General features: G+C 34.1%; 2 protein-coding genes across 2 annotated transcripts; one reads left to right on the top strand and one right to left on the bottom strand.

Annotated features, from left to right (window-relative positions):
• The first annotated feature begins 15,963 nt into the window (after nt 1–15,963).
• LOC133323288 (serine-rich adhesin for platelets) lies at nt 15,964–185,214 on the top strand. Its single transcript, XM_061532228.1, has 12 exons — nt 15,964–16,032; nt 64,148–64,977; nt 163,895–164,486; nt 166,057–166,635; nt 166,710–167,551; nt 167,660–168,114; nt 168,186–168,553; nt 180,109–180,289; nt 181,312–181,365; nt 184,270–184,353; nt 184,472–184,620; nt 185,090–185,214. The coding sequence occupies exons 2-12, from the start codon at nt 64,174–64,176 to the stop codon at nt 185,212–185,214; spliced, it is 4,233 nt and encodes a 1,410-aa protein (XP_061388212.1). The 5' UTR covers nt 15,964–16,032; nt 64,148–64,173.
• Nucleotides 185,215–197,468: 12,254 nt separating this feature from the next.
• On the bottom strand, nt 197,469–207,735 carry LOC133323287 (UNC93-like protein). The gene is made up of 6 exons (XM_061532226.1): nt 207,338–207,735; nt 198,446–198,979; nt 198,222–198,384; nt 197,847–198,114; nt 197,606–197,768; nt 197,469–197,541 (listed from the first exon to the last, which is right to left on the bottom strand). The coding sequence occupies exons 1-6, from the start codon at nt 207,733–207,735 to the stop codon at nt 197,469–197,471; spliced, it is 1,599 nt and encodes a 532-aa protein (XP_061388210.1).
• Between the last annotated feature and the right edge of the window lie 33,001 nt (nt 207,736–240,736).

Below are 240,736 nucleotides of genomic sequence, written 5' to 3'. Positions count from 1 at the left end.
GCTTTGGTCCTTCCATGATGGAGTTACATTTTTTTCCAAAAGGCTCCCTCAGTCCCACTGTCTTTTTAAGATATTAGAAACCGTATTTTTTTCGTTTTCATTGTTGACCATGTTGTCCTGTCAACAACATGACACAGGCGACATGATTACATATTGCCTCGATGTCTTTAAGAATAAAGTTGGCCAGCTTTTGTATGTTAGTGTGTGTGTGTGTATTTTTTCTATTTTTTTTTTTGGAGTAGGAAGTTGTTGGCGGAAAATGTGTTTTATTTCAGCTGAAGTTTTTTGCTTCTATTTCCTCTGAATAAATAGACACAGTTATAAAAAGCTGGGAATTTTTTCAAATGATTTTTTCAAAGTTCTACAAAGCCATTGGTTTTTGGACCCACATTAGTCGGGGATTATTTTTAAATATTTTTTCATGGTCCCACAATAGGCGTGGATTTTTTAAAATTATTGTTTTCCTGCCCTCCCAAATGGCGTGGATTTTTTTAAACTATTTTTTAAAGGTCCCACAATTGGCGTAGATTTTTTAAAAAATGATTTCATGGTGGATTTTTATATTCTTCACCACACTGTGGTACAGGGTATTATGTCTTTGTGCATATGTTTGTAACAGGCAAAAGGAAACGAGATAGACCCCTAGTTCCTTTTGAGAATATGCATAGAATCACTTTCTGAGTCGATTTATGCATGTCCGTCCGTCCGTCCGTCCGCCCCTCCATGTATTTTTGTTAACAAAGTACAGTTCGCATTTATGATCCGATTTGGATGAAATTTGGCACAAGGACGAATCCTATTGAAATTGGGGAAAATCGGTTCAGATTTAGATTTCGAATTGCACGAAACTTGGCATAGCGTAATGAATTACATCTAGAATGATGTGCGTTAAGTTTCCTGGAAATCGGTCCAGATTAAGATATAGCTCCCATATATATTTTCATCCGATTTAAGGTAAATGGCGCACCAAAGTCCCTACATATCTCTCGATTTGCACGAAATTTGGCATAGCGTACTAAATTTAGTCTAGAACGATGTGTGTTGAGTTTCCTGAAAATCGGTTCATATTTAGATATAGCTCCCATATATATTTTCGTCCGATTTCATGTAAATGGTGCACCAAAGTCCCTATATATCTTTTGATTTGTACGAAATTTGGTATAACGTACTGAATTGAGCCTAGAGTGATGTCTGCCAAGTTTCATGAAAATCGGTTCAGATTTTGATATAGCTCCCATATATATTTTCGTCCGATTTAATGTAAATGGTACACCAAAGTCCCTATATATATTTCGATTTGCACGAAATTTGGCACAGCGTAATAAATTAGGTCTAAAATGATGTGTGTTAAGTTTCCTGAAAATCGGTTCAGATTTCGATATAGCTTCTATATCTGACCAAATGAAAAATTTAGTATCGGTTGCAGAATGACATGTTTATGGATCCAATTTCATTTTACTTGTTCTTTAAAAATGCGACGTCTGTTAGGATTCATCTGTTGAATATACCCAAAGTGGTATGGCCCCGTCCGACTTTACTGCTTTCCTTACTGTTTAAATATATTCTTTTATGGTCCCACAATAGAGGTAGTTTTTAAATTTTTTTTTTTTAAGTGATTATTTATACTCTTTCGAGTCGAGCTTGATGATCTAAATTTTGCAATGAAAAGGAAAGGTTCTTCTCCTGGCTTTCCTTTTCATTGCAAAATTTAGATCATCAAGCTCGACTCGAAAGAGTATAAATAATCACTTAAAATCACTTTTCAAATGATCACAAAAATTCAAATAACAAAAGGTAGTTTTTAAACATTTTTTTTTGGTCTCACAATAGGGTTGGATTAAAAAAATATATATATTAGTCCCACAATAGGCTTGGACTTTTAATTATCGCTGTTGTTAATTAATTATTTTTTATATTCATTTTTTTTAATTGCCTTAATTTTTCGTTTGATTTCTGTTTATTTATTTTTTTGGTGCAATAGCAACAATTCGGCCAGCATAATATTATCTATCTCCTTCGAGTCAATTGGCAAAGATTTAATTTTACGATAGGTCTCATGTTTGTTTGATGTGTATGGCAATTAAAATGCTGGGGGCCATTAAAAAAAATATGTGGTAATATTTGCTAGTCGGGGTTTTTTTGTGTTTGTGGCAACTTTAAGTAAATATGCAACATGTTCTTAAAGCAACACACAAACACAAATATGTAGGTATACACATGTATTCATTCCATTTAGCTTTGCTCATATAATTAGCAGACAGCTACTTAAAAATTGCATATTATAATTACCCTGCAGTTGGCAGCAGCAGTAAAGAGAGAAAATACTGGGCTGGGCACCCTGTGTTACATTAATGCAATTGTAAACAGCTGAAGCAACAACAACAAGAACAGTGAATGAAAAAAAAATCATACATCAGACGCCAAAAACAATTTATGGATTATTTTTTTGAGTTATTACATCAAAAAATGGCAGAACAAGAGACGGCTTTTTTATGAGTCAAAGAGGCAATGCCAAGAAAAAAAATCAAAAGAACAGGCTACCGAAACATGTGTCGAAGAAAAAGGGGATACAAAATAGTTTGAAAATGGACTAGATGTGGGCAATTAGGTTACTTGAAAAAATATTTTTTTAATCGTCTCACAAAATATATATTGGAGCGATATCTAAATCTGAACCGATTTTCACGAAACTCAACACACATCATTCTGGACCCAATTCGGTACTCTATGCCAAATTTCGTGCAAATCGAAAGATATATAGGGGCTTTGGTACCCCATTTTCCTTAAATCGGACAAAATTATATTTGCGAGCTATATATAAATCTGAACCGATTTTCACGAAACTTAGCACACATCATTCTGGACCCAATTCGGTACTCTATGCCAAATTTCGTGCAAATCGAAAGATATATAGGGGCTTTGGTGCACCATTTACCTAAAATCGGGCGAAAATATATATGGGAGCTATATCTAAATCTGAACCGATTTTCACGAAACTCAGCACACATCATTCTGGACCCAATTCAGTACTCTGTGCTAAATTTCGTGCAAATGGAAAGATATATAGGGATTTTGGTGCTATATCTAAATCTGAACCGATTTTCACGAAACTTACCAATCATCATTCTAGACTAAATTCAGTACGCTGTGCCAAATTTCGTGCAAATCGTAAGATTTTTAGGGACTTTAGTGCACCATTTACCTTAAATCGGACGAAAATATATATGGGCGATATATCTAAATCTGAACCGATTTTTCCCAATAGGGTTTCGTCCTTGGGCCAAATAAATGAGCTGTACCAAATTTCAGCCAAATCGGATTAAAAATGCGACGTGTACTTTGTTTACAATTTAACATCAACAGAGAGAAAGACAGACAGACAGACGGATGGACGGACATGCATAAATCGACTTAGAAAGTGATTCTATGCATATTCTCAAAAGGAACCATGTGTCTATCTCGTTTATTTTTGCCTGTTACAAACATATGCACAAAAACATAATACCCTGTACCACAGTGTGGTGAAGGGTATAAAAATCCAGGCCTCTTTGTAGTACCAAAAAATATTTTTTTAATAATCCAGTCCTCTTTGTAGTGGCAAGAAACATATTTTTTTAAATCCACACCTCTTTGTAGGGCCAAAATATATATTTAAAAAAATCAATATTTCTTTAAAGAAACCTAACTCCCCGCTGACATCAAATCCCCTCAAGGCCCTTATCATCTCATTGCAGGGTAACATTTCCCAACCCTATCCCATATCATTTCCCTCTTCAAAATCTTCCGCAATATGTCATTGTCCTCAAATTTCCGGGAATCCATAACAGACACCTTTCTGACGTGCTCTTCCGAAATTCTCGCCACACGTAATGTGTGTGTGTGTGTTTGACCTCCAAACAAACAATTCCGAAATTTGACCCACATTTTTTTCTAAGAAAACACAACAACAACACATTGCAATCTCATCTTCAAACATATCCTTGGTATGCAGTAACATGGCTTTGACCTTCAAAAAACCCATAGATGGGTTGCTACATATTTGTGGGCTCCTGATACAATGGCACAGAAAAAATAAAAAAACAACACATATACACATAAAAAGAAAATACACACACACACATACCGCATACACAAAAAAAGCTGGTATACTTTTTTCTAACATCCTTACAAAACAAAAAAAAAAAGATGTATGAGTTCTCCTGGTACCATACTCCTTATGGCTGCCGGCACTTAAATCTTCTCTACTCTATTTGGCCAAAGTTGTTTTTTTTTCTTCCATAGCCCCAACAGACTGGTCAGTGGTAACAAAAAACGAAAAACCCGAAACACTTATATTTATTTAATGCCGATTTACAGGATTTCTTTGCCAAATCTTTTGACTTTGGGTTTTATTTTTTGTTCTATTTATTTTTTTTACTCTTATCCAAGGCCAAAGGTTTCTATCCCTTTTCATTGCCAAACCTCGTTTCTCAGTGCAAAAAAAAGGAACACATTTTTGCTTCCGTTATCCTTGGTCCTTGCCCAAAGTGTTGACATTGTAATAATAATTTTAATTGCTTCACATAACATTAAGGGTTTAGACCACTTCGTCGTTTTTTTTCGTCCTGGCTGCGGCTCTTAATTTGAGTCCTTTGTCGTTGCTGATTTTTTTCTTTTCTCTCCGGCCTCAAAATTCTCTATTAAAGGCTTTGCTCTAAATATTTGTTTAGGTGTGTGTGTGAGTGTTGAAAAAATAATAATGTTTTTATGTGTGGGTGTTTTGTTGTTAATGAATACTTTCGAAATATTTTTATACACTGTGGCGGGACATAAGGTATGCTGCAGGACAGTAGAAGGTAATTAACATGTTTGGGGTTTGGATTTTTTTTTTATTTTGGTGGCATAGAAAAAGGAAAGGAGAATTAACCCATTATGGGAACAATAGAAAATTAGCAAAACTTAGGGGATTAAAATATTCTATTTGAAAAATATGGTTTTAAAAAAAACCACGCCTCTTGGTGACAAAAAAAATTCACGCCTCTTTGTTAGTAGCAAAACCAGTAAGGAAAGTAGAAAAGTCGGGCGGGGCCGACTATATGATACCCTTCACCACTTTGGGTATATTCAACAGATGAATGCTAATAGACGTCGAATTCTGCAACCTATACTAAATTTTTCATTTGTTCAGATATACGGTTGCTTCTTACAATGGGACAAAATTACCAAAACTCGGCAGAAAATATATATAGAAGCTCTATCAAAATCTGAACCGATTTCTACACTTTCCAAATTTCAAAACTTTAGTACGTTGTGCAAAATTTGTGTCAATTTTGTGTAAAATTGGACGAAAATATATATGTAGAAGCTATATCAAAATCTGAACCGATTTCAATGAGAATGGCAGAGATTATCTTATATTAACTTCTGTATTGTACATAATTGTGTGGCAATCGGACAAACTTTGGGTCTTTAGTGCACAATTTACATAAAATCGGAAGCAAAAATATATAGGAGCTATATATAAATCTCATTTCACTTAAATCTCCAGACTCATTTTAGTACACTATGCCAAATTTTGTGCAAATCGAAATATGTATAGGGACTTCGGTACACTATTTACATTAAATCGGACGAAAATTTATATAGGAGCTATATTTAAATCCAAACCGATTTTCGAGAAACTTAACGTGCACTATTCTAGACTTAATTAAGTACGATATGCCAAATTTCGTGCAAATCGAAGGATATATAGGGACTTTGGTACTCCATTTACCTTAAATCGGACGCAAATATATATGGGAGCTATATCTAAATCTGAACCGATTTTCAGCAAACTTAACACACATCAATCTAGACCTAATCCATTTCGCTATGCCAAATTTCGAGCAAATCGAAGGCTATATAGGGACTTTGGGGCACCATTTACATGAAATCGGACGAAACTATATATGGGAGCTATATCTAAATCTGAACCGATTTTCTCGAAACTTTGCAGACATCACTCTAGGCTTAATTTAATACGTTATGCCAAATTTCGTGCAAATCGAAAGATATATAGGGACTTTGGGGCACCATTTACATGAAATCGGACGAAACTATATATGGGAGCTATATCTAAATCTGAACCGATTTTCTCGAAACTTGGCAGACATCACTCTAGGCTTAATTTAATACGTTATGCCAATTTTCGTGCAAATCGAAATATATATAGGGACTTTGGGGCACCATTTACATGAAATCGGACGAAACTATATATGGGAGCTATATCTAAATCTGGACCGATTTTCACGAAACTTGGCAGACATCATTCTAGACTTAAATGATTACGCTGTACCAAATTTCGTGCAAATCGAAAGATATATAGGGACCGTTTACATTAAATCGGTTAAATATATATATGGGAGCTATATCTAAATCTGAACCGATTTTTCCCAATTTCAATAGGGTTCGTCCTTGGGCCGAATAAGTGACCTATGCCAAATTTCATCCAATTCGGATCATAAATGCGACCTGTACTTTGTTTACAATTTAACATGGACAGACAGACAGACGGACGGACAGACGGACGGACGGACGGACATGCTTAAATCGACTTAGAAAGTGATTCTATGCATATTCTCAAAAGGAACCATGTGTCTATCTCGTTTCCTTTTGCCTGTTACAAACATATGCACAAAGACATAATACCCTGTACCACAGTGTGGTGAAGGGTATAAATATTTTTTTTAAATCCACGTCTCATTGGCAAAGGCACGTCAGTAGGTTATACCAAATTTCGCGTAAATCAAAAGATATACAGGGACTTTGGTGGACCATTTATATTAAATCGGGCGAAAATATATATGGGAGCTATATCTAAATTTGAACCGATTTTCACGAAACATAGTCATTCTAGACGTAATTCAGTACACTGTGCCGAAATTCATGCAAATCGAATGATTTTCAGGGACTTCGGTGCACCATTTACCAAAAATCGGGGGAAACTATATATGGGAGCTATATCTAAATCTGAACCGATTTCAACGAAACTTAGCTATACCAAATTTCGTGTAAATCGAAAGATATACAGGGACTTTGGTGGACCATTTACATTAAATCGGACGAAAATATATATGGGAGCCATATCTAAATCTGCATCGATTTTCACGAAACTTAGCACACGTCATTCTAGACTTAATTCAAAATTCATGCGAATCGAATGATTTTCAGGGACTTTGGTGCACCATTTACCTAAAATCGGGCGAAACTATATCTATGAGCTATACCTAAATCTGAACCGATTTTCATGAAACCTAGCTCACATCATTATAGACCTAAATCATTAGGCTGTGCAAAATTTCCTGCAAATCAAAAGATATATAGGGACTTTGTTGCATCATTTACATTAAATCGGGGAAACTATATATGGGAGCTGTATCTAAATCTGCACCGATTTTCATGAAACTTAGCACATGTCATTTAAGCCTTAATTCAGTACACTATGCCGAAATTCGTGCAAATCGAATGATTTTCAGGGACTGCGGTGAACCATTTACCAAAAATCGGGGAAACTATATATGACAGCTATATCTAAATCTGAACCGATTTTCACGAAACTTAGCACACATCATTCTAGACGTAATTCAGTAGGCTATACCAAATTTCGTGTAAATCAAAAGATATACAGGGTCTTTGGTGGACGATTTATATTAAATCGGACGAAAATATATATGGAGCTATATCTAAATCTGAACCGATTTTACCCAATTTCAATTGGGTTTTTCCGTGGGCCAATTGAGCGACCTGTGCTAAATTTCATCCAAATCGGATAATAAATGCGACCTGTGCTTTGCTAACAAAAATACATGTATGGACGGCCGGACATGCATGAATCGACTCAGAAAGTGATTCTATGCAAAAATACATGGACGGACGGACATGCGTAAATCGACTCAGAAAGTGATTCTATGCATATTCTCAAAAGGAATCATGGATCTATCTCGATTATTTTTGCCTGTTATAAACATATGCCCGAAGACATAATACCCTGTACCACAGTGTGGTGAAGGGTATGAAAATTGTAGGCTTAATGATTTTTTGTATGCAATTTTAAGATTTTTTCCAACTCACCTAAATTGTCTCTTCCCCCTCCCCATGAAGTGAGTTGTTTAGCGCCACCATAAATTCCTTCAATCAATAGTAAATATATGTGAGAGTAGGTGAAGAGCCAGACAACAACACGACCCAGTCCCCCAAAACAACAGGCCCGAACAAACACTCAACCCCACTCATTCATTGTGCGCATAAAACCGCCAGTCAGTCAGCCATCCGAACCAAACCGACCAGCCATCCAACACTTGATGATGGTGATGGTGAGGTGTCCTCGACTTTTTCTAGTTGACACGTCATCAAGTTTTTCCTTCTTCTGTTTCTACTTCTACGTTCGTTGTCGTGTGGCTGGCTGTGGATGGTTGGCTGAATGGCTGGCTGGTAGGTTGGTTGGTTGGCGACCTGGTTGGAATAAAGAAATCTTGGTGTTGTTCCGTTTCTTTGGCGTTTTGCTATATTTGCTGTTTGACTGTTACATGCTGCTGCTTTTGTAGCTGCTTCTGCTGCTGCCTGAGATGTTTTTTGTTTCCTTTCAGTTGCTTCCCAGGTCGTGGTTGTTGTTGTTGCTTCTACTTTTTTTGCTGGCTTGTGTGGCAACAACAAATTGTTTTTTATGGCCACTAATGTGTTGTTTGGTCGTTTGCCTAGATCAGTTGCTGATGAACTCTACTCCCAGGTTTAGTGGTGCTTGGATGTCGATGATGATGGTGGTGGATGTGGCGGTGACGGAGTTGGTGGCGGTTGTGGTCGTGGTTAGTCGTTTGGCGGTTAGTGTTAATGGTATCGTAGGTGTCTATAATGATGTTGTTTAGTGGCAATAGTTAGTTAGTGGTAGTTGTTGTTATTGTTGTTGCTTTTCATATTTGTTGTGAGCAGTGTTTTGGACACTCTGTTGATGACGACGGTGATGATGATGTTGATGGCTGACAATAAATAAATGTATGAAGTCGGTAAAAAGGAAGTAAATTAAGTTGTTTTCCTTCCATTTACGGTTTGAAGTTCCAAGTTACCGGTGCTAATCACGAAAGCTCTCTTCAATTGATGTTAGCAGACACACACACACACAAATGTCTGCTTGGTTAGTTAATGTGGCTGTTAAATAGTTAAAAGAGTCAACTTAATTTATGGATTTGACAAATTGTTAATGAAGACCATAAATATTAACATAGCAAACCGAGACAGGCTTTTAATTGCAAGGTCCTTAAGATAAGGAAAAAATAAACAGAGAATAAAACAGACCACAAAATTGGCAAGGAACCAAAATAAATCTCTGCCTTATCTATTGCATTTTACGGACATAAGGGTTAAACCCATTTACATGTAATCTCTTGGTGAACATCTAACTCCTTTTGTAAATCCTTGCAAGTCCTTTCACAATTTTTTTATTTTTATTATCTATGCTAATTAAAATCCAATTCCACTATTTTTTTATCGCTTCCACTCTTGAAAGGTGTTAAACAAATTAAAAACAATCTTAAATAACACCCACTTAAAACGCCTCCAGAACATATGGCAGCACACAGAAGTGTTGAAAACCCCTTTTAGCCACAAAAAAAAGAAAACAAAGAAAACCCCAAAAACTCAACGAATTGGCCACAAAAAATTTTAACCCCACCACCAAACATGGCCAGAAACTCATTAACGCAAATAAGGAATAAAAAATTAACAAAAGAAGTCGTATAAAAAACATGTTAACACACTTACATACAGACAAAGACAAAAGGCCATAGTTGACTACCAATTTGTGCAGGGTAATAGAAAAACCACAGCAGAGTATTATGGGCAGGATATTTGTTTTGTATGTTTTTTTATGCTGGACCTATCCCATTATGGGAATTGGATTAATAAAATGTGATAGGAAAAAAAGTTTAAAGGGAAATAATTATTATGTGACATTTTTCTATAAAAAAAAGCCTCTAAACAGGCTTAAAATTTTCTATATCAAATTCCGGAGCCTCTACTAATGAATAACATTTTATACCGAACATTTCAGAACCTCTAAACAATTTAACATAGATTAACGTAGGTTTAAAAAAATTGGGAGTATGTTTTTTTAATATTTTTTAAGGTCGAACATGTATGAATTTTTGAAAAACATGCGATGAATTTTTAATATATTTTTCACTGAGCGTCTATCAGGATTTAGGTTAAATTCGTGTATTTTTTCCTGACCCTGTACTACCGATTTTTTTTATTTTTCTTCTAAGTTGAAGAGTACTTAAGCTTTTTTTCTGAGAGTCTACTGTGAGGTACATTTTTTAACAATTTTTTCCTGAGCTGGTACTTAGGCTTCATTTTTAACCGTCTTCCATGTATAAAGGCATAATTTTTTAAATAATTCCAAAAAAGAAATTGTTAATATCAAGGTCACTCAAACCATTGTAGAAAATAAATCTGTTGTTTTATTATTTTTTGAAACCTATTTTGGTCAGTATTCTTTTTTTTTTGACAATTTTTGTATAGTAAAAAAAATCCATACCTCCTACTATGAACACCTGTTGCCTTAACACCATAAAAGATGAAATAAGTTGGCCTTTACAATTTTTTTATAAAATGTTGTGAGTGTGATGTTCCCATTCATGGAATTTGTTTTTAGAAAAAAAACAATATTTTTCTTCCTCAATACCTTTTTTGTTGTTGTAGGAAAATAAAGTTCTCTTTTTTCTCTCTGAATGTGTCTGGCAAGTGTCTACAGTTTCTGTTTCAGTTTTTCTTTGCCTCCCTATTTACTTTAACGAAACGGCAAATCTTGGAGAGTTACTAACTGGCCACCACAATCAATGGCCCAACAAATCATATCAACAAACTGGCCATGATACTGATGTGCCACAGAGAGTAGCCATTTGTGTGAAAGGTTTTACTGGTCATTCAGTAGCAGATACACACCCAACGTTACTTGTGCGTGTGACTTGTGATTTTTTTTTTTTTTTTGCCTTTTTTTGCTTCCATTATATAAACTATGTAAAATTCGTCATTGAATGAAAAAACAGAGTTTTAGGAAAAAAACGGGGATATTCTGTAGAGATGTTGAGGCTTCCCCAGAGGTTTAGGAATTTTCTATGGAAATTTTTAGGCATCTCCCGGAGATTGAGAATATTCTAAAGAATATTTTAAACCTTCTTTGAGGCTTGACAATTTTCCATATTCTCTTCTTAGGCTTGGAAATTTTCTATAAAAATTTTTAAGCCTACCCTGAGGCTTGGAAATTTACTATAAAAAAATTAAGTCTCCCCGGAGACTTGGGAACTATCTATAGAAAAGTTTAGCTTAATCGAGGGCTTGAGAATTTTCTATAGCCATCCATGAGGCTTGGGAAATTTGAGTCTTGGGAATTTTCTATAGGCAATTCTAAGCCTCTCCTGAGGCTTGGGAAGTATCTATAGGAATTTTTAAGCCTCAGGGGAATTTTCTATAGAAAATATTAAGCCTCCCCTGAGGCTTTTTAAGGCCCCTTAAAAGTTTGTGAATTTTTTTTTAGAAAATCTAAACCACCCTAGAGGCATAGACATTTTATAGACAATTTTTAGCTTCCCTAGAGGCTTAATAATTTTCTACGTTTAGCCTGTCCAGGGGCTTGGGAATTTTCCATAGAAAATTTTAAGCTTATGAGGCTTGCGAATTTTCTATAACAAATTTTAATCCTCTCTAAAGTCTTCATTATAATGAGGTGGACGGATAAAAAAACCCTTATAATCATAATAAGCGGCTTAGATATTAGAGTCTTTGATCTCAATATTAGGAGGTTCCAAGAACAAAGCGGCTTCCTTGCTTTCAATTTTTTTTTTCCTAAGAAAGAAGGACCAACAAAAATATTTATATTTTTGTCCATCGATATTTCAATATTGTCAACTGGAATCAAACGAGATGTTTATCTTGATTTCACATTAACTTGTTCGACGGTGACCATAACCAAATCAAAACAATGAAATTCAGCCATATAAAAAACAACAACAACAAAAATCATTCACACTCTACTTTCGATGCCTTTTAAAAATATCGGAGTAAATAAAAATACGCAAATGCCAAAAAGCCATACCATTGTGCCATCGAAATGAAATGCTCTTCTGTTTGCCGTCGGAAATCCATTTATCTTTGTGGCACACATACACACAACGAACATAGCGAACAGAAATACCAGCAGCCCAGCAAAATTGCTGGTCAACAAGAGAAATTTGTTAAAAGGCAGAAAATGTGCCGAACCTCAATCCAACTGGGACTCGACAGACACTTCAAGAAATCCGCGAACTTTTCTTCCTACAGTTCTACTGGGAGACGCAGAGAACAATAAAAAAAATCCATCTTAAGACACAGTCAAGCCAAGAAAGAGGCATAAGAACATCAACAACAAACATAAATGTCTTAAATCGGTAGACAAACAGCGAAAATCTGTCAGCCAAACATATCAAGAAGAACATACAAATATACACACAGACACATACATATATATGTGTACAACTTCGTTCATACTATGTGAATATATTCCATTTTCACTCCAAAGAGCGAGCGAAGTCAACCAGAAAAAAGTGAAAAAAATGATTTTTACCACGAAGAAAAAAGTGGCCAACAACAACAACAACAATAAAAAACATTTCTTGCCAAGTGTTAACAGTAGCCTTGAATGTTGTTGTTATTGCTGACAAACTTCCTTTGTTGCAGCTCCAACTTGGGATGTTGAAGCAACAATAATGGGTGGGTGGGTGGTTGGTTGGCTGGCTGGTTTTTTACACATTGCTGAGAGGGAGAGGAGTGAGTCGTCTTCCTTCAAAAGAGAGAAAAGAAACAGAGTTCTTTGGTATGACTTATTTATTGTGATGTTTAACACTTGGTAATGTCACTGGACACTGTATAGGTGTTAATTTCGGTTTCACTTGTGTGGCATAAAAAAGGGGCATACGAGGTTCGTTAAAAATAATTTTAAAAATCGACGACCTTGTAAGCAAAAAAAAAAAAAAAAAATCGTCGAGGCTTGGGTATTTTGATACCCTCAGTCTTATGGCTAATGAGGGTATATACACTTTGATACGGCAAAAATGTGTCTCATTGTCTTGTTTTAAAGAAATATCTAAGGCAAACCAATTTTTATACTCTTAAAGCCCCTGAGATTTTTTTTGAGCGTCCATATAAGCCAGGAGTTTTTTTTTAGAGAGAGTGTTAAGCCTCAACATAGGCTTCGGCATATTTTACTTATAATTTGAAGCTTCCGCATTGGCGAAGTGAACATTTTAGTAGGGGTTTAAACCCTGAAGTATTAAAGTCTCCATTAGAGCTTGAAAAATGTAACTGGAGATTTTGAAGACTCTATTGAGGATTGGGAGTTTTTTAAGAAAAAAAATACAATTTAAATAGTTTAGGGGTAGTACTAAACCCCCACTGTGGCCTGTGAATGTAGGACTACATTTATTTTGTTGGATTTTTTATTAAAATTATAAGCCTACGGATTGGATTTGGAACTAAGCATGTTTAAAACAATTTAAGCTTCAGGAAAATAATTTTTTAATTTGAATGCTCTATAAAAGACCATTTGAAGCCTTCACAGAGGCTTGAAAATGTGTAATACATTTTTTGAAGTCTCCGTTGGATATACGACATTTTTATAGAAACATTTCAGTTGCGATATTTTTTATAGGTAATCATAGAGGCTTTGGAATTTATTGGAGGTAATTGAAAACCTGTCTTGGGTTTGGGGAATTAATGAAGCCTCCCTAGAGACTTCCGAATTATGTATTGAAATCAGCAGCCTTAACAGAGGTTTGGGAATTTTGTATATACAATTTTAAGCATCCTCAAGACTTGGGATTATTTTATAGAGATATGGATACCTTTCCAAAGGCTTAGAATTCTTCAATTATTTTTTTTTTTTTTGACACACAATAAAGCCTCCCTGTGAGTTAGGTTTTTTTTGAGGGAATTTAAAGTTTCTAATGAGGCTCTGCAATTTAGAATGAAAAATTGTGGGCCTCTGGAAAGGTTAAAGAATTTTTTATAACAATTTTAGTCATGGGAGCCTCCGCAGAGGATTGGGAATTTTTAGGCGTAATTTTAAACCTTTAAAAGAGTTCTTGAAATTTATCGACGGAATATTTTTACATTGATTTGTAGTTTGTGAATTTTTAAAAATATCTCCATAAAGTCATGACATTTTAAGCCATCCCAAAGGCTTCAAAATTTTCTATAAAATTATTCTGGACTGAATGGAGGCTTTATTAAGAGGAAAATTTAAGTCTCCACATAGGCATGTGAGTTATGTGAAGAAAAACCTGAGCCTTCACAGAGGCTTAGAAATTGTTCATATAAAATTTAGAGTATTCTCAAATGATTAATCAAGTATCAGAATTTTGGAATATTTTTAGAGTAGGAATTTATACCTCCAGGGAGGCTTGTAAATTTTTGTAGAGAAAAAAAATGGAGGAGGTTTTAAGCCAACTTGCAGTAGAAAATTTTATCAAAGCCTTTGGGAGCCTCCTCTGAAGTTTGAGAATATTCGTTCAAAAGATTTTAAGCCTCTCTAGATACTTGTGTATTTTTTATTATGTAGCAATTTGAGCCTCCTTGGAGCTTGGAATATTTTAAGCCTCCACAAAGGATTGGACATTTTTTTTTTGAAGTAATTTGAAGTTTTAAAGGGGAATTAGCAATTTTTAGAAACAAATTCCCGGGTTACTGTAAGGTTTAAGTTTTTTTTTTAGAAAATCTTAAGTCTTTAGAGAGGCCTGATAATTTTTAAGGGTTTTTTTACCCTTGGTAGAGGTTGGAGAATTTGAAGTTACATATGTAAGCCTTCTCTGAGACTTGGAAATTTGTTTACTGTATTTTCTGAAGGCTCCTCAAAGATTGAGAATTTCTTGAGAAATGTTTAGAAATTCTTACAGATTCTTTAACCCTTGGTAGAACTTGGAGAATTTTTAGATACAGATGGAAGCCTCTGATATGTAGTATTTTTTAGAGCTTGCCATAGTTTGGAATATTTTTTTAAAGAAACATTTTAAGCTCCCGTAAGGTCTTAGATTTTCTCGACAGAAAAAAATGTAGCCTTCTTAGAGGTTTGAAAATTTTCTTAAGGCTCCTTAGAGCTTGAGATTTTCGTGAGGATTGGGAAATTTTTAAACAATTTTAATAATTTTTAAGAATTCTTTAACCCTTGGGAGATCTTGGAGAATTTTTCGATACAGATGTAAGATGTTTTTTTTAATAAACATTTTAAGCTTCCATAAGGTCTTAGATCTTCTGAATAGAAAAAAATTACCTCTTCTAAAGGCTTGGATTTTTTTTTAATTTTCTTAATTCTCCTTGATAATTTGCTTTTTAGGCCTCCTTAGAGCCTTTGAAATTGTTTATAGAAAATGTGAAGCATCCAGAGGGTCTTGGAAATTCCTTAGAGAACATTTTTAGCCTCTCTACAGGTCTGGGAATTTTTTATACCAATTTCTATGGCCCCTTAGTGGCTTGGGAATTTTTTTATAGAAAAAAAATTACCTCTTCTAAAGGCTTGGATTTTTTAAATTTTCTTAAATCTCCTTGACAAATGTTTGAGAACATTTTAGGCCTCCTTAGAGGCTTTGACATTTTTTATAGAAAATTTTAAGCATCCAGAGAGTCTTGGAGATTTCTTAGAGAACATTTTTAGCCTCTCTACAGGTCTGGGAATTTTTTATACCAATTTCTATGTCCCCTTGGTGGCTTGGGAATTTTTTTTATAGCTGTCATAATTTATGTTAATAATAATTGTTTAAACAAAATTTCTTAATTTATTTTTAACCCGCAAAAACCCCCAGAAATATTAATAGCTAATTTGTTGTTATTTTGTCTTTAATTTCAGTTCGAATTAATATTCCCAACACACACCGGCCAAGAAACCATAAAGAATTGGTAAACAAGCCCCAAAAAAAATTAAACGCCAGTGACGTTGTTAAATTGGTAACACACGGAGACCCACAAGTAACTACCAAAAACTGGACCAAACTGAAAGTAAGTACCCCCCGAAACTTTGATATATTTACAACAAATTTGAAAAAAATAAATTTTTGGGAATTTTCGAAAAAATCTGGAAAATTTAAAATTCCAAACACACCACATGTTTATCGTATCAGGTGGTGCGTGCGTGTGTAGTTTGTTACCATTTTGCTGGTTGGATGGTTGTAACACTGTGGGTGCGTTCTACAGAGACCTGTGTAATTATTATGGATCAAACGGTTGTTATCAAAAAACAGAAAAACAGAAGTGAATAGCATTATGAGCTCTGTGTTGTGCCTTTATGATGAGTTTATGATATGTCTGTTGGTCTGTCTGGCAGTCAATTTTCATTTGCACGTTTTATAAGGTGAATGAAACGTACTGTATTATGGGGTGTTAGGGGGGGAGAAGAGTTGGAGGTCGGATTGGTAATTTTTTAATGGGTTTTTATAATGTCTAGAAATCATTACAATTAGTATTACAACAAAATATTTATGCAGGGCAAGAAATATGCGTTTTAAATACAAAAACATTTGGCTTGGGAGTAATACAGGTGGACCTCCACAAATACGGAAACGAAAAAATTTACAAAAAGAGCTGGAAGAGGCCTTAGGATTATATAAAAATACAAGCTCATGGTTTGGATTACATTAAGGGTCCAAAGATTTTTATTTGAGCTCATCCTTAGAGGCCTACCTGTCACCTCGCTATCCTTAGACCCATAACTCCTATTTGTATTGGCCCAATTCATTTAATTTCTTACAAATCACAAAAAAAAACAAAAAATTATCAGCCGCTTAGTAACCAATTTCGAATTAAAAAAAAAAATAAATACAGTCGCCACCATTACTCTAATTTTTGTTGCCCCTTTGGGCTTTCCTCTTTGAAACCTCAAAACGTTATTCAGCTGATTTATGAGCTTTCTGATAACCTGACTTGGCTTTAGCCACCTTGATAGGCATTTCGTTCATCGTGCAGAAACAAATATCACATTATTATTATTGGCAACATATCAATTTTTTCTTCTTCTACTTCGTGGCTCATCATTATTTGGCCAAAGACAGACGGAGAGCCAAGTCTGTCAGCCGGTACTTAAAGCCACAGCAGTGGTAGACAGGCAAAGTGCTAAAGTTATTTAAAGAATTTTAAACACGGATTTTTATGGCCGCGAGAATATGGTTAATGCATATTAAGTGAATTAAAACAGGATTTATTGGAATTTGTGGTTGTTGCAACAACAACAAGAAGAATAAAAATAATAAAAAAAGAATTGAAAGAAAAAGCTATTAAAAACATTAACCTATATATGCCAGCTCAAAAGGGAGAAAGAAAAAAATCTACAAACCTCGGAGGAGGCTTAAAATATTCTAAAAAAAAATCGCAAGCCTCAAAGCCTCTGGTTAGGCTTTAAATTTTCTACAGAAAATATCTAAGCCTATGGCGAGGCTTCAAATTTTTCTATAGAAAATATCTAAGCCTCTGGTGAGGCTTCAAATTTTCTATAGAAAATATCTAAGCCTCTGGTGAGGCTTAAAATTTTCTATAGAAAATATCTAAGCCTCTGCGGAGGCTTAAAATTTTCTATAGAAAATATCTAAGCCTCTGGTGAGGCTTAAAATTTTCTATAGAAAATATCTAAGCCTCTGGTGAGGCTTAAAATTTTCTATAGAAAATATCTAAGCCTCTGGTGAGGCTTAAAATTTTCTATAGAAAATATCTAAGCCTCTATGGAGGCTTAAAATTTTCTATAGAAAATATCTAAGCCTCTATGGAGGCTTAAAATTTTCTATAGAAAATATCTAAGCCTCTGGTGAGGCTTAAAATTTTCTATAGAAAATATCTAAGCCTCTGGTGAGGCTTCAAATTTTCTATAGAAAATATCTAAGCCTCTGGTGAGGCTTCAAATTTTCTATAGAAAATATCTAAGCCTCTGGTGAGGCTTCAAATTTTCTATAGAAAATATCTAAGCCTCTGGTGAGGCTTCAAATTTTCTATAGAAAATATCTAAGCCTCTGGTGAGGCTTCAAATTTTCTATAGAAAATATCTAAGCCTCTGGTGAGGCTTCAAATTTTCTATAGAAAATATCTAAGCCTCTGGTGAGGCTTCAAATTTTCTATAGAAAATATCTAAGCCTCTGGTGAGGCTTCAAATTTTCTATAGAAAACATCTAAGCCTCCAGGGAGGCTTAAAATTTTCTATAGAAAACATCTAAGCCTCTTGTGAGGCTTAAAATTTTCTATAGAAAACATCTAAGCCTCCAGGGAGGCTTAAAATTTTCTATAGAAAATATCTAAGCCTCTGGTGAGGGTTAAAATTTTCTATAGAAAATATCTAAGCCTCTGGTGAGGCTTAAATTTCCAAGAGGCTAGAAGATTTCTGTAGAAATTGTAAGCCTCCTCAGAGGCTTGAACAGCCTCCGAATTCTTATTAGAACATATTAAACCTTCTAAAGAATTGCAGATTTTATACAGAAAATGTAGGCTTCATTTAAGGCTTCCACAAACTTCTCTGTCACTTAATTTTGTGTAGAACATTTTTTTCGTGATTCTTTGTCTAGTTTTTTTCTCCATCAACAAAAAATTCATTAGAAACTAATTAGTCGGAAGAAAAGGTTAAATAGCTTTGCATTGAACTTATTTTCTATGAATTTTCATTGAAGGCTGGCCTACATCATTCTCGGTAGCATCATGAGCATCATCTACATTATTATTATCATCGGCATCATCAGATTGCCAATAACGTAAATAAATAGGCCATTAAAAATCAAATGCCCCTATCCACCACCTTCCTACCCCAACCCTCCACATCGAGTCGATAATGGCTCAGCCCACATATTATCATGGGGTGTAACGAAAGCAATCAGATTCATTATTGCAGTGCCAGTATTTAATTTCTATTTCTCTCTTTTTTTATTTTCAATACTTTGCCATCTATTCTGAGTCGGGGTATTGTGATCGATATTTTTTTCTGTTTCTTCTTCGTCGTCTTTAGATCTTAAATGAATACAAATCACAAATTATTTAAATGAATTTAAATTATTGCCCATTGAAAACGGTGCTGGCCTGTCACAATTCGAATGCAAATGTTCGGAAGGGAAAAATGAGGCGGGAATGATGGGGGATGGGGGTCTCCAAATGAGAACCCATAAATAATATCGAGAATGTGAGGAAACCAAACACACACACACACACAGTAACACAAAAATCACTACAATTAACAGTTCCATCATCAGTTGTAGAACCAACCGATTGCCCGGATCGTTAAGAAACAAAAGAACAAATCAATTAAAATGGAATGGAATTCATTTGAAGTGCCCTGCCTCCTTCCCCTGGTTCCCCAACTGATTTCCAATAATTCATTATGCATTAATTTAGGGAAATGTTGTTTAATGAAGTCCAGACTCACACACACATGGACACCCATACATTGGTATATGTATGTGTAATGAGGAATCAAGGTTAAATCAATAAACAAACTGAGATTGGAAATTTATGAAACGAAGTGACGCTGTGGAATTCGAAGAAATTTGAGATTTATGTTTTTTGAAATTATTTATTTTATCGATAAAGAATTTGGTTGGCATAGAAATATTCTTTAGAAAATCTGCAACTCTCTAGGAAGGCTTATAGAAATTTCGAAGCCTATTATAGAGCTGAAATTTTCTATAAAAATCCGCCAGCCTCTCCAAAGGCTTGCAATATAACGTAAAAACTGGACACGCCTCTCTGGAGTCTCAAAAACTTCTGTAGAGCCTGCCAGTCACTTTTTGTGGCTGGAGAAAAGTAGAGAAGAATTTTCAAGGGGATCGATATCATACCTAGAAGACCTTGAATGGATCTGATTGATAAAACAATTCGCACAAATGTCTCCCAGAGGTAAATAAGTTCTAGATTCTACGGCTGTGAATGGATATATGTCGGAAGTGGCTTTCAGAAGGTCTTTTAAATATATAGGAACCTTTAAAAGAGATATGAGAGATTTAGAAATCAATCCATAGAAGATATCTGGAAAATTTCAGAATAAATATTTTTGAGTGGTCGAGAAGGCCTTATGACGATATTCTATGTGTTAATATCACCAAGCTATTATTTGTTTGGATACAAAAGACCTCCGAATGGCTTTAAGGGTCCAGAAGCAAAAGACCTTCAGTAGGCATTTAAGGTCCAGAAGACATGTGAAAGATCGTCTAGAGGACCTCTAGAAATTCACATTGTAATAGAAGACTTCCTGCATATATTTTAAGTCCACAATATCACTAACAAATCTTTTAACTAAATTTCTGGAGGGTATTTTAGGCTAAGTCGACTTCTAAAAGCCCTTTCATACCCAGAACGCATTTAGAATCTCTTCTGCGTCTTCTAGGTACAATAAAAGATCTCCGCATAACTTCGAGGGCGTTGATTTGGAAGACCTCGTGGAGATATTTTACGTTCAGAAGACTTGTAGAAGGTCGTCTATGTAAAGATGACCACTAGACTTTGTACACATAGAAGGCATCCTCATAGAATGTGAATCCAGCAGACTTCTATAATATGAAGGCATTTAAGGTCCAGAAAAGGCAAAGTCGACATATCCAGAAGGTATCTAGAATCTCTTCTGGGTCTTCAATGGTACAACAATGCTAAGAGGGAACTATTTCAGATAAAAATAAAAGATCTCCTCATAACTTCGAGGGTATAGAGTTGGAAGACCTCGAGGAGATATTTTACGTTCAGAAGACTTGTAGAAGGTCGTCTATGTAAAGAGGACCGCTAGGCCTTGTACTCATAGAAGGCATCCTCATAGAATGTGAATCCAGCAGACTTCTATAATATGAAGTATCTTTGAAGGTCTTCTAGGATCCGAAGATAACTAAGAGGTCTTCCATTTTTGAACAAAATACCATGGAGGATTTCCCAGCTTCGGCAGAGCCTCTGGAAAGGCTTAAAGCTATCTATAGCACCCTAGAGGCTTGGAAAGTTTCCCAGCTTCGGCAGAGCTTCTGGAAAGGCTTAAAGCTATCTATAGAAAATGCTAAGCACCCTAGAGGCTTGGAAAGTTTCCCAGCTTCGGCAGAGCTTCTGGAAAGGCTGAAAGCTATCTATAGAAATTGCTAAGCACCCTAGAGGCTTGGAAAGTTTTTTGAAAACCACCCTCTAGAGACTCTAAAGCTTCGGGCTTCGGAATAGCCCCTGGAAATGCTTAAATTAGCTAAGCACCGTAGAGGCTTGGAAAGTTTTTTGTAAACCTCCCTAGAGTCTCTAAAGCTTCGGGCTTCGGAATAGCCTCTGGAAAGGCTTAAATTTGAATGTGTAATTTGTAAAGCACACTTGATGCTTGGGATTTTTTTTTCTGAACCTCCCAAGAAGTCGCGATTTCTTCTCGAAGACTTTAAGCCTCTCTAGAAGCTTGGAATTTTTGTTTCGAATATTTTAAGCCTCCGTAGATATTCGGCATTTTTATTTAGGCTGGTTTAAACCTCTCAAGAGAATTTTCCTAATCTGGAAAATTTTCTAAGGATTTAGGAAACTGGGGAATTCCTGTAAAAAAATTTAAGACTCAGTAGAGGTCTTCGAATTTTTATATATAAATGTTCAGCCTTTTTTGAGGTTCTTGAGATTTTGAGTCTCCTTAGAGGTTTGGGAATTTCTATAGAATATTTTAGGCATTCCCAATGGCTTCGGAATTATCTATGGAAAATTGTAAGCCACACTAGAGGCTTGGGAGTTCTATTGAAAATTTCGAAGAACAATTTCTAAACTATTTAGAAGCTTGAGAATTTTCTAAAAAAAATTAAAACCTTCCGAAAAGTTTAATTTTTTTGGGAGTAGAAGTTCTCCCAGGCTTAGAAATTTCCACAAAAATATATGAAGCCTTGCAGGCATAATTTTTTATAGAGATTTTTTATAAGCATTTTATAGGAAGGTTCAAAATTTTGCATGCCTTCCTGGAGGCTAAAAATAATCCATATGAAATCCGCAAGCCTATAATGACGCTTAAAATTGTCTTAAGAAAATCCCCAAGTTACAGTTATGGCTTTACAATTTTTATGACAAGTCCACAAGCCTCAGCCGAGATTTAACATTTTCTGCAGATAATCTGAAAGTTCCTACAGAAGCTTAAAATCGTCTATAAAAATCCACAAGCCCTTCCTGAGACTTACATGAATTTTGTCAAGCCTCTAGGAAAAAAAATTTATTATAAAGCCTTACTAAGGCTATAGAATATTATCAATCCTCTAGGGTGGCTAAATATTTTCTATAGAATATTATAAAGCCTCAGGATAGGCTATAGTAAATTCGGAAGCCTATAGGGAGGCGTAATATGTTCTATAGAAAATTCGCAAGACTCCACAAATTATAAAGCTTTGGAAAATATTTCCAGCCTCAGGAAGGTATACCATTTTTGTTGTAGAAAATTGCCAAACCTCTGGGAAAGCCTCAAATTTTCTATAAAAAATCTGCTGTCCTCCAACTCCTCCACTATATCCGGCAAGCTTCTAACTGAGGCTTAACATTATCTCTATGAAATTATCCCTCCGAAATATTTCCATTTGTTTTTTAATTTTCTGACCACATACTTTTCCACCAAGTGGTTACATTAATCATCCAGTTACCCCTGTCCTCAACTTCTCCCCCTCCCTCCAACTTCCCTCTCCCCTGCTTACAAAATAATACAAAATGTAGCTCATTATGTCATTTAGCTTTAACATCGTATGCATTTAATGCAAAACATAAGCTTGCCACAGAAACAAAACAAGCTTTACGCTTGTACAGCTGCGCACAACATGTGTGGACAGACGGTTAGTCGGACGGACGGACTGACAGTGTTGTGTTTTATGTTTTCGACAAAAACAACAACTGCAACAACACAACACAATCAAACATAATTTTCCAAGTGCCAAGAGTATTCTATTCAAATGGCTGAAGATTGTGTGACTCCGCTGGCTGACTGTGTGACTGACTAACTGCCTGCCTGGCTGATTCAGAGTCGTAACAATCAACTTCTCGCCACAACATAGACACGTCTGTTTGGTGTGTGCGTGTGTGTGTCTGTATGAGGCAGCTATTGTTGCAGTTGGTTTTTGTTGCAAATCTTGTTGCAATTTACATATTATTATTTCTTTTTTGGGGGGGGGAGTATAAATGACTAGATAGCTGTTTTGTTGCTTTTTTTCGTCCTCCTCCTTCTCTGCCTCTTCTAATTCGTGGTCTTGGAAAATTATTATTTTTTCGTGGTGCGTAGATTTGAAGTCTTGGATCGGTTGTGCGAATTTAATAATTGAAGTGTAAGTGTGTTTTGATCGTTTATTTGTAATTTATTGCTAGCATGATTAAAGGTATTTTGTTAGTAACGAATGTACGAGTACATACATACACACAAACATACATACAGACATACTAATAAACAATCCTATAAATATGATGATGAGTATTAATGTTCAGCTGATTAATTGAAAATTATAAGGAATTAAATTATTTGGAAAGCCGAAAAAGGGAAAGGCACTGGAGGTTTAAAAAATGGCAATAAATGATAGGCCTCCGAAGAGGTTTGGGAAATTTCTAGAGGATATTGTAAGCCTCATTTGGGGCTTGTAAATTTCCTAAAGAAGCCTCCCTAAATGCTATTAAATTTTCAACACAAAAAATCTGACTTTGGAAGGCTAATTTGCAGCCTGTAGAAAATATTTCAGTCTTTGAAATGGATAAAATTTTCTATAGATAATTCACCATCCTCTAGGAAAGCTAAACATTTTCTGAGTAAGCCCAAGCCTCTACGTTGGCTTAAGTGGCTTACAATTTTCTATAGAATATTTCCAAATCACCCGGAGGTCTTTGAAAATTCTCAATCCTCATAGAAGGCTTCAAAGTTTTATAGGAAGATAAAATACCATAGGTCCTTTCGATTCGGAAGCCTCTGAAAGAAGAGGCTTTTGAAAGGTATAAAATATTCTCAACAAAATTTTCGAGAAAATATACAGGCTTAGAATATTCCAATATAGAAAATTATAGACAATTTTAGCTTCCTTAGAGGTTCTTCCAAAGGTTCTCAAGATTTTAATGCCTTTAAAATTTTATCTGATTACAAAAGTCCCATAGAAGATCATCTAGCTTCGGCACAGTCTCTAGAGTGGTTACATATATTCTCAAGAAAATTCTCAAACCTCTAGGAAGGCTTGTAATGTTCTAATAATAATTACCGGGTCTTGATAAAGGCTTGAAATTTTCTATTGACAAACTCCCCTCCCCAGTAGTTCTAAAACCTCTAAAATGACCATTGATAAAAAAGATCGTCTAACTTCAGAAGAGCCTCGATAGAGGTTTAAAATATTCTCAAGAATATTTCCGAGAATATTCGCATGAAAATTCCCGGGTCAAGGCTTCTTTTGCGGCCTCAGAAAGGCCTTTTCATCCTTAAAAGTTTCTATAGGCAATTGAAGCCTCTACAGAGGTTCTTCCGAAGCTTCAATAGGTCTTTTTGATTATGAAGCCTCAGAAAAGTCTTCTGAGTCCAAAAGGCCCAGAGAAGATACTCTAGCTTCGAAAGAGTCCCTGTAGAGGTTTGAAATATTCTCAAGAGATTTCCCGAGCTTAGAAACTATTCTATGAAATTTCCTAAGTCGCGGATAAAGTCTTGTCATTTTCTATAGACAATTTAAGTCTCCCAGAGGTTTTACGCAAGCTTCCATAGGTTCTCAAGATTATGAAGCCCCTGAAAGGTCTTCGGAGTATAAAAGTTACACAGAAGATCCTGCAGCTTCTCAAGAAAATTTCCGAGCCTATATGGAAGATTAGGAATTAAAAAGAAAATTCCCGAATCAAGGATGAAGGCTTGACATTTTCTATAGACAATTTTACGCCTACATAGAGGGTTTCTTGAAGCTGAATAACTCCCTTTGGGTGTTTTGTACTCAGAAGACATCAAAATATGGAGGATTCGGGGATTTCTTTTTTCAAAATGTAATGTCCAGAATGCCATGCAGACCTTTCATAGTCTTTAGTACCCTCTTAGAGGTCGATTGTACCTTGAAGGTAATTGAAAATAAGACTTTCAGATTTAGAAGATCCACTGGGAGTCTTTTGGCTGCTGAAGTTCTTCTATGGCCAGTAGGACTTCTTGAGGTTCTTTTTACCTAGACAATCGTCTGCATGTCCTCATGTTTTCAGGATTTTTTAGATCCACTGAGGGTTATTTGGTTTCAAAATTTGCTACTGGAAGTTTTCTGTGACTAAAAAAGACTTCTAAAGATCCGATTTACCTAGACGATATTCTACAAATCTATATTTTCCTGATTATGACTATAATGAAATCTAGAGATCCCCTTTACATTGAAGATTTTCTACAAATCATTGGGGCATACAAGACCATCTCGAGGTCGTTCGTACCTTAAAGACCTTCTAGTGGTCTTCTGAAACTAAAAGAAATGTCTTCTGCATAATAAATACCTCATAAAGGCCATCTTGAACAAGAATACCTTCGACAAGTCTTCTAGGACCAGGAGGACTTTTTGGGATCCTATTTATCTCGAAAATATTTTATAAGACTTTTGAACATCTAGAGGTGTCCTGGATATAAAATACCTTCTAGAAGCCATCATGGCCTAGAATATCGTGTAGAAGTCTTCTTAATTTTGAACAGCGGACATAGAATCGCTGCTGAAGGTCTTCTATGTCTATAAGGACCCTTAATAATCCTCTTTACCAAAACAATATTCTAAAACTCTTTTGGACTAAAAACCTTTTAAATGTCGTGACATAAAATAACTTCTAAAAGTTTTCTTGAGTTAGTAGACCCACATGGGGTCTTGAGGACTTAAAAATGTTTCTGGAAGTCTTCTATGACTAGGAGGACTCTTACGGGTTCTATTTACCTAGATAATCTTATATAAGACGTTTGGACCATAAAGACCTACTAGAACTGTTCTGATCTGCAATGCCTTTCAGAAGTCTTCTTGACTTTAAAAAGCCACGGGAGTCTAGTGGTCTTAGAAAAGGTGCCGGAGGTCTTCTAGATGTCCTATTTAGCCTGTTACTGCATACATACTTTTATAGGGTTCCGATATTATTGGCTTCTGCAAGACATTCAGCGAATCGGTATATTAATCTACATAAAGCCTTATCTCCCTGAGATCTCTTCTCTACCTCTCTCCAGTCTCAAAAAAAACCTTTGGAGAGGCTCTATAAAAGCTGTTGAGAATCTGGGGAGATTTGGGAATTTTCAAGAGGAAATGTTAAACTCAAGTAGTGGGTTGGGATTTCTCTACTGGATATATTGGGGATTTTCCTAAAGCAAAATCTTCAAGCCTCAGTAGGAGAGTTGACGGTTATGAATACAAAAATTTGCCTATAGGCTTGCGGATTTTCTGTAGAACATTTTAAGCATAGAGCTTTCGAATATTTTATAGAAAATTTCGAGCCTCAATAGAGCCTCAAGTCAACCTTATCTAAAACGTCATTTTGATCTTAGATAAATTAAAAATAAATGAAAATAATTTTAGCTTATTAATCACGTTCCAATTTTTTTTTTTATTTTCAAAATCGGCAGCGACCTTCAGTTGTAATCAATGTTGAATATCTGTAGTTTTTATTTTTTGTTTCACTTTTTGGCAGCAAAAATGATATTTATGTCTCTAAGCTGCACAAATATTGTTTACATGAGTTCAGGCAAGCGGTCACACCCGGATAGAAAAATCAAAAAAAAAAAAAAAAAAAATCTGCTGGCCCCTTACACAAATCCCCAAGTAGCCGAACATAATCAGGCAAATGGTGTTGGCCTGTAGAGCATTTTACAAATGTTAATTTTATGTTGAATGGCAAACAGTTGTTGTTGCTGTTGTTATTGTTGAAAATTATTACATTCTGTTGTATTGATGACGATATGATTGTGGCACATTTTTTTCCAGTGTTGTTGTTTTTGTTATTTTTTTTTTTTTTTTTTTTTTGTATATAATTTTCCTGTGTGTGTGACCAAACAACAATCACCTTAATAATAAAAAAATCACAAAAAAAATCAGGCATTAATTACAACAATTAATTTCGCACAGTCACCCATATGCGAAAATAGCGACACAACACTCACTTACCTAGTCACTCGCTCGCTCACTCACTTACATTAATGTTATTGTAGTTGTATGTGTGTGTGTGAACGATTATCGAATTTCCAAAGACTAGAAATAAGCAGCCAGCCATTAAAAATAATAATTAAATAAATTTTGTGCAAAAAAAAGTTGGAACTCTCGAAAAATATAGACAAAATTTGCAATTAATGTAAATTACAATACGTGTGCTATGTGGCGAATACCCCTGCCACCAACACTTACTGGCAAATGGGAAGTGGAGTGACATATGCCAACAGGGTACTAAAAAAGTGGGACTAACAAATTTAAAAATATTCAACAAGGAATCTACCGTAGGCATGGAGTTTTTAAAAAAATTTTTCAGAGTTCTACAGTAGGCCTGGATAGGCGTAGATTTTTCAAGGATAATTTTTCAGAGTTCTACAGTAGGCCTGGATAGGCGTAGATTTTTTAAAGATAATTTTTCAGAGTTCTACAGTCGGCCTGGATAGGCGTAGATTTTTTAAAGATAATTTTTCAGAGTTCTACAGTAGGCCTGGATAGGCGTAGATTTTTTAAAGATAATTTTTCAGAGTTCTACAGTAGGCCTGGATAGGCGTAGATTTTTTAAAGATAGTTTTCTACAGTAGGCCTGGATAGGCGTAGATTTTTTAAAGATAATTTTTCAGAGTTCTACAGTAGGCCTGGATAGGCGTAGATTTTTTAAAGATAATTTTTCAGAGTTCTACAGTAGGCCTGGATAGGCGTAGAATTTTTAAAGATAATTTTCTACAGTAGGCCTGGATAGGCGTAGATTTTTTAAAGATAATTTTCTACAGTAGGCCTGGATAGGCGTAGATTTTTTAAAGATAATTTTCTACAGTAGGCCTGGATAGGCGTAGATTTTTTAAAGATAATTTTCTACAGTAGGCCTGGATAGGCGTAGATTTTTTAAAGATAATTTTCTACAGTAGGCCTGGATAGGCGTAGATTTTTTAAAGATAATTTTCTACAGTAGGCCTGGATAGGCGTAGATTTTTTAAAGATAATTTTCTACAGTAGGCCTGGATAGGCGTAGATTTTTTAAAGATAATTTTCTACAGTAGGCCTGGATAGGCGTAGATTTTTTAAAGATAATTTTCTACAGTAGGCCTGGATAGGCGTAGATTTTTTAAAGATAATTTTCTACAGTAGGCCTGGATAGGCGTAGATTTTTTAAAGATAATTTTCTACAGTAGGCCTGGATAGGCGTAGATTTTTTAAAGATAATTTTCTACAGTAGGCCTGGATAGGCGTAGATTTTTTAAAGATAATTTTCTACAGTAGGCCTGGATAGGCGTAGATTTTTTAAAGATAATTTTCTACAGTAGGCCTGGATAGGCGTAGATTTTTTAAAGATAATTTTCTACAGTAGGCCTGGATAGGCGTAGATTTTTTAAAGATAATTTTCTACAGTAGGCCTGGATAGGCGTAGATTTTTTAAAGATAATTTTCTACAGTAGGCCTGGATAGGCGTAGATTTTTTAAAGATAATTTTCTACAGTAGGCCTGGATAGGCGTAGATTTTTTAAAGATAATTTTCTACAGTAGGCCTGGATAGGCGTAGATTTTTTAAAGATAATTTTTCAGAGTTCTACAGTAGGCCTGGATAGGCGTAGATTTTTTAAAGATAATTTTTCTAGTAGCTACCAGAGGCGCGGATTTTTTAAAATTGGTTTTCAAATAGCTACCTGAGGCGTAGATTTTTTAAAGATAATTTTTCTAGTAGCTACCAGAGGCGCGGATTTTTTAAAATTTGTTTTCAAATAGCTACCTGAGGCGTAGATTTTTTAAAGATATTTTTTAACACCTCCCACTTATTTCAGAAACTTCCAAATCCTAGCTCTTTGCTTCCCTAGCCACAATTTTTACCACACCACAATCGGTTTTGCAACAATGTGGCAAGTATATGTGTATGTATGTATATGAGCTGTTCATAATACACAATTATATTATGACATAAGTAGGCAACATTCATTTATTTTAACCCAAAACGTTTTCTTGTCGTCGTTGTTGTTGTTGTTGCCTGTGTCGTTGTAAAACATAAATTTTAACAGGTCTCGATTAAAAAACAAATAAACAGCTAGGTATGTATGGCTCGAAGCAATTTTCAACAGCTATTTTTCACCTTAATTCCATAATGGCAAACAAAGAGGTAAGGCAAGGGGGGCGAGAGTTGTGGAAATCAAATTTCAAAAATTATGCGTAAATGTATTTTTTTGAAAGTTCCACATTTGCGAAATTATATAGAAAATTGTTCATAGGCAAGGCAATGGTAATTGATAGGCGAGGAATTTATTTAAGTTAGACATTTTCATGAAATACAAAAAAAAAAAAAAAAACATAATAATGAGGGTGGTGGTGGTGCTATATAATTACGCCATTAAATGAAAATGTTTTTGGTGACAGGGTGACACAACATTAATAAAAAAATAATTTATTCTAAAAAAACAGTGAGCGGAGCAGTATAGCAGTATAGTCGGAGCAGTATACTTCAGTTCGATGTGTCAATCGGCCTACCTATGGATCCTTTCACCCCTTTGGGTATATTCTACATATGTATTTGTTATATATCTATTTCTGAACCGATTTCAGGGAAATTTGCCAGAAACTAATTTATATTACTTCAGTTCGTTGTAGCAATCGGCCTAGCTATGGATCTTTTCACGATGCTTAGCAACATCATTCTAGACTTAATTCAGTACCCTATACCGAAATTCTTGCAAATCGACAGATATATATGGACTTTGGTGTACCAATTACATAAAATCGGACGAAAATATATATGGGAGCTATATTTAAATCTGAACCGGTTTTCACGAAACTTAGCACACGTCATTCTAGCCCTAATTCAGTACGCTATGGCAAATTTCGTGCAAATCGAATGATATTCCGAGACTTTGGTGCACCAATTATCTAAAATCGGATGAAAATATATATGGCAGCTATAGCTAAATCCGAACCGATTTTCACGAAACGTTACACACATCATTCTAGACTTAATTCAGTACGCTATGCCAAATTTCGTACAAATCGAAAGATATATAGGTACATTGGTGCAGCATTTACCTAAAATCGGACTAAAATATATATGGGAGCTATATCTAAATCTGGATTGATTTTCAGGAAACTTAACACACATAATGTTAGACTTATTTCAGTACGCAGTACCAAATTTCGTGCATATCGAAAGATATATAGCTACTTTGGTGCACCCTTTACCTAAAATCAGGCGAAAATATATATGGGAGCTATATCTAAATCCGGACCGATTTTCAGGAAACTTAGCACACATCATTTTAGATCTAATTCATTACGCTGTGCAAAATTTCGTGCAAATCGAAAGATATATAGGGTCTTTGGTACACCGTTTACTTTAAATCGGATGAAAATATATATTGGAGCTGTATCTTAATCTGAACCGATTTTTCTCAATTTCAATAGGGTTCGTCCTTGGGCCAAACAAATGAGTTGTGCCAAATTGCATCCAATTAAAATCAAAAATGCGATCTGTACTTTGTTTACAATTTACGGATGGACAGACGGACATGCATAAATCGAATCAGAAAGTGATTCTATGCATATTCTCAAAAGGAACCATGGGTCTATCTCGATTATTTTTACCTGTTACAAACATATGAACAAGGACATAATATCCTGTACCACAGTGTAGTGAAGGGTATAATAAAAATATATATTTTTTAAGAAGTGAGCGGAGCAGTATAGTCAGACGGTGCCGACCATATGATACCCTACACAACTTCCATGAAAATCTAATTTTCTGTCATGAACAATACTTCGCGATATTTGCACCCTCTTGACCGACTGGGTCAAAAAATATTACTAATATTCAGTACAGCCCTTCTAATTACTTGTTCAGATTTCCTTCACCGTGGGTTGTGTTGTAATGTTCGGCTTTCAAGTGTGGCCTTTAGATCGACTCGAAAAAAAACACAAAAAATAAGTTTTCGATCCACTTCATCCCAATATTATTAACTAATCATCACCGAAAATTATAGGCGTTATCCTTGACCATAACTGGACCCTCATAGATCCTTCACAAAAAATTCAGTGTCCATTTGATCCGCTAAATATTGCCCGATCTTCATCAAAATAGGCATGTTTATTCTTTGGCCCGATCCCCATCTCCATGTAAAATTTCACGAAATTCAGGCCATCATTGCGGCCTCTGGAACGACAAGAAAAACCGAAAAAATAAGTATTTGGTCCATTTCATCCCCTAAATATTAACCGATCTTTACCAATGGGTGTCTTCATTGGCATGAAGCCATTCTACATGCAAAAATTCGTGAAGATTGTTCCATAACCGTGGCCTGTATCGTTTTTACAAATTATAATGGACAGATGGATGGACGAACACACATGTCTAGATCGACTCAGCTAGTCGAGATCGGTATACTTAAGGTGGGTCTAGGACCAATATTTCGCGGCGTTACAAACTCTTGTGGCTGCACAAAGCTATAATACCCTGAAAACATAATGGTGTAGATCTTCATCGAAACAGCCATGGTTATTCTTTGGTCCAATTCCCTTCTCCTTGTTAAAAATCGCGATGTTTGTGCCATTATTGCGGCCTCTGGAGCGACTAGAAAATCAGACAAAATTAAAGTTTTTGATCCATTTTATCCCCTAAATATTATCCGATCATTACCAAAAACAATAGGGGTCTTCATTAGCCAGAACCCATCCTGCATGCAAAATTTCGTGAAGATTGGTCCATAACTGTGGCCTGTATCATGTTTACAAATTAGAATGGACAGACGGACACACATGTCTAGATTGACTCAGCTAGTCGAGATATGACGACCGGTATACTTAAATGTGGCCAAAGAATAAGCATCCCTATTTTGATGAAGATCGGTCATTATTTATCGGGTCAAATGGCCCCTGATTTTTGTGTGAAAATGACAAAATTTGTATTCTATGGCGTATGAATTTACTCCTGAAGGACATATACCCGAGAAGTTGATATTATATCCAAAATGAGTGGTTGACCTTTAAATTGATACCAATTATATTGCCGTATGTACTCGGATGTGAGAGTTACACTTAAATATTTACAGGTGGCTTACGTATTCATATATTATTTAGTATTTCATTACCACACTAGAGGGCGGAAATATTGCGCTGATCGCTTTGAAAAGTTCCATGAGGTTCCAGTTATGGTCCAGGACAACGCCAAAAATATTCGGTGATGATCACATAAAAAAATTGAGATGAAGTGGACCGTACACATAATTTTTTGTCATTTTTCGAGTCGATTATAGTCCCCAAGCCGAACATCACAACACAATCCAAGGTGATGGGAATCTGGATAAGTATTTAGCAGGGCTTTACTGAATATTGGGAATATTCGGAAAATATGTCAGTGTAAGGAAGAGGTGCTGTTGTTCTCTAATCGGTCAAGAGGGTGCATATATCATGAAATATTGCCCAGGCTCGAAATAAACATCCGCAGAAAGTTAGAGTTCCGTGGTAGTTGTGTAGGGTATCGTATAGTCGGCCCCGTCCGGCTATACTGCTCCGCTCACTGTTTTTTCATTGACTTCTACAATTGTTGCTAATTTTTTTTATCAAATTCCATAGGTATTACTTAATGACATATCGAAGAGTTGTGTGTGTGTGAGTGTGGGCGACAACAAATAACTGCCAATAACAATAACGACAGCATTTGAATACTGTTTTAGAATTTTTAAATAAATAATTAACTGCAATAATGGGAAAATTGACAATAGACACTAAAAACGTAGATGGCTGGGCAATTATGATGATAAAGACAAAGATAATTAATAATTGCAAAGAAAATAAATAATAAAAATAAATATAGAAAATAAAAATAGGAAATTAAAAAAACAACAAATATTTTTTTATTATAATGAAATTAATTTTTTGGAATATAAATAATTTTTTAAAAAAATATTTTTTTCCTCTATTAATTTTTTTTCTCATATTTTTCTCTTTTTAGGTAAGTCAACATTTTAATGAAACAATAAATTCTGGCAAGTATTTATTTTATGAACTAGAATTCCTCTCAATATTGTTGGGTGCTAGATACCACCCAACAATATTGAGTATATCCTATAACTTCTCTCATTGTATTTCATTAAAAAATTCCCCAAAAAATCCCATTTTCCCAAATAGTTCCAAATGAGAAGACATATCCGTTTTTGTACAATTGCACTACGTGTTCCTCATAGCCATTATACCCAAATATATAAATATTACAGCTGGGCATAATGACGTTGACTGGATGGTTCAACTAATTACAAATACAAAAAGAATCCAACGCCCACTTAATGCTTAACAAAAACACAAGCAGCCGAAAAGAGTTGCAGCAGCAACCCCCCTGGCTCTGCATAATAAGCTTGAATTATGAATATTTCTTTCATTTCCTAATTTCATGTTTTTATTCATTAAGTTTACTCTACCATCCCCTAGATTTCTCACCCTCTCTCTCTCTTTCTGTCTCCATTTGAGGGGGAATTACATTTTTTGGCGCGCAGACATTCGTGCAGAAATTGCATTAGCCCTTTGTGTCCGAAAAAATATGGCAAAATTTTTAATGATAACACAAATTTCAAACAAAGGCCCAGGGCCTTTGTAGAGAGTCTTCCATGACAAAGAGGGGTGGTGGGTCTTTTGCTGCTTGATCTCATAATGCCCGTTTTAAATAGGACATCAGAATACGTGCTCATTATGAATTTTTGTGTAAATTTACCCCTTTTTTGGACTCACACAAAAAAATCTTCCTCCCCTCCCTGTGTATGTATGGGTGGCTGGCAAATTTTAATGCTAATGAAGCTAGAAATTAAAAAAATTCAAAAATCTATTTGGCGCCGTGATATTTGGAATTAATGCAATTTTTTGTTGTTGGTGACTTAAGGGTTGTTTGGATTTCACGCTTTTCTCTCGTTAATTTTCTTCTTCCTGTTTTCCCCCTTTTATGGCACACGCCATGGAATGAAATAGTCAGTCCTGGTCACTAAACATATTATATGTCCACTCAGAAGATGGTATGGGAGTTTTGGAATATTTATATTCAAGGGTGTTCTGCTTGAAAGGTTGGACAATGTAATAATGCAAGTCGAAAGGCAACATGTGTTGCAGTGGCACTCTTCCTTGTTTTGGGAGATATTTTCAAAATCAAAACGATTATTTTAAAAATGGAAAAAATAATATTAACGCATACGCTTCGATGTTTTTTTTTAAATATTTTTTGCTTTTATATATTTCATAGACCGAAGAGGAACGAGGATTAAAAAAAATTAGAAACTTGTAAAAATATTTTTTTCAATGACCTACAGAAGACATTAAAGTTAAAAAACATAGCTGGTATTTATACCCTTCACCACAGTGTGTGGTACAGGGTGTTATACATATGTTTGTAACAGGCAAAAATAATCGAGATAGACCCATGGTTCCTTTAGAGAAAATGCATAGAATCACTTTCTGAGTCGATTTATGCATGTCCGTCTGTCCGTCCGTATAACAAATTGCAGGTCGCATTTATGATCCGATTTGGATGAAATTTGGAACAGGTCACTTAATTGGCCCAAGAGCAAACCCTATTGAAATTGGAGAAAATCGGTTCAGATTTAGATATAGCTCCCATATATATTTTCGTCCGATTTCATGTAAATGGCGTACCAAAGTCCCTATATATCTTTCGATTTGCACGAAATTTGGCATAGAGTACTAAATTAGGTCCAGAATGATGTGTGCCAAGTTTCGTGAAAATCGGTTCAGAATTAGATATAACTCCCATATATAGTTTCGTCCGATTTAAGGTAAATGGTGCACCAAAGTCCCTATATATCTTTCGATTTGCACGAAATTTGGCACAGCGTACTGAATTAGGTCTAGAATGATGTGTGTTAAGTTTCGTGAAAATTGGTTCAGATTTAGATATAGCTCCCATATATATTTTCGTCCGATTTAATGTAAATGGTGTACCAAAGTCCCTGTATATCTTTCGATTTGCACGAAATTTGGCATAGAGTACTGAATTAGGTCCACAATGATGTGTGCCAAGTTTCGTGAAAATCGGTTCAGAATTAGATATAGCTCCCATATATAGTTTCGTCCGATTTAAGGTAAATGATTCATCAAAGTCCCTATATATCTTTCGATTTGCACGAAATTTGGCATAGAGTACTGATTTAGGTCCAGAATGATGTGTGCCAAGTTTCGCCAAAATCGATTCAGATTTAGATATTGCTCCCATATATAGTTTTGTCCGATTTAAGGTAAATGGTCTACCAAAGTCCCTATATATCTTTCGATTTGCACGAAGTTTGGCATAGAGTACTGAATTAGGTCCACAATGATGTGTGCCAAGTTTCGTGAAAATCGGTTCAGAATTAGATATAGCTCCCATATATAGTTTCGTCCGATTTAAGGCAAATGGTGCACCAAAGTCCCTATATATCTTTCGATTTGCACGAAATTTGGCATAGAGTACTGAATAAGGTCCAGAATGATGTGTGCCAAGTTTCGCCAAAATCGATTCAGATTTAGATATAGCTCCCATATATAGTTTCGACCGATTTAAGATAAATGGTGCACCAAAGTCCCTATATAACTTTCGATTTGCACGAAATTTGGCGCAGAGTACTAAATTAGGTCCAGAATGATGTGTGCTAAGTTTCGAGAAAATCGGTTCAGAATTAGATATAGCTCCATATATAGTTTCGTCCGGTTTAAGGAGTCGATTTTTTCAAGTCCTATATAAGGCAGTTTTTTGTTCAAATATTTTTTAAAAGTACTTTTCGGAAAATTTAACATTGGCTTAGATTTTATTAAAATATATTTTCATGGTTCTACATTCTACCAGGGCGTATGTTTTTAAAATGATTCTTTGTAAAGTCCTACACAGGGAATAGATTTTTAAAATAATTTTTTCAAAGTCCTGCACAGGGCTTAGAGTTTTACAAAAATTTTTTTAAGGTCCTATACAGGGCGTCGATTTTTAAAATAGATTCAATATTGCACTCTAGGCGGGGATTAATAATAATATTTTGTCTGGGAGCCACTATAGGCGTGGATTTTTTAAAAAATATTTTTTTCATAGTCCATCCTTGGCCTTGATTTTTGTTTTGAATATTTTTTGAAAGTCCAAGGCCCAACCAACGTGATTTTTGGCTTAGATTTGTCTAAAATATTTTTCCAAGACTAGATTTTTTGAATATTTCTCACGGTACCCCATTTGGCGTGGAGTTTTTAAATATTTATTTTTCGAACATAGGTTATTTTATGCTTCGCAAAAAAATTTCTGTATGTCCTTTTTAGTGCTTCCTTTCCAATTGTCTCTATGTTTTCATTTCGATATTTTCCTATTCGTGTTCCCTCAAAAATTGTTTCCCAACAATAAATTGATTAATCAGACATGTGATTGGTCTGCAAAAAAGAAAAAAATCATTTTTTACACTAAAATATAAATTAATTAAGCAAAACAATTTTTATTTAAATGCATTTCTTTTAAATGCGAAAAAATATATCCTAATCAGATTGGAGACACGAAATTACCAGACCAGACAATATTCGGTTTTTTTTCTTGAGCAAACAGAAAAACTCCAAAATTGTGTGGGAACATGAACAAAAATGAGTACAAACAACAAATGGCACAGAAGGTCCAAGAGGTGGTGACGCATGCGCATAAGAAATATATTTTTTGTTGTGTGTGTGTGTTGTTTTCCTTCTTTGGTATCATAGCATGATTTGTGGCTAACATGATTTTATTCTCAAAAAAAAAAAAAAACACAATTTCCTAAAGCCTAACAAAATTGGCATGGCGGCAAGAAAATCGCAAAAAAAGTCACAACCGAGGGAATTAATAAATTTTGCATTAAGATCGCGTGCAGTGTCATGTTGAGCTGCACACATTTTTTGTAAGCCGTCGTCTTTTGGGCTCGTTGTTTTTTTTTTATTAAATGCAAATCAAAAAATTAAGACAAATGTGTTAAAATGTGGCAATTAAAATAAAAACGAAAAACCAAAAAACAAAACTCCCCAACAACAACAAATACAGATAAAGATTTATTATTTATGCAAAATGGGTTCAATACACTTAAGAGTGTGGGGGAGGGTCTATGGAGAGAGAGATCAATATGTAAGGCACGAACCCTAATGGCAATAATGGCCAAAGCCAACAAACAGTCCACTCACACCCTACTTTAACACTTGACCACCATAATAATAATATCCATGGCGTTTTGTGTTTGTATAAGGGAGGATTTACTACATACACACATATGTGGCGCTTAACACACACACACACAACTTTTTGTTGTTATATTTTATATACTCTTTCGTTTGTTCCTTAATTAATACGCTCTATAATTGTAGATATATTTATGGCATTGTTTGATTTGTTTTTTCTCCATCAGTCGCTCATATTCGAGAGTTCATTTGGATATTTGCTGTTTGTTGCCCTGCCGACTGTGTGTTTATGGTGCGTGCTTAACACGCAAATTTCAAAATTCGCCGCTTAAAACTGAACTCAGTGATTGTGTTTTCCCTGGTTTTGTTTCGTTGTTGTTTTTTTTTATTATTTTTCTTGTTTTGTTTTTATGATTATTTTTTTTTTCTGTTTTAAATATAAACATGTAATTATAAAACAAAAAACGTAGCCCAAGCCTTTGCAGAGATACTCACACCCACACACACACACATCATACGTACATATGTATGCAAATCTACATGAAATCATAAAATCATAACAACGACTACGTGAATACCATTCGGGTAAAGTATAATTTCGAACGCTAATAAGGTTATTCATGCTCAATCTCAATTTCTCCAAAAAGCTGATGGTGGTGGTGGCAGAATGAAAGCAATTAAGGAAGTTTTTTTTTTCAGTTTTGGTCTTTGGAGTGGGCTGGGAAAGTATATTATTATTACAGTGATATCCCATATGGAGACGTAATGCAAACAAAGGTCCAATGACAAAAAGGCAGAAAAAACAAGCAACTAAAGGATCATATTGGTATGGGGTGAAAATTAAAAAAAAAAAATCATATTGTTTCAAGGTTCCAAAATAATCTTGAATTTTTTTTAAATAGGTGTAGATTTAAAAAAAAAAATCAGGAATTGGTTTTCATGGTCTATCCTTAAGCGTGGATTTTTATACCCTACACAACTATGTTGTCTGGGCATTATAGCTTTGTGAAGCCCCCATAGTTTGTAACGCAGCGAAATATTGTTCCTAGACCCACCTTTAAGTATACCGATCGCCATATATCGACTAGCTGAGTCGCTCTAGACATGTGTGTCTAGAGCGACTCAGCTAGTCGATATATATTATAATTTGTAAACACGATATAGACCAGTTATGGACCAATCTTCATGTAGGATGGGTTCTGGCCAATGAAAACCCATATTGTTTTTAGTAAAGATCGGTTAATATTTAGGGGATGAAATGGACCAAATACCTAATTTTTCGTCGGTTTTTCTGGTCGCTCCAGAGAACGCAATTATGGCCCAAACATCGCGAATTTTTACATAGAGAAGGGGAACAGGCCAAAAAATAAGCATACCTATTTTAATAAAGATCGGTCAATAATTAGCGGGTCAAATGGACCCTGACTTTTGTTTGAAAAATGACAAAATTTATATTATATAGTGCATAGATTTGACCTCGATATAATGGGTCGAACATTTCGAGCGGTAACAACCACCTTTGAACAAATTGAAAAGGAGTCTGCAAAGTGGGTCTGGCAGTAAACGGCGAGAAGACCAAGCTGATGGTATCAACGCGCAAGACGTCCAGTAGACTCGGACCAACTGTGGAACTTGAGAACTACAGCTTCGATGTAGTTAAAGAATTTATATACCTTGGTACCACCATAAATAAAACGAATGACATCAGTTTTGAAATTCGGAGAAGGATTGAGATGGCCAACAGATGCTACTATGGTCTAAGTAAGCAGTTTAGAAACAAGGCCACCTCCCGCCAGACCAAACTCACACTTTACAAGACGCTGATACTACCCGTGCTATTATATGGATCAGAAGCATGGGTACTTGCGCAAGCAGATGAGGTTGCTCTTGGGGTGTTTGATCTCCGAAAGATCTACTGGCCGATCTGCGTCGGCGGTGAATATCGGCGTCGAATGAACCATGAGCTTTACAATTTATACGCGGACATCGACATAGTCAGTCGTATTGAGCTGCAGCGACTACGGTGGCTAGACCATGTTGTGCGGATGAATGAAAATGCTCCAGCTCAAAAGGCATATACAAATGAGCCTACTGATGGTTCCCATAGAAGGGGAAGGCTACGAATTAGATGGAAATCTATCTATCTAGTTCTCGTAGCGAATCGATCTTTCTCGTTTCTTTTTTAAAAAGGAACTAATTCCTTAATGTAGTTCCTTTGCTCCAAATAGTTCCTTTGCTCCGTATAGTTCCATTGAACCAAATAGTTCCTTTGCTTCGTATAGTTCCTTTACTCCATACAGTTCCTTTGCTCTTTATAGTTCCTTTGTTTTTATAGCTCCTTTGCTCCAAACAGTTCCTTTACTCCATATAGTTCCTTTGCTCCAAATAGTTCCTTTGCTTCATCTAGTTCCTTTACTCCATACAGTTCCTTTGCTCATTATAGTTCCTTTGCTTTTTATAGTTCCTTTTAGTTCAAAAAAGAACGAGATCAGAAAAAGGAACGAGAATAAAGAACGGTACCAAAAAGGTTTGATCTCGTTCCGAGATCAGAAAAAGGAACTATATTAATTAAAGAGTTGGAACTAGTTCCGATCGTACCTTTCTCGGAATAGTTCCAATGAACTAGTTCGTTCCAGAACTACCCAACTGTAAATTATATATGGTCGTATGTAATCAGATGTGGGAGGTACACTTAAATATTTACAGGTGCTTACGTACTGAGATATTATTTAGTGAACCATTACCACACTAGAGGGTGGAAATATAGCGCTGATCGCTTTGAAATTTTCCATGACATTCCAGCTGTGGTCAAGGACAACGCCTATAATTTTAAGTGATAATCAAAGTGATAATCGAAAAATAATTTCATTATATTGGATAAGAGAATGGAATATACAGTTGTTTAAAGTCCGTTTTATAAATCATAGAAACTGTTCCACGTTGGGCGCCATTTTTTATAATTACATTTTTAACTGCGGTATGATAACAAAATTAAAAACTTCAGTTATCGAAGACCACCTATTCCAGCTGTGGTCAAGGACAACGCCTATAATTTTCAGTGATTATCAAATAATAATTTTGGGTGTTTTTTTCGAGTCGATCTATAGGCCACAATTATAAGACGATCATCATAACACAACTCAAGGTAAAGGGAATCTGGACAAGTAATTAGAGAAGGCTGTACTGAATAATAGTAATCTTTTTTGACCTCTAGTCGGTCAAGGGGGTGAAATATTGCCCAAGGTCATAAAATGGAACCACAGAATGTTATATTTTCGTGGAAATTGTGTAGGGTATCATATGGTCGGCCCCGTCCGACTATACTGCTCCGATTACTGGCTTAAAAATATTTCTTCATTTTAAATAATTTAAATCTATCAAAACATCTAATTTTTAAATTTGTTTTGTCGACTTATAACGCAAAATTTGGTCTGCTCCAGAACCTGGAAGAATGTACAATTTTTTACTACGATAACAAATTTTCCTTTATGATATCGGAATAAATAGTCAAAATTAGTAGATTCTTGCAGTACGGGAACAGGCCACGTAAGTTAATTTTTAATTATTTCTTATTATAAATTATCCATTGTTTACAATTATCAAAATTGTTATTGTTTATGCTGCCCCCTTTAAAAAAAGGTTGACAGGAAATTATCTGGTCACTTAAATTGTGTCAATATTATTATTTAGAAAAAAAAAACCTACCATAGATTGCAACATTGTCGATTCGAAAACAACATTCTCTATTGTTATTTATTTTTGTTCTTGTTGTTATTGTTTTTGTTGCAAATTCTATATTTGTCATAATTATAAATGATCTTACAATGGAAATAATTTAATGTGCAGTTTGAATAAGCAATAACAACAACAAATGCCAATCATTGAAGGTATTTAGCGTGGACAAGAGGGATTTTGAAATGTGTTACCTGAGATTAGCATTATTGACAACAATAAAATTAATGGAAATAACAACAACATTGTATCGAATGGATAATGACAGATATTATAAAACTAAGTGGAAATGGGGATCAGAGGGTTTTCTAGATGATGAGGGGCAAAATAATTAGATTTATGTATGGGTATAGAGTACTGCAGGGCAAGAAATGTGGATTTTAATTATAAGAAACATTGGATTATGTACCAAACTATCTCAGATAACGTAAAATGTATATAACAAATATATTTATGTAAATATAGATTGTATTAGAATAATTGCCTAACTAACCCTTAAAATTATATATCGTTAATTTTGTTCTGGAGTTGTCCAATACTCCTCTCTTTTGTCATTAATGTTCTATGCATATATTTACCATATTAAGTCATTTGCAACGAAAACAACAATAATAATGGTTTGGGTAAATTATTTATGCAAAAAATATCCTTTATGGCATTATTAGCGCATACAAACAAGGATACACACATACACTTAAGACCAGTTAGTCTATTGTTCATGTACAGAAATATTTACGCTGGCCACGTGTTCTCTCTGTGTGTTCGAAATGGGTTGAATATCGTGTATACATGGATCGATAATTCATAATTGAAATATTAGGAAGGGGAAATTAAAAACTCCACTTCAAAAAGTTTTATTCAGAACTCTTTGAAAAATCACTGAAAAAGAAAAAATATATTTTAAACCGTTTGTTTTATATGGGTGTTCCACGTTGGGCGCCAGTTTGGTAAATATTAATATTGTTATAATTACATTTTTAACTGCGGTATGATAATAGAATTAAAAACTTCAGTTACTGAAGACCACTTATTTAAATTTTTTTTATATAAATATGGAATCATTGAAAGTTTTCCACGTTGGGCGCCAATTTGACCAATATTAATTAATACAAATTTTAAAATGGGGTCTGTAGGTCACCTAAATTTATTTTTTTTTTTGTTGGACACCATTAGTTTTAAACGGGTATCAATTCATTTTCATGACCTTATGCATCATTTAAGTTAAGTTCCACGTTGGGCGCCATTTTATTATCGATTTTTTTGTATCTGAATAATCAAGAATTCAGTTAGTCTAGCATCTAAGCCAACGTGCAATGGCTGCAGAGATCCAAAAAAAACATTAAACATATAGAAACTTAATGTTTTTGGATATCTGAAGCCATTCCACGTTGGGCGCCATTCATTTAAATGTCATTAATAACGCTAGATAGTTGTAAAATTATACGTTTTAATTAACTTAGGTCACACATTCATGTCTTTCGTATACTTTGTAGACATTGCAAGGGTTCCACGTTGGGCGCCAAATTAAAAAATATTTGATATAATAATTTTTCCCTTTTAATAATAAGAGCATATGTTTGTAACAGGCAAAAAAATCGAGATAGACCCATGGTTCCTTTTGAGAATATGCATATAATCACTATCTGAGTTGATTTATGCATGTCCGTCCGTGTTAAATTGTAAACAAAGTACAGGTCGCATTTATGATCCGAATTGGATGAAATTTGGCACAGCTCATTTGTTTGGCCCAAGGACGAACCCTATTGAAATTGGAAAAAATCGGTTCAAATTTAGATATAGCTGCCACATATTTTTTCGTCCGATTTAAGGTAAATGGTGCACCAAAGTCCCAATATATCTTTCGATTTGCACGAAATTTGACACAGCGTAATGAATAAGGTATAGAATGATGTGTGCAAAGTTTCGTGAAAATCGGTTCCCATATATAGCTTCGCCCGATTTTAAGTAAATAGTCCACTAAACTGTCTGGAAATCTTTTGATTTGCACGAATTTTAGCATAGCGTTCTGAATTAAATCTAGAATGATGTGTGCAAAGTTTCGTGACAATCGGTTCAGATTTATATGTAGCTCCTATATATATAGCTTCGTCCGATTTAAAAAAATGGTCCACTAAAGTCCCTGGAAATCTTTTGATTTGCACGAATTTTAGCATAGCGTTCTGAATTAAATCTAGAATGATGTGTGCAAAGTTTCGTGACAATCGGTTCAGATTTATATGTAGCTCCCATATATAGCTTCGTCCGATTTAATAAAAATGGTCCACTAAAGTCCCTGGAAATCTTTTGATTTGCACGAAATTTAGCATAGCGTACTGAATTAAGTCTAGAATGATGTTTACAAAGTTTCGTCCGATTTAAGGTAATTGGTGCACCAAAGACCCTATTTTCCTGAAATCGGTTCAAATATAGATATATAACAAAAACACGTTGTCTGTTAGGATACATATGTAGAATATACCCAAAGTGGTGAAGGGTATCATATAGTCGGCCCAGTCCGACTTTACTACTTTCCTTACTGGTTTTAATATAAACTAATGTTCAAGAGAATATTATTTCAAATAAACCTTGACCCTGGAGACATGTTAATTTCGAAAAAATAATAATCCTTTCTGGTTCCATTCAATTTCCTCCTGCTACTGCCATCCTCAGAGTTTTAAATAATTTATAATTGTAATTAAATTCCATATAAATGTTTGGCCATTATAATTTTACCGTTACAATAAATGATCAACGATGATCAAAATTCACAAGACGCTTTTATTAAGATTGATAATGATTCGACAGAATGAAGAAGAAAAAATTACATTGAGGAAAAGAAGAAAAATGTTTTCTATATTAAAAAAAAAGAAAATTCAAAGCTTGAAAATCTTGTATGACAACTCAATCACAACTCATGGACACAGAACATGAACAGGATTATAAATTCTAACCCAGCCATTGAAAGGTGTTATTGTGGTGAAACTTGTCTCCTCCAGAAGGAAGAAATGCAAATAGGAATAACTTTTTTCAAAATCAATTTTTTGCTTCTGAGAATAAAAATCATTTAACTCCATGGACAAAGGAGGAGTGGTAATGGTTGCAGCTAAAGTGTAGTTGATGGCAATTTAATTTATTTATTAATTACACATAAAGAGGTGGGGTAGATTTTGGCATTTTCAAATAATTATTATGTTAGGTGCCACAGGAGAGTATCTGTGTGTGTTTTGTGAATGTGTTGGTTTTCTCGTTTAAAAGCTCCTTGTTTTTCTCCTCTTTCTCAATTTTTGTAATTATTATAGTTTGTCTAAATAAATTAAAATATCTCTATGGTCATGGAGGATGGCGAGCATAACTGGTTGCAAATACCAAAGGATGTTTGCCAACAACAACAACAGCAACCACAACAGCATCATCAGCTACAACAACAATATAAATTGTGATTAATTTGTGTTGAATGGGTAGAAAGTTGCCTCAGCCAAACAACACCATCGTACACATTATTATTAAAATACACTTATGCTTGCATTCATCGGATCACCAATGCAACAACAACAACTACAACAACAAATAACTCTTAATAACATTTTCTGTGTTTTACATGATGACGATGATATTTTTGCATCTTAAAGATATTATTTGGTCCACTTGATGTTTTTTTCTTTCTCTCTTTCTCATTCGATTTTTTTAATTATACCGGTTTTCTTGGTGTTGAATGCTTGGATTTTAATAGCCAACAACAAAAAGGAGTTTAACTTTATGTTGTTGTTTTTGTTGCTGAGTTTATTTCACATAATTAATATAGATTGCTTTTGTTTGCCTCCCCGGCTGACTGGCTGGCTGGTTATGTGTTAAGTGTATCAAAGTCTGCAATTTATTTCTACTCTGCACATTATGCCGGCCCCCCCTTTGCAACACTTAAGTTCTCTGTTTGTGTGTGTTTAAGGGGCTAAAATACTAGTCATGTGAGCACTTTGATCGACCACCAGGTGCTGCAATAATTATCATTAAACAATATTGATTGGAAATGCAACAAACTATGTTGTTGTAGAAAATAGAAGAATACGGAGGGAGTTTCAAATGAAAATTATTTTATAAAACAAATAAAAACTGGATTTCATATTTGTTCTTTGAAAAAAATCTATTTAAAAAAATCTGCGATTGAAAAAATGTAAAAGAATCCTCATTCGTGTATTTTACCCCAAGAAATATTACTTAAAATTCCTTTCTTATTGTGAGTCCTTGGAAAATATTTAAAAAGGAATTATCTTTAAAAAAATCCATATAGTGTGGAAATTTTATAAATTCTATTTTATTATAGAACCTTCAAAAAATAATTCTCGGGTCTAAAAAATCCTATCCTCTTGTGGGACCTTCAAACATTAAAGCATCATAATTTATTGTGGTATTGTGGGACCATGAAATAAACTATTTTTTTTATAAAATCCTCTCAAAAAGTGCAGCATCAAAGGTATTTGTAAATAAGTGAGCGGAGCAGTATAGTCGGACGGGGGCGACCATATGATACCCTACACAACATCCACGAAAATCTAACTTTGTGACGTTCTATATTCTGGTGTTGGTCAATATTTGCACTGTCTTGACCTTTACCATGGGTTGTGTTGTTATGTTCCGCTTTTAATTGTAGCCTATCGACTCAAAAAAACACATGTTCTTCAGGGGAAAAAAAATTACGCTGAAGAATAAAAATTTTGTAATTTTTCACACAAAAGTCTGGATCCATTCGACCAGCTAAATATTTACCGATCTTTATAAAAACAGGCGTGCTTTTTCCCTCCTCCCTTCTCCCGATTTCCTTCACCCGATTCCCTTCTCCATATAAAATTTCGCGATTTTGGGTCATAATTGTAGCCTCTAAAGCGTCCAGAAAAACAGACAAAAATAAAGCTTTTGGTTTCATTCCCTAAATATTAACCGATCTTTACCAAAAACAATAGGGGTCTTCATTGGCCAGAACCGGTTTTACCTGCAAAATTTCATGAATATTGGCCCATAACTGCGGCCTGTATTGTATTTACAAATTTTAATGGACAGACGGGCGGATACACATGTATAGATCGACTCAGCTAGTCGAGATATGACGATCGGTATGCTTAAAGGTGGGTCTAGGACCAATATTTCTTGGGGCTGCACAAAGCTATAATACTCTGACAATATTGTTGTGCATTCTTGATATTCCACGTTGGACGCCAATTTCAAATAATCTAGTTAGCGGTATATTTGAGATACAATTTGGTATTTATACCCTTCACCACACTGTGGTACAGGGTATTATGTCTTTGTGCATATGTTTGTAACAGGCCAAAGGAAACGAGATAGACACATAGTTCCTTTTGAGAATATGCATAGAATCACTTTTTAAGTCGATTTATGCATGTCCGTCCGTCTGTCCGTCCATCTGTCTGTCCATGTTAAATTGTAAACAAAGTACAGGTCGCATTTATGATACGAATTGCATGCAATTTGGCACAGGTCACTTATTCGGCCCAAGGACGAACCCTATTGAAGTTGGGAAAAATCTGTTCAGATTTATATATAGCTCCTATATATATTTGTCCGATTTAATGTAAACGGTACCTATATAACTTTCGATTTGCACGAAATTTGGTATAGCCTACTGAATTAGGTCTAGAATGATGTATGCTAAATTTCGTGAAAATCGGTTCATATTTAGATATAGCTCCCATATATAGTTTCGTCCGATTTTAGGTAAATGGTGCACCAAAGTCCCTGAAAATCATTTGATTTGCACGAATTTTTGCATAGCGTATTGAATTACGTCTAGAATGACGTGTGCTAAATTTCGTGAAAATCGGATCAGATTTAGATATAGCTCCCATATATAGTGTCGCCCGATTTTCGGTAAATGGTCTACCAATGTCCCTATATATCATTCGATTTGCACGAAATTTGGTAAAGCATATTAATTAGGTCTAGAATGATGTGTGCTAAGTTTCGTGAAAATCGGTTAAGATTTAGAAATAGCTCCCATATATAGTTTCGCACGATTTTAGGTAAATGGTGCTCCAAAGTCCCTGAAAATAATTTGATTTGCTCGAATTCTGGCATAGCGTATTGAATTAAGTCTAGAATGACGTGTGCTAAGTTTCGTGAAAATCGGATCAGGTTTTGATATAGCTTCCATATATAGTTTCGCCCGATTTTAGGTAAATGGTGCACCAAAGTCCCTGCTAATCTTTTGATTGGCATGAATTTTAGTATAGCGTACTATATTAAGTCTAGCATGATGTGTGCTAAGTTTCGTGAAAATCGGTTCAGATTTAGATATAGCGTCCATACATAGTTTCGTCCGTGTGTCAAGTTTGCTTTAAATCGATTTACACAAATCTGTCCCACTGTGCGCAAACGACTCTAAACTTGCCCAAATGAAATGGAATTTAGCATAGGTTCCAGTAAGACATAAAAATCACATATTTAAGTTCGTTCAATGTCATGTCAAAATCCCTTCAAAAAAGCGACGTCTTTTCGGATACATATCTTGAATATACCCAAAGTGGTGAAGGGTATCATATAGTCGGCCCAGTCCGACTTTACTACTTTCCTTACTGGTTTTTTATTGCAAAATATTCGGATTCCAACACTGATTCCCCTAATTTTACATTAATGAAATCCATGTGAAAAATATCTCCATAAATCTTTAATGAACCAATTTTAATTGTCATTATCAGACAACATTTTTTCTAATTCCACGTTGGGCGCCAATGAAAAATTATTTAAATTGTTTACTCCACCTTTTGTTTCCATGAACTATATTTTTATAAACTTATATTTATTTCTGACTTTATTGAGAAAATAATTGAAAATTCTGAATACCCACGTTGGGCGCCAATTGAAAATAATTGCAAATTTTATGAAACCCATGTTAAATTGTACCACAAGTCTTTAATGACCCAATTCTTACTTTTATTATTAAAATATAATAGATTTAAATGATTTCACGTTGGGCGCCATTTAAAAATTCTTTAAATTTTTACTCAAATTCCCATGAACTATATTTTTTATATTTCAAATTTCTGCTTCTTTCAACACTTAAATTGAAATCCATTTAAGCCACTCAGAAAACTTTGTCCTAGCCAAAAAAATAATGCAATGCCTTCGTGTCCCTGTACGTGGTGTAGGTGTCGATGAGAACTATATTCTTATGCCGTTGTTGTTTTTTTTTTTCAACAAAACTATAATAAAAATAATTTTCAATTTTAGTTTACAAGTACAATGCTTTTAATGCACACAGTCCCAAAGGGACATTTGCCGAATGCCTTATGAATCCACACATATATACATATTTTTCTGAGAAGTTCTTACACTTCGGAGAAAACCGGTACAAACCCTTTTCCCCCACTTATACATGCAATTAAAACAAAATACAAATATATAATCGAAATTATAACGAAAAGTTTATGCAAAATACAAACATTTAAATAAATATATGTAGAAATGTATTACGAACACCCAAACCTTCGCTCTCTCCCTCCACATCCTTCATGTGATTATAAATCCTTATAGTATTTGCCAACTAAAACAGCACGAGCAACAACAACGACAATATCTTGTGGCTAAGACCCAACTTCAGACACTATTTGCACAATTGAACTGTGGTATTTTCTTACCCAACCCCTCTTTTTTTCCTTTCCCTCTAGTCTCCTTCCCTCCTCCACCTCGGGTTCTTTCGCCTATATACTTTATATAATTGTCTAAAACAACTCATACTATAGGCATTAATTTCATTAATTATCCTTTTGCGCCACATGAAACTTTTCAAAACCACCTTACCCTCTCTCCATCCATCCCAGCCCTTTTGGCTTACCACCACACTTACATGCAATAGGGCATTGCTTTTGGTATACTTTGAAATAAGTCGATGAGGAGGATGAAGCTCGCTCAACAATTCCTGTTTATCGTAAGCAACACATGCCACACACACTCTCACACACAGGAGTAACTTACAAAATGAACTTATTTTGCCTTATTTACAAATGAGTGTTTGTGTGTGTGTCTCATATAATCATATTTATAACGGTGAGTGTGTGTGTGCGTTTGTGTGCATTTTGTGCATAACTTGTGCGCCTTAAATACACTTATATTACAATAACAATACAATAGCAACACCAACAACAGCATCGACAAGTATGCAACACCAACAAACAATGTCTTCTCTTTGTCCCCCCAAAACACGTTCATTCATGTTACAAGGAAATGCAATGGAAGAATGAACGAACACACACAAATATTCTTGTAGTCTCAGTCCTAGGTCATTATATTTATGGCAAACCAACAACAACAAAAATACTGGACAGTGAAGGGAAATCTCACACACACACACTCTTATACAGAGACATAAGTGCAAGTGTATTAAAAATCCCACTTACCCATTGAATTAAAAGAGGCAACTTCACACTACCAAGCCTTTTTTTGTTGTTTGCCGAGGCTATTCTATAATTTCTGATTATAATAAATGTAATATGAACCTGGGGCGGGCAACTATGGGCACCTAAGGGAAGAGGAAACCAAAAATATAAATTAAAAGATATTCTGAAGGCTATTCAGGAATAAACAAAATCAAGAGGTTTTTAGAAGACCTTTTGTATAGAGAAGTTCCCGAAGAAGTCTTATGGAATTCTGGAGGGCCTACGTGTTGACCCAGAAAGCCAAGCTACTGGAAAAGGGTTATAAAATTATTAAAAAAATATAATTTTAGGTAAAAAAGGAGTTTCAATAGAGGAGATTTAAACCCTATAGTAATTCGGAATCTAAAGGACTTGAGGTTCTCCCTTGAGGTTTCTGGTATACCAAAAATGTGGTCCAAATGTGGTTTTGTCACATCTTCCCATATTTTTCTATAGGTCAAGTGGGTTAGATAAGAATGTATAAATGAAAAGATTTTGAAAAGTGTTAGCAATAGAGGAGATCAGTATCATAAATGATCCGAAGACCTTTAGAGGATGTTTGGGATACACAATTTGGATGACTTCTTAGGTAGGTCCCTTGGGAAGGGAATTAAATGAAAAGTGTTAGGAATAGAGGAGATCAGTATCATAAATGATTCGAAGACTTTTAGAGGATGTTTGGGATACACAATTTGGATGAATTCTTAGGTAGATCACAAAGGAACTTGGAGTTATTTATTTCCAGAAGACTTCCTGATGAAGGAAATATAACTTCATGCGAAAAAAGAGTTTCAAAGAATACATTAGATCAAAGGATCTCCATCTTAGAGACCCTTCGAGACTCATTAAAGTCTAGTTTACTACTAGAATATCTTTTGAATTCCGAAGTTCATAAAGAAACTTCCCATAAAAATATTTGAAATTAGAGAATTTAAGGAGAACTTCTAGATAGAAAAAACCCTTTAGAGGGACCTCAAGACTATATATGGCCCATAACACATCGAGAGGGTCTTCTGAATACGAATTTCCAAAGGATGCCTCCTAGAGACCCGGAAGATCTTAGCGCTGGGCAAGATATATGAAATGTACGGTGTTTTAGGTTTTCAGGCGGCATTGTATGGAGAGAAAAAACCATTACGAGAGGCTTCAGAATCAGCAATAGTCATACTGTCCATAGGGGATCTTAGGACTACAGAATTACTGAAAGTTATTTTAAAGAGCTCTTGAAAATTCAAGATGGTCCAAAAGGCACTGAAGACTTCCTTAATATATATTTTTGGATACAGAAGACCTCTTGTAGGCCTCAATGGTCTTCTAGGCAAATAAAACATGGCACACAATACCTCCAGAGGGTCTCTTAAATGATTTATAGGTACAGACGACCGCAGAATATTTTCTAGAGCTCGTGTAGAACTTGATGTGGTCTCCTAGGCACCGAAGATTTTGCAAATATATGCTTTTGGATACAGAATACCTCATACAGACTGATATAACATGACTCAGAAGACCTCCAAAATTAGCCCTGATGCTCAAAATAGTTCAAGTTACAGATCAGCCTCAGAAAAGCTTTTAGGTACTGAATACTTCTTGGCGGGTCTTATATGCCTCTTAGGTTCGGAATAACTCTAGAATGTTTCGAAAAATGCCTAAAGATACTTTTTGGATAGAGAAGACCTCCTCAAGGACCGTCAGATACAACCAGACACACTTCCAGACTTCCAGAAGGCATTAAAAAAAAGATTCAAGGTACATAGGAGCATACGAAAACGTTTTAGGTACTTCTTGAGGGTATTGTATGTATGAAAAACTTCTATAGTGTTGTGTAAGTTTAGAATACTTTCAGAAGGTCCTCTAGATGATGTTCTTAATCAAAAAAACCAATAGTAGACCTTTCTAGGTACTCGAAATAGCCTCAAAGTGCCTATGGACATTAGACAAGCTTTCAGGTAGAAGTGGAATACTTCTTGAGGTTCTTGTAGGTCTAAAATTTTTTGTAGGGACTTGCAGTTTCAGATTGTCTTTAGAAGGTCACCTAGATGACGATCTAAGCCCAGAAAATCAATAGCAGAAGTTTAGGTACAGATTATGCTCAAAATAGCTTCGAAGTACCAAGCAACATTGGACACGCTTCCAGGTACTGAAGACTTCATGAAGATCCTGTAGGTTAAAACAAATTGTTATAGGGTCTTGTGGGTTAAGAATACCTTTAGAAGGTTCGTAGATGGTGTTCGAAGTCCAAAATACTAATAGCGGACCTTTAACGTACAGAATACTTCTAGAAGGCATTCAGCAGGTGCAGATCTTTCTATGTACAGAAGGTATATAAACTAGCCGCAAAGTACGGTGGACCATTGGAAGAGCTTATAAGTACTGCATACATTTTGAGGTTTTTGTTATTCCTGGAAGTTTTATAAAGGATTTTGATTGTTCAGAATACCTTTAGAAGGTTCTGTAGATGACGCTCGAAGTCCAAAATACTAATAGCGGACCTTTAACGTACAGGATACTTCTAGAAGGCTTTCAAGGTACGAAGACCTGGGGGTTGTACTATATGTCCAGTATACCTCTATACGGTCTTCTTGGTACAGTATACTTCTGAAAGTATCTGAACTTATTCCTAATATTTTCTAAGACCAGAAAAGGTTCAGAATACATTTTCGAAGACTTATTATTGGTGTCGAAGGGTGTTAAAGGGTATGTTAGGTTCAGAAGACATGTAAAAGTCCTCCTGTTACAAAGAGCTCTGGAAGATACCTTGAAGACATTTAAGAAATTTTTAGATACCAGTAGAAGGTCTGCTGAGCCCAAAACTTATCTCAAGCGACTAGATGTAGAGTTTTAAAACGTCTAATAAGTGTGAAAGACCTAGTGAAGATTTTCCATGTTGGCAGGACCTTCTGAAGCTGTCTAGAAGACTTATAGGATGCATTCTATATGTACCGAAGATTTGTGGATCCTATTCTATGTCCAAAATACTTCTAAAAGGTATTCTATGTACAGTCCTCCTTGAGTCCACCAAAAGCCCGCAATATGTATATATTTTCCTTGTGCCTAACATAGGACCTCTGCTTTCTTTCCTTCATCTACTCCCCTCTGCCCTCTCATTACAAAATATATATCGTCTATTGTAACTGAAGAAGTAATTACAGATGCACAAAGTGTACGCTGGCTAGGTAGGTTGGTAGTCCTCTTTTGGAATGGGTCAATGCATTGTTGTTGCTGCTGTGTCAAAAGTTCGTACATGCACTCAAGCCTCTTCGGATATTTTTCCTCTTTCCTCTCACAATCACTCTTTGGATTTCCTCCCTCTCACATTGAAGAAAATGAATATTTTGCATGTTAAATTGCAAAACTCATGGTCAATAATAATGAGAGGGCTGTGATGGGTTGCCTGGCCTGAGTCGAGAGTGGTCAACAGCCTTGCATGACCGCTAGACACCCTTTGCCGAAACCCAAACCTCAATTTTTTCTTTATAAAACCTCCCAATCAAACATACTTATATATAAATTACATAGAGACTACTACACTTCAAGGAGAAAGAGAGGACTCATAGACGTACTTATTTATAGTAATAGAGAAAAATTATATTTTCCCCTTCTCTATTTTACCGATCACCCCCTCCCCCCTTTCACTCCTAAAAACCTCATTGAAATGATTGTTGTTATTGTTTTGCCATCATTACATGGCAAATAAAATCATACAATAAATTGGTAAACATTTCTCTATAGCTGTTGTTGCATGTTCCTGCAACATATTATGCAGGTCATGAAGGATATTTGTCGGTTGTGTAGAAAGAGAGGAAGAATTTTACATTCCCTAAAAATAGTTACAACAAAATATGTATAGCTCATGCAACACATACAAATACTACTATGGCCAAACGATTCATTAGCCTTTTGTTGAGAGGTCCTCTCCTAACCCCTCGTCAGAAAATGACCACCTCCACTAACTCCTACCCCTTCATTTCCTTATGCTAAATTCCTCTGCCATTAGGGATATCTGCTTTGTCGTACACAAGACTTGATTGAACATTTCGTCTAGAGTTTGTTTTACCTCACCTCACCCACCTCTTTTCTATCTCTCAAAAGCTCTCCACTTCTCCCTGTTGTCCACAAATTGAGACGATTTACCGAAAAAAAAACATAATGGCCAAGGCCATGACCGGATTGTTGTTGAATCAAAAACATTTTGTGAATGCAAGGAAATATTTTCTTCCTCCTTGTTTGTTGTTTTTTTTTTTGTGTTTGGCCCTTTGGACCTCTCGAGAGTTTTGTGTGCAATGCAATGAATGAATGGTTGTAGGTGGCTGTGTGTAATTTAAGTACCGGCTTTTGTATTTTGAGGGGAGGCCAATATATATTTATATATGTATGTATTTTTGATAATAAATTTATGAGAGCTTCTTCAGGTCTTTTCTATGGAGTGTGAAAAATATTTTTTGTATTTGTATTTCAAGTATTCTTAACGTAATTTTCCCTATAATGGAAGCTTGAGAGGGAAGAACGAAGAAGAAAGATAAGATTTTGTGGAAAATAGTAGCAATTGTATAAATGGCGCCCAACGTCGGTAGTCAATGTGTTTCTAAGTAAAAATTATCGACAATACAGAAAGATAGGAGGAAAATAATGTAAATGGCGCCCAACGTGAGGTGTAACCAAGATATTCCAGAAATAATACATTTAAATATATTGCATGCGTCTAATAAATAAATATGTGGTTTCCAAACAAACATCTATTGCAATGTTATAAGTGGCGCCCAACGTACGAAGTCAGAAATTTTTATAAAGAAAATATTTTCACTACCATCAGCAACCGAAAAAGTGGCCTTCAAGACGCTGAAGTCTTCCTTAACATATATTTTTTGAAATACAGAACATCTCTTATTGATCTCCAGGACCTCTTGAGCAGATAAAACAGAGACTGAAAAAAGTTGATGCTGAACATTTCCAGAATGTCTCTTGAATGATTGGTAGATACAGAAGAAGCTCAAAATGGGGGAAAACTTTATAACCCGTAAATTCATCCAGCCGACTCTACGAACCATCGATTACCAGGAAACCGATCCTTACACAATTTTTGGGGTTTTTGAGGTTCCCCGGAAAATCTTTCAGAGTTCAAGTAGAGCTCTATGGAATGTTTTCTACATACAAATTACCCCTTAAAGGGCTTCAAGGTAGAGTGAGCATCATAAACACTTCTAGGTTGGAGCTGAAGACTTATTGAGGTTCCTATATGTCTGAAAGAGTTCTAGAGGGTCTTGTAAGTTAAGAATACCTGTAGAATGCGTCGAAAGCTGCCCAAAGATATTTTTGGATACAGAAAACCTCCTTAAGTATCTTCTAAGTAAATAACGACTCTACGAACCATCGATTACCAGGAAACCGATCCTTACACAATTTTTAGGGATTTTGAGGTTCCCCGAAAAATCTTTCAGAGGTCAAGTATAGCTCTATGGAATGTTTTCTACATACAAATTACCCCTAAAAGAGCTTCAAGGTAGAGTGAGCATCAAAAACACTTCTAGGTGCTGAAGGCTTATTGAGGGTCCTTTTTTTTTGGATACAGAAAACCTCCCTAAGTACCTTCTAGATAAATAAAACTTCCAGAGGCAGATACAGCCTGACAAAGATCCTCTAGATGTTGGTCTAAGTATATTTTTAGGGATTTTGAGGTTCCCCGAAAAATCTTTCAGAGTTTAAGTAGAGCTCTATGGAATGTTTTCTACATACAAAATACCCCTAAAAGAGCTTCTAGATAGAGTGAGCATTATAAGCTCTTATTATAAGGTGCTGAAGACTTATTGAGGGTCCTATATGTCTGGAAGAGTTCTAGAGGGTCTTGTAAGTTCAGAATACCTGTAGAATGCGTCGAAAGCTACCCAAAGATATTTTTGGATACAGAAAACCTCCCTAAGTATCTTCTAGGTAAATAAAACTTCCAGAGGCAGATACAGCCTGACAAAGATCTTCTAGATGTTGGTCTAAGTATGGAAAAAGTATTGCAGGCCATTAATATAATACTTCGAAACGATAAACTAGTTACAGAGGACTTCTGGAATGATGTTAAGATATATACTACCTTCAGGAGGGTTTTTGAATGCCAAAGACACTCTTTTTATTGCCGAAGACCTGTAGAAGTCTCCGAGTTACAAAGAGCGAAAAAGATTTTTAAAGACAATTTTCTCTATAAAGACATAAGTGGCGCCCAACGACATGAAAAGTTTAAAAGTTGGTTAAACAAGTGGCGCCCAACTGGGTGCGACTGTTGCCGACTAACCTCTCATGAAATTTTTTTTTAACAAACCACGCCTTTGTAGAATGGTGAAAAATATATTTTAAAAAATCCACGCCTTAGTAGGATCATAAAAAATATTTGTTAACAAATCCACGACTTAGTATGATCAGATTATTAATGGAAATGCTTCGTAAAATCAAATAAATAAGTTATTTGAATTATTATATAAACCTACAAATGGCGCCCAACGTGTAACATCAGTTTCTTTTTAAGGAAATTTTCGAGTTTCTTGAATAGAAATGAATTATTAAATATGTCATCATTCCTGCCTTCTTAAAGTCCTCCAATCGAAATTTTCTTTAACAAAAATCCTCTACTTCATTAGCTGAACAACAACTCATTTGCATTTGTCCTGATGCAACAACAACAACTACAAGTTAACTTTATAATGCTGCATAATACATAATTTGACCATGGCCAGAGACGACGATGCTGACGACGACTGAAGTAAGACAACTCATTAGAATTAGGCTGCAGCACACGTTGAGCCACCACCACCAGGACCTTCTGTACCCTCAGCATCCTCCTTCTCATCATCTCCATCATCATTTTTGGAACAACATAAGTTCTTGACAACATGTCCACATCTGTGGTAAAGCTCTACAGCAGCTGTAGAGTCAAGTCCTTGGTTTCGTAACATGTTTGGGTTATTACAGAAAGTGTTGGTGTAGGCTTTCGGTGTTGTTGTTATTATTGTTGTTGCAAGTGCTAAAAATTGTCCTTTCTTTTTGCAAAATGAATGTCAAGGAAATTAGAAATGGGTGGAAAAGGATAAATGATGTACTTCGGTAATATGGGTGGTTCCATGGATTTGGAAAAGTCGGAAAAAATAATTAAAAATATATTTTTTTTTAAATCACGCCTTAGTGGGACAATGAAAAATATTTTTTTAAAAAACCACGCCTTAGTAGGACCATGAAAAATAATTTTTAAAAAATCCACGCCTTAGTAGGACCATGAAAAAGAATTTTAAAAAAATCCACGCCTTAGTGGGACCATGAAAAATATTTTTTAAAAAAATCCACGGCTTAGTGGGACCATGAAAAATATTTAAAAAAAAATCCACGACTTAGTGTGACCATGAAAAATATTTTTTAAAAAAACCACGCCTAGGTGGGAACATGAAAAATATTTTTTAAAAAAATCCACGCCTTAGAGGGACCATGAAAAATATTTTTTAAAAAAATCCACGCCTTAGAGGGACCATGAAAAATATTTTTTAAAAAAATCCACGCCTTAGTGGGACCATGAAAATTTTTTTTAAAAAAAGCCACGCCTTAGTGGGACCATGAAAAATATTTTTTTTTTAAAAAAATCCACGCCTTAGTGGGACCATGAAAAATATTTTTTAAAAAAATCCACGCCTTAGTGGGACCATGAAAAATATTTTTTAAAAAAATCCACGCCTTAGTGGGACAATGAAAAATATTTTTTTAAAAAAAATCCACGCCTTAGTGGGACCATGAAAAATATTTTTTAAAAAAATCCACGCCTTAGTGGGACCATGAAAAATATTTTTTTTAAAAAATCCACGCCTTAGTAGGACCATGAAAAATAATTTTTAAAGAATCCACGCCTTAGTAGGACCATGAAAGATAATTTTTAAAAAATCCACGCCTTAGTAGGACCATGAAAAATAATTTTTAAAAAATCCACGGCTTAGTAGGACCATGAAAAATATTAAAAAAAATCCACGCCTTAGTGGGACCATGAAAAATATTTTTTAAAAAAAGCCACGCCTTAGTGGGACAATGAAAAACATTTTTTTTTTTAAAACCACGCCTAGGTGGGAATATGAAAAATATTTTTTTTTTTTTTTTTTTTAAAAACAGGACTTAGTGGGAATATGAAATTTTTTTTTAAACCACGCCACGGGACAATGAAAAATATTTTTTAAAAAAATCCACGCCTTAGTGGGACCATGAAAAATATTTTTTAAAAAAATCCACGCCTTAGTGGGACCATGGAAAATAGTTTTTAAAAAATCCACGCCTTAATGGGACCATGGAAAATATTTTTTTATAAATCAAAGCCTTTTTTTTAAATTCTCTACTGTTACTATTTTTTAAATCCACGTCTTTGGAAAGTTCTTTTCTTAGCCACCCATATCCTAGTATTCATTTCTAAATTATCGGAAGTCGAGCCATGTTAGATCCCACAAACCTTCCTCCTTCCCATCCTCCCTCCCCCACTGACTTTCAACAACTGCTAAGCAAGACATCATCAACTGGAAAAAATTTTCTTCTTCGACATTCATTTGAGCAAACATATTTTTGCAATTGCAACAAACATACTCGGAAGGCCTTCAAATCTATGGAAGATTTCATGTCCTCCCCACCCAGACTGTCTGCTACTCGTGGTGATTGGAAACCACAATGTTACTGCAGCTGCAGTGGCGGATGGCAGCAAAACAGCAGTAGACGTCTCCAATAGAAATTCTTTGAACGGAAACTCCTGTTTTTGTTGTAGTCCAAGGGCGATGAGGGAGGCTTAAGGGATTTCTTGTCCTCAAATGTCCTTTCCTAAATACAAACAAGCCATGTACTTTCCAAACAAGTAATATTTTCGGTCCCTTACTCCCTTTCCCCTCCCCTCCCCTCTATGCATTCCAAAGAAATACATTGAACACCAACTGGACATTCATTCATTCCTTGAATGTGATGAGAGGTGGGAGTTGGGAGAGAGTAAGTGGGCTACCAAGTGCCTTCAAATGTAATATAGTCCTTTTCCATTGGCTATATGTGTGTGAGTATAAATTAGGGTACTCAAATGTGTATGGCTGTGTGTGTGTTTGTGTCGCTTCTGAGTTCGATTGCATGTGTCCTGCTTTTCGGGGCGATGATTTTAATGCATAATGAATGCGACTACAACTACGTAGAACTAAAGGATAATTTTTACATTTACAATGTTTATCTGTATGTATGTGTGTGTGTGTGTGTAAATTTTGTATAACATACATGTCGTCTGTCTGTCTATATGCAACTGTGTGGGTGTGAATCTACAGTGTTGACTTGAATTAAGGTTTAGTGAACTTCTTACAAATGTGTAGTGAGGAAAACTTTTAATTATATTAGGGTGGAAAGGCATGATAGGATTGGAAAAATATTTTTTAAACATTCACGCATGGTGCGGTTCTATATTCTAAGCCTGGGTAATATTTCGAGATATTTGCACACTTTTTACCGATTATAGATCAAAAACTTCACTTTCTAACCCTGGCATATTTTCCAATTTTTTTTTTCTTGAAGTGAATTTTTACGCCGTAAAATAAAAAAATTGTCACTTTAGGTTTTGGTTGATTTGACCGTCGGAATATTGACCAGATCATGATCTAAACAACCGTTCTATGTATTTGGTCAGATCCCCTTCACCTTTTAAAATATGTGATGTTCTGCATATAATAATTGCCTCTAGAGCGACTAGAAAATCTGAAAAAATTAAAGTCTTCGGTTCATTGCAACCCCTGAATGAAATCTCAACTTCATCGAAAACTATAGGCGTCGTCCTTGACCATAATCGGAAGTTCATGTACAATTTCAAAGCTATCAGCGCCATATAATTGGTATCTATTTGAAGGTCAACAGCTCCTCTTGGATATACTATTAACTTCTCGGGTATATGTCCTTCAGGACTAAATATATACGCCATAGAATGCAAATTTTGTAGTTTTTCACACAAAAGTCAGGGTCCATTTGACCCGCTAACTATTGACTGATCGTTATCAAAAGAGGCCTGCTTATTCTTTGGCCCAATCCCCATCTCCATGTAAAAATTCGCGATAATTGAGGCCTCTGGAGCAACAAAATCGACAAACATTAAGTATTTGGTCCATTTCATCGCCTAAGTATTAACCGATCTTTACCAAAAACAATAGGGGTCTGCAGTGGGCAGAATCCATCCTACGTGCAAAGATTGGTCCATAACTGTGGCCTGTATAGTGTTTACAAATTATAATGGACAGACGAAAGGAAGGACACACATGTCTAGATCGACTCAGCTAGTCGAGATATGACGATCGGTATACTTAAAGGTGGGTCCAGGACCAATATTTCTCGGCGTTACAAACTCTTGGGGCTGCACAAAGCTATAATACCCTGACAACATAGTTGTGTAGGTTATAAAGGTAGGTAGAGTATAAAAATCTGCAGGAAAACTATTTGCTCCTTGAAAAAATATTTTTTAAAAAAATTTACGCCTTGTTTGGGTCCGAGAAAAATATTCCTTCGGTTCATTTAAAAATATTTTTTTTAAATCCACGCCTTATATGGGTCCCTAAAAATATTTTTTTAAAAAATCCACGTCTTGTTTGGGTCCGAGAAAAATATTCCTTTGGGTCATTTAAAAATATATTTTTTTTTTTAAATCCACGCCTTGTTTGGGTCCCTAAAAATATTTTTTTTAAAAATCTACGCCTTGTTTGGGTCGCTAAAAATATTTTTTTTTTAAATCCACGCCTTGTTTGGGTCCCTAAAAATATTTTTTTTTAAATCCACGCCTAGTATTGCTCTGTGCAAAATATTCTTTACAATCCTCGTATTGTTTGAGACCTGGAAAAATATTTTTTTTATTTTTTGTCATTCTCACCACCCTAATGTACACATTAATGTTGTGTGCTGGAAAAGTTTTGTTGCACAAAACTTTGTTAATGAAACTCCTTTTGGCCGAAACCCTTTGCCTTAATTTGCAATATTTCCTTGTAATGTATTTATAACTCCCCCCAAACCAATGGTACCCCTCTCTACTCACCCCCATCCAAAATCCGTTTATACACATATACATATGCACATGCATATACACTTAATGGTAATACACGGCACTTTAATGAGTTTAAGCTACTTTAGAAACAACACACCTCGCCCTCTTCCCCCTGGCAACCCCACCATTTTCCGAAAAACCATAATCAAACAAGAGAAATATATATTCAAATAAATCTATGTATATATGTTTATATACATACTTAGCAGTTCGCTATACATATATATTCCTTTAAGAATGTTTGTATATTTATTGGAAGAACAAACGGAATTATATATCAGTTATAAAACCTTAGGTGCTGCATTTTTTGGTGTGTCATTTCGAAAGAGGCGTAAGGGGAAGGTAAGGGGTTAGGAAAATTGAACTCCGTTTGGAGGTAGGAGTATGCCTAGCCTCGCTGCATGCCTTAGGCAAAGTTTTAAAAGTAAGGTGCAGGGTAAAAAAAAACATGGTCAGCAAAAGTTTTGTGGAATATTCCTATTGTAAAGAAGTGTGAGTGAGTGTGTATGTTTAAGTATGTGTATATCTTGTTTGTTGTAGCTTAAGTAGTTCAAGTAAGAGAGAGCTGTTATAATTAATTTTGCTTATTGCATGTAAATGAGGATTTTTTTTTTGTTGATAATAATGGGGTTCAGTGTGAGACTGAACAGTCGGTAAGGAAAGACATCGATTAGAGATTTAAAATAAGTAAAACAAGTAAAAATCAACTTAACTTCGACCAGGTCGAACTTTTAATAATTTCCCCCACACCACCATGTGCATTCAAAATTCTGAAAATAGTGGGACCTTTACTCGGAGGTTATGTCATAATCGAAAATTGCGTGCAAAACAGTTTTTCAACCTCAACCTGGGGAAAATCCAACTAAAACCCGGGTCGAACTTGTAATAATATCCACCACAGCACCATGTGCATTCAAAATTCTGAAAATAGAGGGACCGATACTCGGAGGTTATGTCATAATCGAAAATTGCATGCAAACATGTTTTTCAATCTCAACCTGTGGAAAATTCAACTAAAATCCTAAAAATACGGAAAAAGAAGCGGACCTTTTTACAGGCGATATTCCGAAAGATGGACCGATACTGCCAACAGCAAAGTTTACCATCGAATGAGAAAGCAAAATTTCAAATCATAGCCATTTCAGTTTAAACACGTGCCAGAAATTGATCAAAGTATCGATTTGTAGGCTCCTTATTATGAGGATTATCTGAAAAAGTAGACCAATATTGGGAAGATTTTGAGGTGGGTGGAAAAATGTTTATCAACCTCAACCTGGGGATATCTAACTAAAACCCTTAAAATACGGAAAAAGAAGCCGACCTCTATATAGGCGATATTCCGAAAGATGGACCGATACTGACAACAGTAAATTTTACCATCGAATGAGAAAGCAAAATATTAAGTCATAGCCATTCCGGTTTAAACACGTGCCAGAAATTTTCAAAGTATCGATTTGTAGGTTCCCTATTATGAGGATTATCTTAAAAAGTAGACCAATATTGGGAAGATTTTGAGGTGGATGGTTTGCTAAACAATGAGAACCCTCCAAAACATTTTTTAACCTCAACCTGGGAAAAATCCAACTAAAACCCTAAAAATACGGGAAAAGAAGCGGTCCTTTATATAGGCGATATTCCGAAAGATGGAGCGATATTGACAACAGCAAAGTTTACCATCGAATGAGAAAGCAAAATTTCAAATCATAGCCATTTCGGTTTAAACACGTGCCAAAAATCGATGAAACTATCGATTTGTAGGTTCCTTATTATGAGGATTATGTTAAAAAGTAGACCAATATTGGGAAGATTTGGGAAGAGGAGGTGGGTGGTTTGCTAAACAATGAGAACCCTCCAGCTCATTTAGAAATCTGTTATGTCTTCCTTCTTCGTTCTCTTGAAACGCATAGTAATTATGCCCAATAAAAGTTAGTGCCTATTCCTTCCCCCATTACCCCTACTCCTCCTTCTCCTCCCGCAGAATACTTCTTCCCCTGTCATGTATGATTGTCGGCTTGTTGATTATCTCTGGCGATATGTGCCGAGAGTGTCTATTAATGCATTTATGCATTTGTAGAACTTTTTCAGTAAGCAGTAGTGACAGAACAGGAGACGGCAGCAGCGTCATTTACTGCAGCAACAACAACAACAATTCCGAAATGAAGAAAAACAAAACAAAATTATGAACAAAACGTCAACAACAACAGCAGCAGCAGGAGGACATTCTGCAGGACATCATCAACATGCATGCAATGTTGTATGCAGAGAGACAGATATTAACAGGGAACTACAAACAAATACACAAGCACACAAATACATACACGAACACACACACACACACCGACATACCCACATGAAGACGACATAATCAACGACAAGACCACTGGACATTCTACTTAAAATTTTTACGCTGCAATTCTACGCTTATGAGTCTCACCTCATCGCTTCTCTTGTTCCATTTCCCCTCCTTCTTCGATTGTGTTACACACTTTTTCACAGGAAATAAGCTTTACACATTCGTTTTCATACATACATTTGCATATTATTCTCTCACTCTCCCGCCACAAACAAAAAATGCTCTCTCAAGACCTAAGGCATTGAAAGACGTATGAGACTTTTGCATATGTTGGTTGTTCGAAAGCCCTCCACACCCCTTCTTCAACCCAACACTCAGATGACCATTCCTTATTTTGTGTGTGTGTGTGTCCGTATGGTGGCTAAGGACATTCTCCACAATGATAAAAATCTGTAAAAGGAGTGAGGAGTTTGTTTGCCTGCCTGGCTTGCTAAAGGCCTGAAGAACATCATCCGTTCGACGTCGTACGAAAGGACACTCGAACGAACGAAGGGAAGTCGCTTGGCCTGGCCAGAAGACTAGTATGTTTGGTCAAATGCATTTTGGTCAAGACTAGCATACAGCTGACATGCAAAAACAACAACAACAAACAAATTATGATTGCAGACATTTGGTTGTAGGATTTTTGCTAAGTCTGTCTTTTAGTCTGACAAACATGCACACACGCACACACACACATGTGTGTGACTGCCTCGATGTCAGGCCGGCAGTATTGTGTACGAAAATTTAAAGCTGTATTAAGAAGTTTTACTTCTAAGCAAAATTAAAGTAATTAAACTTGGCTAGAAGTTTCGGAAATAAATTAGAGAATTAAAAAAAGAAAATCATAAATTTCAGACAGCTGATAGGTAGCCTAAAAGTAGGCACTGACTTGGGAAAATAAATAAAAAATATATACACATACTTTAAAACAATTATTTTTTTTATAAAAATTTTAAAAAATTCTATTTTTTCCATATTGTTTATTAAAAATATATTTATAAAAAAATATAATTTTTATATAAATAATGTTTTAAAATTTGTTTTTGAATTTTTTATTACATTTGTGAACTTTCATAAAAAAATAATTTTTTGAGTTTTTATAAAAATACAAAATTTTGGAGTTTTGTATACACACATTTTGAATTTTATTTCCTTGTTTTTGCAATTTGATTTTACGGCTTATGCTTTTTTAAACACATTTTGAAAATTATGTCGCCTAAAACTATGCACCACACATTGCAATTTCTTTAACTTTCCTCAAAATTCTCTTTCCTTTCCATTTACAATTTTTTATTAATTATTTCCTCCCCACCTCTCTCCCTCTTTCTCTTTCCAGTTATTGCCCCACAATGTGTAACTGACATGGCGGAAGGTTGTGAAGACACTGATAATAATAGTGGTAATCGTAACGCCGATAACGCTCCTACCATGTTGGGTACTGTTCTACCCTGTGAAGCAGCTATTACCGCCTCCCTCGGTGTATCCGGTGGTGGTGTTATGAAACGTGAATTTGTTGATGCCACAAGCGTACTAGGCGCCCACCTCACAGCCAGTGTTAGTTTGGCCAGTCCCACAGCAGCGCCAATGATGTCACCCAATAATACAATGTCAAATAATAGTAGTAACGGTTTATTGAATACAGCAACGGTAACATCGTCAACGGGAACACCAGTAACATCAGCGTCGACAGAAACAAATCAGCAAGTAACACCCGCAACAGCAAATAAAACAAATGCAGCATCCGCCACAAATAACGGTTTAACGGCACCCTTAGTTTGTAGCACAACATTATCTTCCTCATCATCCTCATCGTCGTCGTCGTCCTCTTCCTCCTCATCGAATTCTTCGCTATCCTCATCATCGTCGTCTTTGAACTCCACCACAACGGCATCCTCCTCAACCACCGCGGCCATAGCTAATACATCAAATACCAACAAATCTCCATCCTCATCGCCATATTCAAGTGCAGCAGTGGCCTCATCACCGGGACGTGCAACACCTGGTCCGAATAGTAATGCCAGTTGTGGTTTTGCAGCACCCATCACCTCAACGACACCGACATCGGCGCCCACGCTGCCAGTCGCAATGGCAACTTCAAGCGGCAGCAGAAGCGAAACACCTCCACCGGCAGCCCTCCACTTGGCATTGAATATTAAAACTGAAGCGGTAAGTGGAAAATTTTTGATTTTTTAACACATTACATAATAAATTACATTGTAAGGGGTTATTGAATTATTTAAAAGGAGTACGAAAACTTTGCGAAAGTTCTTTGGTATCTTAAATGACCAAATATTCATATTGGGTGAATATAAAAAATATGTGCCTAAAAGTATGCACCACACATGAGATATTTATTGAAATTCGAGCTTATTGATCAAAATGCCTTAAAAACAATCGGAAAACATGTCTCATATGATGAAGAGGTAAAAAATTGTTATTACGAAAAAAAAATAAAAAGTATGTGCCTAAAAGTATGCACCACACAAAAACTTTGTTGATATTTAATAAATACAGATAAAGAATATGACATCAAAAAAATACTTTCGATCGTCTAGACTTTTCTCAAATGTCCAAATATATATTTTTTGGCAGAAAATAAAAAAAATTGCCTAAAAGTATGCACCACACATCAGGCCTTTTTTATATTTATTAATTCTATTAACGTTTTTCACCAAAAATATGGCCTATACAATATTTTTCAAGCCGTTTAGTTCCTCAAAAATGCATATCCACAGAAAACAAAGAACTGAGCCTAAAAGTATGCAGCACACAACACCAGGTTATTGAGATTTAATAATTATATCTATGTTCTTTAGATTCTATTAGTATATTTATATTCTTAAAATCATTTAAGGTTGTTCACCTTTTGCCAGCATGACAAAAAAACATATTTCCAGAAAATAAAAAAAATTGCCTAAAATTATGCACCTCACATAAGAAAATTTTTTTAGGATAACTTATTATAATATTCTTCTATAACAAATAAGCCTACCGAAAATTCTTTGAGCCTTCTCTTAATTGCCCATTAATTCCAATTCGCAAAAAATAACGACATGCCTAAATGTATGCACCAAAATATTATTATTGATAATAATTGATCTGATCTATATTTGCCAATTATAAATATGGGTTCCGATATCTCCAGTAGTCATAAAATCTTTTTGGGAAAAAATAAAGACTTCCAAAAGTATGCACCACACAAAGTAGGTTTATTGGAATTTAAGAATTCGATCCACGTTTGACAGTCAAAATTATGGCTTCTACAAATTCCCCAAGGTTTGGTTCGTCCATCAAAATGATCAGAAATTCCTATTGGAAGAAAATAAAAATTATTTAAATTCAAAAATCGGATCTACGTTCATTAATCAAAAATATGGCTTCTAGGAATTCGTTAAGGTTGGTTAGTCCTTCCAAAAAGTCCTATTGTCCTTCCAAAAAGTAGTCATAAAATATTCCAGTAGTCATAAAATATTCTTGGGAAAAAATAAAGACTCCCAAAAGTATGCACCACACAAAGTAGGTTTATTGAAATTTAAGAATCCGATCCACGTTTGACAATCAAAATTATGGCTTCTAAAAATTCCCCAAGGTTTGGTTCGTCCATCAAAATGATCAGAAATTCCTATTGGAAGAAAATATTTTTTTTTTTTTAAATTCAAAAATCCGATCTACGTTCATTAATCAAAAATATGGCTTCTAGGAATTCGTTAAGGTTGGTTAGTCCTTCCAAAAAGTAGTCATAAAATATTCCAGTAGTCATTAAATATTCTTGAGAAAAACTAAAGACTCCCAAAAGTATGCACCACACAAAGTAGGTTTATTGAAATTTAAGAATCCGATCCACGTTTGGCAGTCACAATTATGGGTTCTAAAAATTCCCCATGATCACAAATTTCTATTGGAAGAAAATAAAAATTATTTAAATTCCAAAATCCGATCTACGTTTATTAATCAAAAAATGGCATCTAAAAATTCGTCAACGTTGGTTAGTTCTTCCAAAAAGTCCTATTGGGAGAAAATAACAAATATATATGTCTTAAAGTATGCACCACACCACCAAAATTTATTGACATTTATAAATTATTTCTAATTTGTTTCTAATTTAAAAATACCAATTAAAAATATGGCTTCTTAAAAATTCGTTAAGGTTAGCTAGACCTTCTAATGATTAAAAATTGCTATTAGAAGAAAATAAAAAAATATGTACCTAGAAGTATGCACCACACCACGAATGCTTATTTACTTAAATGAGATAATCGCATCTATGTTTCACGTTAAAAAAAATACTTCTAAAAATTCGTTAAGGCTAGTTAGCCCTTCAAATGACCCAAAAAAATTATATTGGGAGAAAATGAAAATATATATGTGCCTGAAAGTATACACCACACCACGTTTATTAAGATTTTATAATTCCACATATGTTTATCAGTTAAAAATATGGCTTCAAAATTGTATCAAGGTTGGTTAGTCCCTCATATGATCAAAAATTTCTATTAAAAGAAAATAAAAAAATGTATGTGCCTAAAAGTATGCACCACACCATGAATTTTATTGTAATTTAATAATGCGATTAATTTTTACCAATTGAAATATGGCTTAAAAAGATTGACAAGATTGATTAGTCTCTCAAATGGTCGAAAATTCCTATTGGAAGAAAATATAAAAAATAAATACGCCTAAATGTATGCACCACACCGCGAATATTTATTGAGATTTAATAATCCTATGTATGTGTATCAATAAAAAATATGGCTTCTAAAAATTAATCAATGTAGTTTGAGGGTTTACAAAATCAAAATCATTTATTCCCCGAAAATATAAAAATTGAGCCTAGAAGTAGACGTTTCACTGCATTTATGACTTTTTCCGTTCTCAACACTGTCATGTGGAACATTCTAAAAAAAAACTTCAAAAACCTCATTGGTTATTTTGATTATAATTATTATTTGAATACACAAAAATAAAATAAATTAAAATTGCAAATATGAACATTTCCGAATGAGCAAAAGAGATAGCATATCAAAATAGGCGTTGCCCTTTTTTTTCAATATTCGAAATGGGATTTTATTATTATTGAAAACAAAAACTAGGTTAACTATTCTAACCCTGTTGCAAGTAAAGTAAAATCAAATACTTTGACATACAATAACTAAACTTACATGACATCATATGTTCCCCTCTCGCCACTTGCCACCAACTTTTTCGAAAAGTTCTAATTAGATTTACTGCAATTGCTTTCAATACATATCTACATACAAATATATGTACATTAATAATAATTATAACAATACATTATTATAACCTTACGGGGTAATTGTATATATTTATTTGTTATTGTTGTTGTAGTCTATTTTATATTTCTTCAAATCAAATTGCTAACAAACAAATTCTCGAATTGTGGTTTTGCAACATTGTCTTCTGTCGGCGGGACGGTCTGTCCGTCGTTCGATTCGATTTACTGGGCTGTCGATTGAAATTTGTAATGACATGATTTATGGCTCGAGGCAATATCTTTGTAATTTATTAATTTCGAAATTAGATAATGATGTTAATATGCAGAGCGCTCTCTCCCCCCTCTCTTTTCTTCTACTCTGATCAGTTGAAATACTTTGGCATAATGCCATTTGGAGAATATGTGATTTATGATCGGCTTGGAGGGTGTAACAGATATTTTTTTTATTTTTGAATATATAAATAATAATTAAATACAATTTTTATAATTGAAAATTGTCGTAGTTTAAAAATTGGAACAAAACGTAAATGGATTTCCAATGAAAGCGGTGCATAGTTTTAGGCATTTTTTTTAAATTTTCTGTTGTTATATTGTCTGTTTGAGAAAGGGTTAAAGAAACCTTCACTCATATTTTTGGAAAGCATATTTTTGATCGAAAAAATTAATAAACACTCTTATTACATCTCAAGAATCGTAGTGTGTGTGGTGCATACTTTTAGGCAAAATGGTATTTGGGTCTATTTTTTAGATGAGCTTGGGGACATTAACGAATTTTTTGAAAACCATTTTTATAACTGATCAGATATTATAGAAGTATGAAACCTTAAAAAATATTGATGTGGTGGTGCATACTTTTAGGCATTTTTTTTCCAGTAACGTTTGATAAAATATTCATTAACATATTCGGTTGATAAATTATTCATTCCAAAAAAAATTATTAAATATTTTAAATATGTTAAAATAAAACCAGCAAGGAAAGTGGTAAAGTCGGACGGGGCCGACTATATGATACCCTTCACCACTTTGGGTAAATTCAACAGATGAATCTTAACAGACGTCGCATTTTTGATTTTCACGAAACTTAACACACATCATTCTGGACTTTATTCAGTACGCTGTACCAAATTTCGTGGAAATCGAAAGGTATACGAGACTTTGGTACACCATTTTCCTTTAATCGGACGAAAATATATATGGGAGTTATATCTAAATCTGAACCGAATTTCACGAAACTTAGCACACATCATTCTAGGCTTAATTCAGTACGCTGTGCCAAATTTCGTGCAAATCGAAAGATATTTAGGGACATTGGTGCACCATTTACCTTAAATCGGACGAAAATATATATGGGAGCTATATATAAATCTGAACCGATTTTCATGAAATTTAGCTCCATTTACCTTAAATCGGACGAAAATATATATGGGAGCTATATATAAATCTGAACCGATTTTTCCCAATTTCAATAGGGTTCGTCCTTGTGCCAAATAAGTGACGTATGCCAAATTTCATCCAATTCGGATAATAAATGCGACCTGTACTTTGTTTACAATTTAACATGGACAGACAGACGGACGGACGGACGGACGGACATGCATAAATCGACTTAAAAAGTGATTATATGCATATTCTCAGAAGGAACCATGGGTCTATCTTGATTCCTTTTGCCTGTTACAAACACATGCACAAAGACAGAATACCCTGTTCCACAGTGTGGTGAAGGGTATAAAAAACCAAATTACAAAGAATTTGGTTGAAAAACGTGCCCAAGAACCCCAAAATACCAAAAATTGGGGGGTACCCTTATTATTATTCAAGTTATTCGGGGGTTACCCGAATAACTTGACCTATATTTATAATTTATAGTGGAGAGATTTGCTACCTAATAAGAACTCGACGTACTAAATTACAGTCAATTCGGTCGAAAAATGCGATCAGAATCCCCAAAATACCAAAAATTTGGGGGTACCGTTATATGGGGACTACCAGAAAAACTGGACTTATATTTATAATTTTTAGTGGAGTAATTTGGTACCCAATAAGAACCCAATGTACAAAATCAAGAACCTCAAGAACCCCATAATACCGAAAATTGTGGGTACCCTTATATGGGGATTATCCGAAAAAATTGACCTTTATTTATAATTTTTAGTAGGAAAATTTGCTACCCATTAAGAACTCAAAGTACCAAATTTCAGCGAATTCAGTTAAAAAACGTGCTAAATAACCTCAAAATACCGAAAATTTGGGGGGGCCCTTATATGGGAGCTATGCCTAAACGTGGATCGATTTTCTCCAATTTCAATAGGGTTCGTCCTTGGGCTAATTAAGTGGCCTGTACCAAATTTCATCCAAATCGGATCATAAATGCGACCTGCACTTTGTTAACAAAAATACATGGACGGACGGACAGACGGACATGCATAAATCGACTCAGAAAGTGATTCTATGCATATTCTCAAAAGCAACCATGGGTCTATCTCGATTATTTTTGCCTGTTACAAACATATGCACAAAGACATAATACCCTGTACCACAGTGTGGAGAAGGGTATAAATACTCTTAAAAATGCCTGTCCATAGGCCTTTCTGTTTGAAAACAAACAAACAAACCAATCGCCAGCCATTGCTGAAAGCCTGTCATTCATATGTACCCAAATTAAGTGGCTTAGAACACGCCTCCTTTTTTGGCAACATGATAAAAAAAACAAAAAAAAATGCTTGAGGAGAAGTTTTTGAAAACATTCACAATTAATAAATTCAAAATACAATTCAGTAGTCAATATTTGAACACAACATATGGTATATTCATACATACCAACAATTGTATACCCTTCTCAATATTATTATGCAGAAATATTTTTTATGCTTTTTTTTTTTGTTAACTGAAATTAGTTATTTATACAAAATAAATATATATCATTTAACAATTGGCAGTTCGGCTTGTCTTTGGGCTATGGTATGAGGTCTTTGTTAGAGGTCCAAACTTCAATAAAAAACAACAAACACTTCATACAAAAAAAAAAAAAAAAATAAAAAACTTAAATAAATATGGTAACCTAAATATTTCAATTTTTCGTGTAACCGAACATGAGTTGCATTTGCTGTTTTGTGACACAGTCATAAATTTTAAACAGACAGACAAATAAACAAAAAAATCTATAAAGAAAACGAAGCACTCCAAGTGACAATGGCAAGCGTTTAGAAACAACAACAACAACAAAAATAAATTCAAAATAATTGGTAAATAAATTCCAGAAGAAAAAATATAAGACAATGCGGCAGCATAAGATTTGTCAATATTTTATGCGAATACAATAATTAAAAAATCCAGATTTTGGATGGGTTGAAAATATTAACAAAACTCTTAAGGGGATCCACTCTTGAAGGCCTAAACGGGATCTTGGAAAATTTTTTTAAAAATCCATGCCTGGAGGCCTTAAAAGGATCTTGGAAAATGATTTTTAAAAATCCACGCCTGAAGGCCATAAAGGGATGTTTGAAAATTCTTTTAAAACTCCACGCCTGAAGGCCTTAAAGGGGTGTTTGGAAATTCTTTTAAAACTCCACGCTTGAAGGCCTTAAAGGGGTGTTTGAAAATTCTTTTTAAAATCCACGCCTGAAGGCCTTAAAGGGGTGTTTGGAAATTCTTTTTAAAAATCCACGCCTGAAGGCCTTAAAGGGTTATTAAAAATTCTTTTTAAAAATCCACGCCTGAAGGCCTTAAAGGGTTATTAAAAATTCTTTTTAAAAATCCACGCCTGAAGGCCTTAAAGGGTTATTAAAAATTATTTTTAAAAATCCACGCCTGAAGGCCTTAAAGGGTTATTAAAAATTCTTTTTAAAAATCCACGCCTAGAGGCCCTAAAGGGTATCTTGGAAAATTATTTTTAAAAATCCACTCCTGAAGGCCTTCAGGGGGTCTTTGAAATTTTTTTTAAAAACCCACGCCTGAAGGCCTTAAATGGATCTTTGAAAATTATTTTTTAAAAATCCTTGCTCGATGGCCCTATAGGGATCTTTGAAAATTCTTTTATAAATCTACGCCTGAGGGTCTTAAAGGATCTTTGAACATTATTTTAAAATTCCCCGTCTGATGGCCTTAAAGGGGATCTTGGAAAATCTTTTTAAAAATCCCTCCCTGACGGGCTTAAAGGGATCTCTGAAATTTCTTTTAAAACCTGAGCCTGAAGACCTTAAGAAAACATTGCATTTTCGTGGTCCGGGAGTAGGTGTGGATTTGTAAAAATATTTTTAAAGGTCCTACTATTGGCGTAATTTTTGCATGTAGGATGGTTTCTGGCCAATGAAAACCACTATTGTTTTTGGTAAATATCGTTTAATATTTAGGGGATGAAATCGACCATTTTCATCCATTTTTACATGGAAAAGGGGTCCGGACCAAAGAATAAACATGCCTGTTTTGATAAAGTTCGGTCAATATTTAGCGGGTCAAATGGACTCTGACTTTTGTGTGAAAAATGACAAAATATAGCGTATATTTTTAATCCTGAAAGACTTAGACCAGAGAAGTTGATAGCATATCCAAGAGGAGTGGTTGGCCTTTGTGTAGGGTATCATATGATCGGCCCCCTCCGACTATACTGGTCCGCCCACTGGTTTTCTTATATATTTTGTTTATAGTATTTTTTCAATGTCCCTCCAAAGACGTAGTTTTTTTTTAAATATTTTTCAAAATATTTTCTACGTCTTCCAGTGTGACTTTTCTTAGACATATTTTTTCATTTGAAAATACTTTTTTAATACCTTGAAGGCATGCCCCAATTTTAAAAATCCCTTTCCATTTTTTGGTTCCCAAAAATAAACAAAAACATATCAATTATTAGTCATAAAAGTTCATGACTGACATTACAACAAAACCTCACTTCACCACCAATCCTTTCTGCACCCACTCCAAACCAATTTACCCCCATTTTCCAATGTCTCAAAATCCTATCTTATCTACCTATTAGAGAATAAAATAAAAAAAACAACATTTCCAAACATTTATATGGCAATTCTTTTTGTAAACGTTAATTGTCATCTATGAATATATGATTCAAACTCCTTGCAAACCAAAAAAAAAGCAACAACAACAACCGAATCACAACCAGTTTCAATGATTTTCTGTTTTTTTTTATTTTTTTCTTTGGCTCCTCAACATTCGTTTGCATTTTTGTCGATGATTAATAGTTTTGCTTTATTAAACATTGTTTGCACTTGGAACAAATTTTGAACACTCCACAAAAAAAAAAAAAAAAAAAAAAATGCACGGGAAAAATGAACGACCATACCGCACCGAACAGCAATAGCAACATCAACATTATGGGCCAAAAACATACATTTCTTGGTTTGTCATAGACCAGTTTAGGAAAAATAAAAATTACAAAAAAATCGACACAAAAATATAAAAGGCCTAAAAAGTGTAGCCTGAGAATTTACACAATAATAACCTTCAATAATTTTTTGTTGCGTTGTTTGGTTTTCTAAAAGCCAGACCAACCAAAACCTGAAATCTCCCATAGCGTTATTTTTTTCTAGGCTCTCCTACTTCGCCTCCTCTTCCTCCTGGTAAATGTTCAGGCCACTGCCTATTTTAAAGGTATTAATTGCAAATTAATAAAGCCAAATTTAAATGTGTAAATCAACTGCTTGAACCCCCTAGCCCCTAGTCTTAGCACACAGTCAGTCGCCAGCACCGCCACCACCACCATCATCATCATTAGCCAAGATAAGGCACCCACTATCGCATATTAACATTAAAGGCTTTTAATGTAAACGAGAGGAGGGAGACACTAGGCGACAAAATAATTTTTTTTACAAATATATTTAAAAATATATGTCGAAATAGCGCGTGGATTTTAAAGAGATTTTTAAAGGACCCTCATAAGTTTTTGAAAATTCTTTTAAAAAACCACGCCTGAAGACCTTAAAGGGGCCATTGAAAATGCTTTTAAAAATCCACGCCTGAAGACCTTAAAGGGGCCATTGAAAATGCTTTTAAAAATCCACGCCTGAAGACCTTAAAGGGGCCATTGAAAATGCTTTTAAAAATCCACGCCTGAAGACCTTAAAGGGGCCATTGAAAATGCTTTTAAAAATCCACGCCTGAAGACCTTAAAGGGGCCATTGAAAATGCTTTTAAAAATCCACGCCTGAAGACCTTAAAGGGGCCATTGAAAATGCTTTTAAAAATCCACGCCTGAAGACCTTAAAGGGGCCATTGAAAATTCTTTTAAAAATCCACGCCTGAAGACCTTAAAGGGGCCATTGAAAATTCTTTTAAAAATCCACGCCTGAAGACCTTAAAGGGGCCATTGAAAATTCTTTTAAAAATCCACGCCTGAAGACCTTAAAGGGGCCATTGAAAATTCTTTTAAAAATCCACGCCTGAAGACCTTAAAGGGGCCATTGAAAATTCTTTTAAAAATCCACGCCTGATGACCTTAAAGGGACCATTGAAAATTCTTTTAAAAATCCACGCCTGAAGACCTTAAAGGGGCCATTGAAAATTCTTTTAAAAATCCACGCCTGAAAACCTTACAGGGGCCATTGAAAATTCTTTTAAAAATCCAAGCCTGAAGACCTTAAGGTCAAGATAGTTGTGTAGGGTATAAAAATCCAGGCCTACATTGGCTGCTTGAAAAAAATATTTTTAAAAAAATCCACGGCTATGTTGGCTGCTTGAAAAAAAAATATTTTTTAAAAAATCCACGCCTATGTTGGCTGCTTGAAAAAAAATATTTAAAAAAAATCCACGCCTATGTTGGCTGCTTGAAAAAAATATTTTTAAAAAAATCCACGTCTATGTTGGCTGCTTGAAAAAAATATTTAAAAAAAATCCAGGCCTACTTTGACTGCTTGAAAAAAACATTTAAAAAAAAAATCCACGCCTATGTTGCCTGCTTGAAAAAAATATTTAAAAAAAAATCCACGCCTATGTTGGCTGCTTAAAAAAAAATATTTTAAAAATCCACGCCTATGTTGGCTGATTGAAAACAAATATTTTTAAAAAAATCCACGCCTATGTTGGCTGCTTGAAAAAAAATATTTTTAAAAAAATCCACGCCTATGTTGGCTGCTTGAAAAAAATATTTTTAAAAAAATCCACGCCTATGTTGGCGGCTTGAAAAAATATTTTTAAAAAAATCCACGCCTACGTTGGCTGCTTGAAAAAAATATTTTTTAAAAAGTCCACGCCTATGTTGGCTGCTTGAAAAAAAATATTTTTTAAAAAATCCTCGCCTATGTTGGCTGTTTGAAAAAAATATTTTTAAAAAAATCCACGCCTATGTTGGCTGCTTGAAATTTTTTTTTTAAAAATCCACGCCTATGTTGGCTGCTTGAAAAATATTTCAAAAATCCACGCCTATGTTGGCTGCTTAAAAAAATATTTTTTAAAAAAATCGCCTAGTTGGGGACCTTGAAAATCTATTTGTAAAAATTCCCATTTCCTTGTAGCCCAGTGTCCCTTAGACTTCCTCCCGCTAATTACTACTAGACATAACAACAGCAACAACAACAACAGAAATTCAAAACCAGTCTTATATTACTGACAAGCAACACGAATAGTAATCCAAATGAATTTCGCTTCTCTTCAGACTGTAAACAGACACACGTGCAGCAGCAGCAACAACTAAAATTGTTAAATTGACTTTGGCTACACAATTTGGGCCAACATTTATTTTCAATTTTTTTATGGCTTTGTCTTGAGAGATTTTTTGTTTTTGCTCTCTGAGAGAACCAGGATTAAGAGAATTTTTCTGCCTGTTGCATCTAAGATAACCCCATATTTTTATTCTAATCTCCCAGCCGTACATTCTCCACCTCTGGATTTAATATCCACAAAAATTAAATGTTCTACCCCAAAACATTCCGTCCCCCACTTAGTTGATAGACGACCAAAACACTGATTTGATGAATATCTAGAATTTTGTTGGCAAAAAAAAAAAACAAAGAAAAAAGTTTGTAATATTTCTTGGCCAAGACTAGAGAGCCTTTGTTCGGCTTTTATATTTTTGTTTTTGGTTCCCCCTTCAGGCAGTTGGACTTACCATCTGTCCATGTCCACACAACGAACCAACCAACCATCCTGGCTGACTGTTCAGTTTTTTCTCTGTGTGTGTGTGTATTTTTTCAACCGTTGTTGTTGCTGTCCAAAGCATTTTGTATGCGTTTAAAATCCTGTTGCTGTTTCGATTTCAAACTTTGAATGATGATGAATGTTGTAAATATGTCCAATGTGGTTGTTGCTGCTGTTGTTGTGGAATTTTTGTTGCATTGCCAATATTTGTCTATGGTCGCATAGCAATGATTTGAGATTTATTTTTTCAGTTTTCAATTTCTTGACTGCTGTGAATTGTTAATGGTGTGTTATTGTTGCCGTCATTGCTGCTGCTGCCGTTGTTGTCGTTGCCGTCTTGACCACGTTTATTTGATTTTGAAAGGCCATTTGTCCTTATTATGGCGTTTAGTTTTTATTGTAATTTTTTTATTTTATTTCAATTTTTTTGTTCGTCGGTTGTTGTGATTTTATTGTAATTAGTTTTATGTGTTTTCTTGTTCGATATAAATATTTTTTTTATGATTCGGAGCCACTTAAAATGGAGTCATTAAATTTGGGAAACTGGGGGAAAATACGAGGGCAGCTCTGGTGAATTTTTACTTTTCAGAGTCCATCCATAAGGTGGACTTTAAAAAATATTTTTTTTCAGGGTCCTAACTTGGACATGGATTTAAAAAAATAGTTTTCGGTGTCTCACCATAAGAGCGGATTTTTTACAATATTTTTTCTGGACTCTACAATAGTAGTGGACTTTTAAAAATATTTTTTCAATGGTGCAACAAAGGCGTGGATTTTTTTAAATATTTTTCATGGTTGGCATGGATTTTTTAAAAAAAAAATTTCTGATGGCTACCAAAGGCGTTGATTTTTATACCCTTCCTTTGAGAGTCCATTTATGCATGTCCGTCCGTAGATGTTAAATTGTAAACAAAGTAGAGGCCGCATTTATGATTCGATTTGAATGAAATTTGGCACAATTCTCTTATTTGGCCCAAGGACGATCCCTATTGAAATTGGTGAAAATCGGTTCAGATTTAGATATAGCTCCCATATATATTTTCGTCCGATTTTATGTAAATGGTGTACCAAAGTCCCTATATGTCATTCGATTTGCTCGAAATTTGACACGTAGTACTGAAATAGGTCCAGAGTTATGTGTGTTGAGTTTCGTGAAAATCGGTTCAGATTTATATATAGCTCCCACATATATTTTTGTTCGATTTAATGTAAATGGTGTACCAAAGTCCCTACATATCTTTCGATATGCACGACATTTGGCATAGATTACTGTATTAGGTCCAGAATGATGTGTGCTAAGTTTCGTAAAAATCGGTTCAGATTTAGATATAGCTCCCATATATATTTTCGTCCGATTTTATGTAAATGGTATACAAAAGTCCCTATATATCTTTCGATTTGTACGAAATTTGGCATAGAGTACTGTATTAGGTGTAGAATGATGTGTGCTAAGTTTCGTGAAAATCGGTTGAGATTTAGATATAGCTCCCATATATATTTTCGTCCGATTTAATGTAAATGGTGTACCAAAGTCCCTATATATCTTTCGATTTGAACGAAATTTGGCACTGCGTACCGATTTGAGTGTAGAATGATGTGTGTTAAGTTTCCTGAAAATCGGTTCAGATTTATATATAGCTCCCATATATATGTTCGTCCGATTTAATGTAAATGGTGTACCAAAGTCCCTACATATCTTTCGATTTGCACGAAATTTTGCACTGCGTACTGAAATAGGTCTAGAATGGTGTGTGTTAAGTTTCCTGAAAATCGGCCCAGATTTAGAAATAGCTCCCAAAAATTCGATTCATCTGTTGGATATACCCAAAGTGGTGAAGGCTATCATTTATAGTCGGCCCCGTCCGACTTTACTACTTCCCCTACTGGTTTTAATTTAAAAATTTTTTGGTACTTTTTTCCCTCCCCTCGTATCTCTGCATTGCATATCGCCACTCAGTCCACCGCATAGTCCGATTTGCCGATTGCAATGAATGTGAATGATATTTATATGAATTTCATTTAATTTGGTGGATATTTGGTTGTTGTTTTTGTTTGTGCTGCCGCTGTTGTATTTTGTGCGGGTTGTTGCATTTATTTAGTATTTGTTGTTGTTGTTGTTGCTACAATGCAATGTTAATATTTCTTTAATAGCAGCTGGTTTAGCTAGTTTTGTGACCGACCGGCATTCTCAGCATGATGTGTGTGTGTGTGTTTATTACTTACTTGAATGTTTTGTTGTAATTATATATTGTCGTATCGTATTGTTGTTGTTATGTTTGCAACTATTGTGGCATACAACATTTACGAGTATTAATATTATTATAATTTTGTGTTTTTTTCTTCTTCTTCTTCTCCTTCTCGTTGGTGACTTTTTAATGGTTAATTTTTAAATGTTGTTTCCATTTCCATTGTCGCACTCACGTTGAGTGCAACGTTGCCACAATGACTTGACAATGATGGAGGTGATTTTTTTATTGCCACCAGAGACTGACGACTGGCGGCTTGGTTGGTTGGCTGGCTGGCGTCGTTGAAATGAGGGTATTAGTCATTATTTTCAATTTTCAAGATTTGATTTTTGGGATATTTGTAGGGGAAGGAGGAAGGGAGGTTTTTGTAAATTAAATGCAAACAAAACTTTAATTCATAAAGGAAATCTCAGTTTAGTTTTTATGTTGTAATGACAAGATAATTGTTATTTGCAACGGGGGAAAGTTGGAAATGACGTGCATTTTGTGAGAGAGGAAGTATTAATATTTGTTATTGGGGGGTAATGACATTAGGTGTGGATTTTTTAAAAATATGATTTCAGGACTCTTTAATGGGCGTGGATTTTTTAAAAATATGATTTCAGGACTCTTCAATAGGTGTGAATCTTTTAAAAATATAATTTCAGGACTCTTCAATAGGTGTGGATTTTTTAAAAATATGATTTCAGGACTATTCAATAGGCGTGGTTTTTTTAAAAATATGATTTCAGCACTCTTCAATAGGCGTGGATTTTTTTAAAATATGATTTCAGGACTCTTCAATAGGCGTTGATTTTTTAAAAATATGATTTCAGGACTCTTCAATAGGCGTGGATTTTTTCCAAAATATGTTTTCAGGGCACTTCAATAGGCGTGGATTTTTTCCAAAATATGATTTCAGGACTCTTCAATAGGCGTGGATTTTTTCCAAAATATGTTTTCAGGGCACTTCAATAGGCGTGGATTTTTTAAAAATATTTTTTTAAGGTTCCTTAACCCTCGTCGTTTTTTTTTTTTGTGAGGTCCCACCATGGCTGTGGATTTTTTTTTTTAAATAAGTTTTCAATGTTCGACACAAAAATACAAAACTATCTCCAAATCTACCCGGATGTAAGTTCATCTCACACCTGCTATCGAAACCATTTCCTTTACATTGTAATACCATTGTTAATTCGACTATTCCCCCTTTTCATTCCCCCCCAATTATACCTCTCCCTTTACGAAAATCTCACAGTTCAATATATGGTTAATTTATGAGCAGATGTCATGTTTGCCATCCGATCGACCAAAAAACCAAAAACAAAACAAAAAAATGTATCTCCCATAATGAACCCGGCTAGTTAAAAAACCGTCTGTTATTGGTTCGCAAAACCTTAACCATGACTTAAACATATTAAATTTATTTTAATTCCATTGCTAAGCTATTGTTGCATTTATTCTAGCCCCAAGACATGTCGATGTCTGTCGATGTTATTCTTTTACCCGAGAGAGGGGAAATTCGTGGTCTTGTTGTTAATGCAGAAAAAAAAAACAGAAAAAACAACAACAAAAATTATGGTTTATTGTTATTTGTAGCGATTTAAGACAGGGCCCCAAAACAACAAGACCCAAGAGTTATTATTGTGGTAATATTAACAATGATTATGAATATCTTCGGAACCGAAGAACAAGAACAACAGCAGCAACAACAACCACAGATCTCTTAGCCTCTTCGAACTTGAAAATAATGACTTTGAGAATTTAGCGCATTTGTTAAAGTCCAATCTTTTTAGCATTTAACTAATTATTATTATAGTTCGACTATAGGTTGGTTGTTGTTGTGGCAAGCATAAGTTTGAGTTCTAGTTCTTGTAATTGGTGTTGTTGTTGTTTTTGTTGGGCTTGTTGTGCTCTAAATTGCTGGCTATGTTCTTTGTGGCATATGCTGCATACATTAATGTTCTATAACATATGCAATTGTGGCAGTCAGCAAGACAGGCAAACGACAACTGTTTAAGAATTATGGCCATAATAAAAAGGGTCCACTTCATGCAGATTTTGGGAAGATGGGATTTTTTTAGAAAAAAACTTAATTTGTTCAATCCATGTTTATTGTTGAAATTCAAAAATATTTGTAAAACAAATTTGGAGGTTGAGGACTTAAAAAATTATTTTTAATAAATCCACGTGCATTGTGGTCCGTGTAAAAATATTTTCCAAAAATCCGTAAAAAAAATATCTATAAAATATCGTGGTTTATATGTGAGCCTTGAAACAATATTTTCAAAAAAGGCCTATTGGGGGCCTTAGGCTAGGTTAGGTTTGTTGTGTCCGTTGTTAGGTCCGTTGTGATCATCCACAAGAAGAGATACAGCGAAGTGAAGAGACCAGAGATAGATCTGTAGGGGAGGGAAGATTAGTGAATTAAAGGAGTGAAGAATGAAGGTCGATGGCCCTATGAGTCTGACAGAAAAAATGTTACGTGCCAAGGTTGTATGCTCCTAACCACTTTATTTTTCTAATTATGCTATAGATTAGAGCAGGTTCGGTTGTTGAGAAGAGGCTGAGACTAGGTAGAAAATGAGCACCCATTAGTCTGTGTCGCCTATAAGCCAGGTCTGGGCACTAGCACAGGAGATGCTCAATTGTCTCCGTCTCCTGTCTACAGTAATCAATAGCATCGAGATCCCATTTACTAGTAAAGGCCCTGATGTTACAGTGACCAGTGATGATTCCTGTCACCACTCTAATTTCGGCTTTACTCAGGTTCAATAGTGAGCGCGTTCTTTTGGTAGACAGAGTCGGCCAAATGGATCTTGACACGTTGCACCTAGGTTCGTTGTGCCAAAGTTCACAGGCTGTTTCGTCAAAGAATGCTTCAAAAATCCTATAGAAAAGACATATGGGTGGTTTGATTGAGTCATCAGTTTCTAGATCGGTGGATTGAGATCCTCGTCTAGCTAGTTCGTCCGCTCTTTCATTACCCAAGATGTCACAATGTCCTGGTACCCAACACAACCGATAGCTATGGTTAAGTTCTTCCAGAGCTGCTCTACACTTGAGGACGGCTTCGGATTTGATGTGACAAGATTTGATGGCTTTAAGAGCCGCTTGACTATCCACAAGCGGCTCTTAAAGCCATCAAATCTTGTTATTGTGGGCCTTGAAAATATATTTAAAAAAGACGCCTTGTGCTAGACCTCCAAAAAAATATATTTGACAAATCCTTACTTACTTGACAGAACTTTCGTTCCATAAGCCGAGCTTAGAAAAGATTTCCAGGCGCGTCGGTCTTTTTCGCAGTTGTTCCAATTTGAAACACCGGCGATGTTGTCTTCGACTTAATCTTCCCAACGTATTCTTGGCCTTCCCCTTCTGCATGAACCATCAGCTGGTTCGCTTTTATATGCCTTCTGAGCTGGGGCATCTTCATCCATTCATCCTAGCCAACGTAGTCGCTGCAGCTCAATACGTCCATGTAAGAGAACAGCTGGTACAACGCAGATCGGCCCATAGATCTTTCGGAGAATTTTTCTCTCAAAACACTCCAAGAGCTGCCTCATCTGCTTGCGTAAGTACCCATGCTTCAGATCCGTATAACAGCACGGGTAGTATCAGCGTCTTGTAGAGTGTGAGTTTGGTCTGACGGGAGGTGGCCCTGCTTTTGAGTTGTTTGCTCTGACCATAGTAGCATCTGTTGGACATCACAATCCTTCTCCGAATTTCAAAACTGATGTCATTCGTTTTGTTTATGGCGGTACCAAGGTATATAAATTCTTTGACTACCTCGAAGCTGTAGTTCTCAAGTTCCATAGTTGGTCCGAGTCTACTGGACGTCTTGCGCGTTGATACCATCAGCTTGGTCTTCTCGTCGTTTATTGCCAGACCCATTTTGGCAGACTCCTTCTCAATTTGTTCAAAGGTGGATGTTACCGCTCGCAATGTTCGACCCATTATGTCGGCGTAGGCGAGTAACAAGTGTTGTTTGGTGTACAGAGTGTAATTTCTGTTCACTTTTGCCTCTCGTATGACCTTTTCCAGCTGGATGTTTAAAAAGGTCACACGACAAACTATCACCTTGTCTGAATCCTCGTTCGGTATTAAAGGGCTCCCAGAGGTCCTTTCCGACTTTAACTTAAAGTTATCCTGCATAGCCGAATTAATTTTGCAGGAATAACAAACGCAGACATTGCTTTATACACCTCTGAATCGATAGTGCTGTCGAATGCAGTCTTATAGTCGACGAATAGGTGGAATGTGTCGATGTATTTTTCGTGGGTATTTTTTTCCAGGATTTGGCGCAGGGTGAAAATCTGGTCAATGGTGGATTTGCCAGGACTGAAGCCACATTGGTTCCAATCATTGGGCATGCATTCTTCTAGCCAAATTGTACTAATCAGCTTGTGTATGCTCCTTACCAGCATCTCGACCACCAGTCTTGAATAGTTCGGCTTGTAACCCATCGGCAACTTCTGCTTTATTATTCTTCAGCCAATTGATTGCTATTCTGACTTGGCTAGGTGGTATACACTCTATACCGTCATCTATTATTGGTTCTGGGGTATCCACTTCACTGCTACTATTTGATACTAGAAGTTTTTTAAAATGCTCCTTTCAGATCCTCAGCACGCTGTCTGTATCGGTCACCAGGTTTCCTTCTTTATCTCTACAGGAGTATGTGCCTGCACCAAAGCCTTCGGTTTGGTGTTTTACCCGTTGGTAGAATTTTCGGACTTCATTCTGACTCCTGTACATCTCGATTTGCTCACGTTTTTGTTGCTGTTTCTTCTTTTGTCTGAAAATACGTTTCTCCTCTCTCCTTTTCTCCTGATAGTTCTCCATCGCATTACGTGTTGTTGCTATTGTCTGCAGGGTTGCCCTATACGCTGCATTTTTCATATCAGTAGCATTACGACACTCCTGATCCTGATTTGACAAATCCACGCCTATTTTTTATCATAAAAATATTTTTAAACCAGTGAGTGGAGCAGTATAGTCCGACGGGACCGACCATACGATACCCTACACAAATACCACGAAAATCTGACTTATTCTGGTTCTATATTCTGAGCATAAAAAATATTTCGCGATATTTGCACCCTCTTGCCCAATTAGAGGTCAACACCACCTCTTCCTAACACTACCATATATTCCGAATATTACTAATATTCAGTACAGCCGTTCTGAAGATTGGCCCATAACTGTGGCCTGTATCGTGTTTACAAATTATAATGGACAGACGGACGGGCGGACGGACAAACATTTCTCGATCGACTCAGCTAGTCGAGATATGACGATCGGTATTCTAAAAGGTAGGCCTATGACCAATTTTTCGCGGCGTTACAAACTTTTGGGACTGCACAAAGCCATAATACCCTGACAACATAGTTTTGTGGGGTATAAAAATCCACACCTATTTTTGGGACCCTGAAAAAAATATCTTAAAAAGTCCACGTTTATGTTGAGACCTTAAAAAAATATTTTTAAATTCTCGCTCGCCTATTTTTTATTTTGTATTACCCTTTGCCCCTGTGTTCCCCTCTCTCTCTCTCTCTATCTATCTCTCTCCCCTCCCTGTGTTAGTTCATTTGTAGCACGTTTTGTTGTAATTATTACTTTATTTACTATTGTTGTTGTTGCATTTTTGTTGCAAGTTCAGTTCGGCTAGTTGTTGTTGTGTCATGACAGCCAATTTAATGTGTGGCTTAAATGCTGTTTTAACGTTGTTTTATGGTTTTTTACGTTTTGTCCATCCACGATGAACGAATGAATGTTCGAACCCAAGCATACTCGCCACCATCCATCCAACACATTGTCTAGTGGACTACCTCTTCTGCTTCTTCTTAGTTTTCTTCATCTGCTGTAGCTCTCTGCATTCATCTTGGTATTGGCATCGTGAGGTTTTAGGCATGTTTGCAACGTTTTGGCACAACATTCCTGTCTCTTCTCCCTCTCTTTCATTTAGTGAGACCTCTACTGGAGTAGGATGTTGTCCATGGCTGTTTTGACTGTAGCTGTTATTGCTTGCTGCAAGCTGCTTGTGGGGTCAATTAGTTTGATGTGTTACGAGTTCGCTTGCCATGCACAACACAACAAATGCGCCTTGGCTGCATGGTGATGATGGTGGTGGTGTGTGTTTGTATTTGACCAAGTCGTAGATAACTGGCTCTAGAGATCTCTGCACATGCAAACTACATATAATATGCACACAAAAAACAGCAACAACAACAACACCAACAATAATTATGTTTGAAATGTAAAGCATTTAATTAGTTTCTTTCATGTTGTTGTTTTTTTTAGAGAGAGAGATTTTTGTTATTGTTGTAAATTAAATATGCAAAAATGTAATCAAGCCTGTAGGTGGAAAGTGGAGGGGCAGGAAATTGTGTCCGTCCGTCTGTCTGTCCATGTTAAATTGTAAACAAAGTACAGATCGCGTTTATAATCCGAATTGGATGAAATGCGGTCCAAGGACAAACCCTATTGAAATTGGGATAATCGGTTCAGATGTAGATATAGAACCCTATGGAAATTGGGAAAATCGGTTCAGATTTAGATGTAACTCCCATATATAGTTTCGTCCGATTTAAGGTAAATGGTGCACCAAAGTCCCTATATATCGTTCGATTTGCACGAAATTTGGCATATCGTACTGAATTAGGTCTAGAATGATGTGTGCTAAGTTTCGTGAAAATCGGTTCAGATTTATATATAGCTCCCATATATATATTTTCGTCCGATTTAAGGTAAATGGGGCACCAAAGTTCCTGTATATCTTTCGATTTGTACGAAATTTGCCATAGAGTACTGAATTAGGTCCAGAACGAAGTGTGGCAAGTTTCGAGAAAATCGGGTCAGATTTATATATAGCTCCCATATATATTTTCCTCCGATTTAAGGTAAATGGGAAACCAAAGTTTCTATATATCTTTCGATTTGCACTAAATTTGGCATAGAGTACTGAACTAGGTCCAGAACGAAGTGTGTCAAGTTTCGAGAAAATCGGTTCAGATTTATATATAGCTCCCATATATATCTCCGTCTGATCTAAGGTAAATTGGGCTTCCATGTCCCTAAATATCTTTTGATTTGCACGAAATTTGGCATAGGGTACATAATTAGGTTCAGAATGATGAATGTTATGTTTTGTGAAAATCGGTTTAGATTTAGATTTAGCTCCCATATATATTTTCCTCCGATTTAATATAGATGGTACACCAAAGTCAATATATATCTTTCAATTTGCACGAAATTTGGCATGGCGTACTGAGTTAAGTCTAGCATGATGTGTGCTAAGTTTCGTGGAAATCGGTTAAGATTTAGATATAGCTCCTATATATTTTTTTTCTTTCGATTTTATGTAAATTGCACACTAAAGACCTTAAGTTTGTCCAGCTGCCACACAATTTTGTACAATGAAGTTAATATAAATTAATCTCTGGCAAGTCTCGTTGAAATCGGCTCAGACTTAGATATAGGATTAGATTTATATCAGACCAAATGAAAAATTTAGTATAGGTTGCAAAATGACATGTTTATGGATCCAATTTCATTTTACTGGTCCTTCAAAAATGCGACGTCTATTAAACTTCATCTGGTTAACATATCCAAAGTGGTGAAGGATATAATATAGTCGGCACCACCCGACTTTACTATTTCCCTTACTGGTTTTTATATATTTCCTCACTATTTTATAAGAATTTTTTTTTTTTTTGAAATTTTTAAAATAATTTAAAAAATTAAAAATTTATTTTTTGGCCTAAAAGTATGCACCACACATTGTTATTTTATTATTTATGTTTTGTTACATCTGTTGACACATTTCGTATTTTTTATAAAAGTAAAATATTTAGCATCTGGTTTATGAAAATAATATTCAACCTAAAAGTATGCACCCCATTTTATTTTTTATAGTTAATAAAATAATTTTCTTTTCCCTAAAAAAAGCAGTTCTTCAAATTTTTTATGAGACCCATGGGATTTTCTAATTAACCACTTAATTCGAAACACACACACACATACATCATGATAAATACGATAATGTATGTTCCCGAACAAATAGATAATAAATTAATTTCAGTCATTATTATTATTTAATAAAAAATAGCATTTATTTCGAAATTTGCTGTTGTTTCCCCCGCTTTTTTTAATTAACTCTTCAAACCAAAGACCAGGAGAAAAAAGGGCCCTGGACACTTCTCTTCAAAATTGTAACAAATTTCTATGTGGACATTGTCTCTATTACGTTCCTCTTTAGGTTTTTTTTATTGATTAATTGCACGCAATTATGTAATTATAGTGAAACACCCACCCTTTGGCCGGGGTCTCATTCCTTCACTACTAATTGACTGTACTGTACAGTATGGATGTGATCGCCCCGTGTGTTCCTGTGAACAATTTTTATTTTTTTTTCATTAGCTTTTCATTATTAAATGTTAATGGAGGGCTTTTTCTCATTGGCCGCCCTGCAATGGCATAATAAACTAGCGACAATAACAACAACAACTGTAGTTGAAATTACCACTACCATCAACATCACTACCACCACCACTACTGTAATGACTTAGTCTTGGTCTTAGTCGACTGTCAACTAATTTTCAAAACCATTAGAAAATGTATTTTTAATTGTGGCGGAAATAAATACAAATAGGTAGTTGAGCTGCGGGACGGGGAAAACAAGAGGATGTTGTCCTCACACAAAGTAGGAGGATGTGTCTCTGACGTGACCATTGCAAATACAAATGACCACCTTTAATTTGGTTTAATAGAAAAAAACAAACAGGTAATTGTCGGTACAGTTAAGAGGGCAGCTTTTTTCTTTTCAATGAGGTATTTTAGTAATGTGGAATGGAGGGTAAAATATTCACCATCTTTCCCCTTTTAAAGAATAAATTGATGATTTTAAATATGAGTTGATATTTCAAATGGAATTATTAGCCTAAATATATAAAATATTTTTTGCATAAATTAATTAATAATTTAATTAATAATTCAATAATTCACAATAGCCTAAAAGTATACACCATACTAGAAATTATTGTAAAAAATCATAATAATATTATTATAATATATTTAGATTTCTATGCACTTTATTATAGATTTAATTTCTAGAAGCATTTAAGTAGTCCAATGGAAATTTACAAACAATCTAACCCACTGCCTAAAAGTATGCATCATACAATAAAGAAAACTATGAAACGATTCTAGGAAAATTGGCAAATATTTCCCTGTTAGCGGTCCTAACAAAGACACCTTGAGAAATCACAATTGTTTAGGCTAAATTTGGCAAAAAAATAAATGTGACCCTAAAAGTATGCATCACACTTCAAAATTTAAATTGTATAACAATTTCGATTTTTTTTCTATGGAAACTATAATCTACAATACCTTCCTTCCACTTTAAAATTGATGATGTTTCTTAAGAATTAATCTGTGGTCTAAATGTATGCAACACGAAATAAATAGTGTCTATAAAAGTTTCTAGAATTAGTAGAAAAATTCCCAATCCAACAAAACTAAATGCCACCTCCATATTTGGCATATAGCCTAAAAGTATGCACTACACATTTTAAAAATTTAAATTCAATTTGTATACCCTTCACCACACTGTGGTACAGGGTATTATGTCTTTGTGCATATGTTTGTAACAAACAAAAAAAAATCGAGATAGACCAATGGTTCCTTTTGAGAATATGCATAGAATCACTTTCTGAGTCGATTTATGCATGTCCGTCCGTCTGTCCATGTTAAATTGTAAACAAAGTACAGGTCGCATTTATTATCCGAATTGGATGAAATTTGGCACAGCTAATTTGTTTGGCCCAAGGACGAACCCTATTGAAATTGGGAAAAATCAGTTCAGATTTAGATATAGCTCCCATATATATTTTCGTCCGATTTTAGGTAAATGGTGCACCAAAGTCCCTATATATCTTTCGAATTGCACGAAATTTGGCATAGCGTACTGACTTAAGTCTAGAATGATGTGTGCAAAGTTTCATGAAAATCGGTTCAGATTTAGATATAGCTCCCATATATAGTTTCACCCGATTTTAGGTAAATGGTTCACTAAAGTCCCTATATATCATTAGATTTGCACGAAATTTGGCATAGCGTACTGAATTAAGTACAGAATGATGTGTGCAAAGGTTCGTGAAAATCGGTTCAGATTTAGATATAGCTCCCATATATATCTTCGTCCGATTTAAGGTAAATGGTGTACCACTTGGCTCGCTTTTATATGCCTTTTGAGCTGGGACATCTTCATCCATGCTCACAAGATGGCCTAGACAACGTATTCGCTGCAGCTTGATCCGTCTGACTATGGCGATGTCCGAGAATAGATGGTATTGCTCATGGTTCATTCGACGGCGATATTCACCATCGACTCAGATGGGCCCATAGATCTTACGGAGAATTTTTCTCTCAAACACTCCAAGAGCTGCCTAATCTGCTTGCGGAAGTTCCCATGCTTCAAATCCATTGCAAAGCCGATGTTATGAGTTTTGTTTATGGCGGTATCGAGGTATATAAAATCTAGTGAACGATTTTATATACCTCGATACCGAAGCTGTAATTTTCAAGTTCCCCAATTGGTCCGAGTCTACCGAACGCTTTGCGCGTTGATACCATCAGCTTGGTCTTTTCGTCATTTACTGCCAGTTCCACTTTGGCAGACTCCTTCTCAATTCGTTCAAAGGTGGCTGTTACCGCTCGCAATGTTCGACCCATTATGTCGATGTCGTTAGCATATACTGTTTGTTGTACAGAGTAACATATACTGTTTGGTGTACAGACATTTCTGTACATTTCTGTTCACATTTGCATCTCGTATGACCTTTTCCCAGCAGGATGTTGAACAGGTCACACGACTAACTGTCACCTTGTCTCAATCCTCGTTCGGTATTGAAGGGCTCCGAACGAGGTTCTTTCCTTCTTTAACTGCTGACATTGTACCAGTTAAAGTTGTCCTTCTGCAAGAATGTCAAACGCAGATATGGCTTTAAACACCCCTGAACATATAGGGCTATCGAATCGATGTGTTTTTCGTGGGTTTTCCAGGATCTGGCGTAGAGTGAAAATTTGGTCAATGGTGGATTTGCCAGGTCTGAACGATGGACATGTTTTTAATCTCTATCTTTATATATATAAATATTACGAGTATGTTCGTGATCGCTAAACTCAAAAACTACTGCACCGATTTTGACCAAATTTTATTTACAGGCACTATGGGGCTTGAGGAGTGTTTCTGTGTTGTTTGAAGTTCATCCGACAGATGGCGCGCTATATAGTTTCTTTGCGTTTTGCCCGATTAGAGATTGGGTGCTAAATTGATGCAATTCTGATGGGGCAAAACAACGTTTGCCGGGCCTGCTAGTGTTAAATAAATATTTTTATATTTGCCCGATTCTGCTTCGAAATCATTCCACGGCCTAAAAATATGCACTACATACTTAATTGTATTCATTATGTTATTAGCAGTGTACTTTTTGTGGTACATTTCTATTTGGAATACTATGAATTTTTGCAAAAATTCTTCCCCTTAATATAAGTCCCATCAAATTATTGACACATTGACCCATCAATTTATTGACTTCTTTAAAACTGTTCTGCCGAAAAGTATGCCTCACTTATGGACAAATTAAAAAATATTATTTATCCAATAGGAGTACCTCTTGATTTGCAATACCTTTCCCGCCCTTTTCCGATACGAAACAACAAAATGATTTTTCTTTTCCAATCTTGCAACAATGCTGCTTGGCGGATAATTAATATCCGTACATTTATAACAATTTAAACAGTAATTAAAATTAATTTAATTTATAACCTTCGATGGCAATAACTTTACAACCGCTCACAAACACACTCACACAAAAAACAGACAAGGAGACATACAACAGATGTTGTAAAAATTAAAAACCCTATCATTTTCAATACCACCAATACAATAAAAGAAGAACTAAAAATACCCTCCATCCTTATTGCAATCGATTTGCAATTATAATTTGTAACTGCTACAACAACAACAAATAATATTTAATTGTGGCAAAACAGCAAACAAAAAATATTGAAAGAAATTGTAAAACAAAAAATGAAAGAGGACACACCCACCTTTTTGCTGACTTGCCTGTAAAAATAAGGAAGGTATAATAACCCATCATCATTATCATGAAGTCTTCCTCATATCCCACAATGAAGATGATGATGTTGATAGTTATGATCATCATTTACATTCATTGCCAGATAGAGAGGGGTATCAGAGCTTAAGAAATGTTACTTCTTTATTTCCTTCTTCTTCTGCTGCATCTTAAGCCACGAATATCTATCTGCATTACAACAGACCTCACCAACAACAACTTCCTTGCAACCAACTGCCGGTCGGTCGTTTGGTTGCCTGTCTGCATTTTTGCAACATTTGTTGTTGTTGTTACAAACTGAAATAAACATAAATAAATGAATTAGCGCCAGAAGGCAAAACAAATGGACTGACTGGCATGCCATGCTATGGCTGACTGTCTGTCGGATGTTCTGAATTTTGTGTGTGTGTTTGTGTGGATTAAAGGAAGTCCTCATCTTCAAAAAGGAGAACTAAACTGAACTTAACATAAAATTAATGGGTTATTGTTTCCCGAATAATTTTTGGGAAGGAGGGGGAAATATTTTTTTTAAGATTTTTTTAGGCAAGGGGGTTATTAAAATAAACCCATTAAAGAAACTTGAAATTATTATATATTAAAAAATTACAAAAAAAAATCATAAACAACTTTAAATAATGAAAATAATTTTTTTATAAATTTCCAAAAAATAATTAGATTAAAAAAATAAATTAAACTCTTTGAAAAAATTAAATATATATATATATATATATAATTTTACCATAATTAGCCCTCCTTCCTCCTTGCTCTCTCAATAAAAAATTAAATTAAAAATCATCCCAATTTGACGTTTCTTAAATCGACAGCTCTTTTCAGATAAAATTAAAAAAATAAATTAAAAAAAAAAAACTGAAAAAAAAATTAAAATAGTAAAAATATTCTTTTTAATAAATTTGCAAAAAAGAAAAAAATTAAAATTAAAAAAAAAAACAGTAAGGAAAGTGGTAAAGTCAGACGGGGCCGACTATATGATACCCTTCACCAATTTGGGTAAATTCAACGGATGAATCTTAACAGACGTCGCATTTTTGATTTTCACGAAACTTAACACACATCATTCTAGACTTTATTCAGTACGCTGTACCAAATTTCGTGGAAATCGAAAGGTATACAGAGACTTTGATACACCATTTTCCTTAAATCGGACGAAAATATATATGGGAGCTATATTTAAATCTGGACCGATTTTCACGAAACTTAACCCACATCATTCTAGACTTAATTCAGTACGCTGTGCCAAATTTCGTTCAAATCGAAAGATATATAAGGAATTAGGTACACCATTTACACTAAATCGGACGAAAATATATATGGGAGCTATATCTAAATTTGGACAGATTTTCAGGAAATTTAGCACACATCATTCCAGACCTAATTTATTACGCTATGCCAAATTTCGTGCAAATCGAAAAATATATAGGGTCTTTGGTACAACATTTACCTTAAATCGGACGAAAATATATATATGGGAGCTATATCCAAATCTAAACCGATTTTCAGGAAACTTAACACACTTCATTCTAGACCTAATTCATTACGCTGTGCCAAATTTCGTGCAAATCGAAAGATTTATAGGGTCTTTGGTACAACATTTACCTTAAATCGGACGAAAATGTATATGGGAGCTATATCCAAATCTAAACCGATTTTCAGGAAACTTAACACACATCATTCTAAACCTAATTCAGTACGCTGTGCCAAATTTCATGCAAATCGAAGGATATAGAGGGACTTTGGTGCCCCATTTACCTTAAATCGGACGAACCTATATATGGGAGCTATATCTAAATCTGAACAGATTTTCTCGAAACTTTGCACACATCGTTCTGCACCTAATTTATTACGCTATGCCAAATTTCGTGCAAATCGTAAGATATATAGGGTCTTTGGTACAACATATACCTTAAATCGGACGAAAATATATATGGGAGCTATATCCAAATCTAACCCGATTTTAAGGAAACTTAATACACCTCATTCTAGACCTAATTCAGTACGCTGTGCCAAATTTCGTGCAAATCGAAAGATATATAGGGTCTTTGGTACACCATTTACATTAAATCGGACGAAACTATATATGGGAACTATATCTAAATCTGGACCGATTTTCAGGAAACTTAACACACATCATTCTAAACCTAATTCAGTGCGCTGTGCCAAATTTCGTGCAAATCGAAAGATATATAGGACCTTTGGTACACTATTTACATTAAATCGGACGAAACTATATATGGGAGCTATATCTAAATCTGAACCGATTTTCAGGAAACTTAACACACTTCATTCTAGACCTAATTCATTACGCTGTGCCAAATTTCGTGCAAATCGAAAGATATATGGGGACTTTGGTACACTATTTACCTTAAATCGGACGAAAATATATATGGGAGCTATATCTAAATCTGAACCGATTTTTCCCAATTTCAATGGGGTTCGTCTTTGGGCCAATTAAGTGACCTGTGCCAAATTTCATCCAAATCGGATCATAAATGCGACCTGTACTTTGTTAACAAAAATACATGGACGGACGGACGGACAGACGGACATGCATAAATCGACTCAGAAAGTGATTCTAAGCATATTTTCAAAAGGAACCATGGGTCTATCTCGATTATTTTTGCCTGTTACAAACATATGCACAAAGACATAATACCCTTTACCACAGTGTGGTGAAGGGTATAAAAACTGAAAAAATTAAAATAGTAAAAATATATATTTTTTTTTTTTTTTTTTTTTTGAAAATTAAGAAATTTAGATCAAAATATTAAATTATACTCTTTTTCAAAAAATTCCAAAAAATATATCATTTTACTGTAATCCCCCTCTTTCCCCTTAACTCTCCTCCTTCCAAAAAAAAAAAATATTTCAATCCAACCCAATTCAACTTCATTAAAATCGACAGCTCTTTTCAGATAATTACTGAGCAAAAATTAAAAACAAAAAAATTGAAAAAAAAAATATTATGATCATAACAACATCTGACAGCGGACCAATTAAACAGCTGTCGTTTGGTGTTTTTCACTGCAAATTCATATAACTGAATATTTTTTTTCTGATATTAATTTTAATGTGTCTCCTCCGTTGGCGTTTCTTTCACACTCTCTCTCTCTCTCTCTCTTCCACTTCCACCACTGCCTCCGAACGTTAATAATGTATGTAATTAAGTGTAATTAGATAAAAACAACAAACTGTCTTTTTGTTGATGGTAACGATATGTGGTTTTGAAAACTAAAAAAATATTCGAAAAGGAAATTGCAAATTTTCATTTCGAAAAAGTAAAAAAAATATTGACACCAACAGCAGCAAATAAATAAAAAAATATTGTGGCATTATCGATGGGTATGTATACATGATTAAAAAATGCTACATAATTTATAGCACATGAGTCTACAAAATATTGACAGCAAATAAAGAAAAAATAAAAATATTTATTTTTTGGAAGAAAATCGCCACTTAAATAACGGAAAAAATAGGATTAGTAAAAAATTATTATATTAGAAACAAATGTAAAAAGGTATAGATTATTATACATTTGTTTTTTTTTTAATTTTTTATTTTCATTATTATTATTTGTTTTTTTTTTTTTGAAAAAAGTAAAAAAATATTTTTTTTTTTTAATTTGGTATCATAAAATAAACTGCTGTCCTGAAAAGACATTTCAATTTTGTCCGAAACTAATCTGCCCGAAAATCTCTTTACTAGAATATTTGAATACAAACATTCACATGTGTGATGCATATTTTTAGGCTTATATAACCTTTTGTCTTAGGGCTATTATGGATCTATATATTTAGTAGCCATACAAGGGCAAATTAAAAAAAAACATTTACCCGCATATTAATGTAGATTTTTATACCCTACACAACTATGTTGACAGGGTATGATTATTACCTACACAACAATGTTTTTGGGGTATTATAGCTTTGTGCAGCCCTAAGAGTTTGTAACGCCGTGAAATATTGGTCCTAGACCCACCTATAAGTATACAGATCGTCATATCTCAACTAGTTGCATCGATCTGGACATGTGTGTCCGTCCGTCCATCTGTCCATTATATTTTGTAAACTTGATACAGACCAAAGTTATGGACCAATCTTCACGAAATTTTCAATGTAGGATGGGTTCTGGCCAATGAAGACCCCTATTGTTTTTGGTAAAGATCGGTTAATATTTAGGGGATTAAATAGACCAAAACTTTCTTTTTGTCTGATATTCTGGTCGCTCCAGAAGCCGCAATTATGGCCCAAACATTACGAAAACGGGGAAAAGGAAATGGGGATCGGGTTAAAGAATAAGCATGCCTTTTTTGATAAAGATCGGTCAATATTTAGCGAGTCAAATTAACCCTGATTTTTGTGTGAAAAATTACAAAATTTTTATTCTATGGCGTATATATTTACCCCTGAAGAACATAGATCCGAGAAGTTGATAGTATATCCAAGCAGAGTGGTTGATCTTTAAATTGATACCAATTATATAGTCGTATGTACTCGGATGTGGGAGATACACTTACAGTTACATACGTATACATACATTATTTAGTAACGCATTACTACATTAGAGGGCGAAAATAAAGCGCTGATCGCTTTGAAATTTTCCATGAGGATCCAAGTATGGTCAAGGACAACGCGTAAAATTTTCGGTGATGATCAGATAATAATGTTGGGACGAAGTGGACCGAAAACTATATTTTGTGTGGACCGAAAACTTATTATTTCGGCCAGAGGGTGCTAGTATCACGAAAGATAGAGTTCTGTGGTAGTTGTGTAGGGTATCGTATGGTCGGCCGAGTCCGACTATACTGCTCCGCTCACTGGTTTAAAAATATAATACTATTTTCATATTTCAAGTCATGGCCCATATAAATATCCTCTTAAGAGCGGATATTACAAAAATATTTTTATAGTAACCAAACCAAATATTCTTGTTTTTTTTTTTTTTGTGAAAGATTTTTTTTAAGTCCACGTGGAAGCGAGGATTTTATAACAATGTGTTTCTTGTATGTTTCACATAGAAGCACGGATTAAAAAAAGTATTTTTTTCACACATCGCCATATATAAGTGGGGATTTTATAAAAATATTTTTTTTTAGGTTCACATATAAATCGAGATGTTATAAGAATATATTTTTCATATCCACATATTATAGCTGATTTTGTAACATATTTTTTTTCAGACTAGAAAGAAAATTTTGTATGGTCCAGTATAAGCGTGGAGATTTGAAAAATAATGACTATACGGTACCTATAAGCACGGGTTCTAATTTTTTTAAGTTCCACATATATTGCATTGATTTTAAAAAATATATTTCAATGACCAAATGTTTTTTTAAAAAATTTTGTTATAATGGTGGTTTTTTTAAAAAAAATAATTGACAAGGTCGAAATTTAATCGTGATTGAAAAAATCGTTTTTAAATGACCAAGTATGGCTTTGGATTTTTCAAGGTCTTAGTATAAGTTCTTCAAGGACAAAATATAATTTAGATTTTTCTATATACATTAAAATGTTTCTTTCTTAAAAATTTAATTGTTGTTCTTTAATTGAAACCCAAATTAAAATTGTTATCACCATCATCGCCTTCCCTATGCCCTGCTATGAGTCTCTCTCTATCTCTTCATATTGTGTTACACCTTCCTAACACTCTCTCTTAAACATTTGATTGCAAGCAAAATAAATCCTCCTTGTCTCTTTGTTTCAAATATACTCCTATCCTATTATACACATGTTGTTATTTTACTCTCCAAGTGTAACAGGATATAAGAAATCCTTAAACATCTAACACTTATATTTCCTTGTTTGGCTGCGGGTAATGTATTCCCCATGTCGGGCAAAGACATCGCCACATCGAATGATGTCTGCTTGTGGCAAAGACATAGAATGTTTGCTTCGCAGGAAAGAAGGAAAAATCGTGAGGTATGAGTGACCAAAAATAAAATAAGGACATCATCAACAAGGACATTGTTTATTTGTGTGGGGGTATGTGTGTGTGTTTGCAACAAACACAAGGCAATGTAGTCATTGTTTTGTTTAAGAAGAAAATATTTTGCTGGTGTTGTTAGCTATTCTGGTCGCCTGTTTGAAAATAGAGTAACAAAAAGAGAACGAAATAGTTTTTCTCAGGGAAGAATAATAAAAAAAACTATCAACGAACAGGTTGGCCAGCAGTGTGATGAGTAATGGATCCATAAAAAACTATAGAAGGGTGAAGTGTTTGAATGTATTTTCAAAGTTTATTTGAGGAGGGTATTTGGTAAAAGAGTGCAAGTTCTTTAAACGTTTTCTTAAACACATCTCAGTTCCCACTGATATTTGTGTGATACAAAAAATGCAAGACTTTAAAGGTTGTGTTGTCCTTTTTTTGATCTCAAGTGGTCATCTCCCCATTTTTTTTTTTTTCCAACAAATGATTTCAACAAATTGATTCCTTGATGTCTTTGCTGTCCTGTTGTTTTCCACATTTGATGTTTAGTATCGTTAAGGGTCCTTTAACGGCTCGTTACCTATCATAACACGTAGCCATATTGTGAGGTATTTGATGTAGTATTACAGCTATTTTTTTCAAGCGGAGGAAGGGGTATGGCAATGTTTGACTAATTAAAATGAACAATAGCAAATAATTACAGCATTATTTTGGAAGACAATTAAATTTGCACCGCATATTTCACAGTGGGTTAAATGTCCTTAAAACTGAATTTCAAAAATTTAACACAATTTTAAGAATATTTTTCATGAACCATATATAGGCTAGTATTTTTCAAAATATTTTTTAAGGTATTCTAAAAATTTTTTTCAAGGCCTCCCACAATTGGAGTGGATTTTTATACCCTACACAATTATGTTGTCAGGGTATTATAGCTTTATGCAGCCTCAAGAGTTTGTAACGCCGCGAAATATTGGTCCCAGACCCACCTTTAAGTATACCCATCGTCATATCTCGACTAGCTGAGTCGATCTAGACATGTGTGTCCGTTCGTCCGTCTGTCCATTATAATTTGTAAACACGATTCAGGCCGAAGTTATGGACCAATCTTCACGAAATTTTGCACGTAGGATAGGTTCTGGCCATTGAAGACCACCTATTGTTTTTTGGTAAATATCGGTTAATATTTAGGGGATAAAATGGACCAACAACTTTATTAAGATTAAGATTTTTTTTTACATTGGGAAGGGGGTCGTGCCAAAGAATAAGCATGCCTATTTTGATAAAGATCAGTCAATATTTAGCGGGTCAAATGGACCCTGAAAAACTACAAAATTTGTATTCTGGGGCGTATATACTTGCTCCTGAAGGACCTATATCCGAGAAGATGATAGTATATCCAAGAGGAGTTGTTGACCTTCAAATTGATACCAAACTTGTGGCTGCATGTACTCTGAGGACAAGCATTAGTGGACGGAAATGTCGCGCTGATAGCTTTGAAATTGTACATACACATCCGATTATGGTCAAGGACGACGCCTATAGTTTTCGGTGAAGTCGAGATTTCATTCAGGGGTGCAATAGACCGAAAACTTTAATTTTGTCAGAATTTCTAGTCGCAATTATTATATGCAGAACATCACATATTTTACAAGGTGAAGGGGATCTGACCAAATACTTAGAACGGCTGTTCAGATGATGATCGGTCAATATTCCGCTAGTCAAATCAAGCAAAACCTAAAGAGACATTTTTTTATTTAACGGCGTAAAAATTTACTTCAGCGTTAGAAAGTGGAGCTGTTGATCTATGATCGGTAAAAAGGGTGCAAATATCTCGAAATATTGCCCAGGCTCAGTATATAGAACCGCAGAAAGTTTAATTTTCGTGGTAGTTGTGTAGGGTATCATATGGTCGGCCCCGTCCGACTATACTGCTCCGCTCACTGATTTAAAAATATTTTTTTCATATTTTATTGAAATCAGATTTTTTTAAATTTAATTAAAATTATGTCACAGTATCACATTATAATAAAAACCCCACAACAGTTGAATGGCTCTCTTTAATCTAAAATACCCCACCACCATGTTCCTTTGACATATAACATACATGTCTGTCGGTTGGTCTGCCGGTCGTTCATGTTCACGACCATAATGCAGAACAAACCTTAAGGGAGTGTTAGCATTGTAACACGGATGCTGTTTCGGGCCAAAAAATGTAAAATGTGTAAGACCAAATATAATATTATTGTTGTTGCTGTGTCCATTGTTGACTTTAGGGTCTTTTGTATGGAGGGTCAGCAATTGTTGTTTGACGTTCCAGTATATTTTGTATTTTTTCTGTTTTTGGATAACACCAAGTTTATCAACACCACTCATAATGAACTCTAAATGCCACCAATTTGGTTTTTGAGGTTAGAACATAAAAGTAACAAAATGTTTACACATTAGATGACCAAATGACTTTTGTGAGATAATTTTTTAATGTGAGATAATCGAGTGCTGGAAAAATATTTTTAAAATATCGAAGCTATTAGGAGCTTGATTTTTTTAACACTGTAAGTGTTCCATCATTAAGCTCGCACATTTATTTGCTTTTTGTAAAAAATAGTTTTTTTAATATGAGCTACTGCTGGACCTTAAAAATGTTTTGTTACAATATAATATTTAAATTAAAAAAATATCTCCAAAAGTATTTTTTTAGAATATATAGGCCACCACTACAACCAGTTTATCATATCATTTGCATTTAATTCTTTAAGCAATGCAGCCAGAAGAAAAAACTTGCTGATGACAATAATTGAAGCATTTAAGAGATGTGACCCACTTTAACCACGCATGATTAACGAACTTGACAAAAAAATGCTGCAACAACAAAAAACAAATAACTATCTCCAGCCAACACACAATACTTTCCATTAGCGAAAGAAAGATCCTCAGATGCGGCTGCTGCACCCCACTCCGCTATAGCTGCTAACCAACTAATATCGTTTGCCTTCAATCAACTTTCTAATTGCCTTAAATACATGCATAGCCACCATACACTCTCAATTTTTTTAGCAGACATGCAATAATAATTGTCCATAATGCTACATTAGATGCTACCAGCATCTTTCAGCTTAGGCGATGGGTATTTGAAAAAAAGCCAAGAGACTTGCTAATAATCAATGGAAATTCGTTTCTGCTGATCATGGTATTTAATTAAGATATAGAAATTTTTCTATGACAGGGAAAATGGAACAGATGATGGGGTGCGGAAAGGATTGACAGTAGGACGGATTTGTTTTTAATATTTTTGACAAGGTGGAAAAATAGGCAGGGTTTTTTTAAATATTTTTTTCAAGGTGGCGTGGATTTTTTAAAAATATTTTTTTTTTGTTTAAAAATATTTTTTTTGGTCCCACAATAGGCTTGGATTTTTTAAAAATATATTTTCATGTTCCCACAATAGGCGTGGACTTTTACAAATATTTTTTCATGGTCCCACAATAGGCGTGGACTTTTTACAAATATTTTTTCTTGGTCCCACAATAGGCTTCGATTTTTTAAAAATATATTTTCATGGTCCCACAATAGGCGTGGACTTTTTACAACTATTTTTTCATGGTTCCACAATAGGCGTGAAGTTTTTACAAATATTTTTTCATGGTTCCACAATAGGCTTGGATTTTTTAAAAATGTATTTTCATGGTCCCACAATAGGCGGGGACTTTTTAGAAATATTTGTTCATGGTCCCACAATAGGCGTGGACTTTTTACAAATATTTTTTCATGGTCCCCCAATAGGCTTGGATTTTTTAAAAATATTTTTTCATGGTCCCACAATAGGCGTGGACTTTTTACAAATATTTTTTCATGGTCCCACAATAGGCTTGGATTTTTTAAAAAATATATTTTCATGGTCCCACAATATGCGTGGACTTTTTACAAATATATTTTCAGGGTCTCACAATAGGCTTCGATTTTTTAAAAATATATTTTCATGGTCCCACAATAGGCGTGGACTTTTTACAAATATTTTTTCATAGTCCCACAATAGGCGTGGACTTTTTACAAATATTTTTCATGGTTCCACAATAGGCGTGGACTTTTTAAAAATATATTTTCATGGTCCCACAATAGGCGTGGATTTTTTAAAAATATTTTTCAATGGTCCCACAATAGGCGGGTCTCCAATCTGTGATGGATTTTATAAATTTTTTTTTCCAGGTCCTACAAGTATCCGGGATTTTTACAAACCATTTTTCAGGAACCTAAAATTTGTTTGCAATTCAAAAATCCTTTTTTTTCCTTTCAAGGACCATATGTTCCATGCACCCACACACTCACGCTATGAATGTCCTTCACTTTTAATAAAAGATAATTTTTTTATTTTATTTCATTTTTTTGTTAATAAATTTATGCTAATGAACAATCTTTGTCCAGCTCACGTTTACGTTACACATTCACACATACACCCCTAACACATACATATGTGTGTGTGTGAATATGCTATTCCGCAATCATTACACTCTAGAAGCAGTAAAATGAATGTCTGTTAAATAAAACTTGAAAGGACCCTCATGTCCTAATTTAAATGTTTTGTTGGTGGTAGTCATCAGACTGCTGTTGCTACTGTTGTTGCTACTGTTATTGTTGTCGTTGTTGTTGTTGCCATAATTGTTGCCTTTAACCATACCATAAGGGAGTATTTTGTCAGGATTATATATGCTTAGCCATAATGATATAGTTAAAGTGGACAAGTCCACTATATGACCAAATACCAAACCCCGTTTTCTAAGGACACACTCTACACACACACCCACATGTTCCCATGAATTTGCATAGATATAAGCAGAATGTCCTCCAGATGTTAGCTGGTGTGGAACGCCCTTCTCCCTGGCCCACCACACACACATATAATATGCATAATGCAAATAATGTAATTACGTTAAAAATGTAATTGCAAATTTTCTTGTTCTTGCTGTTGCCGTTGTTGTTGTTGTTGTAACACTCGGTGTCCTTATGAATGGTAGCGGTAGCAAAAAATTAGCGGAGGTGGGTTTTTGCACTCCCATTTACTCTTACGTTCTAAATTTCTATTTTCTGTGTGAGTTCGCATGGCCATTGTGTCCCTGTCTGTCTTGTCTGCCAAATCCTCTTTACTTTAGATTATAATAAATAACAAGGCGCCAATTTGAATATGCATTTTTATAATTATGAAATTAAGTTTGGTTATGTTTTTTTTTCTGAGAATTTTTGATATAAATGTTAAGGAGGGGGAAATGAGTTATTAAAGGAGAATTTTTAAAATAATAATTTCAATTCACATATAAGTAAATTTTTCAGGTCCACTTGTAGCTTTCAAGCATCAAAAATAGCTGTGGTTTTAACAAAGAGCAATTTAAAATATTTTGGATTTTGTTAGTAGGTGGCTTTCAAGGGTCTTTTTGCAAATATTTTTTAAGTAGATACCATAGAGGTGAATTTTTTAAAAACATTTTCAAGTAGATACCATGGGGCTGGATGTTTTTAATATTATTTTAAAGAACTACTATAAGGAGGTTCTCCTATAGACGTGAATTTTTTCAAATGTTTTTTAATGTAGTCGTGTATTTTTTTAAAAATATTGAAAATATATACGTATATATATTCTCATAATAGGGGAAAAGTGGGTTCACACCCACTTTTCCCCTATTAGTTCGTCATTTTTTTTTTTTGCCTCCAATTCATTTACCAAGGCTAATTAAAATGCCCCACCTTCTCTTTACCTTCTTTCTCTCTCATCGCAAATGGCGAATGAGATTTTTGCTAATTTACTTCATTATGTTTTATGCACAGCATTTTTACATGGCTCATGACTACCCTATGCTACAACTCTCCGCTCCGTTTCCCCTCTTTAACCAACTGAATATATAATAGCAGCAAACGAAAAAAAAAAGTAGGAGGTTGGCAATTGAAGCGAGTAAAATGTTAATACGCGATTGGCTTAAAAACATTTCAGCCAACCACAAAACATTATTAAAGGTTTGTAATTTTATGCATGTTGTTGTAGTTTTTTGTTGCTGCTGTGTGTTGTTGTCGTCGATAGTGTTATGGCTGTGGACAAAACAAAATCAGAGACAAATGAGAAGAAAAAAAAAAACGAAATGAAAACAGCTAGAAAAAATACACATATGTATGTATGTGGCATTAAAATAAGGTTTGTGTTTTTTTCTTGTCTAGGTACTTATATACATAGTCGACTATAACAACAACAACAAATAAAATTCAACAGCAAAATCTGGACTTCTGGCAAAGCTAGCCAGCAAGTCAGCTAAGTAAGTTGTATTGGTTGTTGTTGTTGTTTTTGATTTTCCCCTCGGTTCCAATGACAACAACCACAGTAGCAATGCTGAGCATCAACATTTAAATTAATGAAATCAACGGCTCACAAAACAACATGAATTGTTGGGTATGAACAGCAAAAAGGTAGCCACAAAATTATATTAAAATGGATATAGCAAAAAAAAGATCAAACTAAAAAAATCAAAAAAAAAATAATATAAATAATTAAACTCAATTATTAATATTATTTTTTCGATTTTTTTTAGTTTGATCTTTTTTTTTTTTTTTTTGCTATATCCATTTTAATATTTTTCAAAATTTTGTTAAATCTTCTGCCATAATGCAATGGAGTTTGCAATATTTATGATAGCGATTTGAAAATTTTCACCTACTTCAAGATTTTTTGGTATTGAAAAAAGGATAAGTCGGTCCAAGTTTCGGTATAGTTCGCTCATATAATAGAAACCTCCCTTTTTGCTACATTTTCAAGTTTGAACGCTAAAAAGAGGCTGTTATTTGGCATTTCAGATTCGTAAAAATTCCAATATTGATTAATTTTTCGACATGGCATTGATATAAAAATTCCGACTCATGTTGGTTATTTTTATGGTCATAAGCAGGGAGATACATTGAGTACCATTATTTTGAGGGCGGGCCTACTGCTACGTTTGGAATTTTCTCAGTTTAAAAAATAAAATTATCAAAGAAAAAAATGTTTAGGGTTTAGCGGGGTCGCCCCCAATCCGTTTGTCCCTTGACATAGGCGGATTTGCTACGGTTTCTTAAGAAAATTTAGAAATCAGCGAAAAAAAGATCTTTTGCTAGGTAATATTAAATACTAGCCCATGTTATGACATCTAATACTTCTGTCCTATTATAGCTATTTCTAAGATCTTTGACGTATTTTTTACCGAAGTGGTGATAATTTGCAGATAATTTTCAATATAAGTCCCACTTGCTGTTTAGCACTCATATAGGTGCATCGACGTACTTTTGGTATTTTAAGGGTCCCAGGCGGAATTTCAAATCTGTGTGTCAGTAATTCAGCAGCAATTCATTTTCTAATAGAAAAAAAAAATTAATGAGAAATAATATCACCCTCTTAAAAATAAGTTCCGATTGATTTTGGTCTACCTCATGTTGAAGGTTATAAAAAAAGTTCAGCCCGGCGGATTTAAACAATTTTCTTATTTCATGGAAAATCCAGTTTGTTTCCTTTAAACAATTTTATTTTTGAAATCCATGGATATTTTTTGTAAATTTTTAAGTATTAGAGTCGGCATATATCGACTAGCTGAGTCGGTCTAGATAAGGGCGTCCGTTCGTGTTGTTAAAGAATGTACAGGCCAAAGTTATGGACCAATCGTCACATTCGGCTGGGGCTAAAGAATACCCCTATTGTGTTTGGTAAAGATATATTAATGTATAGGGGATCAAATCGACCAACAAATTTATTTTTGTTTCTCTTTTTTGTCGCTCTAAAGATCACAAAATTTTGCAAGGTAGATGAGACCCGGCCGGGGATAACCATAGCTCGTTTTTTTTTTTTTTTTTTTTTTTTTGAAAAGATCGGACAATACCTAATGGGTCAAATAGGCGAAACCTTTTTTACAAAAATGCCAAAAATGCCATTCTATATCTTATATGTTTGCTCCTGAAGGACATAGACAGCAGAAGGTGACAGTACATCCAAGAGGAGCAGTTCATCATTAGTAGGGCGCTTGTGGATGCTTTTGTTTGGAAAATTCCTTTAAAAATTGATTTTTGAAGAATGTCCTAAAATATCAGGTGTTCATTCTAGAAATTTTTTTAGATCGAGGTGTCTATATAACGTTTTCAGTCATTAAGAAATGTTCTGATTTTTAAGCCTTAAAATTCCCTTTACAATATTCAAATTTTCAGGTCTAGAGAGATGCTATAAATAGCAAAAAATTTTATCTCGTGTATGTCTTTAAATATTTTCATCTTTTTTTGAACATTTCAACTTTAAAAAAATGTTTTTAAGGGAACCCCACCCATTCTCGATTTTAATTTTTCAAGATTTTGAATGGGCTGGTAAATCAATACCAATGCTTGTTAAGGTTTGTAACTTTGCAAATATATATTAGAAGATTTAAAAGAGAAGAAAAATAATTTACAAAAAATGATTGTTATTGTTTTCTTGTTGTTTTTTGTAATTAAAGGCGGGCATGATAACTCCTCACTGGAACATCGGAATCCGAAAATTCCAACGGTGTTAGAAATAGGACATGTCTGGCTCTCGTATGAACTAGGATTATTGACTTCGCTCTAAAATTAACAAAATGGTGGACCTTTGAAAAAATATTTTTGGAAAATCGCCGATTTTTTTACCAAAAACCAAGTTAAAAAATAAGGAAGATCTTCACCGATTGGCTTTATCCTAGTTCATACGATAGCTATACACTCACAGAGAAACGTGTAAAAATTTGGAACCGATTGGATTATTAGTTTTTGAGTTATCGTTTTGATTTTTTGAGTTATAAAAATGTTTAGAGAAAAACGCGTTTAAAGTTTGAGAAGCCCTTTCAGTCGTCACTTGATGCTGAGAGATTTTCCCTTGAAATTTTGTAGAGACATTCTTTAATCAGTGTAGATTCGAATTATATCAACAAAAATTTTGACCCCTAGAATGGCGGGGTCCCCTTAAATGAAAAATTTTAGTTCTGGAAATTCATATAGAATCATTCTAAAATGTATGATTTTTGAGGCCTTAAGATCAGACCTCAAGAGATAGTCTGCAAAATCCAGCTCTTTAGGTATTTGTTTTCTTTAAAAATGTCCACGTCCACAATTTAATTAAAAATATAGGTTCTGAGACCAGTCGAAACTCTAAAAGAATGTCTTAAAATAGCCAGACTTTATTCCTTTAAAAAATGTATACATCTTACGTATCTAAATCACATTTGGAGTCATTACAAAACATCGTGATGTTGAGGCCTTAAGAACTTATTCACACTATCTAAATTTTCAGACTTCGAGAGATACTCTACAAGACACAGCTACTTAGGCCTTTATTTTCATTAAAATGTCGAAATTTTCATTAAAATTGTACGTTGTGAAACCAGACAACCCCCTAGAAGAATGCCTTAAAAGTTCCTGCATAATTCTCCATAATTCAAAAATGACTTATATTTGTAAATGTCGGGAAAGTTAAAAGAATTCTTAACAAGAACTTAAATCCAGGAAACCCTGGTATTTACTTTGAAAAATCGTGTTGCCGATTATATATTTTTAAATTAATTTGAATATCTCCTCAAAATTACAATATAATCAGTGACTAAATTCTACCGTTTCCTTCTCCTCCATTTCCTTACAATATTCCAAATCCTAGGACAAAAAAAGTTGCTATACAAATATATCTAAATATACACAGTCATCGCACAGCAATAAAATTAAAATAAAATAAAATTATTTTATGCAAATTCGAAATAAGTACAAGATTTTACCGTTCCCCACTTTTACTCTCCCTTACTTTCTTCATTTCAGTCTCCTCCCTCTGTCACTGAGGGCAGCGCCTGTCATTCGATATTTTAGTGTTAGAAATAATAATTATATTATGTGCTAAAAAGTGTGTGTGTGCAGTGTTTGCAGAAACTTTTCGAAAAAAAACATGAGGAAAAGCTCTCTAATTCTGTTTTTTTTTTTTTTGTTGTTGTTGCTGTCATTCTGCAGGTTGTGTTGTTTTAAGGATTTTTGGATTTTTATGCAGTTTTGTAGATATTTTTTTAATACTTATGATAAGCAGTTTTTGCACAAAAAAACACTCAAGGAAAAATAGGAGTAAAATTTGTGTTTAATTTTCTTTTGAGAAAAAACTTTTTCGAGAGGTCTCACAACACCTTTATATTATTCTTTACGGAAGAATTTTTCCTCCGAACTTCCATCTTAAAAATTAAAAAAAAAATATTCAATTTTTCCTAGAGTGTATTTCCATCCTGTCCGGTAACAAGACTACAATATTTTGGCTATGTTAGTTGGCTGTTATGGCCAGCTAGCTTGCAGGGTGGTCGGTTGGTCGGTCGGTGGGTGGATGGGTTTAACTTACAAAAATTACTAATTTAATTGCAAAAATGTAAATGTTGTGGATAATGTAAATGACAACTATGATAGTGTTGTTCTCTGCTTCTTCTTTATATTTTTCATTAGAAATGCAGTAGTAGTGGTGGTTGGAAAAAGAGGATATTTAAAATTGCATATACTATATATTCAGATTATATAAAGGAATATTATATATCTATGTGTACATATAAGACAGTATATAATTTGTAAGGGAATGTAATTCGAGTGGGTAGGATGAACAAATGGTGAATATGAGTGGGAGAGGCTGGAGGGTTTGGGTTAGAGAGGTTGGAGGTAGAAGAGAAGACATCAAACTTTTTTAATTGTCTCCCAAAAAAAATGAAAACAGAATGCTTTTGGGGTGATTATATTAGTGAAACGATAATGGATTAAAAAGAACAATAACCGAATGACATAGAAAATAGAAAAGTTTGTTAGATGGATATTATATGGTCGGCCAATGATAATGATATGGAATATATATAGGAAACACGAAAGGAGATGTGATGAATTTTTGATTTTACTTCAACTCAGATTTCAATTCTCTTTCAAGGAGTTTCTTAAAAATTATTAAAAATTCCATTTTAAAGGCCTCGACAATTTAAAAAAAAATAATTTTTCAAGACAAAGGAACAGGAATCCTTTTTAGGAGAGCTTGAAAAAATCTATATAGAGAACTAAAAATATCCTTAAAAAATCAAAATCGTTTTTTTAACGATTTCCTAACTTCAGATTTTTCAGCATTGGAGAAACATTAAAAAGCCCTTGAAAATTCCACATTTCCCAAAATTTGATTGAATGTATAACTCTTCAAAATATCCGAAGCTCAACGTGTGTTGTTTTGAATTCTTCACTGAAATTGTTTTTTTAAAATATTCGCCCTTTACAAAATTATTTAGACATAACCTTTTCAAATATTTAACGAAGCCATTGGGTCGTGTGATTAATAACGCAACAAATATTAAGCATACACCCGATTTGGCCCAGAGTACGTTTGATTTTGCATTTCTCCGCAATTCCGATTCTAATTTATATTGTGTGAGTGTGTGAATAATCAAAAACGATTTGCCCTTACAAAATTATTTCGAAATCGATTTTTTATTATTTAAAGAAGCCATTGGGTTGTATGATTAATAACGCAGCAAATATTAATCATACGCCCGATTTAGTCTTGAGTACATTTTATATTATATTTCGTCTCAATTTCGATGCTATTTTATATTGGTTATGCTAATTTAATAATATCAATTATTTTCTCTCTTTTCAGGTAAGTTGATTTCCCGATCACAAATATATTGTCTAAGAAGTCTAAAGGTAACGTAGATATAACCTTTAGATATAACCTTTAGATATGGAGCCTGGCTATTTGTCAAAGCATAAAATACTTTCTATAGATACTGAGGATATCCTGACTGATGTGGCTGAATGGTTTATTTTCTAGGATTATTAAATACAACAACTCAGTTTTGGAATATATTTTCAAACATGTGTTTAGTCTTGTCGTCAGAGTTTACGAAGATTGTCATAAAAATCTCAGCATAACTGAAACGTTTTACAAATTTAGAATTCAAGCCCGTCGAACCTTTGTAGGAAATTGTATTTAAAGAAAAAGATTTCAGAGGACATTTTTAAACAATCCGTTCTTGTTTATTTGAAAAGTTTCCATGGCATGGTACACTAGGTCGTATAACTTATGACAGCAAATATATAAGTCATACGCTTCAAGAGTTTTGATAGGTGAAAGTGACTATTTTCGGGGTCACAGAAAATTATTAAATTAATATTATAAAGAAAGCTTTAAGCTTTAATTTTTTATATCAACATTGTCTTCGCAGACTGAGAATTTTATCTTCAAACCCTGAGCATCACTCACCCAATCCACAGATTTGAAATTTCAGGGCACGAATAATTATTTCCGATATTGTGAATCAGGACGTATACATAACGCCGCAACTCATACTTTCTTTAAGTCATATCGAAACGGACGTATACGTGATGTCGCAAGTCATACGCCCCATAGTCATGTTATAAAATAAATTAGGTTCTAATTTATTAAATTTTACATTTTAATTGTTGTATAAAAATTAATATTCAGCCGTTCCACAGATTTCAATTTCAATTAAAAAAGTAAATATTTTTTAAGTGTGATTTTATTTGCTATTTTTATTTAAAACTCACATTTATTATTACAATTAATTTTTTTTGCAAACACATTTGAATTTTTTACATATACATTTCTCCGAACTTATATCCTCCTTCATCCAGACCATTTTTTTCTAACACGACGGTTTTCCCGATTTAATGGCCCTCACGCGATTATAATGAGCCCATACCTCACACATAGTTGGCAAGGCCAAACACTTGCATTCAATCGGGTGCAAAGGCCTTGGTATATCCCTCCGACATTCCGAAAATGCCGGGAACGGAGCATTACGTTTGGTGCAATTTTTCGGCTCCCTATTAACATGACATTTTGGGGGACGACGTACCGCACCACATCTTGGCATACTAAATCGAGGACATGTACTTTGATTATTGTTACAAGCGGGAGGTTTACATGCCGTTTGTGGTCGCTCCTGGCGTGGACGTTTTTTCATTTTGGGGAAAATGATTTTATCATAGCAACAAAGGACTTTGGGTTTTCGCACCAATTCTGGACATTCTGCCCAGGTTTGTTGATATTCCTTACTGAGTTTATCCGAACGGCGATAGTACAGCCAATCGAATCGTGGCAAAGCATCTTTGCAGGGATTTGAACAGCATATATCGGGTCTTTTCAATTGGATTTCTTGCTGCTTTTCCGGTAAGGCGGGGGGATTATTTTGTTTTATTGTGGATTTGGATTTTTTTGGGGTTTGATCACAGGGTGCCGATTTGAATTGGCTACCGCATTTTACTTCTGGCTTCTTGTTGCAATCATCACGGGCTTGATATACCAACTGGCAATGGCGACATTGGGTCATTAGGGGGGGAGGTGAGGATTTGCTATTTCTGAGGGCCATTTTTGTTGGCTGTGACAATAGGTGACCCACGCGGCATATTTGTGCTATGGTTTTGAAGGACATTGCTCGGTTTAAATTTAATGTTTTTTTAGAAAGATTCGCGTTTTTTAAAAGATTTTTAATTTTTTTTTAAATTGCCAATAAAAGCAAGACTTTTCACAGGGAATTTGTTTTAAAGAATATTGAAATATTTTTTTTTTAATCTGGGGTTGTGAAAAATATATCAAGGCAAACTATTTTTTTTTTAATTTTGAAACCATTGAAAGGAGTGGATTTTTTAAAAATAATTTTTTGGGGTCAATACTCGAATATTCTGCTAAAAAATTTAAAGCAAATCATGCTCTTCTATATTCTACATTAAATCCTGATACTAATTCAGACTCTATCCTTAGGCGTGGGTTTTTTAAAAATATTTTTTCAAGGTCTATCCTTAGGCGTGGGTTTTTAAATATTTTTTTTAAGGACTATAAAAGCCTTAGGCGTGGGTTTTTAAAAATATTTTTTTTCAAGGTCTATCCTTAGGCGTGGGTTTTTTAAATATATTTTTCAAGGTCTATCCTTAGGCGTAGGTTTAAAAATATTTTTTCAAGGCCTATCCTTAGGCGTGGGTTTTTTTAAAATATTTTTTCAAGGTCTATCCTTAGGCGTGGTTTTTTTAAAAATATTTTTTCAAGGTCTATCCTTAGGCGTGGGTTTTTTAAAAATATTTTTTCAAGGTCTATCCTTAGGCGTGGGTTTTTTAAAAATATTTTTTCAAGGTCTATCCTTAGGCGTGGGTTTAAAAAAATTCTTGGTCTATCACAAGGTGAGGATTTTCCAAAAATTATTTTTTTTTAAATATTTGCAATAAGTTACTTTTATAAACCATTTATTTAAGACATTTACAATTTTTTTTCGAAATTTTACATTGACATGAAATTTGTATGTTATCAAATCAAAGGATTTTCCATACAATCCTGGGAACAAAAATCCTATAAATCTCATAGCTAGACAGGAAAACAAATAAAAAAATAAATCCCCAATTTTTTCAAAACCGTGGTCCAATCATTCTTGGTGGCCACGCAGGCAAGGGTGGTGGCAGATCATACTTCAGCTTACGCCTCAACTGTATATACATCTCACATTTGGTACGCTTTTCCAAGCATAAACATTCCGACGGCCTTCTCGGTTTAGGACATGGACGACAACATTCCGAAAATGAGGGATATGGGCAACATGTCTTATGGCAATCGGTGGGACTTCGTGGATTTTTACACAGCGGTGGCTGACGGGAGGTACGACAACAAGGCATTTTCAGGCGTGGACATTTCTTTGCCGCATCTAAGCAGCAAAGTGCTTTCAGTTTGGCCGAATCGAAGGGACATGATGAGGGCGGACAATCCTTTTTCGATCTCTTCGGTAAAGGTGGCAACTCTGTGCTCTCATAACAACATACTTTACGTTTTCGTATCTGCACTGGGGGACATTCGACCCATGTCTGTTGATATTCTCGGGTATTTTTATCCGTGGCACAATAATATAAACGATCAAAACGTGGCAACATTTCCGGGCAAGGATTGCCACAACAATCAGCTGTGTATTCCCAAACTGATTTAAGTGGCAATACTTGATTGTGTAGCTTGAAATCTTTCTTAGGGCAGAGTTCACGCTTCTTGTAGCAAGGGTCGTTTTGTAAACGTTCATTATTGCAACAGGATGCAAGAGATTTATCGGGTTGAGTTTTGGAGGGGACTGGGGGTATCATTTTCTTGGGTGGGGATTTTGAACATTTCGGTTCCGTTGGCAAACATTTGGGATTTTTATTTTCCTTATCGCGATAGCCCACCGCTTTGCAACCTTTCGGCTTAGGGCAGTCAATTTCACAATTTCTGGAATATGAACGACGATTTGTGATGGTTGGTGGCAGCAGGCATCTTCTCAAATTATGGGATATACAGGATTTTAGCATCACTCTGTTGTAGGGGAAATCCTTTGCAAAAAATTATGAAGATGAAATTTAGCAGGATACAAATTAGAGGTTTGTTTTTATTAATTTGAGATTTTGTTAAAATGTTTTTTTAAATTATTTTTTAGGATTGTTAAGAAATGTGTATTGAAAACTTGAAAATTTTATATATTAATAAATTTTGTGTGGAATTTTTTTTCTGAAAGAAAACTCAAAGGATATTTGATTTTTTCCAAAGTCAGAATAACTCTTCTGAGGTCAGTTACCCAATCAGAATCCATGCGAAAAAAAATCTTTATGCGGGTGTATTAATTAAAGTGTTACCACACAACGATACACACACACATATTATATTAAAAATAGTTCTCAAAATTTCCATTTTTTTTTTTTTTTTTTTTTTTGTTATTGTTGTATTTTTTACTTTGCCCAAAGGCAATCTTTGCAGATACCCGTCTTATGTCTTAAATTCCTTTCAAGACAGTGATTGCTATGCCAGTATTTAGACAAGACTTCCAATTCATAGACATGGAAATATTATGATGGCCACAGAACACTCCTAGTCTGCATTCGAAATTTGAATACTTCACAATGTGCTGAAATTGTGTGGGTAGCAAAATTTTTTTATTGGGGTTTTTATCAGCGGCTTAAAGTGATTTCTAATTGTCTGTCTTAATCTTGTCATGTTGTCTATATAGAAATATAATAACTTCTATTTTTCCTAATGTCCTGTAATGTCATGGACCTGGAATAGGCAGGGATTTGTATACCCTTCACCACACTGTGGTACAGGGTATTATGTCTTTGTGCATATGTTTGTAACAGGCAAAAGAAAACGCGATAGACCCATGGTTCCTTTTGAGAATATGCATAGAATGACTTTCTGAGTCGATTTATGCATAACCGTCCGTCCGTCTTTCTGTCTGTCTTTTCCATGTTAAATTGTAAACAAAGTACAGGTCACATTTTTGATTCGAATTGCATGAAATTTGGTATAGGTGACTTATTTGGCCCAAAGACGAACCCTATTGAAATTGGGAAAAATCGGTTCCGATTTAGATATAGCTCCCATATATAATTTCGACCGATTTAAGGTAAATGGTGCACCAAAGTGCCTATATATCCTTCGATTTGCACGAAATTTGGCATATCGTACTGAATTAATTCTAGAACGATGTGTGCTAAATTTCGGGAAGATTGCTTCCGATTTAGATATAGCTCCCATATATAGATTTGACCGATTTTATGTAAATGGCGCACCAAAGTCCCTATATATCCTCCAATTTGCACGAAATTTGTCATAGTGAACTAAATTAAGTCTAGAGTGATGTGTGTTAAGTTTCGTGACGATCGGTTCCGATTTAGATATAGCTGCTATATATTTTTTCGTCCGATTTAAGGTAAATGGTGCAACAAAGTACCTATATATCCTCCGATTTGCACGAAATTTGGCAAAGCGTACTGAATTAAATCTAGAATGATGTCTGTTAAGTTTTGTGAAGATCGATTCCGATTTAGATATAGCTTCTATATATATTTTCGTCCGATTTTAGGTAGATATTGCACCAAAGTCCCTATTTATATTTCGATTTGCACGAAATTTTGCACAGTGTACTGAATTAGGTCTAGAATGATGGGTGTTAAGTTTTTTGAAGATCGGTTCCGATTTAGATATAGCTCCCATATATGGATTTGTCCGATTTCATGTAAATGGTGCACCAAAGTCTCTATTCATCATTCAATTTGCACGAAATTTGGCATAGTGAACTAAATTAAGTCTAGAGTGATGTGTGTTAAGTTTCGTGAAGATCGGTTCCGATTTAGATATAGCTGCTATATATTTTTTCGTCCGATTTTAGGTAGATACTGCACGAAATTTTGCACAACATACTGAATGATGAGTAGAATAATGGGTGCTAAGTTTCGGGAAAATCAGTTCAGATTTGGATATAGCTCGTATATGGGCAATATTGCCAATTTTTTAATATTCCATTTTCAAAAAATCAGCTTTTTTGTTTTTGTAGCACATCAATGATTTTTGGTACACATATAGAGAAAAATGTTCTGACTCCGAAACCGTTCGCGATCAAATTTTTGCTTGATGCGCGCAAAAGTTTTCGAGGTTTTAATTTTGGGCATAAGAAAAAAATCTTAAAATTACGCCGTTTATTATATTGACCAAAAACGTTGATATATATCTTCCTCCGTAAAATAAGAATATGAATATATTTTAATAATCACGATAAAGTTGCACATATTCGCGAAATATGAGAAAAATAAAAAAAAATATAGCAGATTACATCAATATTTTCATCATATTAATGACATACACACACCTAAAAATTAATTTAAAAATATCTACATAATCTAAACACCATGATGAATCAAATGATATCAAAATCACACAAGTCCGTGTAGCGGTTTCTAAATCACAGCGACAACAAAACAAGATATCGAGGAAAAATATTTGTTTTTGGTTCGAAATAATAATGTCATCATATTTATTTTTTTTAATTGTATACAAGAAATTTCAGAAAAAAAATGTTGGGGTTATTCTGCTATTTTACCCGAATTTCGCCGAAAAATTGAGATATATTATAATAATCACTTTTTGTGTATAAGTATACGCCTTGCGGATTATATCAAGACCCTTCCGATAAATCTTAGAATTCTATAAATAGGAATAAATCTTAAAATAAAATAATATTATAAAATATACATTTTAAATTGCGTGTAAATCGCGTAATTTTCAAAATCATTTGATGCGCATGCGGTTTCAAGGAAGTACTGAAGTTTATCTTCCAATCCATATATATTTTCCGAAATTTCAATTGACGGCTAAGATGTGTCACACGTTACATCGAAGTACCCAAAAAATCGTAAAACGCGAATAATTCCCGAAAACTCCATATGCCATTAACGCGCATCCGATTTCGGTGTGCACCCTAAAAAAATACATCGATCTATACCGATTTCAATGTGGTCCATTAAGAACCATGGATGTGCCAGCTCACACTATTTTTGAGATAAATTGCGTCTAAATCGCGTAATTCTCAAAATCATTTGATGCGCATGCGGTTTCCAGGAAGTACTGAAGTTTATCTTCCAATCCATGTATATTTTGCGAAATTTCATTTGACGGCTAAGATGTGCCGCACGTTACATTGAAGTACCCAAAAAATCGTAAAACGCGAATAATTTCCGAAAACTCCATATGTCATTAACGCGCATCCGATTTCAGTGTGCACCCTAAAAAAATACATCGATCTATACCATTTCAATGTGGTCCATTAAGAACCATGGATGTGCCAGCAAAATCTATTTTTGAGATAAATTGCGTACATCTCTCTTTCGGCTGAAGTTTTTAAAGTTCTCTTTTCGAAAATGATCAAAATCCGTATGGCATCATTTATTGAAGCGGAAATTATACACAGAAAACGCAAATAAATCCGCGATATTTTCAAAAACATTTTTTTGCCAAATTTCGTGTTTTTGGAAGACCAGGTCCCGCCGTTCTAGTAGATGGATTTTCACGAAGAAGATTTTATATCATCCGAAACGTAAAAAACCTTATTGATCGCGGGTACTCATGTCATTCAGTTGACAGATCTAAAAATTTGGCCCGAAAAATGGGTTTTTTAGAAATTTGATCGCACAAAATTTGCACGTTCGGATGAGTATTACTCTGAAGCTGTGCATACTACATACACAAAATACATATCAAATTATGCAGATTCGCGACTACAATAATCTTATAATCGATTTTTATAAATTCCTGTTTGCGTATTAAGGCTAGAAGTAAAATTAAAAAAACACTCAAAATCGAGCTTCAAAATGTCAGCATCATTTAAAGATAGATGCAGTTAAAATTTTGAAAAATGATACATAAGGGGCGTAGTCCCCATTTTGTTGGCTTCCAGTTTTATTTTGACACGAAGGCCGTGCAATGAGTGGCTTAGTCACAAATCGATAGAGAACATAAAAAAACTGGTTCGCCTCAACCTGTTTTTACACATTTTTTTACATTAAAGTAGACACAGCTTCCACCAAAATAAAGTTTGGAGGTCAATATCATGAACAGTTTGCAACGACAGATCAATTAACCCAAAACTATTCACTTATGTTCATATATTTAAGTAGTTCCCGAGTTATAAAGGGGTGAACCTCCGCTTCAGCTATGTTAAAAAATTGGCAATATTGCCCATATATATTTTCGTCCGATTATAGGCAAATAGTGCACAAAAGTCCCTATATATCCTTCAATTTACACGAAATTTGGCACAGCGCACTGGATTGAGCCTTGAATGACGTGTGCTAAGTTTCGTGAAAATCGGTTAAGATTTACATATAGCTCCCATACATATTTTCGACCGATTTAAGTTAAATAGTACACAAAAGTCCCATATATGCTTAGATTTGCACGAAATTTGGCATAGCGTAATGAATTGAGTCTAGAACGATGTGTGTTAAATTTCGTGAAGATCGGTTCCGATTTAAATATAACTCCCATTTAGATATAGCTCCGATTTAAGGTATATTGTGAACCAAAGTCCCTTTATATTTTTCAATTTGCACGAAATTTGGCATAGCGTACTAAATTATGTCTAGAATGATGTGTGTTATGTTTCGGAATGATCGATCCCGATTTAGATATAGCTCCCATATATATTTTCGTCCAAGTTTAGGTAAATAGTGCACCGAAGTCCCTATGTATCCTTCGATTTCCACGAAATTTGGCATAGCGTACTAACTTAAGTCTAGAACGATGTGTGTTAAATTTCGTGAATATCGGTTCTGATTTAGATATAGCCCCCATATATATATATATATGGTGCACCAAATTCCTAATGTTTGTCCGATTAACACGAAATTTTGCACAACGTATCAAATTGAGACTTGAATGACGTTACTGGGTTTTGTTGAAATTGGTGCAAATGCAGCTATTGCTTCCATATGCATTTCGAACGGGTGCCTGATTGAAATTTTGCTACAAATCGTTTTCCATAAATTTGTTCCATGGTACGCAGACGACTCTAAATTTGCCCGATTGACATGCAATTATAAGGATACAATATACCCAAAGTGGTGAAGGGTATCATATAGTTGGACCAGTCCGACTTTACTATTTTCCATACTGATTTAAAAATATTTTCCTAAGGTGGATTAAAATATTTTTTTCAAGTGGATTTTTTAAAAATAGTTTCCTATGGTTCTACAATAGGAGGGGATTTTTTCAAATACTTTTTCTAAAGTCCTCCAACAGCGCTTGATTTTTTACAAATAGTTTTTTTTTCAAGGTCCGGATGAGCCATGTTTTTTTATTTTAATTTCCTTTGGCATATCCAATTAAAAAAACTATTCCATTCTCAAAGAAATGCTTTGTTAGCAACATCTCCGACATCTCATGTTCGCCAGGTGAAAACCAGTATGTCCGAAAAAATAATCAATCTCCTTGAATTGTTATACGATTAACTAGTCGAAAAGTTTGATTTCGACAAGATTTCCTGCCGATGAGGTGATGAGAGGAATGCATCGACAATCAAATACTAATGGCTGCAATTCGAATACAAATGTAACCCAATTCGAAATATAATAAAAATGCATCCGTGTGTAGCAATATTGGATTTCAAACAACTTAAATGTTGTTATGGTTGTTGTTGTTGGTGGTTGCTGGCTGTTGTTGTTGTTGCTGTTCTACAATTACGTTTATGTCTTGTTAACCCACCATGTTTGGTATTTAATCTAACAAACAATTCATTGAATGGTTTGCCAAAAAAAAATCACCGAACTACTTTTCTTTATGGGTATCTGCCAAAGTTTTCAATCGCAGATTTTTTTGTGGTTTTCGATTTTTTTCTCCGTTTGGTTGCGTACAATATGTTAATGATCTTTGAGATTAAACGTTTTGTATTTCAAATCACCTAAATGAGCTGAACAAGTAAATGCTCTAGAAATTTTGAACACAAATGGTTTTTTTGTTTTTTTGGTAACACTCGCATATATTGGATACATTCGCATACATTTTCCAGGGATGGGAAGTTTCAAAATTAAGGAAATTATTTGAAAATATTAGGAGAAGAAATAATTCGAATTCATCTGAAATTATTGGACCTCAGATAACTATTTTCCCCCTCCTTAAAGTATTTTGTTCGCCACAAATGTTGTAGTTTTTTAATTGACAATTCCCATCCCTGCCACTTACTTAACCACCTTTGTATAGGTATGTTGGTTGGTTTTTGCGATTGTGTCCCCCTTGTCGTTTAATTAAAATGTGAGAAACATATCTTGGCCATGTTTGCAGATCAACATGACCGACAAAGTTAAGAATTAAATGTTTGAATTGTTTGGCAGGCGTTAAACATTTCAAATTATACGCAATTTAAATTTTCGAATTCTTGTCGAGCCACAACTAAAAATTGTTGCACGTGTATACAAAAAAAAAAAAAAAAGAGAAGGATAGACTCTATAGACGGGTAAATGGAGATCGCAAGAAGCAAGAGGAGGAAAGGTTTCAAGGGGTAAATCAAAGAAGTCCTCTTAGACACCCTTGAAAAAAATGCAACTCCCACAAAATTCATGAAATCCATGAAAAAAATTTATTTAAAAATCCCCGCAAATTGTGTGACCACGAAACAATATTTTTAACCAGTGAGCGGAGCAGTATAGTCGGACGGGGCCGATCATATGATACCCTATACAACTTACACAAAAATCTAACATTCTGTGGTTATATATTGACAATATTTTGCGTTATTTGCACCCTCATGACCGATTAGAGGTTGTGATGTTCGGCTTTTCAATTGTGGCCTATAGATCGACTCGAAAAACACAACAAATTATGTTTTCGGCCCACTTCATCCCAATATTATTATCTGTTCATCACAGAAAATTATAGGCTTTGTCCTTGACAATACCTGGATCCTCATGGAAAATTTTAAAGCGATCAGAGCTATATTTCCGCCCTCCATGTAAATATTTAAGTGTAACTCCCACAGCCGAGTACATACGACAATATAATTGGTATCAATTTAAAGGTCAATCGCCCCTCTTGGATATACTATCAACTTCTTGGCTCTATGTCCTTCAGGGGTAAATATATACGCCCTAGAATGTAAATTTTGTAATTTTTCACACAAAAGTCAAGGTCCATTTGACCCGCTAAATATTGGCTGATCTTTATCAAAGCAGACATGCTTATTCTTTAGCCCGATACCGTTCTCCATGTAAAATTTCGCAATGTTCGGTCCATAATTGCGGCCTCTGGAGCGACCAGAAAAATTGACAAAAATTAAGAATTTGGTCCATTTCATCCCCTAAATATTAACCGACCTTTATCAAAAACAATAGGGACCTTCATTGTTCAGAACCCATCCTACATGCAAAATTTCATGAAGATTGGCCCATAACTGTGGCCTGTATCGTGTTTACAAATTATAATGGACAGATCGACTCAGCTAGTCGAGATATGACAATCGGTGTACTTAAAGTGGGTCTGGGACCAATATATCGCGGCGTTACAAACTCTTGGGGCTGCACAAAGCTATAATACCCTGACAACATAGTTGTGTAGGGTATAAAAATCTCCGCATATTGTGGGACCATGATTTTTTTCAAATTTAAAAAAAAAATCCACGCCTATTATGAGACCATGAAAAAATATGGCATGAAAATATCTTTCAAAATCCGCACCTGGTAATAGACCCTAAATAATATTTTTAAAAAAATCCATGTTTTTTTAAATCCGTGTTTGTTTTTTTTTTACCCACTGTCTCCATGTAGGATTCCAAACCTCTAAGTTTTTCGAAATCATTACCAATTGTGGTTTATTTAAATCATACAATGATTGACAAAATGTTGATCTTGTTTTTTGGCTGAGCATTAACAACAACAACAACACAAACAACAACCAGCAATCGAAATAGACTTCTCATCAGTACGAGGAGATGGATCAGCGGAGTGGGGGGGGGGGTGGGGTTTATCAAATGATTATACGAATGAATGCGTAATGTTGTTCATCCTTTATAGACCGTTCGTTGTTCGTCCAATCGTACGTTTCAACTTTGTTGTCTTATCTACAGATCTTTGTAACTTCTTTAGGAGAATTAACATAAAACATGAACACACACACACACCGAAATTCACATACGTTTTGAATAGAGACGGATGTTATGAAACGACCAGACCAACAGCAGACCAGGCTCCATGGAAGAGTCACAGTGATGTTGTTGGAGATGCTGATGACGATGATGGCAACGATACACAAATATTCACTTAATATCCGTATATTAGGCTATGTTTATATGTATGTGGCACACACACAACAGACACAAACAAAAAAACTATGCATACACCACAAGCTAGTTGGATGACTGAATGAGTGACTGACTGATTCGTACATAGCTAATGAAGTTCAACCAAAAACAACCACCAACCATACAACCGATTCGAACGCATTATTTATGAAGATCAATGCATTGGGACCAGCATCATTATAATAACAGCAAAGACCACAACAACAGCAACAACAACAGCAACCACAAGCAGCAGCAGGACAATCAATTTCTTCACTGCTGTCTCTTGTTGTTGTTTTTATTGCTGTTGGTTTCTTCATGTCTAAGAGCATCGTTTTTTTCTTGTTGTTGTCATCTACATTTGCGTCATCATTATGTTCATCATACATTCCGTCCATCATAAATAAGCCAAACGATGAAGACGACGACGAATATATCTAATTTGCATATTCTTCTTCTTCTTCAACTTTTTTGCATCCAGAGAAGATGAAGCAGAAGATCGTGGTTTTTGTTGGTTTTTATATTTCTTTAATATGTTTGTTAATCGGAATTTGTATGAGGATTTTAACTCTTTTTAATGATACCCACCACCGTCATCATGTGTGGAACTATAGAAAACTAGTTGAAGTATGATAATTCGCCGAGTATTTTATTGCCTTGGACAGGATATGGTTTATAGCTATTGAACACATTATTTGAAATGAATAAAAAAATTTTGAATAAATTGTAAATGGCCAAGACAAGGAAATGGGTATTGGATTATGAAAATTAATCCAGCCAGTGTGCATACTATGAAAACATAGTTTAAAACCAGTACGGAAAGTAGTAAAGTCGGACTGGGCCGACTATATGATACCCTTCACCACTTTGGGTATATTCAATAGATGAATCCTAACAGACGTTGAAGGACCATAAACACGAAAATGGATCCATAAACATGTCATTATGAAACCTATACTAATTTTTTCATTTGGTCAGATATAGGGTTGCTATAGATAAAGTATTTATATATATATATATATATATATATAACGTGAAGCGATTTCAATGAGACTTGTCAGAGATTAACTTATATAAACTACAGTTCATTGTACCAAATTGTGTGGCAATCAGACAAACTTTGGGTCTTTAGTCCACAATTTACATACACTCGGAAGAAAAAATATATAGGAGCTATATCTAAATCTGAACCGATTTTCACGACACCTGACACACATCATTCTAGACCTAAATCATTGCGCTATACCAAATTTCGTGCAAATCGAAAGATATATAGGGACTTTGATACACCATTTACATTAAATCGGACGAAAATATATATGGTAGCTATATCTAAATCTGGACCGATTTTCAGGAAACTTAACACACATCTTTCTAGACATAATTCAGTACGCTATGCCAAATTTCGTGCAAATCGAAAGATGTATAGGGACTTTAGTACACCATTTACATTAAATCGGACGAAAATATATATCGGAGCTATATCTACATCTGGACCGATTTTCAGGAAACTCAACACACATCTTTCTAGACATAATTTAGTACGCTATGCCAAATTTCGTGCAAATCAAAAGATGTATAGGGACTTTAGTACACCATTTACATTAAATCGGACGAAAATATATACGGGAGCTATATCTAAATCCGAACCGATTTTCACGAAACTTAGCACATATCATTCTAGACTTAATTCAGTAAGCTATACCAAAGTTCGTGCAAATCGAATTATTTCCAGGGACTTTGGCACATCATTTACCTATAATCGGGATAAACCATATATGGGAGCTATATCTAAATATGAACCGATTTGCACCAAATTTAACACGCATTTTTCTAGCCTTAATTCAGTACGCTGTGCTGAATTTCGTGCAAGTCGAAAGATATATAGGGACTTTGATGCACTATTTACCTAAAATCGGACGAAAATATATATGGGAGCTATATCTAAATCTGATCCGATTTTCACGAAATTTTACACACATCGTTCTAGACTTAATTCAGTAAGATATACCAAAATTCATGCAAATCGAAATATATATAGGGAGTTTGGTGCACCAATTACCTTAAATCGGTCGAAAATATATATGGGAGCTATAAATAAATCCGAACCGATTTTTCCCAAATTCAATAGGTTTCGTCCATGGGCTAAATGAATGAGCTGTGCCAAATTTCATCCAATTTAAATTAAAAATGCGACCTGTATTTTGTTTACAATTTAACATCAACAGACGGACGGACGGACGGACGGACATGCATAATTCGACTCAGAAGGTGATTCTATACATATTCTCAAAAGGAACCATGTGTCTATCTCGTTTCCCTTTGCACGTTACAAACATATGCACAAAGACATATTACCTTGTACCACAGTGTGGTGAAGGGTATAAAAATCTATGGCTGTTCTGGTACTATGATAAAAAAATATTACTCCAAAGGATAGACCCTAAAAAAATATTTTTAAGCAAATCCACGCCTAAGGATACACTCTGAAATCGACGCCTAAGGATAGACCCTGAAAAATATTTTTAAAAGAAATCCACGCCTAAGGATAAACTCTGAAATCGACGCCTAAGGATAGACCCTGAAAACATATTTTTAAAAGAAATCCACGCCTAAGGATAGACCCTGCAAAAAATATTTTTAAATCCACACCCATGTTTGATGCTGACATTAAACCACTGTGAAACTCACCATGAACTCGATATATTTTTTACATACCTTTTTTACAATAAATACACTATTTTGAATTGATAATATTGAAACATCATAAGTAAAGTTCCTCTGAATATCTTTGGAACTTTACTTTTTGTCTCATTCCAAATATCAAATCCTTCCTCGATGCTGTGTACACACAGAAATATTTATGAATCCAATTTTTCGAAGCTCATTATTCCAGCAAATGGCATAAATAAATAAACAAATTTTTTGCTTTTTCAAAATTATACCAAAATATTCAAATCAAAATGAAGAAACAAAAAACAAAATCTTGACGGGAACCGAAAGATAATAATGCATGCATGGTTATTCGGGAACTTATTTATGCTGATGATTTTGTGGCAGGGACGCCACAAACCACGCAGCCTGCTCAGGAACATTATAGGAATTTTGTGGATTTTCAAAAAACCAAAAAAAAGTCTTCTGTCTGGTCGTAACCAGGTATTTTGCATATTTTATTATGACTTACGTGGCTGCGATGTGATGTGTTGTGACGATGTTGTTGTTGTTGGCAGTTGATATACATACATACATATGTATGCAAAGGTATGACAATCTTGGAGCTTGTCTCATAAATCATCAACTCATATAAGAAGGCAAAATGTCATCTTTGTATTGATAGTTTGTCCCATCTGAAAATAAAGGGCCCAGCGGGATTTTGTTAAGAAGGCCTCAATGTTCGCTTCTTTCGGTTTTGGGGATCCTTTAAATAAATTAAAATTTCAAATTAAATTCAATTAAATCTTTTTTTTTTGTTTTGCCTTAACAAAACCCTTTAAGTTTCTACGTTGTGGTATATAAAGATGTGTGTGTGTGTGCGTGCGTTTGTTTGAAAATAAACTAATTATAAATTATTTTCCATATCGAAATATGTTGCCGCATAAGACCGGAAAGGACCATACTCAGTTTAAATTCATTTTCCACACCCCCACCCCCCTTTCGAAGTTATCTTAGTTTCTAAAGCAATTTTAGCAAAAATATTTTACAGAATATCCTTTAGAAATTAAGGACATTATTAGTAGACATTATAATGTAATCATAGTGGAATATATACACACACACATTTACATATACACTCTAACACATATTTATAGAGCTTAAATAAGCACAAGTGTTACCACAAGCAAACAACAAATATGTAAGGAGCAGTAGATGGGATTACACTCAAAAAAGTGTTTTTTGAGGTTCAACAAGAGGCTTGGATTTTTAAAAAATATTTTTGGGTACTACGATGGGCGTGGATTTTTTAAAAATATTTTTTCAAGAGGTAAATATATGCCTGGATTTTTTTCTAGGGTCCTTTAAAAGGCGTGGATTTTTTCTAGGGTCCTATGAAAGGCGTGGATGTTTTGTAGGGTCCTATGGAAGGCGTTGATGTTTTGTAGGGTCCTATAAAAGCGTGGATTTTTTAAATTATTTTTCTGGGTCTTTTATAGGACCCAGATTTTTTAAATTATTTTTCTGGGTCTTTTACAGAACCCAGATTTTTTAAATTATTTTTCTGGGTCCTATAAAAGGCGTGGATTTTTTAAATTATTTTTCTGGGTCCTATAAAAGGCGTGGATTTTTTAAATTATTTTTCTGGGTCCAATAAAAGGCGTGGATTTTTTTAAATTATTTTTCTGGGTCCTATAAAAGGCGTGGATTTTTTAAATTATTTTTCTAGGCCCTATAAATGGCGTGGATTTTTTAAATTATTTTTTCTGGGACCTATAAAAGGCGTGGATTTTTTAAATTATTTTTCTGGGTCTTATAAAATGCGTGGATGTTTTCTAGGGTCTTATAAAAGGCGTGGATTTTTTAATTACTTTTCTGGGTCCTATAAAAGGCGTGGATGTTTTCTAGGGTCCTATAAAAGGCGTGGATGTTTTCTAGGGTCCTATAAAAGGCGTGGATGTTTTCTAGGGTCCTATAAAAGGCGTGGATGTTTTCTAGGGTCCTATAAAAAATATTAAGGTTCAACAAGAGGCTTGGATTTTTTAAAAATATTTTTAGGGTACTACGAAAAGCGTGGATTTTTTAAAAATATTTTTTTTCAAGAGGTAAATATAGGCGTGGATTTTTTTGTAGGGTCCTATAAAGGGCGTAATTTTTTCTATGGTCCTATAAAAGGCGTGGAAGTTTTCTAGGGTACTATAAAAGGCCTGGATGTTTTCTAGGGTCCAATAAAAGGCGTGGATGTTTTCTAGTGTCCTATAAAAGGCGTGGATGTTTTCTAGGGTCCAATAAAAGGCCTGTATGTTTTCTAGGGTCCAATAAAAGGCGTGGATGTTTTCTAGTGTCCTATAAAAGGCGTGGATGTTTTCTAGGGTCCAATAAAAGGCGTGGATGTTTTCTAGGGTCCTATAAAAGGCGTGGATTTTTTAATTACTTTTCTGGGTCCTATAAAATGCGGGGTTTTTAAAAATATTTTTCCATTGTCCTGCAATAGGCGGGGTTTTTAAAAAATATTTTTCCATTGTCCTGCAATAGGCGGGGTTTCTAAAAAAACATTTTTCCATGGTCCTGCAATAGACGGGGCTTTTAAAAACTTTTAAAACTTTTTATATTTTTTTAGGCCTGGATTTTTAAATATTCCATTGTCTTAATTGTTTCATAAAATATTTTTTCCGATTTTTTCCTCTAGTGTTCTTTCTCATTTCAATTCACAGACCTCCACCCCTGCATAGTTGTGTCCTTCACATTACCACATAAACTAATTCCAAAGTAAGAAATTTGTTTGCAACACCCCTTTGTCAGACTCATGGCAAACATTACATCTAAAATTACATGTTTCCTATACTCTTCCATTGCCCCGCAGCCCTGATGTCCAAAAAATATTTGCAACCCAAAATTTAAGAAACTTGAATATAATTTCCAAATTTCAAAATTTTACTTTTTAATTTTTTTGTACACAAGTCGAGATGTTTTTCGCCATTATTAAATGTTAATAGAAATGTTTTAAATCATGGATAAAGGGAGGAAAGTGGCAGGGATACAAACAATCTAACAAAGGATTTATTTTAAGGTGGTGGTAAAATTGTGGAAAATTTATTTCGTGGTCGGAGGGAAGAGGGAGAGTATGAAGGCTTAGAGATTTATTAGTATGTTGGACTTGCTATGAAGGATTAGAGTCGAAAATAATATGAAACCAGTGAGCGGAGCAGTATAGACGGATGGGGCCGATCATACGATACCCTACTACGGAACTCTATTTTTCTGAGGATTTTTATTCCGAGCCTGGGCAATATTTCGTGACATTTGCATTTTTAAAGGACCAGTAAAATGAAATTGGATCCATAAACATGTCATTCTGCAACCGATGCTAAATGTCTCAATTGGTCAGATATAGAGGCTATATCTAAATCTGAACCGATTTCAGGAAACCTAACACATCATTCTAGACCTAACGGAGTACCCTATGCCAAATTTCGTACAAATCGAAAGACATATAAAGACTTTGGTGCACCATTTACCTTAAATCGGACGAAAATCAATATGGGAGCTATATCCAAATCTGAACCGATTTTCACGAAATTTGACACACATCATTCTAGACCTAATTTACTACGCTGTTCCAAATTTCGTGCAAATCGAGAGATATATAGGGACTTTGGTGTACCATTTACTTTAAATCGGACAAAATTTATATGGGAGCTATATCTAAATCTGAACCGATTTTCACGAAACTTAACACACATCATTCTAGGCCTAATTCATTACGATGTGCCAAATTTCGTGCAAATCGAGAGATATATAGGGACTTTGGTGCACCATTTACCTTAAATCGGACGAAAATATATGGGAGCTATATCTAAATCTAAACCGATTTTTCCCAATTTTAATGGAGTTCGTCCTTGGGCCAAATAAGTGAACTATGCCAAATTTCATCCAAATCGGATCATAAATGCGACCTGTACTTTGTTCACAAAAATACATGGACGGACGGACAGACGGACGGACATGCGTAAATCGACTCAGAAAGTGATTCTATGCATATTCTCAAAAGCAACCATGAGTCTATCTCGATTATTTTTGCCTGTTACAAACATATGCACAAAGGTATAATACCCTGTACCACACTGTGGTGAAGGGTATAATTAAGTTTTCGGTCCACTTCAGCCCAATATTATTATCCGATCATCACCGAAATTTATAGGCGTTGTCCTTGACCTTACCTGGAGCCTCATGGAAATTTTCAAAGCGATCAGCGCTATATTTGCGCCTTCTGTTGTGGTAATAGGTTACTAAATAATATATGTATACATAAGTAGCTGTAAATATTTAGATGTAACTCCCATATGCGAGTATATTCGACAATATAATTGGCTTCAATTTAAAGGCCAATCACTCCTCTTGGATATATTATCAACTTCTCGTGTCTATGTCCTTCAGCGGTAAATATATACGCCATGGAATACAAATTTTGTCATTTTTCACACAAAAGTCAGGGTCTATTCGATAAGCATGAATAAGCATGCCGATCTTTATCAAAATAGGCATGCTTATTCATTGGCCCAACCCCCTTCTCCGTGTGAAAATTTGAGAAGTGCGGGCCATAATTGCGGCCTCTGGAGCGACCAGAAAATTAAAAAAAAATAAAGTTTTTGGTCCATTTTATGCCCTAAATATAAACCGATCTTTACCAAAAGCAATAGGGATCTTTATCGGCCAGAACCTATCCTACGTGCAAAATTTCGTGAAAATTGGTCCATAACTGTGGCCTGTATCGTGTTTACAAATTATAATGGACAGACGGACGGACGGACACACATGTCTGGATCGACTCAGCTAGTCGAGATATGACAATCGGTATACTTTAAGGTGGGTCTAGGACCAATATTTTGCGGCGTTACAAACTCTTGGGGCTGCACAAAGCTATAATACCCTGATAAAATAGTTGTGTAGGGTATGAAAAGAGAGATTTCTGAGCTAATTAAGGTTTCGGAATAAGGATATCTCCTCACTAAGTATAGAGTACCATTTTTACCCGTCGCCCAAAAATATTCAGACATTTCAGGCCTTTGCTTGACAGTCGAAGTCTAAATTTCATTTTTAAATATAGAAAAAAATATTTCAATTTATTTTCAAAAAGTCAAACTGTACCACCCCCTCCTGACTGGAAATAGACCCCTAACAATCCTCATTCTGCAACCATAATAGGTATCTATCATTCTTCTTTTGAGAGTATTGAAACAAGCCTTTGTTTCTTGTAGAAGTTATTTTAAGAATATTTTACACACAGACATACACACACACACTTACATAGACAAAATTCAATTTTGTTGTTGTTATTGCATTTATTGGCATTTTATTGTATTAAAACATCAACAACATAACCAATACACTTACGCTCCCTCGACCTACTATAAATGTTCTTCTTAAGGAGTAGTATGAGTAACTAAGATATTACTCTTTCTTTTCTAAAATTACTTACTCATTCTCAGGCTCCCACTCTCTCCTTCCATCTCCCCACCCCTTACTCCCACCTCTTTGCAGTTTTTCTAAGAATCAATTCTAAAATCTTACCAGCAGTTGCCCTACCATTTATATACATACACTTAACTCATAAAATTAATTATAAAAGGCAATTGTTTCTGCACATACCAATGTATGTGTGAGTGTGTAGTAGTTTTTTCTCATGATATGTGTGTATGTTCTTCATATATGTATAGAATGTCTTATTATTATATGTATTTGATCAAGGTGTTGGCAAGAAATTTGCATAACATTTAGTTTTTGGGCATCATATACGTATAGTTTACTTGCACACACATTAACACATGGTTATGTATGAGTGTGTGTGTGTGATTGCAGGACACTAAAACACTCTAAAATATATTTCTTGTGAAATACATACATTGCCAGCATACATCATAGCTCATACCTACCTTGAGGCAAATAAAATTTTGTGAAATTGAATTTTATTTTCCAAACAAACCGACACACACACACGAATACATACTCACATGGAAAACTGAGGAGGATATGGGAAATTCCAAGAAGAATTGGAAGAGAATACTCTTAAGGATTTGAATTTTTAGTTAAATTTCAGGGTTCTCTAAAAGGCAGGATTTATTTTAAAAACATTTTTTCAGGGTCTATTAAAAAATCCACGCCTATTGTAGCTACTTGAAAATTTGTTTTTAAATAATCCACGCCCATCTTGGCTGCTTGAAAATATATTTTAAAAAAATCCACGCATATTGTAGCTACTTGCAGACATATGTTTAAAAAGTTCAGGCCTCTTTTTAGGCTTTATTATTTTTTAATACAATTTTTTTCTTCCACCTAACTTGTGGCTGTATAAATATATTTGGAATTGAGTACGTAAAATGTTAATTTATAACCTCCTGTTTACCCCACCACATAAATTATCAGCCTTTCCAAGATTTCCTAAAAATCCAGTACATACAGAATTTGTAAACAGTTGAAAACCAATACCCCATTCTATTAGCTCCCCTCACTCCACACACCCCGCCTTCTTAAAACTTTGCAATAATCATATACCAAAAACATTACATAGAAATATCCTTGTAAACTATTATGCAGTGGACCATAAGGATAATTAGAAAGCTTACCAGCAGAAAGTCTTATGAAATTCTACCTGCCCTCCAGCCAGCCAACCCGTTCCCCCGTTCACAACACAATGAACGTAAACATGAGATGAGAAATAACTAATAAATTGAGACACAAACATTACAATAACAGGATATTTAAGAGGGAAACTTCTAACCCCTTAAAATCCAACCATGCTTCGGACAAAATGAACAGTTTCTTGCAAAACCCCAAAACATTTCCTTACACTTATTTGTTAGTCAAGACCGACCAACACACATATACAAAGTTAAAACTACACACACATACTTAGCAGATGAAGTTATGCATATTCCAACATTTAACAAACTTTAAGTAGATGTTTAATATCCATGAGTATGTATGTATGTATGGGTGTGTGTATGGACCCACAACATCACACTACTAATAACTGTATATAAAAATCTTAGAAACTTCTCACACACATGCACACTCACACAGCCACTCAATCTTGGACTTAGGTAAACAGGACATTAGCAACATTTACACAATACCTAAACAGTTCAGGAATATCCATGGACATGTAAGAGTGTGTTGGTTGAACAAGTAATCATATAGCCTCTTGAACTTAAGGCAGCCCTTTTTCCAATATTCTATCACACCAATTCCTTCAGATAAATTCTCCACAAATCATCCTACCCAGAAAAATAACCCCTTAGGAACATTTAAAACTATAGAAGGAGACGTATGCTCCTCATATCTCAAATTTTGGGCCAAAGCATAAATCCTTGCCCACATAAACGCCCAAATAATCTTCAACATTTAATTAGTATTTCAATATAATTTACATACCCAAGTAAAGCAGGACATGGCCGAACACATCCATACGAAGGATGTTGTTATTGTGGCTGGCTGGCTGGTTGGCAGCATGGATGGTTGGTTCAACCTTAAGCCCAAAACTAAGAAACTATCCAAAGACGTAAACATGGATTTATGTATGTAGACAACAAACAAAGACGCACACACACACACAACTTTAAAAAGGACTAACAAGGATAACAGTAGTAAGTGACTTGGTCTTAAATGTTATGCAAAAATGGCATAATTGTGGAGGTTGGGTGGGTGGCGACAACAAATTTTATTTAGCCATCAAAAATCTTTTTGGATATCAATATAACGAAAAACCTGTAATGGACTTTATATTACCCCTATATACAACCAGCCATCCATCCTTCCATCCTTTGTACAAGGATATATGACTAACACATATGCAATTAAGCTTGTGTTAGTGTTGTTTTAATAATTTCTTGGGATGACTTGGTCTGCACAAGATTTTTCGTAAACTAATCGTTTAGTTCTTAGAACTTATAGAAAATGAATTTAAATTTCTTATGCAGGACATGTAGTGGTTAAGGAGGTAGGTGAGTGTGTGTGTGTGTGGGGGGAATGCATACGTGTGTGCCGGGCATATATTAATTAAGATTTATTGGTGAATAAGGATATGAGACAATCAAGGAAAAAATAATTTTTAAGACATTGGAATTGGTGTAGTTCAAGATACAAAAAAGGCGTGGAGTGATATTTTGAAATATTTTGTCGATGTTCCACATCAGGAGTGATGTTTGTAAATATTGTTTCAAGGCCGTATAATAGACGCGGATTTCATTACATATTTATATCGTACACAACTATGTTGTCAGGGTTTATGTAAGTTTGTGCAGCCCCAAGAGATTGTAACGCCGCGAAATATTGGTCCTAGACCCACCTTTAAGTATACCGAACGTCATATCTCGACTAGCTGGGTCGATCTAGACATGTGTGTCCGTCAGCTCGTCCGTCCGTCTGTCAATTATAATTTGTAATCACGATACAGACCACAATCTTCACGAAATTTTGCATGTGGGATGGGTTCGGCCCAATGAAGACCCATATTTTTTTGTAAATATCGGTTAATTTTTGGGGGATGAAATGGACCAAATACTTAATTTTTGTCAGTTTTTCTGGTCGCTCCATAGGCCGCAATTATGGCTCGAACATGGAATTTTTACATGGAGAAGGGGATCGGGCCAAAAAAATAAGCATGCCTGTTTTCATAAAGATCGGTCAATATTTAGCGGGTTAAATGGACCCTGACTTTTGGGTGAAAAATTACAAATTTTGTATTCTATATCGTATAGATTTATCCCTGAAGGACATAGCCTGAGAAGTTGATAGTATATCCAAGAGAAGTGGTTGACCTTTAAATTGATACCAATTATATTGTCATATGTACACTAGAGGGTGGAAATATAGCGCTGATCGCTTTGAAGTGTTCCATGAGGTTCCAGTTATGGCCAAGGGCAATGCCTATAATTTTCATTGATGATCAGATAATAATATTGGGATGAAGTGGACCGAAAATTTCAATTTTTTTTTTTTTTTTTTTTTTTGAGTCGATATATAGGCCACAATTATAACCGAACGTCACAACAGAACCCATCGTGAAGGGAGTATGGGCAAGTAATTAGAAGGACAAGTAATTAATTGAATATTAGTAAATAGGTCAGTGTAGGGAAGAGGGGCTGTTGACCTCTAATCGGGCAAGAGGGTGCAACTATCACGAAATATTAATCCATCGGTCCACGTTTAGACATAGCTCCCATATAAGGGTATCCCCGAATTTTCGGTATTTTGAGGTTTATGGGCGTGTTTTTCAACCTTATTCGCTGAAATTTGGTACATTGAGCTCTTATTGGGAAGCAAATCTCCCTACCAAAAATTATAAATATAGGTCAATTTTTTCTGGTAACCACCATATAACTGTACCCTCCAATTTTCGGTATTTTAGGGTGCTTGAGCGCGATTTTCAACCGAATTCGCTGCAATTTGGTACATAGGATTCTTATTGGGTACCAAATTTCCCCACTAAAAATTATAAATATGGGTTCATATTTTCTGGTAGCCCCCATATAAGGGTACCTCCCAATTTCCAGTTTTTGGGGGGTTGACCGGATTTTTTCACCGAATTGGCTGTAATTTAGTATTTTGAGTCCTTAATAGTTACCAAATCTTCCCACAAAAAATTATGAATATAGGTCCATTTTTTCGGATAGCCCCCATATAAGGGTAACCCCAATTTTCGGTATTTTGGGGTTCTTGTGCGCGTTTTTTAACGCGTTTTTGCTGCAATTTGATATTTTGTAGTCGTATATGATAACAAATCTCTCTACCAAAAATAATGAATATTCGTCCCCTTTTTAGGGTAGTCTCTATATAACCCCCTTTTTTATATTAAAATAGTTATCTGATTTGTTCCGCGTTTTGAGTTTGGTTCTAAGACTGTGTTGTAATCTTTCCACCTGCGGAGTACAGCGAGATAAAAAATTAGAACGTAAGGTTCGATAATGAACTATACATGAACTATAACCCGCATTTAGGCCTAGAACCTATGTGGGAGGTATCAGAGGGAGTGGACCGATAGTCCACATCTTCGAACCTGAACTAAGTTTGGAAGAATAATGAGATAGGCACAGGTTGGATGAAATCAAAATTTTCTGGAACATGATTCACATTATGATTTACATAATCGCGTTGTAGAAATGTCGGTATAGGTCCACTTTTAGGTATTTGCCCTACATTTTCATTTCAACTACCTTTTAGTATATCTATGGTGGAGGGCATCCAAAGTTCGGCCCGGCCGAACTTAACGCTTTTTCAGTTGTTAGTGTTATTTTTAAAATTTGTTATTTCAATAGCAATAAATTAATAATAATTATTATTTTCTTCTGTTTTTAGGTAAGTTTCCAAAATCAAAGTTATATTCAAATATGTAAGGTAAGCCTATGAGTAATGTTAAACTTTGAAATCAGGAGCCCACATTTGAAATTTTATTTATTTATTTATACCACTTTGAAAATTATAGTATTTCAAAATTTTGATCTAATTACATGCTTATAATACTATTAAAATCCCTCAGAAATTCTCAAAAATTTCCCCTGAATTTCAAAACGAAAAACATTTATTGAAGATAGTGACAATGTAGTTTTAGCTTCGTTTCGTACCTTCGCCTTTTCGTTATGTTGTGGCTCTTCATTACTAATTTAAATGTAAATGAGATTCATTTTCATGATGACAACTGTACGACGACATGTACATTGTACAGAAGACAGCCAGACAAACATATATACAAAACACACATATACACACACATACATATATTTGACATACAAAGCCATACAATGTTAAATGCAACATACCTTAACCATGTCCTTGTCTTTTAGATTTTTTTTTTTTTTTTTGTGAAAGAGGAGATTTTTTGTTGTTGTTGTTGCCTTTGGTTTCACTGTATGGCAAGTGTAAGAGTATAAATGAGTAAAACTAAGAACACAATGAACGATTTAACTTAGTTTATAGTGGCACATCACACATAGTTTGGATAAATGTAGATATGTGTGTGCCTGTGTGTGTGTCTGTCTCAGACTGAATGATTTGAATACATCTGACTGTGTGTAAAAGTAAATGAATCAACATACCTCTTACACTCCGAGACAGACACACTCACTCACATACACATACATATACATCTACCTACACATATTTTTGGTCATTTTCTGCAAGTGGCTTAAATATCCAAACATTTAGAATACCACCTGGCCTGTTGTGTTGTTGTTGCCGAGCTCATACTGGGATGCCTTGTTCCAATGCATTGGGCCACACACACGCACACATTTTCTAAAATGTAAGGCAGCCGACTTTGTAGTGGGAAATATATATGTACGTATGTATGTGTGTGTTTGCATTTCTGTCTCTATGAGAGACCTTCTTCTTCTTCTTCAGTTTGTTCTATGGCATGTCGATAAGTTAATATGTAAGTGTGTTTTCTATTTAGCCTTACGGTATGCTCTGATTTGTTGCATAAATTAAAAGTCATTCCTCGACATTATAGACATTAAGACTGGAGATAGACAAACGTTTGCACAGACAATGGACGAAACGTAAACTAAGTTTTGCACCCAATTTTGGGCCAATAATACCCGGCACACATACACACTTAGGTTCATGGATATGTCCTTTTTTCTCATCTCGCCCCTGAAGTCCACAAACCAACACAATCTAATTTTGTCTGCCTGATAAGGCCTCTTATTAGGTTGTTTGACCAAAATTCTATTGCCTACTCATAGGCATCGAATGTATAACCGAACAGTGGATGTATGTGTGTGTAAGTCACCTATACACACACCCACACCAAGCAAATAAACTTATTAGGGATCTGTATAGTGTTTTCTTAACCCACAAAAAATGGGCGTTTTAAATTATTAAACCCAAAAGCCATGAGATTTTTTTTTGTATTGGAAGGGAAAAATTTAATACAGCATTTTAATTTTCTTCTGGTAGTACGAACATGAATAAGGCGTCGAAAGCGTCGTAATTTACCAAGAAACTTAATTTAAGATATTAATTTCAAAATGTATAGCATACCACAAGGGGCTAATTTATCATCTGTAAGTGTTGATGTTTTAAAAATAATTTTTCACGGCCTATCATTAGGCGTAAATTTTTGAAACAATTTTTTTAAGCAATTTTTTTAACTGAAGTATTTATAAAAATATTTTTCAGGGTCTATACTTAGGAGTAGATTTTCATACCCAACACAACTATGTTGTCAGGGTATTATAGCTTTGTGCAGCCCCAAGAGTTGGTAACGCCGCGAAATATTGGTCCTAGACCCACCTTTAAATATACAGATCGTCATATCTGGACTAGCTGAGTCGATCTAAAGATGTGTGTCCGTCTGTCCATTATAAATTGTAAACACGATACAGGCCACAGTTATGGACCAATCTTCACGAAATTTTGCATGTCGGATGAATTCTGCCCAATGAAGACCCCCATTTTTTGGTAAAGATCGGTTAATATTTTGGGGATGAAATGGACCAAAATCTTTATTTTTTTCTGATTTTCCGGTCGCTCCCAAGGCCGCAATTATGGCCCGAACATCGCGAAGGGGATTGGGCCAAAGAATAAGCATGCCTGTTTTCATAAAGATCCGTCAATATTTAGTGGGTCTAACTTTGTGTGAAAAATTACAGAATTTGTATTCTATGGCGTATACATTTACTCCTGAAGGACATGGACCCGAGAACTTGATAGTATATCCAAGAGGAGTGGTTGACCTTTAAATTGATACCAATTGTATTGTTGTATGTACTTGGATGTATATATGTATACTCGGATTACACTGAAATATTTACAGGTGCTTACAATTGAAAGCCGAACATCACAACATAACCCACGGTAAAGGGAATCTGAACAAGTAATTAGAAGGGCTGTACTGAATATTAGTAATATTCGGAATATATGTCAGTGTAAGTAAGAGGTGATGTTTACCTCTAATCGGCCAAGAGTGTGCAAATATCACGAAATATTGCCCAGGCTAGGAATAAGTGCTGATATAGTGCTGATCGCTTTGAAATGTTTCTTCAGGATCCAGGTATGATCAAGGACAACGCCTTTAATTTTCGGTGATGATCAGATAATAATTTTGGGATGAAGTGGACCGAAAACCTCACTTTTTATTTTATTTCGAGTCGATCTATAAGCCACAATTCTAAGCCGAACATCACAACACAACCCACGGTGAAGGGAATCTGGACCAGTAATTAGAAGGGCTGTACTTAGTATCAGTAATAGGGTCAAGAGGGTGCAAATATCGTGAAATATTGCCCAAGCTCAGAGTATAGAACTACAGAACGTTATATTTTCGTTGTGTAGGGTATCATATGGTCGACCCCGTCCGACTATACTGCTACGCGCACTGGTTTAAAAACATATTTTCAAGTTCTATACTTAGGCGTGGATTTTTTAGAAATATTTTTCAGGTTCTACTTAGGCGTGGATTTTTTAAAAATTTTTTCAGGTTCTACTTAGGCGTGGATTTTTTTAAAAATATTTTTTTTCAGGTTCTACTTAGGCGTGGATTTTTTTAAAAATATTTTTTTCAGGTTCTACTTAGGCGTGGATTTTTTAAAAATATTTTTTTCAGGTTCTACTTAGGCGTGGATTTTTTAAAAATATTTTTTTCAGGTTCTACTTAGGCGTGGATTTTTTTAAAAATATTTTTTTCAGGTTCTACTTAGGCGTGGATTTTTTTAAAAATATTTTTTTCAGGTTCTACTTAGGCGTGGATTTTTTAAAAATATTTTTTTCAGGTTCTACTTAGGCGTGGATTTTTTAAAAATATTTTTTTCAGTGTCCTTCCATAGGTGTGGATTTTTTTAAAAATATTTTTTTCAGGTTCTACTTAGGCGTGGATTTTTTAAAAATATTTTTTTCAGGTTCTACTTAGGCGTGGATTTTTTAAAAATATTTTTTTCAGGTTCTACTTAGGCGTGGATTTTTTAAAAATATTTTTTTCAGGTTCTACTTAGGCGTGGATTTTTTAAAAATATTTTTTTCAGGTTCTACTTAGGCGTGGATTTTTTAAAAATATTTTTTTCAGGTTCTACTTAGGCGTGGATTTTTTAAAAATATTTTTTTCAGGTTCTACTTAGGCGTGGATTTTTTAAAAATATTTTTTTCAGGTTCTACTTAGGCGTGGATTTTTTTTTTTAAATATTTTTTTCAAGTTCTACATAGGCGTGGATTTTTTAAAAATATTTTTTCATGTTCTACTTAGGCGTGGATTTTTTTAAAAATATTTTTTTCAGGTTCTACTTAGGCGTGGATTTTTTAAAAATATTTTTTTCAGGTTCTACTTAGGCGTGTGTTTTTTAAAAATATTTTTTTCAGGTTCTACATAGGCGTGGATTTTTTAAAAATATTTTTTCATGTTCTACTTAGGCGTGGATTTTTTTAAAAATATTTTTTTCAGGTTCTACTTAGGCGTGGATTTTTTAAAAATATTTTTTTCATGTATAAATTATATGCCTTAATTTTTATTTTTTTCATGTATAAATTATAAATTTTCCTTCTAAGTATCCTTAGACAAAGTAACTTATTCCTCCTTGAAACCCCAATAATGTACGAACAAAAATTATTCTATTACTTTGCCAGTCATTTTAGTTGCTTGCAGACAATGGAAAAAAGGCTAATTCAATTAACCTCATTAAAAAGTAACAACTATTGAAAACAGGCAATCAAACACACACACACACACTCACTCATAGGCAACAAAAAGGAAAAATCAGTAGCAAACCAACCCTTTAATAGACAGAACCACCACCAATACAGACATTGCAGCAAATTACAAAGTAAAAAGTTATTATCCTTTCAGGCTAATTAACTTAAACACATATAAGGAGAGACAAAAAGTGAGAGAGGAAGGCGAAAAAGCTTTAAATCAAACCAGTCATATGTGCCTTTCATTGTATTGCATATTACCTTGGTATTAGTGCATTTCAAAAAGCAATGCAAAGAAAAATCAATAATAAAAAAATTAATTAAAATTTCATATCTAAACTCATTCAGTTTTCTAATAACGTTGCTTGGCCCCCTCACTCTCTCTTTCTCCCTCTCTTATCTTCTCTTTAAAATAGTTATGGCCTTCTTTATATGAACTATATGTGTGTCTCTATTATAATTGTCGATGTCGGTATGTGTATGTATGTGTGTGTGTTGGTGTGTATATTTTCTTCAAGATTGTCTTAAAATTGCATGCATGTGTCATTTAAATAATAAAGTATTTTTTCTTTGCTTTTTTGTTGCAAGAAAAGAAAATGTAATTAAAAAAGAAAATTAGAGCATTCATTGTTTTTGTCATGAAGATGAAGGTGATGTGGCAGGAGGAGGCGTAGCTTTCTTGTATAACAAAATTGCTCAAAGGAGGTACAAGAACAAAAACAGCCGTAATAATAAATGACTAGTTAGTATTATTTCGAAAACAAATGATGGATATATTTGTTTAGTAGCTTGAAGGCGGCTTATATAGGTGTCTAATGTTAGAAGGTGCAATGAAGGGTATGCTACAGATGGCAAGGTTGGTCCTAGAAAAAATATAAAACAAATACTTTTTTAAAAAAATAGGCGCATATGAATGATCTCTGTATGTAAACCTAGAAAAAATATTTAAAAAAAATCCCCGTCTGTATGTAGGCCTAGAAAAAAAATATTTTTAAAAAATCCACGCCTGTATGTAGGTCTAGAAAAAATATTTAAAAAAAATCCTGTATGTAGGCCTAGAAAAAATATTTAAAAAAACATCCACGCCTGTATGTAGGCATAGAAAAATATTTAAAAAAAATCCTGTATGTAGGCCTAGAAGAAATATTTAAAAAAAATCCACGCCTGTATGTAGGCCCAGAAAAAATATTTAAAAAACCAGTGAGCGGAGCAGTATAGTCGCACGGGGCCGACTATATGATACCCTACATAACTTCCACGAAAATCTAACTTTGTGTGGTTCTATACTCTGCGCTTGGACAATATTTCGCGGTATTGGAACCCTTTTGACCGACTAGATGTCAGCAAATATTGCTAATGTTCAGTACAGCCCTTCTAATTACTTTTCCAGTTTCCCTTCACCGTGGATTGTGTTGTGTTGTTCGGCTTATAATTGTGGCCTATGTATCGATTCGAAAAAACATAAAAAATTAGGTTTTCGCTCCACTTCATCCCAAAATTTGTATCTGTTCATCACCGAAAATTGCAGGCGTTGTCCTTGACCATAACTGGAACCTCAGGGAACATTTCAAAGCGATTAGCCCTATAGTTTCGCTCTCTAGTGTGGTAATGGGTTACTAAATAATATATGAATACGAAACCATCTGTAAAAATTTTACTCCCGCATTCGAGTACACAACTACCACGGAACTCGTAACTTTATGCCGATGTTTATTCTGAGCAATATTTCGTGATATTTGCACCCTCTTGTCCGATTAGAGATCAACAGCACCTCTTTCTTACACTGACATATTTTCCGAATATTACTAATATTCAGTACAGCCCTTCTAATTACATGTCCAGATTCCCTTCGCCGTGGGTTGTGTTGTGATGTTCGGCTTTAAATTGTTACCTATAAATCGACTCGAAAAAAACATAAAAAATTAAGTTTTCGGTCCACTTCATCCCAAAATTATTATCTGATCATCACCGAAAATTATAGCCGTTGTCATTGACCATAACTGGATGCTCATGGAAAATTTCAAAGCGATCAGCGCTATAATTTCGCCCTCTAATGTGGTAATGGGTTACTAAATAATATCTGAGTACGTAAGCACCTGTAAATATTTAGGTGTAACTCCCACATCCGAGTACATACAACAATATACTTGGTATCAATTTAAAAGTCAACCACTCCTCTTGGATATGCTATCAACTTCTCGGGTCTGTGTCCTTCAGAGACATACAAATTAGAATACAAATTTTGTAATTTTTCATACAAAAGTCTGGGTCCATTTGACCCGCCAAATATTGACCGATCTTTATCAAAACAGACATGCTTATTCTTTGGCCCGATCCCCTTATCCATGTAAAAAAATCGAGATGTTTGGACCATAATTGCGGCCTCTAGAGCGACCAGAAAATCAGACAAAAATAAAGTTTTTGGTCCATTTCATTAACCGATCATTACCAATAACAATAGGGGTCTTCATTGACCAGTATCCATCCTACATGCAGGATTTCGTGAAGATTGGTCCATAACTGTGGCCTGTATCGTGTTTACAAATTATAATGGACAGACGGATGGACGGACACAAATGTCTAGATCGACTGAGCTAGTCGAGATATAATGATTCTCGATTTCGATTTTAATTTTTCAAGATTTTCAATGGACTGGTATATCAATACCAATGCATGTTAAGGTTTGTAATTTTGCACATATATAATTGAAGATTTAAAAGAGAAGAAAAATAATTTACAAAAAATTTGTGTTGTTGTTTTGTTGTTGTTTTTTGTAATTGAAGAAAAGTCCTTATTTTTGATGGCGGGCATGATAACTGCTCACTGGAACATGGGAAGAATTTTAAAAATCCACGCCGTTGGCTATGCCTTGAAAAGTAATTTTAAGAATCCACGCTGTTGGATATGCCTTGAAAAAGTATTTTTAAAAATCCACGCCGTTGCCTATGCCTTGAATTTTTTTTTTTAAATCCACGCCGTTGCCTATGCCTTGAATTTTTTTTTTTTAAATCCACGCCGTTGGCTATGCCTTGAAAAAAAAATTTTAAAAAATCCACGCCTTAAAAAAATATTCCTTCGCTTTGTTGAATTTTTAAGGATATAATTAATTTTTTTTCTCCAGAATTGCTAATTATTGTTTACCTTAGGCAAATAAATTGCCACAATTTCGAACACAAAAAGTAGCAATTACAATTTGTTACAACTACCCCTACGAACAAATTATTAAAAAATCAACCAAGGAGTTAACTTTACAACAGCTGACGCCAACGCCAAGTTGGAACACTTCAAAAAAATTAAATGAAGCCCTGCAATGAACCAGGACCCAACAACAACAACACCAACAAAAATGAAAATAAGCCAATGTATAAATGTCATTATCGTTGACATAAATGAATAGTTGCATTCATTGTATTTGACAGGCTGATTACGTAGTAAGACTTCATCATAGCTGCTAGCTTTAGGGAAATGTAATTACATGTATTGCCCGCCAAATGTTCGAAAAATGGGAGAAAACTACGACTACGAAGAAAAATGACAACAACCTCGCGTCGAGCAACCACATGAAGGGGAAATATGAAAATTTTTCAATTTTCTTTTTTACTGCCAACATGACTGCAATGCATTGAAAAAGAAATTATTTTAATTGTAATTACACATACAGCTTCAAGTTTGTAATAGAAAAAAAAAAATAACACCAACACCTAGCCTAAATATATGCTATGTTTTTTTCTTTGTTTTTTTTTCGTTTGCTTGCTGTACATGATTATTGGTTATGGTATTAGTGTTAGTTCTGGAGAACGTCATTCCGTACAAGACAGCCAGCCAACCAGCCCAGCAAGCTATTATCAACGTCAGTTAGTTACTTAGTTAGTCAGTGGCCTGGCATAAGGGTATGGTTTAACACAATTATCATGTGTCAGAAATTATATTTACGAATGTTGGCAGTTGAGTGCAAAATGGAAATTAAAAAAAAAAACAAGACACGACACGACACGAAGGAAACAGAAAGAGAAAAATGCAAAAGAAATGGAATTGATTTCCTTTTCATTTTTGTTTAGAGAAGTACCAACGAAATATTTGACTTAAGGGGACCCCTCCCCCCCTATTCTCGGGGTCAAATTTTTTTATGTAATTCGATTCTACACTAATTCAAGAATGTCGCTACAAAATTTCAAGTGAGAATCTTAAGAACTCTTGAAAATATCGCCGAATTATTGTGTCAGCATCAAGTGACGGCTAAAGGGCTTCTCAAACTTTAAACGCGTTTTTCTCTTTTGCGAATGGCGGGCACGATAACTCAAAAACTAATAATCCAATCGATTCCAAATTTTTACACGTTTCTCTGTGAGTGTATAGTTATCGTATGAACTAGGATAAAGCCAATCGGTGAAGATCTTCCATATTTTTTAACTTGGTTTTTGGTCAAAAATCGGCGATTTTCCAAAACTATTTTTTTAAAAGTCCGCCATTTAGTTAATTTTGGAGCGAAGTCAATAATCCTAGTTCATACGAGAGCCAGACATGTACTCTTTCTAACACCGTTGGAATTTTCGGATTCCGATGTTGCAGTGAGGAGTTATCATGCCCGCCATCAAAAATAAGGAATTTTCTTTAATTACAAAAAACAACAACAAAACAATAACAAAAATTTTTTGTAAATTATTTTTCTTCTCTTTTAAATCTTCAAATATATATGTGCAAAGTTACAAACCTTAACAAGCATTGGTATTGATATACCAGCCCATTGAAAATCTTGAAAAATTAAAATCGAGAATGGGTGAGGTTCCCTTAATATATAAAAAGTGGTGCCTACTTTTAGGTGTTGATTTTTTTTTAAATTTGTATAGATCCCTAATTAGGAGTGATTTTTAGAAATATTTTTTCAAGTACCAATTATTTTAAAAAATTAGGCACCCTTTTTATACCCTACACAACTATGTTGTCAGGGTATTATAGCTTTGTGCAGCCCCAAGAGTTTGTAACGCCGTGAAATATTGGTCCTAGACCCACCTTTAAGTATACCGATCGTCATATCTCGAGTCGATCTAGACATATGTGTCCGCCCGTCCGTCCGTCTGCCCATTATATTTTGTAAACACGATACAGGCCACAGTTATGGACCAATCTTCACGAAATGCATGTAGGACCGGTTCTGGCCAATAAAGACCCCTATTGTTTTTGGTAAAGATAGGTTAATATTTACGGGATGAGATGTACCAAAAACTTAATTTTGGTCGGTTTTTCTAGTCGCTCCAGAGGCCGCAATTATGGCCCAAACTTCGCGAAGTTTTACATGAGGAAGGGGATTAAGCATGCCTGTTTTGATAAAAGTCGGTCAATATTTAGCGGGTCAAATGGACCCCGACTTTTGTGTGAAAAAATGACAAAATTTGTATTCTATAGCGTATATATTTTCCCCTGAAGGATATAGACCCAAGAAGTGATTGTATATCCAAGAGGAGTGGTTGACCTTAAAATTGATACCAATTATATTGTCGTGTGTACTCGGATGTGGGCGTTACACTTAAAAATTTACAGGTGCTTACGTATTCAGATATTATTTAGTAACCCATTACCACATTAGAGGGCGAAAATATAGCGCGAATCGCTTTGAAAATCGCTATGATGATCCTGGTATGGTCAAGGACAAAGCCTATAATTTTCGGTGATGATCAGATAATAATATTAGGATGAAGTGAACCGAAAACTTGTTTTTTTTTTTGGTTTTTCGAGTCGATCTAAAAGGTCACAATTGAAAACCGAACATTACAACACAACCCACGTTGAAGGAAATCTGGACAAGTAATTAGAAGGGTTGTACTGAATAATATTTTTTGACCTCTAGTCGGTCAAGAGGGTGCAAATATCACGAAGTTAGATGTTCGTGGGAGTTGTGTAGGGTATCTTATGGTCGGCCCCCGTCTGACTATACTGCTCCGCTCACTGGTTTAATAATATTTTGTCGTAAAATATATTTTTATATTTTACCAATATTTTTCAGGGTCTATTTATAGTCGATTAATTTTTTTAAAAAATATTTTCAGAACCTAGTTATAGGCGAAAATGGTTTACAAATATTTTTCAAGGCCCAGTTATAGGCGTAGATTTTGTAAAACATGGCGTTAACTTTTCCACCAATATTTGTTTCAAAACCCCAAATAATATTAAATAATATTAAATATTGCCTACTTTTAGGAGTCCTTACTTTTTACGTATTTTTATATTTTATGAAAATCGGAATTACGATTTCGATTTTTTTTTTTCAAAATTACCAACCAATACATTTTCGCATTTCTATTGGGTTTTGTTTTAATTTGTCGTTGTTTTTTGCTTTTGCTACCCCTGCTCACATTTAACAATGCCTACAATTGATCAATTGAATGGCTATCGTGTGGCTTTGACACAAGCGTTCCATCATCAGCATCCCAACACATGCGCTTCGTCGATGGGTGCAACCCTAATGGTGGAAGCATCTAAAAAACAAGCATAACTCCAGCCTTACTCCTCCTTGCAAGCAAAACTCGCACATACACACACAGACATACACTAAAAATCTACAGCAGCCACAACTAAACTAAAAAAGCCAAAAAAAAATACACAAAACATGTGTCATATGTGTGTGTTCTGTATGTCTGCATATGTGTGCACAAAACAACTACGACAAAAAAACCCGGCACACACACACAATATTTGTGTTGTGAACAAAACACAGATGATGCAAAAAAACCAACTTGAATAGGAACCGTACCACCAATCAGCATCGGGAGCCATGGCATGGTGCATTCCATTCACTCAGTCCTCTTTCTGCACTGCACTCACACACACACATGCACACATATGAACCATTTTTTGGCAAGGGTATTTCAAACAAAATCATCCAGCAACAAAACGTCAAATAAACCAAAAAATAACTAAAAAAAGATGGACCACCACAATAGTCCACCAAACCATGGCTGGATGGCTGGCTGCTGCCACATCAAAAACAGCAACAAAATATTTTGGATTTATTTTTGTTTTTTTCGTTTTCGTTTTCTTTATTAATGGACAAAACAGAAGGGCGAAAAACGCATATGAGAAGAATAAAATCCACAGTCACATAACATACACCCATTGCTATCGGGACTGGTGGTGGTGGTTGGAGAGTGAGAGTTAAGAATCGAATGCATTGGAAATGTAATAAAGCAAAAAAATAAAATTAAAATACCCAACTCTGAAGCCTATTTCTAGGCTGTTGTTTTTTCTTGCGAGGCATTTTAAATGCTTAAACAAAAAACGAAGAAACACAAATCATAAGCATAAATTATAAATAAAGGCGATTGTAAATAGTCAAAATGGCTTCAGATCCAATAGAGTTAAAGTGTAGGCTATTGGGTGAGGATTTAACTTTTGCTGATAACCAAATGTGCCTCAGATGGGTTAAGTTAATGAAAATATGTATCATTGCTAACAAAAGTGAAGAAAAATTTCTATTTTGCAAACTAATTTATGTTAATTTATAAAAGAAACCTCCTTAAGATATGCAATATATTTTTTTCTACAAAGCCTCCCTAAAAATAGGCAATACATATTTTAATATAATTATTATTTTTTTTCTAATATTATAAAACTGCAGAATATAAAATAAATCAATGTGCCGATTTTTATAACAAATTTAACGGGTCTTAATTGTATGCCCCTAAAGGTAGGCACCATATTTTGAAGAGATTATTAAAAATTAAATATTAAAAATATTTTTGCAAATCACCAGCACAAATGTCAGATAAAATGATTCTACGGATACTTTTAAAAGTCTTTAGGATGCTTTCGCCTATGAGTATGCAATAAACATTCAAAAAATTCACACACATAAATATATACAAAATATTTGCAGTCAGGAGAGCTGTGGTAAATTTTGATTGTTGATAAATAAGAAATGTTAGGAAGTAACTATTTATAATAATTTTTGCAAATGCCTTGTTGACCACGAAGTCAGGCGCCAACGAAACGAACTTCTCATTGGGGTCGCATCGCTGGAATTGTCACTAGAGACATTTGGGTTTGAAAGGTTTTTTTGTAACACAAACAAATTTTAACAAAAAACTAAGGGAACTGATGAGGATCAGTGGCGAGATCCGAAATTCTGCACTGTATTATAGTGCAAATAGTTGTTTTTTTATAAAAACAACATACTGGAAAAATAGCAAAAACAAAATACATGAATAACCCGCAAAATTTTTTTACGTCACCCAAAAATATGCGTTACATTTTAAGATTATTTTTATAACACAATCAAATTTTTAAGACTATGCTCCCTAAAATTCTGCACTGTATTATAGTGCAGACTTTATTTTGATCGTGACTTCAAAAAATTTGAATGAATCATTTAAATTAATCCCATACCTCATGAATGATCAAAATTTGTGCAATAAAGTATATCACCAAATGTCTCCTAAAAGTATGGTCTGGATTTTATTAATATCCCTGATAACAAATGAAATAATTTAGGTGAATTCTTGTAATTTTGGTAATTTATTCTGAATTATAATAGAAATTTTGAATAATAAAGTTAGAGGGATTAATAAAAGGGGGTTAACAAAATTACGCCATAAAGTATGCTGCACATTTTCGAAAATAATTTTTATATGTAAATGAACCATTTCCAAACCGTTAACTTTGAAGTGCATTACCCAATTTTCTTGTAAAGGTGATTATATTTCCCCCTAAAAGTATGCAACATTCTTGTTTAAAATAATTTGAAAATCTTTTCAATTGCTTGGTAAATTTATTTGTCATTTTTATATAATTATTATTATTATTTTTTTTTTTTTTTGAAATGTTAGTACCAAAATGTTCTCTGTGAGTATTTTAAATATTTTTTTAAATATTCTCCCAAAAGTGTGCAACCTTTTTTTAATTGAATTCTAAATGAATCTCAAATATTGTGCCTATGAACTTTAAAAGATTACTTTGTGGGTGATATGTAAAAAATTCCAACAAATAAATATTTATATAGTTACTATTTATAGTAAATTATAGACATTTTTTTTAGTAAAAGTGCCTAAAAATATGCACTGTTTTTTCCATTATTATTCTTATTGGAAAAATACAAAAATTGCTAAAATGTGTTATGGCATTTATTTTAAATCATTATTACAGCAAAACAATTATTTAGACTGATCTTAGGAAATTGCTCCTGAAAGTATAAGAAAATTATGAAAAATAAATATTATAAAAAATTGCATTTTTATTTTTTTATTTATTTATTTTTTTTTTAATGATACAATACATATGTGATTTTATTAAAATCATATTAAAAAGTATAAACGATTTTTTTAACAAACATTCATAGAATAAAATAAACCTAAAAGTATGCAATACATACGAGTTGAAATGCAAAAAAATGCAGGACATAATGGAGCATAATGAAGCATTGAAGAATAAAATCTAAAAAATATGCAATATATATGAATTAAAAGACTAAAGGTGCTTGACAAAAATATACATTGTTTTATTTTAGTTAATAAACATTGAGATTTGTAATTTATTCCTAAAACTATGCACCGATTTTTATATTGATTTATATAATTTAAAATGTGGAGCATATATTTAGGAGACGAAACATTCCAATAAAAGTATGGACAAATTATAAAAAAAAATGAAAATACAAACAAAATGAAGTTGTTCCTAAATATATTCAAACTTTTTTATGAAACTTGAAAATTTACCTCACTTACAATATTGGAAATGGGCATTGGGATTTTGCACCGAAATATATAAAAGAAAAATATCCTAAAAGTATGCAAATTTTTTACTAAAAAAATCTAAATATATTTTTAATTCCCCGAAAAACCTTGCCATTGTTGATATTATTAATAGTCAATTTTTCAAAATGGGCAATTGCATTTTTTCCTAAGTGTATGCAACATTTTTCAAATAAAATCGTAATGCCAAATATCTCAGAAAAATTGTCCCAATGTTAAAAACTTTCCATAGAACATTTTAATTTGACTTCGGGATTTTTGTTTCCTGAAAGTATGCAACATGTTCTTGGATCTTATATTTTTATGTCCCTAAAAGTATGCTCTAATAATTAAAATGATTTTTAACATTGTTCATAAAGCCTCCGAAATAATATCAAATTATATTTTACAATTATTAAAACAGAAATTTCTTTCTTCCTCCAGTCTATTTTTAATTTTCACCTCACTTTATAACCTACCCATCATAATGCCTACTTTTAGGGGCAGTAAATTAAAAATGCCATTAAAATGTCTTTTAATTTTCTCAGAAATTAAAAGAACATGACTATATATGACTCCTACAACGAAATTGTAAAGCAAAACAAAAAATCTTACAAAGAGAAAATGATAATAAAAAATTGAAGAAAAATGAAAATACCTACCATGATAAAAAAACCGCCAAAAGAAAAAACCCCGGACTGGAAATTAAAGACAGCAAGAGAGAAAAAAACAAGCGGCAAACAATTGATAACAGGCAGCCTGGCAGCAGCAATAACTCACAGCATAGTCGAATAAGGGTGAGGATGGCCGGGGTGGTGGTGGTGTTAAAGATGACAGTGGCCAGCTCACCCTGACTCCCAATGTCAACTGCTTTGACACCCTCAGCCCTCTCAGGCTAAAAAAATATAAAGAAAAATAATCCAAAATAACTGCCACACTAAATAAAAAGCTAAAACTCCAAGTTCTGCCATCACCAAAAAATAAACCCACCCTTAGAATATTTTCCAACCAAAAAAAAAAAAAAAACACACACACACACAACAACAACTGGTGATATTGACCAATACTTTAACCCATGCTACGATGCCGGCAGCTAAACTACCCTCCCACTATGCTCACTGAGCAGAAATGGCTATCTCCCCGTGGTTTTCATGAGATGGTAGGTGGCTGAATATTTTTTTAAATTTTTTCTAGTTTCTTTTTTATTAAGGTTATACGTTGTGGCGGGTAGTGGCCGGCAAATGTTGGGATTTTTTTATTTTGTAATTTTTTTCTCTCTCTACCTGCTGCACATTGTTAACCCTGCAGGGGTGGTGGTGGTGGTAAAAAAGCACCAGCCAGCGAGTGTTTTTTCGTATTTTCCTTTGGGTTTTTATTATTTTTTTTTCTTGTTTTCCCTCTTCCTGGTTTTTCTTTGCAGCGCGGAATTTTTCCCACTTTTTTGTGTGAATTATTTTTTTTTCGTCTTCTTTTGACCATTTTCCTTTTTGAGTGTTTATCTACCAACTGCGACTTTCTGACATCCTGGTCAATGGTCAGCGTATTTTTTTAATGAAAATTACTGCCGGACCTCTTTTCGCGGTGGTCAGCCAGTCAGTTCGAAAGGAAAATGAAAATAAAAACAAAATGTGTGTGTCCACCTTAGTTCAGGGTGTACCATGGCATTTGGTCAGCTAGCCAGCCAGCCGGACCAAATGCCCATTGATTTTTCTTTGTTTATATTGGAAGGAGGTGCATTCAGAGTATTGGTCAAAACACCATCACCACCACAACAAGCAGCTAGCCAGAACTCCATCCTGCCCAACTACAACATGACATCCGTGACTTTGGTTCACATTCACCATGTATTGACTTTTTATTTGTAAAAGAAGGAGGAGGCCCAAGCGAACGCAACAACGTTCCTATGTGCGCTACGTCCAAGTGGTCATTTGAAACCGTGACCCAAAAAAATGAACAAAAATTATGAATGAAATTTGTTCGTTGTTTTTTACGTTACGCGATGGACGACGAGCACTCATCGTTTCTGGACTCTGGCTGCCACGCGTAATTCGTATTTTTTTCTTTGCGATTTTGATGTTTTGCTCTGGTTTTGTTTTTTTTCTACCCCGCACACCAACCCTAAAAGTAGACTTTTGGCCATGGTGATGACCATCAGCCAGCCGAGTATATATTTTTTTCCGATGTTGTAGTAACTTATTTTTGGTGGCCCATTTTTTGGTTGCTTTTTCCCACATGATGGGCATCATGAAAATAAAAGTAAAAGCTCGATGTTATTTTTCCACAAAAAAAGAGAGGGGAGGGCAGAAAATATTTGTTTCGTTTTTTTTTTTTGTGCGGCCATCTTTGCTGCTGCCTGATGGTCAATACTTCGGTAACTTGTTATTTTTTCTTGTTGCCGGTTTTTCGCCTCGTTCTCGTGTTGCTTTTTTATTATTTTTGGAGGTTTTGTGTCAATCGTTTGCCGCTGCACTTTATTTTTGTAATTCGTTTTATTTTTTTTTTCTTAATGAATGGGCCTTTTTTCTGGTATGTATGCATGTCTGGATTGTAATTTTTGTTTTTATTTTTCGATGTCTTGTCTGTCTGCGTTTTTGTATTTTTATTTTTTTTTAATTTTTTACGTTAATACAGAAATTTATTGTTTTATCGGCTATTGTGTTATAGCTTCTTGTTGTAGCCATTTTGTGATGTCGTTTGGTTTGGCTGGGTACCCAAAAAGGACCCTGAGGTATTTTTGACGAAGCCGTATACGAAATTAAAATCAAACGGAATTAATAATTTAAATACGATTGATATTAATATTGAGAGACAATATCAAATGAAATGCCTAATAGTAGGCAACAATTATTGTAAAATTAAAAATCCTAAAAGTATGCACCATTTTCTGCAAATATTTTATTTCAATAAAAAAATTAAAATTTCAATTTATATCAATTGCCTAAAAGTATTTCTGAATGGAAATCCTGGAAGTATATACGAGAATCTTCAATATTTTATTCCAATAAAAATTAAACCCTTAAAATATGCAATGAATTTCAATAAAAATTCAAACAAACAACCTGATAGGCTTCATTTATTGCTCAATTAAAAAATGTAAGAAATTATGATGCCTAAAAAGAAATTAATATAAAACACCTAATGGTAGGCTACAATAACTGCTACATTAAAATCAGGGTCCTAAAAGTATGCACCAGTTTTTTTTTTTCAATATTTTACATGCTTAGAAAATGTTCAACAGATTAATGTTGATACAGAATTTCAAATGAAATGCCTTATAGTAGGTAATAATTATTTCTAAATTAAAATCCTAAAAGTATGCACCATTTTTGTAAAAAAAATAAAAAATAATCCCTAAAAATATGCAATATTTTTCAATTGAAAATTCAAAAGAAACACCTACTGATAGACTACACTTATGGCTAAATTTAAATCATGGTCCCAAAAGTATGCTCCGATTTTGTACTTAAATTTTTATTTGCTTAGAAAATTATTAGGTATTAAAAGTGGATGTTTTTTTTGTTAGGAGTAAAAAATTAAAAGCAATCCTAAAGGTATGCAACATTTTTTAGAATATTCAAAATCCCAGAGAATAGTTTTCCTTTGATATTTCCCGTGTTTTATTATATTTTTATTATAAAAAAATTATTTCCCCCCCCCCCCCCCCACCCCCTAAAAGTATGTAACGTCTTAGAGTAATACATTTCTACTTACTCCTAAAAGTATGCAACTCAGTTATTAATATTTTAAAATATTTAGAGAATAATTTCAAATGGAATTTGTTTGTGAAAAAGATAACAACATATAATAATCCTAAAGGTATGCAACATTTGCTAAAGAAATTCTCATTCGGGTCCTCAAAAACGAAGTAACTGACCATTGACAATTGGAAGGTTGATTTTTAGGATTGTAAAAAAATATAAAATATTTTTTGTCTGTCCTGAAAATATGCATTTTTTCGACATTTACACTTTGGTCGCCCAAAAGTATGCTCCAATTTTTGCTGACCCTACAACTAACCCTAAAAGTATGCAACACATTTCTTAATATTTTAAAATATTTAGGGAATTATTTCAGATGGAATTTGTTTACGAAAAATAATTAAAAATAATATTCCTAAAGGTATGCAACATGTTTTAAGGAAACTCTCATTCGGGCCTTCACAAAATAAGTAAATGACCAATCGGATCCTTTAAAAGAGTATACATGGCCATTGAAAATTGGGAGGGTAATTTTTGGGATTCAAAAAAAAAAAAAAAAAGATATAAAACATTTTTTTGTCTAACTTGAAAGTATGCAATTTTTCCACATGTCTAGTCTAGTCGCCAAGAAGTATGCTCCAATTTTTGCTGACCCTGAAAGAAATATATTTTTTTATTTTTCACTTCCATAGAAAAAAACTTTTACTGTTCAATAAATATCCGTCCCAAATAATGTCAAATAAAAAATCCTAAAAATATGCAATATTTCCCATTTTTAATAATAACCCTAAAAGTATGCAATGGGGGATTTTGCGCAACATTTCTAGAGTAAACATTTAATTTTCAAATTTTTAAACACAAAGTTCCAAAAAAGGGCACATTTTTTCATGGACCCTTTAATAGACGTAGATTTGTTAAAACTATTTTTTCAATGTGTGTGTGTGTGTTTTTTTACTTTTTTCAAGTTCTGATTATCGTCGTGATTTCTTTTTAATAGTTTTTAGGGTCTACATATAGACCTCTCAAGTAGTAAATGTGGCATTTAATCCCCTACAAAATGTAGATATATCTTGAAGTTCTCTACTCTGAAATATTCGTTCCATTGCATACTCACACTCCTCCTCTAACAAACCCTGGATCCACATCATCCATTTCCACCCTTCATCAACTTATTTACTTTACGGATTAATGCCATTGTATTGGTCATTTCAATAGCCAACATTTCGCAAATTCTAACAGTCAAATCATCATCAATAAATAATTCTTCATTACAATTCACGTATCTATGATCCACCTTCTCTCCGCTCAAACTTCATTCCCCTGCAACTTCACCCCACCACTCTCTCCTCCAATTTATTGCATTTGCTGGTTGTGTACTCACAAAACATTTCCCAAGCGTTTGACCGTAACACGTTTTAATTTCGTTGTTTGTTTTTGGTTGTTGTGTTGTTGCTTTATTTTTGTAGTTCCGACCACCCTCGAACAAAATAATGTTGTTCCTTATGGTATGCTATGAACATTTTTGGGGAACACTTTTTTTCAAAATAAAACAGCAACACAATTAAGTGTACTGCACACAGACACACGTATACCAATATTGCAGAATATAGCTGCAATTTCATGAAATGTTTCCGCCTGAAAGTATGCACCGTCTAGGTGCATAAGTAGATTTTTTTTGCCCATGCCTAGGCTCAGCGGACTTTGACTTTCTTTTTAATTTTATTATAATTTTAACTTTTATCAGACAGTCGTCGTCGTCGTTGTATTAAAATTCCAAATGCAGTAAGGAAAATAAAAGTAAAAGTTTGACATTTACCCCTTCTAACACACACAGACACACACTCACGCTTATAATCTCATATGAGATCCGGCCATACGTATACACAATTTTATTTTACTTAGTTGTTTTTGGTGTCCAAATAAATTAAAATCCCCCCTCGCACATATACTGTACCATAACAAATCCAACTGCAACTCCACACACACCCTTTTTCTGCATTCAACAACACCCCAAAAATATGCAACACCAAAACAAAACCGAAAAAAATAAGCAATTGGGAAAATAACGTGCATGTCCACAAGTGCCAACGCAACATACGTTTCCTTCTTGGCCATGATAGCAATGAAATTTTTTTGCAGGATATAACATTGACAGGGAGGAGAGGGAGGTGTATTGGCCCACTGCAAAAAAAAAGCTGGCGTTGTCCAGTTTATCGGATTGCTTGGATGGATGAATGAATGAAAATACAAAAAAAAAAAAAATACAAAGAAAAACATTTTTGCGCCAAAAAATAAAACATCAACAACAGGGCACATCATCCGGACCAACATCGTCATCATTGCAAAATGCGAACCCCTCCCCATTCCACCTCCCAAAAAAATATATAAAATTGCCACAAAAATAGAGCAATTCAAAAACAAACAGCAAACATTGACATCAGCAACATCATTAATTTGCAACAGAATAAAAAAGGCACAGTAAAATTAAAAACAAAATAAAAAAAATTAAAACACATTATAACGTAAACTCAATTTACTTATTATAGCATACTTTAAGGGGTTGCATGGTATAAATGGGGTGTTTGCATATGACAGCTAAAGGGGGATTTTGAAGAGAAAACTTGATTGCAAATTTTTCATCACAAATGATGATATTTTCAGGATCCAGGAAATGCTATCCTGGTTATACGAAAGATCTATAAGCCTTGTCAAAATCTGTATTTTTTTTTAATATTATTTAAAACATTTTGAGTAGATTATTTAAAAATATTTTCTCAAGGTGCACATTTAGGCGTGGATTTTTTTATTTTTTTTTTCAGGGTCTACATTTGGGAGTGGACATTTAGGGCTGGACTTTTGAAAATATTTTTAAAGTTTATCAACATGCGTAGATTTTTATACCCTACACAACTATGTTGTCAGGGTATTATAGCATTGTGCAGCCCAAAAAGTTTGTAACGCCGCGAAATATTGGTCCTAGACCCACCTTTAAGTATACCGATCGTTTTATATCGACTAGCTGAGTCGATCTAGACATGTGTGTCCGTCCGTCTGTCCATTATAATTTGTAAACACGATACAGGCCACAGTTATGGACCAATCTTCACGAAATTTTGCATGTAGGTTGGGTTCTGGCCAATGAAGACCCCTATTGTTTTTGGAAAAGATCGGTTAATATTTAGGGGATGAAATGGACCAAAGACATTATTTTTATCGGTTTTTCTGGTCGCTCCATAGGCCGCAATTATGGCCCAAACACCGCGAATTTTTGCATGGAGAAGGGGAACGGGCCAGAGAATAAACATGCCTGATTTGATAAAGATCGGTCAATATTTAGCGTGTCAAATGGACCCTGACTTTTGTGTGAAAAATGACAAAATTTGTATTCTATGGCATATATATTTACTCCTGAAGGATGTAGACCCGAGGAGTTGATAGTATATCCACGAGGAGTGGTTGGCCTTAAAATTGATACCAAATATAGTGATGTATCTACTCAGATGTGGGAGTTACAGTCAAATATTTACAGGTGCTTACGTATTCAGATATTATTTAGTAACCCATTACCGCATTAGAGGGGGAAATATCGCGCTGAAGGCTTTGAAATTGTTCATGAAGTTCCAGTTATGGTCAAGGACAACGCCTACAATTTTCGGTGACGATCAGATTAAAATTTTGGGATGAAATGGACCGAAAACTTAATTTTTTGTGTGTTTTCGAGTCGAGTATAATCCAAAAATCACAACACAACCCACCGTGAAGGTAATCTGGACAAGTAATTAGAAGGACTGTACTGAATATTCAAAAAAGTAAGGAAGAGGTGCTATTGACTTCTAATCGGTCAGGAGGGGGCAAATATTACGAAATATTACTCAGACTCGGAATAAACATCCTCAGAAAGTTAGAGTTCGTGGTAGTTGTGTAGGGTATCGTATGGTCGGCCACGTCCGACTATACTGCTCCGCTCACTGGTTTAAAAATATTTTTAAAGCTTATCCATAACCTAAGTTTTTGTTTTTAATATTTTTTGGCTAAGATTTTATAAGAATATTTTTTAGAGTCTATCCATTGAATGAATTGTTTATAAATATTTTTCGTATCATTTTTAAAAAGACTTTTTCTTTGGCTATTTATAGACATTGATTTCTTAAAAATATCACTAGAGTCTGTCCATAGGCCTGTATTGTTTAAAAATATTTTTTAGGGTCTATATATAGGCATAGAGTTTTTAAATATATTCTTTCGTGGTCTATTTATAGGCGGCAATTTTAAACATATTTTTGAAGGTCTACATTTAGGCGTTGACTTTTAATGGATATTTTTTTAAGATCTATCTATAAGTGTATATTTTCTAAGGTCTACCTAAGGGCGCAAATTTTGTAATTTTATATACGAAAACGTTTTCTCCCCAAAGTATGCTTTATTTTTTATACTAAGGGAGTTTGAACAGCTGTTAATAGCTAATTTCATATTTAATTTTGTTGTTATTTAACATAATTTATTTAATTTCCCAAACCAATTTTTTTCTTCTATATCATTATTATCCTTGCAATAAAGTGAATGTCCTGTACAACATACACTTAAATACATTACCTGATAATGGTGTAGTTGTAGGTGTTAAACGGCATTTAAAAAAACAACTGAATTACAACAACAAAAATAATGAGTGGAGGGAGGGAAAACCAACCTCTCTATTAATGAAGTTGATTGCAAAAACATATTCCGAAGTTCCTTTCTGCATATCTATTTGAAACGAAGGTTGGTGGCTGGTCTTATGCAACGATATGCTATGATTTAGTAACTGGACTCTCCATGAGTGTATGTGTGTGTGTGTGGGAGTTTTTTTCGATTTTTACTATCATATTCTTTATGACCATCAATAGTAGTAAAGTAGTTGCATATGTTCAGTTAGTTGGTCGCTATATGTCATTGTGTGGGGGGTGTTGCTGGATTTTTTTTTTTTTTTTTTGCTTCGAGTATTGGGTCTGGACAGTTTTCTCACTACCCGACTACTTCAGTTCGGGGGGGGGGGATAGTTGGCAGTTCAGTTCATTGGCTTTTTCAGCATTTATTGTTTGTGGTAACGAAGAGTCGAGTTTTTTACTCTTCGTCGTTTTTTATTAATAATTGCTTAATAAGTTATGGGAAAGTATTGATAGTAGTGGTGGATAATAAGTTTTGTTTTTTTTTAAGAAGGGAGATTCAAATGTATAAATACTTGTCTCATTATTAATTAATTTTCCTAAAAGTATGCCTCTTTTATCTACAACAGTTCAAAAAATATATAAACTCCTTAAAATTAAAAAATCCTAAAAGTAGGCATTAAATTTTGATAATAATTTATTTTCGGCTGATTGTGGTTAATACCATGAATAGAGTTTTATAGAACACAATTTAAAATAAATACAAGCAAAAGTTATTTTATTGACCTTCCGCCGAACAGAAAAAATATTTAAAATTTTTAAATGAATTGAAAAATCCTAAAAGTATGCTATAAATTATTTTGTTTGTATAAACAAATTAAATATTAACAATTTTGAAAAAAAAAATACTAATACTATGTTGTAAAATTTTAATATATTTTATTTTTGTTTTTCTTTTTTATTTTTTCCAAAGTTAAGTGTATGGAAAAAAAAATATTTTGTAAAAATTCTTAATATTCACCACACTGTGGTACAGGGTATTATGTCTTTGTGCATATGTTTGTAACAGGCAAAAGGTAACGAGATAGACCCATAGTTCCTTTTGAGAATATGCATAGAATCACTTTCTGAGCCGATTTATGCATGTCCATCTGTCCGTCCGCCCCATGTTAAATTGTCCATGTTAAATTGTAAACAAAGTACAGGTCGCATTTATGATCAGAATTGGATGAAATTTGGCATAAATAACTTATTTGGCCCAATGACAAACCCTATTGAAATTGAGAAAAATCGGTTCAGTTTTAGATATAGCTCCCATATATATTTTCGTCCGATTTTAGGTAAATGGTGTACCAAAGTCCCTATATATCTTTCGATTTGCACGAAATTTGGTACAGAGTACTGAATTTGTTCTAGAATGGTGTGTGTTATGTTTCCTGAAAATCGGTCCAAATTTAGATATAACTCACATATATATTTTCGTCCGATTTTATGTAAATGGTGTACCACAGTCCCTATATATCATATGATTTGCACGAAATTTGGCATAGCGTACTGAATTTGTCCTAGAATGATGTGTGTTAAGTTTCCTGATAATCGGTTCAGATTTAGATATAGCTCCCATATATATTTTCGTCCGATTTAATGTAAATGGTGTATCAAATGCCCTATATATATTTCGATTTGCACGAAATTTGGCATAGCGTAATGAATAAGGTTTAGAATGATGTTTGTTGAGTTTCCTGAAAATCGGTCCAGATTTAGATATAGCTCCGATATATATTTTCGTCCGATTTAGGGTAAATGGTGCACCAATGTCCCTATATATCTTTCGATTTGGACGAAATTTGGCACAGCGCAATGAATAAGGTCTACAATGATGTGTGTTAAGTTTCCTGAAAATCGCTTCAGATTTAGATGCAGCTGCCATATAAAGCTTCGCTCGATTTTAGGTAAATAGTCCACTAAAGTCCCTGGAAACCTTTTGAGTTGCATGAATTTTGGCATAGTGTACTGAATGAAGTCTAGAATGATGTGTGAAAAGTTTCGTGAAAATCGGTTCAGATTTAGATATAGTTCCCATATATAGCTCCGCCCGATTTTAAGTAAATAGTTCACAAAAGTCCGTGGAAATCCTTAGATTTTCACGAAATTTGGCATAGCGTACTGAATTGCGGCTATAGTAATGTGTGCTATATTTTATGAAAATCGGTTCAAATTTAGATATAGCTCCCATATATAGTTTCGCCCGATTTTAGGTAATTGGCGCACCAAAGTCCCTGGAAATCTTTTCATTTGCACGAATTTTGGCATAGCGTACTGAATTAAGTCTAGAATGATGTGAGCAAAGTTTCGTGAAAATCGGTTCAGATTTAAATATAGCTCCCATATATATTTTCATCCGATTTTATGTAATTGGTGCACCAAAGTCCCTATATATCTTTCGATTTGCACGAATTTTGGTATAGGGTACTGAATTAAGTCTACAATGATGTTTCTAAGCGTCGTGAAAAGATCCATAGCTAGGCCGATTGGCACCACGTACTAATGTAGTATAAATTAGTCTCTGGCAAGTTTCCCTGAAATCGGTTCAGATATAGATATATTGTTAGGATACATATGTAGAATATACCCAAAGTGGTGAAGGGTATCATATAGTCGGCCCAGTCCGACTTTACTACTTTCCTTACTGGTGTTAATTCTTAATATGTATTTCCTAAAAGTATGTTTCAAATTTACAATTTATTTTATTTTTAATTATTTAATTTTTTAATTTCTTTATTTAAAATTTAAATTTATTTTAAATCCCCAAAGTATGCATTAATTTTTTGACATTTTTCTACAATTTCCATTTCAATGTGATAGCCAGTTTAGCAAAATGTTATTTTTTCAGTTGTTGCTTTGCCTGCCTTCTAACCAACCTCAATAGCCAGGTATTTAAGCTGTTATCCATCCTGTTTTATCACTTTTGTAATTAATACAATTTCCTCAATGAGTTCTACGTCGTCTTGCACTCCCGCTATCTGTTTTGTCAGGTTGGTTGACTGGTTGCTTGCTTGCTTGCTTGGTCGTTCATGTTGTCATTGTCACAGACCTTGTCTTCTCTCGTCTCTGGTACATTATATTTTTCCTTCCTAAAGAATTTCTGTCATTTGCTGTTGTAGCTGCTGCTGCTGCTGCTGTTGGTGTCGTTGTTGCTGTTGTTGTTAAAAGCTTATGATACCTTTAGGTATTTCTCAGCAATTATGTTAATTTCCAATGCAAATAACATTTAATTGAAGTGTTGCTAGTATTTTTTTTTTCTTTTTTCAATTTTGTTCTCATTTTAGTTTCAGTCCTTGTCGTTGATTGTCTCTGCATTCTATCTGGCTATTTATGTCTTCCTTTGGTTCGTTCGCCACACCCTAACACCAACACATTGTTGTCCAATTGCTATTTTGTCTGATTCCAAAATATTTGCAGCCAACTTGGTATCTCTTCTCAAGTTTTCGTTCTTTTTTTGTCATTTTCGTTTTCGATATTGTTTTTGTTGCAGTTATTTTGCAAATATTATGCAAATATCCCCCCACCGTTAATGGTAATTGCAGCCATGGCGAATAAAGTATTAATTGCCAATAATTATATTGCTTGGGAGCGATATTTATTTATTTAACTTTTATTTTGGCATTAGATAGTGTGAACGATAGTGTTTAAGAGCGAGACCAATAAGTGTGGGATAAATTGTTATTGGTGGATAATTTTTATTTTGGAAATAAATTTAATTACCAATAGAATTTTTATTGCATACTTTTAGGTTAAAAAGTCTTATTTTATTTGTTTAGCATATTCTCAGGATAGGTTAATAAAATATACAAAGACTTGAAGTTTTGACAAATTATTTTTAAGAAATACCAAGTCGTAGATTTTTCTACCCTACACAAGTATGTTGTCAGGGTATTATTGCTTTGTGCCGACCCAAGAGTTTGTAACGCCTCGCAATATTGTTCCCAGACCCACCCACCTTGGTAAAGATAGGTTAATATTTAAGGCATGAAATGGACCAAAAACTTTATTTTTGTCGGGTATTCTGGTCGCTCCAGAGGCCGCAATTATGACCCAAACATCTCTAATTTTTACATGGAGAAGGGCATTGGGCCAAAGAATAACCATGACTGTTTTTATAAAGAAGGTCAATATTTAGCGGGTCAAATGGGCCCTGACTATTGTGTGATATATATACAGCGTATATAGTCATCCCTGAAGGACATAGACCCGATAAGTTTATGGTATATTCAAGAGGAGTGGTTCATACCAATAATATTGTCGTAAGTGCTCGGTTGTGGGAGTTACACTTAAATATTTTCAGGAGCTTACGTATTTAGATAATATTTAGTAACCCATTATCACACTGGAGGGCAGACTATAGCGCTGAACGTTTTGAAATGTTCCATGAGGTTTCAATTATGGTCAAGGACAACGCCTATAATTTTCGGTGATGATCAGATAATAATTTTGGGATGAAGTGGACCGAAAACTTAAATATTGTGTGTTTATACCCTTCACCACACTGTGGTACAGGGTATTATGTCTTTGTGCATATGTTTGTAACAGGAAACGAGATAGACACATGATTCCTTTTGAGGATAAGCACAGAAACAATTTCTGAGTCCATTTATGCATGTCCGTCCGTCTGTCCGTCCATGTATTTTTGTGAACAAAGTACAGGTCGCATTTATGATCCGATTTGGATGAACTATGGCATAGGTCACTTGTTTGACTCAAGGACGAACCCTGTTGAAATTGGGAGAAATCGGTTCAGTTTTATATATAACTCCCATATATATTTTCGTATGATTTTATGTAAATGGTACACCAAAGTCCCTATATATCTCTCGATTTGCACGAAATTTGGCACAGCGTAATAAATTAGGTATAGAATGATGTGTTTTAAGTTTCCTGAAAATCGGTTCAGATTTAGATATAGCTCCCATTTATATTTTCGTCCGATTTAAGGTAAATGGTGTACCAAAGTCCCTTAATATCTTTCGATTTGCACGAAATTTTGCACAGCATAATGAATTAGGTATAGAATGATGTGTGTTGAGTTTTGTGAAAATCGGTTCAGATTTACATATAGCTTCCATATATATTTTCGTCCGATTTGGTGTAAATGGTGCACCATAGTCCCAACATATCTTTCGATTTGCATGAAATTTGGCACAGCGTAATAAATTAGGTCTAAAATGATGTGTGTTAAATTTCGTGAAAATCGGTACAGATTTAGATATAGCTCCCATATATATTTTCGTCCGATTTAAAGAAAATGGTCCATCAAAGTCTCTATATATCTTTCGATTTGTACGAAATTTGGCACAGCGTAATAAATTAGGTATAGAATGATGTGTGTTAAGTTTCATGAAAATCGGTTCAGATTTAGATATAGCTTCCCTATATATTATCGTCCGATTTAATGTAAATGGTACACCAAAGTCCCTATATATCTCTCGATTTGCACGAAATTTGGCACAGCGTAATAAATTAGGTATAGAATGATGTGTGTTAAGTTTCGTGAAAATCGGTTGAGATTTAGATATAGCTCCCATATATATTTTCGTCTGATTTAAGGTAAATGGTCCACCAAAGTCCCTATATATCTTTCGATTTGCACGAAATTTGGCACAGCGTAATAAATTAGGTCTAGAATAATGTGCGTTAAGTTTCCTGAAATCGGTTCAGATTTAGATATAGCTTATATATCTGACCAAATGCAAAATTTAGTATCGGTTGCAGAATGAAACATGTCATGGATCCAATTTCATTTTACTGGTCCTTTAAAAATGCGACGTCTTTTAGGATTCATCTGTTAAATATACCCATCGTGGTGAAGGGTATCATATAGTCGACCCCATCAGACTTTACTACTTTCCTTACTGGTTTTTTTTTTCGAGTCGATCTATAGGCCACAATTGAAAGCCGAGCATCACAACACAACCTACGGTGAGGGGAAATGAAGACAAGTATTTAGAGGCACTGTACTGAATATTTAGTAATATCCGGAAAATATGTCAGTGTAAGGAAGTAGTGCTGTTGACCTCTAATCGGGCAAGAGGATGCAAATATCACGAAATATTGCCCAGGCTCGAAATAAAAATCCGCAGAAGGGTAGAGTTTCGTGGTAGTTGGTAGTAGGGTATCGTTCACTGCTTATTGGTTTACACAATTGAAATATTTGAAACATTATAAATCCCATAATTTTTGATTTCCCCCTCCTCTTCTTCTTCCCCGTTGTTGTTGTTTTGTAAATTGATTTGTTAATCCTTTAATACACCGAAAACATTCAATCTGCTGTGTGTACTTTTTTTCCGAACAATGGCCTTATATTAATTCCGTGTGGGTGTGTGTGTGAATGTGTGTGTCTTGCTGTAAATATGCATAAATTGTAAATGAGAGTTGATTAAATTATATTCTCATTTATTTGTATAATTACATTTGTTTATTGAAAAGCCTGGCTAAATGATGACAACTATGACACTGCTGCTGCTGCAGTTGTCTGCTTGCTAGAAGCTACGTTGATATGATACTAGCCATTGTCCATGCAGCTGGTAAGCCGAGGCAATGGCGTAGTACTTTTTGTTATAATGATAAATGTTTTAGATCAACGAAAACAAATTATATATTTTATAAAATGTGATGCATACTTTTAGGTGTTAATATAAATATGTGTCTAAATTAAAAACCAGTAAGGAAAGTAGGAAAGTCGGACGGGCCCGACTATATGATACCCTTCACCACTGTGGGTATATTCAACAGATGAATACTAACAGACGTCGAATTTTTAAAGGACGATTAACATGAAAATGGATCCATAAACATGTCATTCTGCAACCTATACTATATTTTTCATTTGGTCAGATACAGGGTTGCTTCAAGCTAGGTTATATCTACTTCAGTACGCGGTGCCAAATTTTTTGTCAATCGGCCTACCTTGGGGTGAACCATTTATATATCGAACGAAAATATATATGGGAGCTACATCTAAATCTGGACCGATTTTCAGGAAACTTAACCCACATCATTCTAGACCTAATTCAGTACGCTGTGCCAAATTTCGTGGACATCTATATATATATAGGGACTTTGGTAAACCATTTACATTAAATCGGACGAAAATATATATGGGAGCTATATCTAAATCTGGACCGATTTTCAGGAAACTTAACGCACATCATTCTAGACCTAATTCATTACGCTATGCCAAATTTCGTGCAAATCGAAAGATATATAGGATTTTTGGTACACCATTTACATAAAATCGGACGAAAATATATATGGGAGATATATCTAAATCTGGACCAATTTTCAGGAAACTTAACACACATCATTCTAGACCTAATTCATTACGCTATGCCAAATTTCGTTCAAATCGAAAGATATATAGGGAGTTTGGTACACTATTTACCTTAAATCGGACGAAAATATATATGGGAACTATACCTAAATCGGAACCGATTTTTCCCAATTTCAATAGGGTTCGTCCTTGGGCCAATTAAGTGACCTGTGCCAAATTTCATCCAAATCGGATCATAAATGCGACCTGTACTTTGTTAACAAAAATACATGGACGGACAGACGGACATGCATAAATCGACTCAGAAAGTGATTCTATGCATATTCTCAAAAGGAACCATGGGTCTATCTCGATTATTTTTGACTGTTACAAACATATGCACCACATTGTGGTACAGGGTATTATGTTTCAAGAGAGGCCTAATATCCTTTTACAAAACTTGGTGCATACTTTTAGGTGTTAGTGTTCTCATATTAAATTTATTGCATACTTTCAGGAGACTAAATTTGATTTTTGTATTTTATTTTTTGTTTGCTGGGTTATTATATTTAAATAGCCACGTCTCTATTCGAATATCGTCTCACATCATTTATTTGATGCTCATGGCTGAGCTCATATTTATAGTTGACAATTATTTAATAATAATCACATGTTGCAATAATAATGACACTTCACATTCACATATAAGTACGTGCCATGATAATGTGATTATATGTATACCCCTCTCCCTCCCGCACTACAACAGCATCCCGTGGTGGTATGTGTGTGTTTGTAATATATGCAAAATATAAATAATTGTTAAGTATTATCCATATTTCATTAAGTCACTCACTACTACTGGCACAGCAGCAGCTGCTGCTGCGGATGATGATGTGTTTGACAACAATAACAACAAAAATAGGGAGATGATGTTGGCATTTGATGTCTGTATTGAAAACTGATGGGCGGGGGAAATTGTCATTCTCTGGGTAATCAAACTGCAACTTGTTGCTTTAACAGGCACACATACACATTATGAAACTGACACTTATTTTTATTTTTATTGAAATTTAATAAATTTAATTCAATTTGAAAATTTATTATAAAATTTACTAAAATTCCCTCTTTTCTCTCTCCCTCTCTCTCTTCCACAGGACTATGACAAAGAGATACCTCCACACAAAATCAATTCCCCCTTGGGTAATAACATCAACGATATGCCAATACACTACAATGGGCCCCATGAGGATGGAGATGACGGTACAGGTGCTCCTGGCACCACCACCACACTGGAGGAGGATGACAAAGAGCATCTCAAAGAATTGGAATTTTATAAGAATTTAGCCAAGGCCGCATCGTTGGCCTCACAAAACAACAATAACAACAACACAAGTAATAATAATTTAGATAAATCACCAATACCTCATCTGCATCACCATCATCAGTTACACGAACCGACACACAGTTCGAATGATATGCATTTATCATCGCCAGCACCCTCACCGGAACCCATGCAAATCGATGTGGATCCACATTTACATCATCATTTACAACGTGCCAAAGAGGAAGATATCCAGCAAGATGAGACGTCTCTGCTGCATCATGGCCATGGTCATGGCCATCATCATCACGAGGATCACAATATGACCGATGTTGATGCTGAGCTGGCGGAACAGCAGTCATCGGAACAAGCTAAAGCTTTAGCTGCGGCAGCAGCAGCTGCCCAGGCTCATCTAAATGGAACTAGTGAGTACATATCGATATCCAATTTTATATAGACTTATGAAAAATGGCAAACAGACACACGCATTTCCACAGAGACACAGAATTTTCCATCCAAAATTAAAAATTGGTAATATTTATAATTCAGCAAAATTTTTGTTATAAAACTTCCTCAAAATGCGCCTTTAAAATCCAACACAAAATAAACCAATCAAAATTTCTATACATAAACCATTTTCAGCCAAATTTTCGAATTCAGCTAAGTTTTTATTGCAATTCAGCAAAATTTTTAAGGCCAAATTACCTCAAATGAAGTATATTATAATCTTTTTAACCAAAATCATGAATTCAGCTAGTTTTCAAAACGAAAATTGTATTCAGCAAAGTTTTATTGCAATTCAGCAACATGTTTAAAGCCAAAATAAGATTCTAATTGAAATATTTTAAAAATTTATGTCATACAAAAATCTTTAGATATAATATTCAGCCAAATTTTGGACAAAAATCGAATTCAGCATAGATTTTTTGCAATTCAGCAACACTTTAAAAAAGGCTTTAAAATTAAATACATTAAGATTTTATGGCATAAAATATTCTCTGGATATAATTTTGAGGCAAATTTTGGACAAAAAATCGAATTCAGCAACATTCAATTGCAATTCAGCAAAATTTTAATGGCAAAATTGCCTCAAATGAAGCTATTTTACGAGGCAATACCGTTAATTCAGCAAGTTTTCAATATGAAATATGTATTCAGCAAAGCTTTATGGTAATTCAGCAACAGTTTAAAATGAAGTATTATCCTTAAATTTAAATGTTCTAAGAATTTATAACACAATATTTTTTTACAGACCATTTTCAGCCAAATTTTGGTCGAAAAATCTAATTCAGCAACATTTAATTAAAATTCAGCAAAATTTTTTGTGGCAAAATTGTCTGAAATGAAGCTTAATTATTACTTTTTGAACTATAACCTTAAATTCAGCTGGATTTTAATACGAAAACCATATTCAGCAAAACCATTTCTTATCTGTATACCAAAAATGTAATTCAGCTAAGTTTTATTGCTGAATATTTCAAAAATTAATATTCAGCAAACATTTTTGGAAATTTTGTAAAGCGAAATAAGGTCTATTAAGCTGAATATGGGAAATTAAATACCAAATTTGTAAGATTAAGGCCACAAAATTCAATTCAGCTAAGTTTTTTTTGCTGAATATATTCCAGCTCATATTTTTGGCAATACAATAAAGCTGTATAGGTATTATAAGGTATGAAATGATGTCCATATAAGTTAATAAAATGCTCAAAAAAGTTATTCAGCTAAGTTTTTTGGCCAACTATTTTATCCATCCTTTGCTGAATAGGTTTTATGCATTTTTTCTAATCTGAAAACCTACATAAAAATCCTTTAATTGTCATTGCCTTTCAATTATCGTTTCGAATCCTACCAACTGATTTTGTTTCCCAAATTTCTCCTCACCACTACTACCACCTACCTTTACTCATACTCACACACACACACACCCTCCACCACATGCAAGCTATTTCACCCAGTAAATTTTATTAGTCTCTTCCCCCTATTCCGTTCTAGTGCAAGAAATGTTAAATTTACAAAAATTGCAAAGTCTCACCTCAACATTCCAACAACAACAGCAAGAACAGAGTATAGGCAATAGTGCGGCCACCGCTGCCGCCCTGGCAAGTCTCCAGGGTCTGGCTGCGGGGATACAAGCCACAGCTGCCGCAGCTGCCCTCAACTCGCCACTGAATTTAAGTGTGGCCAATAGTGCTGGTATACCCACAAGTATGGCTTCGGAATTACTTAACTCGCACAAAGTTATGGCCCATATGACTGAGGCGGCTGGCAACAGCAACGGTGGTGGTGGAGATAGTCAAAATCAACGGAACTCCACTTCACCGAATCATGGTTCGAATAGCCTGACGGGTGGAGGACAATCAACGGCTTCATCATCACAAAATGCTTTAGCCAATGCTTTGAGTAATGCTGCAGCAGCAGCGGCGGCGGCTCAGGGTACAGCAGCCACGGCATCGCCACCACCACAGCTGCAGGCACCACCGGCCAGTGCACAAATGCCGCAGCTGATATTGGCATCGGGGCAATTGGTGCAAGGAGTCCAGGGCGCTCAGCTGCTGATACCCACAGCTCAAGGTAAGAGGATTTTTGCGGAATAATGTTTTTTAATTATTTTCTAAAATTTTGTTTCTATTTTTTTCTTCCTGCAGGCATTGCAGTCCAGACCATCCTCACCATACCGGTGAGTCCCCAAGTGAATACCAACGAACAATTCCTAACCAACTTCGGAGCATTTGCTGGCTTCCATCAGCAACAGACGCCACCACCACCCACCCAGGCCCAACTGCTGGGCAGTGCAGCACCCCATTTATCAGCCTCCTTGGCTGCCCTGCATCAAGCACCCACCTTACCCCAGCTGGCCCCAGCTCCAACGAATTTACTCAAACCCAATCTCTTCTCCAATGGAGTCCAACAGCTGTTGGCCGCCTTGCATCCTGAGCTTTTTGCTGCTGCCGCTGCCAATCATCATCAACAACAGCAGCATGCCCAGCAACAACAACACGCCCAGCAGCAGCAACATGCCCAGCAACAACAACACTCCCAACATCAGCAACAACATGCCCAACAGCTGGCTGCCCACCATGCCCATCATGATTTGCATTTACGTTCCGCCAATGATCGATCCCCGCCTTCTTCGCCCACAAATAGTACAAAAGCTGCGGCCGCAGCAGCTGCAGCCGCTGCTGCAGCTTTCCACCTACAATCCCAGTTGCAAATTAAAGCCGAGACCCAACCTCATTTACATCCTCATCATCATGCTGCCGCAGCAGCCGCCGCTCTGCATCATCACACCCAGGCTCTGAGGCATGCTGAGGGTTTGGCCTCTCCAAAATTGGATTGTAAATCGAAAATTAGTCTCAGTTCCGATGACAATGATGACCTACCCCTCTCCCGGCATCAGTTTGGGGCTCATCACCGTTTGGCCAACAACTCCAGTTCACCACGTCCATCCTCCAGTACTTCCAGTAGTTTGGCGCTGAGAGAACGTGAAGTCAGAGAACAGCTATCACTTAAACTCAGTCCCTCAAGAGGGTGTGGCAGTAACCCCGGATCCAGTGGCATGAATTTAAGTCAAATGGGTAGCGAACGGGAAAAGGAGAGAGAACGAGAGCGGGAAAGGGAACGTGAGCGCGAAAGAGAACGAGATCGCGAGAGAGAACGCGAGCGTGACCGTGAAGAAAAACGTGAATCCGGTTATAGGGAGCGAGAACGTGAAAGGGAACGGATACGTGCCGCCTCACCTGCCACCTTAAATGCCCGCAGTGCAGCCGCCTTGGCCAAAGAGGCTGCTGCCCAATCACATTCATCATCGTCTTCAAATAACTGCAACGAAAGAGGCTATTCATCACCTGCAGGCTCATCCACCAGTAACCAAATATATCGGGCCCATTCTCCCCACCTTTCCCATCATTCAATGGGTCGTCAAACGCCACATGCCATTTCACTGGATTCGCCACACGAAAGAGACTATTTGGGTAATGGAGGGCATATATCGGCCTCGTCCTGCTCCAATACGGCCACTTCAACGGCCAATGTACTTAGCAATATGAATAGGTAAGAACCTTCCCAACAAAATCTACCTTCAGTCCCCTAATCAATAATTTTACCTCTTCTCTTTTTATCAGACTCTCTTCCTCCAATGGTGAGCTGAGCATAACAAAATCCCATGGTTCATCTGGGGCCACTGCCACCGCCACCACAAGCGGAGGTGGCCTATCCGTTTCACCTACCCCCTCAGCGGGACCAAATATGTCTTCAACAAATGCCTCCACCTCATCAGCATCTGCAATGCATCCTCATCATTCGATGCATCCGTTGAAAATGAGTCCCACCACAAGTGCGGTCCTGCAGCAGCAAAGGGAACGAGAACGTGAACGAGAGCGGGAACGTGAGCGAGAACATATGGGTGAATTGCCACCACCACCGCCAGCTATGTCACCCAATGGAACCGAAGGATCAATTGGTGCTCATGATCTGCTAATGGATTCACCGAGTGAGTAAAGATCGTTTTCAGATATCAGAATATATTTTTTGTAGAGAATAAGTTGAGGGACAAGAAGATCAGAATAAGTCAGGGTAGACTAAAAATTCGGAAGCCTTGTTGAGGTGTTTTATAGACAAAAATATTCTTCAAATACAATTTTTTCCATTGCGTCTATTGAGGTGTATGATTCGTATTAATTATTTAATAGGCTCATGGTGCGTATAAGTACTGCCAAAACGTATACGCTCATAGGACCTCAATAACTATTAAAATTTAATTATTTGCTTACAGAAAACTTGCTGAGATATCTTTCCGTATAGGAAAAAATTCGTCAGCCTTGCTGAGATATCTTTCCGTAAAGGAAAAAATTCGTCAGCCCTAGCTGAGGTATTCTTTTCCGTATAGGAAAAAATTCGTCAGCCCTGAGGTATTCTTTTCCGTATAGGAAAAAATTCGTCAGCCCTAGCTGAGGTATTCTTTTCCGTATAGGAAAAAATTCGTCAGCCCTAGCTGAGGTATTCTTTTCATTATAGGAAAAAATTCGTCAGCCCTAGCTGAGGTATTCTTTTCCGTATAGGAAAAAATTCGTCAGCCCCAGCTGAGGTATTCTTTTCCGTATAGGAAAAAATTCGTCAGCCCCAGCTGAGGTATTCTTTTCCGTATAGGAAAAAATTCGTCAGCCCTAGCTGAGGTATTCTTTTCCGTATAGGAAAAAATTCGTCAGCCCTAGCTGAGGTATTCTTTTCCGTATAGGAAAAAATTCGTCAGCCCTAGCTGAGGTATTCTTTTCCGTATAGGAAAAAATTCGTCAGCCCTAGCTGAGGTATTCTTTTCCGTATAGGAAAAAATTCGTCAGCCCCAGCTGAGGTATTCTTTTCCGTATAGGAAAAAATTCGTCAGCCCCAGCTGAGGTATTCTTTTCCGTATAGGAAAAAATTCGTCAGCCCCAGCTGAGGTATTCTTTTCCGTATAGGAAAAAATTCGTCAGCCCTAGCTGAGGTATTCTTTTCCGTATAGGAAAAAATTCGTCAGCCCTAGCTGAGGTATTCTTTTCCGTATAGGAAATAATTCGTCAGCTCTAGCTGAGGTATTCTTTTCCGTATAGGAAAAAATTCGTCAGCCCTAGCTGAGGTATTCTTTTCCGTATAGGAAAAAATTCGTCAGCCCTAGCTGAGGTATTCTTTTCCGTATAGGAAAAAATTCGTCAGCCTTGCTGAGGTATTCTTTTCCGTATAGGAAAAAAATTCGTCAGCCTTGCTAAGGTATTCTTTTCCTTATAGGAAAAAATTCGTTAGCCTTGCTGAGGTATTTTTTCGCATAGGAAACAATTCGTGAGCCTTGCTGAGGTATTTTTTCGTATAGGAAAAAATTCGTCAGCCCTAGCTGAGGTATTCTTTTCCGTATAGGAAAAAATTCGTCAGCCTTGCTGAGGCATTTTTTCTGTATATGGAAAAATTCGTGTCCTTTGGATCGTATGATTGGTATTAATTCATTAATTTAGGTTGCGTATAAGTACTGTCAGAACGTATACGCACGCTGGACATCACAAGAATATTCAAATTATTATTTCTGCTATAATATTTATATATTTTTTTCATTTTTAATCATCAGCCTTGCTAAGATCCTTTCAATATCCTTCAAAAATTCTCCTTTTTTGTTCATTTGACAACTGAAAATTCCCTCTTATGCAACTTGCGATAAACTATCTTCATTAGACTCCAAGCAAACTTTTGCGAACCACCTTCCCTTCTCTCCTTCCGAAAAATCTAAACAATATTGACATGTTCTCCATTAAGATAAAGTTTTCGTGTATTCGTTTACCTGTATAGATCTCTTCTAAGCTAATTTCCAATTAAACTATACGCTAATTCTTCTCCAGCAGCTCCTGCTGCTTCTTATTCCTCATTCACTTCTTAACATATGAGTGACATTAAGCCTTGCAGCAAAAGATTTTCGTGGTTTCAAATTGTGTCAGGATTCATTTATTGTTGCTGTTGTTGATATCCGTTGATGACAAGGATAATGTCGATGCTTGTGTTGTTATTGTTGCTGCTACTGTTGCGAAAAATGCAATTTGCAAAGTATTAGAATTTTTTGTTTAGCAATATTCTAAAGATTATATTTACAAAAGTTTTCAGGTGGCAAGGGGAAGGATGTGCTCAACACTTTTGATTATGAGTTGGAATGGAATTAGAGGTATCCAAGGTAATCACGGGTTTAATGTGCAAAGAGACAGTGGAAAGGAAAAAATACGAAGAAATTGCTTTATTTTCTATAAACATTGTTTGGCTTTATGGAATCCTAAAAATAATAATTTTAATATTATTTTGGAGCTCATTGTGCGTATACATATTGACAGTACTTATACGCATCAATGATTTAATAATTAATACAAATCATACGCACCAAAGAACAGAGTAAATTTGTTAATTTGTTATGGGAGAATACTTCTGATGGGCATACGAATTTCCTTCTATGAATTACATTTATTTGAACGGAAGTCCATTTGGCTCTCCAAAAACTGGACCACAGGATTTTTTCCTTGCCCGATTTCTTCCATACGAAAAATGCTTTGGAAAGGCCGATGAATATTTTTCTAGAGGACAACGACACCCCAGCAAGGCTTACGAATTTCTTCCTCTTGGACAAAAAATACCTCGCATGGCTGACGATTTCTTTTTTATAAAAAACTATGTCCGAATGACCGATTTCTACAATTTTTGACCCAAAAAGTTCAATATTATTAGCCTAATTATTTTATCCCACTGTAATTTCTTTTCGTTCTCTATCATTTGTGCTCGTAAGCATCTTCTAAGTCTATTCAACATATACCTGACACCAGTAAAATATTAGAGAGACAACGATGACATCAACCCACACAATTTTCGAAAACTTTTTCCCAAAAAATAAGTCAAATATGCTACTCATCAGCTGCTTGCTGCTCGATATAAACATCAATGACGTTCTTTAGAACTTCAATATTGTCGAAAGTTTTCCAACTTGGCTTAAGTTTAATTAACACACTGTTCTATTGTTGTAGCAATAAAATAATTGGGAATATTTATGATAGGTTAAATTTAACACGCAAAATAATTATTTGAAATAGATTTTAAAGTGCAGGGTGCGTATACGTGTGGTCAACAGTTATACGCCCCATCGTTTTATTAATTAACATGAATTATTATTAACAATAGACAAAACGAATTTTTTTCTCAGCAAGGCTGACGAATTTTTTCTAGACGGAAAAAATACCTCAGCAAAACTGACGAATTTTTTCTAGACGAAAAAAATACCTCAGCAAAACTGACGAATTTTTTCTAGACGGAAAAAATACCTCAGCAAGGCTGACGAATTTTTTCTATACGAAAAAATACCCCAGCAATGCTATAGAATTTTGTTCCATTGGAATAAATTAACTCAGGAAGGCTGACGAATTTTTTTCTATGAGAAAAATTAACTCAGTAGGGCTGACATTTTTTTTAATATCTCAGCAAGGCTGACGAATTTTTACCTTTTGAAAAAAAATACAAAAAAAACTCAGGAAGGCAGACGATTTTTTTCGTATTGAAAAAATACCTCAATCAGTCAGATGAATTTTTTCCTATACAAAAAAAAAACTCAGCCATCTATGGAAAAACCATTTTCTCTATAGGAAAAAAATCCTCCTCAAGTTTCACGAATTTGTATCCACGGAAAAAATGTTAATTATTTTTATCTATGGCATAACGATTTGTTGAACAAAAATCTATCCAGCTCAAAAAATAATTATTTTAATATAATGTACGTATAAGTCATGGCAGTACTTATACGCACCAAAACGTTATTAATTAATGTCAATCATACGAATCAAATGACAGAGAAAAATCGCTTTTGTTTTCGGCTGACTATTGCTACAACTATCGATTTTTTTGCTATGGAAAAAACACCTTAAAAAGACTGGCTATTTTTTTCTATTTCAAAAAATATTTCAACAAAGCCATTTTTTTTTTTTTTTTTTTTGTATCTGTTAACGATTTTTTCTGTAAAACAAAACCTTAGCAAGGCGGAAAATTGTTTCCTCTATTAAACAAAATACCTCAGCTGGTGCCGATATATTTGTTTCTATACAAGCCTATTTTATTATCGTATAACAACAAATTTTTCAAAATACGGGGTGCGTATAAGTGATGTCGTTGCGTATACGTTGACAATTACAAACTTTCAAGAAAGAAATTTGTCAGATTTGTTGAGGTTTTGTCCGTATAGGAAAGATGATGATGATATATTCTTTTTCCGTATAGGAAAAAATTCTTCAGCTTTCCTGGAATATACATTGAAAAGAAAAAATTCAGGTGTCCTTTGGTGCGTATGATTGGTATTAATTAAGGTTGCGTATACGTACTGTCAGAACGTATACGCACACTGGACTTCACAAAAATATTTAAATGATTATATCGGCTATAATATTTATATATATTTTTTTGGTTTCTAATCATCAGCCTTCCCGAAGTCCTTTCAATATCCTTCAAAAATTCGCCTTTCAGAGAATATATTTTTGAGAGAAGTTTCGTGGAACTTTCGCATTGATTACATTTTTAGTTTAATATATTTTGGAATTTATATTCCTCCATAGCACTTTCCTTATTTCAATTGTGTCTCTAACCAAAATACCGTTGATAAGTAATTTGTCTAACCAGCAACAACAATTTTTTAATTGCATATTTTTCTAATTCAATCAGAGACAAACAAAAAATGGGCAAAAATATTTGATTACCACAAAAAAAAAATAACCTCAAAAAAATATATGTTTACATGCATTCACACACTCACACACATATGACGGGATAATAAAACCTTTCAACCATTTCACTTCACATCGCTCATCATGAGTTTTATGATGTAGTCCATTATTCACCTTCGTTAAGTATGCGGAAATGCTATATTTTTTGGGGGGTAGTTATATTTGATTATGGTTATGGACGTTTTCGCCGGCTATGATGAAGCCCTCGGGGGGCTGCAGGCTACATATTTGCTTAGTGAAATATGCAAATGATACTTATGTGAGTTTGGATTTCGTTCGTTCAGATTTTTTTTGCTCCTTTTGTGGGGGAGTCTATATATTTTTTCATTATTTGTTGTATTTTAGCTTTTCATTAGACTTTTGCTATTTGTATTGATTGGATTAATGTATGTTTATGTATGTGTGAGTGTGTATGTGCAACAACAATCAAACTTCCAGTTAAGTGCATATGTGTGGTGGAAGCACACACAAAAAACCAGCAATGTTTAAAAAGAAGTCTACAAAAAAAAAAAAAACAGAATCGATAATTTGATTTCATATGAGAGTCGAAGCCATATGGCCAAGAGGTTAATGGCCAATTGGTAAATATTTTAGAGCCATAATTGATAAACTTTATTAAAAAGTTTTTTTTTTTGCTTTCGTCTTTGCAAAAAATCAAACAAATAGTAAAGGTATTTTAGGCCACGATATGGGAGAGGTAATAAGGACAGAGGAAATATTAAAGCATAGTTGAGGTTATTTATACAATAATCGAAAATATTTGCTATGGTTTCTTAAAAAGATTATCGGGGCCAGTGCCGATGATCGCACTATATTTTTTTTTATTAAAAACTAAAATACGCATAAAGGTACAGCTTGGAAAAAAGTCGTAAGGCCCAGATATCATCGTTTTTCTTGCAATTAAAAAACTCGTCGGTCTTGTTGAGGTATTTTCCGCGTAGACAAAATAAGGCCAGCCTTCCTGAGGTATTTTTTCCAATAAGCAATATTTCGTCAGTCTTGCGGAGGTAGAAAAATATACTGAAATATTTTCCAGTATAGAAAAAAATATCAGCGTTCCTGAGTTTTTTTTTTCAGAATAGAACAAAAGTAACGTCAGCCCTTCTGAAGTATTTCTTTACAATAGGAAAAAAATCTTCAGTGTTGCTAACCGTTTTTTCCCCTACAGGAGAAAATTAATCAGGTCTGCTGAGTAATTTTTGCCATGCATAAATATTGTCATACCTTGCTGAGATATTTAATTTTACCTCTATATATTTCATGATGCGTATAATTTATTTTATATGATGTCTAAGTTGGCGTATACGTGTTGTCAATACTTATACGTAATTTCCTGTTGATTTATTTCAATGGCGAAAAATTCTTGAGTTTTGTTTTTATGCCTTTTTAGGGCGAAGATCATTCATGTAAATGTTTTTATTAATTTCTCTTTCGAGATGAGCTACATGATCGGAGTTACAATGAAAAAAAATTCTTTATAACAACTGCCTTATATATTCTATTAACAAAAATATCTCAGTAAAACCCCCATTTTCTCCTTAATTTTTTCACGAGTTTTTTATATGGAAAAATACCCTAGCATGGCTCACGATGTTTTTCCTATTGAAAAAAAACACCTCAGCAAAGCTGAAGATTTTTGCCTATTGAAAAAAATGCCTCAACTGGCTTGATGTTATTTGTTCTACAGAAAACATTATCTCAACTGGACTGATGACATTTTTTCTGTAAAAAAAAAAATACCTCAGCAAGGATGAGGCATTTTTTACTATTGACAAAAATACCTCAGCAAGAACGAGGCTGACGAATTCTTTCCTATACGGAAAAAATTACGAACGATTTTTTTTCCTATACGGCAAAAATACCTCAACAAGGCTGACAAATTTTTTTCATATACGGCAAAAATACCTCAACAAGTCTGACGAATTTTTTCCTATACGAAAAATGTGACTTGCTGTGGTATTTAATTTTTACCGAATAAATTCCGGACCCCAGCTATATAGTTTGTTTTTAGTCCTTTTGTGCGTATGATTCATATTAATTGATAAGTAAATGATGCGTATTAGTAATGTCAATACGTATACACAACAAAAACCAAATTCTTTACTGCTACGAAAATAATATATTCTACAGCAAAAGATTAGAAGTATTTTTTCTCAAAAAAAAAATTGTAAAATTCGTTCTGCTGATTTTTTTTTTCTATAAAAATAATCCAATAGCTCTATCGAGGAATTTCGTCATTGCAACTGAGATCTGTTTAAATTTCCCCAATAATTGTCCTTTTAATGCAGCAACATCTACCTCTGCTCTCTTCCAATACTCCTTTCATTACATCTATCAAGTGTAATTACTTAACAAATTGTATACATAAATTATCACAAGCTAATAAAAGGATTAACATGCTGGAAGAACAACAAATTTCAAACATAACATTTCACTTGACAATAACAACGAGGATATAAAAATCAAAACTAGCTGGGAGTAATGCCATACTCCAGCTTCCATACTTCAGCTTCCACAGCTCAAACCATATTCTCTATACCCAACCTCTTGAGAACAGATTTATTCGCAATGTAGGTGTCTGTAAATTTCAGCATAACACTAAATTTCGTATATATGTCTGTCAAACTGCCTCGCTCTCTCTCTATGTTCGTTTGTATGTCACTAACTAACAACAATATTGTGCTTAATTACAGCTAATTGACGCTTTACAAAAACTTGTGTTTTTCACGTCTTAAGAGTGCTTATATGCATATTTAAAAACTAAGAAGGCAGCAACAACAACATGAAATCTTTCTTTCTTCCTACTTCTGCATGTCTTTTTATGGTTTGGCTTCTAAGAGCTGTTACTTGTGCGCCACTTCGCCACTAAGTAAGTCTGCTGGAAAGAAAAGTAGCAAATGTAAAGACAAATCAGCAACAGCATCATCGTCATCCACATCTTCATACCACTGCGGAGTAACTTTAATGACATGGTTTTGAGATACGCTGCAGTATCATTGCGTTGAGGGCTACAACGCAGCATTGTAGTTTACGACGTCTACGCTGTATAAAATAAGATGATCAAGTTACAGTCATGCATTTAAGATGGGAATTTTTAAAACTGGAAATTAGATGGGTAAAAATAGGAATGATGGGATCTACAGAAATTTCTCCATCACTAAAATTCATCGATACTGCAGCGTTTATACCATGTATAGAAAACATATTCTCTATACAACACACATTTTCCTGCAGTAAATAGGCATAATACAGCTGGGGATATTTTTATTCCATAATAGTTATTTTTATTAGATAATTCAAACAGAAATATCCCTCATTATTCTATATCCGCTCTGAATCATAATTTTATGATTAATCTGACATTGGTGCGTAGTTTTGTTATTAATTAAGAAATATGGTGCGTATGAGTGTTGTCACTACGTATACGTTGCTCTGAATAATTTATAGAGTATTTACAGCAAAATTAAAACTCTCTCGTTTGCAGTAAGGTCCTTATTAAATTGAAAAAAATCAATACTAATTTTTTTATATACCTCAAAAAAAGCATCACTCCTTTTTCCCAAACCCTTTTCCCGCCACATTTGCATCATTAAAAGACATTGAGACATTAAGTGAAGAAAAATTACAATTTATTTTCGTAATTCTATGCTGTTGATGCTTAATATTTTCTCTGGCTTAAATTTCAAAATTCAATTCAATAAACAGCTAGAAATAATTCATCCTTTGCCACATTGAGTTGTTGCCAAAACTGTTGCTGGTGTTGTACATAAGCCGAAGTTGTTATTATTGTTGTTACTGTTGCTTGTCAATGTTTAATTACCAGAGACAAAAGTTTCAAGGAAGCAACACATTGTCTTTGTTGGCGGCGATAAAGCTACTTAAGTTCATTGCAGTTTTGACGAGGATAATGAGGAGTGGAAATAAAATAGAAGACAGACACTCAAGATGAAGATGTAGAGTAAAGAATTGAGAGGTAGTAGATTGAGACTAGTGTCGACAATGATTTGAAATTCGTCTGCCAAGAGATTGATGACACCAAAAAAAGGTGTAAAGGGTGTAATTAATAATATTATTAGGGAAGTTAAGAAATGTTGCAGGAAAAGAAAATAGTCCTTAATTTTTTAAATTTAATTTAATTGTACTTGAGTCAATAATTCGACGCCTCCGAAGAATAGTATGCTAAGTCTGAAAAGTAAGTTTTTCAGCAGAAGCTCTCAAAGTATGGAAGTTTTTTTAAATCATACGTGTCATTTTTGCTTATAACTTTGGTTTGGATTGGCCGATGATTACCAAAATTTCAGAGAATTTAAATTAAGGACCGTAGTATCTAAAAACGTAAAGAACTTTAAAACATGCTAAGCCGTCTTAGCATACTATACGTCGAATTTTAAATCGAAAAAAACATATTTTCAGAAGATTACAAAATATTAACAAATAATAACCACTTCTTCATATTAACTCTACCTGTTTCATGATGCGTATAATTAATTTTAATTGGCGTATACGTTTTGTCAATACTTATACGTTTCATGTTATGTTCAATAACTGTCGATTTTTCCTATTAAAACTACATCAGCAAAGACGACATATTTAGAAAAATAGACAGGAGAACTTCTTCCTAATACAAAAATATACCTCAGCCAGGTCGACGATTTTTGCATATACTGAAAAATTACCTTAGAAAGGCTGACGATTGTTTTCCCACACGGAGAAAAATCTCTCAACAAAATTGATGACTTTTTTATAGAAAAAATACTTTAGGGAATCTGGCATTTTCTCTTATTGGAAAAAGTTACTCAGCAAGGCTGAGGGATATTTTCCTATAAGCAAAAAATATCTCAAGAAGGCTGACGATTTTTTCTATTAAAAAATACCTGAACTGGCCTGATGACATTCTTTCTACAGAAAATAATATCTCAACGGGTCTGATTACATTCTTTCTATAGAAAAATTACCACAGCAATGCTGGCGAATTTTTTCCTATACGGAAAAGAATAAAAAGAAAAGAATACCTCAGCAATGCTGCCGATTTGTGATTAAAAAAACTTCAACGTTGACAAATTTTTTGCTGCCGAAAAAATACATCAGTATGGCTGACGATTTTTTTCCTATACGGAAAAGAATACCTCAACAAGGCTGACAAATTTTTCATTTACGGAAAAAATACCTCAGCAAGGCTGACGAATATTTCTCTATAGGGAAAAAATACCTCAGCAAGGCTGACGAATATTTCTCTATAGGGAAAAATACCTCAGCAAGGCTGACGAATTCTTTCCTATACGAAAAAATAACTCAGCAAGGCTGACGAATTTTTTCCTATACGAAAACATACCCCAGCAAGGCTGACAAATTTTTCATTTACGGAAAAAATACCTCAGCAAGGCTGACGAATATTTCTCTATAAGGAAAAAATACCTCAGCAAGGCTGACGAATTTTTTCCTACACGGAAAAAATACCTCAGCAAGGCTGACGAATATTTCTCTATAGGGAAAAAATACCTCAGCAAGGCTGACGAATTTTTGCCTATACGGAAAAAATACCTCAGCAAGGCTGACGAATTTTTTCCTATATGGAAAAAAAAATACCTCAGCAAGGCTGACGAATTTTTTCCTATACGGAAAAAAATACCTCAGCGATACTGACGATGAAAAAATACCTAATTTGCCACAGATCCTATTGACAAAAATACCTCAGGCTGACGATTTTTTTCCTATAAAAAAAGTACCTCAGAAAGACTGATATTTGTTTTCCTATATAAGACGATGACGATTTTTTTCCTATAAAAAAAGTACCTCAGAAAGACTGATATTTTTTGCTATATAAGAAAATACCTCTGGAAGGCTGTCACCTTCTCCATTCCTAAATCGAAAAAAATACCTCAGCAAGGCTGACGAATTTTTTCCTATACGGAAAAAATACTTCAGCGATACTGACGATGGAAAAAATACCTCAGATGCCTCAGATCCTATTGACAAAAGTACCTCAGGCTGACGATTTTTTTCCTATAAGAAAGTACCTCAAAAAGGCTAACAATTTATTTTGCTATATAAGAAAATACCTCTGGAAGGCTGTCACCTTCTTTATTCCAATGCTACCTATATACCAGGTTGCGTATGACTAATACTAATAGATTACAAAGGGGTCGTATAAGTGTTGCCGATACTTATACGTTGCTGATCAAATAAATACATTCTGGCTTAGTTTGATAAAAAAGAATTTTATAGAAAATAAAATTCTATATGATGTAGTTTTTGTATAGATAGGCCTCACCTTGACTTTTTTCTATTAAACTTATTTTGATGGTTATTTTGTCCTTGGTATTTTCTTGAAAATATTTCCACATTTCCTTTTTAAATTTCAATTAAGAAATCTGCAGTCATGTCATCCACTGAACCTACCTCAATGTTGTGTATCTTCATTTCTCAAATTTCCATGGCATAAACTTTCCCATTGCACTTCCAACCAAATGATGCCTAATTACATTTACTTAATTACCACAATTACCTAAGTAATTGCAAGGTAAACGTAATGAAAATAATATTTAACAAATGACTTGCTAATGATAGCTCGAGACGTTCAACAAGTTGAGGAAGAAAATGGCAAGACACGATGGAAACTTGGCAAGAAACACATAAACATAAATTGTATTTGAGAAAGGTGGAAATATTTTTATTAACATAGAAGAGCATAGTTAAGTTAATTTTAGGTAGTACAATTTTTTTTATTTATTTTATTTTTTATATCCTAATTCCTTTCCTTTTTTTTGCGCTCCTTCATTTCCAGATGAGCCCACCATCAACCAAGCCACCACAAATATGGTCGATGGCATTGATTTAGATGAGATTAAAGAATTTGCCAAAGCATTTAAGTTAAGACGTTTATCATTGGGCCTAACCCAGACGCAAGTGGGTCAGGCCTTGTCAGTAACCGAGGGTCCAGCGTATAGTCAAAGTGCCATATGCAGGTGAGTGAAAATACTTTTCATAATATTAGTATTTTTTTGTTATATTCGTACCGTAGAAAAATGTCCTCTGTAGATGTATACATTTTTATTTTTCTTAAAAAAAATATTAATAGGATTTTTTTAATTTATTAAAATTTTATTTATTTTTTTAATAATTTTTCTGAAAGTATTTAATTAAAATCTAACAAAAATAGTTGATTATATTTTTTTTTTTGTATTTATTAAAAGAGAGTTTTTTTTAATTTATTTTCAAATTTCTGGCTTCCAGCATGGGAGCGTATAAGTTATATTAATTTTGTGAACACTGAGCGTATAAGTAACGTCGTCAAGTATACGTATTTATTTTAATGAGTGATTTTTGATATGTCATATCCTTATTGCATACTTTTAGGATAATAATTTAAATTAAACATCAATTGAATTAAACTAACCAACAATTCCATTTTGCAATTATGCAGTGATTTTTATTAAACAAAAAATAATAAATATTTATATTTATCTGTAGTTTTATATTTATATAATACCAATTAAGTACAATAAATGTTTTTTCTGTTTATATTTATTTAAATATTTTTATTGTTTCATTTTATTATTATTAATTTTCCCTAGCCTTATATAAACGTTTTAATTTTTATTTGTATATTTCATTTTTTTTTCATTTACCACTACCAACTCTCTGAAGAGAAAATAGAAACATTATTTAAAAAAAATAATACCAACTAACCAAAAAAAAACTAGTAAATTTTTGTTATTTATTTATTGTGCCAGGACATTTGTTTCTTTTTAAAACTAAAACCAAAAAAATCAAACTAAAACTAACAAACAATTGCTAATTGCTTTTTTAAATACGAAATTAATAGTAATAATAATAAAATAAAATTTTCTCTATATATTATTTTTTCCATTCATTCTTGTTTACGGCTTTTTTACGATCAAACAATCAAACAAAACACAATTCCCCCGACACCCACAATCGAACAAAAAACCAAAAATCGAATTGATCCGAATCTGAAATAAAACAGTGCATTAGCTGCACAAATGTACGCTGCTCAACTCTCGTCTCAACAGCAAAACATGTATGTTGATAACGGAAATAATAAGTATGAATCAATCAATTTTTTTCAGTATAAACTAAAAATTTTACAAAAAATAATACTAAAATTAATTGTTTGCTTTGTTGTATTTAATATTAAAAAAATATTACAAAATTTAACGCAAATTAGGATCATTTAAATAAAAAGGATGTATATAATTATGTATGATAGAAACATGGTAATCAGGTAGAGCTTTCAGGAAAAGCTTTCTCTACACTATTGAAAATATTAAAATATTATTTAATTCGTATTAATGGTATATCTTCTTCTAATTTAAATTTAAAAAAAAAATTTGCATAGAAAGCTTTCGAAGCTAAATTTTTAAAATTATTAAAAAAAAAGAAAAAACATTTGAATAGTATTGAATGTATTAAAAATATTATCCGATTAAAGTATCTATCTATAACAAGCCTTTGTAAATTGATGTCATTCTATTCATGAAAAAGCTTTTGATCATAAAGCGAAAAGTTCTTCTATAACAATATCTTTTTTGTTTTTATGACTTTTTAGGGCGAAGGATCATTCATATTTTTTGTTAGAAATTGTTAGAAACATCATATAATCGAAAAAAAATAAATAAATAATTAGAGCTTTTTTGACAGATATGAAAAAGTAAAGATTTAAAAGTTCAATAAAAAAGTATGAAACATATATACAAAAAAGATATATTAAATTAAAAGCTCTACGGAATATAACATTAATGTTTTTAAATTCAAATCTTTAAAATAATAGAATTAATAATTATAATTATGGAAACTAATAACAAGTAAAGCTTAGAAAGCTCAGTATAATAAAATATCAGAATATCTTTTCTTAAATAAATAATTATAGCTTTTAAAGCTATACTTGTTAATATAGCTTTGTATTGGCATATATAGCTTTAAAAGCTCAATGTATAGGGATTTTATGTCCGTTCCAAAAGCTTATTCCGCACTAAAATAAAGTGACAGATTTTAAATAGGAAAACTGCAGAGAAGTTTTGGTATTTTCCTGTATTGAAATATGTAATTAAATCTTAAACTTTGACACTAGCTTTCAAAAAAGGAAAAACAATTACGTATTGGAATATGAAAGCTTTAAGGAATATATTATGTAAAAGTGTCATTCGAAGCCCTTGCAAAAATCGTAAAATATAAACGTAAAAAAATATATAAATAAAAATAGAAACCCTCAGAGCTTCAGAACAAATATTTTATTAAAAGCTATTGAGCGAGTAACAACGTTTTAAACCTATCATCCCCATACATGCCAAAAGCTTTACAAATGAATGTCTTTGAAAGCTTTGCGAAAGGCTTAATATAAAAAAGCTCTGAGAATGAAATATTGAATGTTAGAAAGTTAAATATTGATTTTAAAATATTTTTTCAAAAGCTTTCTCTCGAACACACCCACAATGAGCTTGTAATAGGAAACTAAAGCTGAACCTGTTATCAAATGCACCAAATTTTATACGAAAGCTTCAATGAATAGTCGTTTAAAGCTCTGTCGAAAACGGGTTAATAAGCTTATTAGAAAACTTTTCAAATTTTTGATAAAAAATAAATATTTTAAAATTGAATAACAATTAATTATAAATTTTATCTTTGAACTATGATTCGCATATGAGCTTTTTATTAATTTAATGAAGTTTTCGGATTTTTATATTAATTATTTATATGAGCCTTTTATTAATTTAATGAAATTTTCGGATTTTTATATTAAAATCACACAAGTTTAAATAAAAGCTCTTTGGATTTTTCAAATAATGTATTTAGAAAAAAATGGAATGATGATACGAAAGCTTACATTCAAAGGCTATTGTCTGAGCTTTCAAAAAAATCTAATCTGTACAAAAAGCTTTCAAACAAAACGTTAAATAGATCTGAAAAATTTTGTTTTAAAAGCTTTGATCAGACCTTTTCATATACAAAAAAAACTTAAATACAAAATAAATAAATGTGAAAATTTTTTTTAAAAGCCTAGTCAAAGCTTATAAAAGCAATATAATTTTTTAAAAAATATTTTTTTCAAAACTGAAATTTTTATGACAAATAAAATACCATTACCTTTAAATAGATAATTAAATAATAACAATTATTTTCGAAACTTTGCCTATTGTTTTCCGGAAATAACAAGTTCGATGATTTAGCACAGGACCTTTTTTAAAGAAGTGGAAAACTCTAACATAAATGTGACTTCAAATTTAAAAATAATAAAAACATTAAAGAATAATTTCCAGATATGAAAGCTATTGTAAAAAGCGTTTATCAAACTATTAGTGAACGTACAAAAAAAAGCTATAAAAACAACCACTGACATAAAAACGATTTACAAAAGCTTTCGTAATTTATGCAATTAGACTTAATAATAAATTCAACGAAATATTTTTTTCTAAACCACTTTGACAAAATATGTTCCTATACTGCGTTAAATTTTGTAATCTAATTTTTTTCCTTTTTATTAATTATTTATTTATAAATTAATTTAATTTTAGTATGCGCTAAACTTATAAATGAATCCAAAAACAGGCTGTGTTGTTTTTATATTGGCCAGGGCATTGCCTCATATTTTTATATAAATATTATTAAGCTACTTTGCTCATTGCAGAGCGGGAGATCAAGGACCTCTCTCTGTTTAAAAAAACCCATACAAATATATAAAAATTAAGGAACTTTGTTTTGCTTATTTTTGGCTTTATTATCAAAAAAAATAATTAGAATAGCAAAATTCAAATAAACAACAACCAAAAAAATTATACCCTGTGAACAGACAATGTCCTGGCACTATTTTTTTAAAATAAATGAAAACAAAAGCGCATACTAAAATAAAATAATACAACAACAATTAAAATATTTATTTCTTCCTAAAAAATACTAAAATTTTCAATTTTATAATTCCCCCATTTAGGTTCGAAAAGCTGGATATAACACCAAAGAGCGCTCAAAAAATCAAACCCGTTTTAGAGCGTTGGATGAAAGAGGCCGAAGAGAGGTGAGAGTATGGATTAAGTTCCTACAGCGTTTGCTATTAGTGGCGTTTCTAAGGATTTACTAACTTTGATATTTTTTCTCTTCTCTCCCTTTTTTGTTTTTGCTTTTGATCTCAGCAGTCACTGGAATCGTTTTAAATCGGGCCAAAATCATTTAACCGATTACATTGGCGTAGAACCATCGAAAAAACGCAAACGACGTACCTCGTTTACACCGCAAGCTCTCGAGCTGTTGAATGCTCATTTTGAGCGTAATACCCATCCATCGGGTGAGTGGTAATTTCACAATTTTGACAACGATTAACATGATTAATAATGTTTAATATTTTTGGAATATTATTTTTGGGATTTGATTTTTAAATTAAAAACAAAAGTTTTTTTTTGAATGCTTTTTTTATCCTTTTGAATTTTTTTTATTTTATAATTATATTTTTTTTCAATATTATTCTTGAATTTTTATTTTTTTTTTTTAATTAAGAAAAAAATTATTTTTGAATTTTTTGATATCTTGAAATTTTAAATTTATTATTTGAAATTAAAAAATCTATTTTTTTTAATCGAAAAATAATTCTTAATTTTTGTTATTTATTAAATACTAATAATAATTTGATTTATAGTAATTATTATTGATTTTTATTTAGTTATGTATTTTTTTTTTTTTTTTTGGAAAAATAATTATTTTATAAAAAAAATTAATTTTATTAATAACAAAATATCATTTCTAAAAAAAAATTCCAGGCACCGAAATCACCGGCCTAGCCCATCAATTAGGCTATGAACGTGAAGTTATACGCATCTGGTTCTGCAATAAACGTCAGGCTCTTAAGAACACAGTACGCATGATGTCCAAGGGTATGGTTTAAGGAAAGTACCTACCAATAATATTACCGTCGCACGACAAGGAGAGTGGACCACAGAGAGCAGCCATCTATGAAACAAACAAAACAAGGGAAATAAACTCTATTCCAAAACATCTAAATTTTTGTATAGAAGAAATTATTAGAAATTAAGAATATTTCAAATGAAAAATAACACACACACAAACACCCAGAAAATATAGCTTTGAGTTTGCAAATGAGCTTTTGAAGGGGTACATCATGGAAAATTGATTCTTTTTGAAGTGAAATTTTAATTCTTACCAAAATCGAGTTCATAGAAATAAGAAAGAGTTCTCTCATATTTCAAATTTTGTTTCTGTTCTTTTTGTTAAATTGTCATTAATTTTAGCCTGAAAACTTCGCTATTTATGCCATTTTTCTGTTAATTTTTTGCTGTTGTTTCATTTGTTTTATAATAACTTATTTTTATATATTTTGGAAGAATTTAATTCATTTCTAGGGATTAAAATAAGAATCACAATATTTCAATAAATAAAATAGGCCCCCAAACATTTCCCTAAGAAATAAGTATAAACATAATTATATTCGGCCAGGTCAAACTTTTTATAGTTTCGGCTAAGACCTTCAAAATACTGACAATGGATCGCTACCCTTCATGAGCTACTTATACCAAAAAAAAAAAACCGTCTCACCGGAAGTAAAATGCTGGTAAGGCCTTCTACATACCAAAAATGGGGTAGTTCCGTAATATGTGAGCTATACGAAAACCTAACCCCATTTTGAATAATTTTGACACGATTTGAACCTTAAAAATCACAATGGAGCCACTTTGGCTGAAAGACGTGCCCAAGCCCCCTAAAATACCGAACTTTGGAATGTAGCATTGTATGTGGACTCCCCCGGAAACTTGGGAAAATAATGATAATTTTTGGTAGAGAGATTTTCTACTCAATGATAATCCAAAATGGAAAATTACAATCGATTAGTTTTAAAAACCTGCCCAACTATTTTAAAATAACGAATAATGGATTGTTCCATTATATGGGGGCTAGCCTAAAACTTAGGTCAATATCGATAATTTTTGTAGGGAGATTTTCTACACAATCTCAAATCAAAATATAAAATTACAGCCGATATTGTGTAAACACTTGCCAAAGCGTGCTGAAGCTCCCGAAAGTACCGAAACTTGAAGGTTACCGCTCTATGGAGGCTATCCCAAAAAAAAGTGTACCAATATTGATAATTTCTAGTATGCAAATGTTACACTCCATAAGAACCTGTATAGCTAAATTAGAGCCAATTCGCATCAAAAACGTTTCCAAACCCCAAAAAATACCGAATAATGGTTGGTACCATTATATGGGGACTATCCGGAAAATTGGGAAAATATTGATAATTTTTGGTAAGGGAATTTTTTACCCAGTGAGAATCCAAAATACAACCTAATTTCGGTTGAAAAACGTGCAGAAAAAACACAAAATATCGAATTATATGGAATTCCGCTCTATGGAGGCTACCTTGGAAACTTTGACAAATATTGATCATTTTTGGTAGGAAGATTTTCTACCCCGTGAGAATTCAAAATACCAAATTGCAATCAATTCTGTTGAAAAACATACAGAAAAACCGCATAATATAGAATTATAGGGGATTCCGCTCTATGGAGGCTACCTCCTAAACATTTACAAATATCGATCATTTTTGGTATGGAGACTTTTTTAACACAATAATAATTCAAAATATCAAATTGAAGCCAAAGCGGCTCAAAAACCTGCCCAAGCTCCCTAAAATATCGAATAATGGCGGGAACCGCTCAATGGAGGCTACCTCGAAACAAGGAGCAATCTTGAACATTTTTGGTAGGAAGATGTCTAACCCAATGAGAATCCAATATATCGAATTGGAGCCGACTCGGTTGAAAAATACATGCCTAAAATCTCCAAATAATAGGGTGTTCCGCTCAATGGAGGCTACCTCGAAACAAGGAGCAATCTTGATTATTTTTGGTATGAAGATTTGCTATCTATTGAGCACCCAAAACTACAAAACTACAGCGGATTTGGTCAAAACGTGTCCAAAAGGCTTCAAAATACTGAATATTGGGGGGTTGCTTTCGTAAAAAATGGATGGACGCAACCCATTTGAAATGTCAAACATCGTAGATGCTCTAGCAATGTCTGTGCAACATTTCAAATCTTTACCAAAAATATTGTGATCTCCATCGTGATTTCAGCAGACACACTGTCGGACAGGGCAAAATCGGCTCAAATCGAATTAATAATGCATTTTTAAGAGCTCCAGATTTTGTAAAGAATTCGATAAGGCTTCGATAAGAATGAGGTCGTAAATTGTAAATTTTTCTGAAGATGTCGTATGAATTTCAAACATTCAATTAAAAAAAAAACAAAAACGATTTTTAAGATCTTTATTCAGCCCTCATATTATTTGTTGTCGACACCCACCATGTGAAGAGGTTAGGCTAAGTTGAAAGGAAAGGTGAATTATCTTATAATTCTAAGAATTCTGTTTCCCTAATGAAGTCCTTTAGACGTTTTTATTAACACCACCTAAATATATCCGACCTAAATTTGTGGATAGTGTAATTTCCCAAGAATTGTCTGCGAAGTTTTGCAAAGGCTTGGCAGTGGCATAGGAAATGTTCTAGCGTTTCACTGTTTTCCCCACACGCGCGACGCCTGTCGCTTTCCTCGCAACCAATCTTGTACCAGTGTGCCTGCAGGCTGAGATGTCCTGTGAGAGTAAGTGTCAGTCTGTTGATTTCATTTTTTACACGTTAATATTAGCTTTGTCTTATCTTCATTCGGATCTCCCCATAATATTTTGTTTGCTCTCTCCAGAACCCCTCGTTATTCCAAAGGACATTTTTGTAAGATTGGAAATATTTTTTTTTTTTTGTTTTTTTGGAAAACTTTGTTGTCGTCTCCACCTATTATACATATTGTTTTTTTTTTTGCATCATTATTATGTTCTATTTTTGTTGTTTATGATTGTCAGGATTTCTGAATTTAGAATAGATTTTTGTGACTCTATTGGGTTGTAGAAATTTTGGAATTTTCTGTTGTCCTTTCGGCTTCACCTATTGCACTTATACCTAACTATGTTTTATTGTTTATCATTGCTATATTTTGTATAGTTTATTATTTGTTACAGAATTCGAAAAAAATCTGTTTTACCAAAATTGCATTAGGCAATTTTACTTGCGGCAATTATCGTCTTTTTTTGCGAGAGAAGTGAATGGTTGTCATTAACCTTCAAACCTTCACACTACAGGAGTGAGGCCCTTCAAAAGCTCTTTGACAACCTTATAGCCATTCCCTCTACCACTCCTCAACTCTGACTCTTCACCCTCTCAAAAATACTGGAAATATTGGAAAATGTAAATATCTAAACTTAGACTAAGTAGTAATTTAAATAATAATAAGTAAATAAATGATGATATTATAAAAAAACAACAACAAAAACTTTTTGTAAAAAAACACAAAAGTTTATATACACACAAAAACAACAACAAAAAAGACACAAACCAACAAACCTACATTTTGTAATATTTCCTCCCCCTAAACAACAAATACCCACCCTAATAAACAAAAACTATTTTTCACTTTTTAGATACAATAAAAAATTATTATTATTAAAATAATCATTTCAATCACATAAATTTATATATAATATAATATATATAATAAATTAATAATTATGTGATTAAATGTGTGAAAAAAATTATTAATTATTATTTTAATTTTTTTAATTATTATTTTTTTTTATTAGTCATGTAAGTCTAATAAGTAAAAAAAATCTATTTCCTCTTTGTCTTTTACTGTCTCTGAAACAAAAAAAAAACACAAAATTAAAAAAAAAATAATATGTAAAGAAAATTTCCAAAAGAAAACTTTCTAAATATATAAAAAAAAAATACTAAAAATAAAAAAACAAAACAAACAACACCCCCCACAAAATTCCTATCAAACTTAGTTTAAACGTAACGTAACTAAAATAAAAAAAAAATAAAATAATTAATAATATTATTATTAATAATTAATTATTATATTAATAATAATATAAAAAAAAATTAAAAAAAAAATAATAATTTAATAATTTTAGGCCATATATATGTAAAGGTGTGTCATAGCATTTATTATTTTTATAAATATATATAATTTATTAAGTTAAAAAAAAATTAAAATAAAACAAAACAAAAAGCACACAAGGAAAAAACGACACGAATTTTGTAAGACATGGACTGAGAAGGGTCACGCAAGGAAGAAAGGATTTATTTTATTAAAAATATTATTAATTATAAAAAAATATTTCCCAGAGGTCAATAGGCTTTTAAATAGGTCGTTTGTTATTTTTTTATATATAAAAAAAACAATTAGTTTTATATAAATGAATATAAATTTATATAAAAAATAATTTCAGATTTGTTTCTATCATTTTTATACCCTCAGGCTAAGAGCTACCTATCAATTTAAAGTAGAAAAAAAAATATTTCATTGGGGTCCATAGGCTTCGAAATAGGTCATACATTATTTTTTTATATATAAAAAATAATTATTTTTATATAAATGAACATAAATTTATATAAAAATAATATCAGATTTTTTTCATTTATTTTTTATATACCCTGTCTAATGGTTATCTATCAACCCTCAAAGTATGCTACAATTTTGTTTACCAAGCCAGAGGCCATTGGGAAAACATTGCCTTTGGTAAAAATGCATTTTTGTGAGGTTTTTCATTTTCAGGTAATAGGCGCCCAGCACCGAACAGTAGGGCGTATTTCGGAACAGCATTGATTTCAAATGCAAATAACTCAGCGACTACTGAACCGATTTTCATAAAACTTGCACCAATGGTTAGAGGAAATTCTAAAGTTTTATTCAATATTGATTCGCAATTCGCAAATAAAATTATGTTATATAAGAGAAAATTAGCATTTTGTGAAAGTTCGAATATATTTAAAAACTCTACTAATTTCGGTTGTGGTTAAATATAAACGTTTTTGTATATATCTCAAATGGTGACGTAGGGTAGCCATACAGTCCAACTTTTCTATTTTTCTTTCTTTATGGGATTTTCATCAGAGTTATTTATCTTCCAATGGCTGTAATTTATAAACCAACAGCCCGATTAACACAAATGATGTGTCATATTGAAGGGGAGATATATGGCTTTATTATAGAAGTGGTAAATATATATTTTTTAAACATCTTACAAATGGTAATTTCAAAAAAGGAATTTTTGAAGGAATTTTTCACACGCACCATTTCATATTTAAGATAATACGAAGATATTTTGAAATAGCCAGACTTCTTAGCTTTCATATGACACCATTTTTATACCCTTCACCAGACTGTGGTACAGGGTATTATGTCTTTGTGCATATGCTTGTAACAGGCAAAAGGAAACGAGATAGACACATGGTTCCTTTTGAGAATATGCATAGAATCACTTTCTGAGTCGATTTATGCATGTCCGTCCGTCTGAAGATGTTAAATTGTAAACAAAGTACAGGTAGCATTTATGATCCGATTTGGATGAAATTGGGCACAAGTCACTTATTTGGCCCAAGGACGAACCCTATTGAAATTGGGAGAAATCGGTTCAGATTTAGTTTCGTCCGATTTAAGGTAAAAGGGGCACCAAAGTCCCTCTTTCTCTTTCGATTTGCACGAAATTTGGCACAGGGTACTGAATTTAGGCTAGAATCGAGAAAATCGATTCAGAATTAGATATAGCTCCCGTATATTGTTTCGTCCGATTTAATGTAAATGGTGCACCAAAGTCCCTATATATCCTTCGATTTGCATGAAAATTGCCATAGACTACTGAATTAGGTGCAGAATGATGTGTGCTAAGTTTTGAGAAAATCGGTTCAGATTTAGATATAGCTCCCATATATAGTTTCGTCCGATTTATGTTAAAATCTGTACCAATGACCCTATATATCCTTCGATTTGATTGAAAATTGGCATAGACTACTGAATTAGGTCTAGAATGATATGTTCTAAGTTTCGTGAAAATCGGTTCAGATTTAGATATAGCTCCCATATATATTTTCATCCGAATTAAGGTATATATATATATATATATATATATCTTTCGATTTGCACGAAATTTGGCACAGCGTACTGAATTGGGTCTAGAATGATATGTGTTAAGTTTCGTGAAAATCGGTTCAGATTTAGATATAGCTCCCATATATATTTTCGTCCGATTTAATGTAAAAGGGGCACCAAAGTCCCTCTATATCATTCGATTTGCAAGAAATTCGGCACAGCGTAATGAATTAGGTCTAGAATGATGTGTGTTAGGTTTCCTGAAAATCGGTTCAGATTTTGAAATAGCTCCCATCAGGGACGTACGCAGGGGGGAGCCCTGGGGGCCCGGATTTTAGATTTAGATATAGCTCCCATATATATTTAGGTCAGATTTAATGTAAATCTTTAATATGTATCTTTTGATTTGCACGAAATTTGGCACAGCGTAATGAATTAGGCCTAGAATGATATGTGTTAAGTTTCCTGAAAATCGGTTGAGATTTAGATATAACTTCTATATCGGAGTAAATGAAAAATTTAATATCGGTTGCAGAATGACATGGTCCTTTAAAAATGCCACGTCTGTTAGGATTCATCTGTTGAATATACCCAAAGTGGTGAAGGGTATCATATAGTCGGCCCCGTCCGACTTTACTAGTTTCCTTACTGGTTTTTCAAATACCTCCAGTAGTTCAAAAGTTATGGCACAAAACCCATAGCCTTAATATATATTTCATTTTCCCCCACTGCAGTCTACTGCACCAACAGATGGCGCCCCAGTCGCTAAAATGACAGGCCGTTAAGGGATTGGTAAAACTGCAACAACTTTTGAACGAATTGAGATTTTTGCTAGGTTTAAACGGTGACAGTTTGTCTGTATGCTACAAGATAGTTCAAAAACTTATCAGAAGTATATGAATTTTACTATATAATAATTTCAAGCTTTATTTCGAAACTTTCTGTGCAATTTTTTGGAATAAAATATTTTTATATTAAAAGAGAATAACCGATAAATAACCGTTGAATTTTTCGAAATATCTCAATCCATTCCAAAGTTATTTGACCTGCCGATTTTTTGAAACGAATAATTTAATTATCAAAAGAGGACGGTTTTAACGATAAATAACCGTTGGATTTTTCGAAATATCTCAATCCTTTCCAAAGTTATTTGACCTGCCAATTTTGCGAGTGGGGCGCCATCTATGGGGCAATGGATTGAGTAGGGGAAAATGAAAAAATTAAGGCTATGGTTTTTGTGCCATAACTTTTGAACTACTTGAGGTATTTTAATAAAATTGGTATCATATGAAAGGAAAGAACTGCAGCTATTTCGTTAGCTCTTCATGCAAATATGAAATGTTGTATAGGAAAAATTGCTTTAAAGTATACTATTAAAAATTCCAAACTTAAATAAGTTTTTTTTCGAATAATGTTGTTCAATATTATAATAAAGACAACATGTTGCCCTTTAATAAGACACCTTGTTTATGTTAATAGAGCAATTTGTTAAAAAGTTGAAGACAAATCAATTACAATTGGTAGTAGAAGACAGGACAAAGTGTTGCCGACAAATATAGCCACATAGCCTATAGCCTTTTAATAATTATTTTAATTAATTATATTACTTTTTCTTAATATTTTTAAATATGAGATGCAAGATTTCATTGAAAAAAAAAACAATATCTTAGCTCAATTTCCTCCCTTATAATTTATATAGCCACTTCCGTTCAGATACTCTTCAGTCCATGTCTTACAAAAAAGAATCTAGCACAAAATCTACAATGACATACATCTATTCAAACGTGCCATTCCACAAACCAACAAAAAATGGAAACACACACATACAAAGACAAAACAACAACTACTAAGGAAACTATAAATAAACACAATTTCCTTGGTTAAGATATATATATATTTTTTATCATTAACAAAAAAAAACATAAACTATAAAAAAATTATAATAATAAATATGATTTTTTTCTAGAATGTTACAACACACACAATGACAGGTCTTTTTTGGGCATAATTTAAAAGAAAAAATAAATAAAAAAATATAAAAAAAAACATTAAATAAAAAATGTAATTGTCTCATATAAAACAAAAAAAAAACTTTTAGCATTAAAGGAAAAAAACTAAAATAATATTTAAAAATAAAAAATTAAATATTATATACATATATATGATAATTATATTAATATGTAAAATTTTATTATTAATTATTCTATATTTTAGTAAGTAAAAAATCTACCATAACAACAACAATAGATCCATATATAAATAATAGATGACAAGAAAACTGCAAATTAATTTAAATATTAAAATTAAATACAACAATATGAAAAAAATCAATAATAAATTATAGCATTTAAATGAAAAAAGAAGAAAAAAAAACAAATCGAATAACGTACATATTATTATTATTTAAACAAAAAAAAAACAAATGATTGTAATAACTCAACAGTAAAAAATATAAAAAAACCAACAACAACAACAAAAAAAACGTAATAAAAAAGTATGTATAAAAAATTAAAAAAAAAACAAATGTGGTTTTATTTTGAAGATTTTTTTTAAAGATTTAGAATTTTGAACGTCTATCCTTTTGATGTGAGGTCTATGACTATCCAACGGTTCAAATACAGTACATTTTATTGCAATCTGACGTTTATTTTAAATGTTATAGCTACTCAAAAATGATGACGCAAAATCTGCTTTATATTGAAAAATTCGGGTAATTGTAATCCTCTGGCAATAACTCAAATATTTGATGACCTACAGTTTGGAAACTTATACCAGTTATATTCGAGATATTACCGCTTCAAAATCGTGTTAGATTACCACGATAAACCGATTACTTTCAAAGTTATGGTTATTGGAAGATGATGACGGAAAAACTGCCACACATTTAAAATTCGGCCTTCAGCGATAACTCCAGAAATTGGCCACCAAAAACTTATATCGCATCGTATCAAAATGTCTCTGATTCAAAACTGATTTACTTCATTCAGGGGAGTTACTCTGTATTGCGTTGCGAATGCGTTAATAGTACAATTTGGTATTCTGTATCGCTCACGCAAACGCATTTGCAAACTAAACCGAAAATGGGGCAACACTGTCACCACAAAGCAAACAATAACGATGAATGACAAAAGGAAACGTCAAAAATTTTTAAATAAAAACATATTTTTGTGTGGAACGAGTGTTTTTTTTTTAAAACAAAAATTATGAGCGAATTAAAAAAATTAAAGTGACCACGGGTATGAAAATAGAAGTACGAATTATGTGACAAACGTTTTCAAATACATATTTAATTTGTATAGATTTATATATATAATTTTTGTCTCAATAAAGATGCGTTTATGTATTTATTAAACGCTCGTCGTTCCAAATGCATCCACAGCAATTCCAACTCCAATAAAAGTGGCCGCTGCTTTGAAATTGCTTGTACAAGGTGGTTATCAATACCAACCTGTAATATGCGCACATAGTTTCACATTTTATATAAAAATAGAATACATTATTTTTTCCAACCAGCGACATCTCTTACAGGAGGTCCATTTGTATTGAGGTCATCAGCCGGTTTTGTCCACAAATTGTTTGCGCGTTGTTTAGCATTTAAACTCTTCAACTGTCCCTTTGCCAAATCGCTCTTATGCTCAATAAAATCAACTAACGATGCTCAGTCTTCAAATATTTTTTGTATTATCCCTAAAATAATTAATTTAGATATAAATAAAATCTTTAATTGTGCTTACTTACATGTTTCGCTTCCTTTGCGTTTGCTACTTTGTTAACGCAAGATATTTGCGTTTAACGAACTAGTTTGACATGCGTTTTCGTATTATAGAGTTCGGTGATGCCACATTTGCGTATAGTAGATGCGATAGGAATACGAAAACGAATTAGAGAGTACCAATTATGCGATGTGATACAATTTTTCTTACGCATCGCAATACAGAGTAACCCCCAGTTATATTCGAGATATTACCGCGTCAAAATCGTGTTAGATTACCACGATAAACCGATTACTTTCAAAGTTATGGTCACCAGAAGATGATGACGCAAAAACGGCTATATATTGTCTCTCATTCTCTCATTCTCATTCATGTCTCTCATTCCAAAATGGTTTACATCAATAAAATATACCGAATACATCGAGAGTTATGCTCACTAGAATGTACTGATTCAAAAACTGGCAAACATTGATACATTCGGGTAATAGTGTTGCTTTAGAGATAATTCTCGTATGAGATGCACTGCATCATTGTAACATCCAGAAAGTCTCCATCAGAGGTCTATCTTTCAGAATCACGTTATTCTATTTAAATATACCCATTACTTTCAAAGTTATGGTCACTAGAAGATGAGGACGAACAAATTTTTGACATTGGAAATTTCGGGTAGTTTTATGTCCTTTAGCTATAACTCAATTAATTGATAAGTTAAAATTTTGAATTATATACTTATACAACACCATGCCTAAATCCCCTCAATCAAAAATGGTTTACCTCATTCGGATATACCGATTACTTCAAAAGTTATACTGACTAGACTGTGATGACTCAAAAACTGATAAACATTGATACCCTATGTATAATGTGTGGCTTTAGCGAGAACTTTCGTATGTGGTCTCTAACTTCATTGTAACATTCAGAAAATCTCCAGCAGATTTATATTTTTCAGAATTAAATTATTTTATTAAAATGAACCGATTACTTTCCGAGTTATGGTCACTGGAAGAGGATGACGGAAAAACTGTCACATATTGTAAAATTCGGATAATTCTAAGAAATTGCTCAGATAAATGTTTGAAACTTATACCACATCATGCCTAAATGCCTCTCAGCCCAAAATGGTTTACTTCATTCAAATATACCGATTACTTTAAATGTTATGCTCCCTAGAATGTGGTGACGCAAAAACTAACAAACATTGACACCTTTAAGTAACTGTTTTGCTTTAGCGATAAATCTCGTATGTGGTCCACTACATAATTGTAACATTTAGTTGGTCTCTAGGAGATGTATATCTTTCAGTTATTTTATTAAGAAATACCACTTACTTTCAAAGTTATGGTCACTAGAAGATTATGACCAAAAAACTGTCAGACATTGTAAAGTTCGGGTAATGTTAACCCTTTAGCAACTAACTCAAGTAATTGATCACCGATATTTTTGAAACTTATACCACATCATGCCTAAATGTCTCTCATTCCAAAATGGTTTACTTCATCACGATATACCGATTACTTCGAAAGTTATGCTCACTAGAATGTGGTGGCGCAAAAACTGACAAACATTAATACATTCGGGTAATTGTATTGCTTTGGCGATAACTCAGGTAATTGATAACCAATATGTTTGAAACTTATACCACATCTTGAATACATGTCCCTTATTCAACACTGGTTTACTTTATTCAGATATACCAATTACTTCCAAAGTTATGCTCACTACAATGTGGTTACGCAAAAAATTAACAAACATTAATAAATTCGGGTAATTGTGATGCATTAGTGATTACTCACGTATGTGATCCCCGACATCTTTGTAGCATTTAGAAAGTCTCCTGCAGATGTATATCTTTCAGAATCAAGTTATTTTATTAAAATATACCGATTACTTTCAAAGTTATGGTCACTGGATGATGATGACACAAAATTTATCAAACATTTAAAATTTTGAGTATTTATATTTTTGTGGCGATAACTGAAGAATTTTATAAGTAATATTTTTTTAAATATCATAGGTTATCTATGAATATCAGTGCTTTAATATCAACTGATTTTATTACGATATTCAAATTTCAGCGAAAATTATGGCCACTAGAAGATGGTGACGTCAAAAATTCCATGCATTGTTAATTTCAGGCAATTGCATGTCTTTGCAATAACTAGGATAGGTGTTGAACTAATTTTTGGAAATTCATGTCAGCTTATGAGTGGTTATCAACGCTCCAGAATCCACTTATTTCATTAAAATATACCGATTAGCTCAAAAGTTAGTTATAGTGACTAGGAAGTGGTGCCTCAAAATATTTTGACATTTTTTTTAATATAGAGACAAAAATACCCCTTTCAAAAAGTCCATAAAAAATATATCTTCAATTTATTTTTTTGTTTATAAAAACGTTATCTTTTTTAAATTACATCAACAATTAAGAAAATGTTTTTGTTCTTAAATTTTTTATTAAAAAATATATTACAAAAATTATGACAAATTATATATTATCACTTATAACAACCTTCAGTTGTTTATATTTCTTATTGACACGATATTCGCAAATGCCATATCTGAAAAATACACAAAAAAACAATTAAAAACAATTTTTCTTTTAATTACATTTGCATAACTCACCCAGTACACCCTACTAGTAGGACACATATTAATATAATCAATTTCAGTGATGTACAAAACTGCGAACTTATAATATAGCCAATGACCGAACCAGTTGATTCCCATAAACGAAAGTTGCTATAACCGGCAATCAAATCTTTGGGAAATAAGATGCCATAAAAAGCTAAAAACAGACAAAAAAGGTTTTAGATTTCGATTAATGAAAAAATAAAGCTTTTAAGCTTTTTTGTCCAAAGCTTACCATTGATAACAACCAACCAAACACCATCACAAATACCCCATATGGCAGCGAAGGCACAATATTTCATATAGTCACCCTGTTTGGCTTCATAGAAATACATATAACCGAAGAGGGATAGATTTAATACCGCACACAATATTGCCAGATTAATACGACCAAATTTCTCTGCAATACCACCAGCGAATCCGGCCGCAATGGCGTTGGCAACGCCAAAACAAATCATGGCAAAGCCAATGTTGGAAATACCCCAGCCACAGGCAACAAAGGACTGAAAAAAAGTGGAAAGCAATTTTGAAAATTAGTTAAGACAATAAACAGGTTGGTGAATCGGCTAGAACATTCTCTACCCTCACCTTCCAGCTTCTATACCCTTACCTTTGTAAAATCCACAGCCAAAAATGCCTCCTCCAGACCAATGAACATGGTTATGGGCAGCATTAGCAATAGCCTACGTTTCTTCAGCATGTTCAGGGTGGACAATAATAATTTCCATCCTGAGGCATCTTTACCTCCCGATTCACCTTTTTTGGCACCATATCTGAAAATACATCAATATTAAATTCAGAATTCCAATAATGCCCCTCAAAATCACCCCTTACCTCTTCAACGAATCCACTCCAAAAATAATCAATAGCACCGCAGCCACCATACAGGCCAAGAAAATCGAGTTCAATAATTGAATTTTACTAGGTTCAGGTGGTGTCAGATTTGGATTAACTTCCGCCTTAATGTTGGGACAAAAATTCGCACCACACAACTCGCCCACCAAATGTGAAGTATCCGTTTCATTGGAGGAAGATGTTGAATTGGAATCACCTGCTGGACCACCCAATGATAGCACTGAGGATGATATTAAATTACCCCAGACCTGAGCCATTTGATAGAATATAAAGAAGAGACCGAAAAATTTCACGGTGTTATCATCCTTTTGTGATTTTTGCCCCGGGACATATGTTAGGGCTTCAGCTACGGTGGAGAGGTAAGTACATTTGGCACACCATAGAGGACCACCGCCAAATCCAACCATTAGGCCAGCAGGTATTAGGGTTACAAAACGTGGATAAAACTGGGCTGCTATATAGGGCATATAGGCGAAGAATGAGAAGGCCATTGTTAGCTTGACACCGAACCATCTGAAAAGGGGAGTAAGAGAATAATTGAAAAATAATAAAAAAATCAAAGTAGACTTTGACAAATTATTTTATAAAAAAAATCCACGCCTGAGGATAGGTTTTAAAATATTTTTAATTAATGCACACTTTAGGATAGACTTAAAAATATTTTTTAATAAATCCACGTCTGACGATAGGCTTTAAATACAGTTTTTTCTTAATCCGCGCCTGAGGATAGGCTTTAAAAATAGGTGATAGGCCTTAGAAATGTGTTTTAATTAATCCACACCTGGTGATAGGCCTTAGAAATGTGTTTTAATTAATCCACACCTGGTGATAGGCCTTAGAAATGTGTTTTAATTAATCCACACCTGGTGATAGGCCTTAGAAATGTGTTTTAATTAATCCACACCTGGTGATAGGCTTTAGAAATATTTTTTAATAAATCCACGCCTGGTGATAGACCGGGAAAAATATTTTTTAATAAATCCACGCATTGAAAAATATTTTTTAATAAATCGACGCCTTGAAAAATATTTTTTAATAAATCGACGCCTTGAAAAATATTTTTTAATAAATCGACGCCTTGAAAAATATTTTTTAATAAATCCACGCCTGGTGATAGACCTTGAAAAATATTTTTTAATAAATCCACGCCTGGTGATAGACCTTGAAAAATATTTTTTAATAAATCCACGCCTTGAAAAATATTTTTTAATAAATCGACGCCTTGAAAAATATTTTTTAATAAATCGACGCCTTGAAAAATATTTTTTAATAAATCCACGCCTGGTGATAGACCTTGAAAAATATTTTTTTAATAAATCCACGCCTGGTGATAGACCTTGAAAAATATTTTTTAATAAATCCACGCCTTGAAAAATATTTTTTAATAAATCGACGCCTTGAAAAATATTTTTTAATAAATCCACGCCTGCGTGATAGACCTTGAAAAATATTTTTTAATAAATCCACGCCTTGTGTAGCCCTTGAAAAATGTTTTTTAATAAATCCACGCCTGGTGATAGACCTAGAAAAAATATCTCTCATCTTCTCTCCAAATATTAAAATATCCACTCTCACTTTTTTGTTATCCTACCTTCCTTCCTCCTATCCATTGAAATGTAGAACAAGTTATAAATTAATTTCCAACACTTGCCCAGACCCTTGAGAATGTCTGGAAAAAATGTAAACTTAAGCCCTCTCCAGCAACTACTTACCTAAAATTTCACAATGATGATGCTTTTAACAAAATTAAAGTTTTGTTTCTGTTAAAATGTTTTAATTAGCTAAATTTATAACAGAAAAAAACACAATTCTTTACAATTTCAGGGTAACAGAGGGGTAGACGAGATGGGGGTTACATTTTAAAATTGCCTTAATAATAAATTATTCTAAAAATTGTAATCGATTGAACATTTTGTGGCAATTCTCCCTCATTGAGAACTTTTTTTATTAGTTCTCCCCCAGGACCTACCACTGCTACGCCTCTATTTCCTATGTAGTGATTTATGTTGTTGCTGCTACTACGTTGAATTAATTATATGCAAGTTGTCGAATTTTTAAGGCAACATTTTCTATGGCCAACTTTATGGCATGTTTTTCCACATTTCCATTTGCATTGCATACTTTTTGGCTGAAATTGTAAAACTTAGCGGAATATATTTTAGAATGCTAACAAGTATAAAGTATGATTAAAATTCACTTGATTCCCAGTCAAGGTGATTCATAATCAATTGGAAATTATGAAAAAGTTAAAAAAAATATGCTATTCTTCGAACTTTTATTAGCTCCCAAGGGAATTTAATGCAGTTAAGGGATTTTGGGAAATTTTTTACTAAAATTTCATCACAAAAATTAAATATCATATTTAATCACCAAGAATCCATTCATATCATGTCAATTGTTCATTCAGTTGCACAAACTATTTCATTTTAACCTAAAAGTATGCCACACAAATTATTTGCCTTCTGAATTTCTTGTGTGTGTCTTTACACAGCAATGACTGAATGAATGAAATATCTTTAGCTAAATATTTACTCTCATTTATTTGTAAAATTTCTTAATTAAATGCATAAATATATGTATAAATATCACTGTGTGTGTTTAGTTATACAAACATATTTCTGGGTGAACTTGTTGTATACCGAATTGATTAAATTAAGAAATTAGATCAGACCACTTATCCATGGCCAAGAAAAGTAAATAATATAAATTAATGGGCCAAGCAAATGGGTTTAAAGAGATTTGCAATTGAGGATTTGTGCGCAGGAATGCAAATAAACTAAGACAATATTAGAAATTAATTGAAATAAATATGCCACAATATACTTCAAAATTGATTAGTAGAAGTACTGAGTACTGAACAGAGAAAATGTGAGGCATACTTTTAGGCAAGTGATGCATGAGGCTGATATTTTGTGTTGCAAGTAAAAGTAAATATTTGATCAAACTGAAAGTGGAAAATAGGATCACATGTATTTTTGGATAACAGGGTCCGATTACCAAATTTTCTTAGGACCCTATAAGTTGAACTAGCTTAATTAAAAAAATTAATCCATAGCCTAAAGATATTTTCCTCCATTACATTCAATATTTAAAGGTCACTGACTTATTTGTAGTCCACATAAAAATTCCATAATTCTCAAACAAATATAATAACATAATCTTCCTCGTAATTGTGAAACTTTTATTTTATGATACCAACTTTTAGGCGCGCATAGAAGCTAAAATGTCAACAAATACATAAATGGCACAACTAAACTCTTTTAATATTTTTTCCCAATGATGCGTGTCGGCTATATTAATATCTATATCTATGCATGAACGTAAATTGCGAAATGTTGGTACCAACAAAAATAAATTCTGAGACTTGTTTTAATTATGTTGAGGAAATTTTATGGCGTCGCCCCTAAAAGGATGCAATAAAATAGGAAATATTTATGGAATAAAAGTTAGTGGCTAGACATAAAAGAAGGAACCGTACGAGGACTTTAGTTGTGGCATAGTTTTAGGCAATGATAACTAAAATACTAAATTATTGTAAGGAATATATTCATGGCCTGTCACCAGGCGTGTATTTATCAAAAAAAAATTTAAGGCCTATGGGAAGCGTGGATTTATTAAAAAATATTTTTTTAGGCCTATTACCAGGTGGGTTTTATTAAATAATATTTGTCAATGCCTATCATCAGGCGTGGTTTTATAAAATAATATTTTTTAAGGCCTATTACCAGGTGGGTTTTATTAAATAATATTTGTCAATGCCTATCATCAGGCGTGGTTTTATAAAATAATATTTTTTAAGGCCTATTACCAGGTGGGTTTTATTAAATAATATTTGTCAATGCCTATCATCAGCCGTGGTTTTATAAAATAATATTTTCAAAGCCTAGCAGCAGGCGTGGAAGATATTTTTCAAGGGCCAACTGAGGCGTGGATTTATTAAAGAATATTTTTCAAGGGCCAACTGAGGCGTGGATTTATTAAAGAATATTTTTCAAGGGCCAACTGAGGCGTGGATTTATTAAAGAATATTTTTCAAGGGCCAACTGAGGCGTGGATTTATTAAAGAATATTTTTCAAGGGCCAACTGAGGCGTGGATTTATTAAAGAATATTTTTCAAGGGCCAACTGAGGGGATTTATTAAAGAATATTTTTCAAGGGCCAACTGAGGCGTGGATTTATTAAAGAATATTTTTCAAGGGCCAACTGAGGCGTGGATTTATTAAAGAATATTTTTCAAGGGCCAACTGAGGCGTGGATTTATTAAAGAATATTTTTCAAGGGCCAACTGAGGCGTGGATTTATTAAAGAATATTTTTCAAGGGCCAACTGAGGCGTGGATTTATTAAAGAATATTTTTCAAGGGCCAACTGAGGCGTGGATTTATTAAAGAATATTTTTCAAGGGCCAACTGAGGCGTGGATTTATTAAAGAATATTTTTCAAGGGCCAACTGAGGCGTGGATTTATTAAAGAATATTTTTCAAGGGCCAACTGAGGCGTGGATTTATTAAAGAATATTTTTCAAGGGCCAACTGAGGCGTGGATTTATTAAAGAATATTTTTCAAGGGCCAACTGAGGCGTGGATTTATTAAAGAATATTTTTCAAGGGCCAACTGAGGCGTGGATTTATTAAGAATATTTTTCAAGGGCCAACTGAGGCGTGGATTTATTAAAGAATATTTTTCAAGGGCCAACTGAGGCGTGGATTTATTAAAGAATATTTTTCAAGGGCCAACTGAGGCGTGGATTTATTAAAGAATATTTTTCAAGGGCCAACTGAGGCGTGGATTTATTAAAGAATATTTTTCAAGGGCCAACTGAGGCGTGGATTTATTAAAGAATATTTTTCAAGGGCCAACTGAGGCGTGGATTTATTAAAGAATATTTTTCAAGGGCCAACTGAGGCGTGGATTTATTAAAGAATATTTTTCAAGGGCCAACTGAGGCGTGGATTTATTAAAGAATATTTTTCAAGGGCCAACTGAGGCGTGGATTTATTAAAGAATATTTTTCAAGGGCCAACTGAGGCGTGGATTTATTAAAGAATATTTTTCAAGGGCCAACTGAGGCGTGGATTTATTAAAGAATATTTTTCAAGGGCCAACTGAGGCGTGGATTTATTAAAGAATATTTTTCAAGGGCCAACTGAGGCGTGGATTTATAAAGAATATTTTTCAAGGGCCAACTGAGGCGTGGATTTATTAAAGAATATTTTTCAAGGGCCAACTGAGGCGTGGATTTATTAAAGAATATTTTTCAAGGGCCAACTGAGGCGTGGATTTATTAAAGAATATTTTTCAAGGGCCAACTGAGGCGTGGATTTATTAAAGAATATTTTTCAAGGGCCAACTGAGGCGTGGATTTATTAAAGAATATTTTTCAAGGGCCAACTGAGGCGTGGATTTATTAAAGAATATTTTTCAAGGGCCAACTGAGGCGTGGATTTATTAAAGAATATTTTTCAAGGGCCAACTGAGGCGTGGATTTATTAAAGAATATTTTTCAAGGGCCAACTGAGGCGTGGATTTATTAAAGAATATTTTTCAAGGGCCAACTGAGGCGTGGATTTATTAAAGAATATTTTTCAAGGGCCAACTGAGGCGTGGATTTATTAAAGAATATTTTTCAAGGGCCAACAGAGGCGTGGATTTATTAAAGAATATTTTTCAAGGGCCAACTGAGGCGTGGATTTATTAAAGAATTTTTTCAAGGGCCAACTGAGGCGTGGATTTATTAAAGAATATTTTTCAAGGGCCAACTGAGGCGTGGATTTATTAAAGAATATTTTTCAAGGGCCAACTGAGGCGTGGATTTATTAAAGAATATTTTTCAAGGGCCAACTGAGGCGTGGATTTATTAAAGAATATTTTTCAAGGGCCAACTGAGGCGTGGATTTATTAAAGAATATTTTTCAAGGGCCAACTGAGGCGTGGATTTATTAAAGAATATTTTTCAAGGGCCAACTGAGGCGTGGATTTATTAAAGAATATTTTTCAAGGGCCAACTGAGGCGTGGATTTATTAAAGAATATTTTTCAAGGGCCAACTGAGGCGTGGATTTATTAAAGAATATTTTTCAAGGGCCAACTGAGGCGTGGATTTATTAAAGAATATTTTTCAAGGGCCAACTGAGGCGTGGATTTATTAAAGAATATTTTTCAAGGGCCAACTGAGGCGTGGATTTATTAAAGAATATTTTTCAAGGGCAACTGAGGCGTGGATTTATTAAAGAATATTTTTCAAGGGCCAACTGTGGATTTATTAAAGAATATTTTTCAAGGGCCAACTGAGGCGTGGATTTATTAAAGAATATTTTTCAAGGGCCAACTGAGGCGTGGATTTATTAAAGAATATTTTTCAAGGGCCAACTGAGGCGTGGATTTATTAAAGAATATTTTTCAAGGGCCAACTGAGGCGTGGATTTATTAAAGAATATTTTTCAAGGGCCAACTGAGGCGTGGATTTATTTTTCAAGGGCCAACTGAGGCGTTTTTATTAAAGAATTTTTTCAAGGGCCAACTGAGGCGTGGATTTATTAAAGAATATTTTTCAAGGGCCAACTGAGGCGTGGATTTATTAAAGAATATTTTTCAAGGGCCAACTGAGGCGTGGATTTATTAAAGAATATTTTTCAAGGGCCAACTGAGGCGTGGATTTATTAAAGAATATTTTTCAAGGGCCAACTGAGGCGTGGATTTATTAAAGAATATTTTTCAAGGGCCAACTGAGGCGTGGATTTATTAAAGAATATTTTTCAAGGGCCAACTGAGGCGTGGATTTATTAAAGAATATTTTTCAAGGGCCAACTGAGGCGTGGATTTATTAAAGAATATTTTTCAAGGGCCAACTGAGGCGTGGATTTATTAAAGAATATTTTTCAAGGGCCAACTGAGGCGTGGATTTATTAAAGAATATTTTTCAAGGGCCAACTGAGGCGTGGATTTATTAAAGAATATTTTTCAAGGGCCAACTGAGGCGTGGATTTATTAAAGAATATTTTTCAAGGGCCAACTGAGGCGTGGATTTATTAAAGAATATTTTTCAAGGGCCAACTGAGGCGTGGATTTATTAAAGAATATTTTTCAAGGGCCAACTGAGGCGTGGATTTATTAAAGAATATTTTTCAAGGGCCAACTGAGGCGTGGATTTATTAAAGAATATTTTTCAAGGGCCAACTGAGGCGTGGATTTATTAAAGAATATTTTTCAAGGGCCAACTGAGGCGTGGATTTATTAAAGAATATTTTTCAAGGGCCAACTGAGGCGTGGATTTATTAAAGAATATTTTTCAAGGGCCAACTGAGGCGTGGATTTATTAAAGAATATTTTTCAAGGGCCAACTGAGGCGTGGATTTATTAAAGAATATTTTTCAAGGGCCAACTGAGGCGTGGATTTATTAAAGAATATTTTTCAAGGGCCAACTGAGGCGTGGATTTATTAAAGAATATTTTTCAAGGGCCAACTGAGGCGTGGATTTATTAAAGAATATTTTTCAAGGGCCAACTGAGGCGTGGATTTATTAAAGAATATTTTTCAAGGGCCAACTGAGGCGTGGATTTATTAAAGAATATTTTTCAAGGGCCAACTGAGGCGTGGATTTATTAAAGAATATTTTTCAAGGGCCAACTGAGGCGTGGATTTATTAAAGAATATATTTTTCAAGGGCCAACTGAGGCGTGGATTTATTAAAGAATATTTTTCAAGGGCCAACTGAGGCGTGGATTTATTAAAGAATATTTTTCAAGGGCCAACTGAGGCGTGGATTTATTAAAGAATATATTTTTATTAAGGGCCAACTGAGGCGTGGATTTATTAAAGAATATTTTTCAAGGGCCAACTGAGGCGTGGATTTATTAAAGAATATTTTTCAAGGGCCAACTGAGGCGTGGATTTATTAAAGATATTCTATTAGAGGCCTGGGATTTTCAATAAATTATTTTCTCAAATTTTCCGATTTTTCAGTCCTCAATTTCTGTTACTTTAAACATTTCATTTCTGTTTTATTGAAACGTCAAAGTAATTAAATTTCCATTTATTTTCTTCAATACTGCGGGTCAATTTGGTTAATAAATTGCAGTCTATTTTATGGGGTTGACTATAATACAGCCATTAAATCCGGCATTTATTTTATTTTTGTTTAGTTTTTTTCTTTGCTTTTTCTTCAAAATAATGAAAACAAAAATTAGACCCAAAGACGAAAAAACTTTAATGACTTTCATTTTGCAGAAATTGATGAGATGATGAGTTAATGGTGTCTACGGAAAAAAGGGTCTGATTTTAATTGCATACTTAACGGGGGGCAACGGGTGGCATTGGCTTTACATTAAAATTTGTTTTTTTCTTCTTAACGACTTTTCAAACAACAATTAATGGGGATTTGTTGAAAAGATGCAGATATTCATTTCAATCTTAAACCCATTTTTTGTTTGCCTAAAAGTAGACTCCATTATTTAAAAAAAATTCTTAAATATATTTTAAGGCTGCTTTGGGGGATCATCATCATGTGTTTTGCTCTGCTGTTTTTATGTCACATGTCAACAAAAATTACAGTTGGCATTTTTATGAAAAACAAAACATTAAAGTTCCCAAAAATTGTGAACAACAAGTTTGAGGTTATGTTGTCCCAGTGATTATGACAGCAGGGCCATAAAATAAAAACAATTTATGATATTATAAAATAGGAGAATACATATGTATGTGTAGATATGTAAAATAGTTTAATTTATTTAAAAAATTACGGAGGCTTCTCCCTTCCACATGACATGGGGAAAATCCCTAATTTTTTTCGTTTAGTATCCTCCTTAAAATCCTCAGCTTAAATTTCAGACATATACATATATATATTATTTGTTGTTGCTTTTTATTACTCACCTTATCACGGACATTGGCAAAAATATATTCGATAATATTAATGATCCATAAATGACAGCCAGTGTTGTGGTGCCCAGAGCCTTATCAGAATTTACTGAACTTTGGAGATTTGAGGTACCATGAAATGCTGTGAAGTGTATCATAAATGCCAGACCAATAACGATAACATTTTTGGTAATGACAACTCGTTCACGCTTCTCGTATTGACATGAGCCGCCGCCGTTGCCGACGATACGTGATGGTATTTCATTTGTGGCCGACAGGCCATTGCCAAACAAAGTGTCATCTTTTGCTGTCGATGACAATGGTTGTGGTTGTTGCTGATATTGATTTGCAGCAATTGGGGAAGTTAGTTCACGTCCGACTATGTTCTCGTCCATGGAGGGTGGTCTATTCATTGCGAGGGCACGTGCAGAGAATTATAAGAGAGCGGTAAAACTGGAAAAAATAAAATATATATTGTTTTTAATTAGAGACTGAAAATAGGTTTTAAAAAAATCCACTCCTGATAATAATGTTAAAAAATATTATAAACCCCATGCCTGAAAATAGGCTTTAAAAATATGTATGAAAATAATCCACGCCTGAAGATAGGATTTAAAAACATTACAAAAATCCACGCCTGAAAATTAAACAAGTAAAAAAACGTTAAGTTCGGCCTGGCCGAACTGAAAGGCATAGATTTACTGACAAGCACTTGAAATGAAAATATAGGGAAAATACCAAAAAGTGGACTCATACCGACATTTCTACAAACCGATTATATTAACCATGATACAACTTTCAGAAAGTTTTAATGGATAATTATACCCTCAGCCTTATGGCTAATGAGGGTGTATACACTTTGACAAGGTGAAAATGATCCCCATCGAAATATTGGATCTAGACCCCATGTTTCTTTGGACCAAATTTGTTTCAGAAAATTTTGATTTCATCCAACCTTTTCCCATCTTATTTCCCTTCTTATTTCTTCCAAACTTAGTTTAAGTTCGAAGATGGGGAATATCGGTCCACTCCATCTGGTACCTCCCACAGAGGGGCTAGGTCTAAATGCGGGTTATAGTTCATATATAGTTCATTATCGAACCTTACGTTCTAGTTTTTTATCTCGATATCCTCCGCAGGTGAAATAATTCCAACAGAGTCTTAGAACCAAACCCAGAACGAGGAACAAATCAGATAACTATTTTAATAAAAAAAATGGGGTTATATGGGGACTACCCCAAAAAGAGCGCGAATATTAATAATTTTTGGTAAGGAGATTTGCTACCATATACGACTACAAAATACCAAATTCCAACGCATTCGGTAGAAAAACGCGCTCAAGAACCCCAAAATATCGAAAATTGTGGGGTACCCTTATATGGGGGCTATCCAAAAAATGGCCCTATATTCATAATTTTTTGTGGAGAGATTTGGTACCTATTAAGAATTCAAAATACTAAATTTCAGCCAATTCGGTGAAAAAATACGATAAAAACCCCCAAACTACTGAAAATTAGGAGATACCGTTATATGGCGGCTACCAGAAAAAGTGGACCTATACTTACAATTTTTGGTGGGGACATTTAGTACCCAATGAGAACCCAATGTACCAAATTTCAGCGAATTCGGATGAAAAACGCGCTCAAGAACCGCAAAATAAGGGAATTGGGGGGTACCGTTATATGGGAGCTACGCCGATATATCCCGTCTTCGAACTAGACCTGCCTGCAGGCAAAATACAAAACTATGCAAAATTTCAGCACTCTATCTCAATTCCTTCAGAATATAGAATACATTACAAAGACGGACGGACCGATAGACGGACGGACATGCCTAGATCGTCTTAGAATTTTACCCTGATCAAGAATATATATACTTTATAGGGTCGGAAATGAATATTTCGATGAGTTACAAACGGAATGACAAAATTAATATACCCTCCATACTATGGTGCAGGGTATAAAAAAGGCTTTAAAAATATTTGTTGAAAAGTTCACGCCTTAAAATAGGCTCTAAAAATAATTTTTAATAAATCCACGCCAGAGGATAGACTTTGAAAATATATTTTTTAATCCACGCCTAGGGATATATTCTTTAAAAAGGGATAGACCTTGAAAAATAATGTTTAACAAATCCACGTCAGAGGATAGACCTTGAAAAATATTCTTTCAAAACTCCATGCTTGGGGACCTTGAAAAATATTCTTTAAAAAATCCACGCCTAGGGATAGACCTTTTAAAAATATTCTTTAAAAAATCCACGCCTAGGGATAGACCTTTTAAAAATATTCTTTAAAAAATCCACGCCTAGGGATAGACCTTTTAAAAATATTCTTTAAAAAATCCACGCCTAGGGATAGACCTTTTAAAAATATTCTTTAAAAAATCCACGCCTAAGGATAGACCTTGAAAAATATTCTTTTAAAACTCCACGCCTAGGGATAGACCTTGAAAAATATTCTTTAATAAATCCACGCCTCAGTTGGCCCTTGAAAAATATTCTTTAACAAATCCACGCCTCAGTTGGACCTTGAAAAATATTCTTTAAAAAATCCACGCCTAAGGATAGACCTTGAAAAATATGCTTTAAAAAATCCACGCCTACGGATAGACCTTGAAAAACATTCTATAAAAAATCCACGCCTAAGGACAGACCTTGAAAAATATTCTTTAAAAAATCCACGCCTAAGGATAGACCTTGAAAAATATTCTTTAAAAACTCCACGCCTAGGGATAGACCTTGAAAAGTATTCTTTAAAAACTCCACGCCTAGGGATAGACCTTGTAAAATATTCTTTAAAAACTCCACGCCTGGGGATAGACCTTGTAAAATATTCTTTAAAAATTCCACGCCTAGGGATGGACCTTAAAAATATTCTTTATAAAATCCACACATAGGAAGAGACCTTGTAAAATATTCTTTAAAAAGTCCACGCCTGGGGATGGACCTTAAAAATATTCTTTATAAAATCCACGCCATGGGATAGACCTTGATAAATCGACGTTTGTGGAGACCTTAAAAAATTATTATTTAATAAATCCATACCTTTGGATACCTTCAAACCTTGGAGACCTTCCAAATCTCTTTTTTTAAAATCCACTCCTCCTGGAGTTGAAAAAAATGTTTTTCAAAAAAAAAATGTAACCTGAGATCATTCACTTCAAAATTGCAATCTAAGGTTCATTACAGTTTGAAGTGTGCCCACAACAAATCCTTGATCCACTCACTCAAAAGGGCATCATTTGTAATTTTACTCTGTCACTTGGTTAGATGCCCAAATGACAAAATTCTGTCAAATGACTTCGAAATCAATGTCGAATGGCATGAATGGCACGTCGACATCATTTCGTCAACTCTCATCTTGGTAAGAATTTCTGGTTTCAGTTTAAAGACAGGGGTCATGGTTTAATGATTTTTTCCCAGAAAAAAAACTTGAAAACTAATTGGATCCTTATGTGGAGTGGAAGATAGACTTTAATGTTGAAATCAAAACAAATACAAAGGAGAGTTCTTCTCAAATTCCTGTGAATTCTTTAAGGCTTATTCCACAAAAAAAGTTGGCCCATAATGACCACATTATTTCATTGGAAATGGTACACAAGAATAGATGACAAGGGGGTTGGGGACGAGGTGAGGGCAACATTTGAGATGTAACACTTGAATAAACTGAGCAAAAATACCCAAAAGGTTATGAATTGTCAAAAAGGATTGGTAAATGTGTGCGTGTGAGTACTTTTATTTACATTTTCCGTATATTGAATATGTATGTATGCATGTAATTGCAGACTGTCACCACAGTTTCTCTCACAGGTGATGATAATATGCCAACCACATTTGGTCACAGACACACACCCTGTAACACATGCGATTCCAAATTTTTTTCTCATACCTCAATATTCAATGCGGTACTACCGACCAACCAACCAACCTCTATATTGCCATTGGGACTTTTCTGCTTGAATGTAAATGACTTTGGGGTATTCACCATTCACCGGGCATATTCGAGATCATATGCCACACTCGTCACAATCCTTGGGCAGGGCCAAAACTCTTTGATAGTTTCAGGTGAGGAAGACAAAAAAAAAACCGAAAACAAATTTTCATGAATTCCAAAAACCATTCAGTTATGGCCTTTAAGCCCTAAAGCGAAAATCATGTGTATTTCTTCTTGCCCCCCAACTCTGTTCTTCCTCGCACTCACCCTATTGGCCCCTTAGGCATCATAGCTAGAAATGACACATTTGGTGTTCACATTTTTTTTGATTCTTCAGTGATGTGAGAGCTTAAGTAATGGAATTTATTCAATGAATTTCATATGGGGGGTTTAAGAGATTTATAAGAAGCGTGGATTTGAAAAATAGTTTTCAATGACTATCAACGGGAGTGGATTTATTAAAATCTATAATTTATTAAAGGTCTATCATTAGGCGTGGATTTTGTAAAAAAAAAAATATTTTTCAAGGTCTATCATTAGGTGCGGATTTAAAAAAAATATTGTTCAAGGCCTATAACAAGGCGTGGATTTATTTGAAAATATTTTCAAGGTCTATCTAAGGCGTGAATTTATTAAAGAATATTTTCAAGGGCCAACTGAGGCGTGGATTTATTAAAGAATATTTTCAAGGGCCAACTGAGGCGTGGATTTATTAAAGAATATTTTTCAAGGGCCAACTGAGGCGTGGATTTATTAAAGAATATTTTTAAAGGGCCAACTGAGGCGTGGATTTATTAAAGAATATTTTCAAGGTCTATCACAAGGCGTGAATTTATTAAAGAATATTTTCAAAGCCTATCACAAGGCGTGGATTTATAAAAGAATATTTTTCAAGGGCCAACTGAGGCGTGGATTTATTAAAGAATATTTTTAAAGGGCCAACTGAGGCGTGGATTTATTAAAGAATATTTTCAAGGGCCAACTGAGGCGTGGATTTATTAAAGAATATTTTCAAGGGCCAACTGAGGCGTGGATTTATAAAAGAATATTTTTCAAGGGCCAACTGAGGCGTGGATTTATTAAAGAATATTTTCAAGGCCTATCACAAGGCGTAGATTTATTAAAGAACATTTTCAAGGCCAATCACAAAGCGTGGATTTATTAAAGAATATTTTCAAGGCCTATCACAAGGCGTGGATTTATTAAAGAATATTTTCAAGGCCTATCACAAGGCGTGGATTTATTAAAGAATATTTTCAAGGTCTATCACAAGGCGTGGATTTATTAAAGAATATTTTCAAGCCGCAAAATATTGGTCCTAGATCAACCTTTAAGTATACCGATCGCCATATCTCGAGTAGTTGAGTCGATCTAGACTGTGTGTTCGTCCGTCTGTCCATTATAATTTGTAAACACGATACAGGCCACAGTTATGAACCAATCTTCACGATATTTTGCATGTAGGATGGGTTCTGGCCAATGAAGACTCCTATTGTTTTTGGTAGAGATCGGTTAATATTTAGGGGATGAAATGGACCAAATATTTAATTTTTGTCCGTTTTTCTGGTCGCTCCAGAGGCCGCAATTATGGCCCAAACATCGCGAATTATATATAGGCATATATATTTGACCCTGAAGGACATGGACCCGAGAAGTTTATAGTACATCTAAGAGGAGTGGTTGGCTTTTAAATTAATACCAATTTTATTGTCGTATGTACTCGGATATGGGTGTTACACTTAAATATTTACAGGTGCTTACGTATTCATATATTATTAAGTAACTCATTACCACACTAGAGGGCGGAAATATAGCGATGATCTCTTTCAAATGTTCCATGAGGTTCCGGTTATGGTCAAGGACAACGCGTATAATTTTCGGTGATGATCAGATAATAGTTTTCGGATGAAGTGGCCCGAAAACTTATTTTTTGTGTTTTTTTGAGTCGATCTATAGGCCACAATTATAAGCCGAACAACACAACCCACGTTGAATGAATATGGACAAGTAATTAGAAACACGTTACTGAATATAAGTAATATTCGGAAAATATGTCAGTGTAAGGAAGAGGTGATGTTGACCTCTAATCGGGTAAGAGGGTACAACTATAACGAAATATTGCCAAGGCTCGTAATATCGTATCGTATGGCCGGCCCCGTCCGACTAAACGACTCCGTTCAACGGTTTGAAACTATCATCAGGAATTGATTTTTTAAAAAACATATATAGAATCAATCTATCAACAGGCGAGGATCTTTAAAAAATATTTCTTCAAGGGACTATTAACAGGCGAGGATGTTTAAAAAATATTTCTTCATGGGACTATTAACAGGCGAAGATCTTTAAAAAATTATTTCTTCAAGGGAATATAACAGGCGACGATCTTTAAAAACAAAAATCTTCAAGGGACTATTAACAGGCGAGGATCTTTAAAAAAATATTTCTTCAAGGGACTATTAACAGGCGAGGATCTTTAAAAAATATTTCTTCAAGGGACTATTAACAGGCGAGGATATTTAAAGAAATATTTCTTCAGGGGACTATTATCAGGCGAGGATCTTTAAAAAACATTTTATCAAGGGACTATTAACAGGCGAGAATCTTTAAAAAAAATTCTTCAAGGGACTATTAACAGGCAAGGATCTTTAAAAATATATTTCTTCAAGGGACTATTAACAGGCGAGGATCTTTAAAAAAATATTTCTTCAAGGGACTATTAACAGGAGAGGATCTTTAAAAATAAAACATTTCTTCAGGGGCCTATAACAGGCGAGGATCTTTAAAAATATTTCTTCAAGGGACTATTAACAGGAGAGGATCTTTAAAAAAATATTTCTTCAAGGGAATATTAACAGGCGAGGATCTTTAAAAAAATATTTCTTCAAGGGACTATTAACAGGCGAGGATATTTAAAAAAATATTTCTTCAAGGGACTATTAACAGGATAGGATCTTTAAAAAAATATTTCTTCAAAGGACTTTAAAATATGTTGTATACTTTCCCGATGTTATATATATATTTTTTTTCAATGTCTCTTATTATTTTGTTTGCAAAATTTTGTTAATCTCTTCAAAAGGTCATTATTTCAAACCTAATGCGAAAATAAATTTTCTGCATATGTTATAGCTTGGACTAAATAAATATTTATTATTATTTTCCTTTGTTTTTTTTTTTATTTGAATTAATTACTTTTTGAAGACGGATTATATGCCCATATTTCAGCCACAAAGAGTTCAATAACGTTGATATTAAATTTAGCTTTCGATATCATTGCATTTGTCTGTGTGGCTAAATTAATAAATATTTTATTTTATTGAGCGATAAAAATTAGCTTTGCTGACATTAGAGGTGGGAGATTAGGAATGTGATTAAGGAATGTAATAAAGTCGGACTGGCCCGACTATATGATACCCTTCACCACTTTGGGTATATTCTACATGTGTATCCTAAGAGACGTCGCGTTTTTGTTATATATCTATATCTGAATCGATTTCAGGGAAACTTGCCAGAGACTAATTTATATTACTTCAGTACGTTGTGTCAATCGGCCTAGCTATGGATCTTTTCACGAAGCTTAACAAAATCATTCTATGGGAGCTATATCTCAATTTAAACCGATTTTCACGAAACTTAACACACATCATTCTAGACTTAATTTAGTACGCTATGACAAATTTCGTGCAAATCAAATGATTTTCAGAGACTTTGGTGCACCATTAACCTTAAATCGGACGAAGATATATATGGGAGCTATATCTAAATCTAAACCAATTTTCACGAAACTTTGCACACATCATTCTATACTTAATTTAGTACGCTGTGCCAAATTTCGTGCAAATCGAAAGATATGTAGCGACTTTGGTTCACAATTTACCTTAAATCGGACGAAGATATGTATGGGAGCTATATCTTAATCTGAACCGATTTTCAAGAAACTTAGCACACACCTTTCTAGACTTAATTCAGTACGCTATGCCAAATTTCGTGCAACTCGAATGATTTTCAGAGACTTTGGTACACCAAATCGGGCGAAACTATATATGGGAGCTATATCTAAATCTGAACCGATTTTCACGAAACTTAGCACACGTCATCCTAGACTTAATTCAGTAAGCTGTGGAAAATTTCATGCAAATCGAAAGATATATAGGGACTTTGGTACACTATTTACCTTAAATCGGACTAAAATATATATGGGATCTATATCTAAATCTGAACCGATATTCTCGAAATTTGGCACACATCATTTTGTACCTAATTCAGTACTCTGTGCCAAATTTCGTGCAAATCGACAGATATATAGGGACTTTGGTACACTATTAACCTTAGATCGGACGAAAATATATATGGGAGCTATATGTAAATCTGAACTGATCTTTCCCAATTTCAATACGGTTCGTCCTTGGGCCAAATAAATGGGCTGTGCCAAATTTCATCCAATTCGGATCATAAATGCGACCTGTACTTTGTTTACAATTTAACATGGACAGACGGACGGACGGACATGCATAAATCGACTCAGAAAGTGATTCTATGTATATTCTCAAAAGGAACCATGGATCTATCTCGATTATTTTTGCCTGTTACAAGCATATGCCCAATGACATAATACCCTGTACCACAGTGTGGTGAAGGGTATAAAAACTAATAAAAATGTATAAGTTCGGAGAATAATTGATCTGATAGAAGGTCTAGTGGATTGTGATTGTAGACCAAATGAGCCAATAGAATACAAAATAGTCTAAATGAACTTAATTTTATGTAACCCAAATTTATTCTTCCTTTGAAATAAATATTTTTCTAAGAATGTTTTTTTTTATTAAATATTTGTTTTTTTTTTCAACAGGCTTTGATTTTCTTAAAAATATTTCTTAAGTACTGCCAACAGGCGTGCAATCTTTAAAAATATTTTATATCATCCATAAAACCATTTTAGATTATATATCCTCTGCAGTAAAAAAAAAATTAAATCATAATGCGCCCATTTTAATAAAACTTTTTAGCCTGTCAAATTTGTTTGCCTTCACGATGCTTTTACCATCAATATTCGTTTAAAAAAATGACCCTAATAATTAACATTTGTTTGGCATTACAATCAACCTTTAATGCCTTTATAATCGCAAATCGCATAAAAAAATTTTTATTTTTTGTTTTTAATATTTTCAGGTTGATTACCAATTTTATCACCTCATGGCTAATATACTTCACATTTCAGTTGTTTTGTTTTTCATAGCTGCAAGCATAAATAACGATTCAAAATATTGTCCTGCTCCAACCCTCCTCCCCCTCGAACAACCAGTCATCAATTATGAGTCGAACAAAAAAACTCGAACAACAACGACGACAACATTGATGCTAAACTGGGCCATCAACATCAGTTTGTTATGGCTGACGTTATTTTTTTTTTTCTATCACAGCAATTTTGAGTTCATATCTCTCTCGGAACGCTCTTTGGCTCCAGGAGTCAGTCTGTCAGACAGACAGCCAACGGGAAAAGTGATGGCATTTTTCCATCACTTTAACAACACACGGCAGGCAGCAGCAACAACAACAGCAACGCCATGAAAAACACGTTGTGAGCATCGTAAATTGTTTACATTTTTATTGAGTTGACAAACATGGCACATCGACACACACACTCGCACACCACGTCACATATAGTCACACTTTATTATAGGTGTGTGTTGTTGTTTTTGTTTGGCAATAAATTGTGATACTCTCATTCACCTGCTACCCCGCCATATCTCTCGTTTTCCCAAAAAATAATAACACACTCAACCTTAGATATTTATTTGCTTACATATTTATTGGTGAGGTATATAGACAGGTTAAGTGGGGGAAAACACACCTGTTACATGGCACTCCAGGCTCCAGGATGAGCACACAAATACACACATACTTAATATATATTTGAATTACTACAAACAAAACACACAAAGAAGAGAAATGTTCAAAAATATTCTTAAGCTTGGATTTTTTAAAATATTTAAACAAAAGATTTTAAAAATGGATTTAAAAAAATATATATTTTTAAGGGGTATCCACAGGCGGGCATTTGTATACCCTACACAATTATATTGTCAGGGTATTATAGCTATGTGCAGTCCCAAGAGTTTGTAACGCCACGAAATATTGGTCCTAGACCCACCTTTAAGTATACCGATTGTCATATCTCGACAAGCTGAGTCGATCTAGACATGTGTGTCCGCCCGTCCGTCTGTCCATTATAATTTGTAAACTCGATACAGGCCACAGTTATGGACCAATCTTCACGAAATTTTGGATGTAGGATGGGTTCTGCCCAATGAAGACCTCTATTGTTTTTGGTAAAGATCGGTTAATATTTAGGGGATGAAATGGACCAAATACATAATTTTTGTCGGTTTTTCTGGTCGCTTCAGAGGCCGCAATTATGGCCCAAACATAGCGATTTTTAACATTGAGGGAATTGGGCCAAAGAATAAGCATGCCTATTTTGATAAGGATTGATCAATATTTGGCGGGTCAAATGAACCCTGACTTTTGTGTGAAAAATGACAAAATTTGTATTGTATGGCGTATATATTTGCTCCTGAAGGACCTAGACCCGAGAGAGTTTGGCCATATGTTGAAGAGGAGTGGTTGACCTTTAAATTGGTACCAATTATATGGTCGTATGTACTCAGATGTGGGAGTTACACGTAAATATTTACAGGTACTTACGTATTTATATATTATTTAGTAACCCATTACCACACTAGAAGGCGGAAATATAGCGCTGATCGCTTTGAAATTTTCCATTAGATTCCAGTTATGGTCCAGGACAACGCCTATAACTTTCGGTGATGATCAGATAATAATTTTGGGATGAAGTGGACCGAAAACTTATTTTTTGGTGTTTCTACGATTCGACCCATAGGCTACAATTGAAAGCCCAACATCGCAACATAACCCACGGTAAAGAGAATCTGGACAAGTACAGTCCCCGTCTACTGAATATTAGAATATTAGAATTAGATCGCGAAATATTGGCAAAGCTCTGAATATAGAACCATAGACAGTTAGATTTTCGTGGAAGTTGTGTAGGGTATCATATGGTCGGCCCCGTCCGACTATACTGCTCCGCTCACTGGTTTAAAAAATATTTTTATACCCTTTCCCTCACTGTGGTGAAAGGGTATTATGGCTTTGTGCTTATGTTTGTAACAAGCAAAAGGAATCGAGGTAGGCCCATGGATCCTTTTGAAGATATGCATAGAATCACTTTCTGAGTCGATTTATGCATGTCCATCCGTCTGTCCATGTTAAATTGTAAACAAAGTACAGGTCGCATTTTTGATTCGAATTGGATGACATTTGGCATAGTTCATTCATTTAGCCCAAGGACGAACCCTATTGAAATTGGAAAAAATCGGTTCAGATTTGGATATAGCTCCCATATATATATTTTCGTCCGATTTAAAGTAAATGGTGCAGCAAGGTACCTATATATCTTTCGATTTACACGAAACTGAATTAAGTTTAAAATAACGTGTACCAAGTTTCGTGAAAATCGGTTCAGATTTAGATATAACTTCTATATATATATTCTTCCGATTTTAGGTAAATAGTGCATAAAAGTCCCTATATATCCTTCGACTTGCACGAAATTTGGTATATCGTACTGAAATAAGCCTTGAACGATGTGTGTTAAATTTCGTAAAAATCGGTTCAGATTTCGATATACCTCCCATATATATTTTCGTCCGATTTTATGTAAATGGTGCCCCAAAGTCCCTATAAATCATTCGATTTACACGAAATTTGGCATGGCGTACTGAATTGACTCTAGAATGATGTGTTTAAAGTTTCCTGAAAATCGGTTCAGATTTAGATATAGCTCCCATATATATTTTCGTCCGATTTTAGGTAAATGATGCACCAAAGTCCCTATACATCTCTCGATTTGCAGGAAATTTGGCATAGTGTGTTGAATTGAGTCTAGAATGAGGTGTACTAAGTTTCGTGAAAATCGGTTCAGATTTCGATATACCTCCCATATATATTTTCGTCCGATTTTATGTAAATGGTGCCCCAAAATCCCTATATTACTTTCGATTTGCACGAAATTTGGCATAGCGTACTGAATTGACTCTAGAATGATGTGTGTTTAGTTTCGTGAAAATCGGTTCAGATTTAGATATAGCTCCCATATATAGCTTCGCCCGATTTTACGTAAATGGTGTACCAAAGTCCCTATATATCCTTCGATTTGCACAAAATTTGGCACAGCGTAGTGAATTAAATCTAGAATGATGTGTGTTAAGTTTCGTGCATATCGGTTCAGATTTCGATATAACTACCATATATGTTTTCGTCCGATTTTATGTAAATGGTGCCCCAAAGTCCCTATATATCATTGGATTTGCACGAAATTTGGCATAACGTACTGAATTAAGTGTAGAATGGTGAGGGGTGAGTTTCGTGAAAATCGGTTCAGATTTAGATATAGCTCCCATATATATTTTCTTCCGATTTTAGGTAAATAGTGCACCAAAGTCCCTATATTTAATTCGATTTGAACGAAATTTGGCATAGCCTACTGAATTAAGTCTAGAAAGGTGTGTATTAAATTTTGTAAAAATCGGTTCAGATTTAGATATAGCTCTCATATATTTTTTCATCGGATTTTATGTATATGGTGCACCAAAGTCCCTATATATCTTTCGATTTGCACGAAATTTGTCATAGCTTACTGAATTAAGTCTAGAAAGATGTCTGTTAAATTTTTTGAAAATCGTTTCAGATTTAAATATAGCTCCCATATATAGCTTAGCACGATTTTAGGTAAATGGTGTACCAAAGTCCCTATATATCTTTCGATTTGCACGAAATTTGGCATAATGTATTGAATTGAGTCTAGAATGATGAGTCGTGAAAATCGGTTCAGATTTAGATATAGCTCATATATATAATTCCGTCCGATTTAAGGTAAATGATGCACCAATCTCCTAATGTTTGTCCGATTAACGCGAAATTTTGCACAACGCGTTTTGTTGAAATTGGTGCAGATGCAGCCGTACCTTCCATATGTATTTCGAACGGCTGTCTGATTGAAATTATTTTTTAACAGTGCGGCGTACCGAATAGTGTGTTTCAATTTTGCTACAAATCGTTTTCCATGAATTTGTCCCATGGTCTAAACCTACCCGAATGAAATTAAATTTATCATAGGTTCCAGAAAGACATGAGTATGTTCCTTCAAAGGAACATTGACATACAACTGTAAGGGTACATATGTACAATATACCCAAAGTGGTGAAGGGTATCATATAGTCGGCCCAGTCCGACTTTACCATTTTCCTTACTGGTTTGTTGTTAAACCCAAGCTATAAATCCGATAATCCTTGAAAAAATCTCCCTAATGATCGATTATCTCCATGAATCGTTTAGCTTCAAACGCCAAGCCTCTCATTTAATTGCAGCCACCGCGACGTATGATTAATGACGTTTAACTCATTACTCATACGTTATGAGTATTAATAACCACACAGCAACAACAAAGTGCGTATGAATAACTGATGATAAGCATAATTTGCGCTTAATTTACAGCGATTATGTCATAAATTTCATTAAGAACAAAAAATGTAGAGAAAACGGGCGGCAACAACATCAACAACAAAAAATCTACGACTACTCAAAAAAGGAGAGAGAAAAAAATACGACAAACAGCAATAAAAATGCAAATTTATTGCAACATATAAAGCCAGTGTTGATACGCACATAAGTACATGGCACGCATACGTACATATACGCACACATGCCAACTGACTCACACACACATTGAGACACACTCTCACACATATCCACATCACCGTTATTATCATAATGGAATTTATGGTCAGGAAAATATAGCCATTACTGTTTTTATGACAGTTTTGTTGCCTTTGTAATGTTAAATCGAGCTTAGCCCGCATAAAGTGAGGCTGGCTGCCACACAAATGCCAAACAAACAGCAGCAGCAACAACACCACTAACAACAACAACAACAACAAGTTGAAATGTTGAGTAAATCTGGCCAACCACATGACATGTGTATAAATACCCAGATATTACACACACACACATACACCCCAACACATATATGCACACATGATCATGTGTGTGTATGAGTGTGAGTGGGTGTGAGAAATTTCCATAAAAATTTTGACCAATTCACTGGAAAATCAGAACCCCAAACAAAATTATACAGCCATGGTTTCAAATGAAACAAAGTTTTTTTTTCTAGGTTATGGTTTTATGAGGAGGAGGGTGAAGGTAGCATGGAATGGTGTTTGGCTTTTATTACAAACCTCCCAACCACCAACACAGCCACAAGTGCTGGTGTTGGATGGCTGACTGACTGAATGGGATGCTCGTTATGAATAAAAATTTACATTTTATACGATTTATTTCTACTTATACACTTGCCTTTGTGATTTGCTGGTGTTGTTGCTTTTGTTTGTTTAGTATTTTCCAACGACCAACCAACCTGCCTGCCCACCTGCCTGCCAGGTGCTCAAGGCAAGCCGACTTTGGCTGGCCGACACACTATGAAAAGTAATGAGAATGCACGCGAGAAAAAAAGGCTATGAAAACCAACCATATCTCGTCGAATGTGGAAATGAAGCACTTGAGGAAGACTGTATAAAAAAATTAAAACCCAAAGACATCAAAGGTAATGCCGAAAGCCAGCAACAAGAACAACAACAAAAGCAACACATGAACATCATCTTCATTGTCATAATAATTATAGTTACGGGAAAAAGTTTTTGTTCTCTTTCCACTTCCAAAAAGACAAAACTGCCGCATTTGAATTGGCCTTGCAGGTGTGTGCGTGTGTATGTGTGACAGTCAAATTTACTACAGATCAAATTACAAGGAACAAATGTCCTATTAAAGGACTTCAACGAAATAAAGATCAGATGGTAGGCACTTAAAAATTATATTTTTACAATGGAAAAGTTCATGGCAATGGAGGCCAAACTTTGGAAAAATTTGAGTCCTTGGAGGTCGTTACTTTTTCTGTACATAAATTGTCAGGCCTTTGTTTCCTATAAGGCGAATATAAATTTTCGGAGACTATTATTAAAAAAAATTATGATATCGAAGGCCTATGTATGTAATAAACAAATTTATTTTGTAAGGGGAAATTCGGTTCAGATTTAAATATGGCTACCATATATATTTTCGTCCGATTTAATGAAAATGGTGCACCACGGTCCCTATATATCATTCGATTTGCACGAAGTTTGGCATAGCGAACTGAATTTATACTAGAATGATGTGTACTAAGTTTCGTGAAAATCGATTCAGATTTAGATATAGTTCCATTTATTTTTTCGTACGATTTAATGCAAATGTTGCACCACAGTCTCCCTATATCTTTCGATTTGCACGAAACTTGGCACAGCGTATTGAATTAAGCCTAAAATGTGTGTTAAATTTCGTAAAAAGCAGTTCAGATTTAAATATAGCTCCCATATATATTTTCGTCCGATTTAATGTAAATGGTGTAAGAAAGTCCCTATATATCCTTCGATATGCACGAAATTTGACACAGCGAACTGAATTAATTTTAGAATAATGTATTGTAAGTTCCGTAAAAATCGGTTCTGATTTAGATATAGCTCCCAAATATATTTTCGCCCGATTTTCGGATATACCACAAGTGGTGAAGGGTATCATATTGTGCAATCCGACTTTACTACTTTTCTTACTGACGTTTCTATAGGATATATAAAATCCGAAATTTGTCCTAATTATAAAAAATATTTCCTGGGTCTTCTGACCTCAATAAAGACCTCAATTGTACTTCATCATCCATATAAAAAATCGGACTCTGATATTTAATTTTTTCTAAAGAAATCGATCCTATAAAAAAATACATGGCTACAACACTCTTAGATTCCAAAAATACATTGCTTCGAATACCCTCCCTAAAAATATTCTTTAAAAAGCTATATAGGCCACTAAAATATTTTTTTTAAAAAATGTTCACCCTTTAAAGTAATCAGTCGCCAATCAACTCCCTATTTTTAACAAATCTACTCCCTATATAAACCCCTTAAAATATTCTTTAAAAAATTTACGCTCTAAATAGACTCCTAACAATATTAATTAAAATCTAAATCTAGAAAATATTCCCTAAATAATCTACGCCCTACAAAGAGCCCTAAAATATTCCCTAAATAATCTACGCCCTACAAAGAGCCCTAAAAATATTTTTTAAAAAATATTCGCCTTATATATTTGCCTAAAAATATTCTTTAAAAAATCTACGCCCCATATAAACCCCTAAAAATATTCTTTAACCAGTGAGCGGAGCAGTATAGTCGGACGGGGCGGACCATATTATACCCTACCCAACTTCCACGAAAATTTAACTTTCTGTGGTTCTATATTCTGAGCTTGGGCAATATTTGCACCCTCTTGACGGACTAACGGTCAACAAATATTATTATTACTAATATTTTTCAATAGTGGCCTATAGATCGAATCGAAAAAAAAACACAAAAAATAATTTTTCGGTCCACTTCATCCCAAAATTATTATCTGATCACCATCGAAAACTATAGACGTAGTCCTTGACCATACCTGGATCCTCATTAAAAATTTCAAAGCGATGAGGGCTATTATTTCGCCCCCTAGTGTAGTAATGGGTTACTAAATAATATCTGAATACGTAAGCACCTGTAAATATTTTAGTGTAACAGCCACATCCGAGTACATATGACAATATAATTGGTATCAATTTAAAAGTCAACCACTCCTCTTGGATATACTATCAACTTCTCGGGTCTATGTCCTTCAGGAGGAAATATTTGCGCTATAGAATACAAATTTTCCCGATCTCCTTCTCCATGTAAAATTTCGCGATGTTCGGTACATAATTGCGGAAAAAATTAATTTTTTGGTCCATTTCATCCCCTAAATATTAACCAATCTTTACCAAACATAATAGGGGTCTTCATTGGCCAGAACCCATCCTACATGCAAAATTTCGTGAAAATTGGTCCATAACTGTGGCCTGTATCTGTTTACAAATTATAATGGACAGACGGACACACATGTCTAGATTGATTCAGCAAGTCGAGATATGACGATATACACTACGCCTTTTAGAGACCCTACGCCTTTTAGAGACCCCTATTAAGTATATATACATGATCAGAATAAAATTCTATTTCGATTTAGTTATGTCTGATTATCAAACATATTTAACATCAGTCGATCTTTGGTATATACCTCTCATATAAAGGCTCTATTACTTTATGAGTATTTTAGGAACATTTCCAATGTAGATCCTTGTTAGTATATAGATCCCACACAATTAATGTGAATGTCCTAGCCCAGTTTTCGAAGATATTTTTAGTTTGGTTTTTGGTTTATTCTGGTAGCAATCTTCCATGATATAGTCTCTCATATAAAAATTCTTATCGATAAAAATTTCGGCGTGGGAATGGTTTTCCATGTTTTATATATAAAAAAAATTATTCACTACATTGAAGGCCTTCACTTTTTCGTAGAAAAAATCCATGTCTGTTTAAAAAAAATATTCCTGAGAAATAAAATTATTATTCTTTTAATATTTTTATGTTTAATCCACATTTCTGTCTACTTCAAAAATATTTTATGTTTTATAAGGACACACCTGCTGGAGATCCTTAAAATATATATTTTTTAAATGCCCATCTATTGGCGGTCTTCCAAAAATATATTTTTTAGGCATTTACAATTTTGTTCGTACTTGAAAAAATATTCAATTCAATTTATTTCATAAACAAGACCCTAGCCCAAAGGGCTATGCACGATTCCAAAAACTTCTTTACATGGACTACTCCAAAACTTCTTTCTTCTTCCTCCAAAAAAATGTTTTTTTTTACTTCCCCAATATTTTTTTTAAGTATGTAGTTGAAAAAAAAAAATATTTTTTTGGTATGACAAATATTTTTAGACCCGGTATAATTCGTTGCCTTTAGGGTATAAAATCATCTTTTCTTTAATGATAACCAGAACATTTATAATACGTACATTTCATGCCCATTTTTATCATCTTAATATATGTATGTGTGCTTTTTTTATTCAAAATCCTAAACATTTTATGTTACATACCCGACCAACGACGACCATAAATTTCCACTAAAATAAAGCATAAACATTTTAGCAACATGTTTGTTTTTCCTCTGTGTCTGACAAGCATGACCGTAATTTAACCAAAATTGTAAGTATTTGTCACTGAAGTGTCAAAAATGTTGCCAAAATAACAATGACAGTTTTTTTATGGTATAAAAATTAGAATGAATATAATTAGCTAATAGTCTATGAGTGTTATATGTAAGAAGCAGTTATGCATATAGGTAGACCTTAAAAAATTTTAAAAAATTCACGCCTATTGATAGTTAAACAATATTTTTACGAAATTCGCGCCTATTGATTGTCCTTGAAAAAATATTTTTATAAAATATTATAAGCAACGCTATCTGTCGGCAAACAATATAACTATATTAATTGGTTTCTGGCTTACGTTTCCATATATACCCTACTACTTTTACATATATATACAACATCGTTTGCTATCGGTAACAGCGGGAATTTTTATTCTTTAGCGGGTATATTTGTTATTGATTTTACATTCTTCTCCATATTTACCCTACTATTATGGTTTATTAGTCTTACGTTCCCATATATATCCTACTATTTTTACATACAGACAAGCTATCTAAAAGCATGGATTTATTAAAAAAAATATTTTTTCAAGCTATGCAAAGGCGTGGATGAGGTTTTGGTGTGTGTCTCCACAATAGCTATGGTAAACAACGCCATCTGTCGGCTAACAATATAACTATTTTAATTGGTTTCTGGCTTAGTTTCCCATATATATCCTACTATTTTAACATATATACATCTTCGTTTGTTATCGTAACAGCGGGGACCGCGGTCCATAAAGTTTTATTCTTTAGCGGGAATATTTGTTATGGTTTATGGTTTATTAGTCTTACGTTCTCATATATATATATATATATATATATATATCCTACTATTTTTACATACATACAACATCGTTTGAAAATATATATCTTTTCAAGCTATCTAAAAGCATTGGTTTATTAAAAAAATATTTTTTCAAGCTATGCAAAGTCGTGGATGAGGTTTTGGTGTGTGTCTCCACAATAGCTATGGTAAAAAAACGCCATCTGTCGGCTAACAATATAACTATTTTAATTGGTTTTTGGCTTAGGTTCCCATATATATCCTACTATTTTGACATGTATACACCTTCGTTTGTTATCGGTAACAGTCGTATTCTTTAGCGGGTATATTTTTTATTGATTTTACATTCTTCCCCATATTTACCCTACTATTATTGTTTATTAACCTTTGGTAGATATGTAAAGCCTATCACTAGGCGCAGATTTAAAAAAAAAATATTTTTTCTGTGGTCTATCATTATGTGTGTATTTAAAAAAATTCAAGGTTTATTATTAGGCGTGGATTTTTAAAAATATTTTTTATAAAATCCTCGCCCATGTCTGTTTAAAAAAAATAAATTTATTTTTCCCTTCCCCTTCTACCAAAAATATCCCTTACTGTACACTTATTGTTGTTATTGTTATTACATGCCTGTCCCAGTGTTGATAAACTGAAAGTGTTTGGTCATGATGATAGTTATGGTGTTCCTGTGTTACTTTGACCATAAACATTTGCCTCACCACTAACAAGCAAATCATGAAATATGATATAAATTTAGCAGGATATTTTATACGGCTGTAAGTGTCGGTCCTTGTGGACAAACGAACCGAAAACTAGAAATAGACAACACATTTATATTCAAATTTTGCTGGACAATTTTCGATGCCATAGTTTAGTTAATAAAATTTATTATGAAATTTCGTTTAGGGGACAAGAAAGAAATTCCATAATAGGTCATGCTAGAGAGAGAGAGAGAGAGAGAGAGAAAAATGAGGATAGATATTACATTCAAGGTGTTCACTTTTCAATTTAAATAATTTTGCATATCAGAATCTCTGAATAACATTTTCTGGTGGTAATATATACTTTTTATGTGTCTCAATTAAATTGTATATTTATATTTTTATAAATAAGAAAATTGTGCTACAATTTCCAATTTTTCAACTCAATTTTATTTTATTCTCATATGAAACCCTCCAAAAATAAAATATTTAATTACATCCTTTTTCGTAGCACTGAAACTTTTCCCTTAAAATTACATATCATATTACACGAATACATACGTAAACTTATCGACGGAATTCATTTTCTCGTTACTCATGAGATATCCTTTAACAATTCTTGTTTCGTAGTTCTTTTCCCTTTGACGAAGCACTACAGGGACATTTACAGGCATTGTCCGAAAAAGGACAATGCCTGTACATATCCACATGGATATGTGGAAAGTCCACAACAACATTGAATGGGGTAGGAAAAGCCATTCAAAGAAGTGAATCTTATTTCTATGAAAGTATAAACCACATGCTGGGATTTTAATTACTCTCTCGCACACACACACATTCATACATACATCTGAGGAAGTTTAATAGTTGAACCGTTTTTATATCCTTTCCATCAATGTATTCATAGGCGAAATTTTTAATTGGGAATTCAAGGAAGTTTTAAGGGGGAGAATTTATTGTACGATAGGTTTTAATTAATTTTGTTGAGCGGTTCTAGGGAATGGTGGGGAAATCCTTTTGATGTCCTGTTGGGAGAAATTTAATAATTAGGGGCAAATTTGATTAATGTACAATTTTATAATCCCATATCAATCAAGGACTATCAACAGTCATGGATTTATTAAGAAATATTTTGTAGGTCCATCATTAGGTGTCTATTATTAGGAGTGGATTTATTAAAAAATATTTTTTCAAGCTATCCAAAGGCATGAATTTATTTAAAATATTTTTTCAAGCTATCCAAAGGCATGAATTTATTTAAAATATTTTTTCAAGCTATCCAAAGGCATGAATTTATTTAAAATATTTTTTCAAGCTATCTAAAGGCATGAATTTATTTAAAATATTTTGCTACACAAAAATTAAGGTGGATGAGGTTTTGGTGTGTGTGTCCCCACTATAGCTATTATAAACAACGCCATCTGTCGGCTAATAATATAACTTATTATTTACTTTTTGGCTTACGTTCCCATATATATCCTACTATATTTTACATATGGTTTGCTATCATTTCAAAAACTGTTTTTTAATAAATCCACGCCTAGTAATAGGCCTTAGGCGTGGATTTATTAAAAAATATTTTTTCAAGGTATCCAACGGCGTGGATTTATTAAAAAATATTTTTTTGAGGTATCCAAAGGTATGGATTTATTAAAAAATATTTGTTCAAGCTATCCAAAGGCGTGGATTTAAATTTTTTGACGAAGCCTAGAATTTGGTTCGGGTCTATTTTGGAGAAGAAGGCTAGATTATCAATTTCAATTTCCAAACTGTTTATGTCTTCTGCTGATCAGCGATGGATATTTGCAGAGGATGTGCTCAATTGTTTCCAGTTCTTCTTCGTCCTCACATAGACGACAGTAATCCTCTCCACTGGAGTCCCACTTAGAAGTGACAGATCTAATTTTGCAGTGACCAGTTATGATCACTGCAAAATCTCCCTCTTACTGTGTTCCAGCAGCGAAGACGTTCTTTTACGAGAGAATTCAGGTCAGATAGATTTAGCAGGTTCTGCAAGCAGGTTCCCTTAGCCATCTGTTACTGACTACCTCGCAATGGAACGCACGGATTCTGTTAATGAAATAGCTAATGGGGGGTTTCACAGATCTCTCAATCAGAAGTCTGGATGACAGTGATACCATTCGAGCAAGCTCGTCGGCTATGTCGTTATGTCCTGGAACCCAGCATAACCCAACTATCTTTCGTATATCATTCAGAGCGGTCTTACAATCATGAACTGCTTGCGAATTTATAGTATGCGACTTCACCGCTTTCAGGGCCGCCTGACTATCTACATATGTAGTCACCGGTCCCGTAATGTCGGCATTAAATGGTTTTACTATCTCGGCCGCTTTCGTGATTGCGAGAATCTCTGCTTGAAAAACGCTACAGTCATTGTTGAGTTTATATGAGTTCTGTATACCTAATTCCCTACAGTAAACGCCTGCACCAGTGCCTTCCTCCATCTGGGACCCGGCTGTGAAGATTGACAGACCTGGCAGAGGTAGGGAGCCACTAGTCCAAGATTCCCTACTAGGAAATTCACCTTCGATGTCATTAAAATCCCCAAGGGGGGGGGGGGATATAATCACTAATATGACTATCCCCCCTAAAGAGGTCATAACCTAGCGTTATGTTTAGGATGCTGGCATGACCATAGTTCAGCGATTTCAAGGCATCTGTTTCTCGGAGTCTCATGGCACACCTGGCCGCCTGGAATTTGATCAGAATATCAATGGTTGGAGATTCAAGATTGCGTTCAAGGCTGTCTGTTGTGTACTTCTTAATGCTTCGGTGATCAGGATTGAAGCAGATCGCTCTACTCAGTATTGTCAGCAGCTTCTTTTTGTTAACCCCCTGCCACCAGACAAGACAACCATAAGTATGGGTAAGACGATCGTCGTATACAGCCAGTGTATAATTCCGGGTCTCAATCCCCAACTCTTGCTATGGAATTCTTGCATGAATAGAGTGCCAGCAATCCCTTCTTGGAGCGTTCCTCAACATTCCTATTCCACAGTAACTTGCGGTCTAGGATAGTTTCAAGGTATTTAGCTTCATCAGAAAGGGTTAAAGTCACTCCTCCAAGTGATGGCAGACGCAAACTAGGAATTTTGTACTTCCAAGCATATTACCAAGTGCGGATTTATTAACAAACATTTTTTCCAAGCATATTACCAGGTGCGGATTTATTAAAAAAATATGTTGCTTCATAAAAATTAAGCTCGATTAGAATTTGGTGTGTGTGTCTTCACTATGACTATGGTCAACAACGCCATCTCTCGGCTAACGATATCACTATATTAATTGGTTTCTGGCTTACGTTCCCATATATATCCTACTAGTTTTATACCCTCCACCATAGTACGGAGGGTATATTAATTTTGTCATTCCGTTTGTAACTCATCGAAATATTAATTTCCGACCCTATAAAGTATATATATTCTTGATCAGGGTAAAATTCTAAGACGATCTAGCCATATCCGTCCGTCCGTATGTTGTAATCACGCTATCTTCTGAAGGAATTGAAATAGGGTGCTGAAATTTTGCATAGGTTTGTCTTTTATCTGCCGGCAGGTCAAGTTCGAAGATGGGATATATCGGTCCACGTTTAGGCATAGCTCCCATATAACCGTACCCCCCAATTTTCGGTATTTTGGGGTTCTTGAGCGCGTTTTTTTTTCAACCGAATACGCTCAAATTTCGTACATTGAGTTCTGATTGGGTACTAAATGTCTCCACAAAAATTTATAACTATTGGTCCATTTTTTTTTTTTTTTTTTTTTTTGGTAGCCCCCATATAACGGTACCTCCTAATTTTCAGTATTTTGGGGGTTTTGTTCATATTTTTCCACCGAATTGGCTGTAATTTAGTATTTTGAGTTCTTAATAAGTACCAAATCTCTCCACAAAAAATTATAAACATAGGTCCATTTTTTCTGATAGCCCCCATTTAAGGATAACCCTAATTTTCGGTATTTTGGGGTTCTTGAGCGTGTTTTTCGAGCAAATTCGCTGCAATTTTGTATTTTGTAGTCGTATAAGGTGGCAAATCTCCCTACCAAAAATTTTTAATATTCGCCCCTTTTTGGGGTAGTCCCCATATAACCCCATTTTTTATATTAAAATAGTTATCTGATTTGTTTCGCGTTTTGAGTTTGGTTCTAAGACTTTGTTGTAATCATTTCACCTGTGGAGGATAGCGAGATAAAAAATTTTATAAGTAAGGTTAGATAATAAACTATATCCGCATTTAGACCTAGCCCCTGTGTGGAGGTTCCATGGGGAGTGGACCGATATTAACCATCTTCGAATTTGAACTAAGTTTGGAAGAAATAATAAGATGGGCAAAGTTTGGATGAAATCTACATTTCTAGAACCAATATTTCGATGAGACACATTTTCACCGTGTTAAAGTGTATACACCCTCATTAGCCATTAGGCTGAGGGTATAATTATCCATTAAAAAATTCTGAAATTTGTTTTTAGAAATGTCGGTATAGGTCCACTTTTTGGTATGTTCCCTATATTTTCATTTCTAGTAACTGTCAGTATATCTATGGTGGAGGGTGTCCAAAGTTCGGCCCGTCCGAACTTATCGCTTTTTCCCTTGTTACATATATACACCATCGTTTGCTATCGGTAACAGCGGGGACCGCGGTCCATAAAGTTTTATTCTTTAGCGGGAATGTTTTTTATTGATTTTACATTCTTCCCCATATTTACCCTACTATTATGGTTTATTCGAATTTGGAAGATATTCAAAGTCTATCACTAGGCGCGGAATTTTAAAAATATTTTTTCCGATACTAAATTCTTTCACCTCGACTCAAATATCAATGACATTTTTTTTCAATTCATATTTTCCAAAGAGAAGTTAGTTCCGCGAGGATAATGGACGCTTCTTCTACAAATGCTTGAATGCAAAATTTCTCCAGGATTTACGAAGCTTAAATTCAATTGTGTATTGTAGAAAGATTCATTCAGCATTTGTAATGATTACACCCATCTGATAATTTCTTAGCTAAACATCCAAGGCATCCATATATTCCAAATTCACAATTCGGTTTTCAGAGGGGCCATTCAACAGTTGATGCAATGACAAAATTTCATAATGATATTGTTCTAAATTTAAGGGATAAAAAATGTACTGTCGCTGTTTTTCTTGACGTAGAAAAAGCTTTTGACCATGCTTCTCATTATGGAATATTGACGAAAATGATAAACATTGGTTTTAATCCTCAGATCATAAAGCTGATTAAAAGTTTTTTCACAAGAAGACAGTTTTGCGTGCAGTTTAAACACAAGTTGTCAGAGCTTTCAGATGTGAACTGTGGTGTCCCTCAGGGTTCGGTTTTAGCTCCCCATCTGTACAATATTTTTATGAGTGATTTCCCCCACGATCGTGAACACTCCAAAAGTATTTTGTATGCTGACGATTCCTTGCTATATTCGCACCACGAATCGCCTGTTGTTGCTTTGGCAGATGTCTCGCAACATCTCCGCGTAGTAAATCAATATTTTGATAAATGGGGTATCAAGATAAACCCTTCAAAATGTGAAGCCATTTGCATAAGGAATGCTTCTGGGAAATGCAAACGGTTTGTTGTTCCCGAAAGTAAGGCATTAAAACTTGTTTTGAATGGCACAGAAATTCCATTCAAAGACTCTGTCACATATTTAGGTATTGAGTTTAATAAACTTTTTAAATTTAATGTTCACGCGAGAAAAGTTCGAAATAAAGCTCAAATAATCTTTAATTCTTTTCTAAAACTTTTTTGTAATAAATTTTTACCATCCAACACCAAAATTCTTTTGTACAAAACCTGCATAAGACCAATAATTAGTTATGCATTTCCAATTTGGTTCAATATATCACCGACGATAATGAAGGAACTTGAGATGCTGGAGAGAAAAATTTTAAGGTTGTGTATAGGGAAAAATTTTAGCAGTATAAATAAAAGATATTCAAATGACTATATTTATTCCAAATCAAAGTTAAAGCGTTTTTCCGCCTACGTTTTTGATATTTTGGATAAGTTTAATTTAAGATTGGAATTTCATGAAAATGCTCATATGATAGAGGCAATTAATAGTCAGAGAAACTTTGGGTTGTCAAACACACAGTATCTCTCTCCTTTGGGGTTTTCAAATGAGGATCAGGCAGGCATTACCTGCTTTTATGAAAAGGCGCTCGCCGGGACTCATCGTGGGTAGCTATTGCGTACCTTTTTATTATTATTATTTATTTTTTTTTTATTTTATTGTATTGTTATTTTTTTTATTCTTTTCATATGTTTTTTTTTTAATTTCTAGATTTAAGTTTTAGTTTTAAGTTTTAAACCCTAGATTTAAGATTTTCTCTTTTATGTAAAAGTCCCGGGAGCAAGGGCGTCCATTAACACACAAGATGTCTACATTTTATTGTCTTTTTATTACATGAAGCATGATGCTGTATAACTTTTCTTGACATTAGGATAATACATTATAGTCTTAAGGATTACTTTATATTGTTTTTAATTCTAATCTTATTGATAAAAAAAAGACTCAATAAAATATAACTTATAACTTATAATTTCTAAGATAAATATTTTGCCCCAGAACTTCATTTATCATGAATTGGAGTCAATTAAATCATTGATTCATAGGAAGAAAACAAAACAAAAATAGCCCTAATGAAATGATCAGCAAAAAGGAATAACAGAACTTTGGCCCACAACTTCCATAAAACAAAAACATAAATAAATAATGACATTTTCCAAATACCTCAAATGGTACACGGTGTTACTTTTGCTTTGCTCACTATCAGTCAAAACATCAACAAATATTCCCCGGTCCACAAGTTTTGTGTTCTGTTTGCGTGTTCTCCTTCTTCTTCTTCTTCGTTTCCCCATCACGTCCTTGTAACTGGTCATTAACTCAATCAATGCCTATCAAACAGGGTTTTATTGTTAACGAACAATAAACGCCTTTTGTTCGAAGAAGCACGTTATTTATCGTCACCGTCTATCGAACACTGAGTGACTAAGGAGAATTCTTTGCACACACCATCATCATCATCGTCACCTCCAACTCGAGAGTCAAACATCCTAGAGGAAAGAGCAAAGGACACAACTTATTGTTTATTGTTGTTTAAGAATTTCACATTTGTCCATCCATCATCGTTTTATGGACTCTATGTGGCGATGGGATGATGAAAGATGAATGGGGAGGGTGATGGGGTGAATATGCTTTCTATTGATGCGGGTGGAACCATGGTGTAAACACTAACACACAGTGCTCATAAACAAATTATTGCATACTTATCAGCAATCCCCAATGTCAGAGAGTCATTGTCATCACTGGCCAGTTATTCTTTGGTGACCTCTCCCTTTGCCCACTCGCATCTTGTGGAGTGTGGCTTTAATGGTTCGTATCAATGAAGAATGTTTAAACAATCGATGAGTTTGGTGAGGGTTTAAGAAAATATTTTCGCAATGATTTTTGTTGTTGTTGTTGGTAATGGCGCAATATTTAGATGGCTCATTAATAATTGAAGAGGGGAGATGGACAGGGTGTTAATTAAATGAGATGTGGGGGGATTTCGTCTGTACGTAAAATCTTTCTTGTTTACAGAACAGTTAATCCCCTGGCATTTAATGAAATCGAAAAGCCTAGGGCTTATTAAAAAAATAGGAAAATATTCTGTAATTTAAAGTCTCATTTTTTCTTAAAAAAAAAAAAAAAACTTGAAAAACTCTTTGAAAACTCTTTTTAGTTGGGTGTGTGTCTTCTCTACGGCGAGTGTATAAAACGTCATCTTGTGGTGAGCAGCTGCACTGTTTTATTATTTTTTCCATATCATTCCCATAATGGCCCTACTATTATTACATATAAGTCAAGATGTGTTCCCCTAAAGAACTTAGGCCTATGCGGTCATTATATTTTGCGTATGAGTAAATTCAAGGCCCATTTTCTATGTAAAAAACTGAAAATTATACACCCAAGCTAGTCCGTCTGCTGACTGGATATTAAAATTAAGCCCGGCCATTTTTAAAGCTTCTTAAAGGGTCTGCATTTTGAAATTCATCAGAAGTAAATAAGTACCCTGAATGTTATAACAAATCATTTTTTTCTACAAAAGAATGGTTTGGTGTGTGTCTACACTACTGTGTATGTAACGACGTGACATGGCGGATTAAGCTATTAACTACTTCTAATTATTTTTAAGCTTCCGTCCCTATATATATCACTATTATTATATACCCTACTAATAGCTTAACTACTTCTAATTGTTTTTAGGCTTCATTCCCATATATAGGCTACTATAATTTTCTTTTAGATTCGTTCAGCATTTGGTCAATATAAATTTAATTTTATGAAGGTTTATCTCTCCCCAATCTACCCTATAATTTCGGCTGATCAATTAATGTTTTTTCCAAAAGAAAATGGTTTGGTGTGTGTCTACACTACTGTGTTTGTAAACGACATCACCTTGCGGCTAATAGCTCAACTATTTCTAATTGTTTTTAAGCTTCCGTCTCCATATATAACCTACTATTTTTTCTTTTACATTCTTTTAGCAATATAAATTTAATTTTATGAAGGTCTATCTCTCTCCCTAATCTACCCTATAATTTCTGCTGATCAATTCAAGTTTTTTCTAACAAGAGAACGATTTGGTGTGTGTGTCTCCACTACTTTGTATGTAAACGACGTCACCTAGCGGTGAATAGCTTAACTATTTATAATTGTTTTTAAGCTTACGTCCCCATATATACCCTACTATTATTATTGAATATACCCTACTGTACACTGGATTTATTTCCTCCCCACATTTACCCTACAATTTTTGCTGATAATTAAACAAATATATTTTTGCTATAGGTAAATCTTGAGTCTCTCTGAATACAAGTACAGTAGAGAAATAAACCTAACACAGTGTGTTTGTCTTCCTCCTCACATATACCCTACTATTTCCGCTAAAAAGCTTTAAAAATATATCTCTGTGGTTAATAAATTCTTGCAATAGGTAAATCGGACTCAAAATATCGTTGTCTACCTGCATACACTGGAACCTTTTTTTTGCCTCCCTCCTGCATACCCTAAATATCCCATGTGAAAGTCGATGATTTTCTTGAGATTAACACATCTAGGGGTTTTTAATATTTCCTATAGGTGAATTCAGGGAATCTGACAAGTCTTCTGAGAACACTGGATTTTAAAGCAAATACATTTTTTCTACAAGAACTAAGTATATGAGCGGCTTGGTCTGTGTCTCCACTACTCTGTATGTGAACAACGCAATCTTATTGTTAATAGCTGAACTATTTTTTGTCTTACGTACCCATATATACCCTACTATTATTAAATATAAGTCATATATATTTAGTTTAAAAAATTAGTGTTTATTTCCTAGAAGTCATTTTGTATTGGGTTTTAGATTCCTCTCCACATTTACCCTACTCTTATCTCATATTAATCAATACGGGTTTTCTCTTTATAAAACTAATGGCTCTATGGTTCCTACATTTTTTCTCAGGCTTATCCACAGTCTCTGAAGTCATAGATTAAGTTTCTATAGAAATTATTGTTAATAGGTTTTGGCTGCGATTCTCACATATAACCTACTATTACACCCCAATAAGTCACTGGATTTTATAGCAAATAAATTTTTTTCTAAACGAAATAAGTCTATCAGCAGCTTGGTATGTGTCTCCGCTACTCTGAATATGATCAATGCCATCTTATTGTTAACATCTGAATTATTTCTAATTGGTTTTTGGCTTACGTCCCTAATATATACCCTACTATTATTACATATTATCCATCTATAGTGCGCTTTAGATAAAATTAGTATTTTTTCCTAGTAGTCAGACTAGTTCTACGGGTTTTTACATTCTTACCCACATTTACCCTACTATTATCTCATATTAATCAATATGGTTTTTCTCTTTTTATAAAACTAATGTCTCTATGGTTCCTAATTTTTTCTCAGGCTTATCTACAGTCTCTGAAGTCATATATTAAGTTTCTAAAGAAATTATTGTTTATGACTTTTGGTCCGACTCCCCCATATAACCTACTATTACACCCCAATAACTCATTGACATTCCCCAAAGAAAAATTTACCACCTCTACCATCATTACATGCTTCTTATTGATAAATACGGACTCCAATATATCATAATTTGATATCCATTGACAGTTTCCCTTCCCATATTAACCCTACTATTGTCACATATAATACATGAGATTCTCCTTTATAAAATATTTTTTCCGGTTCATTTTAATTCTGTAATATTACAGTTAAATTTAGATTCTGAAATCTTTAAATTTTCTTAAAGAAATGCAAAAGAACTTGCAAAATTGATAGCATGAGTTTCATAGCTTCTTTAAACTGTGCAAAATTTTAAATCTATAAAACGCTTTCGTGTCATCAGTAAAGGCAGAAAAAACACATTAATTTTACATTCGTAGAGTTATGTACATATCTCGAAGTATATACATATGTGCATATATATTTAATATCCTCTTCCCACCATTTTGAACTTTTTATCTCTTAAAAAAAGAACGCATGACATTTTCTTGTTCTGCTTTTTTATCTGCTATCAATGACATGATTGTAAAAAATCAACAAAAAACGAGCTAGAGAACAAATCAAAGAATAAATATCGTTAATGATGCGTTGTATTTTATTTCAAAGACACAAAATCCATAAAAAAAACCGACAAAACAGATTTATTTAAGGTTCGTATTTTTTATTTTTTACGATACGATTTTCTTTTTTGCTTTCTATTGTTTTTAGAAAATTAGCTAAATTATCGATTGAATAGCTTTTAAATATGGCAAAGAAAAAACTGATATAAAAACATTTTATTGCAGCTGTAAATCGGAAAAAGTTTGAGAAAAACGGAATGAAAGATTTTGTACATAAAGAAGAAAGGATATGGAAAAATAGTGGAGAAAATATTTGATTTAAAATCTGGGTCAGAATATTGGTTACAACAGAGGCTTGAATTTTTGATATCTGTAGCCTTGACATTAATATAATTTTTGTTACAATTTAATTTTAATTTTTTACTACAAATAATATTAAAGTCAACAAACAAATACAAAAATCGTAAAGTCTAGAAAAAATACATTATGGACAAATAGTTTGTCAAATAAGTCAGATTAATGTTAAAGAATACGAATAATGGCTATCAGCAGACATATTCCGTCTTTTTCTTGTCTTATTTTTATGCTTTTATGTCTTTGCTACTAATCCATTAAATTGGAGTGTGTCTTCACTAAGGTCAATACAAATAATTCCATCTGGCGGCAAACATCGTAACTATTTTTATGATTTGTTTATTCATTCCCATATTTACACTACTATTATCAGATTAGATCATTAATTCTTGTTCAATCATTTTTATAAACTTCTTGATGTAGAAAAATCCCCGATTTTTGAAAGTTCAGAAGTTCTATTAAATCAATATAAATTTTTTAATGAGATATTGCTTATTTCGCCCATATATAACCTACTTTAATCAGATACCTACAAGTGAGGTCATTGAGAATTTTTCTATACAAATAATTTCTACAGGTTTTTAATTTTTATAATCCCTCCCACCCTTCTTTACCGAACACTATGATGGCTTCAGGGGCTTGAAAAACAAAAAAGTGTGCGATGCGTAGAAATCCATTGATGGCTTCAAAGTTTATTATTTAGGAAAATTTTGATAAGTTTTCTCTATAGAAATGCCATTGACGATTTAATTTCTACAACAGGGAAAATGTACATGGCCTGGAGAGACTTCATTCAAGCTATAAAAAAATTATTAAGAATTTCGACCATGGAATCTTACTTTGTTTGTACCTCCACTGGGTGCAACGGAATCATATGCCGAACATCAGAATTATGTAAATTTTTGAAGTTTTGTATTAAGACTTTCAAAAATACAACCTCTACAGTCAAGGCCTCAGTATACCTTTACCAGTAATGAAAATATGGGTACGAAAACAAAACTTCATAAAAAACAGTTCCGTACATTGGTGGCGTGAAGAAAAACTCCAAGGGATTAGTACGATCCGTATAGTAATATTAAAATAGTTCTATCTATAGTAGACTATAGTAGACAAACCAAGGAGTCCGGGCTTCGAATCCACACAGGGAATAAAAATTATTTCAAAGTAGCTCACAAATTCTCCAGGCTTACATCCACTTCTAAATGAAATTAATTCGAAGTCTGCTGACATTCTAACAACTAAACTCTACGTCAACACATGAAGATAACACAGAAATTGGAATAACAGGATAAAGCGCCACTCAGAGAAAAATGTCAATACTAAATAAGCACAGACTTCAACCTATGTACAAAAATTCAAGAGGCGTTGTTACTAGGCAATGATAGATGACAGCCCCATCAGCGAGGAAAGGCTATAGTAAACGAATCCTGCACTTAGCTGGAATATAAAGAATTATAATGAAACCAACAGAAGGACGAATTGAGTAAAATGATCTACTTTGTGGAAACCCTGTGCTCGCAAGGGAAGTGACAGGGAACAAAATGGGAAAACGATATGAAAAACTCATAAAATTGGTTATAGCTTCAGCAGGTCTATATTTGTTCCAGACAAAAATAATTTTATCTATGGTAATAAATTGTTTCTTAGAGTAGTGACAATCGATGGCCCTCTGAGATGTGGATTTACATATACCAAAAATTAAAAAAATATTATTTTATCTATGGAAATAAATTGTTTCTTGGAGTAGAAACAATCGATGACCTTCCCAATCCTAGATTTAAATTAATGTGGAGAACTTTGAACTATGTTGTCAGGGTATTATAGCTTTGTGCAGCCCCAAGAGTTTGTAACGCCGCGAAATATTGGTCCTAGACCCACATTTAAGTATACCGATCGTCATATCTCGACTAGCTGAGTCGATCTAGACATGTGTGTCCGTCCGTCTGTCCATTATAACTTGTAAACACGATACAGGCCACAGTTATTGACCAATCTTCACGAAATTTTGCATGTAGGATGGGTTCTGGCCAATGAAGACCCCTATTGTTTTTGGTAAAGATCGGTTAATATTTAGGGGATGAAATGGACCAAATACTAAATTTTTGTCGGTTTTTCTGGTCGCTCCAGAACCGCAAATATGGTCCGAACATTGTGAAATTTTGCACGGAGTAGGGGATTGGGCCAAAAAATGAGCATGTCTGCTTTGATAAAGATCGGTCAATATTTAGCGGGTCAAATGGACCCTGACTTTTGTGTGAAAAATTACAAAATTTGTATTCTATGACGAATATATTTACTCCCAAAGTAAATAGACCCGAGAAGTTGATTGTATATCCAAGAGGAGTGGTTGACCTTTAAATAGATACCAATGACATTGTCGTAGGTACGCGGATGTGGGAGTTACACTTAAATATTTGCAGGTGCTTACGTATTCAGATATTATTTAGTAACCCATTACCACACTAGAGGGCAAAAATATAGCTCTGATCGATTTGATATTTTCCATGAGGATCCATGTATGGTCAAGGTCAACGCCTATAATTTTCGGTGATGATCAGATAATAAATTTGGGATGAACTGGACCGAATATAGTATCACAGAAAGTCAGAATATAGTATCACAGAAAGTTAGATTTTCGTGGAGGTTGTGTAGGGTATCATATGGTCGGCCCCGTCCGACTATACTGCTCCGCTCACTGGTTTTTGATTTAAAGTAACCCTAAAATTAGCTCAGTATCATAATGGTAGGGTATATGTGGGAAATGGAAGCAAATTTTCATAAAAATAGTTTCGATGT

The sequence above is a fragment of the Musca vetustissima genome, unplaced genomic scaffold (assembly GCF_032173495.1).
Source record: "Musca vetustissima isolate MV318-11 ecotype Yass unplaced genomic scaffold, APGP_CSIRO_Mvet_v1 utg17949, whole genome shotgun sequence".
Taxonomy (NCBI): domain Eukaryota; kingdom Metazoa; phylum Arthropoda; class Insecta; order Diptera; family Muscidae; genus Musca; species Musca vetustissima.
The sequence above is the reverse complement of the archived record's forward strand: the minus strand, read 5'-3'. Positions and strand labels throughout refer to the sequence as shown.

Excerpts from the sequence above, each read along its gene's own strand:
- LOC133323288 (XM_061532228.1), top strand. The coding sequence starts at position 64,174 with ATGGCGGAAGGTTGTGAAGACACTGATAATAATAGTGGTAATCGTAAC. Across the intron at positions 168,554-180,108 it reads TCTGCTAATGGATTCACCGA|ATGAGCCCACCATCAACCAA; the intron begins GTGAGTAAAGAT and ends CTTCATTTCCAG. Across the intron at positions 181,366-184,269 it reads TCGTCTCAACAGCAAAACAT|GTTCGAAAAGCTGGATATAA; the intron begins GTATGTTGATAA and ends TCCCCCATTTAG.
- LOC133323287 (XM_061532226.1), bottom strand. The coding sequence starts at position 207,735 with ATGAATAGACCACCCTCCATGGACGAGAACATAGTCGGACGTGAACTA. Across the intron at positions 198,980-207,337 it reads TTGCCAATGTCCGTGATAAG|ATGGTTCGGTGTCAAGCTAA; the intron begins GTGAGTAATAAA and ends TCCCCTTTTCAG. Across the intron at positions 197,769-197,846 it reads TTGGTTGGTTGTTATCAATG|CTTTTTATGGCATCTTATTT; the intron begins GTAAGCTTTGGA and ends GTCTGTTTTTAG.